Source organism: Strigops habroptila, chromosome 1 (genome assembly GCF_004027225.2).
Source record: "Strigops habroptila isolate Jane chromosome 1, bStrHab1.2.pri, whole genome shotgun sequence".
Lineage (NCBI taxonomy): Eukaryota > Metazoa > Chordata > Aves > Psittaciformes > Psittacidae > Strigops > Strigops habroptila.
This window is the reverse complement of record NC_044277.2, coordinates 32,311,589-32,570,266: the sequence shown is the minus strand read 5'-3', so window position 1 is coordinate 32,570,266 and position 258,678 is coordinate 32,311,589. Positions and strand designations below refer to the sequence as shown.

Below are 258,678 nucleotides of genomic sequence, written 5' to 3'. Positions count from 1 at the left end.
CACCTGGGTCAGAGCAATCCCAGGCACTGCTACAGGCTGGGCAGAGAAGAGATTCAGAGCAGCCCTGCAGAGAAGGACTTGGGGGTGTTGGTTGACGAGAAGCTTAACATGAGCCAGCAATGTGTGCTTGCAGCCCAGAAAGCCAACCGCATCCTGGGCTGCATCAAAAGAAGCGTGACCAGCAGGTCAAAGGAGGTGATCCTGCCCCTCTACTCTGCTCTTGTGAGACCTCACTTGGAGTATTGTGTACAGTTCTGGTGTCCTCAACATAAAAAGGACATGGAGCTGTTGGAGCGAGTCCAGAGGAGGGCCGTGAGGATGATAAGGGGGCTGGAGCACCTCCCATATGAAGACAGGCTGAGAAAGTTGGGGCTGTTCAGCCTGGAGAAGAGAAGGCTGCATGGAGACCTCATAGCAGCCTTCCAGTATCTGAAGGGGGTCTATAAGGATGCTGGGGAGGGACTCTTCCTTAGGGACTATAGTGGTAGGACAAGGGGTAATGGGTTCAAACTTAAACAGGGGAAGTTTAGATATAAGGAAGAAGTTCTTTACTGTGTGGGTGGTGAGGCACTGGAATGGGTTGCCCGGGGAGGTTGTGGATGCTCCATCCCTGGCGGTGTTCAAGGCCAGGTTGGACAGAGCCTTGGGGGACATGGTTTAGGGCAAGGTGTCCCTGCCCATGGCAGGGGGGTTGGAACTAGGTGATCTTAAGGTCCTTTCCAACCCTTACTATTCTCTGATTCTCTGATTCTATAAGAGGGTTTTCTACAGGCTTGATGGCTTCCCAGTTGCATGGGTGACTCCTGCAAAGCAGTAAGAGAAGACTTGTGACTGAGGATGGAGTGGGAAGTGGGGTTTCCCCTGTTTAGATTACCCTAAACTGCTGCAAATACCATGTGATGGTGAGAGTTTCTTTTAGCACTGATTAGAAACTATGAGAACTACTGTGTCTCTTCAGGGTTATGGCTAACTGATAGGCTGCATTATTTTAGCACAAAACCAGTGTAGTTTAAGTAGCTCAGGTAAAAGTTTAAAATTAATACTTTAAGTAACTTGGAGTAGGAATGTTTTCATTCATTCTGTAGTTTACTGTTAAAGCTGGGTGAGCCAATACGGTCGCACCTCTTGGTATCTTCCTGTCTTTGTCTTGCTGTAACAACCAGGTGTGATAGGCATATGATGAAAGTTTTCTCAGAAAGCTCCTAGCTTAATGGTGCTAAGTTTACAGTCATGGAAGCAAGGTGCTTGAAGGTCATTCTGTAGTGCTGAACTTCCCAGTAAGCAGGACAGATTGCACGCTTGATGCATCTACAGTGGTGCTCTAGGGTTAACAGTCAGTGGAGAGAAATAGGCACTGATTTATGGACTTGAGTGTTTTTTGGTAAGTTTTAGTTGTGTTCTTATCTGATGATTAGATACTTTCAGAACACGGGAGCTGGCTGCTTTCTTGCTACAGGAGAGCAATTGGGGAGTACCTTTGCTTCAGGTATCTTTGCTTTTGGTGTTAGTAGTTTCCTGTACCTTGTACTTGTTTATTTTATGTATTAACGTAGTTGCAGCTTGGAGCACCTAAGCCAGATGCCCAATATAGTATAAATTGTTCTTTCCCACACACCACATTAGGCGTGTTCGAGTGGTGTATGCGGAGTTGTTAATGCACAATAAGTGTGTGCTTCAGCTTACATCATAGTGACGTGCAGAAGGCCTCTAAGTGGGGTAAGCTCATCAGGAACAACACCCTTTTGCTTCATAATAAATAAATAATTTAGGAGCAAGCACTATTCTTTACATTCAAACACCATCATAGTCTGTTGTAACTTTGGTGTATAGACAAACTCTGCTGAGCCTTATCTTCAGGAGCAACTTGGGAAAATTTAGAGGAATCAAAGCTGTGTAGTGAATGCACATAAATTAAAGGATTAAGTTACAGACCACTATGGCTCTAAAAGTGGGCATCTGCATAAGAGTTTAATGCATATAAAAGCATTAATTTAACCTCCGAATGTGACACCTAATTTTTCTCTGTGTCTCTGAGAACAGATAAGGTCTTCTAACAGCCCAACCCCCAAAACAGCGAGTTGGGCAGAACTGGTCAATGGGGGACCTGATTTAAGGTGTACTTTGTCATAAAGCTCCTAACCCTAAATTCCAGATGGTTAGTCACACAGCTGCTCCCCTCCTTTGCAAAAAAAGCTGGGAAGTCCAGGGACAGCCCCAGAAAAGTTAGAAGTGTAGTTACACAAAACCCCAAAACCTGGTATCCTTATTAGCCTGTCATGTTTCAGGCTGGCCATTAAATGCTGTTGTATGTAATGACAGAAAGTATGGCTCTATCATGCCATCAAAGAAATGAAGAAATTCATGCTAGCTTTATTTAAACATAGTTTAAGTGGACAACCCAAATATTTAAAATAACTTTAGAAATAACATTCCAGCTTACATACTTATCTATCTGCTTAATGCTGACAATATACAAACAATTCATTTCTTCCACAAAAAAAGTGCTTTTGAGCTAAATGATGAATGTGCAGAAGTCAGGATTGAGTTGTTTGGGTGCATCTGTGCAGAAGTTAAATTCGCAGGGTTGGCTTCCCTCCTCCTGAGCAGCGCAATGGTAGCTCTTAGGTGAGGAACTGCAATGTATTATGGAAAAATGAAACCTTTGAACACATCCCTGTCCATACAGTCTTGACCAAACTGCCTTCAAAATGTTACCCTGTTCTGACTGAAAGCATTTTGGCAAACAGTGTGCCTGGGCCCATGACTATGGATAACTGCGGCCTTTCTTTCCTAATCCAGTTATTAATAAAAGCTGTTGTGGCAGCAAGATGTAGGGAATAGGTAGAGCTGAACCATTAGGAAAGCTGTATCTGGGAATGGGTTTTTAGCAGGAGAGGAAGAATGGGGTGCTAAGATGGTTCTACGGATCTTCCCTCCATACCCCACACTAGCAGCTTCTGTTGCAGCACAGCGTCCCAGTCATATGCTGACATCCAGCCCTCCCTTCTCATCACAGCTGCAGGCAGCCATAGTCCTGAGCTCATCTACGAGGGCTCGTCTACACACACGTTTGCTCAGAAATTATTCTGGAATAACCATGCTTAAGTGTGTCCTATGTTTGTATGTGTGTGCGTGTGCCTGCCTTTATATTTTGCAGTGAGCATAAACTGTTTCAGCCTAACTTAAACAAAAGCGGTGCTCTGGAGTAAGAAGTGCTCTGAGACTTATTCGGGACTAACCAGTGCGTTCTGAATGCTTGTTGTACTCTCATCTGCACCAGCTGTCACGTCTAAATGAGCCCTTAGAAGATAATTACAAACTTTCACTGGGATATGTCCGCTTAAGCTATAGATAAGCAAAGTTAGCTTAAACTTGTTCTGTTTTCTTAACAGGTAAGAAAGTTTGATTCAGAACAAACCTCATTCGATACAAGTTAAGTCTTTGCATACATCAGTAGTTAACAGGCAGGAGGAAGCGTGCCAGAGTGATTAGGATGTTAGGTTTTCCTGCCACACTCAGAGCCAGGAATATTGACCTTTCCAGCTGTTTTAGAAAGGAGCTCCTGGCTAGTTAAACCTCTGGCATGTAAGCTAAGGAGTTTCATGTCAACAGCAGGATTGGAGGAGAGGTTGGAATTAAGGTCTCCTAAATATCCCCAAATCAAGCTAGTGTCAGTGTTCTTTGTTTTATGGATGTCAGCACAGAGGCTCCATCACCAGTTCTTGTCTTGATACTCCTACTAGCTCAACCTCACTTCTGATAGCAACAGTGGGAGCCCTAATGCAGAGATGGCTCCGAGGAACCAGTGTTTCCTCAGGGCCTCTGCTTTCCCAGGGCTTGCCTGTGAACTGCAATGCTTGAAATGCTGAGGACTGCCAGCTTCTTGGCCAGCAAGTGCTCACAGCGGTGGGAAATAAGCGTGAGGCAGATGAGACCAAGGCTTCCAGCGGAGGGATCACAAACTAGAACAGTCCAGCAAAAACACTGATACACGGATTTTCTCATCTCTCACTCGTATCCACAATCCAAACAACCTGATAAGAAATGCCAGCTTTTCTCTGCTTGAGTGACTCAAAATAAAAATAATTTAAACAAGTGCTCTCTGTATTTTATTTCTGAACTTACAGAAGTGACCACTTCTCTGGTTGTTTAACTAAGAATTTTTACATTTTAAAAAAAACATGACTCCCATAATACATCCTCTGTTGCCATGTGCAAAATAAGGCACTTTGTTGGTCCCAAAGCTAAACTGGACTGAACTACCACTTGAACAACCTGCATTTTCAGAACTACCCTAATATTCCTCGGAAATTCCCAGTTTGCCATCTTGGGACATCTTTGTTTTGTGTGGCAAACTAGAATAAATGAAGCAATTAGAAGATGTGTAATTTGCCTTACTAGATGGGGAAACAAGCTAAGCTCTCTGCAGTAATGCCAGGTCTATGAAGAGGTTATAAGCTTTGGGAACAAGTTTTTAAAAATAATTTGAACTATATTTTAATATGGAAACCTTATTTATAGGCAAAGCAATTCTGAGTCACAGCTGTTGGTGAGATGGTGTTTTCTTAAGGAAATAATTAATTTCTCCTTTACTGAAAGAGATCAGTAGTAACTTTCACCAAGCTACTGTCCCACTCAGGTTACAGCTGGGACTGGGACAGGGACTGGGACAGGGACTTGAAGGAAGTTGTGCCCAAGTTCTCCATTCCTGGAAAAGATGCAAGATTTTAGCTGAAATTAGCAAGTGTGATAGACTTGGAGGTGAGTGTTCCCAGAATCTGCAACAAGCAGCTTTGAACTTTCTCTGGCTTTTTCGGTATGATAAATACTTGCAGTCCCCTGTGAAAGTTCTTCTCTGAAGATGCAGAGCATCTAAGAAGATTGGTCAGGTCAGCCAAGGTAGCCCTTTTTTATTGAAGGGGCAAAACTGCACATGAAATTCCACAACCCTTGAGCTTGTGGGACCCAAGTTTCTTATTTTCTCAAAAAAAAAGCCTATTTTCATTTTTGCCTTCCTCCTGATGCTTGAAAGATCAGATGTGGAGATGCTGTCAGTGTTCCTGGGATTCACCTTGGGAAGCCAAGCCTTTGTTACTAAATATTTGGAATCGGACCTAAAATTATTCTCTCGCTGGGGACTCATAACACAATCTGCTGCCTTGAAAATTCTTACATGAAACAGCCTGTGGGACCAGGATGGCTGGGAAGCAGAGAAACTAATACGGCACTCTGGGCCAGAGGGAGCAAGGCAGAGCAAAAGCTAAAGCCCCACTGGGAAATTCATTAACCACAGCTCCTACAGCTGCTGTAACTTCCTGTTCTGTCACTGTCTGGAGTTTTTCCTCAAGTCCCGCTCCCTGAAGACAATTCCAGTGTCATGGTCAGGACTCTGAGGTTTCTCACCTGCCAAGGTGCTGCTTCCTCCCCTCTCCTCCCTGCTGGGGGTGATGGGTCTGACCCCAGGGGGCGCAGGAACTGAACCGCATGGGCAACGCAAGAGCTCCCCATCTGTCGAGTCACTCTCATAAGGAGAAAAGGGAAGTTATTTACCATCATCTTCTTGCTTTTGCTTCTCTCCCAGCCTACAACAGGAAGTCTCAAATGCCCACAACAGAACAGGGGAGAGACTTACCACTCGCAGGCTGGCCTATGCACAGAGGTGATTTTTCTAGCCCAACCTTCTGGGCTGGAGAAATTGCCTCTTGAGCTGTTGTGCTGCGCTGTCTACCTACAGCCCTGTGAAAGAATCTCTAGCCCTGGAAAAATGAAACACAAGGTAGAGAACACATATCCTGACACCCGTTTCATTTGGCAGAAAAAGAAAGTGGGATAATATAGTGCATGAAACAGGAGTTTTCATAGGTGGTTAGGAATCTCTGACCCCTCGGGCACAGCAGTGTCTGCACGTAGCTACAGTGCCCCCATGGGCAGCCATTTTCTGTCAAGCACCTTTGACTTCTCCCCAGGTAGGAGTCAGTTTCACATGCAGCTTTTTCAGAGAGAAAGATCCACACATGGAAGAACCTTACCCCTTAAAAAGGGCAGAGTAATGCATCATTTGCTGAAACATGGAGACAAGCCCTTCCCTGCCTCACCAGTACCCTGGTCTCTGAACAGCATATCGTACCCACCAGTGCGATCAGCCATGTGCAGTGGTACCCTCCAAGAATGGCTCCAGAACAAGTTTAGCCATTCTACATGGCAACCCTGGTTGAACTGCTTACTTTTCAAGGATCATGATGGTTAGGCCAGATCTGTCACCTGAAGCCATCCAGGAAGGCTCCCGTTCAAATTAGTGGGTCTCACTGGGAGGTGGAGGCTTTCTCTGTTGAAATTGCCACTGCTTGTGTGCCAGCAGCGGCAGAACAAACTCATATGATTTCTCTTCATAAATAGCTGCCTTCTCATTAGATGGCCTGGCAGTAGCCTGGACTAGACAAATTGTTGACTTTCAACCTGGTGTCCCATGAAAGGGTCCTACTGCCATTCCATCATACGGCTTTGCCGGTTTGGTGCCAGTGCTGAGGTCCCTGTCTCACAGTAACCCAGCCAGGAGCTGAGGCTGCAGCTCCCCAGCTGAGCAGAAGAGCTGGAGGACAACTGAGATGCAAAGGGGAGGAGACATAAAGCTTGCAGGGGACCCTTCTCAAACAGTGCTGTGTAGTACTGTGTCTCCAGTCATTAAATCGCTGCCCACTGTACCTCTGAGCATTCCACTGGATTGTTCAGGCTACAAATTCCTGGTAAAAATCGGTATTTGGATCTCACACACCACTGGAAAAAATGGTTTTCACGTCAAACAACTGGATCATCTCGTTTCTTTGCAAATCCTTGCTGTATGAGTACCTCTGACTTCTTCCCCAGATAGTTATGCTGTGTTAGATCAAACCATGGATTTTAATCCTGGTCTCAGTCTTTCAGGTTACCGTTTACTTCACTTGAACACTTCATTTAACTACTAAATCTGCTTCACATGTCAGGTCTGTAGCTGCCTAAGCAGCGTGTACCCTTGCAAAGAGCAATGGTTATTAGCACAAGCAACACAAGGCAAACTGGCATTTGAAGACAAAGCTCAAACACAGAGAAACAGAATCTACCATGCATGAAAAGCAGATCCAGCACACAAAACCAGCCCCCTCGTTCTTAAATCTGTATTTTGAACTGACTTTCAACCAGGTGTTTCCACTTTAATTTGATCCCAGGCATTCCTAGAGGTGATGTAAGATCCAGATCCACAAGGTAATAATGAAGTCAAGAGTTGAAAAATTATCAAGGCCTAATCTGGCAATTTAGTCCCTTGTAAATCATTGCGGTTAGTTATTGCAGGGCCATTCTTACCAACCAGGTTCTCTTGGGACTTCGCATTAACTTCGCCACCTGTTTGACTGTCAAAGAGATAAATTTCCTTGAAGGGAATCTTCCCCTCCTGACGTTATTTATGTCTGGGGGGAAGAGGATGGATTGACTGGGAAACTTCAACGGCAAGGGTCTGCATATGCCGAATCAGGGAGTGACGCAATTCGTTTAATCTGTTTGATATTACATATAAGGTCCCAAAATGAAACATATAGGATTAAGGAATTCTTCTGGCCTGTTTGCTGGATGGAAAGCTCTAATGAAATGTAGTCAATTGCTGATTTTTCTATTTTTTTTTTTTTTTTTAAACAATCAGACCCAAAAGTCAAAAGATCACATCAGAGCAATTCTGTAACTTAATACTGCACGTCTTTCAGAGCACCTGTGCGCTCGGTGTCCCAATGGCTAATACCTAAAAAGTGCATCAATGAGTTTAAAAAAGCTCTTCTAATGGGAGACAAACAAAAAAACCCCAGGATAATAAATATAGCTCAGTGGAATGGATCCTTCAGCAAACTGCCTGGGTTGCAGGAGCAAAACATGTGATAACTTCCAGGCTCTGAGCTGTGCTAGTGAACTGAGCAGCTTGTGCCTTGAATCAAAAATAAAGCAAAATACTCTCACAAGCTCAAGCTTGAGACTTCCACATAAAGCATAAGCTCAAAGTGCTGCTTAAGCTTTTTTCTGTTTTCTTTTTTTTAATTTTCTTTTTGGAAAGTCCGTTGAAACAACTGAAACTTGAGTGGACTACACATAAAGAATAAAAAAGAGATTTTAGCTTTAAATTCTGTTACTTCCTGCACATACCAGTTGCTTTTGACAATATTTTCTTCAGTTTCTTCAGTTTAAAATGATACAGCTTATAGTGTGGGCTGTATAGTATAGACAGATACTGAGTATGGACACACACCACCCCCACAATATTCATCCTCGCCTCCTCTCATTCAGTACCCGGAATCTGCATCCAAACCACATGGCTTATTCTGTGTAAAATCTGTCTGCGTGGCAAGCAACTTTCTACTGCTTGCAGCAGTTTTGCATATATTTGTCATAAGTAGTACTATCTTAAACCCAGCAAATTGATGCTGCCTCTGCCGAAAGGCAAGAAAATGGCTTCTACAGCTTTTCTACCCCATTGGCGTTCCTGACCACACAAAGCAACTAGTGTAAAGAAACCTTTTACCTGAATTTACACAGAGTGTCTCATTTCCTAGGCTTTTTAGAAATATTTGTTTTGTTATTCTGTACTCTTGGACACCGCTGGCAGTGGTGGAGGGGAGGCTGTGCCTCCATTGGCATGAGGGCAGAAAGTTCCTTGTTCCTCCTGAACAAGGCTGATTTACATGCCAGCACAGTGAGAATAACCAACAAGGTGCTCTTTGTCATCAGGGGTTTTCAAATATTTATGGGAAGGTGTAGGGTTGGGAGGGGACATCCTTTTGGCCACAGAGAAGATCTGTATTGAGAGATGTAAACTAAGGAACAGATCGATGGGGAGAAACTGGCAGAGCTCTGGAAGATGCTGTGAGCAAAGTTGGGAATAAAAATGCACCTAAGGAACTGGACAAAGTAAGTAAGATGATACAGAGTTAAGGAAATACTCAGGATATGATTTGGAGATGTTTCTTATCATGATGTGAGTCCTGCATGTTCTTTAAGTTCAGCTGTATGGTGGGCAATGCCAGGACTGTGGTCTTCAGCACTGGTCCCATTCTTCACAGCAGGAAATGGGGTAGAGGGAGGGAACCAGAGCTGAAGCCCTAAAGCACATCTTTTGAAGGCACTAGAAATGTCTTCATGGGGGTGGAAGCCTTTCTAGACTCTCTGGGAACACATGGCCAATCAAGCTGCTGGTGAGGATATACTCAATACCCTTTCTAACTCTCATTGGCATTTCTGGAAAAGATTGGTGAGTTTTAGGTCCAGAATCCCAGCAGTCTCCAGCCCAGAAGACCTGGGGCTGTTTAGAAACCATTCACTCAGTTAAATTCATGACATTACTTTTGATTATATTAATGTTAGCCTTTTTTTGACCCAAACTTTAGCCAAATGTGTGGAGCTGCAGGTGTTGCACGGGAAACAGAAGATATAGTCAGCTGTCTCTCTGAGTCAATCCTGTTTACTTACAGAAAAACTCAGAAACTATGCTTTCCCTGGAGGTCTCAAGCTGCAGGTGACAGTCCTTTTGGTCCCTGTTCCACGTTGCTGTCAGCCAGTGCTCTGTTCAGGATACTGCCTTTCCCCAGGCTTTTCTCAGAATCACATTTCTGGACAGACTTAGTGATGCAGGAACTGCCCGTGCAGCATAGGCAGGGGTATGACACTGCAGCTGGCTCTTGGGGAGCCTTGGAAATGCATTTTTAAAAGAAAATACAGAATAAAAGACCAGAATTCAGCTGCTTTCCAGACAAGTCCCACAACTTTCATCTGTGGAGCCATGGTCCTGTCTGTGTTGCCTTGCTTGCTTCTGGTCCATCTTCAGCTAAGGAAGGCTCTGGAAATCTGCATGGTGAGAAAGGCCCTTTTGCATGCAGGGATGTCATAGCTTTGACTACTGCTTCCTTCCTCAGTCAAAACATTTCAGGTTTGTTTCCTAGAAGAAAGACCCATTCTTTGTCAGGGACTTGGTTTTCTTCTTTCTTTTCTTGGTCTAAGGGCAAAATGAACATTCAAAGAGGGCTGGGAGGGGACAAGTGCATCTCTGTGCTTGAGGGGAAAGGTGACTGGGGAGAGCAGCTTGCCAGTTGATGTCCCTGCCCATGGCAGGGGGGTTGGAACTAGATGATCTTAAGGTCCTTTCCAACCCTTATGATTCTATGATTCTATGATTCTATGATTCTTGCCTTTTGCTTGAGTCAGCCCTGCCAGACCTGTAAGCCTTTTCCTCCGTGCAGGCAGAGATCTTCCAATTTCTGACTGTAGAGCACCTCAGGCAGCCAGGTGTCCACAGCTCCCCGACAAATTGCTGCTGTAGCGGGTCAGCCCCACTTGCTGCATGCGGTCAGGTCTGTGCAAGCATAGCGTGTCCTGTCTGTCCAGGCTGCTCAGCTCAAACAAATGTCCAGGCTGGCTGTAAACTCTCTCATCTCTTGTCTTTAGCCCCTATGTCCTTCCTTTGCCCTCATCTGAAGACTGGGACAATTTGTATCCTCTGCTGACCTGGGCAGACAGCAGGTGAAGCATGTGGGAGACCTGCTGGTAGAAGGTGTATTAGTGTATGTGCAAAATAATTGCAGGACCCACAGCTAATTTCCCTCTGCAGTGATGTGCCAGAGTCTCCAGTGAGAACTACACTTTGATAGGAGAGCTGGGAGATGGCTCTGGCTTTTGTGGGCCTGAAGCCTAGGAGCAGGGTGGAAAAACAGGGTAAGAGGGGTGAGAGGCCGTGGTCTGATGAGCTCTTTAGAGGACTGGGCTTGGCTGGGCAAGGTGACAGGGACTCAAGAGGACAGGGAGGGCAGAGGGAGTTGATAAAGGAAAGCGCCAGAGTGAATGGGGCTTGACTCGTAAGTGGAAGCTGTCTCCCCACACATAAGCATAAAAGAAGTGAAAAGGCTTGTGCAAGCAATTTATTCTGGCATTTCTTAACTGTTGAGTCCTTGGACCACCTAACTAAAATCTTTTTTTCACTGTGTTAATAAGAACATATTAAACATACACATGCTGAAGATATATTAAAATGAAAAGAATACCCCAGCGCTTTCACAATAACATTGTTTTTATGGCAAACTAATTAATCCTTTCCCAACCCCTCTTTCTAAGTGTTATCTTTTGAAAAAATGAACAAGAAAGGCTGTAGAAGATAAAGCTGAAAAAGGAAGATCCAATATAATCAAGGCTGCATGGAAATTTGGGGTTAAGTCTCATTGGCTATTTTTAGAATATAGCCTTATAGGGAGAAGAGTTTGTGTCTTCAAAGGTACGAATTAAGGCCATGTGGGTCCAAACTCTGAATTTCCTGGCTCATGTCAGTCTAAGCCTGACTATAAAAATGTGTGTATAGGTGTGTGGGTACTTATAATTCATGCCCTTCAGCTATTGGAGGTACACTTTTTGTGTTGTTTGTGTATGAAATTTAACAAAGATTTTGGAAGAACAAAACCTGGAGAATTAAATCTTCAATTATAATTTGAATACACACTCTTAACTATGAGAACACAGCCAAATTGACCATTAATTTTCCAAATATATGAGTTTAAGATGACTTACTGGCAATTGGGTATGCACACATGTACACACACACACACACACAGAGTTGCTTGCATCCAGCTTTACAAGAAATCTCGGAAAATATCCCAGTCTGCTTTACAGAATTACAGTAAGAAGAATGTGACACCCTTTGCCATTATGTTTGTTGCCAGTGATTCAGGCGGGGGTGGTGGGGGAAGGGGAAAGCTTTTGGCAGAACAGCTCAAGGTCCCCCTACACTTGAACTTTGAATAAGCAGTGACTGCATCTTGAGGAGAAATGTGGGTGTTGGAGCAGGACAGTGAGATAGAGTGAGAGTAAAAATACCTCAGCAGGGGTTTTCCTTCTGCTTTATGGAAAATGATGCAAAAGCATTCGTGAGTTCCTTGTAATGGGAGTGAAAAGGGACATAGGATTCTTTATTAAAGCAGACGGCGGTTTTGCGAGGTCATCTTTCTTAGTCACAGCTATCTCACGGTGGCTGAGCAGCGTTTCTATCTTCACCTGGCTGCATTGCTCATCCAGTGCCCTGCGAGACTCTCTTCCTGACCATGTTGGAGAGGGCTGTTTGGATAAGAGGAGCCTTTAAAAACAAAGTGTACTTCCTTGTGACTAATCCCTTTCTGATTTCTTTTTGGTGATGCAGAGCCATCTCTGGCCAAAAGTGCTGCTGATACTGCATCTACCCATAGCTCCAGGGACTTGCCCGTTCATCTTTGCTGTGGAGGAACAGCTCAAGAGAAGTCTGAGAGGGTTGGAGCTTTTCCCATCATATTCGCACGTGTGGGACTAGTGGAAAGTGAGGGTTAAAGGGTAGTGTGACCCTGGCGCAATTCCAGGATCCCAACCCTTGCGACATCTGTGGGGCTGGGAGACTGAGCCCAGTCCTCCTGGGGTTTTGCTGGGGCAGAGCTCCCTGCTCAGTCTGCCTATCCCCACAGTGAAGGGGCAGCTGCTTCCCCCCAGCCAAACCCCTGGGAGGAGGTGGTGAGCAGTGGAACCCCATCCTGTGTTAGCATCACACTTGCTTCCACCAGTGCTTAGGGCACTGAGAAGACCCTGTTATCGCATTCCCCCAAATGTTTGAATGAAAGAAGAAACGTTCATGTCTTAAAGATTAGAGACAAAGCTGCATTGCAGACAACAGCCTGTGAGAAAGGCATGTTGCCTAGTGAAAAACCATAAATGCATTTACCTGAGCGCACACAGATACACCCCATTCAGACAGCCAGCACCCACTGGGCTCTCCCTCTTCCTGCCTGTATTTAACTAAAAATATAAATTTATTTTTAAACTTCAGTCTTTCCTCTCACTTCAGTGGTCACTGGATCAGACTGAAGCTCTGATCCAGTGCTTCCTGACAGCTTATAATTGAACTGTATCCCTGAAAATATCACTTAACCCTACCAAATTCTTCTCATATTTCCTTCCAAAGCAACTCCAGCTGTATATGTCGAGAATGACATACTATGCCTCATGGCAGGTTTTTAAATAACATACCAGAACTGTGTTTGCCACTTGCTAGCCCTAGTAAATTTGATATTTACACTGTCATCAGTTAAAGTTTGTTGGGCTCCTGTTGTGTGACTTTGGGGATTTGCTGGGGTTTCTATAAAACACAGGCCAGCTGCAACAGTGAAGGTAGTTCAGTTTAATAAGCTAATAAATACATTTAATGACCCTCATTATGTCTTGCAGTGATATCTGGTATTAAACTGCAAGTGTTAGCCTGAGTAGAATGTAAAATACAAAGTCCCCTGCTGAAATGGTGCAGCCTGCGTATGCCTGTGTACATGTGTACGTAAACACATACACATATGCATGTAAACCCATTGGAAGGTTCCTACAGAAGAATGCTACGGCATTTATTTTTCATGAGTTCTTGAGACATTTCAGCTATCTTTGCGGCTTGAAAGAAGAAATAATTTTAAGTTACAAGAGAGAAAAGTAGAGAGGAGTAATGGAATAGACCTGGGCCAGTACGAAAGTAAATGGTTGCTTGCTGGTTAGCAGACATACTTCACCCAGGCTGTCACTGGTGGGTAGCCAAAACAATCCCCCGTGGTGTTTCTTGTGCATTCTAGTGGACTGGGGAAAGGGGGTCTGAAAGCCCCATGACTTCAAGCTGCAGTGGTGGAGCTGGTCACCAAGTCCGCATTGAATGTGTGCACCAAAAAGTTCCCCTTGGGGCTGGCAGATGGGAAAATAAATCAATTAACCTTCATTAACAACAACTTGGAGATAACACAGGCAGCAGAGGCACTGAGTCCCTGTACCCCTGTTGTGCTGTTGGCTTTCTGGGCACTCTCCTAAGAGGACACCATAGATAATCCCTCTGGCCAAGGTTCTGGGGTGATCCTCCAGTCTCCTGTGAGACTGTTCTGCTTCTACGTGAGGGAGAGGACACACTAAGGAGCCCAGAGAAACTGGAGGACCATGTATCAGCTTGCTGAGTCGAACATGTATTTGCAGCCGAAAAAGCCAAACAGGAGCCATGATCGTGAGGAAAGGCAAAAACCTGCATGTGCCTAAGCATCGTATGGTGATCACCACACAAATCGCAGCACTCCAGGTACAAAATCCAGCTGAAATGAATTTCCTCCAGGACTTGAACTGGCCATGCTGAGATAGTACAGCTCAGGATGGACACCGCTATCCCTAAGGGATGTCTCCACCACTCAGACTGCTCCAGGCTCTGGCTGGGCTCACACACAGCACCAGGACGGCTGTTAGGATGGTAGGGAGGTTTGACATTTCAGGCTAAGAGGGGACTGTAGCAGGCTTGAAAAAAATTCCCTCCCTGATGAGTTTTGTGAGTTTGGATGAACAAAATGAAAGGGAGATGCTTAATGGGAAAAAAAAGAAAGTGAAGTGATTAAGTTAAAAAAGACTAATTTTGTATTTAAAAATAAATCTTTTGGTAAACTATTCAGCATGTAGCTGCTGAATCAAAACATGCCAATCACTAGATCATCTGGACCCAAATGTCAGCATGTGCTCTAGGCGTAGACATATCTTCTTTATGTAAAATAAAGATAAACCTGTGAATTAACTGGCTAGTATGAATTTGAACACTACAGAAAGCAGAGGAGAGAAGCTTGAGAATTTTCTATTGTCACCAGAAAAGCAAGATTATCCTGGAATTCCAAATATGTCCAATCTTTATTTTTAGTTAATATGTTAATCTGCTTAACAAAATCTCCCTCTCTTGCAATGCCCCTCTGCTTTCCTGCTTGTGGGATAGAAAATGATCTTGATTATAAAAGAATCCTCTCAGGCCTTGTTTCTGGTCATTTTACCATAAACACACAAACTTTGCTGTGCTGGTCAGGCAATGCACTAGCACCCTGACTTTCCAAGCCAGGCAACGTTTCTGCTGCCTGCCTACTGTGAGGGCATTGGAGGGAGCACTGCTGCATGCCCATGTGCTCCATCTGCTCTGCGCTCTTCTTGGAGGCTTTGGAAGCGCTGGGGTCAGCTCTGCATTCATCAACTCTCCACACAAGATCAGTCTTTTCCCCCCATAAGGACTTTCTAGCCCCAGCCAAGCCTTTTTTCTGGAGGCAGTGTGCAACTAATCACTATTCCAGTTAGTTCAGCTGCCGTGAAGGTGGTTGCTCACATCAGATATGCTGTGAGATTCTCTATACTGGCAAGTGCAACAAGCCACATTTTTGCTTTGATCAACTACTATTATCAGAACAAACTGATGAATGATAGCTTTTGGAAAGAGATTTTATGGCAGGTCAGGGAGATGTGGGACAGGCTGTAGAGCACTGGACCACAAGGTTTCAGAGACAGAGGAACTATTTGGGCAAAAGGCTGCAAGCGGAGAGAGCCAGAGATAGTCTGGGACCTGTAAAACACACTGGTGACCCAGGACCAGGAAGATTTTCCTCCTCAGAGTTCAATAACATTGTTAGTCACCATGAAAACATTGAAAAATGTAAACGATGGGTGAACTTCTCATGGATTAGAAAGCTTAGCTGACTCCCAGAGCATCCCCTCTGAACTGGAGATGGGAAGAGTATGCAGCTGCAGGCTCTGAAGTTCAGTGACATGGCCTGAGCTCCTGTGCCCCAGGCAGAGGCAGAGGGTTAGTTAACTGTCTCTAACCAGTGTTGCTGTGTTTTCCTTCATCTCACCATAGAAGTCGGTGTGGCCACGTGCTGTGACTCATCCTAGGAGGTCCTGTACTATTTTCCTAGAAGCCCTTGCAGCAGGAGGGAGAAGCTGTAAGAAGCACAAGCCTTGGAGGATCACAACCTCAGAAGGCAATAAAGGATGAGAATGGTCTATTATAATAATAGTTTAAATTTTGGGGGGGAGGATGGGATGTTCAAAGTATGGTTTTGTGAGCCTTGCAACGGCAGTAGGCTTGCCAGCCGTGTTGCTTATTTCCACAGTGGACCTTTCTGTACCTGGATGTGGATATGTACAAACAGCTTATTTTACCATTTCCAAAAGCCCAACATTTCCAATAAGGCCCAACAGTACAGCAATGGCATTTGGAGGGTTGGTGCTGAAGTGGTCTTGCTGCATTTTGACAGAGCACTGGGTGGCTGGTTACATGCTAAGAGACAAATCCTGTAAGCAAGGGCAGCCAGGGAGCAACAGGCCCCCACATTAGACTTTTCCTCTCACATATTACCAGGTAATACTCAAAAATCTCTCAGGCTGCACAATGGCACTGAAAATTCACCACCACTTCAGAGACTTCTGAGCTGGGCCGTGTATGACCTTGTCCCCAGTGGTATAATCCCTGAGGCACTGCTGTGATTCACGTGATAGTCGTCGTGTTCCTTAAACACCCCGGCTGCTGCAGCACATGACTCTGTTACGCTTGTTGTTTGGCTTTGTTGCTGCCTTTTTTTTTTAAGGGTGAGTTTCCCTTCCTAAAGGACCATTGCAAGGTAAGGATGGGTGTGGAAGAGAGCTGAAATATGACCTGGTGATGTTCGCATCAGCAGACCTGCCAGCTCACTGCCACTATAGTGGGTGTTTCCGATTATTTTAGGACTTCCCAAACCAGCATTAGCCACACCCCTAATCACAGGAGAGACTGTAATGGCCTTTGAGTTTAGAATGGCCTCAGGGGCCACACACTGGCAAAAAGGTAAAAGCTTGCTATCTCTGTTGGATGGGACAGGATAAATGCAGAGAATTTCCTTCTTGCACCACAAGAAGTTCACTTGCATATTCCTGAACAGAAATGTGCTCCCAGTGAGTCTTGGGGGAATCACAGAATAATTTTGGTTGGAAGGGACCTTAAAGATCATGTAGTTTCAACTCCCTTGCCACAGCCAGGGACACCTTCCACTAGACCAGGTTGCCCCAAAACCCATCCAACCTGGCCTTGAACATTGCCAGGGATGGGGCAGCCACAGCTTCTATGGACAATCTGTGCCAGTGCCTCGCCATCCTCACAGTGAAGAATTTCTTCCTAATGTCTAATCTAAATCTACCTTCTTTCAGTTTAAAGCCATTACCCCCTGCCCTATCACTACATGCCCTTGTAAAAAGTCCCTCTCCAGATTTCTTGTAGGCTCCTTATGCAACTTGCCTCCAAAGAAGAGGGCTGCATTTAAAGAGATCTGGAAGATGCTGCACCCCATAACAGCTCAGTCAAGGCACTGTGCCTGTTATAGCTTGAGGATGAAGCAGATGCATCACAGTGAGCTCACCTGGGCTGGTGTAGCCTGCCAGTGCCCTTTTACTAGGAAAATCACAAACTGGGCTCTTATTACACAGAATGTTTGAGGGCCTTCTACTGCTCTGTGGATTGCTGGGAAAATGTAATCCCTTAAAAAAAAAAATAAAAAATTAAATGTTCTTGTTTCAGATTGTGATGATGAAAGTCCAAAAGTCTGCATCTCTGCCTGGATCCCACAGTCCCCCCTAGCTTTACTTTGGCAATAGCTCCTCATTCACATTGACAAAAACAGATGACTCTTGCTGTGGCACTTGATAGTGTTTGGAAACTGGAAGGTGCTTTTCCAAGCACTTAGTGAGACAGAAGTCCTGCACCTGCCAAGGGAGCTAAAAAGGAGCTGAGCAGGCGACTGGCTGGTCACGCAGACAGATACAGAGTCAGAACTGGTATGTTTCCATTTAGCATTTCAATATTTTCAACAGAAATCAGTTTTAGTATATCCGTCCCTTCATCAGGAAGAGAGAAACATTTATCTAGAAAATGTTTAACTAGCTGTGGTGGCAGGGATGGTGCCACTCTCTGGGCCATAGGAACCATAGGAAATCTTTCCCTTCTCCTGAATCAGCTCTGAAAGAAGCTCTTGTAGACCATCATGAGGAGGCCATGTGGTTCCTTGTGCTTTGTTCCTTATAAATTGCCCCTTCTGGACTTACTACGTGTTGCACCACTGGCAGTGGTTTGGCCTGAACAATCTAATCTTTAAAACAATGTGTCTGGTATTTCTGGTGACTAAGAACTGAAGAAGAAAAGAGCTTTTCATTACTGCTGCTCACAATGCCTTCCCCAGTTTTTATTCATCATGATAACCCCAACCATTCTCTGCTCCCAGGAGAAAAAGAGTTGGGTGAGTCTGGTCGAAACCGCACTCCTTCTGCCCAAACAAAGAGGTGCACCACGTCATTATGGAGATGACAATATTCAGGCTGGGGACACATCAAGGGCTGGGAGCCCATTCTTTCATGTGAAATGGAAGATAGGTATTTAATTTCTTTGTATTCCTTTGAAAGAGCTTACTGAAAGTGCTTACTGAGAAGACACAGACAAAGCAGACTCAGGCTACACAATCCTGAATGACAAAGCCCCTGTGTGGGATAGGTAGTGAAACCTTCCTGCTCAGTGAAACCCAGGCTATTTGACAGAAGCATCTCCGGAAAGAAAACTGAATGTTTTCCAGGCAGGAAGATCAAGGTGTATGATTTACTGGTGTCTGGCCTGCCTCTCTGGTGCTCTTACCCCACCTTAATTCTTCCTTGTATGCTTTCTGTCATAGACTTGTAAGCCCAAGCTGTTGAGGGAGAAGAAGGCTGGCTGAACATTCATTTCCTGCAAGAGTTTCCTGTATGATGTAAGAATGAGAGTGGGAGCAGCAAACAACTCCTCAAACATTAACTGTGTTGGGATGTTTGAGGCTGTGCGAAGCAAATGGTACTCAGAAGCTCATAGGAAAGTTTTTTTCATCGGTGAGTTTAATCATTAGGGGATTTTTATTTTTTTTTAAGTTTTTCTTCTCCCCAGCTCTCATAGGAATTTGAAGGTTAAGAAGGGGCTCAACAAGCTGAAAGGAAATGTCCCCTCTCTTCAAATTTATTATTGAAAATGGCCAGATGTCATTTGCTTGTGACTAGAGAAGGGAAGTTGCATTGCAGAATGTGACACTTCAAACCCCATGGTAAAAACAAGAGTGAAAATGGAAAAGCATTCAGCTGCACTCATTTAAACTTGTGATCCACAGCCCTTTGACATAGAGATAAGAGCTGAGTTTTATCACATTTATGTACACCATGAGTGTTGTGTGTCCCGTATATTCAATTGGGTGTTCATCAGATGAATCTGAAGCCAGCTGGGTTGGTGGGTGGTGGAGTGCTAGCACAGGAAATGCACTACATGAAATGGTTTGAGGTAATCTAATACTTTTTTCTTTCCCAGTCCCAGCTGGAATGCCCTCTTGTACTTGGAGTCAGAGCTCAGTGAATTGTTGCCTGGTATGTGATATGAGATCTGCTAAGAAAAGCGATGTAAAGTTCTTCAGCAGTGAACTAATTATTCTGGCACTTGATTCTAAGTAATAATCAGAGTGGAGGAGGTAGAAACACCACCACTTGTAGCTATACTACTGACTTTAATAAAGAAGAGACACCAGACAAAACCTCTGCTACCATTCACAGATTCATATTAGCATTAAGGATTTTCTGCCATTGCCATATTTTCTGCCATTGCCATAATATGCCATGTTATGCCATTTATACCACCCTGCAGCACTTGCTCCAGTAAAGCTTCAACATGCCCACTTGAAACCATTTAAGCTGTTTTTCTTTTTGAAGGCATGAGAAAGAGAGAAATTCAGCAGCGAGCTCATAGGTTAAAGCAGAAATTGTATAGGTGGCATGACATCTGGGCTCCCCAGACCCAACCAGTTGCTATGAATTTCTCCAGTGAAAGAACATCCTGTAATAAAAGACACATTCATGCTACAAGTATGATTCACTCTATCTTCTCCATAAGCCTGCACAGCAGCCAGTCACAATTTCTATGTGAATAGCCAAAGAGTATGAACAAGAGGTGAGACCATTCCTGTTCCAGAGGCTTCCAAACATAAGCAGAATGTCATGGCTTCCAGCCATATCACCAAGTGCTGGACATGCCCCGAAAAACAAACAAAAATCTCTGTGCTGTCACTCAGATTCTCTGCAAATTCTTTCTCACATATGGTCGCTTTCTGTGCATGTGCACGAGACCAAGTGTTGCTAACACAAATGCCCACAGAAGTGCTGTCCAGAAGCATTTTTTTTACCAGCTGGGAATTACTGCCCTTAAGTAATTACATCTTTAATCTAGGTGTTCTTAGGCTGGAAAGGGGTTAAAAAGTGCTTAAGTTTCTTTGAGTAATATAATGGAAAGTATAAAATGAGATCTGTTCAGGACATGCTGGCTATTTCTGTGTTAGTAAATTGAATAGTATCAAAGAATATTCCCAACATAAACAAAAATATGCTTATGGTGTTAAATTACCATTGGGGATGTAGCTACTGGTGACAAAAGAAGTGAAATGACTTCTGCTAATCCCACTCCCCCTTCATTAGTCATACAACCAGCATGTTTTGGAAGACTACAGGTGACACACCAGAAAAATGCTGGAGACAAACCCCACACTTTCTGAGGGAAAAAAACAAGGAAGGGGGACAAAGAGCACACTCAAGCACTCACCAGAGAAATTAGCCTGCCTGGGATGGGCAAAGGTTGCTCTGAGCCTGAGGGTCCCCAGGTATGCTTTCTCAGGTGCCACCATGGAGAAGCTGCTAGCTGAGTGCCAGGCCATGTGGAGGCAGAAGCATTTAGCTGTGCAGGCTGTATTTGTGAACCACTTTGAAGAGGTTTGGCTACTGCTAGTGACACCTGTGCCACAGGGTAGGGCTCGTCCTGCTTTGTGGTAACTGTCTATAAAAAGAAGCTGCCTGAGAGAAGAAGAGAGAAGGACTCGGAAGGCCACCAATGGGTACATTTCTGGTCATCAAGAAATGGGATCTTAACAGGACATCTTTAGATTCATCTTGGGTAACAAGAAGAGAGAGGGTTGATAAGCCATTAGCAAAGGGATTCACATCAGCATGCACAAACTGATTAATAGGATATCCTCTGAGAAAGAAGTGATTGTCCATTCTCAAGTTGATCTGCAAGGTAGCAGTGAAGGAGCTGGGTGCTTGCCTCAGGATCAGTGAATGATACTAAAGGAATGCCTGGGCTAAAGGAGCAAGGCACGCTCCTTACCACATCCATGTGTGACTGTCCAGGCACTGCAATGGAGATGAACAGTTGCTCCAACAGCCCCACACAGGTAATCAGTACCTACATACCTGCATCAATCAGAGGTCTGCAGACAGTCAATATGGATGCAAACAGTTTTTCGTTAGAGTAAAACTAGGGTGGGATCATTCAAAGCTTCTGGAACAACATGACACCTGTTAGTTACACTGAGTGCTGTTACAGCCTCTGTGAGACGCAACTATTGGCTCTGTCTCCTGTGTGTCAGCATTATCCACCCCAGCTGGTTGAAATATTCTGGATTGCTTTACAGATCTGGTACAGATAGGCTGTCTCTGAGCCAGTGAACTGCCAGGTCACAGTGAAAACATGTTTTTCCTCTATGCTGTCTTTCTTCAGTGGTAATAGCCTAATTGCCTTGGAATTTGACATATACAGGTTATGAGTGATTTTGTACATTTTAATCTGGTCAATTGCTCACAGTAATTTATCATTTTCCAAAAGTGAAGAAATAAAAGTATTTCAAAGTGGAAGTCCAATTCTTAAGTCTTCCATTTAGGCTGCACAAAATATAGGAACAAAACCTTTGCCTGAAACGTGCAGTCACAGAACAAGTATGAGTAGTGGACCTGAAACAAATCAGAGCAGACTTGATCTAGTTTGGGCATTGAAAGAATTCTTCTTTTTTTTTTTTTCATTTGCCATGCAGCCTAAGGTCAGACTGTCACAACTTCAGATAATATAAAACCCTACTGCGTATGAGGGGTAAACCTTTGATGGGCTCAGTTTACTATAATAACAATACCAAACAAATGACTGACACAGGACTCGGAGGGCATCATCCAGCAGGCAATCTGCAGGACCAGCTCCAACTGTGGTACAGAGTTAAACTCCTTACCCTTCCCAAGTGTAATTTATGCCTAGATGGATCAAATCTTTGATATGGTGTGTGGAGCAGTCATCAGTCTTAGCTAGCCAGGACAAAGTTGAAATGTAGACAGAGTGAGTGAGAAGAAGCCATGTCAGCTGAAAAGAGGATCTCAGAAATTTGTATTCCTAGCATATTCCTATATTCAGATGAGCTTTCTAGCACAAATTAGCAGTGGACCAGTTTATATGTTCTCAGCGTATTTGGGCTCACAGACCAAACTCAGACAGAGGATTCCAAGAACATTCCTAGAAGAGCAGTATTTGCCCTGGCACTGGACACCATCTGTCCAGAAATACACCAGATGAAGAAGCAGCTGCTAGAAAGGAGTCAGAAAGCTGGCTGCCATGAACCCTGTACACACTGCTCTGTGTCTAATGTCCATGAGGAAAGGGAGATTCTGATCTGGCTCATGGATTTACTAAACAGCACCGACAGATGATGAGTTTATGCTGCAAAGTAAGGGACACTGACATAATGTGGGTGAAACTCAACCATATAGAGAAAAACAAGTGAGACAAAGGAGTGCTATGGATACAAGCCTGAACATGGCAGAAGGAGCATCACCAGTGTCTTCTAACACAAGGCATGTAAGGAAGGGGTAAAGCCTGGAAGTGAGGATAAAGTCTACCAGTGAACAGCACTTGAGACTGAATGACAGAAGATTATGGAACAGAGGGTCCAAACCTGAAGCAGCCTGAATCTGATCTAACAGGGAGAGTGACGAGAGAGTGTGAGCTTATCCACGCAGCAGTTTTGAAAATGGAACAAAGCAGGCGTCTGAGTTAGTGCAGTCAGTGCCTGGCTGTTTGTGTAACAGGGCTGTGGGAGAAGAAGCAGCACAAGGTGTGTTCAGAAACACTCCTACAGAGGTGCTTTGGCGGGTGCACAGAGCCAGCCCACCTCACATCCTGGTACAATGGTGTCAGCTGCGTTGGGACTCTCTTGAGCCTCTGTGTAGGGGTCTCCCTACTGTCATCTCCTTCAATCTGTGGACACGATGCAGTGACACCTGGCCTAGACCTGAAGGTTGAGGCTCACCAGGTCATGTCTGTTCAGGCTCCATACTATGCAAAAAGAGCTAGCCCATTTTCAGGATCAGCTGACTGTGGCAACCACAGTGGTCTCCTTCTGTCAGTAATCTACAATGATGATGGAGAAGACCTGAGTGAACTGGGTCTTATTACAGCTGGATAATTACGAGTAATGGCAGCTGAATATGTTTATGCCCAAAAAAGCGATTACACAAGATTTAAGCTGATTATTACTTGGAGACCTTTACATGCCAGTTGTAAAACCAGTTGGCATCATGGGGTCATAGACTTATAGAATGATTTGGGTTGGAAGGGACCTTAACAACCATCTAGTTCCAATCCCCCTGCCATGGGCAGGGGCTTCTTCCACTAGACCAGGTTGCTCAAAGTCCCATCCAACCTGGCCTTGAACACTTTGACACTTGCAGGACTGGGCATCCACAGCTTCTCAGGGCAACCTGTTCCACTGCCTCACCACCCTTACAGTAAAGAGCTTCTTCCTAATATCTCATCTAAATCTACCCTCTTTCAGCTTAAAGCCATTGCCACTTGTCCTATCATTACAGGCCCTTGTAAAAACTCCCTCTCCAGATTTCTTGTTGGCCCCCTTTAGACACTGGAAGCTGCTCTAAGGTCTCCCTGGGCCCTTCTCTCCTCCAGGCTGAACTAGCCCAACTCTCTCAGCCTGTCTTCAGAGGAGAGGTGCTCCAGCCCTCTGGTTATCTTCGTGGCCTCCTCTGGACTCGTTCCAACAGGTCCACATCCTTCTTGTGTTGGGGGCCTCAGAGCTGAATGCAGTATTCCAGGTGGGGTCTCACAAGACATATGAGGGAGTAAGGGGGAAAATCACCTCCCTCGACCTGCTGGCCATGCTCCTTTTGATGCAGCCCAGATTTAGATTTAGAGCAGGTCTCATTCATGTTTAATTTTTTCTTTAACACAAAGCTACTAGGGTGAAGGTAGTGAAGCATCAGCCATGAATACACATATAACTGAGAAAGTTGTGATGTACCTGCAATGCAGATATATTCTGGTGAATCTGAACATGCATCATGTAGCTGCTAATAACAACTTTGTCAGAGAGATGCTGACTGCTGGAAGTGGTGGTTCAGGTTTGTCACGTTCCCTTAATACAAGCTGCCTTGCTGGCTGGTGGTTTAGTTTTGAAGACTTCTGTTAGCTCTAAGCCAGGGTGTAGAGCTCCTTGAGTCCTTATTCTCCTTACCACATCCATCAAGTTAAACATTTGGGATGATCATCTTTGTGAATTCATGGGAAACTGCTGATTGTATATGAGCTTCTCATCATAGCTTGTCATTGTCTAAATGTAAAACCACTTAGAGACAGCAATGGCCAGGAAGAAAGTTTTGTTTCAGAGTGGTCAGAATTGCCTAAGCATGAAAAGGTGTAAGAAGTGTTTGCTTAGATAGTTTCTAAGGAAACATTCAAATGAGACAAGGCCTGGAAAACGTAAGCCATGCCAGTGAATTTTTCAGAATTATGTGTACAGCTTATTATGATACAAAATGTGTTGCTCCTTTGGCTCCTTTGAAATCTGGGTGCAATTTGGAGAATCACCAAAATTTGGTTTGTTCCTGCTGAATGAGGAGGGGATCCTACTTCCCCGAAGTATTTGGAAATCCCTACCCGTTCTCTTCATGATCTGTAATGCAGGTGTCTGTGTAGACTTGAAACACTAACTCAGCCTTTCTTGCTTGTGGCCTAACTGAAGACATTTGACCATACTGCTGAGCATGTGCTATCCAGGCTGATTCAGTAAGGCAAGACACTGTTAAATTCCGACACTGTCAAACAACACGTTGAATTTTCTTCAGTGGTCTTGAATCTCTGCGATTACATCTTTAACACATCAATAACTTAGCCTCTGGTTAGCAAGGATCGCTGAAGCATGACTAATCAGCAGATGAAAGTGTCTTTGTGGGGATTAGCTTTAATGAAAAGAAAAGGGATAGTTATTTTGGTAGTTTGAAATCTTCCATAAATCAAAGCAAATACTGACAAAGCAGGTTCATATGGTAAGAATGAACCTATTGTGAATAAAATTAAGGGAACAGCTACTTTTATATAAATCACAGGCCAGGACAGCATTTGTAAGAGAGTTCGTGGGAACAAGATCATTTAACTTCTTCAGGTGTAAATAAGTGATATTTAGCTAATGTTAAAGCATCCCTAAAGAAAAACAGATGGATGAGGTTCCTTAGTAGGGAGTTTCTTTTTTGGTTTTCATTTTCTTTTCTTTTTAGATGCAAAGAATACCCAGCTAGTTTATCTTGGCCACTTCGTTCTGTGCAGGGACAAACAGCCACCATAGAACTTGTTATTTACCACTGCCAGAGAGGAGGTCATAGCCAGAGAAACTTTAGTCTGGATCACTGATGGCAGCTGTTTCTGGCTGGTGTAAATTAGGAAGTTTCTTGGTCTTCTATAATGTGGCTTGGAGAAGATAATGGAGCCACAGGGATAGTGCCAAATAGAAAGAAATGCAAACTCCATACCTTCTGGGGAGTATTCATGTTCAGCTCCTGAACTTTAGACCTCCTATATACTCCTGTGTAGTTAATGTGCTGTGTAAGTAATCACCCCTCGAGCTCCTTCGGGCAGTGACTCAGAGCACCCATGCCGAAAGCTTAACCCCCTCCAATGACTGTATGGGAAGCCTGAAGTTAGACTGCACATGTCAATGTACCTAACAGCTCCCTTCCCTTTATGCTCTCCTGTTGGTTTATGCTGTGCCTTCTCCATTGCTTTATTGCAACTTCTAAATTTAATCCTTGTGGATGTGAGAATGAACCCCAAACTTACATTTATAATATGGGAGTGGGTCTCTCTGCCTCTGACTTAACTGAACATCCTTTCAGGTAGCCTGGGGCAAATGGAAAAACCACTCAGATTCCCTTCTTTTCAACTATGATTTTGTACTGCTATCATATGTACCTTTTGAAAAAAGCTATTAAAACACTCGGTCTGTATGTTGCAGGAACTGTTGCTAAACAGTCGATGGGGAATCACAAATGCTTGCTCATCACTCTAAAGAAATGTGGCATTAAAAGTAAGGCTCTATGTAGAAATATCAACTTATGGCAGTTACCGTATTGGAAGGCTTCCCATGCTCTGGAATCTTTCAGTTTGGGGTGTGCTTTTTTTCTCTTATACTGTCTTTTTGTTGTGCTCTCACAGCACAAGCTTTCATGGGACTCCTGAGTGAGTGACAGAGCGCCACTGAAGACTGTGAATAAGGGTTTTACTCTAAGCTATTTGGAATGCAGCTTGTTTTCACGTTTTTAAGACAATTTCCAGACAACTGAGGCTAATAATTAAATATTTAGTATGGATCTCTTTTCTAATCTGTTTCAATTTTTCCTTCTTCCGATATAAACTTGCTTTCTATTCAAAGTCAGTGGGAATGTGTACGTGTGTGTGTGTATCTGGGTTCTAAAATCATAGTTTGGTTATTGCAAGTTTTCTGGGGAAATTGAAGCAAATGACTATGTGGTTACATAGCGACAAGAATGGGATTAAAAATTAATTTTCATGGAAGAATTTACCGTACTGCCTGGTATAATTACTCTTCCATTACGTAGTTTATAGGGTCACAGCGAAAAAATTAAAACCCCAGACCAACATGGTGTTTACATGATTCATAATTTACAATGGGAAGGAAAAGGAACGTTATGTGAAAAAATGCTATGCACATTTTTGCACAACATTCTACTGATATATGAATCATTCTTGTCTTTGGTTAACTCAAGGGAAATAATCCCAGTAATGTATGTAAGGCGGTCATGCCCACATGTCTGGGGTTTTTTATATCCAGATTTCAGTGGAAAGAGAGATACTTTTTAAACAGATGGCAAACAAGCCCCTTTCCCCCCAACTACTTAGCAAATTTAATAACATAGCTAATTATAGGGCCATGTATGTTAATCCATTCATGTGCTTGCTCCATATATTTAATGTTGCAAGTCAAAGGGATCTATGGAAATGCTGGGCAATGGCAGCTAAATTACATCCAGACGATATTCCCTCTCTAAGTATACTTTTGAGACCAAATCTCTTGGGATTTCTGTTGGCAATTCAGTACAAAAGCTAATATAAAATTCCGTAGCTGCAGTCTGGTAGTCATGTTAAGAAAAGCTGAAACACATTTAGCGGCTGCATTTGCCTGGTGATGTCCCATGTCACATTTATTCTCAAGGGTCAGAAAGAAGAAGGTGAGGACAGTCATTCCCTGTGAATTTTCTCCTTGGCTCCTGCCTGTGTCATGGGCTGTGACAGTCCCAGGGCTGTTGGCAGGAGCAGCACAGCCATCTGTTGAGCTTGGAGGACCATTCTCTTCCTCACTCAGAGCTACTGCACCTCTTTTAATCCTTCTGGACCCTCCACTCCACTAGAGGACCTGGTCACAACTGATGAAATACTAGACTTTGCCAGCATTGATTCAAGCATGCCAAGCAGCTACATACTACTGAGAGTTGCCTGTTGAGGGTCAGCGAGTACTAGGAGCCATCACTTAGAGCTGTGAAGCATCAGCCCTATCTTTGACTGCAAGCAGTAGTAGAGAGCGTGAGTGCTTCTTGGTGGTACATCTAATGTTATTTTGCATGCGTTACAGCTAAAGTATGTGTGATGCCATTCATGCTGGAGGTCAGAAGCAACTTTGAAAACATGCCTCTACGAGAGGAGAGGCATGCTAATTATCTGTGAGGACAATGGCTCATTTCGCTGTGACTGACAGTCTGGAGTACCTTGTACCAATAAAAGCCTGATCTCAAGTGTCAGATGCACTGCGTAAACATGTATGTGGGGTTCTTACATCAAAAGCTGTCTCTATGGTAAGAAAAACAAGCTCAGAACCAGACCATCTCTTGGTTAGTTTTATATTTGTCATATGTAAAAGATTTGCCAGCCAGGAAGATCTGGCTGTTTACATCACCAGTTCTTTTCATGTAGAATTCAAAGCATATTACTAATAAAGTATAAAAATTCACATTAGAAAATGTGAAACTTGTCAGAGAAAACAGCAATACTGTCTGGAACAGGTTAAACACCAAAAAGGGCAGAGAAAATTTAGAGTATCCAAGTTCCATAATCTATGGATCTGCCTACATGTATCTGTTTGCTCCAAGTGCTCTTTGTGATCTGTCAGAATTATTTAAAAATTTTAAAAAATGTATGGAAATGAATTTAGTCACGTATCACAGACTAGCTCAGGAAAGAGAAGAGCCTCAGAAATCATAGAGGGATTAAGTTGGGGGGATTCAAAAAAGTGAGGGTTGGTGATGTCTGTTTCTATGCAAGTGCCATCCTCACCCTCCAAGTGTAGGGGCGAGGTGTCTCTCAGTTCATTTAACCATTGTGACACGCATTTGGTTCCTACAAGATGATGAAAACTCAAAATACTCATGTAGAAAGTGTCTGAAAGCAAATCTCCTGTCTGAATTTCCCTGCTTGTTTCTGTCGCCTTGTTACTTTAATAATTAAAATTATTTCCTTCCAGATTTTAACCCTTGAAGTTGTCAGAAAAGCAAAACTGCAGTGATGTTACAAACTCCAACGCTGCCCCCACAAAGGCAGGGGTTTCCTCCGGCTGTATGTCCATTCATACAGCCCTCGGCGGGGTGGAGGTGCTGGTGCTCTGGTCTGTGACTCACACCATTTCTGCTGTGGGCTTGTACCGGCAGAGTGACAGTCTCACAGTTCTGTACAAAATGTATGATTCTGTACAAAAATCTTCACCCGAAAAAGCCTCCCAGGAAAGATTTCCACTGAGACCAGGCAGGCGACTCAGCCCCCTCTGCTGCCACTGGCTTTCACTGCAGCCTCATCCCAACCCCATAGCTAGTCTGTGCCCTTACCCCAAAGGCAGTATCCCTTCCTCATGGATGTATTTCTCTGAAATGCCTTGCAATCCTGCAACAAACCCTCCCCTGCTCCCCAAATCCTATATTCTTCCTACAGTCTGTAGGCTGCTTTTAAAAATACAGCATGCCATGGCTGCATGTCTCACTGGGCAGAGGGCCTACTGCCTGTCATCCTTGATGTCTCTCTTACTACTTGTTTCAGCTGGTTGTTTTCTCGGTATTTAAAGACTCTGTTGCGTTCCACACTTTCAATTAAGGAGGAAAAATGCTCTCCGTGTTGTAAGAGTGAAACTGGCAGTTGTATGCTTTGGTTTGTAGCATAAACAGTTGCACAAGGATTCATTGGCAACCTTCCCTTCACTAAGGAGGCTATCAGCTAAATGTCACAGATGTGTCTGGGTCTTGCCAAGAGCTGGAAATGTACTGGGAAACTTCTGAAAATGCCCTCAATTAAAAAAAAACCAAAACTGAAAAATGCTTTCAAGGAGGTAGTGGACATGTGCTAGCTGCAGCAGAGGATGGAGACCCTCAGACCATATGGTCAGTGTCTCTTCTTGTGCATTCCTCCTTACCTGTGGAGTCCTCTTCCTCACGCAACAGGCTGTGCCTTTGCCTCTGCTTGAAGCAAGCTTTCTCCTTCAGCAGTTCACTTCTTCCGTGTGGCCTAAAAAGCTGAGCATTTCCTTCTTGGTAACGGGATCACAAATAACATAAAACATTAAAAATGCCCTAACCTCTTCACGCCTTTGTTATAACCAAAGCAACAGCATGATCATATTGCTGAAAAGCTTACCCTCCTTCCCTCATCACCCATGATCGCTTCATGGTTTAACTACAGCCTAATCCTGCAAACACTTCCTACCCAGCAGACCACTCACTGGCGCCTGAGTAGCCCACTGACATCAGTGGATTATTCCAGGTAGTACATCTTAGGAAAGCTAAAGAAGTGTTTGTACCACTGGGCCATTTGGTTTGCAAGCTCTTGGGGGATATTATCTTTTGTCTATAAAGAATCATGCACATGCATGGTGATGTACAATTTAATAATAACAGAACTCACATCAAACTAGTACATATGGGAATTCGTACCACCGTATTTCCAGGCCACTAGAAGAAAAATCACAGAATTATGGAGTTTAGAGAAAGCCTCCTGATAGCATATCTGGGTTTGTGGAGTTCACCTCACTTTGGGAAAGTGTTTTCTCTTCCTCTGCACCAGAGGAAACATTGAAGGACCTTCACCTGGCAAGAAATGCACAGGAAGCATATTTTAAGTTAATCCAAAATCTGATGAAAATCTCCCAAAGGTAAATTAAAGCTCTTATCACCCTGTCTAACCTTTAATTGCATAACACAGGAGGTCTGGGTTTTATCAAACTATTGACTCTTTTTGTGTTAAGATTTCTTTGGCTTTCAGCAATGTTGCACAAATTGTTCCTTGGTGAAGGCCTTAAGCAATAAAATAAAACTGCTAATTTTATTTCCAATGCATTCACCCTTTTTGTTCTCAAATTTTGTTGTAGTCTTTTCTCTCTGAAATATGACAGAATGAATACAGATGGATCCAAGTTAGGAAACAAAAATAAAAGATTAAACCAGGGAAAGCAAATATGCAAGCAAAAACAGAGCTGAGAGGCCACAGAAACTTGGAGCTCTATGAGATGTTATAATACAACTTCTGGATTAAAGAAGAAAGCAAAAGACTATTTTTTTAATACAATTAAGAAGGAAAATAAACCTAAGGTACTTGTTAGAACATAGTTGCCTCTTGACTTCAGATGCAACAGATGCTTTCTCATTCCAAGAATCCATGAGAACGAGCCTTTCTGTAAAGATACAGAGTATGTCATGATCATACATTTCTTGGGCTTACATCACATGTTGCTCAGAGGGAAGTTCATCACTCATGCAGCAGTCATGAAGGATGGTAGTTTCCTTCTCAGTAAGAAGACGTCTGTTTCCTTATGGGGAGGGTGGCATACATACATCATATTCAACTGCTTACTTCCCATGTACTTTTGCAGACCAAACTGAATTCTAAGGTGCACAGGGTGAGATAACTATGAATTTTTGTTGCACTGAGAGTGTCTTTGATTAGCAGGTCCACCTTCCACCTTCAAAGAATGCTTTAGCCACCAAATCATGGAAGTCACTGAGCTACTTTCCATCTCCATGAAAACCATTCCATTTTGTACAGAATAATTTAATATTCACTGGTTCAGAGAATACAAAAGTGAATGTGAATAACTGCCTCTTGATTAGCTGATATCGATATTTCACTATTTTTAAGGAAAAACCTTGGAACACCAGGCTTCTATCCTACTCTGCAAGTACCGTAAGCACCAGGTAATAAGAATACTTTTCCTTTCTCGCTGATTTAGTGAATGCTGAATAGGTCTGTCCAAAGTGAAGAGGACCAGCTGGAGAGATGGATTACACCCTGCTTCAGCAAAGACTACAGCCTGGTGGCTCAGGGAATTCTACGAAGCAAGGTGCAGAGGAAGAAGTTGATCTCCAGTTTTAGCTACTGAGTAAAAAGCAGATTTTTGTTGGCAGGAGTTCCTCCTTCACCAGTCCTTTGTATCTTACCCAAACTGGTAGGAATCCCTAAATGTCTACAGGATAGGGTATCCTCTCCTTGGGAGAAAGGGAACATCTAGCTTCAGAGTCCCAGAGTGTCTGGAGTAGGAAATAGTTTACATAGCTAAGACCAAGATTTACATGGGCAATCTTCTGCGTTAAGAAGTTGAATTTCTGTGGACTTTAAGACCTTTTGTGTTAAATTTAGGGTGCACATAAATTTTTCCATACCTAGCTTGCCCCCAGGTAAGATACTTAAACATTTGTGTACCTAGAATGTAGCTGTTTCTTAAAATAACATTCTGTTTTCAAATTGGTAGATAGATCATTTGTATAAAACATTTAAATACATACAAACACACACGCAAATGCGTGGTTCAAATCCATTCACACACACACAAGTATATATATAATATTTAAGCATAGTATGTTCACACACAAACACACAAGTATATAAATAATATTTAAGCATAGTACACATATTTAATGATAAAATACATAAAATATATTATATATAGAAAAAATGAACTCCATTCAAAAAAGGCAATACTTTCCCTTTTTCCAGATTTTGCAAATCTTCTGGTTTGCATTTATTCTTCTACTGACACAAAATGTGAAGGACTCTGTAGAAAGAAAGCAAACCATGATTTATTTGGGAAGGGTTTGTAAGGGGTATTTTTGGTAAACCAAATTGTAAAAGAAATTCGCAAAAGAAAAAGTTATGGAAGCTATTAAGTCTCTGATTTCTCACAAACTTTTATTTCACAAAACCATTTTCACAATCTTTTTGAAATCTGTGGAAACTTTTGCATCAGCTCTTGTGCAAACACAGCAGTTGGGAGTTCAACTGATGCAGAGCGAAGGGACAGAAGTCTCCTGCACTTAGCTTCAGATGCCTTCAAAATCTGCCACCAAATATTGTACATAAGGGTGCCAGGACCTTGACAGTGTCCTTCCTCCTCAACAAGCCACTTGGTTTTTAGGTCTTCACAATAGGCTGACAGATCTGGTGGTATTTCAAAAGCAGTTTCCAAAGGTGATATTCAAGATGATTGTGCCCAGTTGGGATCAGATTGTCAGAAGACATCTGAAAATGTCATCCTTTCTGGTATATTTTAATTAGGTCAGTGCTATTAGCTTTCTGGCCCTGGGTTATTTTGTCTATGAGTTAGAAAAAACATTGAAATAGTAGCAACATCTTTCTCTGCGCTGTGTTGATCGCATGCAACAAATATTTCACAATAATAAGAGCAGCTTTGTTGAAGTGAGGTGTATAAATTGACTGCACAGCCTTAGGCCTGGTGGCTTTTCATTTGTAAGAAACTTTCTTTTCTGTGCTCATTTAATTGTTTACTCCTACCATGTATTGTACATGGGAACTGTAGTCTCTGCTTACCAGGACCTGCACTATTTCGAGTCCATCGGTATACAATTCCCAACTTTACAACTTCTCATTTGGGTTGAACTTTCAATTACCAATAACCCTAGTGGTACGACGAGTGGGACCTTGGTTAATAAGGCTGTGTGTAAAAGCTGGTCAGAGTATAGGTACTGTGCTGCACCCTAGACTGGTACATCTTCCTTGACAAGAAAAAAATTCTGCACCTCTTTTACTTTATATTTTGTTTCCATATAGGAGGAAGTCGACCTTGGTTTGCAATAAATTGTCATTTTATGATAACACAAGGCAAGAAAGTTCAGTTTAAGTACATGGGTTATCACACTTACATTCGACCTACATGATTTGGGGGTACAACAATGGGTTAAATTCAGGCTCTATTGAAGTTGATGGGCACACCTCTGCTGTCTTCAGAGACTTAAGGACTGAGCTCAGTCTTTCAATTTCAGAAAAATCAAGTGTATTTTAGGCAACAGTTAATTCCTGTTTTGCACCACAGACAGATGTCACATTTTGATTTCTTTTTCCCTACCATATTTAAATATCTCTTCTTTACTTTGAACTACATTTGAAGACCTCCTATCTTTAAAACTAAATAAATTAAAAAACCTCAAATCTATCTCCAGCTCAGTTCAAATACAGTGAATTGGGGGTGAGGTGGTGGGTGGAAACAGGCAATTTTAAAACAGGGAATTACACTACATTGACTTTATTATTGTTGCCCTTGAATATTTTTAACAGGTACCAGTGGCTTATAAAAAAGAAAATCTATGCTGCACATATAATCATGAATAAAAATAAATAAGAAGGCTTAGGTGACCTGTTTTAATGCACAAAGATATTTTTAATATATTCTAGTGAGAGACATAAACAGGTTTATCCAGGTTAATTTTCCTCTCATTTATTGTGTGCTGTCAGATAAAACTTCATAGGTACTCAGACTCCCCTAGATCCTAGTTAAATAAAGAAAAGTTTGGCCCTTAAATAAATTATATTTTCAGGTTAGCAATCACTTTGTTTTGCCTTCCCTCTTCCCATAAATCAATTATTGAGGTCTATTTAATTAAGAACAGATTAGAAACATTTTCATTGTTGTTTTTTAAATTTCCTTTGTACTGAAGTGCTATGGAGTTAAAACACCAAGCACAAAAGTGCACAGCCAACCATGACTAACTGCATAAAGCAAACAACAAGCTGTATGATCAAAAACAAAAGCCAGTACCATTCATGTGGAATAATAGAAATCATACCACCAAAACACTTCATACTCGTCTCATCTACCGATGTACACACTTGCTCAGCTCATATCATGCCTCAGGAATGCAGTTACAAACAGAAAGGGACCTGCACAAGAGGTAAATACCCAGAGGGGAAGCCACATTTCCCCATGCCTCATCCTGATGGTACTTTACCCCTTCAGCTTGAGGTTCATCATCTGTGGGGAGGGAAAGGCAGAGCAAGCTGCTGCTCAGGACACGTTTCTCTCCTTCCAGCTGTTCTGGAGATGTCCTTGGGAAGCTCCGCCAAATATACGTGCCTAACATTATTGCTCAGTGCAGGTAACTTGCCATGTTTGATCTGGAAGGCTGGTGAAGAACAGTCACTATCTATTCCCACCGGTCACAGAACGATGTTGCCTCAAAGCACATAAAAATCACCATGTAATGTTGTATTCAGGGCTCTGACATAGTCTTTGTCTTCACCATCATTAAAAACAACCTTCCATCCTCTGCTGATTTTTCTCAGGGGTTGCAAAGGACACTTTTATTTGAGCAAAGAAAATCTTACCTGTTTATGACATGCAACTGAGAGCGAGGAAATGCTGGATGTTTCTGGGAGAGGATAAAGAGATTTTACCAAGTGTATTTTTCTTTCAGAGTTTTGTAATAAACAAAAAACCAATCCTCTGCCTATTAACTGGAAAACAAATCCAGCTTAAAATTTTTGCTCGACTCTTATTGCAGGAAATGGGAAACTTTCTGCTGTTTCATGGGGAATTGGAGCAGGCCAGAGAGATGAGAACAAGCAGCCACGTGCAATAAAATGCACGTAGTAAAGTACTCTCAGACATCAAGGGCTTCGCATACACTTTAGGAAGGATTCAATTTCATTGTCACTTCAGGCCAAGGAGGAAGAGATTCCATATTCCTGCAATCCTTCATCCCTACTACTCCCCTACTGATTTTTAAAGCCTGTTGTGGCTCAGCCCTTTCCTCGTGCTTCAGAAGGAAGACATGGCAGAGGGAACAAGACCTCCTGAGGTCCCTCTCTGTTCATTATCCAAAGTCCCTTTAAAAATGTTGCTGATGAGTACTAAATCTTTTAAATACTATGACTTTGATCAAGGGGAATTATATGCCAGCATAATTCTCTTTTGAATTCAGCAGAGGCTCTAGCTGACGGTTCAATTCAACTCCACTGTAAATGGAAGGTGAATGTTAGGATGGTTGGGAACAGAAATCTGCACCCTCTTCTCCAGCTTTATGGCCCCAGTGCTGCTGCATTTTGCATTTGTTGGAAGCAGCACATCTGTCCCTTTGGAAATCAGTGCTATATGAGTCAGTGCAAGAACAGAAACTTCCAGAGTGTGTTGAGTTGTTGACAGGCCAATGTGCAACTGGAGATGATAACTCAGATATAAAATTAACCATGTGAACTCTTGTCCTTTGAGTCGTATCAGATACCCCCACTCCCTTAGTGATGAGCCTTTTCCTGTGCAAGTTCTTAGTTTACTGACCCCCAGAAGGTGTTGAAAAGATAGTCTGAGAGGATACCCGAGGGTCTTCTTTTCTCTTTAGCATAATTCCTCCCAATTAGCTAGTGCTATAGGTCCAGAACTGCTGACTGTTTGGGTCCTGAGTCCTTAAAGAGTTGAAAACAGTGTTCACCACAGTACTCTCAGTAATCTGCTAGATAGGCAGGCTGCCTATCCTAAGCCTTGTTCCTTATTCCTGTCTTATTCCGAAACATCATTTTGCACCTCAGATCCATGTCTGTAAAAACATGATATTTGCTCATCTTTCTTTGAAAATGCTCTGAGATCCAGGATGAGAGGTGTGGGATGCGTGCTCAATAGGGAACTAAACTATTCTCTGTGCTTTTCAAACGGAAGTTTGACAAAGTCTCTACCTCAAAGAAAGTATAATCTAAAAAATAAAAATAAAAAAATATATTAACTGCTGTCATAAAAGTAAACTCAACCCTTTTAGAACTAATAATAACATTCAAATATATTGATACTCTTCCAATGTCCATCATTAGCTAATTATTAACAAAACTAAATACAAAGTTTGCTCTGTTCTATATGCCCTATTTAAACCCTACTTAAATGTAATTTTAGGAAGCAAAATCAGGAAAAAAAAAAAAACAAACAAAACCCAAAAAACAGGTTACTGAAGGAAAATAAAGTGATTTTTAGATTGCTGGACTTCAGCCCTCCCCAGCAGCTTTCAGATGCTGGCAGCTCAGGAACTAAGAGGAATAGCTGTGAACCAAGATCAGAGATGAGTCCACTGGCTGCTGCAACATCTCTGATGCAAGAACTTTCCTCAGGCTCTTGGGAGGTTGCTGATGATAATGCCAAACTATATCTAAAGTGCATTTCTGTACATGTGTGTGAATACTGCAGGATTTTCTGTGAGAAACTTCTCATGCATGATAAGCAGGTGGACAGACTGAAATCTCTTCACGGAGACAGGAACCTTCGAGTGCCTTAGTGACACCGAAATGACACCATGGAGTTCAGGTATCTTGATGAACTCCATACTGAGGTCTCTGTGATCCCATCGTAGCTGGAGGGAGCAGGAACTCTTCCTTCAGATTATGCCAGGAAAAGCTCTATGTTCACCTTCACTGGAGCCTCTTCTGTGAGGCTTTTAACTTGTGGCTTGGGAGGTGCTTTAAAACTGCCATCTCTGTGCACTTTACCTTAGGCTCCACAGAACCTTCTGACCTGTGATTACAACGATTATTAGTTTTTTGAAAATAGTGAGAAATCCTGCTACTCTATGACCCTCCTTCCCCATTCTGCTTCATGTTTTTATAGTTTTGAGGAAAAAAGAGTGAGCTCCTCAAGTCAGTTACTTGTGTTGGTTTTTGTCAGTGTCAGAATCAAGCATGCTTCTGACCAATAAGAGGACCTCAGATGATAACAGTTTCATAAGCACAATCTTTCTTTACTGTTGTCTGGATTGGAGATGCTGAATGACCCTCTTAGGCCTAGACAGCTGGTTGCATGCGTTTGGTTCTCCATATGCACTGTAGCAAGCCTGGCTCTCAGTGCAGAGGCCACCTGCAACTAAGCAACTAATCTGAAGTTTACTGGGCACATTTTTGTGGCTGTACTTAGAGAATGGCACCAAGTATCAAGCCGCACCTTGAGCTTCTGAGCAAACCAATACAAAGTGTTTCTCTGTAGTGACGGGGCAGGGAACACACCGCGGAGGTTCTGTTAATGCCAGGGAGATCATACTGACAATCTCCTTGTCAAATTCCCCCCAGCAAGCTCAGCTCTTGCCCTTAGGACAGAGTTGTCAAGGGAAGGGTTTGCCTCTTCCTTTTGTTCTTGTTCTCCATGGGAGAGGACAGTAACGCCATTTGTATTCTGCATACTGGCAGGTACTGATAAAGTACAGACTAAGCCTGTTTCTCAGCTCTCCGAGCTAGCTGCTAAGGTGAAGGAGCAGTAGAATTTCTGCTCAGGTTGGCAATTAGGCCTATAACATATCCCTGAGAAAGATGGTGTGCAAGAGCTAATTATTTTTGTATGCTGCTGCCTGAGTAACTTGAGTCTGCCAGGTGCCAAATGCCTCTGGAAAGCTCCCAGTTCTGTGGGAACTGAAAGGTTCAGCTTGCTCCTGACTCTTTTATGGAGTCAGACCCCAGGAAACTGCAAACTTTTAGCACAAAGTCTCCTCATCTGCTGCGGGGAGAGTGAATCATACCCATGAGAAACAAGAAGTAGAAAGAAGGACTTCAAATTTTTAGTGCCCAGTGATTCTGTAAGAACATGATGCATGTTACCCTAAAAATTTATCCCAGAGGTGAACCAATGCCACTGTACCTTGCACCATTTCCTTACATTGCTGTTTGACTGCTTTCCTCCATGAGTCACTCGGATTGTGATCCCTGGTTTACGTGCTTCTAAAATCTTGTGCAATGCTGTCGTGACAGTTGCGCAGTGGGTAGAAACTTTATGTGTTTTCTGCACTAGGTTTACATAAAATAAAATATCTGTATTACAGATAAACAAATGACTTGAATGCCAGGATGACTGGTCTAAAAGAGTAAGTTTGCAAAAGGTGGTGGCATGGGGAAAGGTAGGTTGAACCCTGGCTTTGGTGTGGTAGCCAGTCATTCCTTAGTTTATAATTGGGTTTTTTTCACTTCACCATCTTACTTGCCTATCAGTGAATGATAAAGAAAGAGACGACACTGTCATTGTACACATGAACTGATGTGGTTTTACTGCATTTGACCACACACTTAAAAGAAATATGCTGGTACAGAGTAGACACACGTCTTATCTCTGCTGCCACTCCTTTCATAAAAGAATGATCTTTACATCAACAGCTTTCCATCCTTTTCTTGGTAAGGTTGCAGTCCTACCTTTTGCTCTTGGTCCAAATGCAGAGATTAAAAACACTCAGTTGATGCAAACGGTGGATTGATACAACACACAGAATGGGGTGTAGATGTGCTTCACGCAACGGAGAGCAGAACTGAAGGGGAAAATGTTGCTTGGAGGCAAGACGCCTCTTTAATTGATTATGGCAAGGAAAATCAAATACCATATCTGCTTTTTTCCTGGAGTGTATCGAGACTGATCATAACTAACATCTGTTCATGTTAAGCAAATACTTGTCATGATTTAAACTTCTGTTTGCATACAACTCTGAGTAGTGCATCTTAAAGTCATACATATTCATATAGAATGAAGAATGCATAATGTCTGCATAAAAAGATAAGCTGTATGACTGTATATGAAGACAACAACTACAATTCTCACAGCACTGTCATTGGTTAATTTTAAAATATCCAAGCATTATTTAAAAAACAGTAAGCTGAACTTAAAACTACACTACGAAAAAATTGTATAACTGAACCAATGCTGACTTGTTTTCCTCAATACTAATTGATTTTAAAGTTTCCCTTTTTTCTCTAACACTTTTTGTTAATTAGTTGTTATTTTGACCTCCAGTAACATGATCAGACTTCTTCTACCTCTGGGCAATTGAGTTATGCTCTGATCTCAAGTTCTAAGGGAAATGTTCAATTTTATTTTCTTCCACAGTTGAATAAACAGTACCATGTATACTATCTCTTGTGTTAGAATAGTGTTGTCTTCACATAAGACTCAAATAATGGTATTAGTCATTCATTTCCTTGTACACATACACCCTATTGCGTGTTGACAGGTTTATAAGGATGCAGTGGCAGCCGTGGGTGCTGGGAAGCTCCTAGACGACAGCCTTTGAATCCTTGCAGTCCTGAGCAATGGTGCCTGAGTTAGTCTGTTTATTGTCTGCTTTCTCTCCCAGATGCTTGACTTGTCTGAAAGATTAATACATTAACAAGAGTGGTAAGGTCCAGGGTTGCACATCTTTAAGACATGTTTATTACCAGACGGCACATGAGATTCAAAGGTCACTGTGGAAGGTAACATTTTAAAGTGAAACAACAATATTTATGTTCAAATACTATGCTGATGAGATCATATGGAAAAATGTTTCTGATTAAATTAGTTTATAAATAGCCACAATATATCTACTGAAAATTCCAAATGCTACTTTTAGTCTTCTTTCTTTTATTCTATTACTTCCTAATTTATTTAGTAACACAAGACTACCTTCTTACATAAACAGACTAGCAGCTGGAAAAAAAGTCTATACTGGACAGTCAATCTCACTTTCTTAAATAATTGAAAAGCCAGTGTGAAAGCTGGTTCTATCGTCTACTACTTAAAGGTAATATTTCATACAAGAATTTTTTAAGACCTGAAAGTAATTTTAACTTTTAAATTCTCTAGGGTAAAATTCATCTTGCAGACTTATTTGCAGATAGGTATCCCTATTTACTGGCAATATCATGTGATAAAACATATTTGACAAAAATCATGTTATGCTGCTTACACAGAATCCTTACAATGAAAAGAAAATCCTTTTCTTTCAGATTTCCATAGGAGGATGGACTGTCTCATAGCTCATTAGTAAACACTATCAGTAATGCTAAACCTGAAATCTTGTTTATCCTCTCAAATTGCCATAAACTACATAAATTCCAGAGGAAATAGTTTTGCACAGGTTTAAAAGGTCAGCTAAGCTCTTAATTAGCATTTCTTATCTACCATGCCACACAGGCATTAAAATGCAGAGAATTAAATGGTACTTACTTTTCATGTGATCCGTTTTCAACTTTCATAGCTCCTTCCACTGGATCCAGTCCTTGTTCTGAAAACTGTTTCAAGGCACTTAACGCTGCCTAAAGAAAAAATGAGTTGTCAATTTTTTGTGTCAGTGTGTTAGTACTGACACATCTGTACTAACGCCAAGTGAAGGTGTGTATTTTGATATCCTATATCTAAATAATTTCCTGTATACTGAAGCCATTTAGGCTACAGAGCCTAAATGTACATAATGTACATTAATATAAAGCTGTGTTCGTGCATGGCTTTGAGGGTATCATCTTCTTTTTCCTGGTATATGAGTAACTTTTGTGTTAATGCAAGCTTCATCACCTACATGAAGAGCAAGATATAGTGTTAGGATTCTTGCCTCGCTGGCCTGTCAAGTCTCTCCAGCTTCCCCATGTGCTTTCCTAGAGTGTACACTTTCCAGAGCTCCTATGGACAAACTCTTGTCTTGTAGATGATTGCAGAAGGCGTGAGCAATGGGAAGAGGGTCAGCAGGACACTACTGACACTCCAAGGCTGGATCTCGAACAATGCAGCAGACTGATGTCTTACACATACGTAACAAAGTGTGCTAAACAGGATAAGCTAATACGGGATGATTATGAAGTATCAGCAATAGAAAAAAAGATCAATTTTCAGCTAACATTTTTCTGCACAAGTGCATTCGTTATTGACCAGATTCTCTCTCAACTTTGTGAGTCCTGCTTTAGGACTCAAAATTGTTCTTCTCTTCCCCCAACCAGTTTGATAAAAGAAGATTTTTTTTTTTTTTAATTAATTTAGCAAAAGTTGATTATGAAACTCTCAGACACCATGTGGCTGACTGAAAACACACCCAGCACAATAAAACAGTTGAGTCTTGAGTCAGTTCTGTCTTGAAGGTGAAATGTCAAGCAGAACTGAAACTAGGATTTTTCTCTTTAATCATTCTCACCTAGATGCATTCAGAACTAATCACTGGGGGGAAAAAAGGTAACTTTTCACTGACACTGTCACCTGAAGTAACATCTCAAACACTGGAACTGTCTGCAGGCCCTACGGCACTGTTCTTCACAGTGAGGCAACAACTGCTGTTTAGAAAATTGGAAGTTGCTTTCTTCTTAATTGTTGGGACAGAAAGAACGCATGTCTCTATCTTCATTTCCTTTTCCTCTTGGAGAGCAGGGACTCTGTCCAGAACAGGAGCTGCCATTGTAATGAAGTACAAGATTTGCTTTTGTACTAATTCTTTGCCTGGCTTCTTTCAACAGCTCCTTCCCTTGAAAGGTATGTTTATACAACTTAAATATTATTAGACAATGTGTATTTTGGTGAGATGAATAACAGTGCAAAAATTGCCAGGCTGCCCTAAAGTAAAAGACCAGGTGTCCCAGATTTGTCTATAGTAATGATTAGCTGCTAAAGCTTTAGAAAACTGTACAAGGTACTCTCACTCTTAATGTGTGAAGGTGAAATCTTTCTAGTTTGTGAAGCTTTATGGGGTTTTGCCTTAGCAAACAAATAAAAAGCTAAACATTTTATAAAGTGTCTTGGTAAACCTCAGATCATCACTGTTACTAGCCCATCTACTCTATCTTTACCATGTGTTCTGGGGCCCCTGGATTTGACAGCTAACTTGCTCCATACTTGCTCCTTCTTCTCACCTGTTGACATAATTTCCCCCTTCATCTTAAAATCTCTGCTGCCTGCATCTTTCTTTTTATTCTTTTATTATGTTATGGCTAAGGACTGAGACGCAACTTCACCTCAATAACAACTTCTCCCATCTTTCACTTTTATCACCCATTGAGTTCCCCAGTGAACGAATCCTCCCTTTCCTCATTTCTTCTGTTTTTCTCAACATGTTGATGTATTTGTATTTTTTATAAGACAGGTCTTTTTCTACCACCTCAGTGTCTCTTGTAGCTTTAGACATGCATTCTCAACTCTCTTATAAGCTCTAACCACCCTCTGCCTTTCCATCCTTGATCTTGACTGCACAGCAAAATCACTGTTTGTTCAACCCAAATTTCTCCCAGTGGTAACAAGGGTTTTCATCTACTCTCAATTTCTCCTTTTGTTCCAGTAACCTGACACATTTCTTCACCCCAGTTTCTCTCTTCACTGTGTCTCCCTGGGGTCCTTTTCATCACAATGCCAGCACTACTTATCATGTGAGGAAGGGAAGTGATTTGGGCTCCTATGCTTCCTCGCACAGGACTGCTTCTCTATCATACTTTAGTTGGTCATGGGTTGGCAACTAGGAGAGCGAGACTATTCAATGGGTAGGTACTGGCACACAAGAATCTCCTGTCTTCTTATGTCTATTTTTCCTGGTGCACATTAGGAAAACAATCAGGATCTCCTTTCTTCTTACGTGTGGTAATCCAAGAACCATTACCAGGTAGTACTGCAAGGAAGCTGAGACATGTGCTTCACCTACATAGTTTAGCTACAATCTCATCTGTTTTTTAATCCACCTTGTTTACTTTTTTCTATCCACTCTTAGCTTCCTGGTCTGATGTGTGAATTGTAAACTTTTTGTAGAAGAACTATTTGTTCGGGTTATTTGTTTGTACAGTGGCTTGGACAAAAAGGCCCTGATCACAGTTGGTAAGAAATAGAGCCAAGAAATGTTTCATTCAACATTAGACCACAGGTTGATCATATGATATACAGAACAACCTGATCTTGATCAGTGGTTACTGAAATCCCCACATTATCAAGAGATTAATTAGACCAACCCAAACTTCCTATTTCTTTTATAGAATTGTTCTGAATATGAGTACATCTGTTACTTAGTACTATTTTACTCATAGAACTGGCTATTGGAAGGCATACCACACAAATTACAGAGAAGTTTTCAGGGTTGCTTTCCAGAAAAACTGCTTTGGAACTCCCTGGAGGAATATTAGCCACTATCCCAATAGAAACAGAGGGCATCTCTTCCAACAGGAAAGGAAGTACTACAACATAAAATAATGAACTCTTTGCCTGTAAGCATGGATCATTACTATATCGGTGTTAAGGAAGTAAATATGGAACAATTAGAGGAAACATATAAAATGAAGGTATGATTTAAGGTGTTTAATAATAAGCATGTTTAATACCAACCCAACATCCAAATCCTAAGTTTGTAACATGGTGCAGTCTCATTTCTCCATGTCACCCTTTTTCAAGCCATACCCTTCCCAAACAAAAATGTGATATAAAAATAAGGTCTCAGATGTATTGTATTTCTGAAACCAAATATCAGTGGAGAGAAGCTGCAGGAAAGCAGTCCTGTACCTGTATCCTTGATCTTTCAAACAGAGGTGTCAGGAAATTTGTGTGAGCACTGTTGAAGAGTCAGCCCTCTACACCATCCCTCACTGCTAGATTTCTCACCTTTGATGCTCTGGAAGCTGACGACATCTTCAAAAGCTTATGCTTCTCACTACCAAGTCCCACTTCCCCACATATTCTGCCTCAGTCTCACATCTTTCCCAAGCCACTCCAGTGCACCTGGTCTTCCCCTCTCTACTATCCACCCCAGAGCTCTGACTTCTTTTACAGCAGAGGTCGTTACCTCTACTTCTTCACTTCAACTTCTCCCTCTATCCAGGCCCCTACTTTTTTTTCCTGTTCTCCTACCCAGGACCCCCAGCTGCTCCCAGAGCTAAACTTCCCTTCCCAAAGTCCTCCCCACCTCCCACGTCCCACAGTCCCTCTTTATCTTCCAGTTTCCTAATGTGTTCCAGGTTTATATGAGTTCTAATTTCTTTTTCATGGAGCCATGTCTTTCTTTCCATAAGTTACCTGTGGGGGAAGCCTAACTACTTAGACCTCAACTTTTTCAACAACATTTGACTTTTGGGAAAGTTTCTTTCCTTTTTAAAATGTCCATTTGTGGGATGTAACTGAAGGGCAGTGGAAAAATGGCAGACAGAGCCTTGCAGTGTCTTAAAAACTCCCCCCTTTCTTTCTCCATAGCCTGCTTACATCTGGAAGGACCAGCAAAGCTGAGAGAAGCTGGTAAGTTAGCAATACTTCGGACTTTGATAGATGTCCTTAATGTTTCTCCTCTCCCCATTGTGCCCCTAGACAGACATGAAGATGCTGGATTCAGGAAGGAAGCTGGTAGCTGGGAGGCTGTGACCTGAATAGTCAGCAGTGTCACAGAGCCCAAGTAATCTGCAGTGAAGAAGAGTTACAAGCAGACACCGGGCTAATTTAATCCATGATTCAATTCTATTAGTCCCAACAGATTTACACCACTTGGCTTAAATATAACTTAAGAATGGCAGATAACTTAGGTTAAATGAAAAGGAAAGAAAAGAATGGAACATTTGACAGTGAATCTGGTGAACAATTTCCTCTTTTAAAGGCTCAACACTTCCTTCCATTGATATTTTTCTTACAATAGAGCATCTGCGCAGATACAGAGAAATTTTTCTCTTCCCCAGAAGATTTTACAACTGTTTTGTGAGTGAAGCCCCATAGGTTACAGAACAGATGTCCTTACACATTTCTTGTATCACTTGTTTTCTGTGTAGCTACAGCAGTGCCAAAAATACGATGCCAACAGGATGCACCGCACTGCTAGCTGTTTGTCTTGGCTGCCATTTCCATTATTAGTATGTGTGTGTATCAGGATGGGGATGGATGTTTTCAGTCACTTTTTAGCTTTCCTCAAGTCGATTGGCAATTAGTAAATAGCATTGAAACTTGTGAATATTCTTCCTGTTTCTCACTCTGGGGATTAAGCGTCTTATAATGACAATCTAGTAACATTAGATCATTCTTTTAGCAAGAACAGCAGACAGGCACTACACTAGCCCATGTGCATTTAAGACCACATCCTCATGATAAAATGTTCACATGTTTATTTTAGCACAGTATGTGGTTTGTGATTTTCCTCTTAAATCTATATTACATTTCAGATTATTCCATGAAGCTGAAAATTGTAAAAGTTTGTTGTTCTCTGTGGCCCTTCTAGTTGACTTTACCAAGGAGGTCTGAGGCAATCCTAATAAACACACTGCTTGATACTGTCAGTTTATTGGTAATAAGTTTCCTAACATCAGTTTTCTAAGTACATAAAAAAACATATTCAGCTTGGCCTTAATCAGTGTTTTCTGAAGACATAAAATTATATGCAGAAATAGTTCCTCTGCAAAACTGAATTAAGTCAGGGTCCAGAGTAGGTCATGAAGGACAAGATTTTACTATCTGTAGTAGCTGGGTCTTAGTTCCAGGTTGAGTTTGCAAAGTCAAACAGCTCATTGTGGCCACATGCCATATAACATGAACAAGTCTCAGGCTGTGCCTGAGTATAGGCTTGGGAAAATACTCCTATGACAGGTTACAATGATAGACAGGTATAACTCTAGTCCTCAATTTCTAGTCCTCAACTTGCAAGCCAGAAGCGTAGACAACAGCAAAGTTAATGCATGAACAAAACAAGTGTATTTACAAACAATTGATACTTATCTGTTTTCTAAGCCAAGAGAAAAATGCCCCCCTAAATAAGGGAGGTTCTTTCCCTCTCCCTGACACTTGAGGCCTCAAAAAGCACTATCATCTGTGCAATAACATTGCAGCAATGCAGTCTGCATCAGTAATGAGATACACTTCATGGTTTTTTAATATGTGGATTTAAATTTCAGATATAAAGGCTATTGAAAAAACACCAACAATACCACAGCTGTAGAGGAGAGACCGAGGACTTAGTGTCCCAAAGCTGAGCAGCTATTTAAATTTGTATGTCTTCAAAATTACTGTTCTTGGTGATTGTTTTTGCTTTCTCTTGATGAAGAATTTTTTGACCAAGCTTCCACCTGGCTTTCACTTGTCCACACCCAAAACTGCATGCATACAGAAATCCGCAAAGGGAAGATATATTCGATTGTATAGACTTTCATATGTAGTTATGTAAGTAGCTAAAATTTGTCTCCTTAGCATGTCCACATAATTCTCTTGGAATTACCATGTTGGCTACATACAAGCTACACAAAAACTAGGTGATGGGTATTGCAAAAAATCCCTTTTCCCCAGAGCTTCTCTTGTAAAAGAATTTACTATATTGCAAGCAATAACTTCTGCTAGTTTTCGCCACTTTCCTCACAATGTGCCATTCTCCCCAGTTGATTAGATTTCATGTGAACCAATGTTAACATCTATTTAAAAATAAAATTCAGAAAGGCTTTTCACACTGCACAATGTAAATCTTAATTAAACGACTTTAAGCCTTTTCCTCACACAGTTTATGATATGCTTGAAAAACACAGGGTTATAATCTGATTAACTCATGTAGTTTACATGGAAATAGCATTTTCCAAACTGATTAATCTCTGCACAAAGGCATAGTCACCTGATAGGCACTACAATTAAGGCTCCTGACTGCACCTGTCAAGAGAAGGAGCTTGGAGGATAGGACTCCACTATCTTCAAACAAAGCATGATGATTCACAGATGTAGCTGAGAACAAGTCCCACATAGTAGTTAATGCTACCCTCAGGCAACTCATGAAGCCAGAATTTAAATGACACACAATCCACGTACAGCCTGACCTTGCCAGCTTTCAGGGGGTAATCCTAAAGTAAGGATTAACTGTTCTTGAACAATTTTTCCAATATATTAACTAGAGCTTCTATCAACAACAGCATGCATGTTACCTTCTTCCACCTAGCTTTATTGGACATGTGTACTCACTCCTCCATGCGTCTCAATATTCCAAGAAGTGGATGGAGTGAAAGATACTCTTCAACATGGAGTTTTATTTCTGTAGGTTTTTATCTTCAACAATCTACTTAAGAGACTGCTTGAGTTAACAATAGAGAGAGTCAAGTAGGCATAGTTTATTTTCACACGTGAACCACCACACTAGAATCTGACTGCCATTCTTGGGACTATGCCATAATTCTGCAACCCCAGTGATATGAGGACTGAGGGAAAGTGATATTTGGAAGCTTTTGGAAGTGTTCAACATGTCTAGGCTTGGGCATTTGCCTCTGTAGTGAAAGGTTTGTAAAGCAGAGTTGAAGCCTTTCACTCTTCTCCAGCTACATCTCTTTGGAGACACTGCAATGATGTTGCTCAGGTGAATCAGACGGGGCTTTGAGCAACCCTGGTCTATGGGGGGTTGGAACTAGATGATCTTTAAGGTCCTTTCCAGCCCAAACCATTCTATGATTCTATGAGTAAAGAATGGCAAATCATTCCTCAAAGCCAAAGAAAGCGCTTCATGATCATCTGGGGTGAGACAGTTCTATTGCTTTAATGGTGATACAAGATTTTCTAGTCATAAAGAGAGAAAACCATGCTGAAAAGCACCGAATTTTCAAAATAACTAAAATGTATGGTTTTGTATGAAGAGTATTTCATAAATAATACTGAATGTCAAGCTTAATGAATTTAACACTAATGCAAGAGATTAATCCAGCATGGAGAGGTTAGTCTAGTTGCCAAGTTTAGGTTGTGTTACTTGTGGGTGGGAGTAAGAGAGGAAAGGATTGCTAAAAGACCCGTAGGGGCTCTGACTGTACAGGACTGTTCTTAACCTGTTACCTTCTCAGAATCTCCCTCTTCACGTATTTTCAACTGTGAGGAGCAACATTTACAAGTGCTACCAAAATGCTAACTTTTGCCTTCATGGCTATCTATGTTGGAAACCAGTAATTTGGCACTTCTTCATGAATATCTCAAAAGAGCTTTCAGGTTCAGTGCCAATATCTATTGAGGTGTGTCTGCATCCTTTAATGGTGATGTGAGGTGTGAAAGTTTGGCCCCAGTATCAGCAGTTATAATAAATCCTAACCAAGCCTCTTTTGTCAGATAATTTCGGTATCTTTTCAGTGTATATTCTTCAATTCTGGTCTAGAAATCTGGAAGTTCTTTTAAAGTAAATTTATTTCTAAACTCAAAACTTTATTTTTTTTCTTCAATTGTTACAATTGAAAGAGCAAAGACAAAAAGAATCATGCATCATCACAGCTTACTTATGAACATGAAGAAAAATAAATTAAATTTCCAAGTGCTTACACTATGTATATATACACATACATACATCAGAATTTCACCAGACAGCTTGCTTCTAATTTTATAACCTCAGACAAAAGCCATTTAAACACTGACTTTCAGAAGGAGGTACATATCTACGTAATATAAGTTCTTTCAATAATTAGAGACTTCCAAATGAGATCATTTAGATGGCCAATTATTGCATGGGTAGGTAGAGGTTTGAGTCACGCAATTGTGACAACATTCAAGCATGGTTGAGAAGCTGCAGATAAAAATTATAGAAGATTTTAAGAAACATGGCTTAAAACTAAAACTGAATACAGCAGAATGTATATCCTCAGGCAAAATCCTGCACCAGCACGGAAGAAAGGCCATGAATCACTGTCTCTTTCATCACCGATGGCTGGAAAATATCCTTGTCAGCTGTGTTCTCAGAACAATATAGTTTATTTAATTATTTATTTATAGGCATTTCTCCACATCACTGCCATAGATTTGCAAGTCCATTGTCATTAACCGTATTGCAGGAGATTTTGACCTCTGGATTTTTAATAAATGGATTGAGGTTCTTGGCTATGTAAGAGTTCATGTTGACTTCGAAAATATGCTGCAACAGACAATCCTCTCCATCTGTCTGACCTTCACAGTTCCATCCTGTTTTTAACATCACTACTACAGCCATCGCTACATAGCTAGCAGTACATAAATGAGTCGAAGACCATATCATTGCCCACCAGGGAATGGGCTCTGACCAATATTAGCAGTGTAGATGTAGCCAGAACTCTTTTAACAAAATGAATGAGCTCTAGACTGAGTTGTATTTAAATAAGACACAAGCATTTATTCTGTTAAGTGGTTTTCTTAGGAAACTGCTTATGTAGAGTGGTTCAAAAAATTGTTAAGAATTCTCAAAGATCCACACCAAATTAGTATACAACAAAGTTCAAACTATCAAGTATTACTCAATACTTACTTTAATGCGACTACTCTTCCACTTAGTGTACTAAACTTGTAAAACATACTCACTAGTTTTGGGGCTTTTTTTGCAAATATGTCCTTTTCTCCATGAGGCAAAATGGCACTGAAGACCAGAGGTGGTTTTATTATTCCTGCTTTTAAAGAAGGAAACTGAAGTGAAGAAGAGAGTGCATAAGCACATAAAGGACCAGCCTAAGGTCAGGCAACAAAAGTAAGAATCAGTTTTACTGGTCTTCATGCATTTTATCATAGCCCAAGATAGACAGAGAGAGATTCTAAAAAAAAAAAATAAAAAAATAAAATATTTAATGATAGAAAATAAAAGAACCGTCTACACTGAAGCCATAATTTTAATTCAAATGTCTCATTCTTGTCACTATCACCCAGTGAGCTATAATCTTCCCATTAATGCTAAACACTTTCCATGACATAGCAGAGAAGACAACTCCCTTTTAGGAACAGAGGACAGCTGAGAGTTTCTAACAAATTTGTTTTGCTGAAATACTCTAACAAGTACTTTTTCCCCTCAATGTTTTACAAAAATACTTCTGTTTTCTTTACAGCTTGACATGTTTCTGTTTCTAAAGACCATACACTTTGCTTTAGACATGGGAGTAATTTCCTAAATATCAGATTCCCTGGTTTTAGCAATTTTAAAATGAAAGAATATTTGTTCTCTCATACCAAGACCATTAGCTTAGATTTTAAGTGCGTATCAGCCTAAGCATGACTAGAAACTTTGGTTTGAAGACAAAAGAACTAGATCACACCTAATGTAAAGGACTGCCCATTGGCTTCTTCAAGCAGCACATTGTATAGCTGGAACAATGGGGAAGCAGGCTGTAGATTCCTGCATTACAACATCTGTAATGAAGCCCATGTACTAAATTGTATCGTATCTCTGCTCCTGTGTAACTCTACTCCTGTGGCCTGTATATCGGCATTCAGAGGAGGATACTTCCACTCTCAGAGCCTTAACAACCAATCCCCCCTCTTCATTCTCCAAGTCTCATTTTACAAGTGTGCATGTAGATCCAACAAAGTTCCAAATCTAGATTGACAGCTAAAAGCATTATATTTAGCATATATGGTGTGTAATTAGAAATTTGAGTGTTTCCAAAAGGCAAAAGTTTTGATTCTGATCTCAGGGTATTTTTACACTGCATTAACTGGTATTTTTCTCCTAATTGAAGTTGATTTAAGTGAGATCAGAGTCAGGCCCAAGAGCTACAGGCTGAACTTCTCATCTGAAGTAGTTTGTAATGTAATTTTGCCCTTGCTAACTGTTGATGGCTTGTCCTCATCCTATTTTAACCTACAACCATCAGCTCCTTTAATGGAAGTGTCTATAAAGATCTTCTCTAAAATATGCTTTTCCAGCACACTTAATGTCTTTTAATGTCTTTCCAATTAAATCCAGATGTGAAAAGCTTAAGGAACAGTTCTCAGGACTGAAAAAGATGACATAAATCTTGCAGCTGACAGAGATCCCACTGAGCTCAGTTGGGGAAACTCACAGAGGACTTCTTGTGGGCCAGAAAAGCTGCTGGGTATAAAGACAGATGTGTATACTCCTATTAAAAAAATTTAAATAAAAACTGACTCCTACAATGAGGTATCCACAATTATCAGGGACATTACTAACTCAATCCCTCAATGTGCTGAGCACATCCTGTGTGGTACAGATTTCCCTCATCTTTTCGGGAAGTTTATCAGAGTTGAAGGGGGTCACATCTGTTCGGGAAAGAGCCCTTCACCTTTCAGGATTGCATCTCTTAAACCAGTGCAGGGGCTGATTCTGGAAAACACTGTCTGTCTTGGTCTCATACTGCTATCAACAGGCAGATAATGTGCTCAGCAATGTGAGGCTCTGAATTTCTGCCCTCTCTCCTTTACTTCCTCTGTAATCAGGTTAGCAGATTAAACTGTGGCTTCATCACAGAAGAGTCCCCAAATGTGCTATTCATTATAAATTCTTACCAATCTGATGAGAAACTGGGCATTCCTAGTAGCTGACTACCACTGCTGGGCAAGTGCTGTTTGTGCAGCTGTCAATTTGGGGTTTATTTTGCTGTAATCACTTGTACGCTCTCAGGATTTTTTTGTTTTTTATTTTAACAACAGGAGATCATCTTATTTTGCCCCTCCCATACTGTAAATGTGGGCTCAGCTCAAGCCACATCTTTCAGAAGGACAGAAAATAACCCACGCAGAGCTTGTATTAAAGAAAGTCTCTAGAAAAATGTCCCATGCGCACAGCTTTAATACTTTCCTACCCTCCTGCTACTTACTCAATTTTTTTCAAATTGGTGAATTATCCAGATAGATCAATGACTTTAAAAAGCTACATCCTCATGAAATACCAGAAAGAAAAAAAGGAAAAATGTTCCAGGAGAGAAGAAAACCCCATTCCTAACCAAAGATTAAGTTTGAGTCCATGTTCGTCAGTGACAGGAACTTCAGTAGAGACATTTTGGATAGTATTACTTAATTGCATTGCATTTTTCTAATTCCCATAGAAAGGTTTTAGCACAGTTTGGTGTTATGAGTGAGTGTATGGAACCATGAAACGAGGTACCTGAATTAAAGGACAATCTTACATACTCAAGTACAATAAGTAATCAAATATGGGATCTGGACAATAGTGGAGATGTAACACTGAAAGTGGTAGGCTCCTAAACATACACAAAAGAGCTCTTGAAGATAAAATTCCTCCAGTTCTCAACTTGCTTTATTTTCCACAATGGCCAGCACTTTTCAAATTATCACTCCTCCAGGGCTGAAGGCTGGATCTGACTCCCACCAAAATCAGTGCTTCACGACCCTCACTCAGGAGACACGAGGGATGCCCTTCCCTTGGAATGAGCCTCTGCCTCCGCGAGGATCCCACTCTTGGCTAGCTCAGGGAATGAGCTCAAATCTCCTGTGCTTTGCTGCCAGGGACCACCAGGCCAGCTCTGATTTATAGCTTTTTCTTTGCAGTTTTATGATACAAGAATGTTCACTTGTAATTACAACAGCATTTTGTTGGCTCCCTGCCTTCACTTGGGTATTCACAACACCATATCCTTCATTCCAGCCTTTTTATGCCAAGACCCAAAATTTGAGAAGTACATCAGAAGTATTACGGAGGTGCTGCTGTTCTTGCTACTCCTCAAAGAGGGGACTTGTACCTATTTGTTGGGGGGACATGTGACCAGCTGGGTAGGACATTGAACTAGGAGTCAGAAGGAGAGCTGATCAAAATTCTTTCTCAGAAAAACACTAAATCAAGAAACAAACCTTTTTATGAGAATATGTCAGTTTTGAGAAAAGGTCTTCCAGGTCCAGGAGAGGCTCTCCAGTCAAAATATCACAGACAAGCACCATACATAACAACTGGGCTTGACTATGCTTGGCATGACACATTCATATACTTGTTGGTTTTTTGGTGTGAAAAAAATTCAAGAGGTCTCTAGTTCATTTCAAAGTGAATGAAAATACTTGAACACGATGTTTTTTTGTGGGATAAAAAATCCATTTGATTCAGGAGACAGTGACTCTGTCACTAATCTGCTGTGTGACCTTGGAGAACCATTTAGCTCAGCATTTTCCAGACATATACTTAGCTTCTGTGATATCATCGGGGTACATTTCCATCACTTCTGGTGTAAATTTGATTTTTTAACTTTTGGTCGAGGCGTACACTTCTTCAGAGGAAATTCCAGGTATTTTAGATACCATTTACTAGTTAACTGCCAAACAATTTCCAAGTCTTTCAAACACAGAATAGTTCTGTGCCAGCTTAATTTATAGAGCCATATATGTCCCATTTAAAGTGGCTGTGATTAAGAAGAAACACTAAGCTTAGATTTTTTCTACTAAATGAGAAAAGTTTAAAGCCAATAAAGTATCTAGGATTTTAGCTGGAAGATTAAATAAAGGGTACATTTGTTCCTGGTCACTGAATTTTTAACCTGTGTCTGTTGCTCCCGCGGTTAATCTTCTATACATTCCTTATTAGCTTGTAGCATCCAGCAACCCCAGCTCTGAGTGTTTGGAATTAGAGGTGAACTGCAAGATAACATCACTTTTTGGGGAGAGCTAGTGTGTGGCAACTGCCCCATATTCTGACAGGAAGTGGCAGCTGAAGAAGTTGATTTTTAAAAACAGGACTTCTTCCACAGACCTTCTATAATTTTAGATTAGATGTATAAATTCCAACTTACCATTTGGATCTGAGGATTCTGACAATATCTGAGAAACCTGGAAGATGCTGCTGAATCTGGTGGGTAAAATGCAAGCTGTACTTTGTCTAGCCCCTTAGTACAGGAAAGAAGTTGAGCCTTATGCTTGGACTCAGCTTCCTACCTCAGGTATGAGAATACCTTCCAAGTGCCCCAAAGTTTGCCTTTATTATAGAGCAAGGAGAAAAAAATCCTGTTTTCTAGCAACAAAAAGAAGTTATACTACTTCTGTCCCCCCACCCCTTTTCAAGTTTATATGCATATTTTTAATAAACTATATTTTTAAAGTAGAATTTTTTTAACCTGCTTTTTTGCAATACAGGAGCAGTATTATGATTTCATTGTTTCTCCATTTACCTCAAAATCTTGTGAGGGTATTTTGGCATTTCCTAAAGGTGAAATAAAAAACTGATTGGCCTTCAGTGACTCATCACTCTAGTGATCAAGTAAAATGACAGCATTGCAGAAAACTCTTGTAATACATATTTTTCCCCTGCCTGGTCCTGTGCTGCTATTTTACATACAAATTCAACCATTTCTTTAGCAAGTGCATCTTGAGGTGAAGGATTAGTCTTCACTTAAAATCAGTACCAGCAACCTTCCTGTTGATCTTGTGAAGCGGCAGATGTACTTTTACCGGATTATTTTATATTTTCTACTGCTTGCAGCTCCCTCTTTTAATGGAAAGGCCAAATCTACCCTCAGATTCAGCTTCTACTGCCGTTCGTATGTTGATTTAAGTAGGAACCGGCTGTGTGCACCTGGGTTTGCTCTACAGCCATTAACTCCTACTTCTGGCTGCTACTGCAACACAGGTAGAAAGATAAAAAGAGTACATCCATGTGGGATGGATCAGGCACTTTCAGTCATCTCCACGAATGCTGTCATACAGGCTTCTCTGGTAAGAATGGTATACATTGAGTAGTATGTAGCTCAAAAAATGCTTCAAGAGAGACATTAACAAGCAGGAACCAGATTTCCTCAAGAACTCTGGCTTCTTAATTTCAGGAACCTCTCCAACTGGCAGCTCAGCAATGTAGATTAGACACTCCTTGACTCTGATTAACTGAGCTCTGCAACTATGGACCTGCTTTTCCTCCATTTACAGTTACAGTCAAAAATATAGATATATGTCCAACAGCTTTACTGAACAGCTGGCTTTTAGTCTGGAAGATCTGCTCACAGCTATTTTATCATTTCATCCTAGCCTCTAATATTAAAATCCATTAACCACAGCTGTCAAAAAGAGCTTATTCAAAATCTTGCTAGTTACAAAATAACCTGTCAGGGTTAGACTCAATAAAGAATTCAGGTGCTTACAAATTAGGCACTGTAAAATAGAAATTTTAAATAGCACATCCCTGGAATAAAATCAAAGGTCTAAAGTTAAATTTGGTGTTAAGAGGAGAGCCAACCCAAGAAAGAAAACGCTGAGTATGGATCTACCTGTAGGCAGTGAGGTACTCCAAGCCCAGAGGTGAACTCCTGCTCCTCTAGAGTTCAGCTGCAAAGCCAGGACCACACACAGAGGACATGGCAGCTTGGTCAGCTAGTGTCTACAGATGCACAGACCTCTCCTCAAGACAGCTGGCTCTCCGAGCTCTTTGACAGGCCTGAGCAGAGCTCACTGTTTTCACTGAGAAGGTGAACACAGGTGAAGTGGATGGAGGTGAGATTCTCCTTTTTGCCAATGGCACAGATGTGGGAACACTTGCCCAGAGTCCAAGAGATACAAATTTTAGATTTCTTAGCTTAAGGTCAGCAAACCACACATCCTACATCCTAGGTGACAGTCTAACTGCCAGGTCAGTGACAGGGAAGATTCAGATATTGCAGAAGAAATAACTCAACATTCATGGGTGAAAGAGAAGAGTGCAAGGAAGAACCTGACTCCATAGGCTAATGATCACAGGGGATACCGAGCTATCCTGAGGATCACCCCTATGCTCCCAAGATAATTTCTGTCCTTTATTTAATTGATACTTTAACGTTAAATTCAGAAGTGATGAAAGCAGGAACTGAAATCCAGTACTCTGCTTTTCAGTGGCTACTTCAACTGGTAGGATGCAGTAATACTCCTCACGATTTCTCTGTGTAATCCTGAGTATATTAATTTTTTGTCATACAGCGGCTTTGGTTATCCGGGAAGGTAGATAAATAGCTGTACTTGCATTTAGACAGTCTCCTGTGACATGACATTACAAATACTTTGAGGCTGTGGAAGGAACAGAGTCTGACTTCATGTTTCCTGAGTAGGTCTATGTTACTGTGTAAAACACAGAAACCACTAGCAACTGCTCCAACCACAGCTAAGAATAAAAGCCTTCAGTATGCTGTTATATCTAATATTTTTCCATATGAGACATGTTAATCAATATACATTTCTATCTTAATAAAAGATTTTATTAAGATAAATAATAATAATCCTTCACTGCTCAAGCTCTCTTTATGCAAATGATTCCAATAAGCCTACTCATGTATGCAAACTATATGAGAGGGTTTCCAGGATCAGGCTACAAGCAATTTTACTCTGCCATTATAGAGTAAAATGAAGTTTCTTAGAATCAACACACTCAAAATAAAAGCCGAAATACTAATGTCACTTAAACGGCAGTAGAGACTAAAACATTATGCCCAGTCTGTTAGTTCTAAGAATTTAATACATTAGGCTGTCAAAGAAATGAAACAATCATAGTATGAAGGAAATACTAGCTTTTTAAGGCTGCTACCAAAAGCAGAGAAAATACACTCATAATCATGCATATTATACAGTAATATGTTTCAAGTACAAATAAGACCTAACTGAAACCATGCTTGAGATAACTGTCATGCTATCAAGTTACAATAAAGAAAAGAAGAGGAGATCAGACTTATTCTTTCCTTCACAATGAAATCAGTATAAACAAATCATATAATGTTTGGACAGCAAACTCCTGAAACAAAGAAACCTAGAAAATCTCTTAAAACCACCCACAGACTCCGCATGCTGGTCTGTGATTATACAACTGGAGAAGATCATCCAAACTGCGATGTAAACCAATGTCAGTCTGCAAATGATAGTGCTACAATGGTTCTAACAAAAAATAAAGCAAGTCCCTGGAACAGCCACCAGTAAAGGAATACTTTCATGTTTATCTAACCATTTTCCCCATAAATGAGGAATACTTTTTTTAAAAAACCTAGAGAAAGAAGACAATTTAATCCCCATACCGAGGATAGTAACTCTCTTGTGTGTCTTTACTAAACTGCAACACACATCCAGCTAAACAAAAATTACCCCGGCACCAACAATAAAACAGAAGGCTTTCTCATTTACCGCAGTGCCTATTGCATTTCAACGCGTTCCGCGTTCCCCATTTTGTCCTCGTTATTTTTTGCGTGGGAATATTCACCCTTATTTTTAGCAAGATACATGCCAAGCAGCATATCTCTTTCTCCTATGTACTACACTCAAAAAGAGAAGATCAAATGCTGAAAACCTTTCAGCTCTTTCAGAAAAATACAGTGTTTCTGTAGACCATATTTCTACCTCAGAACTATAGTTTTATTCCTTGTCTGGCAGCCAGAAGCAAATTATTCTAGATCTGAAAAAAAAAAAGTGCCTGTCTAGAAGAGATGTGAAAGAGTATGGCCAGTTCTCTGCCTATAGGTATCACCTTGGTAGTGTAAATCTCTGTGTACTTCTTAGGTGAGGCTTCATGAGACACAAGACACACATATTATGGATGCTGAAGCAGTGGACTAACCCAGTTGCCCTGAAGGTGAAGTCTACGATCTATCCATTTTTGGCCTGTTTCTACTCAATTTAATATCTTAAAAGGCTGAAAAATATTTTACTAAAATAAGAAGTTAATGATATGATACAAGCATGTTCCCTTTTGCCAATGCTGTGAAAAGCAGTGGCGTTTATTTCTTTCTAGCTATGCCATAGAGGAAATTGATCATTTGAACATGTATTTAGTAAAGAAACTTACTTCATTAAAATCAACCACCCCTGCAAATTGGTTAATAATTTATATTTCCCTAACATTAATCTCATTCGCGTCTTTAAGCCACAATTGACTGAACTGTAACTTGTTATCAACAATGGGTATTAATCATAGAAAAGAAAACAAAAGAAGCACTAATGAACTGACAAAGCTTGTTAGTCTTCTCCAGTAAGGGTGCAACAATTAACAATACAGTGAATGAATATCAATCATTCAAATGCAGTAAAAAAAATCTTTCTATATAAATGAAAGAAATGAAGAATGGTAGCTGACGAAAAACAATCTTGGAGGAAAAAAAGAAATCTAATCATTATTACACTTAACAGACTGTGAAAGAACACTTTATTGAGAAGATGGCTCAATAAAATTGTACTAAAATGAATAACTGTCATTCCTAAGAAAATATCTTCCACAGTATTCACACAAAGTTTGTTCCCTCATTAGCCATATATGCTTCTTATATTTCTATACTGCCAACATTTGATCTTTTCTAGGTCTTATTTATAATACTGTGCCTGGCTAAAGCTGTGCTACCAACATCAGTGTTACCAGCAGCTGAACACTGAGTTAATAATGCAGTTTACATAAACACTGCTTTTCAGAAAAAAGGTTTCTAGCTGCTCTTTGTGATCACTTGCTCTCCTGTGTTTTATCTGTTGCTGTGGCTTCATCAAAGCTGGTCATATATGAAGAGCTGAAGTCATTTTCCCTAATATTTTGGTATTATTTTAAACATGAAATTTTAACTTGTTATAATTGAATATAAATTATTACTAATTCTAAAAGGAAAACAGAAAAGTAAAAAATAATGTATTTTTAAAATTGCATGTTCAATCAAAATGTAATTCCCACTCATCACTGGAGCAGAGGCAGGAAGGAGTTTCAATAAATGGTTCAGAATTGTACACTGGTATTTTTTGCATCTCAGTTACAAGTTCACAATATATACACTACATATTCTAATAAACAGCATATTTACTTTGCTAATAATTTCTAAAAAGAGCAAACCCCTCCTTATAACAGCTGCAGTGGCCCAGATGTCACAAAAGCAGAATGCCTTTGCTATGCCGGGGAGCCTTCCCTTTGTGTAGGCAAGTGGAGGTCCCAGCCAGCACCAGCTCTTCGCAAGCACATCGTGCCCCATGAGGCTTGGCCATGGGAGAGGGCAGGAGCATGTGCATGAATAAAAGATGGAATTAATTTATTTGTTGTTGTACAGATTGCAAAGGAGTTTCAGACGTGGTTTGCTGAGCAGAAAATAGCAGCTTTAGCCCCATGCCTCAGTCTCCTTGTTGCACCACAGTTCAACTGCCCAGTTTCTCTTACTTGTCAACAGGATCAAGCACAAGCCTTGAGAAATTGACTCCATAAAGAATATGATGTGCACATGCCAACTAACAACTTACCAAGTAGCCAGAGCTGATTGTTTGTGATGAACAGCAAAGTTTGGCAGGCAGAGAAGCTGCTGGCATTGTTTGGCTTGTGGGAAGATAACATTTTCTATTGTTGTCTCTGCAACAGCTCTTAATACACTGTTAGACTAAGAAGAGCAAGCTATAAAAAGCACTGATTTCTCCTGGAAAATAATGAAGCTTCTTCCCTGTAATGCATTGTGGAAGGTCCCACCTGGCAGTGCTAGAAACTCCAGACCTCTGCTTTCTCAGCAAAGTGACAGTGCAGAGCTCCTTGATTGCTCCCCAAATCATTACTGTCTCTGTCCCTCATTCACATTTTTCACAAGCTCCCCTCAGCAGTGAAAAATCAGTCATCGCATCCATTTCATTGTTGCACTGTTTCAATCTGCAGGTTGCCTTGCTGACAAGATGGATGCTATCCTGGGGCACGAAAGAGCTAAGCATGGGGTCTAATGGAAATGGAAGAAACAGGGTTTTGCCTCTAACATCCCATAACAAAAAAAGGGTAAGCAGAGGGTGAGGTGAGGTTTGAGATCAGACAGAAACTGATCTGTGATCGTCATCATGCAAATGAAGGACTCAGTCATGCAGTTTTCTCTTTGGAGAATGCTACCAGGCAGGAGTAACTTGACAGCTGTGCTCTCATAATAGCCAGTTTGGATTCCTGTACACTCTTCAGTCCTGTGCATTGTTTTGTTACTTTGCATTTAGATGATGAAAACTCCATGCACCTGCACTACACAGCATTAAACCCTGTATCTACTAAAACTGTCAACAAAGAAGCTTACTCAGCCGATGGTATCATTTGATATGATCACTCACTACAAAGTGGGTTGAAAGCACAAACTTCTCTCAAGCCCACCACTGCAGAAACAACTGTAGCATTTTACTGATGTGGGCAGGACCCAAGTGAGTAAAGGCAATTTGCAGCTCACTTGAAAAATAAGTTATTTTTGAACAAAGTTCCTTTGTTCAGTTTTAGCACATTTCTTGACTTGTATTACCCACTTCTTCCTTTCCCATTCCCAAGGAAGTTTCCATTAATCATCCCTCTAATGGAAACACTTGTGTCTGACCACTGAGGAGTGGACATAGGCATAGACTTGGGCATGCACTGAATAAGAAGCCCAAGGGAAGCCTAGCTGAAAAGTTTGGGAAAGCAAGGATGCCTTTTTAAAATAAACTTTGTAGAGGTCAGCAGGACAGCAAGGGGTCAGCACCAGGCAGCCATTGGGTGGATGGCACAGGAGAAAGACAACAACACTTGTCATTAATTATATCTGTTGGAATGCTACACATTTTCCCCCCCAAGTGGTACTCCAGACATCCAAGCACAATCTCTCCCACGTCCTACTCGACCCCAGGCAGGGCACATGCCAAGAAGCTTTCATACATGAGAAGCCAAGAAGTAGCTCATACAAGTGGAGGTTAAAGAATTTAAATTGTCCCTCCACTTTGAAACATTTTCTCTCTAGTTTAAATCCATCATCTCACAACTGTCTCCTCTACCAGTGAAATACATATTCTCTTAGAGCTAAATATGGCTAGATTTCTGCGCCCAGCCTCAGGCTAACAGAACTCTGTCTTTGGAGTGGAATAACTACTGGGAACTGGGCTGACTGGAAAAAGAACTCCACTCCTAAAATTGATCCTGCATGATTCTAATACCATGTACCACTTACCTGCGTTTAGATGTATCCTTCTCCTATAAATATTTTTTTCAAAATGTCTGCAAATGTCAGAGTGCATCACTACAGAGGATGGTCTTGCATAACTTTGAACTATTCCTATTTATAAAGGTAATTGTTTCATAACCAGTAGTATCTTCTATTTTAGTAAAATCCCCAATAAATTGTTGGTTAGAGAAGAAATGGCAGGCTAGTAATTCATGGATGGATCCATTCTCACTTAACCCTGACCTTGCCAAGGACATAGTCAAAATTAATTGTCTATTGTGAGCAGAAGGAGACAGGCATCTCTGGAGCATAATTTATCCTATCCTAAATAGATAGGTGGGAAAAATCAGCCTCTGAAAATGCTTCTTTCTGTGCTTTCACTATAGAGAAACCCATAAAACTAGCCCAACCTAGAAGTGTTGTAGGTGTCTGAAAGGTATGCAAGATGTTTTAGTGACTACATAGTTTATGAGGAAGCTTTGGATATTAGAACTCCAACATAGTAGTTATAATGCATAGTAGTTATAAATCATGGAACAATATTACCTGGCCATGTGTGAAAATTTCTGCCCATTTCTGCAGAGTGACCTGACATGTCTTAAAATCAGCTTGTGGCATTCTTTAGTGTATATGGAACAAAACAGGAGAATCAGCTGGGCAGGGGGTCCTACTGGAGGCGAGTGGGGTGTCCTCTGTACACTGTAGAACCCTGTCTTGCACTAATGGAACTAGACAAAACTTAGCAAAATCGATCTGCATATGCTAAGCCTTGCTAATAATAGGTTCAGAATATTAAATGGGGAAGAAAAGAAAAGCCTGGGCTGGGGTCACTGAAATACACTTCACTACTCTGTGGTTTAAGGAGAAAGTCCCCTATGACAGAGGGAAACCCCCTACCCTAAATCCACCTCTTTAAGTTTGCAGTAGAAAATAATATATCTTTTTGTAGAGAACAAGGGATCTTCAGAGAGACAGAATTCCTCCAGTAGATAAAAAAACAGACTGTGGCTGTATTTTCATTTTAATGATGCATCCAACAGGGAATATTCAAACTGAGTGTTAATGTCTGCCAGTTCGAGATCCAAGATGGGCTTTGAACCTACAGCTTTGGAGCCCAAGTTAAATCACCAGATTTTTTTGAGAGCTTTTATTTAACTTCTCTTTAGTTTTCAAGCTTTCATACAGTCATAAAACACGGGCAAAAATATGCTTACTCTACAAACAGAAAAATACTGTGGAAGGAAACATATGCCGTGGTAAGGCACAGTATCCACAGGAAAGTATTAATCATTTTATTACTGAAAAAAGGGAAAGCTACCCAATGCTGAAAAAGTAGTAGTAGCATAAAAGTAACTTGTTAGGATAAGGAACTCCAGAGTGACCCCACGGTGTTTGTCACTCAGAGGTCTGTTCTTCAATCCTTGAACAAGAGAGGTAAGAATAGAGACCGAGTTACACATAAGAATTTTAAAAGCAACCCTTCCTGCCTTCCCCTCAGAAAACAGCAGCAAACAAGAACCTTAATGAGCCTGGCTGTGTTGATTTAAACCATTTGCAAAATTGCAGTTCTGAGCTGTGCTTGTATTAACCAGAGACTGGATGCTAGGCTTCCTCTCCTATTTTGAGAAATTCATCATAGCTAGAAACTGCTTCTCCAGGAGATGGAGAGAAAGGCCTAAAACACAAGAATCTACTATTCAAAACCGCAAACAGAAGTGAAAAGAAGACCTCACCAAATCATCAAATTCAAAAAGAATCACCCTCAGGTAGCAGAATTCATTTGTCAGCTTTCATCTGAGACCTCATTATGAAAGCAAGCTGGCACCATACCTGGGTACACTTCTTTCAGTTTAGCTCCTCTCCCTCTCTGATAATGTGCATTGATTTTCCTGGTCAGTGCTACTTGGACCAGAGATGAATGTTATAGGTTAGCGAGATTTCTGTTCCATAATTATAAACCACATATATTCATCAATTCTTAAAGCCAGAAGGGAACCTGAGTTGGTCCAGCCTGTCCTCCCTTATGTCCTATTATAATAGTGCTGTCCTTGTGTGTTGACCAGACAAGTTCTATCCCGCTCCACAAAGTATTAGAGACATTTAGCAGCCACTTTCCATGAGTAAACATTTTTCTGCTCAGAACTCATTCTTTGTCATCTGAATTTGCATCCCTTCAAAATTTTGCTATTGGTTCTTATTATGTCCTTCTCAGATAGATTAAAGAGTCCCTTAGGAACCAACAACTTTTATTTTGTAAGTAAGTATTTTGACAGACTCAAGTCAGCTCCCAGCTTTTTTCCTTTAGACATTACATGAAACGAGCTTTCAAGTCTCCCAACAGAAGGCATTTTTCCCCACTTCCTCCAGCAAATACTTGTTTAGCGGCTGTTTTCTGAACTTACCTCAAGGTTTCCACATCCCTTTAAAAATGCTGACATCAGGACTAGATGAATTCTTCCAGCATCAGCTTGATCAATGCCATATACAGGGATACACCTTGTAACTCAGAAATACTATTACCTGTGACATTCGCGGTCAAGTAGTCTTATGGGAACTCTTATGCAGATGCCAATCTTATACGACCTCTGATCAGTTACTTACTTTTTGGCTAAAATTCTCTGTTCCGTCAGTATGGTTCTGATCCCTTGCTCCTGGATGAATAATCGTGCAGTTAGCTGTGTCAGGATGGACTTTGTTGAATCAGCTGGGCTTACCATATTGTATTCTACAATTTACCACCATGAAACACTCTGCTGGTCTTTATGCTATCAGCAAACATTACTAAGAGATGATTTTATGCTTACTTCCAGAACATTGATGAACATACTGCATATAACCCAAGGCTGAAAACTAAACCTGTGTTTTATATGTACAAATAAAGTGTTTATTTCTATATAGTGTAGAGAAAGAGCAATAGAGTTTATCATATACTGGAACACATTTCTCAGGATAACTCAGGAAATGCTGAATATATAATAAAAATAAAAGATCAGGTCACATTTTTTGCCCTAGTCTTCAGTTTTGTGTAAACCAATGATACGATTGAAATGGAGATAGATATATACATATGTGCCAAGAAGACACTGCAGGTCAAGCTAGCTGATTTCTGTGCAGATTAGGTACATGAACCCTCATTTTTGAGTCTAGTACATAGCATGCTCAAAATCGATGGCCACCTCACACTTTGGCAGATTAGGCTTAAGGAATACATATGAGATCAAAGTCTTGAACTGTGTGTATTAACAGAGTTAATAAAGAAAAAAAGAAACAAAAAAGAGATACCTAACCCACGCTTTGGTTATGATGTGAAAATAAAGTTGAATATTGCCAGCAATATAAACTATTAAACATGAAGCTTGGAGCTTTCAGTACTATGCACCTTCTTAATGCAAAATACCCTATTCTGCTGGACTGAAATGTCTGAAGGTGTCCAAAGAGATCTTGCCTACTTTTGGTGGGTTGGCTCTGGCTGTCAGTTAAGCCCCCACCCAGCTCCTTGCTCATTCCCCCCGCCAGCAAGATGGGGGAGAGAATTGGAACAGCAAAAACGAGAAAACTCATGGGTTGATAAAGTCAGTTCAATAAGTGAAGAAAAAGGAGGTAAACCCAAGTGATACAAAGGCACTCACCACTTCCCACCAGCAGACCAACGCTCAGTCACTCTGCAAGTGTTGGCTATCTTGGAAAAACTCTCTCCTCCCCCAACCCCGCCCCCACCCCTCACCCCCCACACCCCCCCCCCACCGCTTTATTGCTGAACATGATGTTAAACGGCATGGAATATCTCCTTGGCCAGTTAGGGTCAGCTGCCTCAGCTCTGTCCCCTCCCAACCTCTTGCCCACCCCAGCCTGTTTGCACTGGGGTAGAGTGAGAAACAGAGAATACCTTGACCCCAAGCACTATTCAGCAGCAACTTAAAAAGTGGTGTGTTATCAACGCTGTTTTTGTCACTAATCTAAATCGTAACATCATACAGGCTGCTATGAAGTAAATTAACTCCATCCCAGCCAGATCCAGTACACTACTGGGCAACAATGGAGTGATAGTGGGTACTGAATTCAGATTATGAAAACAAGTGGTCAGAGTATTCTCAGCTCTGCTTTAGCCAAGTGGGTGTTTACCTCATTTGGCTATACAGGATATAGAATTTTAAACAGCTGTATATCCTGAAGTCAACAGCCTGAGACTGTAGATTGTTATAACTAAGAGAGCTATGAATGCCCACCTCCTCTAAATAATATTGTGTTTCTTTTAAGAAAATAAAAGATATCTGTGTAAGAAATGATAGGACTCCTTCCACACAAGACAAGCAAAGGCTTTCTTAAAACATGAGCTGTGCTTCACTGAACTTGTACTGCTTTTTTAAAAAATAGGTTTTTATATTAAACCAATTTGTCTTTATTGCCTTTCAGTCTTAAACTTCATGGTCTGCTTGCTTCAATATTTGAAAATCAATTATTTCAAAGTATTAATGTTATGAAGAGTTAGTTGGACAGATTACCCTAAAAGAGATTATTCTAAACATTCAAACTGCTTGAAATTATTTAGGGTGGGTGGCCTTTCTTAGATGTAAAAACAATGACTGTCGTTACATCTTACCCTTTTATTAGCTTACCAGCTCATTTTAATTCCCAAAAACTCATCTACTTATATACAACTCACTGTACAGTAGCAGCCTGCACTGTCTCAATGACAGGATATTAAATACCCTGCACTCTGTTTACATTTAGTGTAGAAAGAATCTAGGTCTGTTGCATCTAGAAATGGAATTAAGTTATCAGAGAATATTGATTTCAACCTTGAGAAATGTTGTGGCTTTGATGAAAAACTTAATTGTGAAATAAAGTTAAAATAAAAATGAGGTAGAATGTAACCTATTAATTCCAAATAGAGTATTAGAAATACGAGACAAAATTAAGTCCTGAAAATTCAGGTTTCTGCACCATCCTCATTCAACTGTGATGTTATTACTGGCCAAAATCACTTGGGTTTGTTCCCATAGCTTAGCTAAAAGTTTATTTGTTGATATATGATCCCAGAAAAACCATTCTCTGAGTTGGGATGGGAAAACAGCTTAGACATCCAGCCCTTCCTCTGGAAAGGTTTTCTAAAGGCTTCACTGCTTTGGTCAGACTTGTGTGTCTGGGCTCATAATCTGGGAAGAGCAAAGCCATGAATCCCTCAAAGTTATTATTTTATATAAAGTGACCTGTTCTCAGGCTGTTATTCCAACCAGAGAGGCTGGCAAGAGAGATGAGGGTTATACCTACCTATAGTATAATAGGCTCTTCCCACTAAGCTCCTGAAAGCTGAAACACTGTGGATTTTCTATCTTATAAATATCCAGTTTAAGAAGAAAAAAGTATCTGGTAATCCATGAATTTAAGTGATACTGGGATCCCATTACAACCAGAAACCTTTGGACCTTTCTAAGTTTTACAGTCCATTGCCTGAAGCGTTTCCTTGAGTTACTTCTTGTTGAGTTCAGCGTGTTGAACAATGGGATTTGAAGTTTGGAGGAGGAAGATTTGGACACACTGGAATCATTTGAGATGTGAACATCAGGCAGGAGAACAGGCATGGTCCACGGACTTTCAGTGCTCTTCAGGGCCACACCCAGAATGTTTCATTCAGACCCCCAGGGTCTGCATCAGAGCAGTTCCCAAGGTGCATACACTGAACACCGCAGGAGCAGGTACCCTTTGCCTGCTCCAGGGGCCTTGCTGCAATGCCTCCTGCAACCCACGTGCTTGGATTATGTCTGGGGAAAAATCAGGGTGGAGAGAGGGCAGGAAGGAGGCCTTCTGGGCACCTGCTCCTTGTCCCTGCATGAGGCTGGGAGATAGCCAGAGGGTATACCAGCCTCAGGAGCTTGGAAGCTCAGAAGTGATTTTCTACATAGTGAGCTCAAATATTTTTGCCAGTAGATATATCAAATGGATCAGAAAACTGGAGCAAGTAGGTGATAGGGCATCTCATTAAACTGACAGTAAGATTGAAAATTACATTATTCTGAATTTTGCTCTTTTCTAGACCTGAGAAACAGAATATCCTGAATCCAAGGTTTCCACAGATGAAAAAAACACCAAATCACATTACAAGTATTCAGGCAAAGGAGCTCTGTCTTACGAGAAGTCATATTCAATTCTCATTATTATTTGTCAACAGTGTCCATCCTCAGTGAGAAATTTTAAATTCCTTGGTAAGTTTGAAGGAAGTACATAGGATGGATTCAAAACGTGGTGTTGTGTTCTTCCATTTAATATTGTGTTTTCTGTTTGTTTGTTTGGGGTTTTTTCCCTAAGGAAAGAAGCACCACTTCTTTACGTTCTCTTGAAATATTTTTTCTCACTAGTTCTGATGAAATTTCACTACTTCTGATGAAGGAGGAAGTGGAGACGCCAACGTTTGATGCTGATTCAGAGGCACACATCCAGAGTTGTAAAAGCTGCTGCCTAAAAGGGATTATGTGTTCCTTGAACTGTTACACACTTAAGGAGATATGAAAAAATTTCCAAATTCCAAAATGATTAAAAAGATAGAAATATTCCCACAGAAAAAAAAAAGAAAAAAAAGAACCAAAAAGAAGGTTGATAAAATGGAACCTATTCATGCCAAATTTTGCCAACACATTTGATATGAATAGGCTGTCAGATGTCCTGGAGTTATTTATACAACTAGTCTACAAACAAGAACTGTCAGTACCAGAAAAAAAATGGGTTTCATCTGCTTATTTTTTAGTTCCAGAACATTTACAAACCTGTAGCAAAGAATAATCCACAGACTGTTGCGTTCAGTAGATTATACAACAAAGAATCAGAAGACTGGTTTGTTCTGCTATAATTTGAGGCTGATTAAGTCATGATAGGGACTGTACAGACCATATATGATGTGCAGTCTTCTTTGACCTCATCCTCTAGATCCTAGTTCAAAGAGTGGAAAACATCTGAAATGAAACCAACTTTTCAGAGCTTTCTTAGTCAGATACGGGCTATAGCATAGGCCTGATGGTCACTTTTCATGGAAGCTAGTTTCATTGTCACTATTCTCAATCATTTTTTTGAAATACGTATAACAGCTTCATATCACTTTTCATTTTCTATAAGTGTAAATTATTATCTCTCTCTTCCTTTGAAAGGTTCAGACAGAAAGAAAAGTTAGACGCTTCACTAGTCCTTGGTATTTATCGGAGGATTTTTTTAATCAACAAAGAATCACAGTGGCTGCAAATCCGAATGTAACAATCCAGGAATTACTGAACTACTGAAATATAGTGCAGTTCAGTTTCAGTATAACCCTAAGCTTTATTGCATTTTTCTCTTTAGAAGCAAATCTGCCTTAGGCAATCTATTTTTGACAGACTAGAGTACATCCTCCATAAACCTAAATTCATATGGTAAGCTCTTATTCGTAAATCCAATTTTATCCTTATTTTGGAGGGAAAAACTAAAGATAAGGATCAGTTTCTACGCTTGCCCTTAGCTGCTTCAGAAGAAGGAATGCAAGCTGACAAAGCTTCTTTATTTCTACTTATTATTCTAATTACTTCTCCACAGTTTGGATCATGATTGCTTCTATTTATACTGGGAGCCTACACATAGCACTATTTCTGCATGACTGCTTGTCAAACAAACACCTCAAACAATGATAAACAGCTCCCTTTCATAATTAGAAATTCAGAATTTTTCAGAGGAAACAAGTGAAAGATATTTTTTAGATAGAAGGTGGCTGACCTGCAAATTGGAGATGTATACCTCAGATTTATTAATAGAGACAGCTTGAAGTAAAACGAAGTCCTAAAACTAAGATTAGGGCTCACAGTACATAAAGTAAACTTTCAGTAATAAAGCATATTAACACATGGGAAATATTCAAAGTTCTTAACAGGTTATGCAGTATGCTGCTATACTTCGTAGGCATACTTTAAATGTACTTCAAATGATCCTGTTCTAACTGAAAGGTTACCCACCATTAGCATTAAATGAATGGGGTTTTCAACTAGGGAGAACAACAAAAGCTCTGCCTCTGATTTGAAGGGTCACAAGAAAGGATGAGAGTGAAATACCAGCTTTCATTTACAAACAAACCAACATTTTAGGTCTGGTTATAAAGTCTTTACACATGGTACAGTTAGGAAAACAAAACCTGCTCATTGTTGCATGTTAGGAAACGATGCAGTTAAGTTGAAGTGACAGTCAAGTTTCCATCTGAAAATTAGGGCGGCTAATGGGAAGCATTGACACAAACTGTTTTTAGCCTCTATGTAAGAACCTGACGTGCCAGTGATGTGCCCTACAGGTCTGACTCGCAGGCTGCTCTGCGTGACAAACTTCCTCCACGCGCTACAGAGCAAAGTAGCACTAAGGAATTACTTGAGAGGAAGTTTGTCAACCTATACAAATTTGGGCAGAAAGAAAGGGACAAACACTTTTAAGAGAGCAGTACTTGATTTCCTTCCAAGGAAGCTAACATAATGCAGTTCGCTTGTTAAGAGCCTGCTGTGGCAAGGTGTTGAGAGCACCCCAGTTCAATGGGCTGCAGTCAGCGTGGGATGCTGAGCACATTTTAAGTTGCACCCTGAATCATGCAAGCATCCAATATGCTCACAATAGTTCTAGAAATTATCCTGAAGGTTTGCGCATAACTCACAGCCACACAAAAAGAAGGTTAGAGCATATGGCAAGATTTTTAAGTGCTCTGAAAGACATTGGAGAACTTTACATGCAGCAACAAAATATTACATATCCAAATGCTTCCAAGCTGTTTGCAAATATCACTATATGCTGTGGGACTGATCCTGCTGTCATTCTCCTTTCATTTCAGCAATCCCCTGCTGAGAATCTGAGAGTATATTGGCCCCACAACTCTTCATGCAATGATATTTATTGAAAAATACCAGCAGAGAAAACACGGAGCTGTTGTTAGAAGATGCTGATGTAAGCATAATTCCTTCAGATGCTAACAAAGGTATATGTATACAATTACACTATTTTGCAGGTTCAGATTTGTCCTGTCATCTACCCAGTGTGTCTGCTCTAGCCTAGCAGTTTCAGTAAGGTAAGCATGTTTCCAAACAGGTGATGCGATACCTGAGAAATTCCCCTCTTCTCCCCAGCCCCTTCCTCTGCCACTCATCCTGCGTGAACAACCATCCCAGAATATGTTATCTAATCCTAGAAGCTCCTTTTAGTACTAACTTACTGCCAGTTTTGGTCAGACAGCTGCTTTATCTTACCCTGTACTCAGGGCTCAGATTTTCACCCACTTTGACTGACATCAAGAAGCAAATTGCACTACCCTGTTAATCTTTGAGATTGTCACAAGGATTCACAGTGCGGCATGTTGGCAGTATGGTTTAACTCAGACCTTCTGCTCCAAAAGTGAATGTCCCTTACACTTCAGATAAGGAAAAGCCTTTGCTAAACCCATACTACAGCAGTGGTTATTCAGGTATTTCTTTAGGTGCCAATAATCTGCTCAAGCAGTTCTTCTCCCCGCTTCTCCACTTCCCCATCACCATTACAGCCCCTGCAGATGCTCCTTGTGTGATTATGCTGCTGCAACTATCTATCAGGACATATCAGTGACTGGCCTACAATTCATTTGCCGGGAAAAAAAGAAGTTATATTTAATGTTGGTCAGTTTTCCTACCTATCTATCTCATTCATCCTACAGGCCTGAAGAGTTGCACCAAGACAAGGGGTGGCATGGCAGGCATACATGTTAGTGTCCCCACTGACAGATGGTCTGTGCAACCATGCCCAATGAACTACATTAAAAACATGATTCACTGGGAAAGTTAATTCAGTTATACAGGCTGACTCACAACAGGAACCACAGGTTGATTGTGGAATAGTGCAATTATGCTATTCTCTAGAGAATACCAACACTAGTTTGGCAGGACAGCTAGGCCGATCTAACACTGTGCCACTTCTAAAATTAGCTGTCCAATCTATCCCCTCCCATACCAGGAACATGCTCCTGCCCCCAGTCTTCCACCACCATATGCATTTGTTGATGCCCAAGGGGAGCCATAAATCTATTCACATATTTCCATAGGGTTCATTTCTCTGAACCGAGTCCCTGCAGGGGCAGGCGATGGTGCAAAGGAGCCAGAATGACCATGAAGTTGGGAGTAAGGTGGCAGAAAAGGGATAAGACCACCTCTTTTGGAAGCAGCTAGCAATTAAGTTGGTTTACTTTTAGTGTCAGACTACATAATGACTAACAACATACAAAGAAGTACTTACTACCTGTCTGTCAGTCAATCCTCCAGTGAGCATAAAAGGGTAGGTTCATTCTTCTGACTTAATGTGGTGGCATGTGTTAGAACTGGGCAAAGAAAGTGGATTAAGTTCTGCTGAGCTGAGAGTTTTGGGAGGAGAGAGGCATGGCTCATTAGCTCCACTAGGCACAGGGGAGGGGAAGGCGGCTTTTCACCTAGGGGCTTAGGTAAACACAAAATTTTACAGGAAAGTGCTTGAAGAAGTCAAGCTCGAGAGGAAACAGACTAAAGTTTGCATCTTAGCTGTCTTTTTAATTAACAATGGACACACATTCTGTGGAAATGACACATATAGGATTAATTCTGTTTAGTCTCTATCCTGTGTATTTTGTAAATTTTTATAGCCTTTTATCAATTCTTTGGTAAAAGGTTTCTGAAATGCAACTTCTCTCAGTTGATGGTTTGACAATACAGACACTTTGGCAGTAACAACAACTACAGAGGAAGAAGGGCTGATTCAGCATCCCTCCTAGCCTGATATTTTCCACTTCTTACAAATGCCTATGCTCTAAATGAGAGAAGCAGGGATGCACAGATGAAGAAAGTCTGGTAATAAAATAACGTGGTGCTTAGAAACATGCTCTCTACTCTGAAAACCTAGGTCTAGTGGAAGGTGTCCCTGCCCATGGCAGGGTGTTGGAACTAGATGATCTTTAAGGCCCCTTCCAACCCAAACCATTCTACGACTCTATGATGATTCTACCATTCTATGAATATAGACATAGGAACAACAACAACAACAATGAATTAGAGTAAATTGAGGGGGAAAAAAGATTTTATCCCCTCAGATTATTTCTCTCTCTCACATTGCCCACATCACAGCCTCATCTGATGGTATGCTTTGCTCCTCCTGCTAAGGATGCGGCACTGTGCAGGCAACAGCATAAGATTCCCAGCAAGACAAAGTACAGCTGTCTGACTCTACAGGTGGTCATCTGGGAGAGGAAAGACCTGGATTTCATTTTCTACTCTTAAGTTTGTTGTCTATTTTAATCTAAAATTTAAATTTCTAATAAATATTCTAATATGAATATTTTTAGGTAATTTTAAGGTATAACAGTAACCTGTATTTGGAATTAAGCTACCATTAATATGATAGGAGCCTAATTGTTTACAGGGTGAGTTACAGATCCATAGCTCTTGCAACATGTTCCAATCAGAACATCGTAGGCTTTATTAGCACTCTTTTTAAAGCAGCTAAGTCTTTGACTCGCTATAACTCTGAAGACCTGTTTAAAGTCAAAAGACAAAGTGAATTTAGTCCCAGTCTTTGAGGATTCCACAGAATGTGTCAGGAACTTTGGCCATTTGTGGGTAACACTCTACATAGACAGTGCTACCTCTACGGACATACAGCAACAAGCTTGATGGACATAACCTGAGAGGTCATTAGGAGCCTGACCAGACTTCAGTGTGGCAGGGGGAGCAATTTGGTTAGCTTTTGTAGGCTGCATGTATGTTTGGGAATACAGTGACCACCCCAGTTAGCAGCTTACAGGACTGCAAGTGGACTTGAAGCTAAGTGCTTCTTCACTGATGACACGTTTTCTCCCAGACAAGATCTGTCAAGCCAGTTTTCATTTTAATTTTTCTAATAAAAGATATGGGTCTAAACTACTGCCATTATAAACGGGATGAAACCATGACTTCTCTGTCGTGGAATCCAGCCCTTCAAAGTTTAGGCAGTAATTCCAGGTTGTTTTCTTATCCAATACTGCTTATTCACCTGTTACCAGCCCCACAATGTTTTCATTCAACAGAGCAAAATTTGCTTGATTCCTACCTCTCAACAAACAGAAATTAACTGGCTTGCTTGCAACCATGCATGAAGACATTAGACTCAGCTGCTGTATATCTACAGCAGGCCTCAAGTTAAGATTAAAGCAGTGTACAGTGCCAAGTAAATTGACCTATCCAGCAGTTTTCTCTGGAAAGAATACTGAACAGAACTGTAATATACCTCCTCTGATTTTCTTGCGTCAGCACTAAAGATAATATTAGGTATTTGCTTCACATCATTTACAAGGGAAAAAAAGCTTGCATGGGAAAGTGTAGCAAGGAGCTGAAGTGGTAAAAGAAAAGACTGGTGAAATGCAGGTTGTGAGAAGGAATCTGGACAGAAATAATGAAGGGCATTAAACCCCTTCCTTTACTATTCACTTTCTCCAGGGCTACATCATACAGTAGTGCTCATGCTTAAAAAGAACAGCTTGCACAAAGTGGTTCTGAACAGGCTCCTGCTTCACTTGCATGGCCTTACCCTGGGAGAGAGCTGGCACGGGGTGCAAAACCCCCATGTCCCACCAAGGTCCTCACCCGCCACCTTGAGGCTGGGTTTTGTCTGGCAGTCAGTCCCAGCCCCAGCACTGCTGGCAGAGATTACTAATTATGGCAGTGTGGGCCTGTAGTGCTGACACCTGCCTACCCAGACCAAAACGTGCAGCTTCCTTCACGGGAGCCTCCTAGAGACATCACATTTGAAGAGCTGTCAATCACCCATGCCCTGGGCCAGATTCTTGCAGGTGACCTGCAAGTGAAATATTTCCCCCTACTAATCCCTAGCAGCCACGAAGGGCTCTCTTTAACAATGTGAGATGTCACTATGTCAAGCAAAAATGGTACTAATTTCTGGTTCTGAGGTGAAAGTTAAATTTTGTTTCCTAATAATTATTTATATCAAAGAAGAAGACCGAATCAGTGACCCGTCCTCTGCCTTTAGTTTTCTTAGAGTCCTCTGTTCTTCGGGACAGCAATAGCCATGGGAATCACAGCTCTCTAGGGCCTGGCAGCTCCTCAGCCCAGCAAATGTGCTGTCTCACTTTGCCTGTGGTTATGCTCTAGTGAACAAAGAGCAGCAAGAAAGCTGAGCATTGAACAGCCAAGGGAAGCAGGGACCAAAGGACATTCCATCTCCCAGCTTTAGAGGGGTGATAATGGGACAGGTAAAATCTGTCTGCAAAACATGATCTGGGGATGGCATCATCAGTAGGGACTTCTTAACCAATACTGAAGGTAGAAACCCAAATCAAAATATGAGCTTGGAAGTGTGTTACCATTCAGACATTCATTGTCCAGCTGATATGTCAAACCATGGCTCCCTCTGCCAATAAAATTATAAGGATCTAGATACTTGGGATTACATATGAGAGAGAAATCTTAATGAATTCAGTACGGCACCTTTATGTTGCTTATTTTATATGACTACTCAAATACATATATTTTAAAAACATAAATGTATTCCTTCTGTGGGCAGACAAAAATATGGCTATTGGCCCTCTTGAAAAAACAGCTTACTTAGCAATTTTTATCTAGATTTGGTTTACAAATGAACTATGCACATAGAAAAAATACATCTTCTCTAAAGAAAGACTTTCAAAGAACCTTATGAAGATTAGCAATGCATTGGAGCCAAATATTTCACTAAAAGAACTTTGAAAAAAAATACTGGTATTCTTTCTTGGATTACTCTCAAACGGAGGCTTCTGACTATAATCGTATGCAGTACTTGTGTGATATGGACAACTGCCTTGGGACTGAGAAATCAATTCTGCAAAGCACTAAAAACGTTGAAGATCAGCACTTTGCGGGATACCGCCAATGTTCTTTCTGGGACCAGTTACTTGCTGAGACACCCAAACTGACTTAGTGCTAGTGATGCATTTCAAATGTTAAACATGCCCTGCAGATCTGAGTACTACTTCAGTAAATGATTTTTCCTTCAAGCATCTACAGATAAATCCTTTTAAGTCCCTCCTGCAACAGACCAGTGTTTATAAGTATACAAAAATTCTTCAAGAAAAGCTGTGGACTAACTTTGAAGGGCAAGGTATATGCACCATGCAAAAGTGTGTTTTACTGGAGACAGTTAAATCTATTGATTGATTGGGAATGGATTAATTAATTTTATAGAGAAAATACTTGTGAAAAAATAACTAGGTAGATGTTGATGGCTTAAGAAGATCTGACGGTAAATAAAGGATCTATTTCATAAGGCATGTAGGGACTACATTCATTTTACAATGTCTTAGATTGTTTAATTATTCAGAACTTAATCACCAGTTTTTCCTATTCAGCTGCAATAATTCTGAAGCAAGCTAATACTTGAAGATTAAAGAGGTGTTCCAAATGAGTAACTAGAGCCCCAAAACTTCATGGTGAAGATTTAGAAAAGGCTTAGCATGAGTAGCTGTGTCAGTGCTGGTTGACTTTCAATTATCTGCCCATGGCTTGATTTTTCAGAAAATATTTGCTCAGTTCTGAAAAATCAGTTTCTCTGATGACTTTTTTTAAAATTGAATCATCTAAAATCACAGGTCACTTGAAAATGTATTCTCTCTTCCTACTAATGCTTTTTGATAACTATGTTTTTTACAGTTCTAACAATAGTGAAACAGCAAAGAGAGAGTTTCTAAAAGTGAATCTTGTCAGCAAATAAACCATTGGTATGCCACTTAAATAGCTGCACTCTTGGCATGCTAAATTTTCAGGCTCTGATAAGATTTTGGCATGATCCTTTAATTATTCTTGCAAAGAACACAAATAATTGAATCATGAAGCACTCGGTTATCTTGGTGTTGTTCCCAATCAAAGGCAATATGACTATATGCAAAACATCACTATTGTTATTACAATGTAAATAAGGCAGTAAAACCCTAATAAAGAGATAAAAAGTAAATCACCACAGTGTATTAACTCTGCAAAAAGTAAATGGTCAGCTTCGTCATCCCCTGAAAAGAGGGAATAATAAAAACTGCTTTAAAATGCCTATATAAAGACTGAAGAAGTAAGCCGCTTTCCTCATGGAGTTTCTCAAACTCTCTTCTACAGCACAACTGTCTGTGTATGTTTGGGAAAAAGGGGTCCAAAAGCTTCACGAATTATTCAAGAAATCTAGAAGCATTACAAAGGACGTGTCCCAGGACACTTTGGCCCTGGCTCAGACCCTCTGCTCAGCACACAGACTAAAGGAAAGCATAGTCTGAGGACCTATAGTTGGTGCCCACTGGTGATTATTTTCTTTGCACAGATCCCGTAATGCCAGTGTAGGTGCAGAGGAACAGTCTTCACCGTGTTCCTTCTCTTTTGCCATGCTCTCTTTTTCCATTCTGATCTCTCTGGACGCATGGATTAGGCAGAAAAGTCAAATGCTCCAGGCCATAAACTGTTTTGTTCCTGCTCATAAAAGGGATGTACACAAGGAAAATCCTGGGTTATGAGTGGAAGTCACCACCTACCTGGTGCTTTGACACGTTGTATAAATTCTGAACAGGCACTATGGTACAAAACCAGATATAAATACTCAGTGCATCCTCAAAGCCAGCTCTGGGCAGCTCCTTTTTCAGCTACGAACTTACCCAAATTACATGGCTGAGGTAACTATATGCTGCCCATACAGCCACAGCCTGAGGAAAGAAACTGAGAACCGAGGCTAGCTCTATTTCATAGAGCTTCAAGCACTTGCTTAGACATAGTCCATAAAACTGTAAAACCAAAGACTGAAAAACATGGAGGTGCTGGCAATGAGATTGACTAAGCAGCCTTAGTATGGTGCTTTATGTATGTGCAGCATGGTACAATCTTTAATACATGCTCACCCTATCCCTATCTAATCTGCTCGCAAGATAGGCATAGTAAAAAGAGCATCTCTTTTCCAAACTCGTCCCATCAGAAACACAAAGTTTCATGACAAAGAAAGTGGCAAATTGTAAGAATGCCCTGGAAAGCAATAGAGCCCACTAAATAGAGCGCTGGACCAGTGCCTATACTTCCAAGTTTGCTACTGGCATGGTGGCTGATTTTTAGCAAGATGCTGATCATCCTTATCCCTCGTTTCCCTATTTGTAAGATAAGCACAATGGTGTAAGCTTTCTTGGTAAAGTATTTGAGATAGATATATCAGTAAAAAGAGATACATAATAAGCAGGACTGTCTTTTGAGAGATGCGAGTTACACACCTTGTAGGACTCTCCCTTGTCAGTGGAAAGACTGAAAAAACTCCACACCTTTCAGTTTAAACAAATATAAACATTCCTAATCCTTGGATCACACCTGGAACTATTTATTACCAAGATCTGATCCTGTGATGGGATTAGTTCAGCCTCAGTGTTACAGTAACTCCACTGTGGTTTCACTCTTGTAACAGGGAATAAAAATACATACTTCTGGAGTTATGTTTCATATTAGATGGTGAGCATATTTGTATGAGCCCTCATTTTCCCATTCAGCTTCAGAGGATCCCATTACAGAGTTTTGTATGGTTATTTTCTACTTCTGCATCGGGTCAAGCTTTCCCCAGGGTACACTTCTAATTCATAGTCTTCTACATTATTATTACCCTTTTGACCTAAATGATTAGCCAAAGTTTGAGGCCCTGAGGGCTGTTTCTATTAGGAGAAGAAAATTATAAAGTCAAGCATCTTTTAGGCATATCTAGTTAAAAAAACACCTCCAAAGTCACCCGCCCCCAAGTTCACTCCTGATTCCTTGAATGCAAGAGATTCACACAACAGCAAAATATCTCTGCCATCCCACTTGGAGTCTTTTCTGCCAGCACTCAGACCTTTGCGGGACTGTTCCAGTGCTTATCTAATTCTTTTAATTTCACTTTCTTTTCCTCCTTTGAGTCTTTTGCAATGCTTTTCCTCCTGCTTCATCTGCTTTTCTTTCTTTTGCTTTTGTCCTTCTTTTCCAGATATATCCAACTTCCACAGAGATTAATTTTAATACCCAGTCACACCCTTCTTCTACCTAGTTCACATGCCTGAATGTCCCCACATATGCTTTTGTTTCGGGAGATGAAATGTGCCTGGGATTAGGGTGGAGGCTGCTATTGAACTGCTGCTAGCATAAGCTTACCTGTTCCTTAAAGGATGTAACAAGGATGTAACATTCACCAAGTTCCATGTTATTTCACCCAAAGATGGGTGATTGATTGCCCATTTTTGCAATGCTATGGAGAGCCTTCTGGTTCACCTATATACCCCATTTGGCTGGCTTCAAAACCTGCAACCAAACCAGCACTTTTGCTGGTTGTGCTAGTGGTATGTACGTGTGAAGGAAGCAGTCCCGTCCGCCCCCAGCCTTGTCTCCCTCACTGCTTGCAGGATAAACAGCTGCAATAGCTCAAAGGAAAGCATCAGGAATGAGAAGCCAGAAGTGTGGGAAAGGCAGGACGGTGCTTTTGGCATTGGTGTCAGCACACCTGGCTTGAAGTATTCATCAAACTAGCCTCATCCACGGAAATCTCCCTGAGCTTTGTGCAAGCAGAAATGCTTGTATAGTAGACACCAGTAGCTGCCATTTCTGAGAATATGGATAGGGATGAAATGGAAAAGTTGTGAATTTTTAAATTACAGCAGTTACATAGAGTAGCATAAAGGGTCTCAGTGCTTTCTAGCTGCCATATTTAAATAGCTATCCAAATGAATTAGAGAACACAACAGGAAACATGCTCATGATGAACTCTACCTTGATCCTGCACTGACACAAGGGAGTTTTGGTATTTCATAGCCTTAGTATCTGGAACCCTTAAAAATTTTAAGAATGCAGGAACCTCCAAAAGACTGCTGTGAAGGAGAAGTCAAATTTAAAGAGTGACTTGCCCAACGCTAACAGTGGCATTTGTGGCACAGCACCCTTTTGCCCATATCCCCATTTCCTAGCCCTGATCACAGTGCTTTCTTCACAATGGGAGTCCAACTATTACCTTCAAAGAGGAAAACCCTGTGCGACTAAGCTGCAAAAATAGCTAAAGAGAAGCACATCAGAGAATGACCTGCTATTATTTCCTCTCTCTTGCAGATACATATTTTCAAATAAATCTCCAGCATCAATTCTTGTGGCAATACACGCTGCATTCTCTAAACTACTTAAGCAGTTGTGCTATACCTATAACCCCAATCTATAACACAAATATTAAAGCGGGAAAAGGGTGCATAAAATCTATATTACCACATTAATCTCAAAAAGACACTTGGCTAATATAAAATTCAGCATCATCTTCATTGATGGTTCAGGGAAATAAAGATGTAATAAATTGCTGCAAGGCAAAGTACTAATGATTGAATGAGGCTATGCAATTAAGATGTAACTTTTTAAATCGCCTTTGAGGTTAAACGTAGAAGAATTATGAGTAAAAGGGCAATTAAATGCCAGACTTTTCAATCTAAGGTCTCCTCATCAAAGATTCAGTTACCTAAATTGTTTTTCACTATTTCAGAGGAAGAGCTGGGTGTAACAATATTTCATCCCCCACAAGAGGAAGTAAAGAATACTCTTTCAAACAAAAGCATTACCAGGCTATCAAAATCTTTACAAAGAAAAATAAACTAATCAAGATTGATCTAGTAGGGCTCTCAAGTTCCCGAATTCCTAAATGTTAACATTGGGTTATAAAAGGGAAAAGAAGTGTAAAATGTAGTCATTTTCATCTTCATAGCACAACCTTGAGTAATATATATCTTAAGGAAACATGAGTTGCATGAACAGCGTACCTGATATTTCTATAATCTGTAACTTTTTATACAATTTTACCTGCTGTGTTTAAAAATAATTTCCTTCTGAAATCTTTTAAGATTTATTTTTGAGGAGAAGGATGGATTCACTTATGCTTTGATTCTGCAGTTCTTAACTAACTTCAGTGTATATAATGTCTCTATTGATTAATATCCAAATTTAAGTGTATTCAAGATTGTGAAGCCAATTTAAGTTTACCTCAAGGGACACACGAAAAATCTAATACTGACTGAAAAATTAAACTAGCTGCAAACAACTGTCATGCATAAAAATTACAAAAATATGCTTTGCATAGTATTTAAAATAGCAATCTTTTTTCTACATTTCCTTTCTCTTTCCAAATGACAATGTGCTAGTACATTGGTATAAATCAGACAATTTTGTATTGTCATATCATATTCCATCCAAAGTTTCCAAGGCATGTTAAGATGCAGCAACTGAATAACCAGACTCATTTTGTGAGGTTTTGTGCCTATATTTCTAGCAGAAAAGAGTGGGGGAAAAGGAATATAAGATGTTTCTCACCCAAGATCAGTAATATTTCTATTACTGTGCTGTAGAGTTCACTACTATATCTGCATGATACAAACAAATAAAGACCACATGCAATTTTCCCTTCGGCAGAATGAAAAGGGGAGAAAACAAAGAAAAGAAAGCAGCATATTTGACGGATGCTAGTCACATCACTTTCTACATGTCTGGAAAGCCCTCAGAAGGCATATATATTCCAAAATAACTAAAGAAATTCAAAGTTCACACCAGTTTGTTGCAAGAGCTCACAGTTTTTATTTTAAACTAGGAATGTGCTATTTTGCTGTAACTTAAAATAGCCGTGCACAACCCTCCTTTAGGAAAATACCACGCTGAAAAATGTTCCCTTAAGATACACAAGACAAAACTAATGATTCTCTTACTGACTGAAGTTAAACCAAAGGATCTCTAATTAAAAGCTTACTTCCAGAATGGGTAAAAGAAGAGTTCAGGAAGATGGGAGAAAAAGAACTATAATAAAACGTGGTGCTTTTTACCTTGTGCAAAATGTACATCTTTATCTTCTCTTCACTTACACCATTAACCCTGTGGCAACTGTTGCAACTGTACTGTACAAGTTTCACTGTGCATCGGTTTAAACAAGAAATGTCATTTACCGCTGCCACTCACATTAGAGCAAAAAATCAGTTCTCTGAGTTTCAAAAGAACTTACAAGCCTCTTCACAGAGCTGTTTACGATGGCTTTTCCAGCTTAACATTTCTGAGATACATAGGCAGCTTTCCTGACACATGGAAAAGAGTGCAAATTGAGTATTCAGCATCATAAAACACAGCCACTGATATAAAAGCTGAAAATGTGCATACCAGCTTTTTATTGTGCGTTTACAGCTCAATTTAAGTTTATGAAAAAAAAATTCATTAAAAGTTGAATTATTGCATATTGGGTACATTGGCATTATAATAACACTAAAGTGAAAATCAGAATCAACTGCATTTCTGTTTGCTGGATGCAATTGAGCTTCTCTACATACATCTGTAATTTTTAAAAATTCCTCCTGCTTCTACAACAACCCTCTGCTAATTTTCTTCAATTTTCTGCTCCACTAACTTAAAAGTCATTTCCTTAAGAAAACAGATGACAGACAACCTGAGTGACTGATTATATTGTGCCATCACTTTGTTTTTTCTCTGAGGCCTTGGTTTAAGAGGATGGATGTTAGTGTAAATGACAGAAAGGGGAGCATCGCATAGGATTTCACTTCTGTTCAAAGACAAGCTAATGCAACCTCACTGAGGTGCAATCAACTTGACAAATGGATGCTGTGCAGCCCTGTGCCTCCCACTGAAACCCGAGAGTCTGATTTACACAATATTCCCCCTGTAAACGGAGGGAAGCCCAAATTCCAATCAGACTTAACGCTGCTCGGCTGTATAATGGGTTGATCTGATAATTCCTCTCATATAATGAAATCTGATAATAGTGGGAAAAAATACATCAGAGAGAATGGAATACATTAATGAACTTGTAAAAATACACTTAAGTCTTAACAGATTTAATAAACAGAGGAGGGATGGCTCAAACCGGGAGTCTTCCTATGTGGTCAGCAGTTCTCGGGTTTAACAATGAAGCTGACTGAAAATACAGAGTTTCTATTTACAATTGACTACATTCACCACACCTTTTTTCAGATGGCCAGGAAAAGAAAAAAAAAGCATTTAAATATCAAAGTAAGCTTTGTCATATGTTTACATGTCTTGCCTTGTTCTGTTTCCCCTTCAAACTAAACTAATTCTATGATACAAGCTGTTTTCTCAGGGAAATGTGAGTCAGATAGAAATGTTTTCCTACCCGAGAAACAGCGTTTCATTTACTAACTGGAAAAAATAGGAAACATTTGCTTCTAGACTTTTAAGATATGTTTTGAATTGAAAAACAGTCAATTCCATTTGAAAACACTTCTCACACAAGTTCAACAGCTGGCACAAAACTTAACTGAATGTTTACACTGGAAATATGTCACAGAAATGTCTATTAAAATCAGTATTTTTTGTGTATCATAATAAACTACTCTGACTGTCATTGCTCTCTACAAATAAACATTTTGCCTTAGCAGCTACAATTGCGACCAGAAGCTGTTCTCACACATATACAAGTTGACTAGTGCAGGATTTTTAGAGTTTTATTTACTTTGCTGTTGTCACAAATAAAAGAAAAAAAGAAAAAAACTTATGCAAACATTTCATGCTGAAGTGAATGGATTTCAACAGCTGCTGATTTGGTGACATCGAGAACCCCAGTGGAGATGTCCTGCTGAATTAATGTCTTGGAAATGTTAAAAAGAAACTTCAAACAGCCCTTGTTTAGCAGGCGGTCGAGGCTCGCTCTCGGTGGGGATCATGTGAAGACTAGCAGAGCAGTCACTCAGTCATGAATCAGACTTGTCAATAGTTGCCTATTTTCTCAACAGGTGTCGTCTCAATCACACGCCATCATCCTTAGACTTCTGTTTAACAGAAATCGCTATCGCACAGGGCACTGTTTTTTCTTATATGAGACATATATCGCTTTCTTAATAACCAACTCCCTCCCACAGCCTCTACTGAACTTTATACTTGGTATAAACACGTCTCTCTTGCCTATGTGAGCCAGCAGGGAAAGTATGAGAACTGTAACACGGGAGCGAGGAAGCATTTAATCCTTTGTTATTGCTGCAGATAAGCACAGCAAACACCAAACGATCATCTGCTGTTTTGTCAGATAATTATGAAATGCTATTATATCACGGTACCCTTTGTGAGTCACTATGCAGTAATCACTTGGTAGTCGGACAGAAAAAGGCATCACTGACATAAAAGACCTTACTGTAAATAAAAATGTAGGGAAATGTTTCATATTAACTGAATAAAAAAGAAAAGGTTTTAATTAAAACCAGAGGAAACCATTTTCAAAAGATTTTTTCTTTTAACTAACTTTCAATCATGAGTTTTTACAGCATTTTTTGTAATGAAATTATTTTTTTAAGTTTTGCTATCCTCATTTCTTATATATGACTCATATATACATGTAACTACAAAAGTAAATTAAGTCCTATGGGTCAGAGCTGTCAGAATCCTGAAGAACTATAAGTATTCACAGAAGATTTTAAATTATGTACAGTTTTTACCTTATAAAAAAAGTATTTATCTCTATCCTTACAGCTACACTCTTTGAGCCCCATCAGGATTAAGCAACACAACAAAAAAGATTTAGGGAACATTTTTCTTGGCTTTTCTGTTAAAAAGCAACAAACAAGTAAATATTCTACAACACTTACTAAGGCTTGAACAATTAGAACCAACTTTGTATCACCAAACAACTCCGGGCTTCCTGTTGTTACCTTTGTTTTCCAATTTTACCTATTCTATGTACACAAAATACTGATGATCTGAAGCAATCTTTTGTATTTTCAGGCCAGTCTCTTCCTGTATCAATGGAAAAAGTACGTTTGTAAAATAATGTGGGCAGGTTAGTAGCAGCGTGCTTCACTTTTATAGTAGCAGCTCCTGTAGAAACTACAGTTCTGCCTGACTCACAAATTAAACATAAAAGGAAATTTACCACAAAATATATCAGCTTTATGCAATGTTTTGAGATCATAAGCCCCCCGTATCAGACTTTACAAAAAAGCTCTCTAAAGAAGGCAAACTCTTCAAATGTAGCATACAATTTAGTACTTTCCAAATACCTTTGAAATTCATGTCAAATGAAGTTAGACAGTAAAACTGGTGCAGCTTGATCATTCCAGCTGTATGTCAAAATTCTTCCACATTGTTGGATAACATGAAAGTGCAGCAGCAGTTCCTGTCACCCTCAATTTAAAAACTTTTGATATACTACCTCTGAGCATGGAGTTGTTTAAATACTATCTCTAACATCAGTAAACTGCATGTACCACCTGCACTGTGACTTGAATTACTGAAACACAACACTACACAATTAAAGAGATCGTCTCAGATTTCAGCAGAAAAAACATTGTACCGAGGAAATTTATATCAAAAGAAAATATTTTAAATATTTTTCAAATGTGAAATATAATTTGATTGTGTATCTGATGTACGCACAGATAGTTAATTTATACAGGATACACCATAATGACAAGTTGTTTTAAGTATGTTGATGGATACACATAGTCCGGAACAGATCTTGAAAATGCTATGTAACTGAGTGACTTTACCTACAAGTAATACCTGTGAATTAATTTTTGTAATTTGGCATGTAGATTTTTGTAATTTCTGCAAGAACTAACACATAATATATACATTACTTCCTATGTTGCACAGACAGCATGTCAGTATTGCTTTTTCTCACTCTGAGGTAATTTGTAAGAATTTTGTTCCTACTCATAGCCTTACTTTTAATTTATTCAACATTGTATAAGAATTTTGACATAAGAGTGGATTAATCAATTGGTTTCAACAGGACTACTCAGATGGTATGCTGAGATGTGCTCAGAGGTACATCCTTTGCATCTGTAGGCAGAAAACTTACATTTTTTGAGATTTATTTTCTCTGTAATTTTTGACATTATGTAAGGATATTATGCACAGAATATGCCAGGTGATTATTTAGAGAACACAAATTCATCCTCAGCAAATGCAGCCTTTAATGATGTTTACCTACTGACTGATTGATTTTGAACAGGAGCCCAGCCCCATACAGACCACATTCATCAAAAGCATCCTAACCATACCAGCGTATTAACATCTTGAACTTTACTCCCAGCACTCAAGGAATGCAACTCATGGAATAATGAAATTATATCTTGTTTTTTATATGTAAAGACCCGCTTTTGACACAGATAATGCATTCTTGCTGCTCTCTCTACTTTCTCCCCAGCAAAGAGCAAGAACTGCTAAAAGACCAGCTATTTTGGAGCAAAACCCTAATGCTGACATGTAACCACTGTCAAAAATGAATTATCAACAGGTAATCTGCAATGATGCAAGTTCCACTTCATGGACACACATAGTCAGAATCATACCAAGAAACAGGAAAGTGTTACTACCAGCAGAGATATTCTAAAACTTGAGCATGCTTAGCTTTAAGCTCCAAAGTTTAAAAGGTATCTTAACAGATCAGATGGTTCTGAAAAAAAAAAAAAAAAAAGTCAGAAGAATAAGGTATGTAAAATCTTCCCTGTATTTCAAGACTAAAGAAGCTTAAATTATTCTGCTTATGGGAAAAGGTGTGCGTAACCTAACAGTGGACCTGCAGTACCTACAGTGAGAGAGATTTGCAGGGAGATGTCTCAAAAGTAACAAAGACAAAACCAAGATCTTATAAAAGACAGAGGAAGATCAGACAAGAAAAAAGGCACACAACTTCTCTCAGACTCAGTGATATTGAGCCTTATTTTCTTCTGCCAGACAAGGAACTTAATGCAAACTTCAGCTGCAAACTCCATAATGCTGCCTTTAGGAAGTTTCCAGAGCCAACACACTACATCAGCGTACTTGCACTATCCATTTCGAGACCCCAAAAGACTTTCTGACTTCTTCATATAATAGGAACCAATGCATGTCACCTGGTTACACCATTCTTAGCTGGCAACATGGTTTGCTTACATTCTAATTTCTACCTGAAATGGAAAATGTGATCGGGAACTCAGAAGTACAGAACACACACCCTAAAGTCATGTTCCATCTCACAAAGGCTACTGCTGTCAACACTGCACTCCTGCTAAAACCATCAGCCAAATACTAGTCTTTGATACCCTGGGCTGCTGCTCTCTCAATTGTGAAATGATTTGTGATCTGAAACAATGTTTTAGAAGGGTGGTCTAGTAAAGTAGTAAGAGGCATTACCCAAAAGGAAACTATGAGACACTGTGGCTCTTCAAGATACAACCCAGCACTCATATCTGTTCTCAGGACAAGGGCCACGAATTCCTGTGATTTCAACAAAGAGCCTTTACTTTTCTATATTTCACCTCTTTTTCTAAAACCATGAACAAAATTTTCCCCTTCAGTCACTTTTGGCCAGCAGAAGCAATGGGCATGCAAGGGCTAGCTATAAAAACTTGTAAAAGAAAATAGAGCAAAAGGGAGTTAAAAAACCAAATCATCTATTTTACTATAAAAATTGTGACATGGCTGGAAACTGCAACTTTCATGCAGTTTCAACATTAAAAATTAAGTGTAGGAACATCCGTTCTTAGTATGACTGTATTCAGAGATGCCTTGTTTTACTGTTATGCACTTAAGAAGTTACCAGCTAAAATGAGATGGGATACTAAACCCAGGAATGTAGCTATATTTTGTATTTCACCCCAGATCAACCTCCATTCACATCAGTTGAACTTGCATTTCTGACTGTCCGTGCATTTCCACAGGCTGATCATTAGGCAATCTAATGGGACAATTCATATGCAGACCTATGTAAGTATGAAAATGTTTACAGGATCAGGACATTTGGTCAGAATTTCTTAATGAAAGTGGTGTGGAAACTCATCTGGTATCATTGTAAACCGAATGGGTAAAGCTCTGGCAAAAATTAAAGTGCACATCTGTTTAAAAGCTGTGCTTTTTGTTTCTGAATACCATAGTTTAAGATATCTAAATCAGAAGTCCTGAATTAGAAGGTATATTTAAAATGTAGCTTTTATTTTTCCTCTTGAGGCTTTAATTTGTACTTTAGACTTTGGATGATAGTCCATATTAATTTAGAAGGTTCATGATTAACCTTTAACTTTACCAAGACTGTTCAGGTATCCTGAGTATTACTATCCTGTTACACATGGCACTGTCTTAGGCTGCTGATGGAACACATCTTGCCTAAATATCTCAGCAAATGATTACCTCTGAAACAACTTCTGGTGGGCTGGTACATCAGACTGTTTCATACCTTCTCATGCTCTCTTTCATTAAAAAAATCTTTCACGCAAATAAGAATATATCCCTTTTTCTTTAATCTTACACTTTAAAATGATACACTTTTTTACTTAATCAAAATGGTCTTCAGTACCTCTTAATCACCTAGCTTTTTTGTCTAAAGATGGTACATTGAAAAGATCCAGTTTACTCCTTATCACTTTTCTCACTGTTCCATCACAATCAGAAACAAGATGTTCCTTAAGATATTTCATAGTTTCCTCAAATTCTATTCTTCCTGTTTTTCCAACTGGTTTCAGTACTGTTCTCTTTATTCCATTGCTTATTTTGTCACATTTCCCAAGTCTTACTATAACTCAGTGCTTGTTACATTGCTGTATGTTCTAGAGGTTATTTAGATATGAAGTGGTCTTGACTTGTTATCCTAAAAGGCCTGTCCCATACACAGAAAATAATCTGCTTCTGCAGTTAACACTTAGCTTGCTACTTTTCCTTTCAGTGACATTCATTGACATAAAGTAAAACTGTGACAATTTTATTTGGCCATTGGCTTAATGAAGTTATTTTGGGTTTTGACAGGTAAATGAAACCCTGCTCTTTTCTCACGACTTGCCAACACTGTTGAGATAGGAAATTGTATGTCTAAACATATTAAAACACAGATTCATAAGGCAGATGCAGAATGACCTAAAAAGTGTATTAAAGCAGTCATTTCTCCAGCTGAAGAACTAAGACAATTGCACTTAAAAGGAGTGTGTTGAGGGGAAACTGTGGGCACTCATTGCTACACTGCACAGTTGACTCTTGAAGAAGCTCCTTTGGTGATAAAAATGTATTCATGAACCTCCCTTAACAATGAAAGTTACTTTCACAAAGCAGCTTCAGCCATATTAAAGCTGCCAACTTTTATTTTTATTTTTGATATTTCATTTTCATTTCATTCTGTTATAACACTGCTTAAAGAGCAAAACTGAGAGACCAAATTGCGTGTTTCTTTAAAATCCCAAATACTGTTCTCTACTGAATATTGCTCTTGTATCACTTAACCCTCAGAAACACTTTGACCTGAAGAGCAATACAAAGCCATCAGAAATAGGAAGGATGCAGCCAAAATTTTTATTTTTCAGTACAGTGTTCATACTTCTTTTACTCCAACTAAAAGTCACAGCAAAACAGTCTTTGAGATTAGAGGATGAATTTTACACTTTCCATCTACATTTGCCTCAGGTGTTACCTTTTCTAAATGCAAAATGATTAATTGAAAAACATCACTTTCCTTTTTAAATGAAAATATATGTTGTCCCAAACACAATCTCTTTACACTCTACTAAACACAGACAGGGATGGCTAGAGGCTACAAATCTTTAGGTTCTCCACTGATGCATAAACTAAACAAAAAAGACAACCTTACTTGTTTCAGAAAGCTTTATTAGAATAGGAATCTTTGAAGACAAACACAAAAGATTCTAATATGTTTAGATTTTATAATGTAAACAACTAATTTAATGCATCACTAGCAGCATACAATAGTCGCCATCTTGCAACATGAATGCAAGAAACTGATGTAATCTGTGAGATATTTCAAAATAATTAATTTGAGAATGAAAAAAGAACTTTTATTGTGTAAACTCTCCCTGTTTGCATTTTTTAAAAGGACCAGAAAACTGCAGCAGTTGAACCTTTGCTAAATGAAGGTAACAAGCAATCTTTTGAACTGACCTCTAAATTAAGAACATGTAATTGCCTGAGAAAGGGTATTTGATCAAAAGGGTTTTAAGTGTTACTTATCAGGCGAGTTCCAAAAACTCCAGAAGATCCAGTTTATTTAAATGAGAGCAAAAAAACTTTCAAATTCTTGCAAATTTTCTCAAAGTAGTTTGACATGTGTAAATTGTCTATTTGCCAGCATGTCAGACTACTTCTGTGCTAATATTTTTGTTTATAAGGGCAAATGGGGCTTTAATCATTTTTTGGTCAAGCCAGTGTTTGATGTCTCCTTTTAATTTCCCTAACTCCCTCTCAAACCCCTACCTTCTTGCTTAACTATTTTGCAGCTTAGAAAGTTATAGCAAACATTCCTTTCTAATTTTTTCTTTTTGTATTATTTTCCTCACACGAATGGACAGATACATGATGACAAAAAAAGTTCCACACACCGATTCCTGTGTATTTTTTATTTAATTTGAAAGAATGATCCTGTTTGCTGGCATACTCCAAAACCAAGCCCCAGGTCCTGCAGTACTAGCTGCATTGATGAACTGAGGCACCCTGGGAAGCCTCACTCACATGAACAAAGCTTCATGTACACCCAGCTGTCCCCTAAATGACTGACAGTGTATTATTGTACCACTTCACACAAATGACAATGGGGTACTGAATCAAATATGACAACATAAAAATTTCCTCAATTCATAATTTCACACAGCCTGCTGTGCTAGAAAAATGACCCCAATTATACAAAACAATGCTAAAATATGAAATATTTAGGGAACAGTCTGAAATAGGACTGACTTGCTGGACAGCCTGATGTCTTGAAGCAATGATCAAACAGGCTTTCTATGAATGATCTCACAAACCAGCTAAAATCTTTACGTTACTGGGATAAGCCCTGTAGTCAGTATCAGCAAAAGGAATGCTTTTTATGTAAATAGCTGAGGCATAATGGGTAGAGGGACTGCTCAGACCCGCACTGGTATCAGCATACAGAGAATTGAGCCTTCGGCACTTACTTTATCGAGCTGCCACTATAGGCGATTTAACAACAGCAGAGGTATAAACAAATGCCAAGATGCCCTTTATGAATCCTTGCCATTTATCCAAGTTTTAAAAATCCTGAAGCAACTGTAAAGCTTTTTTATAGACAGCTGAAGAGCTGAATGCTGAGGAAGAGAAGCTCTCATTTTGTCTGTAGGTTATGCTTAGAATAATTACATGATGGAGGAAGAAGACTTTCTGGGGACTGCTGGGGAACACAGTGACTCCAGCAGAATATGTCTTACTACCTTAAACCACCTTTGTGGCCTGACCCAGCAGCCCCTGCTTGGGGTCCATGTGGCAACATCCAACCATGAGGAGCATACGGCTGGGAGGTTTGAACAATGCCGCCACCAGCTGGATATGTAGTGGTGGCAGGGATGGGGTTGGCTGTAGAGCAAGGTAAGCGTATTATTCCTGAAAAATAGATATACATTGGAAAAAGCAGCTTTGTATTGGCTAAATCTGCTTCCAGACCTGGGACAGGTATTCTGCAATTTCAACTGCAAAGAACTTCAGAAACTTAGAAGTTATCTGTTAGTTTGTTTAGCTTTGGCCATTTGCAGTGAAAACAAAAGGGCAAGATTCATTTGATGGTCGATACTGGACTATGGAAAATTATAGCTTAAGGTTCTTTGACTCCCAGGAGGATCTGAATCCTTCTTTTCAACTTTGAGAACAGCACCCTAACTGCCATCTTGTGAGGTATTACAAAACAAGCATTCCCCCAAACTCTTCTGCTCATGCAGCTCTACTGAGCGCACTGTTTTAGTGCATCAAAGAAGATGACTACTCTGTGCTTTTTACTTTGTGTCCCTGTGGCCACGCAGCTGTGCTGCTCTGTAGCATGAGGAGGGTTCCTACAGAGGATTCATGCTGCTGTGGGGAGAGGTGTAGAATAAAATTTACATCTTCTGCATCTTGTGTGAGCACATGAGCCTCTGAGCTTGTAGGTAAACTAACTCATCATCTTTCCCACCAGTTTTGTGAATCTCAGCCATTTTCCTACTTTCACTACAAATGCCCAAGTACAAAATTAATTATTTTTTTTGGCTAGACACACTTTTTTCTTTATTTTGGGCCAATCTGAATTGTTTTTTTGAGGGGAGGAAGGATAAGAGAGGAGATTTTGGACTATAAAATCAATTGTTTGTACAGCCATAAGGATCTGTGGAAAACTAGGTCTCACAGTCTCCCTAATGATGGGAAAGAGAAAGAATGAATATGGAGAAATACTTCTAAAATTTAAAGTTTAACTTAGCAGTTCACTGTTTTGGTTTTTCTTGATACCTCCATTTTAGTGTTTATTATCTCAAGTCCTGGATCCTTGAGAGAGTGAATTACTTGGAAGCAGTCTTACATTCAGCATATGTGAAGGATCTTACTGGAATGAAGCATTAGTATTGGACACAGACTGCCTGTAAGGGCTATGAAATGGAGGACACAAGTACATATGGAGCTTCTGGGGACGCAAGAACTCCCATATCAAGTGAGGATATTGCACATTTGATGCTTTGAAGAGAAGGCCGGCTGGTGACTCCTTCCTGTCTCAAACAGTGGGATGTTCTGACGCGATGACCTGAGAAACTCTGTGAGACTACAAAAACCTAATGCGAAATGAGTTTGAGAGATGAGAAGGACTCAGATTCTATGTTAAATGAGTTATAGGAAAGAATATAAACACTTTTTTCCCTGGAGATGTCTGACACTTTTCCATCAGGGTATCAATGGCAATTATGTAAAAAAAGGAAAGTGAAATCATTTCCATGATCAAGCTAAGATAAGTCTTCATCTCTTTCTTGAAGGGGTATTTAAAAAAACATCCAAAGAAGAAAGCAGGATGTTGTTGCACCATGAATATCTAGGAACTGAGTTTAATCTTAGTGCTCCTAAACATAGCTTCACAACTTCCTCCTGCTCAGCAGAGATCCAAACCTTTAATGTACTGATCCATATTACAGGTAGCAAAGCTAAGAGAGCAACTTTAGAACTGAACTTTAAATCGGTCAGGAACTTGCTACAATCTGCACCGAGTGTGCATGCATGACTACTTTTACACTCTTTCCATTATATGACAAAACTGTTCCTTTGTTCCTCCAGTAATGCTCCTTCTGCCCAGAATAGACACAAGTTTGCCTACAACAGACTGAGAAAAGTGCTTCAGCATTAAAAACATGGGCCAAACTACATAGAGATGAGTGCATAAGTTATGTAGACACAATAGATGACTGGAGTTTGCTGTGGGAACATGGTGCTGGAATGCAGTCCAAGTTTACAGAAGTGCGCAGAATAGCCCACCAGGGCTGGTTATGTTGCATTAGACCTATCCCAAAAAGAAGGAAAAGTTGTTGAAACTCTGAGCAGGTATTGAGAAGAAAATCGTACCAATTTGATAAAAATAAAGTGGGGATGGAAAGGAGCGTTGTTTTGTTATCCCACTAGTTCATGGGACAAAAGCTTCGCTATTCCCCTGTAACTACTCCTAAAATTACTAATTACTTATTACTAATTACCTATAAAACCCAATTGCCTTCATTTCCCTTTAAGGTTATTGTTGGAACATTTATTATGAGGTCCTGGCTTCTTGATATGAATCCTTGAAATGAAGAGGTGTAGGATGTACTATGTAGATCCAGGGGAGTTGCATGATGATTATGCAAACAAAAAGCTACGAAACTTCATTTGTACTAGGTGAATGCATAATGCCAGCCATGTGATATTATTTCAAGAAAAGTGGAAAAATTAGGTGGCAAACACAATTTTGGCAAGTGCACATTTCTTCAGATGCAACATGTGCAAATCATTATTTTGTCTTGTAGAATGGTTAAGGAAATGTATTTTGAAATGGCAATTATATCATTAGTGTGTTAAACAACTTCACTGAATGACAAGTGATTAAACATGTACCAACAAACAGACACAGCATTACTTTGATTAGAGTGTGGAAAATGCCATAGAATAACTCCGGCAAGTACTGGGTGGGCGACAAAGTTGAGTGTACATTTTGTACCTTCTTTTGTCTAAAATGGAGGTGCCTACAAAAAAGGCAACTGGGTTTTGACTGAGTGTTAGTTTTAAATCATAAGGTTTGAAAGACTTTACCAGTCCCAGAAATTAAAATTAACATAGCTATTAAAATGAAATGTCTCCTGTCAGAGTCAAGATGAAAAATCCAGGTCCTTGTCAATCCCAACTGCAAGACAAGCTACTACAGGGCTCTCCTTCCACTTTGATTTTGCCTCCATCTCTGTCACCAGTTTTGTCTGGTAGGTGTATGTCTATCCAATTTTAACTGTTGAGTAGAAGAACCCACCTCTGTTGTCTTCCCTCTGTTTTTTCCTGTCAGGGAAAAAGCTGTTAGATTTCTTGATACTGCAAGTGGGCTCAACCTACTGCAGCAGTGTAGTCACACTGCTGCACTTTTTCACAATGAAAAAAGTGACACTTTCAGCTTCCCCAAACTTCTCCAATACTTTTCCCTTTTAAGCTTCTTCCCTAACAGCTACACCAGCAAGAAAATTCAAGATTTTTATATTTCCCCATTGGACAGCTGAGCCTAAAGTAACAGCAAAACAAACCAAACCAGAAACAGATTGCAAACTAAGGACAGCAAACAGCTGGCTTGTGCTCCACTGAAGGTTGGCTCACTGCATGTTGTTAATGCCTTTCTTTTCTCTTACACATGCTATGCTGCACTGAAAGCCTGCTAATGCAAGCAACTAAGGGTGCAGTTCAAAACATCTAAACTTCTCTAGGTCAGGGCTGCTATGATCCTGCTCTTCCTCCCTCCTTCTGTGTGCATTCCTGTTCTTTATGCCAGACCATGCTACTGCACAGGGAACAGGTTTAAGAATACTAAACAAGACAGACCTTTCTGCAAGAAAATAAGTTTTCTATACAGTTACTTTTTGCCTCATCCTCTTCAAGTGACATTTTACAAGGTGGGTAAGCTGATATAATAGCTTGCTGCTGTGGAAGAGGGTGGCTCCCCCTCCTCTTCTCTTGGATGGGCAGTCCTGATGTCTCCCTTGTTTCAGCTCTGGTACTCCTCTAAGCCCCAGTAGATCAGTTCAACTCACTTAACTGGCTAAAAACTTGAGTTAGTTTCTGCCAGCTCAGTGGTTTAGGAAGCAGCCAGGATTGCAGATGAAGTCAGTGAGAAGGAACGACCAAGGCAGAGTCTCCCACCTTGGAGATATTCAAAAGCTGCCTGGGCAGCCTGCTCTAGGTGGCCATGCTTGAGCATGGGGGTTGGACCAGACCTTCAGAGGTCCCTTCCTACCTCAACCGTTCTGTGATTCTGTGAATCTCACCACTCTTGTGAAACCTCACCAACAGTTGTCACCAACAGAGGAGGAAACAGTCCCCAAAACAAACATGGTCTTTGTCACCATTTACATGCCAAGCAGGGTAAGACACCCTGAGACTACAACAGTAGCATTTCATACCCCACTGACCCTATTGTGTAAACAAACATACACAGAGCCCTGAAAAATCCCATTCTGCATCTTCAGCAAGAAGTAGTTACATTGGGAAGCTGCTCAAGAAGCCCTGAATGAGAGCACAGAAATGGTCTGGCAGGGAGATAGCTGTGCCTTGGTTTACATTCTGTTCCCATTCAGCAGTTAATTAGTAACTCACTTTTTGAAAATGAAAGATTATGCATCCTGAACAAATACAAATGTTTGATCTCAGGCTCATCAAGGAAAGCTTCAGCAGCTGCCAGGGAAAAGAAAATGTTCTGCCATGTACATCTAGACCGAGATAAGGCGAAACAGAAGATGAAGAATAAAGAGAGAATGTACCAACGCTTCCACACACAGTCATGGGGAGCACAGCAGATGAGGAAAAAGTACCAAATAGCAGACAACAACCTGGTGACTCTAAGTAAAACCTTATGGGATGACTCCTGACTGTAACTGCTCTGACACAAGAGAAGAGTGAAGCATGGCGCTATATATCAAAGGCATGAACTGTCTCTTTTTGAGCACCAGGCACTCAGCTGTGGCAATGCCTGACTCACCTTGAAGATTATGGAACTGTCAAGGAGAAGGCAGCAGCCAGCCAGATCACACCGGCACAAGAAGGAGATGTTTTTACAAGATCAGGTAGGAGTCCTATGCTGAAACAGCTGAATGGTGATGGAATTGCCAAGCTTTGGGAAAAATACAAGATTTTCACTGTGTCAAACTAAAGTTTTCTCATTTTATTGAAGAAGCCACACCAAAGAAATGAGAACTGCATTTATAGCAAGTCAAGTAGAAATGGGCTGAAAAGTGAAGCACATAACATCAGTGAAAAAAAGGAATAAATGTATTTAAAAAAAAAAAAATCCTAACATTTTCTTAATTTTTGGTTATGTCCAGGACAAAAACACCCCCTGTGGAGTAAATCTGAACATCTAGAAAACAATCATTTGGAACAACATCCAAAAAACTCAATCCCATTAATCTTTTTCAGTTACAGCACTGGACAAAATTCTCATCCTCTACGTACTCCCTGATTATAGCATTAGGTTTTTTGGCTTTTGCTTCTCTTACAGATAAGAGAGTGACTCTGCCTGGCATAAATTCCCTAGATGTACAATTCTCAGACCATAACAAATACAGAGATGTGGACCTTCATATTTATTATGTATTTGCTGTTACAGGTAAAGTTCTTCTTAAACCTTAAGTTTCAATGTTCCAAACACCTTCCCCTGAGCCTGTCACACATCTCCAAGGTCTTTCATCCTTAGAGAACTACTTCCACCTTTGCTGTATTCAAGTGCATTGGGAGTTGTTCACTGTCGGGCATCACCACAATCTGTTAACCCTGCCCAGAAATGCCTGTTTGCAGGTCGACAATGATGGCTTGCCTCATACCACATTTCAGTTTGCTTGTCACTGCTGTTTGTCAAGCTTTCCATCAGCAATTTCTGAAACTCCTGAGCATGGCATCTTCCTTTCAGCACAGCTCCTCCCTGTTGGACTCTCTTATTAGGCCTGTCTCATCAGTAGCTCTTCCCTTTCTACAATTTCTGCCCCTGCTTATTCCCTTTCCAGCTATATTCATACTTGAAAATAAAACTGATAATAGTGGTAGATGATTATATATAGTGTCACACAATTGTTATCTGTTCTAGAAAATAAAAGTATTCTATTTTAGGCATTATAAAGTGTAAGAAAGTTCTAAAAACATGGTCTAACATACCACACAAATATAATGGATTGGACTAAAATGCATGGGCTAAAATATAAGCAGAAAAGATTCACCATCATCGTTTTAACAGCACATCTCATTCGGACTACAGGGTGAAGTAAACAGCAGAAGTCAGTAATAAAGAAAGGGACAGTATTGCCAATTCCAAAAACCACATATATATTAAAACCTCCAAAATCACCAAAAAGTATTAATTAGACTTTAAGAAAATGCACTGTTCTTTGATCTCTTCTGAAATTTAAGTAGAGAACTGGTCACACCTCAATGAACGTGAAGTTACTGCTGGTTAAAAATTCAGTTGTACAGGCTGAGTATTGCATGGCAAGCATTCCAAAATCTCAAAATGGGCCCAAATAGAAAAAGAAATTATTCAGGGAAAAAATATTCTAAAACCCATTACATTTCTACCAAAGAGGCTGGCACACCTAAACGCAAAACCCAACAAAACATGTGGCTGTCTAGACTGCAGTGGTACTTTAGGGATGTTTCTCTTTTTTACTGTTTGCCAAAGGAAAATGAAAGAGCAGCAACTGCTTCCACAATACTGCTTCATGACCAAATGAGATATGCCTTGTCAATCAGTCATTTGAAATACACACTAATTAGTGTACAAGTATGAAATGTTTATTTTAATCTGAAAGAGCTCAAATGAAGTATATGAGGAAAAAATGTAAACTCATTAAGATCACAAGCTAAACCAATCTAAAGACTGAAAACTTCCTACAGAGTATAGGAAAAGAGCAAGTGACTTGAAAAACTGCTGTGTCAAGACTTGGCATATTTGAAAAAGCAAGATAATATACTTACGTAGGATTATAACCATCTGGTATCTGCTGAAAAGCAAATCTACCACTGGATGTGAGTAGAGAGATTTATTACAAAAGACAAATCCAATCTAGAAGGCAGACTATAGTGCTGGAGATGCCATTGGGAAGCTGGTTTTCTTTTTTTTCATTTCTATTTCTTTTTTTGATCAAGGTATGTGGTCAGCCAGCCATGGTTCTGCTGCCACAATATAGAGACAAATCTGGTATACAGCTCCGACCACTGTCCCACAAACTATTCCAGAATCTCATTTAGACAGTTTTGCTTTTAAGAAACATAGAAATTCTAAATTCTACATTTTAGAATGAACATGAGAAAAATTATATTCATAAGCATAGAAGTGGACAGATCCTGAAGTCAAACTATGTCAGGCCTCACAGCTGACACACCACCATGCCTCCATTGAAATCACAGGCTTTCAGGTGATTAGTCCATCCTAATTACCATACAATGCAAAAGAGATGATTTAAAAGTAATAGATTACTTAAGATAAAGAAGAGTTTCTAGCATTCAAGTTTTATAGCATATGGCTATCTTGCACTTATTTCGTTTGTAACTTTAAAATGTGGGTAATTCAGCTTAACAAAGGTACAGTAGTTCTGTCTCCTATTTTTCTAAGAATAATAACAGTAGGAAGTTAACTTGCTGTGAGAGAAATGGTAGAAAACCAAGCAAAACCATACCAATCACACAGGAACAGGAAACAAAAGTTGGATGGTTTGGGGTTTTTTTTAGTTAGTCCATTAAGCGCTCTAATTTTGTCATTAACTTCAGTGCCTGACAGACACTTGATGAGCTTTCTGTTTGTTTGCTAATGATTTCTTTTTCTCTATTTATTCAGGTGATGGCAAATAATACTTCAATCCAGTCCTGCCACCCTGCTTATCAAACACAACCAGTCAATAGCATCCCTCTTCCCAGAAAATGGAATTCCTTTGATATTTAGGAAAGGGACATGCAGAAATTTGTGAATCCTATCCAGTATGTGGATCTCTTTTGTGACCCACTGGTTGGCATTTGGCTTTTAGATGATTTTCTTTTGCTCTTAGCTCAGATGAAATCTTTGCACAAGTGATGTGGGTTCAGAAACACAACCATCCCATCGTGCAATGACAAAACATTTTTCTTTCCTTTTTAAGAACACTGTCGAAAACTACGTAACTGAAACCGATGAACCAATGATGAACATCTTATTAAACTTCAAATTGAAGCAAGATTAGGAAATTCTAGCTACATAATGGCTCAAGCAAACCTATTTGTGCACATTCTATGATAAAATCTTTATCTATGTGATTTAATGCATTTTTTTTTTCCTCCCAGAAGAATGTCCTGTTTGGAGCACTGAGTGGGTACACTTGGGATCAAACTAATGCTGCACGTAATCTAGAATTTCCTAATTTCTAGGTGCTTGACTTTGCAGGCTCAATAACACTTTTTCATTTAGATGTCTTAAATATATAATTATTCAGATGGTTTAAATGTGCTTTTTGCTTACAAAGTCTTTTTTCTGTTTACATATCATACTCTAGCCTAAATAAATGCTAAGACAAAGGCCAAGCTGGCTGGTAGCCCAGAATGTAGTTGTTACCAAATTGACAGGGACCACCTTAAATTCATTGAAATGTCTAAATATTGTATTTGAGTTATAACTGAATTTTAAAAGATGATCTTTACCGAAAGAAAAACAGAGTGACTTTAGAACAGCGTAAACAAGTTGCTGGATGAAATCAGAACTGAATGTTGAAGTATGGTCTGACTTACCACAGCTCTCCATTACTATAAAACACCAAACACTTAAGGACAGGAAGTATCCTCATGTTACCATGTAAATAACTAATGGGCTTAGTTCATGTTAACAACTAACTTCTTAGAAACTTCCAATAAAATAAAAAAAAAACCCAACCCACCAATCAAAAATATGGCTGAGAGTGTCTGACACTTTTCCACAAAAGTAACTAATTCTGATAATTATTAAGAATTATCCCTCTTTCCCTCTTTCCTTAGAGAATCTTCCACAGAGTCTAACAAAATGTATGGTAAATGTGGACACAGTACAATTTAAAGATGGTCTGCAAAGGCAAATAAAACTGGTACTGTTTCCAATCTACTGAAGATCTGAAAGGTGCAAGGTTTGGTTTCATTTACTTGGTTCCTTTTTGCTTTTAAAACTTTTGGAGTACCCAAGTCTTGCCTTGCTTTTATACTTTAGAGTGTTGGAGGACAGGAATATTAGAACGGAAGCCCCCTTCAGTTCCCATCTGAAGGAGAAGGGTGATGAGTGATTAACATCGAGAGTTTTTTTCCTCCTGGCTTTTTGCCAGAAGCTTGAATTAAACATTTTAAGAACAGCCAAAAAAAAAGGGAGTTCTACAGTCTGATTAAAAATTCCTTTCCCCTCTCAAATGCCAGTTTCTTGTGACAGATGATGGCAGGAGATGATGGCTTCACCTCACTGCTTTTCCAGCTACCCCTAATCTTCTAATACAAATAGGATAGACAAAACCTGATACATGCATAAAATTAAACACAACCTTTGCAGAAACCTTATATCTGACTTTAAAACTAAAGCAAGCTCTTCAGGCTTTCCTAATATGTCTTAAAAATATGTAAAAGTTTTGTCTCCTTTTCGGGTCACTCTTTAGATCTAATCAAGATTTTACTATGGCAAGATAGGCAAATCCCAGTGACAAGAACATGCCATATGAACAGCACAAGATGTGTTGAAATTTAAAACTTACTAATGCTGACATTCTGGCCTTACTGGATATTAATAAAATTACAAGAGTGTGGGGTGAAGGTATTATACCTGGTCATGGCTGGCTTCAATGGAGCTTCCGATACCTTGGAAAGTCATCTGCACAGGAGACAGTGTCAAACAGGTCATACACTCTTTGCCATTTTGTCTATCACTGTAGTGTACCTATAACAGAATAACATACGTAATCTGCTAAACACCAGGTTTGTACAAGGGAATCATGCTAAAATACTGTCCCTTTTCAACAAGTTTGTAAGAAGAATTCCAAACATTTACACTGAATTCATCTTCAGTATAAAACAAGGAGTGTGTAAAATATTCTAGGTAGTTACATACTGAACTGGGGCCAAAATTTCTGTGATATGTCTGTTGGATAGCTTTTCAAGTGCTGTGTTCTTCAGTTTCTGAGACCTTTGAGACTGAATTCAAGATGTTGTATCTATATAAGGATCTAGCTTCAGGTTATATTTTCCAGCCTAGATATCATTTTTAACAGCATTGTGCAGCTTAGTTATAAAACATCCGTGTAAATCATTATACCTCCAAAAATTTGGCAACAGTAGTTTAAATTTTTCAATTGTAATTCCATTTCTACCAAAATCCACTAACTCTTTTGACAGGGCTAATGTATATTTGAATTTGATTTTTAATTAAATCCAAATGACAGATAAAATGGAGAATTCACATTCTTCTTGAGATGTCTAGGCTATCCTTTTCTAAGAGTAACTCATTACCTACTAATGTCAAGATGTGCATGTTGAACCTGAATCTTGCATGAAATACAGAGGAAGATAGTGCTTCTATTTGAATTATACTCCTTGTCTTCAGGTTCCCTTCAGATACTTCTTAAATCTCCTAAAGAAAGCATGGATTTTAATACGTTGAGACAAAATGAAATTAAATGTTGCCAGTGCTTCATTATTAAGAACAGGTTGCCACTCATGCTGAATTGTTGAAATATTAGTTCTCTGTGTAGCTCCTGGCTTCTAGACAGGCAGATCAAGCACTCTGTTCTACAGGAGAGGTGGAATTTAGTTTATGGTGGTAATTTACACTGGCTATGTGACCCCTGTCAGAAATGGAAAGAGAGATCAGCTCTGCTGGAGACAGACCTTTTATATTAGTATCTATTTACAGCTGTACAGCTCTCAGGCAAAAGTTACATGATAAAGCCTCATCTTGACATTTAGGCTACAAAATTAAACTTTATTATTTCTGAAGACAACTAGGAACCATATTAGAGTTATTCCTGTGGAAATGATTTAGTGACATATATGACATTTAATTGTACACCATGTGAATTAAATCCCCTGTGCCTAACTCTTCTCTGCCACAGGTGCAAACTGGGAATAATTCAGCTGAAGCAAAATCAGTGCAAAACTGGCTGAGAGGAAAACCAAGTCGATGCTGTAGAATTACTTTACCGACAACACATCAAAACAGTTTTACTGTGGCCAAAAGTAAGATATAGAATGCAAAATTCTTGTACTGTGTATAAAAATATTGATTTCACTCAGCCCTTCCTAAAGCTTTCTGGATTATCCCTGCCTCTCTTTCTCTCAACCCCCACAATATGTGCCTACTAAATTGTTTGTGGCTCTCTGCCAGAAAAGCCATACTACTTACTTAGAAACCACAAGAGGCCCCTTCACATATACAATGGTTTAACTTTGATTAATCGAAAGAGGTATGAAGGTATGAAATTTGGCTTGCAAATATAAACTGAAGTTCTTTAAATGTCAGGGACTACTGTTATGACGAGGACTTAAGAAGCTTCCACAACTGTGGTATCTGGTTGCAAGCTAGATATTCTGATGAGTATGTGTTGCAGGGATGCGATGTGGAGAAATGGGGCAGAAAACCCCAAGAGGATGATTCTGTACTGCAAATATGACATAGCAAAATGTGCAAAATCTGGTGACCAAGAAAAGTACATGTCTTAAATCACATATGGAGAAACGGAAAAATAGTACTTTCTGAACTGCATAGCATGCTTGTAGCCTTATTTTTGATGAGAATAATATGAATAATGTTACACTTCACAAATGTCCACTGGAACACAGCAAAGCTAACAAGCTGAAAGAACAGAAGCTATCCAGAGGAAAAATTATGATTAGTATTACGTGACATTATTATCTCCAATAGCAGATTTGATCCACAACCCTGTAGAGTCCTACATTGAAATTGCAATAAATTCAGAATTTTGGTTTCTTTCTAGGCTTAACTTTCCTGAAGGAATTTCATGATGCACTTTTGGCCTCATCTGAATGTATCAAGGCCATTACTTCATAATTTCTTAGACAACAGTCCTCTAATTATCTCTTGCCCTGTTGAAGCTCTTCAGTTGAACCAAACCAAACACTTTCTATGTTAATAATATGAACAGTAATATAAAAAACAAAAGTCTGCACTTTGAATGGGGGACAGAATAAAACTGTGTCCTCTCATCAAACCTCTCTAGTCTACAGATTTGTGCACTCACACAAATATTCAGATTTCTTCTACAATTGGCATGGTAGGCACAATTTCCCAGTAATCACATTTTGCTATTTATCAGTCCAGCTGCTACATTCTCAAGCTCTCTATTTTATTCCTTTCTTCTTCAAATCTGATCTGTGTTTGGTTTGTTTGGGGTTTTTTTGGTCAACCAAGAGTGCTAAGTATTTACCTATTTGAGCAGAATGTCAAAAGTAGGCACTCCAAAAGATAGGGCAGTGGTCGAATAGTTATCAAATAGTCCAAATAGCAGCAGATGCTTCTAGGTTTTCAGCCAGCAGTATGTTACAAATATTGCAGTTTATATGTGCTAGCTATTATAACTAAGTATGGGAGGAACCTGAATGTCTCTAAATCTGGTTTAAGAATATTGTATCATCTAAGGCAGGGAACAAATCAAGCAAATACTTGATTCAGTATTTGCTATCAAGGAGTGGTGACTAAAGGCTGGCCAAGTGCTCCAACAGTGATTACGTGGCGATTATTGAGATTCATGACTACAGTAACACTTTCCTAAATTCCTCTGTGCCTTAAGAGTCAAGAGTACTTAACTACAGCTCATCTCCACAATAACTCTGTTAGGCAGGTAAGGACACTTTGTGGACAGACATTAAACGACTCATCTAAATTCACTCAGCACTGGCAGGAGTGAATGGCAGTGCCGGGACTATAACCCATCATTAAGGCCTCTGGCCTAACCACATTTGGTCATTTTCCCTTTCCACATATTATGGAGGTAAAAATTAAAGAGTTATGAAAATAATTACTATCTATGTCCAGGACCTAATTTTCAGTAATTAAAGGAGACTCATAAATTAGCTTAGTGCATTTCAAGGATTAAATAGCAATGAAATTTCACTCATTAAAATTCAGAACGTTTTATTTGGATAACATATAAGCAGAGATCATCTTATAGAACAGCATTAGGATCTGGTTAGAAAATAATGGCCAGCATACAGATGTCTGTAGTAAGGGTTGCGCAAGTTTCTGTGTCAAATGCAAGACTCCAGCCTCATACTATTGAGTGATTTACACGTAATTCTCCTCCAAGGTATGTCTACACAGCACAAAGCAGCGCCACAAGAAGAAGATCCTGGCAATAACTCCACATGAGCCTGCTCATTTATTGGAAGAAGCACACAGCACTGTTAGCTTTTCTCCTGGGTAACTACATACGTGGAGTACCTGACATAAATTATGTATAACCAGCTCACGAATCCCAAACATAGCACTCCATGGGTACGGCACAAAACCTCTCTGTGTAAAACACAAAGTGCATCCTGGGCATCAAAGCAATGAAATATATTCTAGAAGTAATTTTTTCCACAACCACATGCCATGCATTTACTCATACATGTATGCTTTCATGTTTGATATCCACACAAGATGCAACTGTATATCCTTTTCACAGATTGCTTCAGTCAGGAACAAGCAGCATGGTATGAGTATGTATAGAGGGGTACTACGAACTAGTGTATGTATATAGAAATGTATGTGAAGGTCTGAAACCATTTGACAACTACGTTGAAATTTGGCTCTTGTTTTTAATACTTTAAATTACTGAAGAGATGCAAATATTTTGACGGACATTTATAGCTTCCCATAGAGGAAGATATAAGATGAATGTTTACAATGTTACAACTGAATGTGGAATGGCATAGCCAAAATTCTCAACCTTGTATGTTGTTTTATAAAGGAAAACTAAATTATACTGCATAAAACTGCATAAGAAATTACATTTAAGGTTACTTCTATCATAATGCTGCTCTAAAAGCAGGAAATTTCTCATTTATTTTGTATTTACATAAATCCATCTCTTGAATCTAGCTTTGCTATGATACCTTGCTATGTGCAAGTGTCTTAATAGAAACTAAAAACACTGCAGGATTTGTCTTGCAATAAGCTACTTTAATACACTGGATCAATATGCAATTTCAGATAATGGCCATCATTAATTCGCGTAAGTTATTCCATAAATACAATGTCCCCAATTTCAAGAACGGGATAGTCTGCTGGTCTTCAGTGGGCACTTCTAGATTTGGACATCCGTCCTTTTGCAGGAACAAGGGCTGTGGTTTACTGATTCACAACTGAGGAAGGTGAGAGACCTGTTATACACAGTAGTTAAGCTTAACTATAATATACTGAACTGACATATTATTGTTAGAAACAAATTAACTGTGCATTAACAAGAGACCAAGGAGCAAAAATAAAGGCTACTATTTTCACACACTGCTGCTTAGGTGTTCACAGTTTGAAACACAACTTCTGCCTGGCCAAACACTTTCTTTCTTGAACATTTAATAACTAAAAAAAAATAATATGCACTACCAAAAGAAAGAATTCATCTGTGACACTGGAGTTCATGTTTCCAAACCAAAAACTACTCTGAGTCAAAGCACCAGCAGGAGTCTTAGAATGCTAGACAGAAATAAACTAGGTAATAAAATGCCATTATGTTCAGCAATGCACAAATCTTCTAGATTGACAAGCCTGGACTATTTTGTTAGAACAAAGGATGGTATTCCTTTAAATCTGTCCCTTAAAGGGAAAGCACACCATTTAGTCCTGAATTTACAGAATTATTTCCAAGATTCTATATAGGTTGCTCTGGATTTACAGCAACAAGCAAACCAGAATGGGCTCAAAAATCACGAGTCTCAAGAAACATTTTTCTTCCTTTAGCTTCCCAGTGAAATTCTTGCCTTCTCCACACTGGTCTTTTATCTTTCCCTTTCTGTTGCTCATCTACTGATTGTCCTGTCATCTGCTCAAAACCAAAGATAAACAATCCTTTTTGTTTGAGCTCAGACTCTGTTTCATGCATATTTACTGGTGAAGGAATACTCCTGGTGTTAAAATAAATTAAATATACTTGTTCATTTCAACCGTTTTCTCAATTTTAGGCTTTCACAGTATAGTATTCTAGTACTTACAAGTGTAAATCCTTGTATTATCCATAGACCTTTCCTAACAAATAACAGATCAGTCTCCTCAGACACGGAGCAGCAAACACTGCTTTGCATTCTTACTACCTGCTTTACAATTTCATATATTTTATTTGTGAGAGTAGAACAGGACTACAGTTAAAGGAAAAAAAAAAAAGGGAAAAAATCCCGTTGTATGAACAAAGTCTTTTATGAAAAGTTAAAGCATAGATAAAAAACCAAGACCAAGATGAAAAAAAAATTGCCCCAGATGAAAAAATAAGATGTACAATAAAAAAAAAATAATTTAAAAAATCAGAAAAAAAGCGTTGAATCAAACTGTTTCCTGCAATGCTGGAGTTCCTTGATGTAGTGCGATTACTAAATATAGTATTTTACTAATCTCAGCAGGGAGCTGGCTAACTGCATGCCCGTCAGATGTTTTTAACGGTCACCCCCTGTGGAACAAATCTAAGGAGTGCATGAAAAACACCCACATTTAAAAAAGCCCCCTTGATAGATCATTAAGGAAAGATAAAGGCCTGTACATTTGGATGTGATATATAACACAATCATTGTGTCAAGAAAACATATGTTTGATTAGCGCGCCTCAGGTTCATTAATCGCTGTGTCTGCTTCACAGCAGTGGGCAAAGTTTCCACCGTAGCTACTGCATGGAAGGGTAAAGACACTTGGTAGCTTAAAGACTGACAGTTCAGCAGTAAATCTTGAGCTATTCCAACGTGCTCCTCTCTTACAGAGTTTGAATAGCAGCTGTATCATAGTCTTAAATCTTCATTAAAATACAGTCCTAGGGTTTAGACTAAGAAATAAAACATTGCTGTACCATAAATAGCTAACAGCAAGCAGACTAAAGGCATTGTCACAGGTTACTGCAGTAGTATTTTATGTTCCTCACTATAGTAAGGCAGACACTTGACATCTATAAAAAAATGTGAAGTAAAATAAGAGTGAAAAACCTTACTTGATATAGTTCCAAGAGAGAATATACAAAATATCTGCTAAATGCAAGAATAGTTTATCGTCTGAGCCAAAGAAGCTTGTATGTCTGGAGTTTTTTCATGCTATTTAGATATCCTCTGAATTTGGAGCTCCTGTTTCAGTGATGCAGGAGATCTGGAAAGTTTGGCCATATATTATGCTCAGTCAAGCAAGGGAGACCCAGCTCCATCCTGCCTCTGGATGTGATGTTTGGTTCTAATTAAGAGAAAATTAGCTAACACCATGGCTGTCGCACCAGCGTGCAGAGTAATCAGTACAGTAAGGTGCTTACTGTTTACCTACCCTGTGTCAACCTTAACCCAGGTATGTATTTATAAAGACAATGTTCCTGTGGAGCACAAACAAAGTGAGCAACCGTATTTTCAATGGCTGGCATTCAAGTGTGAAAAGAGACCCGCTTATCACACAGAGAAGCTGAAATCAGGAGATGGGATGTGGCTTTCTATTAAAAATCACACTTACATTGAAGAGTACCTTGCTACCCTATTCATTTCCTCTATTCTATAACTAAGATAGGTATTTTTTTGTAGACAAAGTAGAGAGTGGTTGAAATACAGTGAGTTAAAACACTGAATACAATCTTTCTCCCCCAAAAAAGAGTAAAAAAACCATGATTAAAAAATATATTCAGAAATTAAAACAGTGCAAAGCACTACAAAATAATGTAAGCTATAGCTGACATGGTGTTTGCATAAACAACTTGTCTGCCTCTCATCCATTCATCCATAATTATTCAGGTAAATACTGTATTTTCAAGGAGAAGAGTTGAAAATAATTTTATAATTCACAGTCAAAGGAAATACGAAAAACTAGCAACCCTGGGATCTCCTGTTTTCATCACATGGACTAAAAAACAGGAGAGAGGTGAAAGAGTTTGTGTCCTGCTAATAACAGAACACAGTGGATGAGCATGGTATAGAGCATTTTTCTTGGAGCCTGTGCCTTGGATATCATCCTGAAAAACTGACTGACATGAAAGAGGAACTTGGTTAGTTTGGAGAGAGAAAATTATCTGAGTTTAAAATAACTTTCTAGCAACAGCATGAATGGAACTATGTTCTCATGAACACTCTTTTTCATTATGAAGGTTGTCACTGAAGTGAAGCATTAACTATTCTCCATTTACAAACTTCATGTGAAAGCCCCAAATGCTGCATTACTGAAGAGGGAAGAGGATCACTGTGAAATTGTGAGCACAAAACCAGCTGCCTGAGTTTGCTGAACAGTCTGATGCTGGTACAGACACCGAGTGTGTGCACTAACCTAGATACAGGGCAGTATGCAGAAAGAAACACACTTCTTTAAGTAGAACAAGAAGCAATCATTTAACTTTTGAAAATTATCCTGCTTCATTGTGCTCCCAATTTTGAACAAGACTGAAGGAAACAACAGCCAAAAAACCCTTGTCTGAAAGCCTCAGCTTAAGTCACGGGGGGGGAATAAACTGTTACTTGTCTCTTTACTTCTTCACCTTTTCTTCTTGCCTCTCTTTTTAAGGGTTTCTGCTTGAGAGCTGAGTTCCCTTACAATTAAAACTAAAACCCAGTCTGCTGTGAATTCACCACCTCACCTTCACATTTTTGCCAGCTGAAACTTCCAGTCTTTCAAAGTTTTGGCTGTATTCCAAGCCAAGGTCCGTAGCTAAGTTATCAAGTCACATTAGGATTTACTTAGATTTTGGCAGGAAACACAGCCCAGTGCGTTTAGTTCTGGCTGCAGTATCTTGAGAGATCCTGATAGCTTTTATACTTTCTCACACATAAACCCCCTGAGTTCTAAAATTGGTTATGAAAATATAATTCACATTTTTTCCATGGACCAAGTTAAGCACAGGGATACGTGGGAGGATTTCAAATTGTAATTTGCAAGATGCCGAGGAGAAAAGCTAAAATGTTACTGAGGTGACATCCACACCACACCTGGGGACGCAGGCAATGCCATTAGCCAGCTATTCTCCATTACCTTCTTTCCTTTTAGAAACTGAAACAAAAAAGAAGCACCTGGCTGTTTCTGGAGGCAAGAACAGTGAAACTTCAGCAGCACTTGAATGAAGGGCTTTCTTCCTTGTAAGAGGGAGAGAGGTAACGATGGCCAGAAGAGAAGAAAGCTGGTTTAGACAGATTTCTGGCCAGAAGCCAGGTAGTTTGAGACCTTGTGTTTGAAAATTTACTGCCCCTTGTAGCTAGATTTGCATTTGTTTTCCTAATTCTGCATACTTGTGAATTAATTCGGAAACATTCTTCCTGCAGCAAATATTATGTCTTGCAGTATGCTGTGTGAATGAATATGCTATGTTTCCGAAGTTGCATACCTTCCCTTACAGCAACTAGTATGAGGATGATTCTTACGGTTATTGTTATGCAGAACTACTATCACTATTTTGACTTCCTTTGAGGTCAAAAATAGGATAATATGGACTAGATGGTCCAGAGAAATATTTCTGAAGTAAATGGAAACTAATAAAACCACTCCTTGTAGGTCTACCCTGGGTCACTGCCATCAACAGTGGTACTGTCTACCTTCCCTCTGAAGTTAGTTGATTAAAAAAAGCCCTATAAACCAGAATGCAATGAAGTCCAGGTGCTTTGATTTTTACATGAAGCTCTGTCTCTCAGGAACAATTCTTCCTATCAGCTTGCTCTGGTTTATCTCTCCCTCTATTTCACATTCCCAGCATGTTTTCTTACTTTTGGCTAGTCATGTATGAATAAGGGCTGGAGACCCTGAAGCCCTTTTTACATAACATAGCCATTCAATGTCAAGTTGATTTTCAGTATAGCAGCACACCTGCAAGTTTCTGAGACTGAGGTAAGGACTCTTGATTAACAGGTAACCTGATGTTATGCAAATCAGAGATACCAGTAAAATTATCAATAAAATCCTGACTCATCTGCTGCCTTTCCTTGGAAGAAACTACTTTCCCTATTAATATAACAAAAATGGTAGTCTTATTCCATTGCTGTCCAGCATAAATGGGGAAGTTTTGTGGCAAATAACCTGATAAAAGGGTGTAAGTTTTCTTCAGAGCACAACAACTCTAAGTTCACATGGATAAAAAGAGATCTCCTATTTCCTGACTTTTGCCCAGTGGCACACAACTGTAAAGATGCCAGCGAAGTATAAAAGGCTGTACTAGTTTTGACTGGGATGGAGCAAATTTTCTTCATAGAAGCTTGTATAGTGCTACATTTGTGAGAGTATGCTCTGCTACAAAACAGAGTGAATAACACACTAATGCTTTGCTTACTGCTGAGCAGTTCTTATGCAGAGCCAAGGCCTTTTCTACTCCTCACACCATCCCACCAGTGAGCAGGCTGGGGGTGCACAAGAAGTTGGGAGGGGGCACAGCCGGGACAGCTGACCCCAACTGACCAAAGGGATATTCCGCACCGTCTGACATCAGGGTCAGCATAAAAAGCTGGGGAAGAAGGAGGAAGGGGAAGGTTTGGAGTCACAGCATTTGCCTTCCCAGGTAACCACTGCACGTGATGAAGCCCTGCTTTTAGGAAATGGCTGATCACTTGCCTGCCGATGGGAAGCTGTGAATTAATTCCTTGTTCTGCTTTGCTTGTGCATGCAACTTTTGCTTTGCCTATTAAACTGTCTTTATCTCAACCCACAAGTTTTCATACTTGTACCCTTCCAGTTCTCTCTTCCATCCCACTGGGGGCAGAGAGTGAGCGGCTGCCTGGAGCTGAGCTGCCAGCCAGGGTTAACCCGCAACAGTGCCTTCTGGCAGCCAGTGTGGGGCACGAGGGGTTTGAGGTAACAACGGATTTGATCAGAGTATGGTAGACCAAATTTATAGCTGGTTAGCTATTAACTGGCAGGCTTCTGTGCTTGCCATGGGGCTTGCTTGCTTCACTGTAGAGTCTAGTGCTTGTTAGTGCCTGCTTTTTGCTTCTGCTGTTTCCTGTTCTCCTTATCATTCTATTCTGCCTGGGAATGTACTGATAACAGCAGTGGGCTGGCAGATGGCCAGGGCATTGCTGCTGTTCCTGAGGTGCTGTACTGGACAGGCTGGAACTCAAGTCCAGGGGGCTGTGACTGGATACGTGCATGCTGGAACAGGCACATCCAGAAGTGTATGATGTGGCCATGGAGCAGTCCACGCCAGAGCAGGTACTCCCCTGAATGGACTGTGGCCTATGGGTAAGGTTGTGCTGGAGCAGGTGGAGCAGGATGGTGGACAAGCCCCCACAGGAGCACATGCTCCCCAGAGGGCTTTTGGGCCTGTGGATAAGCCAATGCTGGAGATGGGGCAAGGGGAAGAGTTCATTGCAATGGCCTAGTCCAAAGGGACAACGGGTGAAGATTGTAATGGATATACTTTTAAATTGTAACCCAGGATTTGAGTTGCATGTTACAGAAAGTACTATAGCAGGTACCAGCTGAACCAGCACAGGACAAGACTCAGAAGAAGACAGGAAAGTGCAGGAGTGACCCAATTCGACTTTGGTGTCCAATAACACCACACAACACACCACTTCTCTTGTTCTGAGTATCTACCAAGCCAGACTAAATGGATTCAATGGACATACTGTGGACTTTTTAAAGGGATGGCCCATAGACTAAGGGAATGATATCTGTGTATAAAGCAAAGGATGGGAAGCAGGTGGTGGGGGGAGTGATGCTTAATGAGGATATATATTGGACAGTGTGGGACCAGAGCATGTCATAAATGGTATGGAATTAGGTTTAGTTTTGGCTAGGATGGAGCTAATTTTCTTCACAGAAGCTTGTATAGTGCTAAGTTTTGGATCTGTGCTGAAAACAGTGTTGATAACACAGGGGTGTTCTAGTTATGGCATAGAGCCAAGGCCCTTTCTGCTCCTCACGCCACCCCACCAGCGAGCAGGCTGGGGGTGCACAAGGAGCTGGGGGGAACATCCCAAGGACAGCTGACCCCAACTGACCCAAGGGATATCCCACATAAATTAAATCAAATCAAAGCTGGGGAAGGAAGGAGGAAAGGACATTTAGCCTGATGGCATTTGTGTTCCCAAACCGTTACACATGATGGAGCCCTGCTTTCCTGGAGATGGCTGAACACCTGCCTGCCCATGGGAAGCAGAATGAATCCCTTCTTTTGCTTTGCTTGTACACAAAGCTTTTGTCTTGCTCTCAACTCACGAGTTTTCCCACTCATGCCCTTCTGATTCTTTCCCTCATCCCACAAGGGGGGAACGAGTGAGCAGATGTGTGGGGCTTAAGCTGTCCACTGGGGTTAACCCGCAACAAAAGTCTATAGTAATTTGAAGATCAGGCAATAGTTTGGTAATTGGTGAAAGTGCAAGAAAAAGTATCCAGAGCGACAGACACTGAGATAATGAGGACTTTGTACACCATTTCTAAAGGTGTTTATACTCCCTGTGGGTAAGGGACAAACACTGCTGTTGAGATTATTGTACTGGCCATTGAGCATGGCATAGTACAAACACACAGGAAGATAATGCCCTTCTGCAAAAGGCCAGTTTTCCATACTTCCAGTGATGATAGAGCACAACATCATTCCATACATCATTTTACAGACACCAATCTGACCACTGAGCAGGTGCAGTGCTAATAAACTTGATTAAGATCCAAGGCACTGGGGAAGGAACCGGAAGCCCTATTCCACTGCTTGGTTTGCAGAAGCATGTATTGATAATACATGGCAGCATGGTCACTCTCAAGCTACTTCAAGGGGCTTAATGAATACTTATTTTTAAATATAAATGTCATTAATTCCCACTGCCCTTTGCGTGTTAACATGAAGGCACTTCAGTTGACTCCCGTTCCCTCGGGGCCTGACTGTACACTACTATTTTAGAATAATTTCATTAATATTTGCAGTTTGGTTAATCCTGCTGGGAAAAAAGTATCCAATGCCTTGAGGGGGGAGCTAGGTGCACAGTTATATATTTAGTATTATAGTGGGGGCTAACCCCAAATATGGATGAAGCAGTATTTCCTTTAAAAGCCTTATTTCAAAAGTATTCTCTAACATTATTCTACAAACACCTTCATTTTTTTAATATCCTAATTTTTTCCTGATTTTTGGAGACAAGATCTTCTTCAAAGAAGCATTTATATAAAACCAGTTTGCTGACATAGCATTCAAATCCATTTTACATTAATGATGCCAGGAAACCTGATGTTGTAATTTCAAAAGCTCCCTTTAATTATTGATCGTTTTTTCTAATTTGAATGAGTGATGAGACTTGTACTCCCCAGAACTAGCCCATTTGCTGGCATTCAAGTCCCAGGCTGACACTGGTCACAAACCTTTGTGCAGCTGACAAGTTCAAGGGCAGAACAGTATGACCTGGGTTTACATTCAAGTTTTTAGCACTTGCTATACTTCCCCTCATTGGCTTTTCCTGGAGACTTGCTAAAACCTACTTTCTGGTTCATTCATCTGCAAGGAACTTTGAAAATACACTCTGACAACTAACGCCATAATTACAACTATATTCATTATAACAGATTCAGTACATAGATCCCTTCCCCAAAAACACAGTAAAAGTTTACATTTATTTTTCCTCAAAAATAATTTGAATCAATCTGAGGAAAATCACATCAGCCATTCATGACTCATAAGAGATGGTTGGAGTTTTGTTCAATTTACCATAGCTCAGCTCAATTTCGCCCCTCAATAAATCATAGAATCATGGAACACAGAATGGTTTGGGGTGGAAGGGACCTTAAACGTCAACAAGTTCCAATCCACCTTCCATAAGCAGGGACACCTTCCACTAGAGCAGGCTGCTCAAAGCCCCGTCCAACCTGGCCTTGAACGCTTCCAGGGATGGGACAACCACAAATTCTCTGCTCACTTGAACACAATCACCACAAAAATATTAAACTTCTAACTAAAACTTTTGCAGTGTAGGCTCAGTAGATAACTACTGAGGAAGAGTGAAGGTGAATGACCTAATGTGAGACCACTTTATGCAAGGCAGTGAGCCACGAGAAAGGCTGAAAGAAGCAGAGAGAAGTTGCTGCTTCTTTCTATCTTGAAAGAGTAATGAAAATGGAAACAACAAAAAAAAAAAAAAAAAAAATAGAAGAATGTCTGTTATAAAAAATGAGACAGGACATTTGGGATGGAAGGTAATCTATAGCCCATCAGACACCCAGAGATAGGAAATACCCACTGATTTTCCAAGGTAAGAAAGAAGGAGGGACATTGCTAATGTCAAGACTGCCAGGGAGCTCTTCCAAATTAAGTATGCATATTTTGCTGGATCATGTAATGAGCAAGAACTAATGAAAGGAAAGCTGCTTCCATGTAGTGAAGTCCAACGAATTTTCATTTAACTAAGCAAGCAACATTTCTTAATGGTGACCTGCTTTGGAAAAGAACTTTTGAATTAAAATTGTTATTTCGGTCATCATCAATGAGTCGACATACTCGGACACAAAATGTGAATTAAGGAAGATAAAGGCAACTGCACCAAATTTCAAGACATGAAAGTTGTGATGTGATGATAGTAATTTATATACCAATTATTTCCTTCAGGCTTAACCCTTAATCTCTTGTTCATTCCTCTTGTATTAAAAATTCCCACTGAACTCAAATCTGATTTTCATAAATGCATCTAGGTTTGCTTCAGAGAGAGTTTCAGGCCCAAACTCTTCACCGTTAAAAAGACCAGGAATTAATTATTAAACTGTCATGAACACCATCAACAAGTTCTAACAATGAATTTAATATTGGTCAGAGAAAGAGAACCCTGGGTAAAACCAGGGTTGGGATTCACAAATCTTCACAAATTCAGGCAGGTCAGATGCAAAGCTCACCCACCATCCTTTACTTGGGCAGCCAGATGCCAGTTCTCTGGTGCCGCACTTGTTAGCAACCACAGCTAACTCTGAGAGAGACCACGAAATGGTCACAGCATGGCCAAAGCTATGACCGATGGTTCATGTACCATGCTGAGCCTGAAAAAGCCAGACTTGCCCCTTTTTGCTCTTTCTGTAAGTGACTACATCCTTCAATGAAAGCGGTGAACAGACACCGAGGAAAGAACCATTATCAATCACACTAGAACGACAACTCACAGCATGTGAGGACACATCTGCATCAGGCAACACAGCACAGGGCAGAAGTCTCAAAGGTATGACTGACTTCACAGTGTGAGGCAATAGCACAAATTTGCAAAACACTATGTAGGGTGCCCAGGCTTACAAGTGAACTGCAAGTTAGGTACCTAATCTGCACAGGTGTTTATAAAAATCAAAAAAAGCATCTACCTTTTTAGACGATTTTACAGCTTTAAATGACTTGCCATTAGCATCCACAGGGCCTGCGTCAATTTTGAAAATGACATTTAGGTGCTTTTTAAAATTTGACCTGCTCCAGGAAATTTGCAATTACATCCAAATCAGACCAAAACTATAGTTCTTTCCTTTACTGAGGGTTGAATTTCCCTGAAATTTTCCTCACATGCGTGTCTTAGCAGTGAGATCCAAGAACTCCTTGACTCCATCGAAGCAAAATGAGGGTTTGTTTTGTTTAATGCCACAGTAGGGAAACTTTTGAGCTCAGTGTCAACCCTAATACAACTGTGGAAATTCAGTTTAGGCCCACCTCTGCCGACAATTCAAAACCACACACTGAAATGTATGTGCCACAAGTAAACCTGACTCTAGAGAGTCCAGCAGGATTTCTCCTGTGCATGTGGTCTCTCAGAAACACATGCCTTTGGTACTGGCTGGGGGAATGAGAAACATTTAGAAATGCCCAACAATAAAACATTTAAATCTTACAATGTATAAAATGGAACATTTAAGCCTCTAAACAAATACTGAGGAGGTGGGAGGGGGTATAAGATATAAACTGTGCAACCATTGCAATCAAAGGAATGCATCATGTAGAAACTATATCCCGTGTGAGGTTTTTTTTATATAGCCACTACAGAGAAAAAGTTGAGAATTCTAAATCCTGCCAATGCAACAAGCCAAGTATGTCTGCCAGCCACACACCAGGCCTGACTGTGGGCACTCAATCGTGGCTTTTTAAATTTTACAGTCTTTCCTTCATGGAAACTCCCAGGGGAATTTCCTACTGGACTACCTGCAACTTGGGTTTTGCCTCAGTAAAAACTGGAAGCTCAAATTATTCATGTGTAAACAGTTTCTCTATATGCTTTCACTTAAACAAACTCTCTGAATAGTTCACTGCACTTCAGCAGTCAGCAAAAATAAGTGTATCTTTCCTAATCTAGTTACAAAACAATGGCCAAAATACCACATAGTCACTTAAAAACAACAATTTTACCAAAGCTGAATTTTCCTTTAAACAATCTCTAGGCAAAGTCTGCAAAACAATTAACTGGTAGATCATATTCATAAATAGGAAGCAAGCACTAAAATGCTTTATTCAGAGTTTGTAAAGGCTTGCTTGAAGTATTAGTGTTTAATAATCACTGGTAATTTGAAGCCTGAGCCTTGAAAGTATCCAAGCTAAACACCTGTTTTTCAGTGACACTGAGCTGCTACTTATTAATTACAAATATATTTAGAATAATACGCCATAAAACACAAAAAAATGTAATTTTTTTAGTACTTTTCCATACATTGGTCCCAGTAACTCTTAATATTAGGGGCTTACAATAGAACATGGCTGAGATCATATACAAACAGTTTAGAAGAATTTAAATAACCACATTTTAAAGACATGTCCCCTGAGGCTAAAGAAGTTAAAAAAGACCCATTCAAATAAGCAAATAACATTTTTTACATTTACAAATGAAACATCATATGAGTATTTATTGATTTTTTTAAAAATTCAAAAATACATTGTAACAGAACAGAATGTATACGTTCTTCAATGAAAGACAAAACTATGGTTATCATCTGGACCAGAATACAAATACATGCTAACAGTTTAAAAGTCATTTTGGGTCATTCAGGAAACATGAAACAAGCTAGCTGTTTGCAAATGCAGTAGTTTTCTACTTCGTAAATATGCCTGAGAAAGTTAACCTGTAAAGAAATTGGCTTTTAAACTCTTAAACACAAAGAGCTTTCTAGGCTGAAATGGTGAAGAGACCTGTGATATGCACCTGACAGGCCACTGAGCCATTTCCCACAGAGATTCTGTTCACTGCTCCACCTCAGCTCAGCCACCCAGCAGCGGCAGAGTTTCACATCAATACCAGGCTTATTCAAGCGAGGTGTTAAAAACCATGCTAAGATGGTATAAAACCATCAGTTACATACACAGCAGACAGATGTTAATAATCGAGATTCTCTACCAAGCTCCTTGGTTTGTATCAGGGCCAAGTAAAAAGTAGTAGTCTAGTTTAGGGACTAAACGGATTATATTTTTTGGCTCAAGGTAAGATCCTTTAAAAACAATTTCTACATAAGCATCTAGAATCAAAGCATGAAAAAAAACAGGACAAACACAACTAATCATTTTACAGTAACCACATACTGTAGGCAAGTAGGAATCAAAACAGTAACATAAATTGTGCATCGGTTCAATGAAAATAAAGTGTTACTAGAAGACACAAGCAATCTGACAAGATGTGAAAGCGAGCAGTGAAAACTTCATGGATTGAATTTCTTTTCATCAGAATTCATCTGTTTCTACTGCAGGCAGGTAACAAATGGAACTCAGGTAAACTGAATTCCTATTAGCAGCTTAACTCTACTACAGTGAGGCTTAGGCTTTTACCGTTTCTTGCATTAAGAGATATTCAAACTAATAAATCAAAAATAATACTTTAAAAATGAAGACCGAAAGAAGGCTGATTGTACATTTTAGACAGAAACAGCATTAGGTCAAATCCACAACTGGTGATATCTGATGTATGCAAATGTAATTGAACTATGCTGCTTATGCCAACAGAACATCTGACACTGTATCTTGAATTCTAGCAGCCTCTTTTAAATCACTTCCAACAACTGCATACTTTGTAAATTACATGGGCTTTGATGAAAAAAAATCATTATCGGGCATGCAAAAATTCTAACAGAAACCTCCCATTTCCAGAATTGGGTTACATGATCAAATTACATACGCTAGAACATACGAAACCAACTTTTCAAATGAAACAAATTCACAACTCTGAAAAACAAAATCAAAAACACCCATATAAAAAACCTACAACAGGAAAAATAGCATTTCTACATAGCTCATTCTATCCTCTGATGGTGCCACACAGCAAAACGAGCTACTACCCCTACAGTGTGTAATTTTGCATGTAACGGTGATTGGGAAGAGGCTTCCTTTTCCCATCTTCCACACTGCAGAAATGACTGGATGTACTACAGAGGCTGCCACACCTATTCTGTGAAATGTAGGGTATTTGCCATTGATGAATACAGGCTATCAGTGCTGAAGGACTCATGCACTGACCCAGTGTGGTTCATCTTACATTCTCTAGTACTGACTGTGATGTCAAAAACATTCTGCATTACTCTGACACCATCTCTGCTCCTAGGCTGCACCTTCTGATGAAAATGTTCTACAGGTTACAAGTAAGCGGTGCAGGGTAGAAAGCAGAGTTACGGCTTTAACGACCTGGCCCAGAAGACAAATGCAAAGTTAAGGTGGTGCGTCACTACCTTCTGGATCACAGTCGAAGAGAGAAACCAATGCCAGAGAAGTATGTAAAGCTTCTAATGCCAAGAGGTGAAGACTCTTCAAGAAGTGCAAGTAAAAAGCACAACTTAAGCCCGTAATTATTTAAGGAGAATAAACAAAGGAGAGAAAGATGGCCTGCAGTAAGGTGAATGGAAGGAAGGAACAAAAAAAAGAAGGGACATCTATATTGGTGCAGGGGCTGTATCTCCTGGACCCAGAAACTGCCTTGGACACCAGCTAATTTTACAAGATAAGTTACATGCATGCCCACATTCAAGAGGGCAAGAGTGAAACCTTGATGGAAATGCTATGATTCTGGCTGAAGAGCTTCATTTTCCCCCTCCCATACCTGAAAGCCTTGAATCCTTGCCAAATACTCCAGCTGTTTTGAAGGCTGCACTGCAGAACAGGGGGAAGCAGGAGATATTCCTTTTAGACCTATGGCTTCGGCAGTTGGGGACGTTCCATTCATGAGAAGTTCCCTGGCAATCGTGGCTGTGCTATTTGTTGTAGGAGATATGCTGAAGAAAGAGCTAGAAGTCTGGCTCATTTCTTTGGACGACAAATAGCTTACAGTGGTACCAGGGGCTGATTTGTTGCGGCTTGCTTCCATCTCTTGATAAACATCAGGAGAGAGATGGAGTATTCCCTTTGGTGCTGAAAACAAAGACAAAGATCATTCTCATTACTCTAGAATGGGTTTGGCATGTAGACAATTTCATTAACATATTTTGAGTGGAAAACAAAGTAAGCATTTAGAAGCAGTATCTTTTTTCCACAGTAGCTGTAAATGAAATTGCATGATTTATTTAGAAACAAAGCAGATTCGAAGTACCTCTCTTCCTACTCTTCCCCCACTCTTTTCAAGGATTTACAATCCCGGACTTTAAAACCATGGCTAGCATAGAATACACAACACGAACAAATAAGGTTTGGAGATCTAAAAACCATGAGGAACAGCTGCTACTTCAAAATAGTAGCACAATCATTATTTCACTACAATCTTCTACCTCCTATCTTATACGATAATTTAGACTGTTATTTACAAATAATTTAAACTAGCCTATGTCAGCACTGTCACCACCAGAAGCAGCTCTTTTCTTTCCCCCCTACAGCTGCTGTTTGTACTCTCCAGCTGCTCTACTGCTTGTGCCAGCACCAGCACCTGTAGGACCATGCAGTGATGCTCACGAGAACGAGCTGTTGGATGCAAAGAAAGGGCAGGACAGCTTCCGGCAGTAGCAGCACTGCTTCAAGTGCTGGCTTAAAGTGTTTGCCAGCAGCCTGTACTTAAATAACCTTAAATTGCCATGCAGCCACATTGTTATGGTGCTAGTGACTTGAATGTCTTCAATTAAGAGGAATTCATTTATTTATTTATTTATTTAGCTACATGTATAACATCCTATAGTTTACAAATAGCTAATGTGCCTTGGACAACACTTATACTGAAGAAGTAAGCATGCATGTGTCATCATTAATATCAACAGGAGTTAGAGTAAACATTAAAAAGATCTACACTCATTTATTTGAATTACTTTTAAATGTTTCCAGTGACATGTAAATTAGGAATGATTTGTCTACATTTCAAAATATTTCCTATATTTTTAGAAAGCATCTCAACCCAAAACCTCCTTGGAAACAGGAGCACATACTTGATCAGTTTTGCAAATATTCCTCTGCATGGAAAGGTCCGGAATTAAGTCTGAAGTTTGCTAGTTTTCATATATAGTGAAGCATTTGCTGGAAACATGAGTACCTAATTTGCTGATATAAGAGGAAAACCTCTTTCTTATTATTAATAAATTGAAAAATGAGTTTGAAACGTGTAATTTCATATTAATAGCATACTTTAATCTTCTAGCATATATCTGAAAATAACATGGGTGAACCTGAGCCATATGGCATTTCATTCTAGAGACGATAAACCTATTTGTTAACTGATTTAGTAATCCCAAAGGAAATCAAAGGGTTCAATGCTTAATTCATTTGCAGTACATATTAAATTCATCTCAGAATGTAGAACAAATTCAAAGAGGATAAGAACATTAATTTCCAGTTACCAAGAAAGGATTCTTCTAATCCTAGTAGTGCAAGTAGTATTTTTAAACAAAATGTCTACTACAAGGAGAAGACTCAAAAAATATTACCTGTAATTAATATCCTCGTTTTCTAGTACATGGTGAAAATCGAACTTCCTCATTGCTGACTCAGGAAACTGCTTACAGGTGAATCTTTTAATTGAATTACTCACACATTTGGCTTTTAAATTAATATTGCTTTCAGGAAGTTGGAATATCACCTTATACCATTCACAAAGACCTATCTGTTATTCACCTGATTGCAATTCCTAACTACCTTTGCGGAAGCTGAGGAGCCTGGCTGGACCCTGAACTCTAAAACTGTTTTATACCAGTCTTAAAACTGGCTCCAAAGCCAGTGGGCCCTGTGCTGAACTCTAGAGCTAAGCACAAGTTCAAGACTAGTGGGGAAGACAGAGGACAGGGTCCCTAAAATTTGGTTTTCTCCGTTTGCGACAAGTTAGAATATAACCTTGCTGATAATAACTATGTAAACATGCAGCATTATTTTATAGCACATAATCACTGTATGATAGAGTGATTTGATACCCTTTTTCTGAGGCTATAACCTCCAAGGCCTAACACAGCTCATATTTTTAAACAGTCTTATACTGTTTTATCCTGGGCTACATCAAAAGAAGCGTGACCAGCAGGTCGAAGGAGGTGATCCTGCCCCTCTACTCTGCTCTCTTGAGACCCCAGTTGGAGTATTGTGTACAGTTCTGGTGTCCTCAACATAAAAAGGACATGGAGCTGTTGGAGCGAGTCCAGAGGAGGGCCGTGAGGATGATAAGGGGGCTGGAGCACCTCCCGTATGAAGACAGGCTGAGAGAGTTGGGGCTGTTCAGCCTGCAGAAGAGAAGGCTGCGTGGAGACCTCATCGCAGCCTTCCACTATCTGAAGGGGGCCTGCAAGGATGCTGGGGAGGGACTCTTCCTTAGGGACTGTAGTGGTAGGACAAGGGGTAATGGGTTCAAACTTAAACAGGGGAAGTTTAGATTAGATATAAGGAAGAAGTTCTTTACAGTGAGGGTGATGAGGCACTGGAATGGGTTGCCCAGGGAAGTTGTGAATGCTTCATCCCTGGCAGTGTTCAAGGCCATGTTGGATGGAGTCTTGGGTGACATGGTTTAGTGCAAGGTGTCTCTGCCCATGGCAGGGGGGCTGGAACTAGATGATCTTAAGGTCCTTTCCAACCCAAACTATTCTATGATTCTAAGACATAACATGAATGAAAATTAAAATAGATAACACAGACACTGATAGCTGATGTTAGGATACAACACCAAACAGCAACAGTAATATTCAGTGGCAGGTGTTCACTACCTTCCAAGACCTCCTTCCTGTAAATCTGATTTCCTAAAAATATTTGAGAAACAGAAATAAAGACTGAATAAAAGACAAAGCAGTATACTTGTTTAGAAATAATGTTTTTCATATAAATAATCTATTTTAGAAAAACATAGTACAACATTAACTTAAAAAGAAGTTTTAAAGAAGTTTAAAATCAAGTCCAGTGCTGCAGATGTCTGTTCCATTGATGTAATATTATTTAAAACAAACATTTCACATGCTTTCTCAGCCATTTCACTGTTTTTACATGATCCACCCAAATATCTAACTGCTGTCTGGAACAATGGTTTGGAATACTTCCAGATTACTAACCTTTCTAAATGTTAAAATAATTAATATGCAGCATATGATGAATAAAAAGATATTGAGCAGAGCATAGCAAATGTTCCTAAGTACTGACTTTACTCTAATGGTGATGTTAAATTAATAATAATACTTTTAAACTTATGCAACACCTTTCTGCTAAAGACTTCAAAGTGCTTTATAAGCAATAATTAATTTAAATCATACATTGGCTCTGAGAGGCAGATATTATATTACCATCATTGATTATCTCTGGAAACAAAGTAATGTAATATTCTAGACATTACATTAATATAGTTGCAAGCTATTAACTTTTTATATTCAGGACCTATGTTTCATGAAGCTTCTTTCTTACAAACTTGTTTTTAAAAGACGATAAAACTTGGACTCTCTGAAAACTTCTATAAAGCATATATTAATTGCAATTCATTATCTCTTTGCAATACATTATTGAGGATTATTTTAATACCATTCCGCACTATTGTCTGCTTACTTGAACTCTGTTAAATTGTAGAGTGTATGTATGCAACAGCTTAATTACCGTAGTAAAGTTGTTATCAGAAGACAAGGAGTATGACATCAACAAGAAGTAAGTATAAGAACAAAAGAACTCTTCAGAAATTATTTGAATTAGTCTTCAAACAAGCACTTTAATAAAAAATATGGGAGGAAGAAATGCTATCCTCTAACACCTTTATGCACTGCACGAGAATCTCTCTAGGTGATCATTTTAATATTTTTATTAGTATTTCAGCTAAAAGAATTTTGGATTTTTTTGCCCACTAGATATTGATCCCACGCTAACTTCCCCATACTCCAAAGGTTAGCATCATAATTATTAGAGTCATTACCATTTAGACCAACAACATTGCATCTTCTGCTGCACATTAACTTAGAGGTACATTCATGAAACATGTTAAAATAATTTCCATTTATATTATTTAAACCTGTGGGTAAATGTGCTATAGAAATATGCAGGCTAGTAATGCAATGTAATCACTAACATTTGAAAAACATGTCTTATTCATCCTTGGAGGTAATTGTTAGCAGTCTCTCACAATCTTCTGAAGTCTCTGAAAACTCCACACCAAAGAGCTCTCTTACCTATACATAAATTTATTGATCTTCCATTGTCTACTTTTGCTGTCATGTACTGGAAAACTGCCAAACAGTTTAGACTCCAAGGCAAATGTATGATTAAGATATAAAATGGCCCGACTGTCCTTCACAAGCCTTCCCCTTGAAGTGTAATCTCTGTGCTTTGATTACACTTAATTTCACAGCAGCAGTAGCAGAGGCACTCTCCAAATGATCTGCTGGAGTGGTGTTATTTTTATCCCTAACCCTTTCTCTGGAGGGTCCCCTTGGCTGGGAAGACAGGGGGACCTTTCCACAAAAGGGTTCCCCCGCTGTCTGGACTTTCGTTCCTTTTGGAGTTCATGGAAAACAAAACTAACCATGAGAGGGACTTTCTGCATGGGGAACGGGGTGAGGAATAAGAATGACCAACGATATCACCAAATGAGCCTTAATGTAATAAGACTCTGCAAAAATGGAATTTGTTAATACAGGGGCAGTGACAAGTTTCGCCAGAGCAGTGGGCTACTAACTTAGGAAAAGTTCAGAGCCATGACAGTGTTGCCTGCATGCTACCAGGCAACACTGTCAGGGTCCACATGGGTACCACTGGTGTCCCATTTTCGATTTTCTATTTCTCTCAGGAAGATTAGGAAAAATGAAAAGCTGAAATTCCAACTCCAAAAGAAGACCTACAGCATAAGGCTTGTATTGTCAATCCGCGCATACATATGAGTGCTAATTTTCTCTCTTTTCTACTTGATCAACACTGTAGGGATACTCTTCCTCTGCCTTCACTTACTGACTTCTTCTGGTTCAAGGTCACTCACTGACTTTTCATGTTTATGGATACTCAGTATAATTGGTCTAAACCACAACTTAATTCTTTCTCAGAGAACTACAGTTTTCTCCCTAGGTTTTCACCTACCCTACAGTAAAGCTATACTTGTTGGTGTGCAGAAGCAGTGTAAGCTGGTATATGACTTCCCCCAACACCCCTGAAGAGCATATGCTCTTCCCTGCACTACAATCAGTAAGGCACCAGCCTGAAGAAGTGTTTTCATGTCTTGTGTAATGATGTACGGTAAACCATGATATAATTCTGTATATGACATGCTCATAAATTAACACCCTGATATTTGAAGTAACCCATCACTGGATGAAGAAAAGATTGTGCATAAAGAGATAATAAGTATTTTTGGAACTGAATAAAATAATCAGTAATCATCAAAAAGCTTTCTTTCAGATTATGCTACCTGTATTCACTTTGAATTCACTTTGCTTATAGTACATGGCAAAATCTTCCAGTAGGGTGTTAAGCAGGAAATGTTAGACCCGGATCTAATCCTGACTTCACGATTATGTAAATTAAAATGGACAAAACCTTAAGAGGCACGGAGAACTTGCAATAATTCCTCCATTGAACTGGCAGGTTCTCAACATGCCCTAGAATATGGCCCATTAAAAATCCACTGAGAGAAAGAAAAGAGAATTTACAAACCCAATTAACTATTTCAATAGCAAGACTGGAAAATATAAACGTCATCATAAAAAGAAATTATCTTTTTATACTCCACTCCCCATGAAAACCTATTTATATACTAGAATATTTTCAAATTTCGTTTTATTACCTCAGTAGGAACTCAGAAAACGTCAGTCAAACCACTGAATAGGCAAATAGCATGGCCGTTATGTTCTCAGTCTACACACAATCTTGGCTTGAAATACCAAGATGCAATCATTACCTACTTAACACAGCTATCTGTGGTATTTCTAAGTCACCAGCTATTGCAATATTCAGACACGAAAAAATGTTTTGTCATTACACAATGTCCTTCAATTAAAAGATCTCGTCTACATGACCTTAAACAAACTGATGTTACATAAAATCATTCATTAAAATACTGGGGTTTTTAACCTTAAAATAACCATGACACTGAAGTAAATACTATTTAGTTCTTCATGAAGTCAGTTCTGATATCTTTCATTTCACTGGAACATTTTCTGTACAGCCAAAAAGGAAACTGCGGTACTGCCGGAGACAAATTGTATACATTTGTGTAACATTTGATGTTAAACTCATGTGAGGCAAGTCCTTTGAAATCTCCCACAGCTTTACTCCTGCTTGGGAACATAAAATTTTGGTAAAAATAAGTCTTAGTGTTTGCAGTGGGGAATTTCTAGAGGAGATTCTATGAAATACTCCAACAGACAGATGAAACACCTACACCATTATTTTTACATGATAATTCCTGCATCATAAGTTTCCAAAAATACATCAATGTACCAAATAACCTAAAATTAAGATGAAGCAGGTTCTGAAAAGAACTGATCTAAATGCAGAAGAAAAGACAGTATTCTTATCAGTCAAGAGCAAATTTGGAGCAGGAGCAAATCAAGCTAGTGAGCTGGCAGAGCAAGGTTCTTACGAAAGCTGCAAGAAGGTGATTTTTGAGGGGGTAAAGCAATTAGGAGAGTGTCTAAGTGCAACCAGAGGTGACCTGTGCAGGCAAGACTGTTCATTAACAGATTAAGAGGGGAATGAGAACGGTGATGATGAAAACAAAGGCATGACCTGCAAGTAGAGTAGATGAAAGAATGAGCAAGTCTAGTAGACAAGGATAAAGATGTTGCTGAAGCTAAGAAGGCCAAGGGGGACATCAACAAGCACAGCATAGGTATGAGTGAAGATGAAATCAGAGGAGGAGAAAGCAGTGTGGGAGTGGAAGTCACAGGGATAAGGAGTTTGATGTAACGGAAAAGGGATGGAGGAGAGAATGGAGAACTAAGTCTTGACTATGGCAGCAATAAAGCCTCAGTTCAAGAGATTCAGTTCTTCAAGGACATATTATCTTAGACTACGGGTGAGGTACATGGCAGGTTCCAGGTTGGGGGAGAGTAGGAAAAGGAGAAATTACTTCAGAAAAGTGAAAGTATTTAGAGAAACACAGTGTTGAGGTTAATTGTGTGCTACTGGTCTGTTTGCTTTGCTGAAGACAGAAATCCAAATGCAGATAATTTGTAGAATTACATTATCAAATCTGAATTTACAAGTTAACATAAAAAAAGAGCTCTGTGTTGCTATTGCACACACAGGTTTTTTTAAAGGAATAGATTAGCAACCCTGAACAAATGTAATTCATATAGGAATTTGAGGGGACTAGAAAAAGCAAAAGAATAATTTCTCTGAAATTATCTCTATCCGCAGAGCTGGCTTTCTACTGTGACAGTGGCTGTTCCCTCTTTATATATTCTAGATACATCAAGAGCTTAATGGTTAAGCAGTCTCCTAGAAGGCTGTCTTGGGCTCCTTCTCAGCCTGAGGGCATCCAAATCACAAGACTGACAGCCCAAGTGTATGTTTCTTACATATGCACAATCCATACTACTCAAGAACCAAGCAGCAAGTTGCTTGCAGAATATAATATCTATAAACCAGCCGGAGAACACCAGAATACATATCTGCACCTTCACTTACAAGTGCTTGAATCACCAGATAGACTATAAAGTCATGATTCCTTTAAATCAGTCCTTCTATGTGGATTTCTTGCATTTTGACAGCATGTGACTTCCTATTTTCTGTCTGCAAATCATAATGATATTAGATACATATCTCCAAAAGGCAGATGCTGTTATTCAGATTACTCCACCCCAAAAGTACTCTCCTTCTAGTGAAGAAGGGAACTAAATCTAAGTCTTCCAACTTTCTGGATACGTGTTTAAAATACCAGGTACTTTAGAAATACCCACTGTACTTTAAACTCAGCAAAGAAAGTATCATATCTGAAGATGTGAAGCTTGCAGTACTTTAAGCACCTAACTTTGTATCTCAATAGAGGAAATATGGAGGAAGGAGAAGGACCAATTGCAGCTGTGGTCTTATACATGTGAATTGTGCCCAAATCCCACTCACGCACAAAAATGCCACTAGTTCTCAAAACAGCAAGTTAAAAAATAACCACACTCCCTGTTTTGTTAATATGGGATGTTTTTTAATATTAGATGGTTTAGAAGGGTTTCTTTTTTTTAACTATTTCAAAATACATATGCAAGAGTTATTCAATTGGTATTATTCTGGATAAATTATTACTTCATTCTGATTGCTAGATGAAATTGAAAAATACATTAGTTATTAAGAATGCCAAATACAGCACAGATTTCCTAGCTTCAGCAACTCACGGAAGAAAAAAACTGGACAAATCTCTGCTTCTAAATTTATTTTTCCTATGTCTTCAAGTGAGAAAGAAATTCTAGTTATCTCATATCCTCGCTAGAAGATGGGATGAACCCACAGAGGCAAGGTGTTACCAACTGCTATAAGAGAATCTAGCCAAGGTTATACAGAATGTAGACAAGAGGCTCAGCTGATGGAACCCTGAACACACAGTGATGGTATAATGTTCACCTGATAGTATGTTTGCTAAAAAAAAACCCCAACCCACTAACAAAACCAAAAATACCTAAACCGAACAGTTGGAAAACTACTGTTCTGTGGCCTGTGCTTCATCAAGTAAGTGGTGTTGTCAACCCCTCTTTCTGTGGTTTCTATTCAGAGTGATGTATCAATCTTAACTCCTAGCAAGAGTATATTATAACTGACGAAGTTTAGTAAGTTTGGAAGCAATTCAAAAGTGAAGTCCAACGAAACAGTGGTACTTAGTCAGCAAAAATGTATACAATCCACTGCAAATCACCTTTGAAATACACCCAAAAGAATCAGATATTTCCGCAAAACATAACAGATATAAATGCCAATTAAAAATGTCTGAAATACAAAAAACTTTATTCCAAAACTGCAGACTTCAGTTACTCTTCATGGAAACACAGGAGTATTAAATTATCTACTGGAAGTCTTCACCAAAATCCCCAGTTGAAAAATAAACATGTAGAGGACTATTAAATAAAGTCTTTCTAAAACTAGTGAGGTCCAGAACTATAAAGTTCACATAAATTTTGCTTCCTCCAAAGGGAAGATGCATTAGTATGCAAAATTTCATAAATAGTCTTTATTTTGTGTTTATTTTCTTTTACCAACTCCCATCTCCCAACATCTAAGTAAGAATTTGAATGTAACCATACAGTTAGGGCTTATAATAATACTGTTTTGTTTTGGGTTTTTTATTATTTGTTAATCTATTATTTAAGTAGATTTTAAACAAATACTAAAAGACATGTTATTTATGGAAAAAAGTTTAGATTTCCTCATCACAGATTTAAGAAACTCTTCTGAATACGTATTTGCTTTTTTCTTATTGCCTTTTTTTTTTTACTGTGAACAATTGCATGAGATCAAATGTCTCTGTTCCTTAGGAGATCATCTGCTCCTGCTGCTCATTTACCATCTGAAATCATAATCATCTGTTGATGACAATCTAATCATCTTCACAGTAACTAATTGTGATGTCACAAACAAATGATTATGATTTCAGGTGGTGAACAAACAGCAGGAGCAGATGTACTCTGAAGAACAAAGACTGTAAAGTCATGCATGAATCTCTAGTAATAAAACGTTAGGCAAGAAAAACAAAGAGCCTGTCCTTTTCAGAGAGGTAGGATTGCTCTGAATATATTTTTTTTATTCTTATTAGTTTTTCAATACTTACTTTGTGACTACCCAGATTTCTGGAAATAAAGGAAAACTGTACTACAAAAAATTCCAGGTAGGTAACATACAAAACTAGTTAGGGTCATTTTTTCCTTCTCAGAATTACAATATATAAAAAAACACTGTTACTTTTTCCTTTTATTTTTATATATTTTTGTTCCTCATAGCTCATCTACAGCTTCTCCTAGAAGATATACTGTATGTTTGTGTTACCCCATTCAGAAATATAAAACCAAAGTAAGTTCCCAACAAAATGCACTTTGCATTAGGATTGTTTATTTGTTTTTTGTTTTGTTTTTTTGTTGATAACTGCTTAAGTCAGTTATCAGACTGATAAATGAGTGTTCTGTTCATAGTAAACATCTCCTGTATGGGCTGCAAATGCTTGTGGTCTGCCCACAGTGTCTCCAAGTCTCTTCCAGAAGCATCAGGGAGAAAAACCCTTACTCAATGTTCTTGTTATTTCACATGTAAAAAAAGTCTAAGATATCGCAAACCAAGAAACAAATAGCTTCTTGTTTCATCTTCAAGATTGTGAAATGAAGAGGAAAGGTAAAGAAGTAAACCTCTAAGAAGGAGCTTTGCCAGTGAGTAGAGGAACAGAAATGAAGTTTGCCACAAAGGTAACTGCAAAAGTAACATGATGGAGGGGAACAAGAGAAGTTAATTATCAAGGATATTTAATAGGGAATATTAAAATGCACTGACTGTAGGATATTTCTCAGCAAAACCAAACCACTTAATAAGGGTACAATGAAATCTATTCTACTGTACTAAAATATATAACTGTTATGATTTTGGTTTTGCTGTATTAAAGTATACAACTTCACTTTACTATTCCAGTTTTATTTCACACAGTTTCAGATGAAAACACAGTGTATTATGCACACAAAGAAAGAGTATCTGCCTGCAAAGGGAAACTTTATTTAACAGAGTGCCAATCGATACAGCAGATTCATACTTCTATCAGGAAGGCCATTTTAGTTTAGAAATACCAAGAGAGGTTTCAATGAGAAACTAAAAAGAAGACCTATTTGCAATTTGTTCAGCCAGGAGTGATATCACATTAACACATTTAGAGAAGAAAAATGCTTTTCTAGGTCTTCCATGAATCCTGGACAAGACTGCAAGGTGAAGAAAGATTGGTCTGTTTTCTATACAACTGTAATATATTCATTCTCCTCTTATGCCTTTATCAGAAAATCACAGTTAAGCTGTAAATTTTAAAGAAAATACCTTAGAAGAAAAAGGCCCTTTAGAGGTGAAGAGTCAAAAAATCAGTAAAAAAAAAAATATGCCTGTTGATAACATTTTGGGTTCAAACCCTTCCTGTTTTGCAAAAGAAGAGCAGGGTCCCTATGAAATGAAAAATGATACTTTTTATCAGCTGTTTATTATTAATGTTGCCTCTAGATTGGAACCCTCAAAAAGGAGTTGGAGGTTTAAGCACAGTGGTGTCTGAAAAGGACTATAAGAAATAAATGCTCTCTGTCTATTGACATGATAGCTACATCTTCTTTGATTTCCAATTTACTTGGAGATCAGAAGAATGTAAATGAAAGCATCTAGAGTATCTTTCATGCATTAGAAAAGCACCCCAGAATGAAAACCTGTTTCTGTACCATCGCCTGTGGTGGCTGCAAAAACATCTGTGAGCAGGTCAATCTGTGAAAAATAAGTTCTTTGGTCAGCACAGGTTTAAAATAATTTTTTTGTTGATCTTGTCTCCTGTTGAGTGAGTTTGCCTTTGTGTTTTCCTTCTGGATTTGGAGTCACATGTATAACTGACAAAGTGTTCTTGCCAGATGAAGCCTGGGAAAGGGATTGTTTTTTCTTGTTGGTGTAGTAGATGGTTGTGATGTCATCTATAAATATATTTGCTACAAGACACTGCAGGGATAGGAGAGAAAAGCTAGATGTCTTATTCTGCTGTCTCAAACTGCAGTATGTTAACATTTAAAAATGTTAGGATTTGAAGATGTTTCAGAGGCCACGTCCTTAGAGATTTTGACAACACAAACACAAATCACCTAGAATGGGATTGATGGGGATTGATGGTAGAGCTGGAAGGATGCAATTAATAAGAAGGTCTTAGATCCTGTAGAAACCTTCTTTTCAGGGAAACACAATGGCATGTGCTGAATCCAAGAATACTTTAAATACTAGCAAACTTCTGTGTAAATTGAATCAGAAATATTCCCCAGGTCTGACTGGAAAGTCTGCATATATACTGGAACAATACTGAACCCCCTTAAGATCTGCTTTTAGGACCACGTTCTTCAGACATACATATACAAAAAATGGAAGGCAGCTTATATGTGTGTCCATCTCTAGTATAATCCTTAGTTGAGGGAGATGATGTTTAGGACTCTTAAGAAGTTCAAAACTCAACATGGTTCAAGAGAAGAATCCAGTGCTCATGCAAAAGTGAAGCAAGTACTATTATTTTTACCACTCTAAACAGCAAAAACCTAGTTACAAAGTCACAAAGGTGTGTCCTATTCATAACCTGTTGCAGCAAAACTGAATTTGGTCTTCACCAAGGTCTCTTGGACCTCTGCGCCTACAACATGGCTCAAGGAAGAGAGGAATTACCAGTAGCAGAACCTGATCAGGGTCAGGGATGTCTTGAGAAATTTTCAGCCCATACAAGTCCATTGGACCAAATGGGATATATCTTAGTGTGCTGAGTCAACGAGCTTATGTCATTGTGAGGCCACTCTCTATTATCTTACAAAAGGTCATGGAGAAAAGGAGAGGTCTCCAACGCCTGGAGAAAGGTATCATCATCAAAAAAGGCACTTTGTCCCTGGGAAAATCATGCTGTAATTCCTCTTAAAGTCACTGGTGGGCACATAAAGGGGGAAAAAAAAAAGCCATTGGGAACAATGAGCATGAGTTCACCCAGGATAGAAAACAGCCTCAACAACCTGATTATCTTTATGATAAAATGACTGGATTTATGAATGGAGAACAGTGGATGTCATTTACCTTGGCTTTAGCAAGGCTTTTGACATCGTGCCTCCCACAGCATCTTTGTATCCAAGCAGTGATGTTAGAATCTAGGTAGATGAATTACTAGATGATGAAAATCTGTTCAGATGATCAGACTTAGAGGACAGTGGTATGCTTTGGGGGACCCAATAGCAGCCTTCCAATACCTAACAAGAGGTTGCCAAACAGATGGAGCCAGGCGCATTACTGAGGTATGTAGCAGAAGAACAGGAGATGATAGTCATAAACAAATAGAAAATGTTATGATTTGGATAAAAGGAAAACAAATCAAAGTGAAGATAATTAAGCACTGGAACAGTCTGCCCAGAGAAGCAATGGAATCTCCATCCTTGGAGAACTGGAAAAAGACATAAGCAATCTTGTCTAAACTCTGTACTGACCCTGCTTTGAGTGGTCAGATTAGATGACCTCCAAAAATTCCTTACAACCTGGAGGATTTTATGATTCAATGACTAAATAAAAATCTCCTTGTTCCTGCACTCATACATACCTACACTCACAGAGAGGACACTCAACAGTTATTTCATCTAATTGCAATAAAACCCCTGAAGTATTTACAAAAAGCATTTCAATTGTCTCAATCCAATTCCTACAAAAAGAAGTAAGTATGAATATAAATTTAGAATGCAATACTTACTGTTACTTGTTGGCTCAGGAAACCCAACATTCTGACCGTTCCAACTCTTGTTTTCTCCAAGCTGAAACAGGTAGAAACAAGACAAATAAGTAAAGAGCAAACTACTCCTTAAACAGAACATTCATGTTTATAAATTTAGTTGAAAGATTCTCAAAAGGATGACTTGGGATTGCCACATCTGCTCACAAAACTTTGTTAAGACATCTTAATTTTTGTCTAAAATAGGTTCTTTGAGAAATGTACCCTTCATGAATAAACATTAACAGCTATTGCCTAACACTGAAATATAAATGTTTCCCCAAGGATTAGGCTCAACTCAGTATGTTACCAAATCCGACTTAAAATCAAATGTTTTAAGCAGTTCTCAACTGAAAACATACACATACAAGAGAGAAATTACATTCTAAAATGGGAAGATCCTAATATCTGCCTATGAAAGAATGCATAAACACTACAAAGTATTTTGGGTGTAATTTTAAAATATTTACTTGCTAGGAATACTTTTAGTTGCTGAAATGGACACAAAAAAAAGATTGCAGTTTTCCATTATTTTAATACATAGACTTTTTTGAGGAAGCTAATTGCCTTCAAATTAATTATATTATGTTTAACACCAGGTATTACTCTGACACAGAAAGGGAAGCAATTAACACAGAAGTTAAAAATGGGGCCATTCCTGAAGTCTCTACAGTAAGTAAAATGGCAGTGTTCTAGATTTATGTGTAAATGTGGACAAAAAAAGTCCAAGCTTCCTCATGAAATAGCAGCTATTGACAATCAGCTCTATGAATGTGAAACAAATGACCCTTTTCAGATTTCACTGGGATTTTGTGTGTAAACAGAAAACCTCACAGCAAAGCACTCTATATGCCATGACACAGTTGTAATCATTTGCTCTGAAAGACAGGGTTGATTGGAAAGAGAAAGCGATGCGAAGACAGGAAGGAGGATCAGATGGCTGAAATCTGCTTCTGCATCTCAAAGGTTGCCTTAAGGCCATTTAGATTACTATCATGTTGTAATGTAGACTACTAGATGATACGTTTTAATTGGGAAGGAGGAGGGAAGAGCACGCTATGCAAAGCAGCTATTCCAGGCTATTCCCGGCCTTTCCCCATCATGTGCTCACTCATGTGCATCTGAATGTGCTTACAGCTTAGGCAACATGCAATAAAAATTGGAGATACTTAGAGGAAAGGGAGGACAGGTATTGGAGATGGCTTCCAGACTGGTCACACACCTCTAGGCACTTTATTTTGAATAGTTCCTTTTCTTCGTATTATGAAGCAGATAATATGAACATTGGAAAACATGGAAGACGACAGTTCTTCAAATGAATAAGCAATATGAAATGTATAAATATCACAGAATGGATTGGATTGGAAGGGAACTTAAAGATTACCTAGTTCCAAATGCCCTTCCATAAGCAGGGACAGCATCCACTAGACCAGGTTGCTCAAAGACCTGTCCAACCTGGCCTTGAACACTGCCAGGGATGGGCATCTACAATTTCTCAGGGCAACCTGTTCCACTGCCTCACCACTGTCACAGTGAAGAATTTCTTCATAATATCTAGATCTCTCCTCTTGCAGTTTAAAGCCATTACCCCTTGTCCTATCCTTACACACCTTTGTAAAAAGTCCTTGTCCTTACAAGCTTTCTTGTAGGTCCTCTTTCAGTACTGCAAGGCTGCTCTAAGGTCTCCCTGGAGACTTCTCTAGGCTGAACAAGCCCAACTCTCTCAGCATCTCTTCAGAGGAGAAGTGCTCCAGCCCTCTGAGCATCTTTGTGGTCCTCCTCTGGACTCACTCCAGAAGGTCCATGCCTTTCTTATGTTGAGGACACCACAACTGCACACAGTACTCTAGGTGGGGTCTCATGAGAGCAGAGTATAGGGGGAGAATCATCACCCTTGACCTGCTGGTCACGCTTCTTCTGATGCAGCCCAGGATATGGTTGGCTTTCTGGGCTGCAAGCGCACACATGTTGAGCTTCTCACTGACCAGCACCCCCAAGCCCTTTTCCTTTGGGCTGCTCCGAATCCATTCTCTGCCCAGCCTGCACCATTTGCCCTTAGTGAAACCATGTTGGCTGTCACAAATCACCACCTTTTTTCCCCATGTGCCTTAGCACATTTTCCAGGAGAGTCTGCTCCTGATCTTCCCAGGCACAGAGGTGAGACTGACTGGCCTGGAGTACCCCACATCCTCCTTTTTTCACTTTTTAAAAAATGGAGGTTACATTTCCCCTTTTTCAGTCAGCAAAAAAAAGCGACCAGGCTGCCATGACTTCCCAATATGATAGATAGTGGCTTGGCCACTTCAACTGCCTGTTTCCTCAGGACCTGCAGATGCATTTCATCGGGTCCCATGGACTTGTGCACCTTCAGGTTGCTTAGATGATCTCAAACCTGATCTTCACCTACTGCAGGCAGTTCTTCATTCTCCCAGTCCCACCTTTGCCTTCTGCAACTTGGGCAGTGTGGCTGGAGCACTTGCCAGTGAAGACCGAAGCAAAAAAGTCATTGAGTATCTTGGCCTTCTCCACGTCTCTGGTAACCACGACTCCTGCTTCCTTCTGGAGGGGGCCTACATTTTCCCTAATCTTCATTTTATCTTTGATGTACCTGTAGAAACTTTCCTTGATGCTGTTGACATCCCTGGCCAGATTTAATTCTTTAGCTTTCCTAACCTGATCCCTGGCTGCTTGGACAATTTCTCTTCATTCTTCCCAGGCTACCTGTGCTTGCTTCCACCCTCTGCAGGCCTCCTTTTTATGCTGGAGTTTGTCCGGGAGCTCTTTATTCATCCACACAGGCCTCCTGGCATTTTTGCCTGATTTCCACTTTGTTGGGATGCATCACTCTTGAGCTTGTAGGAGGTATTCCTTGAATATAAAGCATCTTCCTTGAGCCCCTCTTCCCTCCAGATCTTTATCCCATAGTACTCTTCCAAGTAGATCACTGAAGAGGCCAAAGTCTGCTCTCCTGAAGTCCAGGGTAGTGAGCTTGCTGTGAGCCCTCCTCACTGCCCTGAGGATCTTGAACACCACTTCATGGTCACTACAGCCAAGGCTGCCCTTGAGCTTCACGTTCCCCACCAGCTCCTCCTTGTTGGTGAGAACAAGGTCCAGCATGGCACCTCTTCTTTCTGGCTCCTCTATTACTTGGAGAAGGAAGTTATCATCAATGCGTTCCAGGAACCTCCTGGATAGCTTGCACCTTGTTGGATACACCTGTTGGATACACCTTGTTCATCCAACAGGTATCAGGGTGGTTGAAGTCTCCCATGGGGACCAGGGCTTGTGAATGTCAGGCTCCCTCTATCTGTACATAGAGTGCCTTATCTGCTCAGTCTTTCTGGTCAGGTGGCCTGTAGCACTGTAATGTCACTTGCCCCGTTCTCCCTTTAATCCTGATCCATAAGCTCTTGGTTGGCTCCTCATCCATCCCCAGGCGGAGCTCTGTGCACTCCAGCTGGTCACTGACATAGAGGGGGACTCCTTCTCCTCGTCTCCCCAGCCTGTACTTCCTGAAGAGCCTGTATTCTTCCATTCCAACACTCCAGTCCTAAGAGGCGTCCCACCAGTCTCTGTGATGACAACAGGATCATAGCCCCGAAGATGTGTGCACACCTCTAATTCCTCTTGTTTATCCCCCATGCTATGTTTGCATGTTGGTATGCATAGAGGCATTTAAGCTGGGTCCCTGACGAAGCTGACTTACTTGATGGAGTTGGTGGAATTCCTTTGTGTTTCTCTTCAGACACTCTCCTCCTGACCTGCCATCCATCTCCAGGCTCTGGGCAACTCTTGCTGGCACTGGCATCAAACTGGTAGAAGCTGGATGGATTGAGGTTCCCCTCCTCTGGCAACTTTAGTTTAAAGCCCTCTTCACCACCTTGGGAAGCCTATGACCGAAGATGCTTTTCCCTTTCTCTGACAGATGAACCCCACCAGCCCATGGCAGACCAGGTGTCTCAAAGTGAGTCAAATGGTAGCCGAAACCCTGCCTGTGGTACCCGTCCTGTAACCATACATTGATTTGCCAGATTTGACTGGCCCTTTGAAACTCCCTCCCTTTGACTGGAAGGATTGATGAAAAACTACCTATGCTCCAGAGTCCCTTAAATATGTTTGTATTTACTGCTGTCTGTTACAACAGCATGGTTTTTGTCATGAATCCATACTGTGCACCCATAACATGATAGGAAAATCTGCACAAGTATGCTGCCATAATACGAGAAGTACATTTCCAACTCTCCTCATTCCTCTCTTTCTACTGTTTATTAACTTCAGTGTGGTGGGGAATTTAAGAAGAATTCACTTAGTTATCCTTGCATTGCTATCTCACATGAATGCAATCTATTCTGTTTTAACTCTGCCTAAGAAAATTAAAGTGACAAGAAGAAACAAAAAGATAGCAGCATGAAAAAGTAAAGACATTACAACTCTCCATTTTCACACACTGAACTGAAGTTCTGATAGCTGCAAAACGTCTCCCAGGGCTCTTCTAAACTTCTCTCCTCAGGGCTTTGCACAACCATTACAGATTTCTTCCAGCGATCTGATTACCTCAGAAAAGAGCAGAGCCTTTACATTCTACATTACCTGTTTACCTGTGCTGCCATCAGCACCATGCACGGCTCTTGTAACACTCTTAGGTCTTCATCAAAACAATTAATACAGGCATGTTTTATGCACTGAGGTTAAGGAAAAAACTCTGACTTTAGTTCTGCTTTTTTTTTTTTTAAGGGAGGAGGAGGAAGGGGATGAAAGGATGTGGGGCGTGCAGGGGAAGGAGAAGTTGCCTTTTTTAAATGCATCAAAAACAACACAAGTGAAAATTGTCCATTTAGATGCCAACCTGACATGTCAGCTAATCTATGTTGGGCCCCATTTTGGAGTCAAAGAGAGAAACAATCTTCTAATGCACATCTTTATTGTGCAACTCATACGGAAGGAATTTTGCAGTGCTCAAATTGGTAGACATCTAAGGCTATTTTCTCTCCTTTCCAGCACAGTATCTGCAAATATGTTCAGTCTATTATATACAGAAGATAAAGCCAGATGTTCTAGATATATATGTCCTTAACCCCAACAAAGCTATAAAAATTTGTTCTATGATCTTGAATACTGCCACCACATAAAATTTGAGTAGTTCACATTTTTTGGATACAGTATCATGTTTGCTCATTGTGTTCAGAATAATACTAGGCCATTGTATGCTTTCCTATCAATTCTAAGGTATCTATGTCTGCAAGCATGTAATTAAACCTTTTTTAAAGACAACCACTTGTAAGCAATAGTTTAATAAATGTAGGGAAATGAAGCAGCCATTCAATTTTTTTTAAGGATTTCAATATAACCACAAGTTTCCACTGCACAAAGCTCTCCAAAGCGACTATGTTGTGGGCTGAATTTTTTCACGCTTTATCTCTGAAAATTAGTGAGTAAAAATAGTTCAGCCAGTTTGAAATCCAAGAATGAAAACCTATGTTTCCTTACTAGGAAAAAAAAAAAAGAAGTTGATTTTTCTCTTTTGCTTTGTTCTTCAAAAAGCCCTTTGGCCAAATTGGCAGTGAAGAAAATATTAAAACTGATAGAAAGTATCTTCTAGAGCAGAAAAGTCTCAGCATTCTGGTGAAAATGAATTATCATTTGACTCTGTCATAAGCCTTTTATAAAATGGCTATGAATGCACAGTGTCTTCTCTTTGGGAACACCATCTAGCTTCCAAGTACTCGGTTTAGAGAATGGCATGCTTGTTGAAGACTAATATAGTTAAGAACGGTGAAGAACGTAGTGACGGTGGCTGTGACTAGCATACATCAAGCAGCTCCTCTCAAAGAAGAGAGAAACAGGAGACGCAACAGTAAGACAAATATTGGCTACCATGGCTGCTTCATGTGTGAAAATTACTAACATCATTCCTCTCAGTGCTCTCATGGATGTCCAAAACAGATTAAAAGCAAGAGGCACATTCATCCCAATTTGAAAGTAGAAATAGGCACACATCACATGTACACTTCTGCATACAGACTATCCTATGGAACTACATTTCTGTTTGTAATTACTCTTAGAGTAGAACACTACTAAGTGTAGCTATAGAGCTGTAACTAAACAAAGGCTGATCTCTGACAAGCAACCTCTTAAAACAGGAGATGCACATGTTTAAGCTTCCATTCTTACTAAGTGATTAGCTGAGTCAGCTGAAACTTAAGACAAGGGTAAAATGTGGGCATTGTAACAACTGATCCTCACCTTCTCTGGCTGGTCTTGAAGAGGAGTAGAGGCTTTGTAACCCAGCTGTAGCAACATTGCTTCCGCTGCATTTCTTTTAGCTATTTTCTTGTTTGGGCCTGTTCCAGTAGTAATATCATTGCCTACTTTTACCTTAAAAAGAAAACATTGATCATAATCACGACAAATGCAATACTCCTTAATATCACCATGTAATAATCTTGCTGACCTACTGTCAGCCTCTTTTGATGAAAATGCAACCTTGAAGAAGTAAGAATAGGGCAAAAGGGCATTACAATACTGCTTCACACAGAGGAGCTGGTTGAGATTTTTCAGAAGGTCCCCAAACTCATACCCCAAAGACCTACATTTTTCTGTCTCTCAATGCACACACAGTTGCCTCTCTCTTCCACCAGCCTCTGTGTCAACCCCCTTCTTCCTGCTGAAAAACTCCCCCACTCTTTCTTAATGCAGGAAGGAAGCACTGTAGGATCTGTACTTCCTCTTTCTTGTAGAAGCGTTGCCTGTAGCAGCTCCCCCGCATCATCGGGACAGTATCCAGAACAACAGAGAGACAAACAATGACCTGGAGATTTAAATGAGAGTGGTTTCTAAAGAAAGATGAAAACCATGTTCATATTCCTCCCACTTTGTTGCACTGCAAGGAACATGGGGGCTGGGTCTGCTTTCTTCTGCACTTACACCTGACAAGCTTTTATCAAAATTGTCTTTGGAAGGAAGACTCCTCCTTGGACCTGTGGTCTGTACTGCACAAAGGGTTTTTGACAAACAAGATGCCTTTCATAAAACTAGGAGAAATTAAAATCTTAAAATAAAGGCAAATTATAGACAATGGATATCCACAAACAGTGAGGCTCTATCTTATTCATAGAGTCATAAAATGGTTTGGGTTGAAAGGGATCTTAATATCATCCAGTTCCAAACCGCCTGCCACAGGCAGGGACACCTTCCACTGACCAGGTTGCTCAAAGCCCCGTCCAGCCTGGCCTTGAACACTTCAGGGATGGGGCTTCCACAGCTTCTCTGGGCAACCTGTTCCAGTGTCTCACCACCCTCACAGTAAAGAACTTCTCCCTAATATCTAATTCCTTGGCTTTTAAATTCTTGAATCTGTATGTGTCTTTTTTTTTTTTGCGATATTACTGCTGTCATTGCTATTCACTTATGCAATATTCATTGCTCTTGGATAGGTATATTTTACTCTGTCCATTAAGCCATTTTATTTACCAAATTTTCTCTTAAGACAGTGTATCACCTCAAAAAAAAAAAAAGTGTGTTAAAAAAAGGAAACCAAAATAAAATAAAAATAATAAAATAGCCAAGGTAATCTGAAGGAAAGAAACCTTAGAGTTTCTTAGGAGATCAAAGACCTAAGACAGTCTGGAAGGAATTCTAAAAATATTGTAAAAATAGGCATGCACTTGTTAAATAAATAATAGACATTACTTAGTAATTGATGTTATACAATAATTATTCACTTTCCTCAAACTATCATGTATATATTTTCCTTATAGTTTTCATTTTTCTTTACTCAAATACTTATTAATTCTGAATACAAAGAAGAGGATGTAAATAAATAACAGTGATCATGAATATCCCTTTTAAGTGTATATATAATTATGCAAACAGCTTCGGCTACCTAAACCAGAAACATTAATAATCTCAAAATATAAACCTTATCTTCTATGCAGTTCCGCAATCACAATTAGAAAATAGCCTATGTGCTACAAGTTTATAGGCAATAAAATTGAGGGACTTTAATGGGACAAGACAAAATTATAATTTATAACATAGCTCACAATAAATCAATGCGCTGCTATTTCTCAGACCTGTAAAACTAGTTTAGCTATTATTATAACCTCTATCAAGGATTAAAGGTCTGACTACAAAGAGAAAGAGCTTTCTGAAATTAACTTTGGGAACAGAACACCAACTAATGTCATCAGAGGTTTTCTTCTGTTTATCTAGTAGTCAGGACAAGTAATTGGATCCATTTCATCACATCTAAACTTGCTCTTTGTGTGACAGATAAAAATGAACATATTATCTCTGGATATTTTACTTCCACATTCAATTAAATTAAATGAAAACATTGTTTAAGTAGTTTATACAAAGGCTTTTTATCCTGATAAGGTTCTTTGCATGTCATAATGAATTCACTGAGACTTCCTGAAGGTGGGAGAAACAGCAGTATGATTTCAGTGTGAAAATATTACAATAGGGGAAAAAAAGGAGCTAAAGCATCCAAAAGAATTCATAACAAAGCAACTGTTCTATGGAATTTCTTTGACTTTCGTAAGTCTTCTTAGATAGGGGAATCTTCTTCATATTCACTGCTTTCAAGATTCTCCTTTTATTCAAACCAAGGAATTTACCATTATTGAGACTCCTCCAACAGAAAAACAAATTCCCAGCCCATCCTTCTAATACTGGACTGTGTTGCACAGTCATCTTCTGATGCCTCATGCAACCATCTCTAATTGTGGACACTCCCACGGGAGTCTAAGCATGGAAAGAGAGAGAGTCTGTGACAGGATCACTTTTTTTTCAAGTACTTTCAGGTAGCATGAAAAGTTGGAAATCCAAGTTTATATTCATAAATCAGTTTCTGCAACAAAAGGAATCCAGTATTTTCTTTTGCTTCAGAGAGAAACACAATAAATCATCAAGAAAGACCACTGAGGTCCAAGGAAATTAAGATTGCTAGCCTATCTATCTCGATAGACACGAAGGACTTAAAGATTTAAGTGAAAACATAACTAATTTTCTGGAGAAGGAGGTGCTGGAACATCATAAATTCTACTTGTGATCAGAAGTGACATTTTGGTGTGGTTTGTAGTCAAGAAGTCAAAATATGTTGAGGTATGCTGTTCTGAATTGTTCCGGCACAAAACTACCCCTGGCTGAAAACACAAGAGTAAAGCATTCTTTCCTGTTCCTAATCTTTCTCAACCTGCTCTTGTGCTATCTAACAAAATATCAAGGCTGTATCAAATCTTTGTGCATGTTCTTCATTTAAAATTAAAGAAACATTAATGATCTACTGTTTCTGTATGAAGTCCAGAGCCTTTAACTGGACAGGCTAAAACATGTGATGTAAGGCTGTTTTTGTGATATTTCAGATATGAAGAAAGCCACAAAAAACCTGAAAATCTGAAAATATTTATAACACTATTTTTAAAACGGAAATGCTTGGTAATATGGGGATATTCATATCCATATTTCAGAATACTTTACTGTACTGCAATCCTCTGACCAGCAATAGCAAAACTCCATTTTTTTCAAAAAGACAAGTAAAAGTAAATAAATCCTGAACCATCAGAGATAAAGACAGGTAATAAAACCACCAGGTGAAATTAAAATAAGGAGTATAAAAAATGCAAAACCACTACAACAAAAGCATCTAAAAAGCACACAACCTAATTGCCACTTGTTTCACCAACAGGAATAAGCAAATTCAAACAGGCCTTCTGATACTGTATTTGTTCTATAACTGACCATAAAGCAAAGAAAGAGCTAAACACAGAGGGATCCACTTCATATTATGCCACCATTTTGCTTGAGTTTGAACATAACATAGCAAGGGCATTATCCTTAATATGATGGCAGATGATACCTGCATAACAAACTCTCGACGGCGAGGCATTCCTCTCTCTGAAAGAAGAACATACTCTGGCTCCTTCTCCTTTTTGGCCTGTTGGATCTGAGCCAGACGACTGATGGGATTCATTCCTTGACCATATTCTGGTCCAGTCTAAAACAGGTTTAAAAGAAAGAACCATTATTTCAGCATATACCCATATGATTATTATGCTGCTTCAATAAGTCATTTACGAGGGTTACCTCTTCTTTAATACTGCCTTTGAGAGAATAAGAACTAACCTTCTTCTCATCTTCTGATCTGATCTGAGACAGAAGGTAAGAATCCTCGAGCACAAAACTATTGCAAAAATTATACATCTATTGTCTGCCATTGTTGCAGGTAGTGTGGATACCTAGCATCTTTAAGCTAATATCCTCATGTATCTATGGAGGTCCTATGGGGATGGATGAAAATTAGCAGGTTCATCAGTTAATTGTATCTTATTGCCTTATTTCTATGACCTTTCCCCTTAACACCTTAAAATAAGTTGCTGTAGTGCTAGAGTATGCCATATGCTGAGGTGGGATTTACAAGGGGACTTAAAAAGATTTGCCATTTAACAAGGAAGCTGCCTCTCCCACCTTTCCTGCCTTCCTTCTCAGCACTCCTGCCTTCCATCCTACAATGCAACTGAAGGTGCAGAAGGTTTGCTCTGTGTGTCATCGGAATTCACTCTCACAATACTGTTATGTAGTGAAGCTAGAGATGAGTAACTCCAATGGTTAGAAATGTTGCATATTGTGAGCCACCCACAAAGTATTTCAAATGCTTTACAGATGAATCCTCACAATAACATGTCAAAATGTACGCTTGGCGGGGGAATTAATCTGATGGGGGGAAAACAAAAGGACTGAGAGACTGATCTGTCCAAGATTTCACAGACAGGTGAAAAACTGCAGTCCTTACAAAACATCTAGTTCTGAAATCCTTTTAGTATGTTATTAATCACACAGCAAATGCTCTCTGAATGCAAATAGCTATGAAAATATTTGTTTGTAGTTCTTACAGAGAAGAAACTAAGATCCAAAAAAAAATTATCTGAAGTCATATTTAACTAATTTATATACCATAAGACAAAGAAGGAACTTGCAAATGTAAAAGGCATTTGAAAGTAGAATTGTTTTTATGTTATTGAGCTATTTCCTCTTCCTGAAGCCATTTGCAGGATAAGATCAGCATTCGTGCTTGCTTGAGCTTCTCAAATAAGAACAAACAAGTGGTCCAGAACCTAAAAGAGATGATCAGCAACTGAAGGCAAAAAACAGAGAGGGATATTATATTAAGAAAGCTGTGCAGCAAATCCTACATAGCGTAACTGCTGAAGTTGTTAAGAGAAGATGTAGGTGAAAGAATTAAGACAATGTCATGCACAAGGGCAGCTGTGTGGGCAAGAAGCCAGGCTGAGACAAAATGCAGAGCAGGCTAAATAAAGTGCAGGCAATAAGATATAGCCTCATAAACATATATACACAAATAAAAATAAGTTACTGTTGTCACTTTTTTTGATACTCAAAACATATGCAGGTTAATTTAAAAGAAATGGACATACTGAAAGGATTTCAGAAGTTTGGATATTCAAAAAATAAAAACCTTCTACATATCCAGGTTATTCTGACTATTAACATCTTTTTTAACATGGCAAACTTCGCATAATTCAATTTAAGATTGTAATGGTAAACGGCATATGGTAATATATTTTTACATTATTATACCCTTAGCATCTTTCTTGAGAAAATCCTTCCAAAATGAGACAGCCAGAGCCAAGAGCCTTTTCAGATCTTGCAGCTTTAAAGCTGCATTAATGCGGATGGTTTTCGATTAAATAATCTTTTATGTTCATTTTTTCCTGGAAGTTTTTGAGATTTAGATCCACAGAATTACAGTAGGAGACAGGTATCTAATTAACCAAGCTTGATTTGCAAAATCACTCATTCTGTTTTGAAAGCAAAGAGGAAGATGATGAAGTAAGTCTTTGTATTGATTTTCCCAATCCAGTTTTGCACTGTCCAAAGTATTTGCTTATTTTAAATGGCTTTTATGTTGGCTGCTCCTACACTCCTCTGCACTCCACGTACTGAGTATACAGATTTCTAATGGTCATACTTCTAGTAAAGTAAGATTTACTTATTTTTACAATCTATCACTGTAACACTCGATGAGGACTGAGTTCAAGCCATACTGGTATAATGCTGTCCATTATACCATGGACATGCAAGCCATGGACATAACGTAATTCAGAAAAATTAAAGATTTTTTTTTTTTTTTAAACTAACAAGAGGCAATTACATAAAAAGAGATTAAATTTAGGTCCTGAAACTATATTCTGAAGTACAGGTTTTGGACATGAAGGTTTCCTGTTTTCCTTGCAGTTCTAGTCTCAAGGCTCCTGATCTACATAGTATGGGGAAAAAGTGACTCTAAAACCAGAGAGAAAGTATCTCTCCATTGTTATTTATACTGACCTAAAATGAGTATGAAAGGCTATTAATGTGCCCTTACATATATCAAAATGCCTATCCAACATGCCACACAATAGAAAATCATGTACAAAGAGTTTAACTACTTCCTCACAAAATGCTACTTCATAAATTAAATGAAACATATCAGATTTCGGCCACTTCCAAAGCCTTGTCTTCTGCACTGAACAAACAACAAGTTAATCTGATCAGCTGTTCAGTACTGACACTAGGTAGTGATGATTCATAAACACATGGACACTATGCGGCTGCTTTCATTAGATCGTTTGGAACGCTAATTCAGATGACCCTCTGGTTTTGTATGAATTTAGGATGAGTAGACGAACCAGGGCTAGCCACCGCAGACTGACTGAATTGTAGAAGTAGCAATAGATCTACTGCCACCAAGAATAAAAGCACCATTTACGAAGCTTGAGCTCTCAAGAATCAAGAGCCTCTAAAGAAAGCCTCATCAGTGCAGCAAGAAGCATATTAATAGCCTCTGAGACAGGGCATGTTTTAATGGAGAGATGGTTCAAATTCTGCAAGTCCTCCATGGGCTGGTCTCCCATTTTCAGCATTTTGTATCTGTACTGGAGAGCTAAAAAGTGTTTTCAAACACATGCTAACCTTAACACAGACACATGAAACAAAAAACGTATTGTCCTTTGGCACTTGGTAAGTGACACACTAGGCTGAGATGTCAACATACTCTTTCAAAATTTTCAAAAATTAAATTGAAGCTGAAGCCATAAAACTCCAAAATCCAGCTCCACAAGGGGAGGAAGCTAGAGTGTGCACCATTTCCCTGTATATCTACTATTTCGTATATCTTTCTCCCTCTTCAAACTGGGGATGGAAGAAAGACCAGAAAGAGAACCACCACATATGCTTAGCAGGGCCTCCCAAAGGAGATGATGCTAAAACTTCACATGGCTGTACAGAGCTGCTTGGAGGGTTCGATCCTCCACTAGACTTGAACCTAACCCCTGAAGAATTGAGTGATGTGAGCTCGGTTCTGAAGCTGAGCACTTTACAAGCTATTATGTGTGAGAATTTCACAGCACTCTCAGAATTTAAAAAAGTCCAGGCATATTGGCACAGGCATACAAGTAACAATATTGACAGAAAACAAGAAATAAGCCTTTATTGATTTTAAGTCTGAGTAACTGTTACCTTCAGAGCAAACATTCTTAATTCTGCCAAAGGTGGACACATACCTTCAATATTGTTTTTGGACGCTTTTTAAAGTAAAGTTTTGGCTTTTCAATCACAGGAAGAGGAGGAAGTTTCTTAAGTTCTTGTAGGACAGCTATTGCAGCACGTTTCTTTGAGAGTTTCTTACTGTTGCCTTCTCCTTCTGCAGTGAATTCTCCTACTGTAACTCGTGTAACAAAACTCTTCATGTGAGGAGGTCCACTTTCTTTAATCACCTTTTAAGCGAAAGTAACACTGAGTCAAATCACTCGACACGAATATAACTTCCTGTATCTCTACAATGTACTTAATACTAATGCAGTTTTCCTCCTAATTGAATGCATTAGATGGGTTTCCATAAAACGTGGACAAATATTAATGACAGTACCACACTTGACGGCAGAAAATTAAGGCTAATTAGATAAAGCAAATCTAACGATCATGTTCAGTGTTTCCCAGAAAATACAGTAAGACCTATATTTTCAACAAGATTTATACAATAATGCAATACACCACAATAGGGCATATTTAAACCAAGGGTGCTGGTGTTCTTGCAATGTGCTTCACGTACTAAAGAAATTCAATTAATGAAGGTCCACTGGGCTTTGGCTATTTCTTTACATAAAACATGTTCAATACTAGATTTATACAGCTTCATTTCAACCCATTCAAGCCAACCGTATCCTGGGCTGCATCAAAAGAAGCGTGACCAGCAGGTCAAAGGAGGTGATCCTGCCCCTCTACTCTGCTCTCGTGAGACCTCACTTGGAGTATTGTGTACAGTTCTGGAGTCCTCAACATAAAAAGGACATGGAGCTGTTGGAGCGAGTCCAGAGGAGGGCCACGAGGATGATAAGAGGGCTGGAGCACCTCCCATATGAAGACAGGCTGAGAAAGTTGGGGCTGTTCAGCCTGCAGAAGAGAAGGCTGCGTGGAGACCTCATAGCAGCCTTCCAGTATCTGAAGGGGGCCTGCAAGGATGCTGGGGAGGGACTCTTCATCAGGGACTGTAGTGGTAGGACAAGGGGTAATGGGTTCAAACTTAAACAGGGGAAGTTTAGATTAGATATAAGGAAGAAGTTCTTACAGTGAGGGTGGTGAGGCACCGGAATGGGTTGCCCAGAGAGGTTGTGGATGCTCCATCCCTGGCGGTGTTCAAGGCCAGGTTGGACAGAGCCTTGGACCATGTGGTTTAGTGCAAGGTGTCCCTGCCCATGGCAGGGGGGTTGGAACTAGATGATCTTAAGGTCCTTTCCAACCCTTACTATTCTATGATTCTATGATTCATTTGTAAATTTTTCCTATTATCATTCAAAGTTAGGATGCTCACACGCAATCCCAAGCTTCAGTCTTAAAGGTGTGTATTTTGATGCTGTCCTGGTTGCAGGCAGCATGTCTGCTCTCAACTCATAGCTTGCCAGAGAACACACATTTGTTGTGTACTTTCAAATGTACACAGCACCCTGCACATTTGAAAGGCTGCCACATTCTCACCTCCATGACTCTCAGCTGTGCCCCTCAACAGTACCAAAAGGAATTATCAAAAGAGCCACCATAACTCACACAAAAGCCATCAGTTCTGAAATGATTAATTTACTTATTCCCTTCCAAACATACCAGGATGACACTGAGAAAACCTATTTGAAGTACTTCTCCACTATTAAAAGTCACAATTATTTGGAAAAAACTGAAGTTCTGAATGCTGAACCTTCCTTTAGCTCTTTCTCTGTCTCCATTTTTACATACACACACATCTCCTTTTAGGAGGCTGTACTGTTAGGATGCATTCACCAAAAAATCATAGCACTGCAAGTGCTAAGGTAACTGTCTCTTCATGTGCGCACCCTATACTGGTCTGGAAAATGTCTATCAGGAATTAGAGACCTCATTTGGGAAAAGGTTCAGTTATTTTGCTTGATGGGCGGAAACAGCTACCTAATTTAATCTCTGTTACATGTAATGTGTGTAAGAAGACATTAGAGCATCTGACAGGCACCTCTGTATCATCTTCAAAATCAATACAAATACATACGTTTTCAGTAGGCGCAATTACATTAAACGATTTGTTGAAGTGTAATGCTTGAGTGCAAGGGAATTGAGGTAAAGGTGCTAGGGCCTTCTTGGTGTAATAACTATATTTTTAACGGGCTGAAAACTTCAACCGTAGTATTATTACAACATGTTTTGTATTAAAGTTCTTTTTATCAAGGTCATGTCCCTTGCATTATTTAGTTTTGCTATTACACTGTAATGAGGTCTCTTTAGGCTTGTATTTCTTTTTTAAGCTCTCTTTTGTGGCAACTTCACCCAGCAAATACAATTATCACAGCATATATCCATAAAAGACACAAAATGAAAATTAACAGACAACTTTGTCTGCATTTTCCCAGAATAAGACGACATCTGTGCCAGTGTGGGATTTTGCTGTTGTAGTCCAGCAGTGTTCCCACTCTTAAGATTCCAGGTAATAATTTCAGAAGTGTTTTCAAGATTGCCGCACTTGAAAGGTGCCCACTAGCGCTTCACCACAGGAGAAGGCACCAGTGCTTTCGAGACCCAAGCTATGCCTCAGGAAGCTGCCCTGCCTGTACCAGAGCTGGGACAAGTCCAGCACCAGGATCTCCTGCTCTTAGGCACAGTTGGGCTTTGTGTCAGTGCTGAACACCTTCATCGCACTGCAGCATTTTCCTCTCGGTTTTAAAGGCATATCTAAATCCATCCCTGGACATTGCTCTCCAAGTATTACAACATGTTGGCTGGAAAACATGGCTAAATTAACCTTACTAAGGTCCTTAATATTTTTGTGGTCTTACTAATACCATTATATAGGTGTTTCTACTTACATGCAATATAATGTATTAATAAAATATATAAGAATGTCTATAGCGATCAGATGAAAAAGGACAAAATAACATGCTTAACAAATATAATTGCTGAGTTCCTAAAATATAACTTTTATATAAATTTTCTCATATTTGTATAAATGTGCACAAATATATGAAGAAGAATGTTAATACAAAACCTGATTATATTTTCATATACATGAAAATGTATTTCTTAATATAAAGCTAACGTATTCTGGTGTGTTTTTCATCTTTTAAACTTTTTAGTATGTGACACAAGGTAAACAATTGCCTGGAAAACATTCAAAACTGTTTGTTAGTGTGTAAATGAAAAAAAGTCTGTGTTGTCAATGGAAAGAATCCCATAGGATTTAGATGGGATCTGGATTAAGCTAACCATCCAAATTTGGTAATTTTGCAAAAATAATATTTACCTAACAGCATTTTTGGTTAACCCCAGGTTTTAGATCTTTTTACTCCACATGATTTCAAACAGTTGTTCTATAAGCCTTGGGACAGAAAACACTGAAAAGAAACTCACTCTTTGCTGTCCAAGAACACTATATGCATTAGTACATTAAACTATTTCCTCAGTTGAAAGATACGACCCGTGGACCAAATCATGGCTAATTTAAAGCTGAGAATTTGATTAAGGGTGACAGTTCAATACACTTTTCTTTTTGTGTTCCACAGATTTAAAGAATAACTCCAGCAAGAGAAAACACATGAGGCCAAAACACATCTAAGGTCAAGTTACATCAAGAGTGAATTTGGCTCAACTTAATGAATCATGCTGACAAATGAAAAACAGCAGTACAACTACAACGAAAGAGCAACGCTGGTTCAGCTATTAATGAGACTCCAGGTAGAAAATTCAAAAAGATTATGACAAAATTAAATGGACATAAAAAAAATAACAATAATGAAGGAGACAAAAAGCAGGTCAACAAAAACATGTCACCTATATCCAGTGATTATTAAGTTTTAAAATACCAATATATTAATATATTTCCATATGCTGCGTGGGCATTCCAGATTTTCCCAGTTAAAAAAAAGAAAGAAAAAATAAGTCTGGATGTTTTACTAAAACTGGAGTAAGGAAGGGTGACTGACCATCAAGCAAAACCTGAATGAGAGCTATTCAGTATGTCCATCATCCGATCCAAAAGCCTTAATCTCCAGGAAAGCAGGAACCCGATGGGTGTGAAACTTCCTGCTGAGAACTTGCTCAGTCTCCCGGAGTCAGCAAATTGGTCTGTTCCTGGTTCACAATACAGAATCTCTGCCTGGCTGTGATAAGACTAGAACACAAGGAACAGCAACTATTTTTTCCCAGAACATTGGAAGGGGATGGAGAGCAGAAAATTTACCTGTTCAGGCACTCTATCCCCTCACTACTGATACTGAGAATGAAAAAAAAAAAAGAAAAAAGAAAGGATTGTATTTGCTATTCTAAAGAAAGAGCACTCTAATCCAAAGTGATTTTCCCTTTTTTTTCTGAAAATAAAATGATAACCTGAAAAAATTCAACATGTTCTAATAACTGGAGCTGTTGACTTCGGTGGTATCTTCTAGGCTCACCCAACTCCTTACAAATCAGAAATAAAACCTGTATATGTTGCAAAAGAACTGAAAAAAAGCAAGGTTTTAGCCGACTGTCAAGGAGGGAGTAAGAAGCAAAATGACCATTTTTCAGCTATTCTAACAATTCCAACAGCAATCAGTTTTGTACCTCTCCTTAAAAATTGTTCACTGAGAGTCATGGAATCATAGAATGGTTTAGGTTGGAAGGGACCTTCAAAGGTCATCTAGTCCAACCCCCCAGCAACGAGCAAGGACATCTTCAACTAGATCAGGTTGCTCACAACCACATCTAGCCTGGCCTTGAACATCTCCACAAATGCCTTTGCAGGAGTTGCATTTTAACTTAAAAGGGCATGATTAAAGGTCAGCTAAGGATACAGCAGTGGTAAGTATGGAGTAAAGTTTGTTCTTTGTCAAAATTGAATGCTTTTATTTTAGTTAATGATCTAATAGATAGAAATTCCTTAAAACTCATCCTAAAGTTCCTAGGCAATTTAAACTAAACAGATTATATGAAACAGGGTAGATAGATAGAAGAAACCTACGGGGTTCTGCATGCTCTTGCTATTTTCCACCCCTTGTGCAATTCTGAGGACAGGTTTACATAGAACTTTACATATCTTTATGGCCATTACTTCGTTGCATAACACAGCACTGTTGGAACATTGGCTGAAGCTTTGTCAGATGAAGAAAAGGCAGATCATTTTATAGCTATCGCGCACACACAAAAATGTCAGAGAAAGCTTTGATGCCTGCCTGGAATAACACAAAACCATTTGTAAATAAAATACTACTAGAAACATCAGATCCTGGGGATTACCCACAACTGCTTAGCATTTTTATTGAAATATAAGCTAGTACCAAGTTCAATCAAAACTATTTAAGAATGTCACTTATACTGAGATATAAAGGCAGGAAATAACACAAAACCTGTCAGGAGAGCAAGAAACTGCCTTTTTTCAATTTTAGTTATATTTTTTGGCAAGTGACACATAAGACTTTTCCTATACCAAGTTATCTCTGCCTTCATTCTCTATTTGCCAAATGCTCTCCCTTACATAAGCTGAAAAAAAGGAATGAAGTTAAGAAGACATTTGAAGCACTATCCCTCTTTACTTTCCAACTTCCAACATATTCTGTGACCCATGACCATACATTTCCTTGCATTTTAGTGTAGTGATTTGTATGGAACTATTCAAAATACTTTTTAAATGCTTAAAGATAGAAAATGATGCGTAAAAACTAAAACATTAATAATGAGCTTCCTTTTCGAAACACAGGCACGTGTTTCCATTATGCCTGATCTTACAGAAGAGTTATGTTCTTTATATGTGGTTGCAAATTGACATCAACACACCCAGACATCCCAGACACCCCAGTTTTAGCCTCGAGATTTTATATTCTCTTAACTAATTCATCTATATCATGTGAACCATACATATGAAGCATACACCATTTTTTATACTGAAGAATTCCTTAGTCAAAACCAATATTCTCAGTCTCTCTTACCTACCTTCTAAGAGATTTCTCAGATTTCTACGGTCCAAATATTGCATTTGACATTGGCCAATACTCAGTTCAAATGTAAAACAAAAACCAGAAATATAAAACCTTAAAGAGCCACTTACATCTGCATTTTCTGCATTACAGAAAAAAACAAAAAAAAAGGGGGGGGAAAAACCCACCTTGAGGTGTGGTGGTTCCTACCACAACAACATTGGATTTTTACAACCAGTTTGTGTAAAAGCTTTCTCATTGGAAAAAATTTTCCTATTGCTATCACTCATTCTCCTGTAGTTAGTTCATTGATAGCATTGGAGCTATTCCAAACATTCTTTATTACTTAAGGTAAACAAAGGTGTCAGAAGCAGGTTCATAGATAAAAACATGTGAAATGAGAAAAAAAAATCAAGAAGGCTTACGTGGAAATAGATAAGGAGTCAAACAGTGTGGAAGATAAAAAGATACTCATGGCGTTCTGAAAACAGTACATCAGATGAAAAATGTCTCAGTGGGAACTTTTAAAGTGTATGAATGCCGACAGTTAAAGTAAAGACTTTGGCTGACTGTTTTGAAGATTATTTCCAATCACACTGAGTGTGGCTACAGATGTGGCTACTGATTGTAACCCCACAGCGCTATACAGAAGATCCTTGAATTGTCTTTCTGCCACCCACTTGTTTGCAATCAAATATTAGGTCTCTCATAACCTGAAAGAGCATCTAATTTAACAGCAAAAACTCAGTGTCTTAGACTTTGATATACTAACAACTTTTTTATTTATAGTTTGCATTAATTCAAATGTGATACTCATAATGTATTGTTAACCGTGTTGAGTTGTAGGGGCACTTTTTTAATACTTTCTTAGCAAACAGATAAATATGTAACACATACCTCAAAACTGACAGGTATATTGCGCTTCAAAGCAATTTCAAACACTACACTGATCTCAGACTTGTTTGCATCTTTATCTTCTTCTGATTCTTTTCCTGTTTCTCCATTCTGAAAATGAAGAATACATTACCATATCACAATTTTTAGGAGACGGAAAAATACAATATGCTTCTCTCCCGATTTCTCAAAGACTTTTGAGACTTCCTGTCACGCTGTATATCATCAGCCTTTTGTACATGCATCTCAGCACCCCATTATCAGACACTCACTAACTGTGAAGCCATACATAATGCATTTATGCTTCATAATAAAGAAACAAAATACACATTAATTGATAAATTAATGATAGGTGGCAAAATACCTTCTATGGGTTTTAGTCTTATTAATGACATAGATAATAACTATGTGACACACACTTCTTCGGTCAAACATGAGGATCAAACAGCCTCTCTATGGATAATCCTTCCAAGAAAGGAAGAAGTACAGAAGACTGTATTTCTCTCAGAAAAAATTCAGTGAATCACCCCCATGCTTTGACTAGGTCACCAGGTTACAGGTGTCCTCAGCAGGTCCAGCTGGTTAATGGCCCCTCTATCGACTTCCCTGTGGGAGTTATGACCAGTGTGAAAAGGTAGTGACAGAGAACAGCTTGCTCAACACAGAACATTATTTATTTATCCATAGGAACATAACAAACAGAGACGCTAAGAAATAAAATAACAAAAGACACATTGCAAACATCATCCTGCCTGTAATTCAGCTTTACACTTTAGGTAAGTCTTATTTTTCTCAGACAAACACTAGCATGGGGATCAGTGAAAGAGTTACTGCTTTCTGCAACCACTACCTTTAGGTGTTTGTTCCCCAGGCCACATCTTCCTTAGTTCTCAGAGGTTTCACTTTCAGCTACTTTCAAACTGCAAAGCTCTGAATGTTTCAAACTGAGATCTCTCAACACCCATGTAACCTTGGCCAGGCTCCTAAGTTTTTATTAAGGGAGGTAAACATCAAAGAAACTTGGGCTGAATTAGGTGGATTCCTGCAGAGTTCCCATCTTACATAACAAAGTCTGATCTAAATCTTCAGCCCCCAGCACAGCTACACAAAGCAGATACCAAAGTTATAAAATCACATTTAAAAAGCATTGGATTCTTCACATTAACAGTGGAATTTATCAATCGTTTATCTACCATTAGTTAACTCTTAATGTATTAATCTGTAAGATAATGCAGATCCAAAAATCCAGCAGTCAGCTACAGCATGCAGACTGGGAGCACTTTTTGTTTTTAAATGACTGCAAAATTCTGAGTCTGAAAGAGCAATTTACATCCCTGACATTGATTTGGAACTATATACAAAACTAAAAACCCAGGATATACCTGCTGAAAAAAAAGGGTACAGTGTAAAGCAGTAAACAAGGGTAGTTAGAATGAAATTATGTAGGACCTCTAGCTCATTTCATATAACGAAATGTAAAGTACCACTGAAATCAAGAATGTAGGTCATTATTTACAGGACAGGCAAAGCATTGATGAGGTTCACTGAGAAAGATGATCTGAACAGAGTTAAAAGGACAATACTTAAAAGTAAAAATATTTTGGGGGAATATAAGGAGTATCAAATGTAAAGAGTGGGCTACTACTATTCTGTAAGAACCTAAGTGAGAATCTTACTCAGTATTGTATTCAATTAAGTTTATGTTTTATAAAGGACACTGATAAGCTGAAGAGCTGACAAAAAAAGCCACAAGGATGAACTACTGCTAAAAAAAACCCAACTTTACACTGAGACAGTATGGAAATAATCTGTTCTATAAAAAGCTTCAAAATTACTCAAGTAAAATTTGTAAATGTATATGGGTGAGAGATTTTTGATGTCTGCTTGTTACATTTAGCAAAGATAAGAAAATACCAAATAGATAGAAAATGAAGCTAAGTGAATTTAGAAGAAATACCTTGCAAATTTTCTTTGAAATGGGGAATATTTAATTGCTGGCATAATTCACATAAAATAATATAAAGCCCACTGGACTGTCAGCAAGACTTTAAATCAAGAATGTTTAGGCTTTCTAGCTATATTCTAGCTTAACCAGATATGTAGAGTCTAATGTAAAAGTTACGAAGTTTAAAATTTCATGATTAATTTCATGATTAATATTGGTCCACAAAATCTCTTATTGTCTCTTCTGCCCTTAAATTTATACCATAATTTTGCATATTTTTCCACCAAACACAGTAGAGAGCTTAACCATGAGTGGAGAATAGGGAGGACCATAGACTTTAAGGTTTAGACTTTAGTATTGAGCAATAATCTTTCAAGCCCTAGTCGTGTGACTTCCCCAAGGAAGGCAAAATATGTTCAGGAGTGTCTCAAGTATTCTGGATTTAAATTTGATCCTCATTCCACAACTGACACTTTAATTGTAAGGCCTTTCTTAGCCTTACATCTATGAGACAGCAGAGGTGCTTTGGCAGGCACACAATACCTCTTTTATAAAAGCAGGTTCACATTCACCTGTAACCCTGCCCTGTTTGCTGACTGCTTCTTGCTTCTGCTCACCTTACGCTCTTCTACAGTTTGCGCAATGAAGTATTAGGATGGCAACACTCCTTTTCAGTGGTTTAATATGGATGAAAGATTTTATCCTTAACTAAGTTTTTTAAAAAAGGAGGGAAAAGGGTATCTCAAAATGAAAGAATACATAGACGGCTGTATTTTAAGCAAACATAGTTATGAAGGCAAAAAACTAAACCCATATATTTACTGTGTTACATTCCATGGATCCCATTCCAGTGACATTTACGGAGTTACTAATGGCATGAAAGTCTAGATTGGTACCAGCAGGTTTGTCCTTGCTCTACTCTCTGCTCCCCTTGGAAGCACAGTGGCAGTGACTGTTTTTTCAGTGACAAGAGTTTTTTCATGATTAGCTCCCTCCACTCAGCATAACCAAGCCACGGAGGTTTTCCTGACAGACGAGTTGATTCACTCTCCTACTTACAGACAGCTGCTACTGAGATCCTGTCGTATCCCAAGTGGTCTTCAACTGCTGTACCAGAAACTGAAAGTGCTCCCACAGGTCTTGCAAGTACAATGTGAATGTCTCAGATAATCTACAGTATTGTCTCCTGGCCAGTGTACCCTACTTTTCTCAAAGCTAACTGTGGATCTGATTCAGTTTACATACACGACTTATGGTGCTGAAGAGAAGAATGAAGTTACTTCATTAGCTCATGAGAGAGGCAACACTATAGCATCCTACAAGAATTTAGGAAACTCAATGTGCCATGACTGCATCTTCTAAAAGCTTGCACATCCTAACAGACACTGATGTAAATAGGCACTAAATAGACCCAATTAGGCAAGAATGTTAATTAAAGATTTTATTACTTTTGCTAGGTAAATTGCATATGGATATGGGCTGTGAAAATTCACTATATAAAGCAGGTCCATATTGATGTTACATATCTATATTATTTACTTCTGTCTACTACTTATCCTAAGCACTTTGTGGTTTCATTTCCATTCTGATGCATATCTTGAACGCATATCTTGGATTCGAAGATTCTTTTGATAAAAGGTAATATTAATCACATAATTTTTAAGAACTAAGAATATGCTGAGCTAAAAATCTGTTTCAATAATATGAAATTCCCACCCAGGTTTGTGCTATGGATTTATTATCAACCAATACATCTGACTAGAAACCAAAAGAGAAATGAAGGGAATTAACGATGAGAAAGGAAACAGGGATTCCTCCTAATACTTTACATAGTCTTTTTTAACAGTTTTCCTGTTTTAAAATAAAATCAGTATTAATTCTAATAAATGACTATGAAGAGAATTTCCTGATCCTGAAAAATAATACAGCAAAACATAAGGGTGAGTCAAACTCTCTTTGGATCAAAAGGAGGATGTAGATGCAGGGTGAGGCAGAGAGAACAAAGATTTTTTTCATTATAGAGAATTATTTCCATTCTTAAAACACAGCTCAAAACTACCACACAAGACACTGAAGGCACTATTAGTAATGTTTTGTGCTGTGCACAGTTCAACAGGCGTCATCAGAAAGAGTGTACAAAATAAAAAGACTGTCTCCTTATGCATTCATTTTGGCTTATTTGACTGGGCAATTTTATTATATTTGTCCTTTCAATTTGCAAAGATTATTCTGACAATAATTGTTCTGTTATATATTTTTTGAAGTATGATACAATATTTTCACTTTTAAGCAGCAATATACACCACTTACAACACAGCAGTGAGAAAGCTAGTTATTTAAAAAGGTACTAAGTGGCTAAAAGCCTAAACCTATCAGATAGGTGACCCATAGCTGTCAGTGAGCTCCATCAGTTTCTTGGGTACATTGGGCACAAGTCATTTCAACTGTAAAGATGGCCCAACACATACTTAAGATTAATAACTAATTCTCCATGAAGCCACTGATTAAATAGACATTTTCCCCACTTTCAGTAGAATCACAAAAATTTTATTTCATTTTATTTTTTACTTAGCCACTGTTCACAATTCCATCTTTAAAATCCCTACTCATTTCTGCTATTTAAGTCCAGTTAGCACATTTTAGATGTGCTGTTATGAAGAAAAAACAGTAACAATTTGTCAGTATGATTTTTCTAATTACTGAGGCTAGTAAGAAAAAACAAACACTAAAAATTAAACATTGAAAAAATGGCAATTAAATTGTTTGATTTGGTGTTTCAACGCGAAGATTAGGACACAAACCTGAGGTAATTTTTCTGGAATAGGCTCATTCTGGAGAGCTTGAAGGGCCTTCATTGCAGCATTATGTCTAGCAGCTTGACGAGTCTTTCCTTCACCAAAAAACTCACTGTTGCCAACAGTTAACTGGACATAGAAAATTTTAGGCACTGGGCAGTGATACCTAGAAAGAAGCCATGAAAAGAAAACAAGACAAGTTATGAATTTTAACCATCAATTTTATGTAATACAGAGCAGTGGTTAGGTATAAAACATTATCTTTTCTCACAGAGTAAGACCTAACACTCAAATAAATGGACTGTTCCTCAGCAGGGCCATCAGTAACTCTGACAGCATCTCCTACGTGACAACCAGCTCTTCACCCACATTTGCAGGGCTCTGCAATGAGCTCTACTATACTTCAGCCCAACTGCCCGGCTCTGCTCTCTTCTTGGTTTGAGTCTTGAGAAGATTAAACCTAAGGAGAACTGAAAGTTTCACTGGAAGCCATGCCTGGGAGAAAACTCCTGTCCCACAGGAAAGGCACGGGGAAAGAAGCATTGCAAGGTCCCTCATTTGAAACCTGTTGGCATAGCTCAGCTCACCCACAGTGTTTTCCTTTTTTCTTTCCCCCTCCTATAGAAAAATTTCCAAATATAATGGCAGGGCTTGTTTCTCTGAGTATGTCTGAAACGCACGGAAAGAAAGACAAAGCAAAAAAAAAACAACATTTTCCTATGAACTGGCACAGATACTATTCCTTGAAGAAAACAGTATCTTTATTCATATCATCAATTCCTCATCCCTGTTTTCAGTAATAATAACAGCTAACCCATCTCATATTCCCTACCCTGAAACCTGTCTCTCACTAGCATCGAATGCAGATGTAATGCTATTTTGGCGTTTGGAAGGTCCTGTCACAGCACTCCGACAACTACAAACATTAAAGCTTGTCCACATATGCAAAATCTACAGAAAAGAAGTATTCCACCACCAGCCCGAGACTCAGAAAAAGCAGTTCAGTACAGATAATTAGTTCTAATCACTGTTAAAAGTATAATCTTTTAAGAGAACATTTCCAAAAAGTCCTCTAATTATATTCTACATAAGTGAGGGAATCTGCTTCATACTCTTTGCTCTGTAGTCTAGTCTGCCTGTGCTCCTTCCTCAAAGGCTTTTCTTACACACTGGAGATTAGTCCTTGGAAAAATATATACCTACCAGAAATGGTATTTCATTTATGGCAAATAACTTGTACATATTTTACAGCAATGTAAAAAAGCCCAGGATTCCAAAAGTGTGGGCAAAAGCTAGGTCCATCGCAACAAAACTAGAATCATATGAAGACAGAACAAAGTATTACATTTTCCTTCTTCCTCTTAAAGGATCTTTATTAAAACTTGTTCTCTCCATTTTCATCTGTTGACACAGATTTTTTTTTTTGTATGAAGACTTCCTGACTTTCCATTAATAATTGTAACTGATTTGTTTCAACTACCAGACAAAAAGGTTTTCAGATAGCAGCACACTTCAAACCCAAACAAGTGTGAATAAACACCCTAGTCTCAGTGTCCCCGAACTTTGTTCCTAATTCTAAAAATATGATTATTTGGAAAGGGCAAAACTGTACCACTGGCTCCAACAAGCCTCTGGCTATAGGGCCTTGGAGGCGTGAGCTAAGTTGCCTTTACGACATGCAAAAAGTGGGTATTTGCTTTCCTGTTTACAGTTTAACACAGTTACAGGGAATCATTAAGACCTGGAAATGCATTTGCTTATGTAACATTTTCATAAAATTATGGAATAACTCAGGTTGGAAAGGCTCCTGGAGGTTATCTGGTCCAACACAGCACTCAAAGCAGGGCCAAACTCCGAAGTTACACTTGTCTTGTTCAGGCATTGCCCAGGGTAATGTGGATATCCCCAAGGACAAGGATTCCACAACATCTCTGGGCAACCCATTCCAGTGTTTGACCACTCTTTCTGGAAGAATACTATAAAGGTCCTACACGCATAATGAAATTCAAACACCATGGTGCCATTCATTAACAAAGCAGCTGTCAAACCAAAGAAACAGCAACATTAATTTCTATCCCACTCCACCGTGTCCTTCATTGCTTCTGACATACAGCATTCACCTTCTGCCTCCCTCTGCTTCTAAAAGGTAGAAACACAATACACTATCAATGTGGCAAAATCCACAACAAAAAGGGGCTTGAGACTGCAATTTACCTCAAAAAGAATGCAATTTTTTTCAAGTGAAAGGCAGAATTTCACCCTTTCCCATCACTTAGGGAGTTTACATAAAATGCTTCCTATATCAACATTTTCCTTTGGTTTATTAATTTTATCGGTTTGCAATATTGTTTTAGGGAATATTAAAAAAATATTCAGGGAATATGCAGGCAATAGATGTAAATAATACCTTGAAGGAATTTAAATCTAAGAATCAGGAGCAGGCCTTTGACACCAAACATAGGTCAATCTATATTTCCAAAGCAAAAAATATTACACTTATTTAAAATAAAGGGAAAAAAATAATGAAAAGCTTCATTAGTATAGTCACCATCAACTCCACTTCTTCCATAGCTGACTTCGAGCTGTCTGTCCCCCGGCTCCTCTGCACTGCTAATGTGATTCCACTGGAAGTCTTCCCTTAGTTTACCACAGAAACACAGAATAGTTGAGGTGGGAAGTGACCTCTGGAGATCCCCTAGTCCATCCCCCTGGTCAAAGCAGGTCAGTTAGAGCAGACTGCTGCAGGTCAGTTAGAGCAGACTGGCAGTGCCACTCCTTCTTGGGTTTTGAGTATCTAAGGGTCACTGACTCAACAATCTGTCTAGAAACGTGCTCTTGTTTTTAACCACCCTCTGAGAAAGTGGTTAAAGTGTTTTCTTATGATTAAATGGAATTTCTTGTATTGCAGTTTGTGCCTTTTCCCCCAGATACCACTAAAAGGAGCCTAGCTCCATCTTCTTTGCTCATCCCCTTCATATATTTTGTACACATTCAAAAGATCCACCTGAGCCTTCTCCTGGCTAACCAGCCCCAGCTCTCAATCTCTCCTCAGATGAGAGATTCTGCAGTCCCTTAATCACCCTAGTCACCCTTCACCAAATTTACACTGGTATGTTCATGTCTCTCTTGTACGGGGGAGCCCAAAACTGGACCCAGCACCAGGGCTGAGTAGAGGGGAAGGATGACTTCCCTCAACCCGCTCACAAGAGTCTTCTAAATGCAGCCCAGAATGCTGTTGTCCGCCTTTGTTGCAAGGGCACATTGCTGGCTCATGTTTAACCATGAACCTCAGGTCCTTTTCTGCAAAGCTGCTTTCCAGACAGTTATCCTCCATTGTGCAGTGATGTATGGGGTTATATCCTGCCCAGATGCAGGGATTTGCATTTCCCTTTGCTGAACTGCATGAACTTACTGTCCACCCACTTCTCCTGCCTGCCGAGGTCCCTCTGGATGGCAGAGGAACGCTCTGGTGCATCAGCCACTCCTAAGTTTGTATCATCTGCAAACTTGCCGAGGGTACTCTCTGCCACATTATCCAGATCATTAAAGAAGATATTAAACAGTATTAGCTCCAGTATTGATCACTGGTGTATACCCCTAGTGACTGGCCTCCAGCTACACTTTGTGCCTGTCAGTTCAGCCAGTTTTCAAACTGCCTCACAGTCCATTTATCCAGCCCATACCTCACGAGTTTGTCAATGAGGGTAAGAGACAGTGTCAGAAGCCTTGGTAAAGTCAAGACAAATAGCATCTGTTCCTCTCCTCTCATCCACCAAGTTAGTCATTTTACTGTATAAGGCTATCAGATTGGTCAGGCACCATCTTACCTTCTTAAATCCATGCTGACTGCTTATAGTCACCTGCCATTCTTAATATGATCGGAAACAGTTTTCAAGATGATTTCCCCCATAATCTTCTCAGGGACTGAAGTAGGGCTAACTGACTTAATATTTTCCCAGATCCTTCTTCTTGCCCTTCACGAAAGCAGAAGTGAAATTTGCTTTCTTCCAGTCCTCAGAAACCTCCCTAATGACAGCAATCTTTCAAAGATAATCAAGAGTGGCATCACTATGACATCATTCAGCTCCCCCAGCACTCATGGATGCATCCCATCAGGCCTCATGGACCTGTCCAATTTGTTTAAATGTTCCCCAACCTGATCCTCCTCCATCAAGTGCTAGTCCTACCTGCTCCAGACTTTCCTGCTAATCTCATGGACGTGGGACTCCTGAAGGTCATTCTTACCAGTAAAGACTGAGATGAAGGCATTCTGAGTACCTCTATCTTTTCCATGATCATCAGGTCCCCTTGCACCACTCAACAGTGGGCCCTAGTCTTCCTTTTGCTGCTGTAGAAGCCCATCTTATTGCCCTTCAGATCCCTTTTGAGACTCAACTCCAGATGGACTTCAGTTTTCCTAATTCTGTAACTGCACACTTGTACAGTGTCTCTGCATTCATCTTCAGTCACCTCACCTGCGTCACAAATCCTGTCTGAGTTTAGAGAGAAGCTCCTTTTCATCCATGCAAGCTTCCTGCTGCCTTTGCTTGACTACTTGCATGTCGGGATGGACAGTTAAACCACTCTTAAGCTTGGAGGAGGTAAACCTTGACAAGTTTCCCTGGACGACTCCTCCTCATCAGTAGTGTATCCCCTGAGATTCTTCCAAGCAGGTTTCTGAAGAGACCTAAGTCTACTATCCTGAGGTCCCGTTTGTGATCTGTGATATTTGCCTTGTTCCCTCTTCTCAACATCCTGCCACTATCTCATGGTCACTGCACTGACTCCAACCTTCACATCTCTGACTAGTTCTTTGAAAGTGTGAACTCTAGCAGGAGTACCCATGCTCACTGATTCCTCAACTGCCTATGTCAGAATGTTGTCACTGGTGCACTCCAGGAACCTCCTGGATTGCTCGTGCCCTGCTGTGAGGCTGTTTCCTCCTGTCCTATCACTTGTTATTTGGGAGAAGAGACCAGCTCCTCACCCCATCCTCCTTTCAGGCAGTTATAGAGAGCGATAAGCCCTCTCCCCCCCGAGCCTTCTCTTCTTCAGACTAAACAACCCCAGTTCCCTCAGCCATTCCACACCAGACTCGTGCTCCAGACCCTTCACCAGCTTCTTTGTTCTTCTCTGGACCTGCTCCAGCACCTCAATATCTCTCCTGTAGAGAGGGGCCCAGAACTGAACACAGCATTCAAGGTGCAGCCTCACCAATGCGGAATACAGGGGGGATGATCACTGCCCTGGCCCTGCTGGCTACGCTATTTCTGATACAGGCCAGGATGCCATTGGCCTTCTTGTTCACCTGGGTACACTGCTGGCTCATGTTCAGCAGCCATCAATCAGCACCCCCAGCTCCTTTTCTACCAAGCAGCTTTCCAGCCACTCTTCTGACAGCGTATACCTCCTGCATAAAAGATCACTGTCTCCCCATCCCAGCTAGAGCTCTGGAACTGGATCTGACTCAAGGTCTCTTGAGGTACCAGGGATAGCTGCTCCAGATGGTGCTAGAACTGTGCCTTGAAATGCATCACCACCATTGCTGAGCACACACACGCTTTCCTCAGCAGAGTTTCTGGCTCCCTTCTGCATGAATCATTGTGTAAACTGCTGTATCTGCTGGCTGTCTCTGGGAGCAGTGTTCTAGGCCCTCCACTTACACGTGGTTCTCCCCAGTACCTGCTGAAAGGAAGACTGACTCACTCTGAAACAAAAGGTCAGCGCAACTTTTGATCAGGAGTAGCTGATAAAGCTGGTTGGCTGCTGCTACAGCTTGCTAGAAGCCACAGCCTCCTGCAATTATCCCTTCCCTGCAGCAACAGGTACCCTCAAAGAACTCCCAGGAACCCTCCCACTATCCCAGAAGTTCTCAGAAGATCTAGAGCTACAGCCTGGAAACTGCTGCCTCTGTTAGCTGCAGCTTAGCACAGGATAAGCTCTGTCATGCAAAAGCAGTAGACACCTTGATAGCACATCATACCTCATTACTTCACAATCCTCTTTAAATAAAACGAAAAGTAGTAGTGCTCTTAGCAATTACCTAGGTTTAGGGTAAATACAACATCCATCAGAAGTTCTTGTTTCTTATTGAGTTACTAGACCTACCTTTCTCTCCATTACATGCAAAGGAGGAAAGCACATGAACCTTAATTCACTTTATAAACTCAGATTCTACAACAGGCCCTCTTTTTTTGCCTCCCCCCTCCCCACCTTTTCTTTTAAAGAGTGTTTAGGGAGTTATTTATGTGATAATATGGAAAAATTATATTCAGCCTGTGGCTCTAGAGCCTCATGCAGCTCTTTGGCATTGGCAGAATGATTAGGCTTTTACATGGTTTTGATTAAACTTTTCTTGCTCTGCTTGGCCTCAAGCAGAGTTAGCAGAGCACTGATAATATGAACATCGCCAGGAAAGTGCAAAGGAGCACCTGAAATGCTCAGAAAATGAATTAAATCTGTGAGGATACTGGCTTCTCTAGAACATGGAGCATGTCAAACAGAAACAGAACATCCTCCTCTTTTCAGTGGTGAGGACAGAGTTGATATTAACAAAACCCTTAAAAGTGATCATATTATTACAGTCTGAAAGTACGGTGCAATGATTAAACTGAGTTTTAATACAGAATGATTCTGCATCCTGAAGACGGACACTCACGTAAGGAACAACTCCATGCAAATTTAAGATTATCTATCTGCTGCTGATCATTAACAAACCTTCCCAATATATAACATTTGAGTCACTAAAAAGGACTGAAAACATTAACAATCTTGGAAATATTTACATAGAATTTGCTGTTATTATGCAACAACATATTAGCACATTTTCCATCACAAGAATTCCTACACATCAGTCCTATGCTCCTTTACCCCTCTGACACTGTTCAGCCACAGAACTGAAACAGTCAGGATTTCCAACAGCAACACTTCTCAAACACACTCATTAGGTTTCTGAAAGTTTTAAAACTACCTACATTTAAAGAATACACAGCTCTTTGCATTCTACATGGCAGCTACAAAGGCTAAAATTTTCTTTTAGATAAAATTCCTACGTAAAAAGTATTCCCAAGTGATATTGGCACACTCCTCAGGACATACGGACAGACACAGCCAACTGACAGATTACAAAACCAGAAGACAAGAAAAGGACGTATGAAATGATACATTCAATTGGAATGAAAAAAAAAAAAGTGATAAAGGATAATACTGTAACAACCAGTCACATATAACCTATTAAAACAAGTTAATTTCTATCTGGCTTTTCTGGACATTTGAGATTCTTAAGAAGATCCCTCAGAAAGAGGTCTGGAAAACAGGTTCTCTTTATTCCCTCTAAGTTTCATAGCTTCAGAAATCTACTTTTTAGCTAATGTTGTTGGTATCACTTTAGAATAGTCAACCTGAAAAAGGATATTTGCTCTATGACTGTGACCTGGAATGCCAAGTTTCAGCAATGAGCAAATATTTACAACTAGTTATAAACCACTAAAAATAGGGGTTCATAACAGAAATGCTGACAGACCTTAACTAAGTTGGTGTGAGCGGGCGCCACTATAATTAACTAAATCACCAAGGTCTGTTGACAATTAGAAAACTCATTTTGGTTTGCCACAGAGACAAACAAAAATTCTGTTCATTATAATTTTACTGGAATATGATGTCATAACATGTAAGCATACTGAAACAATCTGCTGCTTTTCTAGCCAAAATATTAATTGCATACTAAGGAGCCCTTGGGGCCTCTTCCTTTTTGGCCATCAAATCCACACACACAAAGACAAATAAAGTGCATACGTTATGCGTTCATTCTGCATTTCCTGCATTTCTCTGGATTCCTCAATGGCATAAATGTTTCGATAAATATTGTTACTTTATTCTTAGAAGGGGGGGAAAAAAACAAGTGCAAGCTGCAGCTCACGGGAACCAGGAGATTTATTTAGATTTAGCCTCCTTTTCACTGTTAAAAACTCCAGTGAGATTTTCTCTAAATTCTAATGGCAAATGTATTCTTCACCTATGTAAAAAAGAACAAATAAACCCAATTACTTCCCCACTACATAAGTGTTATAGGAAGTATTACCCCATTCCCATTTCATAATGCAAAGTGAAGAGGAATAGGGACCATTGTGGCTAAGATGAGGGCCGCTAAAACACAAGATGGCATGGGAAAGTCATTCTTCAGATGTCACATCTGTGCTGAAAGGGTCATTTTCTGTGCTTTTTCCCCTGGCTCCTTTTCCATACCAACCCAATCAAGCTGGCAGCCCTGCTGAGACTGCTTAACCAGGAAAATGATGTGAGCTTCGCAAGTGGAGGGATAAAGAGCCACAGACTGCGCAGGGGAGTAGGAAACGGCATTTGCTGTGAACAACTTTTTCTCCACAACATTTGGAATTCCTCTAGGGGAGCAAGTTGCTTAGTGCAGCTGTTCCCTGGCCATGTCCGATTTTTCTAAGCAGTCCATTAGCCACGTGCATTTCTTACAGATGTGAGCTCTATGTTTTGAAGAAGGAAACATCCAGTATAGCCACTTTTGTCTTCATACAGTCCACCTCCTGGTTCTTTCAGCAGGTCCACAACACCACCTGGGAACAAAGAGGCTCTCTTTTCCAAGTACTCCTTTTGAGAACTACAGTCCATTATCCCTGAATCAGTCTGGCTGTCCTCTTCTAGATTACCCTCACATCCTCCAAAAGCACTCTTAATGTAAAGGGAGCAAGACAAGGTACTATGTAGCGTTTTTAGCCACAGACATCCCGTATCAGATGGAAAGATAATCTGAAATTTCTATTCAGCTGATTTATTTAAATAGCCTATGACTGTTTTCACTTTTCTAATGTTGACCTCCCCTCAGCTGCACAGACAAGATTTTAAAAAATGAAAAATCATGTATACTTGTCCCAGATCACCCTTCATTAGAAAGATGGTTTTAAACTATAATCTGAATCTTTAGAAGTTTAAAATTAATTAATTCTGAATTATTCAATATTTTTTCTCTATATAGTATTGGCTATGATCAGTTTATGAAACCAATTTTGACCTAGTTGTAGAAAACCACTAAACAATAGAATGTTTAATTGACCATGTAAGAATTTTAAAGAATAACCATGTGATGGAAATGTATTAACAGAGAGAGATTCAAAAGCAGCTGTAATTTTTTAAAAAATAATGAGAAAACATAACAAAGATGCTTCCCATTTTAAGACATAGAAACCCTAAACCCTTTCTATTTCAAATGTAAGAATGTAAGCAAATCCTGCATTAAACACTCAAGATCCATGATTTGCAGGCAACTGTATAGTGCAGTCTTCTTTACCTATTAAGGTCTATTAGAAAACAGTGCTTCTACTGGAAGGATGATCTAGACACTGAGTTCATACTTTGGAATCTCCTAATACTCAGCTCGGCTATACTTTTACATTTTATTTTGTGTCAATACTGTCCTTTAGCTTATATAGCTCACTTACTTTTTTGTTATATTTACCTTCTAAGCTGAGCTTTCCTATTCCCGCTCAGCCTTTTTTTTTTGCAAGGGAACAAGTCAAGGTAGTTTAGAAGTCTTTTGTACAAAAGGCTACCCACTATCCTGATAATCCTTCATAGCCCTTCCCTGTACTTGCTGCTGTTCTTAAATATGAGAGTCAAGAATGATAGAAAATATACTGTATGAGAGGCTAACAGTGTTCTGTGTATTAGCAATATTTATAGATCTTTACCGGAAATATCTTGCTCAACCCCTCTTAAAAATCACATTTGCCTCTCCTCTGGTTCAATCATATCAGTTGTTCTTAGTTAATCTTGCAAATAATTAACAATATTAGACAAAACTCCTGTTCTGTGATTTCCAACTGAATAACCCTCAGGTGACAACAGAGTTAGTAATACTAGTGCCTACGGTCTTCATTTTACATTTCATACTGGAAAGTCTAGTCTCATCCCATTTCTAGCGCGTCAGTCCCCACGACCATCCAACTCTTCCTGCATATCTTGACCTTCCTGTGTAGCAATGGCACCTTCTACATCGCATGAACATTTTCCTACTTTTTGTGCAAACACCTTTAACAAATAAATTAAAAAGGTTGATTCTAAAACTGGATGTATTTAATACATCTTCCTCCAAGTTTGACTTTTAATACTGCTGATTATATTTCTTCTCATTTCCCACCTTGCATTTCTTACACAAATCCCCATTTCCTTCACTTTAATGAAAACAGTATCCTTATCTAATGCTATAAAATGATTAACTGAATCTCACAAATATAACATTTGCTTTACTCTCTTTACCTAAAAAATGAGTTAACACATAACATGCAAGGTTAACACGTTTGCCAGACACAATCTACCTTTAGTATACAGTAACTTCGTAGTGAGTTTTATCCTTTTTTACTTGCATGTCTTTCTTTACACTTTCTTTTAAACTTTGTGCTGAGTCTGTGAATATTTCATGAAGTTAATGATGATTCCCTTTTTTTTTTTCTTCTTTTCCTGGGCTAGAGACTATGCAGTTCCTTCAAGCAGTATGACTATCTTAATCAAAAAAATTGACTCATGTTTTCACGATCACAATACTGAAGCATTCCTAAGTAAAAAAACAAAAGGGAGGGGGATTCAGTTTAACATAACATTATCTAATGTGGAATCTTTCCAGGAGAATTTGTGATGACAAGATGATAACATTGCCACATCACTGTATCTCTGAATTCCAAGTTGCTCAATACAGACATTTGACTGTAATAAATATTTCAATATTTACTCTCTACACGTACCACTACTTTGTTTACCATTTGCAGCAAATATGTACATCAACAAGTAAAACACTTGCCCCTCAAAAGTAATCAGAAAAAAACCAACAGAAAACTACAGACATTTTAAGTTAAATACTTTAACAGTCACAGATTAAGCTAACAAGTAATACAGCAAACATATTGAGCCAGCTATGTAGCACTAATTATAGAGAGATGCTTCCATGCGCAGTAAGTTCAGATCTCTCCTTCCACTTTTATTGCTCTCTCTCCTTCAGTATAAAGCCTTAAAGTTTAGAAGTAGCAATTTTCAAAGTGCCAAAAGGGTCTCAAAACCAGCCCAAATATCTTAAAAAAAAAAAAAAAAAAAAAAAAAAAAAAGAGAAAAACTAGTGCAAGAGAAAAAGAGGAAAAGAAGGAAAAGGCTAAGAAGAATAAAAGGGGAAAAAAAACTAGGGAAAAGAAGATAATGAGATGAACTTTCCAAAGTACTGTACACTGCAGACTAAGAGAGAAAAAACAAATGAAAAACAACAATCAAAATCAAGAAGAGAGCACAGAACAAAATGTTATGTGCTTCTGAAGAAGTATTTTTATCTGTCAACTGAATAACTAAGGAACGAAAATGGTCAACACAATTTCAACTCATTCTTGACTGCAAAAATAGCATTAATAATATAAGAACATAACAAGAATACTGCCTCCAGAGTTTAAGGCATTGGAAAATGTGAAGTGGACAATGTTGTAATGGAGATGGGGGGTGGCAGGGAGAAAAAGATAAATACAAGGAAAAAGGAAATGTTATCTTCCATGCCATAAAAACAAGTACAATGAGAATAAAAGGGAAAACATAATGAAGCTGTGATGTACACTGTATACTTAGAGGTTAAAGCAGACATCCAGAAGACAAACATCTCAAAGTCTTATCTACTTCAGCTCATAAAATTTCCCATGAACTGTATTACTCACTAATCTTTACAAGCATGCAGAGTGGTTACTGAGAATGCTGTCCAAATATCCATTACAGTAAAAGAACATAAACAATGTTGCATATCTGACTACAACATCATTTTCTGTCTACATAAGAAACTCACATAAAAAAAAAAAAAATCATGTCACTTGTCACCTAGAGACTAAGCAAATGAAATAATAAAGTACCTCATTTAATTTTATCATATATTTATACTGGTAATATAATGCTAATAAAAATGTTACTAACAAAATCATCTCAGGCCTAGGACTTCATAGGAATTAATTAACCTAAAATTCCACAGAGGAAGAAGGCCCAAGAAAGCTCACAATGTGAGTCTTACCATCCAAATTAACTTAAATTGAAATAACTAGTGTGTATTGGGCTATATCCTGTTCTCACCTGGAGGAATGTAAACGTAGACATTTAATTGCATTATCCTGAGTAAAAAAAAATAACTTGTAATTTTAAACTTGGCAAGTAAGGGATTAAAAGAAAGAACAAACTGCAAAACCACACTTAATTTCAGCTTAATGAGCCACCTCTCAGCAGCTGAGTGCAGTTAACTGAGGATGCACTCTCCTACCTTGCTACTTATCATCTTTGCATCCTATGAAAAACTACTATCATGGCCAGCTACAGCTTCTGTCCAGAAAACTTCCCATCTGTGCCATCAGACTTGCAAAGAAATTAAATGTGAGAGAGAGAGAGCTTAGTCAATTGGAAAGGGAGATTTTGTCTTGCCCCACACTGAAAATAACACTGATGGTCTTACGAAGAAAGCTTTATGTACACCTGTGAAGGGAAGGCAAGGGAAAGGATCTGTTAATCTATCATAGTGAAGTCTAAAGAGGCAAAAAGGTCAGGAACTAGAAAGATGAGTGAAGAAGTCTTTCCGTGCTTTAATTCCTTTCTACTTGAAAGCATAAAAAGAGCAGATTTCCTAGGGAAACTTGTTCATGAATAGCAGATACGATACTCTTTCAATATTCACACTTTAATGGACGTAATGGATTTACACCAATGTAAATAAGACAACTAAATATAAATAAATTGCTAATAAAAATGTATAAGCGATGCAATGAGGGTGCAGTAGTAGCAGCCACCAATGTACAGTGACTCACCTTAGTTGGTCCACTGAATACAATTAGGTACTGAATATTAATGCAGGAAAAAACTTAAATCATGTTGGATCAATATACTACAATATAAGGTTGCAAACTTAGGAAATGTATGTAAGATAGAGGGAACTGTATTCTAGAAAGCAGGGACTCCAAAAAAGACTTGGAGGACAGAGACACCAAGGACTGTTAGAATAGAATCACAGAATCGTTTAGGTTGGAAAAGACCTTCACAATCATCAAGTTCAGCTCCTTCGGTACCCTCGAGTGGATCCCACCTGGCCCCATAGACTTGTGTATGTCTAAGTGGTGTTGCAGGTCACTGACCATTTCCCCTTGGATGATAGGGGTTTCATTCTGCTCCCAGTCCCTATCTTCCACCTCAGGGATCTGGGCACCCTGAGAAAAAACTAGTCTTACTATTAAATACAAAGAAGGCTTTAAGTACCTCAGCCTTTTCCTCATCCATTGTCACCGTTTCCCCCCGCATCCAATACAGGATGGAGATTCTCCTTAGCCCTCCTTTTGTTGCTAATATATTTATAGAAACATTTTTAATTCTATTTTACAGCATTAGCCAGGTTAAGTTCTAGTTGGGCTTTGGCCCTTCTAATTTTTTCCCTACATAACCCCATGACATCCTTGTAGCCCTCCTGAGTTGCCCGCCCTTTCTTCCAAAGGTCAGAAACTCTAATATTTTTCCTGAGTTCCAGTCAGAGCAATCTGTTCAGCGTGGCCAGTCTTCTCCCCTACCAGCTTGTCTTTCATCATATAGGGATGGCCTACTCTGGTGCCTTTAAGATTTCCTTCTTGAAGCATGTCCAGCCTTCCTGGACTCCTTTGCTCTTCAGCACTGCCTTCCAGTGTCAACCAGGCTCCTAAATAGGCCCTAGTCTGCCCTCCAGAACTCCAAAGTAGCCGTTCTGCTGAATCCCCCTCCCTTACTTCTCCAAGAATTAAAAACTCTATAATTTCATGATCCTTATGCCCAAGATGGCCTCCAACCATCACATAACGCATAAGTCCTTCCCTGTTCATGAACAACAGGTCCAGTGGGGCAACTTCCCTAGTTGGCTCACTCACCAGCTGTGTCAGGAAGTTATCTTCCACACACTCCAGGAACCTCCGAGACTGTTTCCTCTCTGCTGTATTGTATTTCCAGCAGACATCTGGTAAGTTGAAGTCCCCCATGAGAACAAGGGTTAGCGATTGTGAGACTTCTCCCAGCTGCTTACAGAATATTTTGTCTGCCTCTTCATCCTGGTTGGATGATCTATAACAGACTACTACTATCTGCCTCTTCCTGGCCTTCCCCCCGATTCTTACCCATAAACACTCAAACTCTATAGTCACCACCATTAAGCTCTAGACAATCAAAACATTCCCTAACACACAGGTCTACCCCACTGCCTCTCCCTCCTTGCCTATCCCTTCTGAAGAGTTTAACCTCCTTCTGTTGTGTATCCAAAACGGTTATTATGACTTTTGACTTAGTAAACAAAGTCAGTATAGAGATTACCTTTACTGAATGGAACTAAGGTTCAGCTGCTGATGTTCACCTCCTTAAGAATTCCCATTTCTGTTTCACTGATACTAATGTCAGACTTGAATCAGTAAGGTGACTGATTTTCCCCTCTCTTGTCTAAAAGCTAAGAGTTTTGGGTTGGATTTTTTCCAGAGATGATATCCCTTTTGATCCCAATACTGAGGGATTCAGCCCTATTTCAGTGAAACAAATCACCCAAACAAATCGTGGTGCCAAAGTATCTGATGCTGTGAACGCAGCTATCTTTTCTGTGAAAATGACCAGCTTCAACTGGCATGCCTCTAAGATATCCTAAAAAGACAAGCAGATCTTCAGATGACCCTGCTAATTAGCATTTCGGAAGAGATGTTAACTATATTTTCTTTCACAGAAAGAGCCACCAATATCATGACTGTAGACAAGACTTGAAGAGAAACTGTAACACAGTAGTTGCTGGTGAGAAGTTCTGCATTCAAACTCCATATAGTCTGTCATAAAAGAATCCTGAAAACCCTTCTTAAGAAAATGTAATACTTCCTCAAATCTGTGGTAGAACTTCCAGTTCAATAGAGACAAAGACCTTGGACTAGGAGAGAGTACAATTCCAATCAGATCTTACTGAGTTATAATCTGTTAAAAATTAGCCAACGAAGCTTCTTTCTGCTTGCTTCCCTCAGGAAACTTACAAGACCCTCTAAAACTAATGTTTGAGCTCTAACAGCAGTTCACCTGTGCAAGTACCCAAAAAAGCAGGCAAAGGAAACAGAATGTATTTACTGGTAACCAGTGTTCAGGTTCTGGACACAGCAGAAAGACCGTACCAAGAAAGGATGCCACCCAGGCTAGCCTCCATTGAACACACTATGTCACATCTCTCTCGACTGAAATATCCACAGTTCAGCAGAAGTACAGCAAAAAAATAAGAGTTAATAAAAAGCTAACTACGGAAAGAAAGAAACACACCCAAAATGTTCCTGCTCCTGAAGGAGCATTCTGAATCAGTGCTTATGATTATACACACCAGCAATGCCAGTCTTCTGTCCAATCCTGAAAGTAAAGCTGCCTTAAAACAACGAGATCTAGAGAAAGGACACCCAGTGAGTAAAGCCAAGAAACTGAAGAGATTCACAAGTTTCTAGGGCAGGCTGTTGGCTCTGAAAATCTTTGAATCAGAATGTTTACAGGAACTCTCCCAAGCTGAAGAGCAGTATTGAAAGACAGACATTCAGAAACCAAAGATGAAGAGGATCTGTATTTCACTTCTTCATGCTTTCAGCCTAAGTGAGGACAAGACAAGTCATGGCTGAAACTTGGAGAGAGAGATCTGGAGCCACATGTACCTTCTCCAGAGCAAAGAAAGATCTGAGGAAGTTGACAATCAAAAGAAAAGAACCCTGTCCACCAAAAGAAGCTTCAGAAGAAATATCCAAAATGTGAGACAAGGACCACAAAAGGACAGGGCAGTCCTTTTAGAGCAAGAAAGCAAGTAGTCTGGGGAGGTCACTATATCCTGAAGGAAAATGAAGACAAATATTAAGAGAAGAATAAAGTATTAGGGCTTAGGAGCTCCTCTATAAATAGGGTCAAGAGCTCATTGACAAAATTATTTAATCTTGAGTGAAGACAGTTTAGAACGCTGCAATAGCGTAAAATGCCATGCCTTGCATATCACATTTTAGTCAAGAAGAGTGATGAAGCATCTAGAGGCTCTATAGCTAAGGCTAAAAAGATTTTAATGATACAAGGTAAGTGACTTGACTTGGAGAACGAAGAAACACTGTACTGGGAATACTACCCAAAAAGCTTGCTCTTTGTTCTGTCAGCTTGATTTTTAGCCTACATGACATTATTTTAACAGCTGTCAATGTAATATTGTAAATACACTTAAGAGTATGTATTTTATTGATCCCTGATAGGTTAAATGCACCCATTAATGCAGTGGACGGGTATGTCAGAAGGATTACATGCATGCTGTGCCAGGACACATCACCTAACACCATCTTGTGAGCACTGTGGAAATACCCCATAACAGGGTGAGGGGACTGCAGAAAAATCACTTCGGACAAAATTTAATGGAGTCTATAGATTCCACAGCAGAATCTGGGGTTTCTGATCCCAGATACTCCATGTATTTTTACGATTTAAAACACTGTAGAAATTAAACATTAGCTGTCAAAAATTTTATTGAGGAATAAATATCCTCTGTCCTTTAAGGAATTTTTATATTGTTTTTAAGCCAACTATACTAATCACCGTTGTCTAAACTGATAGCTACTGGCAATGGCAAAGCTCATCACCTGCAAGCTCCCTTGCCACTGTTCTTTTGGGAAAACTATCGTAAGACAAACAGATGTTTCTGCTGTTTTAAACCAACAGGAAATGGACTGACTTTCTCCCTTTTCCTTTCCTAGAAACAAATACTAGCAAAGAAAAATCCTAGTGCAGCTGTACTCAACACTTTCCTTATAACAATATGTCTGTGTGGGAGGCAGGCAATGACTGGGAACAAGCAGGCCAGGGGAAGTGAAATGCAGCATACAGAAAATGAACACAAAGAATTCATTTGAAAGTCTGCGAGCGGATTATTACACTATCACACTGATACACCAGCAGGGTAGTAGCAGTGTGATGTACAAGACTTTAAGCTACAATCTGAATCCTACCTCAACTGATAATGTACAAAACTGAATCAACTATCAGCTAACAATCTCAGTCCCTTCCAACTGAATACATATTCAAACCATCAGAAAGCTTGATTAATATGCACAGACTGCAGGTTTGGTGGCCGAGCTGCAGCCTCATCTTTAAGGAAAAGTCTTTAGGTCAAGGCTGAGCAATGAAATAATACAGTGAAATGCAGAATTCTCACTATCTTTCCGTGGATAAACCAAACACTTCAATTTTCACTGCTCATAAATTGGCACCTTTTACTCACACTAGATTTACATAAAAAGGGGATAATGTCATTGAAGTTCCTGCATTCCAGCCTCAATCATAGGGAAAGAAAACCTGAAGAAAAAGATGAAAGAAAACTTTGCAGCAAACCCAGTTTTAATTGATTTATGCTGTAATTAAGACATTTTAAAGTAATGAAAAGCTTCAGAATAGGAAAAGGCAACTTTTGAAAGTGCTTCTGCTGTGAGACTCTTTACAACAAAACACAAATTCATGCTGCCATCTAATGGTCTAAACCAGCCCTTTCCAGCTGAACAATCAAATTGCTAATCCGAACGATCACTTGCATTATTCTTAGGACTATTCTTTCTTTCCCTAAATTTTAACTCTCCGAAATCCGTACCTGCTGTTCAGAATGAAATTACAGTGTATTTAAGGAGATATAATCTATTCTAACCAAACTCTTAATTTCTATTTCCAACTATTTTTTAATATTTCTCCCAAAAGGGTTTTTGACCATTTGTCCAAAAGGCTGGGAGGAAGGCAAGGAATGCAGAAAGGCATTTTCTCAAAGTCAAGTCAGTAAACATCTTTATCGTCACACCTCTTAATCCATAAAATGCAAATTTTAAGGACAAAATTTTGCAACACTGACTGGAAATGCAGACAAACCACCTCCGACTTTTCCTGGCCTTTTTTAGTAGAGGGATGTTGCACCCTATGGCTGAAGTCTGAAGCCGACAACTGTAGCAAGGTAAAAAACCCAGTGCCACCCCACACCACTCCTAACCAAGGGAGTTCTTCTCTTGTGACTAACACAGCTAAACACAGCAGGCTTCAGAACTGGGGGACCACTCCACCTGGGGAGCAAGGGCACTGGTGTCCACAGCCTAACAGCTTTTTGCAGCACAGCACTGTTTTGTTCAACCAAAAGCATTTCAGTAGCTGCATGCCTGCCTCTCCTTAGTACTATTATTACCCAGATATGCCGCTAAAGAGTTTGCTCTTCTGACGCTTTTTTTCTCCCCCCTCCCTGGGAAGAGATTATTATCTTTTTCCAGTCCTTCCACTGCAATAGTCAAATGACGCCCACTATAGCATTCATAAAATTAATACAAATCAACATTCTTAGGATTATTTCTCGAGTAGGATTCAGCTCAAGATCAGATGCCTGAAGGTACTTAGTTAATGTGTAGAAGCTAAGTTGCTATTATAGTGAAGCTCTGGAGAGATCCATATGAAAGGTAGACATCCCAGTTTATGGCATGACAAAGAGCATTCTAGACCAGCGACTGCTCTGACTGGACCTTCTACTGGTTAGAATGGGAAACTGGGCTTCTTGTGACCAGGCAGAAACTATTTGAGAGGCACCTGAGCTTTGCTCCAAATCTCAACAGCACTGTGAAGAACAGCATCTAGCTGGCCAAAGACAAGCACGCAGTACCAGCTGAGATGCAGTCATGTACCTAAGACATCCGCTTGATGTGACACAGGACTGATCCATGAAAAGCACAAGTTTCCCATGAATAGTTGGAGTTCTGGTGGATTATATGAAATGGTGTGATAGCTGGACCCTACTTTTAGGGATTCTTTCAATTGTCTAAACTTAGCTACATGGGGCCATTTGAAATGCCCTAGGGTATCTTGCCTGGCCTTCAGCTGCCACTCTAGCAAAGGTCTCCTCTAGGTCTTCTGCCAAATTCACTGTTCCCACGTTGATGTCTCAAACACCCTACAATGTCTCAAGGGGCGCTAGAAGCCTATGTTTAGGCAACTTAATGTCCTTACATCTGCCACAGTACATATACTCGGGGAAAAAAAATGTGCTTTGTACACAGCTGCACATAAAATCCTCCTCTGCTGCAGGAAGCCTCAGCAGAAAGCCCCAAATAACTGGAATTCTGCAACAGACAATAGGCTAATCATGTGCCTAGAGTCATGAAAAGACCTCATAGAATAATCTGGACTTTACCTTTTCCAGGCTACTGGCTGATCTAGTCAATACTAGATCAAAGTCTTCCACATCCAACAACACTTTACATTATGTATTGGACTATTTGTGCCTCAAATGGATGAGGATCTCCATGCAGAGAGAAGTCTCCTGCTAGACGGTAAACAGGGTGCTCAGGCAGTGCAGAAGGACTTCTAAAGACCAGAAAAATTTCAGACTTCATTCTCTTTCTGTAAATTAGATAACTGGGTTGTATAATTGTAGGTGTATTTCTGGAGACAGTCTCAACAGATTTTACATTGTCTCCTTCAGTGCAACCCACTCACTTCAAAATTTGGCTTCTAACAGCTGTTCTTCTGGCTAGATTTTCCTTTCTTCCCCACGGGACTACATAATTTCTGTGAAACAAATGAAGTTGGGTGAGGATTTAGATTGCATTGCTAAGCACTCATGTCAAGTAACACTAGCCTCAAATTTGTTCCCTTTGATACACATATTTAATCTTTAACTTCGCATTCATAGGAGAAACAAACTTTTCATTTTATTCTGTTCTTTCACCGCACAATCTTTTATTAATATGATGTGACAAGTTCAGTAATTTATACCATAATCACACAGTCTGTTCTCTTTTTGATCACTAGTCTGGGCAACATATTGATCCACTATGAAGATAGCAGTTGCAGATGTAGTTGGCCAAAGACCAGTCCTTAAACTTCCTTTTACTATACCTCATTTTTAAAGTGGTGAGTCAGTATTCAGGTCACTGGTCCACAGGGCTGATATACATAATTTCATAGAATCATAGGAGCACCTAAGCCTAAGCAAACAGTCCCATGCACCAACGCAGTACCCAGGAGGGGAGCTTCCTGCCTAGTAGGTGGGAACTACACGTCCATGAAGGGTGTTCCTGTGCTTCTTGGCCAGGCAGCTTGGCTGGCTCCAGCAGAGGCAAGGATGTGCTGTTCTCTATTTCTCCAAGTTTGGCCTTGCAAACAGTACTGTAAATAAGCTAACATCAAAGAAATATGCACTGAGAATGACAGGGCTGTGAACAAAAAGAAAAGGAGGAATGATCTGTGCACTCTTGCCCATGCACTAAGGTGATAGTCTTTTTGGTCTGCAGTATACAATATACATGCAGGAAAAAGCAACCATATACAAAATTAACATGAAAGGCTTAATGTAGCAAAACCTGCCAAAGTGCACAGAAGCTGTAGTTTGTCTCAGGGACCCCACCACTTTGCGTGACATGCTTATAGAACCATCACGCCATCCAAATTCCTCAAAACCAAGCAAGAAACTGCTTTAATTACTTCATGTCCATTCTTTAGCTTGTCATTGTTTTGTATTTTCTTTGTTCCTATACTTCACAAGTGGTTTTAATTTTGAAAGCCTTTTTTTTTTTTTTTTTAGTAAAGGTTTTTCAAGCTTTCAAGATTGCAGTGAGACACGTTTTGAGGAATTTTATATCATAAGCAAATAGCTTCTGAATTCTCCCAGAAACAAAGGGTTGAGTTCTGTGATCTCTTTAACACTACTTTCCATACTAAAACATCAAAAGCTGCTGTTCAGTTTCTAGTGGGTTTATGCCTTGGCTTAAAACACTCACTGTGGGAAAATCTGCAAGATATAATTTCTGTTTTGTCACTTACAGACATTCTATAATTGAAAATACTGTAGGACAATTTAACTTCAGGAATGACTCTCTTCAATTCTAATCGAAGAAAAGATAGCTTAAAATAAAACAAGCATTCAATGGTGACAAGGCAAGTTGGATGAGTCTGTAGTCAGAATCAACATCTTATTTTATTGTTTAATTGCTGTAATTTTAACAATCATGAACAAGCCAACTGCATACTCAGGGATGCGAGGGAATATGGGTTCTAGCACTGGCTACAAATATGAGTAATATGCACGTTTCATCCTCAGCTCTGCCAATATTTCTCAAACTTGAGCTGCTGTTTCCAGGCTTGGCCTCTTCTGAGTAGAGTGCCAGTTCTACTGAACTGTGCCAAATGCTGTGCCAACAAACATGAAACCTGATCAGTTAGTAAACAGACCCTGAAAGCATCAGCACCTCCTTTCCCACAGTTGGTTTGTAAAGCTCTTAGATAAAAGAAGCCATGCAAAATGCAATGTTAACCATTTTTAGCTTTTCTGTAATATATATTGTTTGAACTGAAAGGTCCTCATGCATCTTTGTTGCAAAATTGCTCAAAACTCCAACTTGTGAGCCTTTAAATTGGTATAAACCAGTATAATACTGGTAAATTTTGAGTGCCAAAACAGAGGTTTTTTTCCTTTATTATCATCTCTGTTAGCAATATAGAAACCTTTGTTAAGTAAAAAGCTGTCTAACATAGCGGGATTCAGGGCTGACAGCTTTTTTAAAAGCTCTGCCTTATCAGAGGTCATCAAGCTTCATAGTACCAAATTTGCATGGATTTTACTTGAATAAAGACAATCCAGAGAGGACTCCCAAGCTGTCTCATCAGAGTGAGATGAATAAAGTCTGATGTTCTTATCTGTATCATGAAATGAATTGCAGTATACAGATATCCAACCTGTCAGAGACCTAAGCTGATAACTTTGCATGATTCAGTGCAGCATCACACAGACTTTACCAGGGTCAAGATGCAGTGTAATAGCAATGACCCAATGCTGTTAACAATCTAGCAAGTATAGCATTCACTAGCTTGAGTGAAGAGCCAGGTTAACACATCCATACCTCACTCACTCCTAAGCTCGACTGTGTTTTATCTATTTAACTACCCCTAAGGGGAGAGCAGACTTGCCCTCCACTTCCTAACACAGCACAGGAAGAGATTTACAAAGCTAATACCTTCCCCTGGTACTACATGCTGTCTTAAATGCCTTACCCTCTGCCGCGCTGTTTTGCATTTGCAATTCTGTAGCCTGTCTTCCACTTGCAGCTCTGCAACCCTTCACCTAAGCTGCCTGGCCAGTGCTTTTCAGAGTTTCTCCAGCTGTATTTTCCCCTTGCTTTTATTCTCAAGGCCCTTCACTTGCAAATACCAATACATTAACAGTGTTGCATCTATACTGTGCCATAGGCCTTCTCTTCTCTGCCCTTTTCCTACCCCTTGGCAGCAGCTTTTAGTATACATTACAAAGTCCAGTAACATACATGCACAAAGCTCAATAAGCAGCCAGTGTTCAACACATGCTCTGATGCAGCACTACCAGTGCATAAGCAGGAACAAGCAACAGGGAGCTTGAGCAGGTCCTGATGAAAAACACAGAATTCCTACGAGGAAGTGTTATGGGGAACACTTGCTGTATGGGAAAGGATACTCAGAAGAGGATGCTCATCTGGGAGACCCCACCACTTCCCTTCCAAACTGGCCACTGGGAAAACTTCCCCCTTCCCTTTTTTCTTCTTACTGTTTGCTTTCCTTTTTCCATTAAAGTAACTTTCACCTTCAGTATCAATTTATGCCATCAGCTGTGGACCTTGCAAACAGATCTTTGCACCTCGCATGTAAACCCTTCAACATAATCTGTGTCACACACTGCCCATATAAGTATGTTCTACTGCATGTGAGAGCATGGTTCTCCACATGCTTAAATCAACCTGAGCTGCCCTTAACTTCCAAACACATGTTCTTGTTCCCACTCTGTTGAGGGCACAAGCTCTTGTGTGAGCAGGTAAGGAGATGTTTCAAGTACAGTTGTAAGTCTAGGCATAACTTCTCCCTTCCTCTCTCCTACCCCAGTTTATTCATTTCCAAGCAACTCAACTCCCAATGCTGGATCCAGGAAACTCGCAGGGATGCAAAGGCTGGGAAAAAAGGAAGTAGGAATCATTGCTACCTCAACATAAATAATTTTAGCCTGATATGGAAGCTAGCCCTCAACTTTGCATACAAATAGCAGCTCTTAGATCCCATTTCCGTAAGTTTCTGAAAAGGATCTCTTGTGCCACTTGAAACACTAGACTTAAGTGGTCTAAAGATATGCTCTGGGATGAACTTAGTACTTTATTTTTTCCTCAAGCCACTCATTTTCCCAAAATCAAAGTTCCCTAACAATCTAATTACAAGATTACAATCTTGTAATCTTAATCTGTATCTTGCACATTTTTAAACAGAAATCAGAAAAGAGAATTTAGTCACAGTGTAAAAGACAAACACAGCTTCCAGCTTACTGTATTTTGTATCTGCTTTAGTAACAGACAATCTACAATCAGAAACTGATGAAAATGAAAAATACTGATTACAGCACATTACCTACATTATTTTTCAGATCTTGTTTTTTAAACAGTCCATATGGTCTGCATTTACTTGGGCACTCCAACAACACTTCTATTCTGCTACCCAACTGCTAAAAATCAGCAAACAAATGCTAAGTACAATATGGCAGTAAACAAATGTAACATATCATACTACTAGAACATAATACAGTACTTCATATTTGGGACTTAGATTGCTATTACAACAGACTCAGACTCTGTCTCCAAACCTCCCTTCCATAGAGTTGGGTAGGAGCTCACAGCAATCCAGACTGGCAGAGGAGCAGGACCCAGAGCCCTACACTGCAGCCAGCCTGACCCCGCGTGGGCTGTGCTGTGCTGCAGGATCCATGCCCAGCATGGCGTGTACGATGAGGCTGTGTCTGCACAAATCCCTCAGCCACAGGACAGACTTGCTGCAAGAGACGGGCCTGTGGGCAGCTCCTCCTCGGTACCACCTGCCTGGCCTTGACTTTATCTAACAGTACAGCAACAAGTTCTCAAGTGAACACCACTCCTGGTTTGACTATAGAAATGACAGAGTTGTCTCCTTGTAAGAAAATCCTGTAAGAGTGTGAATGACCAAGAAGGGGAGAATCTCTGCTGCAGCCAAGGTCTGCATGGCACACTACACATGGGTCTCAGTCCTGTTTGATGCTACACTGCTCAGGGCCCCCAGCATCTGAAAGGGTGGAATATTATCTTTGCTGTTCTTATATTGGCAGCTCTAATAAATAGCATATGAAATGATGCCTTACAGAGTCTAAGTGTCTTTCTTACTGGGATCATAGCTGACCAGCACCTCCAAATGAAAAACAAGGCAATGAACAATTATTTCCAGCACAGGAGTAGTCCCAAAACGCCAAAACAGTACTACATGGCATTGTTGTTCTGTTTCCTCTTTATTGTGGTATTCATGTGTGAGCTGGTATACGCACAGGGGTTTATGTATGTGTTTATGCAGGTAGACATGCATATCTACTTTTTTACTACTTATAGTTATTTATCAATTTACTAGCTACAGTATTTTTAGCCACCCTGCATGGGCAACTGTACTCAAACAAGCACAATGAAGCAGGCAAGTACAGATTCTGGCCTTCTGCCCCACCCCACCTATTTTCTATCTGTACTAAACAGTATAACTACTGATAAAGATGCTTCAAAAATTTAGAACACATGGAAGAATGAAATAGTTGAATGGCCAATTAAGAAACTGCTCCACCCACTTAAAGTTTCAAATTTTTTAATCTTTAAGAATTTGATAGTTTAAAAACATCATTTTAAATACCATCTTCTCAACAATTACTCAAACTTACTACAGTAATGACAGCATCAAGGGAGGGCTCTGAATATAGATTTCTAAACTGTGAAATAAAGGCTTTTTCCTCACTAAACATTGAGGATTAAGGAACTGAGATAGTTGACCAGGCAGGTTAAAAAATGGAAACCTGAGAATGGTTTCAAGCTAATTTTCAAAATGCAGCCCTCTAGTTTTATATCCAATTTCTAAGAAAAGAGTGCTTCATTTTTAATGATACAGATTCTAATCACACATCACTACAGCAAAGAAAAGCAAAACCTCTCTCTGAAGTTAATGCTCTGCCACCTCACTGCCACAGCTGTAGATTGTAACTCCAGTATGCACACTAAAAAACAGAAACAGTTGTTTTACATGTCTTTATTCCTTGTGACATGCTTAGGGCACCTCTCTTCTTTTAGAAGAGATTATGCGTGTTTCAAAATAACACTGCAGAGACTCTTCTTCATAAAAATCTTAGTTTCATTTTACTCTGAAATAACTGAGGAACTTCACAAAGATTTAGAACAGATTTATAAGCAATGAATAAAAAGAATAAATAATAGAAAAAGTACAAACCTCTGATTGTACATGCCCCGGAAATTGTAATTTGCTCTATAATTGGGAATTGGCTTTGGATCTAAAGGCCTGTAGATGGCAGGCTCTCCTCTTTTCATAGCTAGACCATTCAGCTCCACTGTTGGAGTTATACTGCCTGAAAAAAACCCCAAAGAATACATGTAAGGCACTTAAACCACAAATATTGCAAAAGGCACAAGCAGAACGGAGATGAGCAGCAAAGAGAGAGCTGCATGATATTTTTCTGCTCTTAAATTAAAAAAGAAGCAACTACCATGACATTTCAGCTTCTCTAAAAGATTGGAATATAGACGTAAACTTAATCGCAAGCAATAGAAAAGAACATTTAAACATTTATCTCAGTGCATTGTCTATGCAGTTTCAGTAGATTAATCTTCACATATGAATGAGAAAGTCAGTGCTATAATCAAGCTGGTTATTCATCTTTCCAAAGTGCTTATAATATGACACTTCCTTAAACTATAAAGATAAAACAATAATGTCTTTTCCCACTGAATACCATTAAATAAAACCACAAAGAGAGCAATGAGGCATTGAAACAAATAAGCAGCGATAGGCATTACTGCAGTCATTTGGTAATCTTACAAGTTAGAAAACGTTTTATTTGCAAGACTTGAAAATTTAAGACTATAACTAAAGCTAATGAGCTAACGGGAATGATCTAACAAACTGAAAAACAATACTGGAGATCAGTGTCACTACAGCCATCTACCGGTCACAGAATACAAAAATAGCTTGGGAGTATTATGCTGAGCATTAGCCATTACGGGTTGTTTGGAAGTGGTGTGATAGCACTCTCTTGCTCCTTTAGAGATCAATATATGGCTTCTTCAGGCCCAGGACGATGGTTTTGCCCTGTCTCCTTCACAATCACTGTGACTTCAGAAAGTTCAGACCTCTATAAAAAGGAATCCTGGGTCTGATTCTTGACATTGCAGAGTATTACACAAGCTTCTAGATTTTTTTGGCTTTGAGCATATTCTTAAAGGGAAAAGCTGATAACAAAAGAAGTAGGATTTAAGAGAACTCACTTAAAAGTTCTATCACTTTACACTGTTTTGTCCTGCCTGTTGATCATCTACAATCACTTTGTACATGTCCAACCCTAATCTAAATAATATATTCATGTACAGTTCAACTATTTTAGTTATGTACATTAAAAATTCTCCTGTGCAAATTCCCTAGAAGTTCTTTGTTACACTATCATACCTGTAAGACAGCTATGTTGATACTCATCCTCCAACTCAATTCTATCTTGTTAAATTTATTTACTGGTAGTATAATATTCTAACACTTCAACAATATTTAACACAGAGAGGAAAATTACATACCTGGATTATTGTTAACATTATTTCTGGGTGGTCTAGGTGTTGGTTTGGGAAGGGTAGTTTCATTCAATGCTTTGCTAGCAGCAGCATGTTGGGCCTTTTTAATACTGCTTCCTTCAGCTTCCCATGTCTGTTCTCCGAGAGTCAGCTGCACTGTGAACATCTTCAAAGACAAAGAACAGGTAAACACTGGCAAGATTATCACTATGGACTAGACCAATCTGTATAAAAGCTTTCAGGGCTGAAGAGAAACTGTGCTCTCTTTTCATTATGTTCAATTTCCAGAAAACTCATCTAATTCTTGGAGAGATCAGTAAGTCCTTAGCAGAGGGCAACATTAAGCCTTTCAAATGACAGAGTAAAATAGCATGATGTTAATGTCAACTATGAAAGAACAGAATAATATTTAAACCAAGTAATAATAACTGAAAACTGATGATCTACTCTTGGAAGACTATATACAGGTCAGTTAAGGCCATAATTCTACACACACTTGAATGTATTTAGTCACTCTACTAGTAGAAAAAATGCAAACAATGCTGCTAATAAAAGTAATTTTGCAATAATTCTGAATGGATACAAATGACTGCTCCTCTTCAAGGAAGCAGAGACTGTGGCGCAAATACCTGTACCCAGTGAAATAATTTCTCACCAACCTGATTTCTGAAAATAATTTGTATTGTTAGGCCGGAGTCACAACTCAAACATGTTCAAAAATATGAAGTAAGAAAGAAGTATTATCTTTCTGAATGAAATTGCAGTGTTCTTTAACGTGGACTCTACAGCGAAGAAAGGAACTGTAAAACTTCAGAGTTCAGAAATGGACTAACTGATCAAAAAACCGTATTTCAAATCTGGAATAAAGGATTCTTTCAAGCAGGATCTATGCTGTGCAAATCATAAAGATAAAACTCAATGCATACTTAAGGCATTAGATGATAGACTCTATCTTCTGTGTGATACATACATGTTCTGTTCAAATTTGAGCATACAAAAATAAGAGAAGAAAGGGTAAGAACTCAATGTCTTTACCATATCAACTCCATACATATAAAGCAGGATTTAATAGACAGATACACATGGTAAACTAAGATATACGTACCTCAGAGAACACGCTAACTTACTTGAGGCAACATAAAGAAATCTACATGTTCATGTGAGCAGTATATAAAGTAAAATTTTCATTTCAATAGTTGTTTGTTCTGTAATTTTTTTAATTATTTAAACTTGCTGGATCCAGGACCAAGTATCTAGAGATGGGCAACATTTAAATTTGCCTTTAAATATATTTTCATTTAGCATGTACTTGCAAACAAGCATTTGAACACAAGTATGGATCTACCTCCCAACTCAGCCCTATACACATGCACATCGTGCATGTGAACTGAATGCTATAAATACATACTTGTGTATTAATTACAGGCTTGAGCTTTGGCCTACTGTAACTTTCAGAAGCACAGTGCCAGTCCCCATATCACAGTTCCTATTGCCATGTCTTTTTTTCCACAGCAGTCATGACATGTCCCCACAGACAAGGAGGAAGAGAGAAAGACTATCTTAATTTTGCCCTCTGTCAAATGCTATCTCCCACCTGAAAGCTAAGCTGGGTATTAGAGCTAAATACCTGTAATTATATAAATCATCTATAAACATACATCCTTATTACTAAAAGAATTGAAATCTGATTTCTCGATCTGGAGCTTATATATTCTTTATTTTGCAAGAAAGTATCATTCTAGTATTTTCATAGGAGGAGAATAACATTGAATTTAAATAAAAATATGATTAATAATGGCTAATAAAACTAATAAAACATTATCTACCTATAACTCTCCTCTTAATGCTTAGAGCAGTAAGCAGGAAATCAACACAGTAAAGGATTTGCTCAGTAGACTTCTATAGCCAGAGCTCTAACCTTCTCAACTTAGCCCATCTGACAAACTCCTACAAAAAACCCCCACACACACCAGTGGGTGGGAATTTAATTAAAGGAATAAAACTGCCTAAGACCAAAATCTGGAGCAGCCAATGAAGTACTCAAGTTCTGCAAGACCAGAGCTGACAATTCTGCTATGAATTAAATATTTCCCATCAATTTTCTGAGGAAGTTTGTATTCCTTCCCACCTAATTTACCTGATGGCTAGAGAGTGGAAATGAAAGGCCACCACGCTTTCTCTCATTTATGCTAACAAACACTTCCTGATTTTTCTCATGATGAAGAATCCACCTGGAGGGCACACTCCTAGAAACCTTAACTGCACTGTCAGGAAGCACCACTTCTATCTCCACTGTTTCTAGTTTCCCATTTCACCCCAAGTGTCAGAACTTACTTTCTAGAGACAACTAGAAAAAAGGATACAAAAAAATACTAGCATTTGTGGTCACAATGCAGACAGCTGTCTTATAGAGCATGCCTCTGATAATTACGAAAACCGCTACTGAAGAAGAACAGAGTATGTGTAGGAGGAAAGTAATATGAGATGCTCTTTCAATGGCAAACAGCCGCAGCAGCATTACATCCTTCGGATCACGCTTTCTAGGACAAACCCAGCTCTGTTTCACATATTCTATCAGGTATATCATCATATTACTAGCAAGACATTATACTAAATTGCTAACACAGGCATAACAATTTCTACGTCTCTGCTTTTCATAGGTCAAAGGTACACAAGTCCGCATAATCTTATTAGTATCACCCTTGTTCTTCCATCCCCTTCCCTCCTGTGTTTTTTGCATTTGCTGCACAGGTCAAAATCAGACTTACTATTGTTCTGAGCCTACAGAGCATACGTTTGGGGTTTTTTTATTTCCTACCCTGCTAAAATGTAAAGTATAGCATGAATGTAATGTAACTCAAATCTCTTTATGCTGAAGGAATACGAACAGCCAAAACTACACCTCTTGGTACAATGAAAGTACTTCTTATTTCACAGTAATGGAAAAAAGGTAAAAAAAATAAATATACAACACAACGGTGAAAAGCACAACAGATTTAACATGCCACAACCTAAACCCAACCAACCAGTGTATCCTGTGGCACCAAATGCCTCCAGGAAAGTGAAGAGCACTTTAATTTCCATTCGCAATGAGGAATCCTAAAAGCTTTCTGATTCTCATCAGCCCTGCACCTGCTGACATTTCTACCAGTATAAAGGATGCATGAACACCAGTCAAACGAGGTCAGTGATTCGCATCAACTCTGCGCTAGCTGACAATATAACATGCAACTGAGAAACCAGGGGCAATGGCAGAGAGGCAGCACGCACCTAGCTGAAACTGTTGTGACTGAAATCTGCAGTGTGACCCCACTGCCTTACACAGCTCTGCCACTCTAGAAATATTGAGTTCCAAGCAGCTATTAATTACGCCATAGTCTCTCTCTCTCCCTGAGTTTTTCAGGCTTTTTTCTGCTCCCCCAGATTGCTCTTAACTAGGGAGGAAATTCAAAATTATGCCTGAAAATTATTACCATGAGAATATCCCTCTGTATTCCACATCACCCGAAAGCATCCTAATTTGTACTTCTGAAATGAAGATGGATATCCAAACTGATACGAGAAACTGCCCAGAATTAACTGTCAGTTGACTAGAAACTTTAATGCTATAATCATGTTACCAGTCTTGCTATCACCGGAAATGTTAAAGTTGATAGAATTTAAAGGAAAGAATAGTAATAAAGTCTGTGCCCTATAATGCAAGATCCAATGATACAGCATCAATGCAATCAACTTTATGGACACAGAATCATATCAACAAGCACTCAAAAGAAGTGACACAAAACTAGCTTTGCCGTCATCTGCACTACCATGAAACAAACCCTGAGGTAGTTATCGGAGGCACACTGACTGGGGAGAAAGATTCAGGCAGCTTAAAAAGCAAATGCTCCACAATGATTAAGAAAGGGTGGTGCTACCCTGGAAAGACCTTCACAAGGTCTTTTATAGAGACCAACAAATATAAACTCAAAGGTGGAAGTGAAAGTCAGGTTTAAAATGATTTACAGGGCTTCAACAGAAATACAGACATACTTTCCGAAAGCATAAAACAAAAAAAAGAAAGTAAATAAATAACAGTAAGAAATCCCTCAGACTAGAAGTATGGCTGTGTTTGACAAGCGCAATTGTCCACACCATGACGTTATCTGTTCAGCATTTAAGGTATGGCTCATCACCTGGAACTGTGACCTTACCTTGGCATGAGCAGGCCCTCTTTCATTCAGAAGCTTATACTGGGGTTGAATTCTATTGAAACGGGCTAACTCATTTACCAGACACATTGGAGTTTTCTCTTTGGGGTTTGCCATGTTATCTTGGAGAGGAGCTGTAAATAAAGAGTCTGTAAAGTTTTTGTGGAGAAATGTATCCTTCACAACTTCGCAAAGCTTTGCAAAAGCAACAGCATGCTTAGAAAAGAAAATACTTTGGCTAAAAAATAATTTTGCACGTATGCCAACTACAATGTTTAAATACTATTTACATACTAATCATATGAGAATATGTATTTTACAATAGCCATTTTGATTACATGCAATTAAAAAGAAAATGCTAAAAATACAACTATTTCTTTCCAAAATGTCTCTATAAAGCATGACAGCATAGGAGGACATATACATATGCTACATTTTCTACGTCACCAAAGTTTACTGTCAGGAGTACACTGGTTCCAGGAACTGACTACTCTTTCAGTATGGTTTCTTGACACTTTGAAGCAGAAGTGGATAGAGTAAGAGTTGCAAGATAAATATAGCAGATGAAACCGTGTGGTCCCCACCCGCTTCTCCCTGTTTCTTCCTGGTGTTTTAGACTTTTCCCACAATAATGAAGTCACTCTCAGAGCACTCCCAAAAAACACCTTTTCTCCCCCTTTAAGGATTTTGTTCTGCTTTACTTAGACGACTTACTTCATGCATACTACCTTACTATTTTTTAACTTCCTATTGCTTTTTCAACTCATTTGTATTTATCCCTAACCCACACTGTCATCTCTTGCTTATTTTTTTAGGATAACATTTCTGCATTTTATACTCAGTTCAGCATAGGAACTACAGCATTTATTAGGCTACAAAGGAAACACCGAATACTGCCAAGCAGTCTGAAGACATTCTGTTCTAGGGAAGAGAAATACACTTGGAGACCTTCCTGTACCACTAAAACTTCTGTATAAAAGATACGCTCAGAATTTGACAAAATAGACATGTTCTTTTATGTCATTGGTCAACACTTCACAGTAAGTCTGAGCTCAGTTAAAGAAACTTAACTTAGTAAACAGTCTATTTAGCCAAAATATTTTTCTATGGGATTTTTTTTTTCTTTATTTTAATCCTCTTTAAGACCTAATTTATTTATTTATTTTTTAAATTAACAAGTCATCAAAAAAATTCATTTGAACACCAAAGAAAATATACCTGAACCAACTTACCTGGTGAGCTGCTGGAAGGTGCAGGATCCACAAGGCCGGCAGTAGGACTGCTACAGCTGGCAGCCGAATCTGAAATGGATCCATTCATTGAGGACGGCAGACCCAGTGTATTTGTAGTGGCAACTGGCAGGGGTAGCACCATAGGGGACATGGTGGGTCCGGACAGGTTTGCTGGAGTCTGCATCTTAACTTGTGCCATTGCCTACCACTGCAATAAACAAATTATTATAAGCAGGGCACTTTGCATTTTGACTGTCAAATAATGGTAGTTATATTAGCAACACTTCTTTTTTGCTCCTGGATCTGAGCCACAAAACTATCCACAGAAGTAAATGCCTCTGCAAACATTACTTCCAACCTGAAGGACCGAGAAACAGAGCTCACAGCCAAAGAACATCACCAAAGCAGAACCCACACACCCTGAATGTTCTGTTGCTCAGCTACGGACTGACCCTGCCTGAAATACAGGAGGAAGAACTATTATTATAGAATAAAATTCCATGTAATTATTTAGCTGATGAGATTAGCACCTGCCAATTTCTTCAAGAAAGGATGTCATTACAACAAACTGCCATAGCCATCTTTTGCCATAGTTTTTCCAGTGAAGTGCACACAAAATACCAAATAAGGCCAAAAGAAAAATCCCTGGGTTTTTCTGCCTGGTACCAAACTACAAAAGAGAAAAAAAATACGGAGAGAAAACAAACAAACACCAAACAAAATACCAAAGCAGCATGCTCTGAAAAATAACTGCTTATCCAGTCAACAGGTGGAGCACTTCAATCCTTGTATAAACTACTAGCACAGGTACCAGGATTTCCTAAACCAGCCTTTAACCCAGTGCCTAAAGCATTTACCAGGAACATGCCTGGTACTAATTATCTCTCTCCATCTACCCAAATGAGTTTCTTCATTACCAATACCTGTTCTCTGGCTAAGACTACACTCGTAAACAAACCAGGGTCAGGGCACGGCGCCTTCATACTATTCACTGAAAGTATGCTCCTTGGCAAAACTTTGGCTACTGACAAAAAACTCTAGCAAAAACCACATGGGAGCAGTTCAGAGGCCAGGAGGCACCCGAGGCAATCCACACAAAGAAGAGAGGAGGCAGTCATTCTCAGTCCTCCAGGGAAAAGTCTTGAACTTCTCCTTTTGGCATCAGCAGCAAACGGGATGATACATTTTATGCAGTAACATGGACACAGACATTTTTTAGGGTTCATGCACATGATATGATCTGTACAGAGTGGATAAAGAGACAAACCCTGTAACAGCCAACAAGCAGCCTGGGGACCTGGAACTTTCCCAGCAGCAGCTCTGCTCCCTCTGGCAAAAGCAGAGGAGGACAGGAGCCCAGCTCTCCTCCATCACGGGCAGCACCCTTACCACTAAGCTCTTTGCTACTTCTGTTGAGGAATTCTCTCTTCCTAAGCAAAAATCCCATCCAATCCCATCTAGCTAAGATCTTACTGAAATTAGTAGAATGATATAAAAAAATTCTGATTACATCAGTATTTTTGACCCCCCCAAAATCTGTTAAAAAATACCCAAGTATCTCTACTCAGAGGGACACTATTGTTGGATTAAGATCCCAAATCACTCGATACACCATAAAGTGCAACAGCTGCACTATTATAATGAAAATAGTAAATCCTATTACTGCTGACTCCATGCTTTGGAAAAGAAGTTCAGACTGGAATGCCAGTTTTATTACTGAGGAAAGACAGGCTGATTTGAATCTCTGGAAAGGCATAAAAAAATTAAAAATGAAGTTAAGATGCAACCACTTGCCCTTCTCATGAATATCTTAAGTAAAATGCTAATAGTGACAAAAAATTAAAAAATACATATGCAGTCAGCTGAGATATATTCATGTGTTCAAAAATATGGACTACACTTAGACTGTAAAAGTCCTACTGTCACTTAAAAGCACATCATACAATGGAGCAGTGCTATTAGAAGGATCTAACTTAAAGACTGAGAATGCATAACTATAGAATTCTTTGGTATATTACATGTTCAATTCTGATTTTAAATATACTAGTATAGATCAGAATGAATTAAAAAAGGTTCTGAATTGTAAACATCAATGATGGCAGAATCAGGCCATATTTATTAAAGATATTCAAAATGAAACCAACATAGTATGAAATATCATCACAATAATTAAAGTTTAAGAAACTCCTTACACTATTTGGGGCATTTTAGCTTTATAAACATGAGTATAAGAAAGTCATTACTCACACAGTACTCACATAGTACTATATGAGATATACTGAAGACTTATTCTTGAGCCCTACCAGTTGTGAATTATCCTTTCAGCTTCCAGTACTTTGAAAGTTTACTCTTTTTTTCAAGTAAGAAGAACTTACTAATAAACAAATAATGTCTTCTATGGTATTGCTGTTCTAAAGGCAGAAATTGTAGGATCGATCCTTTGCTATCAAGGATAAAAAAAACCCAATTTGATAATAGCATGAGGGAACTGTGAAAATGAGTAAGATAAAGTTTAGGAGAAAAAAATACAGTCTTTGTCCTACAGTAAAGTGCATAGGAAATTAAATTGTGAAATCAGAATAAAATCATAACATATTAGGTGCTGGGGTTTTCTTATATATCTCAAGCTGCAGAACCACCATGAGAAAACTATAACTATTTTATAAATTCATCTGTATACACAAAGGTGCCCAGGAGGTAAATGTAATTGTAGGGACTAACTCTAAAGTACATGAGATATGGAGATAACAAATTTGCAATCAGTTCTAAAAAAATCTACTAGCAGAGACAATAAAGAGTATTACAGTTGATAATACTGCTGTCATGTCATTCTCACACTACCAAGCAAATAATCTTTGATGTCATGACAAAAAGAGGACAAAACCTATATGCTCTTTCCTTTACATTTCTTACGTACGTACCAGTGTTATACTATTCTAAAAACAGTGAAGCAAAAACATTTTGGGGCCTTCCAGCCAGGAGCACAGACCAGTTCGTTACCACACAACAAAATGTAGGACCTGGGGGAGAGAGATTTCACTAAGCTGGTCAGAGAGGAAATGCAGTTATATAATCAAAATGTTTTTAAATCTTCTACGTGGATGTTTTTTAAAAATCTGGCATATGCAAAAGGAGGAGTCTGTTTAGGTATTACGAACACGATTACAAAAGCCCCCACACCTCACTTCAGGTGGCTAACCCAACTCATGTCTAGGGAACCACTCCACCCATGTGTCTCCCAGAAGAGTTCCCCTCTATGCGAGGTAGTGCTTACAGACACTTGGATCTCAATGGGAAAGTGGGACTGTGCAGCTGTGACTGCCAGCTTTGTGTCTTTATTGAGCCACCAGCTGCTACGCTGACACACCACAGCAATGGTATTTCTTACAGTCCTAATCACATACGTGTTACTCAGTCAAAGTCTGTGCGTTGCAGTGCTGACATTTTTGTAAAGTTATATTCTAGACCTTATGGTGCCTTCTGAAACGCTGCAGTGCTTTTTCCTCTCTTACTCTAACCTGCACAGCTGCATTAGAAATGCTATGCAGGCATTTAAAGGGATGTAAATATAGTATATTTGCCTTTTACTTCCCTTCCGCTTTGAAAGCACTTTGTACATAGGCAGCTACACAGGTTCCATTAAACAGTTGGTATTAACTTTCTTGTTAAACTATATATAAACTGCCAATTTTCCTCTCACACTAAAAATACCCAAACCAAAACAAAGTCACATTAAAAGAACAAAACAAAACCACCTCACATTTTAAAGTGAAAATATTGCTGTCAAACATTCCATTCATTTTTCTTGTAAGTTAGGAAACACAGCATTGTGGTGATTTGACCCTGGCTGGACACCAGGTGCCCACCAAAGCTGCTCTATCACTCCCCTCCTCAGCTGGACAGGGGAGAGAGAAAATATAACTAAAAGCTCAAGATAAGGACAGGGAGAGATCACTCACCAATTACTGTCAGAGGCAAAAAAAAAGATTTGAGTTTGGGAAATTATCTTAAATTATTACTAATCAACTCACAGCAGGATAATGAGAAATAAAACCAAATCTTAAAAACACCTTCCCCCCATCCCTCCCTTCTTCCTGGGCTCAATTTCACTCCCAATTTCTCCACCTCCTCCCTCCCAGCTGTGCAGAGAGATGGGGAATGGGGGTTGTGGTCAGGTCATCACACGTTGTCTCTGCCGCTCCTTCCTCCTCAGGGGAGGACTCCTCACTCTCTTCCCCTGCTCCAGTGTGGGTCCCTTCCATGAGGTGCATTCTTCAGGAACAGGCTGCTCCAGCCTGGGTCCCCTGTAGGGTCACAAATCCTGCAGCAACCTGCTCCATGTGGGCTCCTCTCTCCATGGGGCCACAGCTCCTGCCAGGAGCCTGCTCCAGTGCAGGCTTCCCACAGGGTCACAGCCTCCTTCAGGCATCCCCCTGCTCCAGTGTGGGGTCCTCCATGGGCTGCAGGTGGAGATGTGCTCCACCATGGACCTCCATGGGCTGCAGGGCACAGCCTGCCTCACCATGGGCTGCACCACGGGCTGCAGGGGAACCTCTGCTCCAGTGCCTGGAGCACCTGCTCCTCTCCTTCTTCAGCGACCGTGGTGTCTGCAGAGCTGTTCCTCTCATATTCTCACTCCTCCCTCCAGCTGCAATAGCTTTGCACAGTAACTTTTTCCCTCTTCTTAAATATGTTATCCCAGAGGCACTACCATTGTCACTGATGGACTCGGCCTTGGCCAGGAGTGGGTCTGTCTCGAAGCTGCTGGCATTGGCTCCATTGGACATGGAGGAAGCTTCTGGCATCTTCTCATAGAACTCCCTCCAGTAGCACCCCTACCAAAACCTTGCCATGCAAATCCAATACAAGCATTAATTTAGTTATATTCACAGATGCAGAATATTTTTATCTGTGAATATACTTGTGCCATGCTAAAAAGCACTGCACACCATAAAAAATTACTTGTATTTTTTTCTGATGATTATAATTTCTTGTAATTTCTGGAACATGAATCAATTTATACCTTTAGATACGACTTAAATGCTCAGGTGAAATCATTCTTACAATATGTCACACAAATTGAATAAATAAAGACAGGTAAGTGGATAAGACAGCACAGAAGGTGGAAAACATGAACAATTATTTTTCAAGTTAAACACTTTCACAACGTGGAAAAATTGAAAAAGCAATACTTGACTTGAAACACAAGTTGCTGTATGCAAAACCAACAGTCGGAGAAACTAATGACCTGAACAGCTGAAACGGAAGACTGGACTTCATCTGCACAGAAAGTGAAAATGCACATATGCAGTAGGGTGTTACCACACTTTCACACTGCTCTGTCATACAACCCAACGTAGCAGTTCTAATTTGTGTACAAGTATGTTGCACACGACACATGGTACATACTTGTGAAGTGCTTTCCAAAGGTTAACAACTGAGGGCCAGCCGCTGCTGAGCTTGTATCTCACATATCCAATACCGCCGCTTATACATTTGAATTGGTGCCTATTTTTCACAACAGTCACATTAATGACCCCAGGCCCTTTTCTGCAGAACTGTGACCCAGCAAGTTCTAGCTGTGCTCTGCTTGTGAATCTGTTCTGCAGCTAATGAGGGTTTGTTCTTGTCTTCCTTGAATTCCCTTGCAAAAAAAAAGCAAAAAGATAATTCCAATTTTTCATGATCACATTGAACCCTAGCTCAAAAATGTTTGCAGCCTCCTGTAAGCCCGCCTTATAACATTTACAAATTTAATAAGTGTACCATTTCATCCACATCATTAATGAAAATATGGAAAGGCACAGGAACAGCAAGCATTACAATAGACTGGAGGCAGTGTCTAAGCAGGCAGCAACTCAAGGGGTTTTTTCCAGACCAACCCCTGCTTTGGTTAGCAGTTTTTAATGCAATTCTTCTGTAAAAGTCCCAAGTCACAGAACCCTAATAGTTAACAGCTTCCTAACTAAGGACCGTTTGCTTTTAATTTTAGCGTTAATATTCCATTAAATTCCCCATTCTTCTCCTGCTCTCTTGATATTACTTTACTCGCTCAGTTACACAAAAGCATACAAAACTGCCAAAAGGTAAAGTTTATTTCTCGTGTGCCACTTCTCACATTTACAGTAAATATTTATACACATATGTACATTAATAAAAAGAGCACTACAGAAGTCCTAAGCTTTATGTAATTTCTTTTTACTGTGTTATATCTAGCAGCTTATTTAGGGATGACAGAAAACACATAGCTTTTGCATTACCTTCAGAACAGCCATTAATTCAATCTTTTCTATTCTATAAAATCAAGTAACAAGATAGCCACACAGTAGCAGTTTAGCAAAAGCACTACTTAAAGCAACAGTCAGCAGATGGTTATCTAGAATTACTAAAATAATTTATCTTATTTCATACATTTTAAATAGGCAAAATTGACAAAGCATGCATGAAATCACAGAGGCTCTATATATGTCTTTAAAGATTTTTTTTTTTTTCTCTATTTAGATATTTATATTCTACATTACTGTTGGTACCTACTGTTTGTCCCACCCCATTTATTCCTCCATCAATTTGTTGCTTTTTGCTTTACTAGGGGTGGTTTGCCAACAGCCAAACTGATCTAATGGCTTGCAGCCCATGTCCTCTCTCCTCTACAGCGAAAAGCGAATACTTCCTGTCCATTTACCTCACTGAACCAGCTCACCAGCAGGTGAGGAGGAAGATCAGAGGAGAGCCTGTGTCTGTTCAGGGATGGCCATAAACTCCTGACCTGGAGTGAGCGCAAGGAATTAGCCCTTTCAGCTCCTGCTAATCAGCTTAGCTTTGCTGTCAAACCACATACACCGAAGTTCAGCTCCTCACGCTGTTCCACACAAAACCCATGATCTTATCCCTAATGATTTCATCCTCAGAAACCTGTGGCCTGTATTTTAATCTATTTTATTTTTACAGTGCATTACATTAGAGAATCTTAATTTCAGTGAAAACTGGACATAGCTACTGGCTAATTAAAAACTAGGTAATCCATGACAGCAAGTAAACTTAGGTCTTAAAAGCATTTTACTTTCCTGAAGGGGGGAGGAGGAAGGGGGGAGAGGGAAATCACTAACTTTGATTTTGCTTATTTTGATAAATTAATTTGCAACCAAAGACAAAAGTGCACACAAAAGGGAAAGTGAATCGACACAGAATGTTAGGGACTAATACTCAAAACCCAAGGAGCTGCAAGTTTTAGAGAAAAGTTCCCCTACCTGCTCAGTTCTAAGCCCAGCCCCTGAGGACTAACTAAATACTTCCTTACAGGCAGCTTCCTCTGCTCTTGGACTGGAGCAGAGGAGCGTTGCAGATAAGCCCCTGGGAAGGCAAGGCAGGGCCAGGCGGCTGTAGTGAATGCCAGGTCAGAGCATCGTAGTTTCAGAACACACAAAAGTTGTTTTTGTCAGGATATTATCATCCATGGAAGAACTATCCTTTGCAAACTCCTACATAGGATCTGTAAGAAGCCTTCTGAGACGCATGAAGGCATTCTTGAAAAAGAAAATAAAAATCAAGTAGGAAATTGAACAGATTAAAAATCTGCATTCATAATACCTTTCAGCCACTTCTTCAAACAGGAGTCAGCTCAACTTTCCTTTCACATTACTGGACAAGCACATCAAAACAATCAAAAAAAAAGGACTTAAGACTCAGAAGACTGAGCTAGAAACTGCTTCATCTCACAGACTTCTTTTGAAACTATATTGGTTTCCTGATTTCCAATACCACATTGATCCAAGATGCTGCATGAAGTATCTGAGTCTCTAAATCAACGACCAGATTACCACTATTTGGGAGTACAAATTATTTATATCTGTCACCAGTTCAATCCTTCTCAAACAACTCTCTTTACAATCGTTTTGTGTGATTCTGAAAAGAAAGGAAAATTTCCGAACAAAACCAAACCAGACAAATAAGGTAACTAATTATGGAATCAAAGACTAAAACCTAAGACTTCCTCAATCACCAAAATGGCCAAAGGTAAGAATATTTGTTGCCATTTAATTATGATGTGATAGCAAGGGGGCTAGAAAAGAAAAGGCTTACTCTGCAATCAAGATAGGATTCATACAACTTGAAATACACAGTATATGTCACAGAGGAAATATAATAAGCAAACATTTTGGATGCAGTAAGTTGCTTAAGCCACTACAGCAAAAAACGAGTAACTAATATGAAAAACGCGACCTACAAGGCCATCTACATGCACAGTGTATCTCACACCAGAACAGTTACCTATTCCATATGGCACTGCTGTACAGTGAGATATAAGGATTCAGGAAAGGATTAGACATACATAATTTAGGTTTCCAAATATAAGCAAGGTGTTTAAACTCCCACTGGAGTCAAAGAAAATGCAGTATGGAACATAGTAGTCCACTCATGGCTTCCAGTGCCATTTGAGATATCCTAAGATATTACATCTGGATACCTGCATATTCCATCAGCTGCTGCTTTAACAAGCTGAGAGAGGACTTCTGAAGACCCATGCCACATCTGACACTCCATGTGGCAGATGGCTCAGATAAACCCCAACACGAAAAGGCAATGAAATGGCAATAATGCATGTCTTTAAACAAAGGTGTTACACCACTAGCCAACAAAGCCAGCAGACCCAGGGAGTTATTCAAGGTGATCAACAAGTAGGCTTCTAATTTTGGATTAACTAAACCACACAGCTGAGTGGCAGCTGAAGACTAGACAGGTTAACTTAGTGTCTCAAACTGCACTACATGCCAAAATACAGGCAACTGAAGCCTACCCAAAGTCTACTGCCAAACCTGCCTTCAACAAATGAGCAATCACGGATCTTATTAAAACTAACAGACACAATTACAGAAGCAAATAAATTCCCCTGCAGAGAGGTTTTCCATGTAATATATTTGCCTAAGACAGGTCTTTTTGTAAGGAATGATGGAAAATGCAGGGGTTAGGGCACTGACTGTAACAGTGCACATCTGCATGTGCAAAAGCCTAAAACTCACTCACTCCCCTCCTCCATTACCCCCCCTGCTCCCGGAGGGATGGGGAGGAGAATCGAAAGAATGTAAACCCCACGGGTTGAGATAAGAACAGTCCAGTAACTAAGGTAAATACAAAACCACTACTGCTACCACCAATAATAATAATGGTAAGGGAAATAACAAGGGGAAAGAATATAAAACTAAAAGGGGAAAGGAAAAGAAAACAATAAACACAAGTGATTCACAATGCAATTGCTCACCATGCTCCGACCGATATCCAGCCCGACCCGAGCAGCAATCTGGGTCTTCCGGGTAACTCCCCCCAGTTTATATACTGGGCATGACGTGCCATGGTATGAAATACCCCTTTGGCTAGTTTGGGTCAGGTGTCCTGTCTCTGCTTTCTCCCGGCTTCCTGTGCCCCTCCTCACTGGCAGAGCATGAGACTGAAAAGTCCTTGATCAGGGTAAGCGCTACTGAGCAACAACTAAAACATCAGTGTGTTATCAGCATTGTTCTGGGACTAAAGCCGAAAACACAGCACTGCACCAGCTATGAAGAAGGAGAAAAATAACTGTTACAGTTGAACCCAGGACAGAAGAGAACCTTAACAGAAAATGGAGCATATTGACAGGCAGGAATGCAACTCTTCCCTTGCTTCCCTGGCAACAAGGCTGACACGAAAAAGCTGAGAAAGGAGCAACTCAGGCCACGCTGTATCCTACTGTGTACAGCAAAACTGAATGACTCCAGCCTGTACACATGGCTAATTTTCTCTTCCAAGAAAGAAACTATAGTCAGGTCCTGTGTATACCAGCCAGCCACTTGAAGTCTCAAGTGGAGACTTCACAGGCAGACACGAAACAGAGCTCCTAAGTAGAGAAACTTTATTAAAATACATCTTAAACCGTAATGGAAAGAAATATTGCTGTTCTCTGTTGAAATGACAAGGGAGATCAATCAGATTTTAACAACTCAAAGATTTAAATGCCAGAAGAAAACTAAAGATAAGGAAAGCCAATCCTCTGCATCAGAAACTGAGCTAGTCAAGCATCTCAATGCTTTTCAACCTATTTACAACCCAAAGTCCAAGGGGGAAAAATTAGGCTGTTTCATATAAATGTTTGCTACCTTACAACAAAAAACTCATCAGAAAGTTCGTCCCAATTTATTGTTGCTGCCCAGAAAACAAAGATGATGGTAAAAAAAGCCACGGAAATTTCCAGCAGCCAATATGAACTAACCCAATTCTCGCGCTGCCACAAGTTTTATGCCCAGAAAACTCTCCAAACGAGACAGTCAGAACATTGGTTCAGACACAGCATCAGTTTGACCCAGCCAGGATACTCTGAATTATTAGAGAAGAAAATGTGAAACTCCTCCATGAAAACAGCAAGGTGATCATCAGAGCCTTCTCTGTGGAAGGCCTTCCACATCCAAAATCCATCATGGTTTGAGGTATATCAAAAAAAAAAAAAGCTTATAGATGCCTACACAGTCTTACAGATGAGAGGCACATCACACTCCGCAACACTAGAGAGTAATGATGTCCTTCTTTGTATTCATCTCCTGCAGCTGGGCGTAACCACTAATTCGAAGGACAAAAGCTGGCTGTCCAGTATTGTAACTCTAGATCTCCTCCTCACCATGACTGTAAACTACCTATGACTTCTTGAAAACTGACAACTTGTATCTCCCCAGACGCTCTGTGATACGCAGTCACATCTGTAACATTTCTGTAAAACTTACCTCACCTGCTCCTGCAGCCCTTGGAGAAGGGAGAGGAGGACAATCCAGAGAGACTCGAGGCAACACTGACACAAACTGAGCTGAATTTCCACAGCCACCTCAAAACTTACCCACACAAAACATATCAGAAAGGTTCAAGGAGATAACTAATTAATTTAGTGGCTCTACAAATTGTGAACACAGAAGGTGAGATTAGAAATATGTGGAACAAATTACTGGAAGTACTTTATTTTACTTTCTGGAATAAGTCATTCAAGCACAACCATTTGAATCTTCCACTGAGACTCAAACTGTTTTACCAAAATGGTTACTTGTTGCCATCATATACAGCGGTCATCATACCATCTTAGTGCTGGTGATGGGCAGGTAAACCACAGTCGCCTTAGGTTAAACAAAAGTGAGCTACTAAGCTTTTTCATGAAGAGAAATAGCTGAAAAGAAGGGAAGCCTAAGCCACTAGTTTAACAATCAATCATCAGCTTAAAAGTGCACAAGAGGATTAAGTAAGCAAATGAAAAAACCATGACTCAGACTTGACACACTGCCGCTACAGACTCGTCTGCATCAAAGCTGCAATTGGTTTCTTACTTGTAATACTGGCGTCTAACCAGAGCTCCTTCCCAGAGCTCAGTTTCTTATTTAATTAGTATTTTTAAATTTCTCTCCTATATATTTCTAAAAGCTATATTTTGTGCTAGCAACTGGTAGTTATATTCCTAAAATCTTGAATAAGATTTGACTGATTTAAAATTACAAAATACTCTTCTTGTAAAGCATCCCTCTCTTACTTTGTTCTGAAGCAGGCTAAAATTATTTCTTAACTGAAAGTTTATTCCCTAACTAGAAATTCCATATCACTAATGGAATTCAGAAAATTATCTCAGTTTTCCTTAACTGCCTGTGACAAAATACTTCTCATATCATTGCGAGTAACAAAGTTTGGTGAAGTAGCAGAAACATGCCTTTCTCTTTGCTCCTGCCACCAGCCCTCCTCATACTGTAATCGCCCTCATCACAACAGCTACAAGATCCTCAGAATAGGTGATTTCAGTGGACAAAGTGCCTGGTGTTGTGTTCTATTGTTAGAAGTAGACAAAATTCCGGTTTGAGTGCCTTTTTTTATTCTCCAAGAGTGTATTTAAAGAAAAACAGTATTTTGCAGCTAGAGTGATAACTGTCCACCCTGTAGCCTCATACAGCTTCCAAGAAGTTGCATCTCCCAGACCCAGCTTGGGTCAAATTACCATCTCCTCTTCATGAGTTACTCCTAGAGTTTCCCCTTCTTCAGCTCTCCCATAGCTGTTGTGATTTTTGGATGTGATGTTTGGATATTGTGATGCTTGGATATAAGATAATTTTGACATACAGCTTATGAGACTAGCTCCCTGCTCACTGGTGGACCTTGTCATATCAGGAGTTCTGCAGTGAGTTCAAAGAGGCTCCTCCCTATGTTAAGCACAGCTCTCCTCAGTCAGTGAATAAAGGTAAAATAATAACTGAGTACTGGATTAAGCATACCAAGTTCTCTGAGTGAAGAAAAGCACAAAATCTAAGTTTTCAACTGGAGAAAATCAACAGTTTAGAGATGCTGTGTTTGGGGACAAGGCCATGAACTGTTGCCGAATTGATGTCACAAGCCTGGTTTGACAGCAGTGAAAACAAAGAGGCCGAAAATTAAGGAAGTGGACAGACTGTACGTAGCCAGGGCCCCCACCTGGGGCCACTAACACTGGACTCCAACAGACAAGACAGGAAGAGGCATGCACCTGGAAGAGTCAAGAGAAAGCCAGAGCTAACTGGTCCAGCCACATGCAGCAAGTAGTTATCACTGCAGATTCCTCAAGCATCCTGAGAATGAAAACAATCATCTACAACTCAGCAAAATACTCAAGGACAATCGCCTCAATCGCCTACTGAGTCCTTGTAGCAAACCCATGCTCTGGACAGAAACGATGAAGTTGTGCAATGAAACATAGCCATATAAATGATTTATCTTTGGAAGAAACTACAGATTATAGAAGATTTTAACAACCCAGGAACAGGAAAAAAATCCTAGTGCCATGCTTACAGATCTTTTCACAGTTGGCAAAGGCAGAAAACACTGAAGAAAAACCGCTGGATGTATGATCAGTGCTAAATGTTAGCTAAGCATTATAAACTTGCCATGCACTGAGCACACATTCTGCTGAAGCACAGAGACTATGCTCTTTGGGCAGGACGGCAACAGGTTAATTTCTGGAGTTGAATCAGTGAGAAGGATACTAAACTAACAACCAACAACAGAAAGCAAGAGTGTTGCTAAAAAAGATTTGATTCAAATTGAGAACAATGTGGGGGCACAGAACCAGCATGACAAAAGCAGACGTTTTCCTCCAACTCCTTATGAACTAGTGGTTATCAGTACCAAGTAGGATAGATCACAAGATAGCAAGTAAGAGATTTTCAGCCATATAGGTGATGATTCAGAATAACTTGCTTTCCCAAACCAAAGGAAGTTATAAGCATAGCTACTACAGGAAAAAAATGTAAACAAACTGTGAACTAAAATTTGGAATTCTTTCAAGTATTTTTATACAGATAAAGAGTCAAAAATAAAACAAAAGACAACTCTGGCTAAAAGTGCAACCTGATTCAGTGCTAGCATGAAATGATCCAAAATAAAAGGAAACCACACCTAGAAATGAGTGAAACTGAGAAAGAAGTTTACATATATGAGGCATCACAACACTGCAACAGCACAGGCTCACGGCTACCTGGAGACAGAATGGGTGGATGGATGATGCTCTGAGCTGCTTTTAAAGGAATGTCTTTCTGACCACTTACTATACCTTCAGGTATAATAAGGCCATTATCTTCAGCAGGGTACAGCTAGTTTTTGTGGCTCTGGAACCATTCTAAACCAGAGTGAAAGAACAAACTTGCTTTTGAACTTGCAGGGAGCTAATGCTTCTGTTCACTACTGAGCCAAGAACCCCATTCCTTACCTTCAAAACCAAAATCAAATAAACAAAAAGCACTTCAAAAGGACAGAAGGACCCTGTTTTCTAGGCTCTTCAACAGAACACATGCTATTTGGCTACATATATACGCCTAACACAGTCTCACCTCCTGCAATAAAGGCATCTAGGTTGCGATGATATGCAGCAGAATTTTAGAAGTGCAGACCCCAGAGCTGTGGAGCAGAGGTCTGCAATCCAGCACGACAGCAAAGACACCTACATTTGAAAAGCAGAGTAGACCCTGGAACTGGCTCAGCTAACCCTATTCACCTGCAGTGCTCTGTCTTGCCCTATCTTGGGGATATGTTAGATATATTGGTTTGACAGTAACTGTCTCCCTTGCTCCTGTCAGCTATGAAGTGCCTGAGCAAAGGTAAACAGTACCAGGCAGTATTTGCAATGACAGCAAATAAAACTGCTTCTTTTTTGGTGCTAGATGTCAAAATTCCTAGTGAGCACAGTTAGCTAGTAAGCTTAAAGGGCTTAAAAGCCTTGAAAAGGTTCAAAGTACTACCTGTGACTCAAAAAAGAAAAAAAAAAATCAAATCCAAAATGGGCAAGTTGCTGCTTACTTCTCTTTTACAGTACTTGAAGTATGGTATTAAAGTTGTAGTATTAAAGATCCGTATCACCAGCTACAGCAGCAGTTTTCTCTCATGCCTACCTGTAGTGAAGGTGGATGTCACAAAGCATCAAGGGCTCTGACTGCAGTGGGATTTGAAGACAACCAGAAAAAAAGAGAGTCAAAGTTTTAGGTATAGCTTAATGGTCACATGAAAAAGGGCCTCCAAAGCCACCTCCTGTGGCGAGTTGCCACTGACAGTAATTTGTGAAACGGCCAGTTTCAGAAGAGCCTTGTACTAGAACAGTTGAAGGGTTATATTAACTCTTCTCCTGGGACCTGGTAAATACCTCAGGTTGCCTGCAAGTTCATATTCAGAATGTCTTCATGAATGACAACTCCATCAAGCCCATGGAAATGGGATCCAGTGCTGGCATCTTCAAGGACTTTTCACTTGTTTCAGGCTCTAAGTGGTAAAAAACTGGCCAGTTGAAGAGGTATGAAGAAAAGGTGATATGGATCCTTCTCCATTCTGAAGAGGTCAAACACCATATCTAACCCTGTGTATACAGCTAAGAGAACATTGAGAGATGTCTCTGAGAAACCAGGGTAAGCTCTACCTGCCTCTTGATCCAGGACAAGCTTCCATCCCCTTTCATGAAGGGCAGACAGCCTCAGTTGCCATGCAGAAGCTGAGAGGAACCTATTTCATACAAGACCAGTCAGTGTGTTGCACTGAATTATAAGAGGGCCAGTCAGAAGTGTTCAAGAAAATCCTTCTGGAGTAATTTATTAAGATTCCCAGGCCTTAAACTGGTACAAAAGGAATGTCTCTTGAGTATATAACCTTACGCAAAACACCTGCTGGCAATGTCCACTTGAGGGCCACTGCCACCACAGAGGGAATACAGTTCAAAGCAGGTGGGTTTAAATACTATCAGATACACAAGACTGGAACAAAAAGCAGAGAAGACATTTTCCAGAGTCTGGAAAGGAAAAAGCCCTACAACCTAGTATCAAGGACTGAAGAAGGACCAGAAGGGGGGGGGGGATTAAAACAAACAAAAAATGAACACGACTTCTTAACAAACAATTGTAGATTATTTCTTGTTCTTACCCTGTCTAACAAAGCCAAAGCTCATACAGATTTTATTTCATTTCTTTCTTTATATCACTACAACTGGACATGCTACAAATTGACCAAAGACTGCTCTGTATCAGCTCTGCACTCTCACCTCGGGAACAGTGTATCTTGATTTCCTCCCTTCAGTGTATCAGTTATATGGACCTGCAGTCTGGCTGACATGGAAGTTCTCTGTTGCTTAAAGCCAGTTACTGATCCAGACTTCAGTTACTGACATCAATCTGCACATTTAATATATTGAAATTTCCTTATGTTTGTATAACACCATTTTTTTTTAACTGGTGTTATTGTACGAGAAACTGGAAACTACAAATACGTAACAGCTGCCAAAAATAAGAAACTAAAAATAGCAGTAGCAATAAAAATTGGGTTCCTCATCTCTTAAAGAACTTTTCTTGTTCCAACAGATGACCATTTCCATTGCAAGAAACTTCCCCAGAAAATCTGGTCTCCCGAACTCAAAAGCTGTTTCCTTCAGCCTGGAGGCAAACAGCCTCCTCAAAGCTGGCAAGCAGCAAAACTGGAAGCGTGACCACTGCCAAGAGGATCCTTTGGAAATGTTCAGGAAAAGATGAGACTGTAAACACACCCTCTGAGCATGTGGTACTACAGTAAACACCTCAGCAAGCTGTCTTTTCCCAGAAACTAAGGCTAGCAGGTTAACCCGCACTCACTGTAGTACCTGACTGCTGGCTATCACTGGGGACCTCCTCAAACACCGATTTCTAGTTAGTCTAAAAAGAACCCCTCCCATCTTTTTGACGGCGACTAAAATAGATTATGGGGATACAGAAATATACTGGAGTCACAAAATGAAATAATTTAATATACAAAAATGTTATTTACCGGGGGGTGCGGGGAATCAGAGTTTGATTTTATTTGGTTAAGTATCAATGAATTTGTAACATACAGAAATGCAGCTGACTAAAGCAAAAGAACAGATGCACTATGACACAGGTGAGCAAACCGCGACCTGGAATACAGATTTTACTACTGGGAAGCCTTCAAAATACTACCAGAAAAGAAAAAAAAACAAAACACAGCACAGTTGCCTTTGTGATGAAGTACGAACAAACTTTAGCAGCTACAGACATGTATGTGACTTCACTATCACACCACCACAGATGGTTTTTCAAAATTCATTTTTAATTAGAATAAAAAATTGCTTGTCACAACTCCTAAAGTGTTTCCAGAACAACACCTGACAAGAAATCTCTCAGATTTTTACTGAACTCTTGATCTTTTAATGCAAACATACTTTGGATAATGCTGATCATGACTGGTCGCTGACAATGAGCAGACCCCCTAAGCACAGAGCCCTCGACTTTTAAAATATATATGTATATTAACTGTGTTACACACAGGTTCCATTTCCTCCCTTTGCAGTTTGTCACTTGCTTCCACCAACTCCTTTTCCCCCTCGCACCATACATCCTATCCTCCCTGACCAAACCTGCCAGCCCCACTCCCTGACTTGCCTTCACAGGCCCCCAGCCTTCTGTCTTAGACGCCCCTCAACCAAATGGAAACCCCTGCCTTATCCTTCTGACCTGCTGGTTTCACAGACCATGTATACGGTACCTGTCAGCAAAGAGCAAGCAGACAAGAGGGGTGGTGAAGTGAGAGCCCCAGGCAGGGCCTCTGGCAGCTCAGACCCACACATGCGGGTATTCACCAGCATTAACACGGTGAAACCAGCAACAGGAACAGCCAAGAAGCATGAAGGCAGAAAGAGGTAGCAGGGATTCCTGGTTTCCCATGTGGATTTTGACATCAGCAACCACAGCAGCTTTAAGAGAGCCATTCTTTTCATTTGTTTCTCTTCCTCTTCTCAGGAAAGAGAGAAAAATCAAGATCTGTCATAAGAAATACAGGCCCAAAGATTAGAAATGCAAAATAACTGGTTCTGGCAAAAGACAGGCCTAACTCCTATCTCACAGATCCTGCTGTTGCTGATAAGAAATCAGTGTAAGCAGGGGAAGGAAAAGTGAAGCTTTGGTGGCTTATTAACAGGAGTTATGTTGTTACAGTATCCTGACAAGGATGCAGTTAGGTCCTTTCCCACCACATAAGCGTCACCCACGTGAGGAAGCAAATACTTGACTCTCCAATGGGAGATCTATGCATGCGTACATGTGTATTTATGAAGTATATACCAAGTAAAACGGCACTAAAACCTGCACACTTCGTAAGGCCCGCTCTCCAATGCTATGACATTACGAGATGTATTTTGGGCTGAAGGACTAGACATAATTGATGCATTTTTCAAACTTTTTGAAGACTGACAAGTCAACAGCCACGTATCTCAGGCAGGTCAAAACAAACTGTCTAGATAGAGTATGACAGGTGCACCTTTCCTAATGGCTGAAGAAGCAGTCTTGGAATCAGAGGATCTGCTTCGCTACAGCCTGTTGCCTAACCTTCCCAAGGTCATTTTTCATGACATTTTACAAATGAAACACGTAGTATTTGTTCACTTCCCACATTAACACCAATGTAAACCAGAACTATGGCGGGGTTATGTTTATAAACCTGTGTACGAAAATCAAGCCCAAGATTTGCTCCCAAGGAAGAGGCTGATCGAGTTAAGTGCTTATCTAAACTTGGTCAAGTCACTAAAACATCTCCGATTAGGTTTTTCTACAGGTAAAATTAGGAAGTTCCTTTACAATCTACTTTCATAATTCAGGGTGTAAGATTATCCAAACTCATTATTATTCTGACATAATTCTTGGGGGACGAAGCAGCTTAAGTAGCAAAGCCTTTGGCCTCCAGACTACAGCCTGAACTGAACCCAAGCTGGATGACTTCTGCTAAAGCTGAGCAACGTTGCTGAAAAGTTCTCTGCAAAGCAAAGAAAATCTGAATTGTCCCTTCCCCTCAAAAACTATGAACAAGCAGGCAGTCTCAATCCTGTTCCGAGCTGTCAACAATAGGAATCTTAGCAAAGACAGGCAAGAGCAGAAATACCTCTCTCCAGGAGTCTTTCCAGGGCAAAGCTAAAGGTTTAGCAGCTGGAAATCAGAACTGGAAATCTTACACTACTGCTGGCTTTCTAGAAAACAGATTTCATTCAGAAATCTGTCAGCCTAGCACTGTTTACACAGACAGCGATGACAAAGCCTATTCAGAACCTCTCTGTATTTAATAAATTACTTAATTACATTAATATTACTACCCTGGTGTAGATTGCTAACCTGGAGTTACAACACAGCTCACGAAGACCTTACTCCTGTGCAGTCTGATGCCACTAGTAACATAAGTGAGATAGAGCAACGCACGCTCGCTTACAGCAACACTATGCAACTACACCTAGTTACGCCAGAGCAAATAGTCTTACTCGTGCCTTGCAACGTCGTGGTTATTCACGCATGTTCCTCGGCACTGTTCAAGACAGTATTTCACGCAAAGAGAGGAACTACAACAGCAACACTCATTCTACTCTTTTGTACAACAAACTTTTTTTTAGTACCATGGTATTTGCATGGGGAGCATTCCAAGCACGGCCCAAGGAGCTTATGTCTTGGTATCCACAGGAACAGCTTACTGGCCGTAAGGCAACACCAGGCATATGCACTGTGGGGAGATTTTTTGCTTGTGTCCCTGGCTTGGCGGGTAGGACCCCAAGCAAAAGGCAAACAGCTCCGCTGTGGGATTTCCCCGAGCAGCCCTCGCTTTCCCAGGAGGGCACGGCCATGACTTCCAGGCCTGGCTGTGATCGAGGTGAACTTTCTCCCACCAGAGAGACCTGAACACTGGAAAAACGCTGCCTGACGGCCTGCGCTAGGCCGTTTACCAGCAGTATCTCCCCAGAGCCCACCTCAAAGACAGCCCCCAAACCCTGGTGCCGGGCGAAGGCCAGCAAACCGCTGCACTGCCCATCGCCCCGTGGAAGAGCCGCCGACATCCATTTTGGGAAGGGGAGCGCCCAGCTCCGCTGGCAAAGTTTCGGGCCCTTTCCGAAGTTGAGGGCAGCGCAGGACGTGCGAAGCGAGGGTGACCCACATGGCACCGACGAGCAGGGCGGCCGGGCTGCGGGTTCCGCGCCGCCGCCCCTCGCCCCGCCGCCGGCAGCTGCCACCCAGCGCCCCCGCGGCCGCGCACCTCGGCGCGGCGCCGGGCCCAGGAGGACAGGCCGGGCCGGGCCGGGGAGCAAGCTGAGGTCGCACCCAACTACTTCCCGAGGTCTGGGGCAGGGCAGGCCCGGCGCGGACCCGCCGAGCCCAGCCCAGCTCCAGCGCACGGCCCGGCCGCGGCCCGGCCCTGGAGCCGCGGCCGCCGCCAGCAGCCGGGTTTCGGGCTCCTCCGCGGCCCCGGGCGGCGCTGGGCGGCCCACCTGTGCTCCCGCCCGGCTCCTCCGCCCCTCGGCGGGGGGCTGGGGGCGCCGGGCGGATGGCGGGGTTGGTGCCTCCTCCGCCGCCGCCGCCGCCTCCCGCCGGAGCGGAGCCGGCCGGCAGCGCCGTGGCGCAGAAGCGCCTGTCGGGCCCCGGGGAGGTGCGGGGCGCCGAGGGACCGGCGGAGCCCTCGCCCCGGAGCCGCTGCGCCGGCAGGAGGAGGGGGGTGACGGGACTGGGGCTCGGACATCATGGCCGAGGCAGCCCCCTCCCCTGCGGCGCGGCCCGGCGCGGCTCCCCCCGTGCCGCGGCCTCCCCCCCGGCGGCGGGTCGCGGGTCCGCCCCGCGGGCCCGGTTACCTGTTTCCCGGGGACACTTTGGAGACGCCTCCAACATCGGCAAACACTAAAGAGAACTGACCCCGCCGCCGCGGCGGCCGCCGCCGGCCCCAACCACTCCGCCCCCCCTCGCCCTCCCGCCGCCACCGCCCCGCCTCGCCGCCGCAGCGCCGCCCGCCGCCCCTCGCCGGCCTCCCCCCGCCTCGCTGCCGCCGCCACCGCCGCGCCCCTCCGCCCGCGGAGAGCTCCCGGCGCCGCGCCCGGGCCTCGCTCCCCCCCCGCTCCCGCGGCTCGAATGGCCCCGTCCGCGTCCCTTCCCCGGCCCGGCGAGGCGGCGCTCAGCGCCCCCAGCGGCGACGCGGGGCACTGCTCCCCCCGAGCCCCGGCGGCGCCCGCCGCTCCCCGGGATCCCCTTTCCTTTCCCTTCCCTTCCCGCTGGCGGACGGCCCCGGCCCGGCCCCGCTGCCTTGAGCCGGGTGCTGCGGGAGGAGCGGCGCGGGGGTCATCTCGCTTTGCGAACTGCCTTGCAAGGTTCGTACCTCCGTGTTGGTCACGTTTCCTGACCCCTGCTGGCTGCTCCCCGAAAGCGCTGCCTGCGCTGGAGGCAGGGGATTCCTGCTCTCCCAAAGAGATTAAGCTGCAAGGAGCGGAATAACGAGGCTTAGTGCGAGGAAGAGTAAATAATGGCCTGCAGGAACACAGGGAGAGGCGGATAAGCAGAACGGAGCACGGCAGGGAGCTTTTCTCCTGCGCGGAACTAAGGCAAATGGTGTTGCTGAAGGGGAGGACCGCCGGTGCGGCTGCTGGGCACTGCCCTGCCCGGGGGAGCCCGCAGGAACGGGGGCCCTGCTCCGCTCTCGAACCTGCTCCTGCCCCCGGCAGCGTGGCACAGGGTCCCCGGCTGGCCCCGCGAGCCTACACCTTGCCACCGCCCAGCGGGATCAAGCCCTGTCTCACTCGGTGCACGTTTTTGGACAGCCCCCTTTCCGTGCCACAGTCCCGGGGTTCCGCCAAGCAGTTACCTTGTTGCCCATCTTTCAGGTTGTTGTATGTCTCCTACAGGAGGAAGAGCTTGAGAGAAAAAAGTAAAAGAAAGCGGAAATAAAAAATAAAAAAGCAGGCGGCAGTCAGAGTTGTGGCTATGCAAAATTGAGGTTAAAGGCTAAACGGTTTCTTGAAGTCTTTTACGTTAGAAATCAATAGAAGAGAACAAGGGAAAGGGAAATCCAAGACATTAATCTTCAGCATTAAAAAGGTAAAGAATTTTAATGTTACCTTAATCAAAACTTTATTGTTCATTTAAGGAAAAATGGCTTCTGCATTTACTCCATAATCCACCTTATTTACTTTCTAAGAATCTGCTTTCTTGATTGGCTCAAATAATTATTTGTCAAGTAAAACAAACCAGGCATTTTTAAATCCATGACAAAGCCTGGCAGAAGCATCAGAACTTGAAGCAATGAATTTCCTACCCGATTTGCAAGACTGCAGTAACAAAACTCCTCAGGCTTATAAACAAAACTAGATTTGGGAGATGTCTGTATCTTTTTACCAGGCAACTGGATTTTAATGATAGCTATGGAGTTAGAACATTGGATATAGCAAACGTAATTTAAAAAACCCAGACACATAAGTCAGGATCAGAATTAATCCAGAGCTCATATTTTCTCTGGTATCTCTTACTCTTTTTTATTTGAATCACAACTTGAAACCAAGTGGTGGATCAGTATGAAAACTGAGCAAAAAAGAAAAAGATGCAGCCTGACAGGATTCCCAAGCACATGGTACGGACACACTCCAAAATAGCATATAGCCCAGGTGAATTTTGGTAGTAAGCTTGTATATTGCAGACAATAATTTACACACCAAGTAAGGGCAATGACACTTGGTGGCAGGGCTGTATTATGAGTGTCTAAGTGATAGCAAGGTTTTATTTGACTCAACAGATCACTAATACGAGATTTACAACTTATTTAAACAGTTTGGGAGCTCAGCATTTGCTGGGACATTTTTATACATACCCTGTGTTCAGCCGTGGTGGCTTGTCATCCTCCCCTTCTCATTCCTCCATTGTTTAGTGTCCTGTTTCTGAGATTCCTTACGCCTCATTTCATTAAAGAACCCAGCACAGAAGTACACAGTATAATACAATTTCTTCTGTAGCCTTCCGATTCAAGTTAGCAATGGACAATAATGCAAGTACCTGTCATAAGGCTACCACAAGCTTTTGCATAAGTAAAGATTCATTCAGATGCTGAATCATAGCGCTGTCTATAAAAGGTTTATTTTGTTGGGCTTTTATGTCAAATTTTGCTTTTTACTTTACTTACTGTTAGTCATTTCGAGAACAACCCTATGGTACAGCATACACTTAGTATCTGTGTATCCAGCAGAAAAATGCATTAGTTGAATGTCAGCATCAGGTTACAAGGGAAATTTTCTGAACTATCTGCGATCAACAGAATTCCAACAAGCCTCTAAAATCTCCAGTCTGTGCTATTAATTTTAATAGCTAACATTTTTATAATATTGCTATTACTACAGTTAAAAACTTAGTTTAAAAACATATCTTGAAATATATGCATTAACTCAGAAGTCTCATACCTTAATATACATTCTGTGCTGCAAACAGCATATGGCTGAAAGAAAACTGAATAACAAAGAGCAAATTTAATTGAAAACTTACCATATGCATGTATTTTAAATACACTGATAACTTCTGTATCTAATTTTGTCTAGATATAAAACAAAGGATCAAATCATAGTGTTTTGCTTTTTAGTAAGTTTCTTATATGACTGGAGCTTTACATACATGAACAATTAAGTCGCATTACTAGCCACTCTTCAGATTTACTGTACCTTCGTGGCTTTTTTTCCCTGCTGTTGAGATACAGGATAAAGCCTTGTCAGTACCTCCAGTAAGAGCAGCTGAACAGAACTTAAAACCTCTCGATTTTTGAAAATGAGATGCATAGTTTGTATATACTCATCCACTCCATTAGTACATAATGGGAGTGTCATGACTTGCCCAGCAATCTCATTTCAGTAGGTAAGTTGTTAATAGGAGTGATTAATTCAGTACGCAGTTTGAAAACAAGAGGAAGGATAAAAAAAAGAAGCAGCCACACCAATGCTTAAATGCTTGCACAAATGCCTAACTGGGGGAAAGGACACAGAGGAATTCCATTTGTGTACACGAGAGCAGGACACTTGGCCTTGTCATTTTTAACCTTAGATTCAGAAAAAAATAAACTGTCACTTTCAAGCTGACTTGCAAAAATCAAAATATTTTAATTTTTACTGATAAATTTTACTTTTGAAAATCTCCAAAGACTGAGATTTTACAACCTCTTCCAGCAATCTGTTCCAGGGTTTGATAAAGTTTCTTTTCAGCTGTACTTTTAAAACGCATATTAAAGGACTTAGTATGTATTTTGATACTAAAGGTGAGAGAGTAATTAAGCTATTACAGAGTGCTCATAATATACCAATAGGAAGTAGACAATGCATTATTTGTATTAGTCATAGTCATTCAACTGAATGAAAGCCTCTAATAGCTTAATACCAGAAGAACAGGTCACTTAATTTTTAAATATTATTTCTCCAATAACTAAAAGCTATTAAAAAAACAATAGCCAGGAGTTTGGGATTACATATGATTAACAGCCAGCATTATTAATAAACCTAAGTCTAATTGGACTTCTGCTCTCCCCAGTTACAGGTGCAGAACTGTGACTATGAAAGTAGATTTTTGCCTACAACGCATGTCATACAAGTAACTAAAACAATTTATCACTTTATGTAGCACATTGAATGAGAGACATGAACAAACCAAGATACAATAAACTTACAAGTCAATACTATACAGAGTTTTCTCAGGTAATGGAAACCATTTATTCTTTATGCTCCAGTGAAGACTCATGAGCATTAGCAACTCATGGAACACATTATCTTTCGTGATTCATGTCTAAAATGCGTGTTCCCTAAATCAGATGAATCACACAATCACTTTAAGAATCTAAATGAAGTGAACTAGAACTTGCGCTTGTCAGCATATATTCAACTTTTCCCATCACTTCAAATTACTGTTGGTGTAAGGACATTGTGCAACTTCTAGGTCCTCATCTCCTTTAGCAATTATAATTTTTTTAGAACACACCAAAGTGAGTCTAGCCAAACAATGTGCTGATTTTGCAACTACCAGCTTACATCTAAGTCTCTTACCATCATGGTATCAAAGCTATTTTTTCATTTGTTGGCCCACTGACCCAAATTCAGATTGCTTTGCAGGTAGACTTGTACTTCTCTGTAATTATTTGCTCTCACTGCTCTCATACATCAGTGCTGGAAATAGTAAAGCCTTGTCTAAATGTCATTTATTTATTCTTTTAATAATGCTAGTGAAATTTATATTTTATTTTATAGTATTTTACATGGTATTTTATAGTAAATGTTAGGAGCTGTATTACATGTTCAGAAAACTTCACATTATTCATTATCCCAGTTCACTTATCCAAAACTGCATAAAAGCTAGCCCTATGTCTCTAGTTTTAATTTGTACATTTAATTTGTTTGGGGTTATAACATGACTGGTTTTGTGTCAGCTATTTCCATAATTTTCTATTTAATTTTCAACACAAGGAACTAAGAACTTTCTGTACAGTCATCCTGCCGCCTTACGACTACAGAAAATGTGATTATGCACATTTGTGCCTATCTAGTTAGTATGCCTAGTAACTGTACAAACTTGTGTGTGTGTGTGTATGCATTTAGTTAGTACGCAGAAGTTTGTCATCTATGCTGAACGCAGGAAACTTTTCCTATTTCCCATGTGTTTCCAGATTTAGAAAACTAGGTTTGGATTACTCCTGTAAAACACAGATCATAGAATTTTAGAAGAAAACCCAGCTAATTCAGGTCAATCAGGGCTTCAAATCTCGTGACTGCAGGCAATGAAGACAAATGTAACTGCAGTTTGATGAATTAGTGAGAATAACGCCAGAACTAACAACCTGAAGATCATTGAGTATTGGTTTTCCATTACAAAGCGCATAGTCAGACATTTAGGAATGGCCCACTTCTGCATTACTGGGCTTTGCTCAGGAGAGAAGTATAGGAAAGCCAAAGTGCAATTACAGGCCGAAGCAGCAATAGATTCTATAAGATTAAATTCCTGTTTGCAACCCTGGATTGTTTTTTGGTTTTTGATTGTTTGTTTGCTTGGGATTTGCTTTACTGATAGCATTCTGACTACATAAAAAGGCCTTCAAACAAGTGCAGACATGATGCAGTTTTCATTGACAGCATTGTATGAACACCACGCCCATCCTGAAGTGCTTTTGATTCTCATTAGTGCTTCTCACTGCAGGCACAGATTACAGCACCACACCTCAAACACAACCAGTAACAGCACCAGTCTGTCTGTACGTCAGCGTCAAGAGTAGGTACGCCTATTAGCACAGTCGCGCTAGTGAGAGATGTACCTAGTCATACCTATTGACTACTTTAACAGTGGCAGACCGTAATGGACTAAGTCACAGAGAAAGCAGGGATCCGGCCTTTTAAATCTTAAAGCAAGTTAAGGCCAGTGCTGGACATGAAAATTAAATATTTCATTCATTGCCAAACACATTCTTGTACCAGCATCAAATTTACCAGATATAGTTAAGTAGACGTAAAAGGACACAACTGATCTACAGAGAACTCAATCAGCAGAAAGGTGCTTTCCATTCTGTATAGTTTGTTTGCTTTTCCACCCAGCTATGTAAGTTATACTGCTACAAAACATGTTGTGTACTTCAGTAAACAAAAAAGCTTGTTACTGAAGTCCACAGCATGTTTTGTAGCAGTATAACATAGCTGGGCGGAAAAGCAAACAAACTATGCAGAATGGAAAGCACCTTTCTGCTGATTCAGTTCTCTGCACATCAGTTGTGTCCTTTTACATCACACTTTTACCACACTGAGGTAGTTAAGGCAAACTAAGTCTAACCCTCCTTAAAATGCTCCTTTTATCACAGGACTTCTTTTATTGCAGTGGAAAATCTCTGCCACAAGTTGAAGAGGACTTGTATTTCTGCTATTTTGTAGAAATAAAATAATGACTTAAGGCAATTGGGCAAGATTATACAATTATACAGGAAATTAAACCTATATTAAATTAGTAAGTTTTTAAATTATTAAGTTCTTGTTCCAAGAGAAATCTTGGACATATATGAAGTGAAACGGAAAGCAGAAAAATTCTCTGTACACAGCATTATGCATAGAGAACAGATACGCTCTTCATAGAGAAAAATGGGTTTCCTTCCCACCCCCAGGCAAAAAAAAAAAAGCTTCAGAAGTTACTAGTATTGTAAACATGAACCACTAAAACACATACAGGGCTTATCATAGTCAATAGGAACAACACTAAAGCATTGCTTACACGTGCTTGGAAGTATAGAATCTCATGAATGGAACCGCTAAAAGCAAGGGCAACCAGCAGCATTGTCACTCCAATGATGTTCACTTCCAGAGGATTACCAATGCCTCCAATTTGCCATTAGCACTATCTCCTGCTAGCATATATTAGCTTCAGTCTGTTTGCCCAAATTTTTAAGTCACGGCTCTCAGAGCAACTAAACGTGTACTACTTCTAGTGACAGCAGCAACATGCAGCTTCAAAAGGTGAAGTGTTACTGAGCAAACACTAGGTATTACATCAGTTGAAAACACAGAACCTACATATTTTACATTGACATCAAAAGCAATATAACTACTCCATTACACCTACGAAGTAGCCATTTCTAAGGGAGTTTACTATGCAAGAAGTTTGCTGTATATTATGCATGTTACAGCAATTAGCACTGTAACTTTTTCACAGGACAAGAGTGAATTAATAGTATAACAATGTATTCTAAAAGAGACACAAATCATATTTATGTTAGATGAAGTTGGTTAAAGCTGTTTGGCTTCTGATCATTTCACAGTCCTGTCAAAATTAAGTAAGTCCCCAAGTATTAGTAAAGTTTTTTTGGAGACTGCTAGTAAAATTACAAATGACTGGCAGTAATGCAGCATGAATATTGTCATGTACGTAGTCTGACAAAACCAGCTGCACTAAACTCATGCAGCAGGACTTCCTTCTGGAGACCAAATCCTGCAATACTACTTTGTAAATATAAAAAAGAATGAATTAAGTAAATTCTTTACCTTGTGACAAACTCCTGACAGTGACAGGACCCTCTACTCAAAATAAAGCAAGGTGCATTAATGGCTTTCCATGCATTCCAAGGCAACCATCTAGCCACAAAACAGGCTGGAATTGGCTTATGCAGAGATCACCACAAATTTTCCAATTAGATCTTTGGTTTACTCAAAAGAGAATCCGGAGACATTAAACATGAGGTACAGAGATGCTCCAGACACACAGAAACTGGTCTTTTAGATGAAATGACAATTCCTATCATCATCCAAAAGGTAAACCTTTATAACGTTCACTTTCAAAGCGTTCCACAGAAGTGAGTTTAAAAAAACCCCAACATTACAAAGTACCTGATGGGAAACTATAGAAGCAGATGACATTTAGATGACTTTTAGAGAAGTTCTGAGAAGTTTTTATGGGAAAGAATCACAAGCTTTTCTATTCAGCATTTCCTCGTAGTACCTCAGATACCAGGAAGATGTGAGTAACGTCCAGATATGATTTACTCTATTCCTACAGACTAAAACAAGGAAGGAAGCTAACAGAAGTGACTTTCAGAATTACGAAAACATATAACAAGGTACCATACCAAGTCTATTTTTCACCTGCAAGACTTCAGAATCTCATAAGGCACAGCACGGTCTACTTTGCTCAGAGTTTACCAGGGTTTCTGAAAAATTACTGCAAAGGCAAAAAGAAACCTATTACCTCAGTTCATAGAGAGGGGCTATCTATCCTCCGAGTTGTAAAAGTTTGATCAGACCAGCAGTTTTTCTTAGTAAAGCATATCCCAACAATTTAGACAATTTAGAGAAAAAGATAGTCAAGAGCTATTCACCCTTCATCACTGGTCAGAATGACAGCTGTCATGCACTCTCTACTGATCCAATACAAATAACAAATTGAGATGAAAACAATTTCCTCCATCTTTTGAACAAGACCTTCAGAATAAGGGGTGAGACAAGGAACAGTGTGATTTTGTCTTGAAAACCTTCTATCACAGTGCAAGAGTCCTGTTCTTTAAGCATACCAGTGAGGTCTGTATCTGAGACTTCTGTCTCAAGTGTTCTCTGTATTAGAAGATGACTGTACCACATTTGGCTTTCTATCTAATCTCAAGTACATTTGATTGCCTTCCTTTTGGAAAATAAGTGGGTATTTTCTGAATCTGAATCAGCAACTCTGTATTTGATGAAGGTTTGACAATGTTGGTCTGATAAAAACTTAACTGACAATATCCACACGAAGCAATGCTGGCTGCCTTGCTATTTCAAAAAATAAAATAAAAAAACCACAACAAAACCCAACCCAAAAAATCCTAGGCACAGACAGTCAAGGCATCTAAATGGAGAGGTAAAAGATCAGTCAAAGGCTTTGTAACAACAGACAGGAGACTCCCCTACCACAGACAGTCATAGGCAGTCCAGACCTCCAGCTCAGGCTTCTCATAGCACGCAACTCAGCTTCTACATAAAACAAGACTTCTAGTACTTTATATTACGCAGAAAAATCTAAAGACACAAAACAGGTTTCCAGCCATCACCTCCCAAACCCCAGCTGCACAAAAAAAATCCTTCCCCTTTCTAGCACTATCTCTGAAACTCACAATTATGCAGCAAGCTGATTCAATTTGCTAATTGAGAAGATTTTCACTTCTTCATCTCAAGTCAGTTCCCTACTGGTTTAACATGGTGAATCATCTCAGTGCAGGCTGGGACAACAAAGCTAGATGGCAAGGTAGGAATGTGAATCATGAGACTGGAAAGGAAGGAGGAGGAGTACAAATTCCTCCTTTTCAGTTGCAGCAAACTAAGAGAAGACGCTGAACAGCAGAAACCGTCCTTGATTTTATATGTCAGGATAAAATGCCCTGGAGAACTGCATGAGCACCATCCAGATAATATTGTAGTCCTGGGAAGAGAAAGGGCACAGAATGTACATCTGAACAGATTTAATCCCGACCTACTTGGCAGAAAGCACTCCAAACAGCTCCAGAAGAATAGGTTCCCAAATGCTGAAGACAAGACAGAAGTTTTACGGTCTTATCATTAAAATTTTAAATATCAAAAGCCAGACCAGCATGAGGGAAGCAATTGTGGTCAGTGTTACAGGATTTCAGATTGTAACATCTTTCTTAGAGGCTATCATTATGGTTTCCAGTTCTTCAGTAGATTCCTGTTCCAGAAAAGCAGAGTCTCTTGTAAGCAGCTCTTTCACCAGCAGAAGTCTGAAGAAAAATTACACTTCAAAAGACAAAGTTACTTGCAGAGAGCACGTATATAAACTGAAGGGGTTAAATGCAATCTAACCTATTATCACTTACACACACCTTAAGAACACCTATGGAGTATTATACTAAAAAGACTGTAGACAGAGGCTTATAAATTGATCTCTACGCTGGTATCAATAACTGCATGATCAACTGATTTTGCATTTAGTGTTTTTTAAATACAAAATAATTAGGTGAATGAAACCCACAGAGGTTTCTAAGGAAGCCACTGCATGACAGCAGCTACTCCGGAACCACAAAGTTACTGAAAATGCTCTTGCTTTGTAATTAAAAAAAAAAAAAACCAAAACAAACCCAAAACAAAACCAAAAAACCCAAACAAACCAATCCTCAATTTTAAGTAGCCCCAGAGAGAATGAACTTAAGTTAAACCAACTGTTCAAAAAACCCTCCAACACTGCTTATAAAAGTACTTAAAATCTGGAGGGGAAAAAACAGGGCAACAGAACAGAATATCCTGTGTTGCTATTAACAGTAAACTGAAACAAAAGCAGCGGCTAAGTATTTTCAAATTTGTGTTTCTGAATTTTTATATAGTGTATATATAAAATTTTAAAATAAACCTCTGAATTTTAATATAGTAAAAGAAAGCTCACGGTATTTCTACTCTTCCAATTATATTAAGATATTTTAAAGCTTGATGGTTTAGAAAGTTTGTAGAAGTCCTGGAAACTATAGGCCAACAAGTACCTGGCACACAAACCAAATCCCAAGTCTCCCTTCCCACCCTGCTCTGTAGCTGCAGTTGAAGGTTGAGTCTCACTAAGGCAGTTTAATTCCCCTTAGCCAGTTCAACATTCAACTCTTCGGGTACCACTGCTTTCCGTTTTACAACTCCAAAAGAGAATGAGCAATTTGGATTAAAAGTAACTGACATGAAAGCTCGCTCAAACCTATTATTTTTAAAAATGATCATGATTTGTGAGTGTGCAAGCACAACATAATGCTTTACCAGAGGAGGCAAAAACTATACTGCTTCTCTCCATAAAGCTAGAAAAATTATATAGCTGCTCTATTGCAAAGCTTTTAATATCAACAGGACATCTTCTAAGAAACATGAGTGCCACAACTGGTTTCCCCCTCCAGCCCCTCTTTTTAAACATTTTTCGTTTCAATAAATATTTACATATACAAAAAAAAAAAACCAAACAAAAACCAAAAACCACCTCACCAAGAACAAGACAGGAAAGTCTTACTGTCAATTGTAGTTACACCCTTCCTGACAGGCATTTGTTTAATCTGTTTTCTAAAATTTAATTATTGACATAGAAATTGTACGGTCTCCTCAGACCATACCTTTAAAACCTGAGATGTGAACTAAATTTCATCAGACTTTCAAATAAAGTAATAACTAATAGTAAAGCATCCAGAACAGTATTCATATCATATACAAATTAAAAACAACGTAGTTTTTCACAAAAAGAGGGTTTTTAGGTATGAAGAAAGTGCCTTACTTTTTATGAACCAGAAGCCATCATCTCTGGAATAAAACATTGCACAAAATTGAAAGCAATTATTGATATGAGGCAGCAGACGTTTCATTTAACAGTCCCGACATATGCTAATGATGTAATAGAAACTTTCTTCCCACCACTGCAAGCAAAGAAGAATCCTGCTTCTGAAGCTCCCCATTCAATATCTCAAGTGTTTGTCAAACAGCAAAGAACAATGATAAGGAACTAGTTGATCATATATGAGAAATGGAGGCACTACTGGTTTTGTTTGTTTAATAGACTATTTCCTTCAGCTGCTACAACAGATACCCTCTGGAGAAAAGAGGAAACGCCTCACTATTATCATAATTCTTCCCTTGACAGCCAGAATAGCATTTCTGAATTACTGACAGCTTTGTCTCCAGAGCTGAACGTAAGGAACAGTGCTTCTGCCCTCCACCATGAAAAGGTCCACACGTATTTCCATTCAAGGGTAGTAATCTATTTTAAAACAAGAATTTATTGTGTTATAGTATAAAGACACTAAACACAAAACAAAGTGTTTAACAACATGAACATTGACACAAAATAAAAGCAAGATCTTTTCAAGCCAATTCTGTAACCATTTCATGTGAGAAATTCCAAGTGAAAGAAAGTTACATACACAGGGTCACCCTACAGAAAGGATGGCACCACCTTCATCTAATTCAAGCCCTATTTCAGGACATCATAGCATTGTCAGAATAGTTGCATTATTTAGAGGGCTTGAGTGGTACACAGGCTTTGTCTTGGCCCTCTGTATATAGGTGAACTTACCCACAGATCTACAAGAGAACCAATGGAGACATTTGTACTGTAAACTAAAAGACCTGAGGTACATTCTCTTCTAAGCTACCTTGCATTTTTTTTTAAATCTAAGTATATTATAGGGGAGATTAAAGAGCAGCACAAATTTGGTTATTTAACTTCACTGTAGTCCACGTGATAGCATAGGTCAATAAAATAATGCTTTGCACTACAACACCCATCTTCAACAAAATACATACAGTATTGTCATAAAGCTTCTCTGAAACCATGCGTGTTGTAGTATGGCAAGCCACCATATGAAAAGATACATGAATCTGAGATGTACTTGAAGCGTGTCTTCAGAGACATTACCTTGTGTCACGATAAGGTCTCTTTCCTGTGGACTCTTTGATAGGATCCATTATGTGAACCATTCATACATGAATTTCTCAAAGATGCATCAATCACTTCAATCAATACAGAGCAGCTAACATGAATATACAGATTAACTATCAGATTACTGCTCTTTCATACAAAACCATTTCCAAGAATAACCAGTTTGATCAACTTACAACAATAAAATTTTGCTAAACAAAAAGTCAGGAGCAGTACTATTTCATTTGCTTAAAATTATTATTTTTGGCTCTTAAAAGAAATTGAATTCTATGTCTTAAAGGCTCATTGTGAAAATATATACACACATCAAATTTATATCCAAAGCTAGATTTTACCATTGAGTTTTAAAGGCCAAGAGATATTTTCAGTACAGTAGAAAAAAATAGCAGTTCCTGAAGTATACTGTAGCCTCACTTGACTGCCAATATCCATAATTCAGTTGCCGTACAAAATACTTCTCTGAAGCAAATCCATCTGAACTCTGTCCACCCTGAGTTAAGCATCTGTACTTTAAAATGTTTTAAATATTAGGTAACAGAGAAGTATGTACAAGGCTATAAAACTTGTCAGTTATCACAGAGCAGTAGGAAAAAAAAGAATCAGTATTGTCAGCCAATTTTCTGTTTGCTATTGTAGTTATTCAGTCTGGGTTGGGTTTAGGTTTTCTGGGGCTTTTTTTGGCTTTTTTTGTAGACATTCATGCATTAATAGCCTGATTTTTTTTTTTTTTTTGAGTGCAATAATAAGGCAACAGTAAAAAAAAGTTATAGAAATTTTGCATATGTGTAAAGGTATTAAGTTTATAAAAGTGCTTCCTAAAAAGACAACGTAATGGCAGTATCAAAATATTACAGAGTGGTGAGAACAACTACCATTTCAATAAATGTTGCTCCATAGAAAAATGTCAATCTGATTTTAGGCTTTTTCCCCTTTTTTGGTGAAGTAAAAGCCTGGAAAAAAAATTGGTATGGATGCGTGGGACAAGCAAGATAAGAAAATATACTTTAGTCTAAACTTAAATAAGAAGGTCCACACTTTTTTGTCAAAACATTAAGCCTCTGTCAAAAATGTATTTTTTTCTTTTTATAGTACAGGATTAAAAGACAAGATGATGCTTACAAGATAAAGAAATAATTTACATGAAAATATCTTCTGACAAAGCTTTTCAATCAAAATATTGTTTTGTAACATTCAAACATGACATACAACACAAAAGAAACAGTGAATGCAACAAAAAATGTTATATGGATTGCTTTCAAACACATAAATAAACGAAATATTGGTGTAGGCAGTAGGGCTCATGCTGATGGCTAGCAGGAAATAACAGTGTGCAATCTATTTGGAAAAAGCTCTAAAGTACAAATTACAAGCCCAATTACGGACTGCAGCAAGTTCAGTTATATCACTGCCATCCTCTCCTATCTCCAAAATAAATTCTTGATTAAACCACTCATACCCTAAATTACTCATACCTTTGCTTCAGAGATATGAATAACTATATACAAAAAGTAGTTTTATTTCACCATAGGGATAACATTGTACCTCTCTGCCAATGTCACTTGAAAAGCCTTCCATGTCAAAACAATTTGACAGCAGATAACAATTTAATAAATATGCAACGATCTTATTACAGTCCTTCAGCTAAGCATGGTAACTCATGCTGCTAGTTTTGTAATCACAGTGCATAGAATCCAAATATCAAAGAATGGGGTGGCTTTTAAGGTAATGGTCGATCCCTTGCTTATAATCCAAATATATCCAAAACTTTCATAAACTCTGTCATGCATCGATCTTTCTTGTGGCAGGAGCAAAACCTTTCCCTGGTAAAATGTCCATTGCCGGCAATGGATGCACCAAAACCGCCAAGGAGCTCAGTGTTATTGCACAATATATGAAGACCTGGAATTCTTCCAAAAGCTTAAAATAAAAATAATGGAATTATTCTGACATTTCTGGACACCTGCATTAATACTGTATGACTAATAAAAGCATGTCAGTTGCATGGACTGAACCAGCGATCAACATGCGCCCAGAATGCACACTAGTAAAAATGCAGTCAAAGGAAGTAGTCTTCATTGCCTATAGGTCACTTCCAGTCAAAGGTTAAAGTTCAAAGACTGAATGATCAAAGTGCTCATTTTCTCAGTAGGACTATCTTCTGCTACGAGGATCACAAAATGGTGGCATCAACATGTGTCATCTTTAAAATAAAAGAAGAGCATTTATGGAAAACATATAAACATTCTAAGTCCAAATTAGCAAGGTGCTGTATGCAGAAATAATTCCAGCATTGACAGTAACATGCAGTGGAAATACACTGAATGAGTAACTCTATGTTTCTGTTCAGTAATGACTCAGGTAAAAAGATAATATTAAACATAAAACTTCCAAAAATACACATACACTCCCAGGCACATTAGTATTGGCAAGTATTCCATTAAAAGGACAGTTATTTCCATACTCTATATTTGGAAAGCCAGTCATCGGGAAAATGAAAAGACCAAATACACTTAACATTTTGCACCCCTGAAGTACAGCAGGTCCACATCAGTTATCAAACTGAGAAACCCTGTTTTAAGGAATAGATAGTGATAAGAGCTGGCAGAGTGGGCGCCTGATGCATTCATTATAGAGATATATATGTATTCATATATATGTATGTACATTTATTTCTCAAGATCAAGTTATAGCTGTCAGAATTATGCAAAAATAATAGGTTTCTACTATGATTCTAAAATCTTAAACCTGAAAATAACTTGCATTCCTAAATTTAAGATACTATAATTGCGCAGAACATTACAAAAAAGTGTAATCGATGGCAATCTTTTCTGAATTATGCTCAATACTAAAGTATTTCTCTTCCACACATCAACCTGCAGTATATTTGCATATGGCAACAGTAAATATTAAGCTTGTTAACAAAAAGCAAACTTACTGTCTATTTTTAATGCACTTGTAACCTCACACACGTAGAAAATGTAGTCTCATAAGCAGTATTTTTACTGTTTACAGATTTAGCATGTATAAAGTAGCCGTGAACAATTCTACATTTTCACTGGAAAACATTATGTCATAAATAATATTACATGTAAAAAAACTCCTCATTTTAGTAGTAGGGTACTGTAGATGTAAAAAAGACTGGACAGTATGCAGAGAGACAGAAGCGGTATTTCAACTGTGTACTAAAAATTTAGGCCAAATACCAGAGAAAACACTTTCTACGTAAACAAAACAAACCCAAAAGCAGTAGGGAGGTGCTGGTTGAAAACAAACACCATTGCCCTCTTTTCACAAAAATCAACTTCCCGACACCAAAGCCAGGCAACAGCTTTGTGAAACCAACTTCAGCCTGGATGCCTAAGTGAACTGTATCTGGAAGATCTTCCTCTGTCTTTAACAAAATATGATCAACTCTGAGACGAAATTTAAAAAGAAATTCAATGTACACTTGAAGCAGGTGTTGGGTAGGGCAATCAATCTAGAAATGTATTTAGTTACCAAAGATCAGGAGTTTTGAAACAAAGACATCAGTTTGTAGCAAACAAGGCTCCATAACTCTGCTTATGGAGTTAAGTTGCTTTGTTAGGGCAGGGATGAAATGAGAGATTACAAACTGTAATAAGCTAAATGCACAGAGACATGTTTACACATCAGAATGTATCTCACACTGCTACTTTGTCTCTGTGTTCATATCTGTTTCCTTTACATCAGCTCCCAGCCATGCACTACTTGCTCTCAGTTAAAAAAAGTCCAGGCACCTACTGGAAAAATAAAGAAAGAAAGAAATCCTTCAAATGCATACACTAAAAGTGACTACATTCTTCCTCCTTCCTCTTCAAAACACAGGGGTTCAATTTCACGTTAAAGCTACGCCAGTCCAATGGTTAGCTGACAACAGAAGGGGCAGAACCAGCCTGCATCTCCCTTCTCATGTTTTTGCACCAGCACTGGCATTTATTTCATCCAGTGGTCACCCTTGGATAGCTGGTTTTCTTTCTCAGTTTGGATTGGGTTTTCTCTCCTAATTTATCCAGCCCGAAGTGGTTGAACCACAAGATTAGATATGCGACCCTTCGGTTGAAGCAGAAGCAGAAAATTAAGATGACAGAATCACCTTTTCCAAGGGCTTGTAAACCTTTTCAGGTGTACATAGTGTTGAAGACAGTTCTTTGCCAGAGAGAGATGGTTAAAACTAGCTGGCAAGCTACACTTCCCATTTTAGCGTAACCCACCATTTCTTCAAACCCACTAAGAAAACATTGACAATGTAAAGATCATGCCTTGGCAGTCTTGTTTTCAGAAGAGAAACGTAAGTACTCGTAACAGAGAAAGAGCAAGTGACACACAAAACTTGAAGGAAAAACTCTCTAGCATTTAAGAAATTTTTTGTCCAATGGTCATCGGGCATGTTTTAATTTTTAATTAAGAATTTAATGGCAGGGGGAAAAGCCCCATTAACCTTTAATCATGACCTCCTTTGCAATTAGTGCTTCAAAAGGAAGTTAAACAACAAATGAAAATACTATGAAGCAAACCAGTACAAGTTATTTAAATGAACTGACTTGCTTTTTCTTGCCTCAGGTTGGTTTTTAGGTTGCTCTGAATTTGGGGGGGGTAGGTTTTCTGACTTCCAGAAAACGGGCATTGTAGTTACTTCAAAGTAATTAAATGACTTATTCAATGGACCATAAGCAGCCTAATGGCTTTGAGCCACAAAAATATAGCAACTTTCAGAGTCAGATAACCCACATTTCTTTGTCATTCTCATTTGGCTTTTGTTTGTTTAACTCAAATTGACTTTTATGAATAAGAAATCATAGTAGGATCTGCAGACTGTTCTCCTTGATAGCCTTCAATCCTGAATCAAAACAAGTCTCGTACAAAATAAAGACATATTTTAATCACAAAGTAAAGCAAATAAATGAAACTTTACTTGTTTCTCTTTTAAAATAACTAGCAAATGAAAATAAAACTAGTTAATAAAAACTCGCTCAAAATTGCCAATAAAGAGGAGGCAAAACCAGAAATGGAAAAGCACCAAACACATTACAAGAGTGAAAAAAAACCAAAAAAAAAACCAAAAAAACCAAACAAAACCAAAGCAGAGAAGAGAAAGTGACTACTGAATAATGTGGTACAGATGATAAACGGAGCCTTGTGGGCAACAGGCTTGTTGTTCTTGGAGTCAGTTTTAAAAACAACATAATGTACAACCAGATGGTAAATAATCCTGACTTTTCTTAAATACCTCTTAATCCCACGACATACACACTCCTCTTACTGTAATTGAAGTCACCTTGTTTTAGAGATACTATTAGAGTATTATGGGAAACTGAGTTTCATTCTGTTACATTACCATATATCAAAACCACAAGGGTCACAGCAAGCATTATGAAACTCGCAAGTTTTTCTTGTTAAGGCATCCATAGGCTTTTAAGAATCTAAGGGTGAAGGCTTTGGTGTTTGCCTTTCCAGTCGTTAACTCCCACTGTCTCAAAATACCTGGTCTCATTTCAGACAGGGGACAAAACATGTCCTGGGGTGGGGAGGCAGTGAAAAAATAAGAGGATGTCTTATTTGTGAGCCTTCAGTGAAAGGTAGTGATGGGATCAACACCTCCTGCACCACCCTAGCATACAGCATTACCTGCTCTAACACACCCCTTCCCAAAATACGTGGGCTCCCAATAACCTCATTTGTACAGTATTTTCCTAGGGAAAGCAAAGAAAGTGTTGGCCAAGAAGTATAGCCCGTCTCTATCCCCTCCTCCTTTCTTTCCTCATCAATGGAGTGGATAAGACAAGCACATACACCTAACCCCAGCTCTGGGAAGAGGATGAGAAATTTTGGGACAGAACAAAGAGCATAAAGACAGAGAGCACATGGAAAAAGGAGAAAGAAAACAAAACAAAACCCCAACACCAAAACAAACACCAAAAAAACCCATAAACCAAACCAACACAATACTAGCACTGCAGACATTAGAACACTATACATAGCAATTTTAGTATGTTTTTTTTTATCATGTACATGTAGAATCTTATTACTATATTATTGACTATTAGCTCCTAAGAGCCTCTAAGTCAGCCAACTGTCCCACACTGGAATTCTGATTAGCAGTGGAAATTATTAAATCACATAGCTGTTTACAAACATACGGGCACCATTTAATTGCCATAAAAGCTCTTAAAGCATTAACAACAAACAAACAAACAAACAAACAAAAAACCAACAAAACCAACCTGGTTTGAGAACTAAACCTAGTTTCATCATGTACCTTCCCCAACCCAAAACTTAAAACTTGTCATGGACTAACACAGTTTACAAGAACTTTCTTTCAAATTCGATCCTAAAATTTAAAACCTATACATCTGTGCTGTTAAATTTCCATTAGGAATTACTGAAATGTAATACAAAAAAAAAAAATCGCAGCAGAATATCTCAGAAATGGGATTTTAATAACTTTGGAGATTTAAAAGAAGAGTTTAAGGCTTTGAATGCATTTATCCTACTTCCCTACATTTTAATTGCCTTCAGCCTGGGGAAAAAAAAAAGTAAACAAGATTCCTGGTCCTAGTTAAATACTTACCATGATACCACCATTTTGTTTTCTTTGGATTCTTGTTACACGTTCTTACATAAAATGAGTTATCTGGAGGTCGCCTCTGCAACAGAAAAAAAGACCTACAAATAATCAAACAATCCTCATATTGTAATGCATGAGCTATTTAATAAGCTTATAAAAGGCTACCATGTGAATGCAGTGAAAATGAGGTAACAGGCAGAGCTAGACCTTTGTCACGACAGATCTCCTATGGATCCAGGTAATAATTCTTACTGGAGATACTTCAAGCAAAAAATTACTGAAAAAGGCCAAATAGTTTGGAGGTAGACAGGGAGAGAAATAAATTTGAAGAAAGAAAAAAACCCAACCCGCAAGAAAGGAACAGCTGCTGTTCAAAAAACACAACCACCCAACCAAAAAAATCCAAATCAAATTCCTTTTGCAGTTTGGAATCTAATTCTGATATATTAGATCCAATTTACATCCATACATCTCAGCTTGGAGTGGGCAAAAAAATTAACATAAACAAATTCTGTATCTGATCTATACTTCATATTCTTCGGCTTTCTTTCAAGTGTCACCATTATGCATAACCAAAGTCATAGGATACAATACAGAGCCATTTGGAGGGTGTACTTCTACCACATACACATGACTAGGACTGATTGGGATGTGACATAAATAGGCGTGTTTGGATAGCACAGACATACAAGCTCTGACCACATCTAACTTCCATATATACTCCACTGCAAAAGAAACGGTCAACAGTAAAAGGGGAGTCTTTTTACAAAAAAGGTCTAAGGTATTAGTGCCACTCATCCATGACCAAAAAAGCAGCTTAGTACCATGTACTTTCCTCAAAATGACAAAGATCACTGAAATAGTACAGCTGTAAAGCCATGCAAACATCTGCACTGAAGACCTTTCAATAGTCATTTCACACTGCCTTTAGAGACAGAATTGTTTTACAAAGAATTGTCCTAAAACATGATCAAACTTCACAACTAGTACAATTAGAAGGGTTCCATTCACTCTCTTTTGCAATAATGATATATGCGCAGGTTACCACAAAAACAATGACAAAGCACTTACTGCACTATTTTGCAGTTCTAGTTTAGTATTCTTCAGCAGTAGAAATGTAGATATAGTAGTTTAGTCTATTTTAGAATTTTTGAAATGAAAATCTCACTTTGCAAAGTAGAAATCTATTAACTTTTACTTATTCTACTCCAACAGTGCTAAAAATGCTCATACCTTTTCTTTGCAGCTGGAAAGCATGCTAATAATGCTAAGACAAACAGATTGCACTGAGAGAGCTGGAGACCAGTCTTCTGTTAGAATGGATAAACAGATATGACCATTGCTATAAACATGAGGATGAACAGGAATATTGTCTCCAGTAAACATGACCTAAAAAAGAAAAAGAACAAACAACTGTAGTTTACTGTCCAGATTTAAATAAGACTCTATTGCTTTTGGGAAAACAATAGTATCTTGTTTAAGAAGTGGATCTGCCATTTTCACTTACACTAAATAATACACTTTATCATGTTAGGTTCATTCATTTTTGGAAGCTATTAATTGAAATGTAAAATAAGACAATGGGAGCCTAAATGGCTAGTGAAAATTGTGTTAAACATGGTTAAGTGTAGGGCTTTTTTTTATATGGAGATTTATACAGCATAGAAAAATGCAAAGGTAGCAGTGTAAAGACATCAAAGAAACTTTTCATATCTTGCAGCTTCAGTCTTTCATGTCCTAAGGAATACAGTTGCCTAGCCAAAACACTGGATGATTTCATAAGCCACAATGTTATATACCAGGAAACACAATGAGATTCACAAAGGAATATTTCTATAATCCTGGGCACAACAGAAATTAAGTTCTGGACAACTCATCCAGGCTCCGGCTTAACTAATAAAACACATCAATCCTATTAACTATAAAAGATTTGTACATCCAAAGTATGTTACCTTATAGAGAATATTTTTAGATCATTATTTCAAATGAAATATATATTTTTGACATAGACAAATATGGAAGAACAGCATTTAGAACCTTAACTCTGCTCTAATAAAAGATAATATCGCAGTCAAAAAAAGGTTAGAAAAGCAATACTGTCAACTATTGCTCTTACACCAAGTTTCTGTCAAACGCATAGCTGGCTCAGGACCAAGGGAAATGGATTAAAAACTTTGTAGCAGCATTTATCCTCCTGAGCTCATTACCCAACATAACCACTATCATCTTTTATGCAACAACATAATAAATCTCTACCACTCATACACATAATACTCAGGAGCCTCTTAAGTGTTTCCTAAGTTATATAGATATATGTATGTGTACAAATATGTATACGTGTACACAACACACCCACCTCACCACTGACTACAAGTAAGCATCAACATCTTCATCATGTAGGAAACTGAAACCAAAGAGCTTAACACCTATTTGGCAAATGGCAGATGGATTTCTAAGACAGCAGAAAAACTGGATGCAGAATGATCTTCCGTAAGTCTTTAAACTGGTATTTCTTAAGCACTGAAGAGCTTACCTTCATAAACCAGTAATATATTTCACTTTAACTAATGTCTTCCTTTTATAGGAAAACCAGAACTAAGCATATTAGGCAAGTAAAAGCATGCACGCTATGACAGACAACATACATTTAAAGGCAGAAAACCACCAAGTGATTAAGCAGCAGAAGAGTAAACTGTCAATTCACAGTAAGCAGATTTGCAGGAGAAGAATTATGACCCAGAAGTGTGTCATATAGAATGAACTTACCGCACAGCAGCATTTTTATAAAATTGTCTATAACAATCAAGTATCAGGAACTTAAATTCCTAATTGTTTTCTGTGCTAAGAGTCATTGTATATGTACAGATCTAATTTGTTGCTTTACAGTAAATTGCACAGATCCAAATGCACAGATCAGGTAATGAGTACAAACAGTACCTACCTGAAACCAAATGAAAGTGGCTACACTGTTGTTGATTACCTATGAGCAGCTCACTGCAAACCCCATGAGGTGCAGAAGCACAGGTGGACAGTTTGTTCTTTAAAACCTAAGATTTAAATGTCAGCATTCTAGTTTTTATCACAGTTCCTACAAATATGTAATGTTTATGTCTTTCACAGCTCTGTGCTTCAGTTTCAACACCAATGAGAAGTGTCAGAGATCATTCTTGGAACTCTGAGCTGAAACACAGGTCAAGAACTGAGGCACCCTTGCTTTTCTTCTTCCTTTTTCAGAACAGCAGGGCTGATAGCTGAACACTACTCTTGCCAGCCATGTTTTGTAGTATTTCCCCCAGGTAATGGAGGGATGAATGTGCAAAGCTCATTCTGCAGCCTAGTAGTATTGCTGCCACTTCCGTTCTTTACGCTGCTGTGAAAACAACAGTATCTCACAGCTCAGTTATGACCACTAGATTTGCAGGCCATTCATAGACATGTCACGTATCTATGAGAATCCGTACCACAAGCACAGTATCTCTCCAGATGTATTAACAATGCCAGCAGAGAAGATGAAAGAGGCTTAAAAACAAACTAGGGGAAAAAAAAATAATAATCAAAAAAATAGAAGCTGGAGCAAAAAAAAGAGGGGATGAAAAAGCAGTTTGTTGTTTACTTTGCTCCTGTACGGTTCAACCGTATCTTCCTACTTTACCCTGTGTTGCTCTTTTGTAACATATGACTATCAATCTCAAAGAAGCCTTCAATTTACACTGCTCTTTCATCTCCTATGAAATCAAGTAAACTGTCACAACATTATACTTCACTGCAGAGTCATTTTTAAAAGAAAAAGCAACTGCACAATGTGTTTCATACAAACTAAAGTAACTAAATCTCATATCAGGATATGTGGATGATATTTATATTCAGCACATGTCAGGCAGCTATAACCTAGAGGTAGCATTAAGCAGAAAGGAAGAAAGCAGGTTACCTGAGGCGAGTCAAAAGGATACCGACTACTGAACTTAAATAGAAGCTGAAATTTTTCCCCTTCATATAGTGTTCCTGGAGCACCTTCCATGTCTACAATCCACCTAAAGAATGCGAAAAAATATTGTTAGTATTGCGGACTGACAAATTACAGTTTTCTTCCTGGAGCACAGGAGTAATCCAATCGATTACCAACCACAGCCAAATCTCCATTAGTATCATAACAACCACAAAGGTGAGTAACATAGCAAGCCTACATTTGAAAGAAACAAGCTTTGTATCTTACATACAGGCATTTAATATAGTGCTGTAAATTATACAAGTAATTATGACTTGAACTCAACACTGAACGATCAGTTCCCAAAATAATGCCTGTTAATGTGAGACAACAAAGCTGAAACAATAGAGTTTACTATTTATTTACTGTTACAGTTCACTCCTACACAAAAATAGGCCTGGAGGAAACAAACTAGTATGTGTTCTTTTTCATGTTGTTCTACTTTTCTGTAAAGGAAATCATCAATACCGTTTATTAGAAGAAAATCTGCATCCAAGGGGGAAGGGCAATGCTACTCTTGCATCTGTGAAAAAATCAGAAATTAAGTGGTATATAACCTGACAGGTAATGGAACCAAAACCAGAAAAATTAATAGTATAGAAAGAAAAAGGTCACAGAAAATTAAAAACAAAACAAAATGGATAATTTGCAACTATAATAAAGACAATACCTCAACATATCACAGTATTCATTTTCCTTTGATTTTCTCCTTCCATCATAACAGCAAGTAAGTTGCTGACAGGTGGAGATGCTTGGGGGGGGGTTACTGGTTTTGGGTAGGATTGATGGGTGTTTTTTAATCCAGTCAAAAATAGATGCATATTGTTCAACACATATAGCAGCACCCTGCTATCTAGCTTCTGTCATTTCTTCTATTGTTGATCACTTAATACCATCCTTTGCAGCATCACTTCCCGGTTTTGTCTTTCACCCTTGATTAATTTTTATACGTTCGAGCAACATGACAAGGTGAAGATTCAGCAAGAGACTCAGATAACATTAACATCAGTCTCAAGTGAGGCAGCTGAGATTTTCAGAACAGCAACGTGTTCAGAAAAGCTGACATCTCCTCCAGCTGGCAGTCCTGATGATCCTATTCCCAACCTCTCCATCCTCCTGTCATATACACTCTCCCCGTGTATTTAAGCCATGCACATTTTTTATCTTCCCCTATTATTCTTTTGGTTGGTTGCTTGCTTTTTGGTTGTGGGTTTTTTTGTTTTGTTTTGTTTGGTTTTTTTTTAAGAGAAATTGCTTCTCTACTGAACTGCCAGCTGTCACACTCTTCAGCAGAAATGCATCTTCAACAGCAGCATGGTGATAGCTGTGCTAGTGTTCCATATTTTAGTTTTGCGATTTCATCTATCTGTACTCCAGACCACTTCTCTCTTCTTATACCTTCTGCTTTTGCATTTATACACATGGTGGACCAACACTCTTCAGTTTTATTGTTCCTTGTGATCCAGAACCTCCACTTCCAAGTTTTTAAAATAGTTTCACTCACTAAGTAGAAGATAACTCTGCCTGAACTTTTCTCCTTTTATGGTCAAGGAATCACCAGAACCCATCTTTCCTGTGTGCTTTATGGTTTAGCCATCTCATATTTCTAATCCTTGTGTATGTAAAACAGATGATTGCTTAACGTTTCAAATGACCCAGTCACACGATGGGATCCAGTTATTTTATTCAACACCTTTCAAACCCAACCAGCATTGCTACACAAATCTTTACTGCACCAGTTCAAACTGCAACTTGATTAATTAGCTCAGAACATGCTCCTTGGCACCAAAAACCCTCAAAGAGAAAAAATACAATGTTATTGAGACAGGAAGCTTCTAAACAGTGACAATTCCAAAATCTAGCATGACAGTAAACAGGAAGTTTTTATTTTCAAGGTATAAAAATTGTACATAATGAGGTAGTATTCTGGGAACAGAAAAAAGACAAACAAAAAAAATACCACCAGACTTTTTTCTCTTTTGCATTCATCTGCTGTAAACTTGCTATTTCCGTGTAAACTCATCTGTTTAAATGAGTGAAAAACACTTGCAATACGAGACTGAGTCCTTTCTTGTTTTAGTCATATTCATCTGCATGAAGTATCACAAAAATCAGCAGCATTTAAAAAGCAATAGCAGCATTTACCTCAGTACATACAAGGCTCAGAAAAGTCTCATGTACATGGTCTGAGTGCCACCTCCAAAAATGCAGAGGGGAAGCACCATCAGAAGTCAGCTCTATGTTACGTTTTTAAGTCAATCCATCAATCAATAGTACAGAACATACGGCCTGCTATTCGTACTCACATTTACATCTGCTAAGGATTTTTTTAAACATTTATCTAAAATTAAACTAAGAAAATTATTTAAAAGAAAGGTCAACACAGTCTGAATCTTTTGAACTGCAGTCAATTAAAAAAATTTAAATTAATACCAGGCACATCCCCTGTCCATTCCAATGGATACAACACAGAATATTTAACAGTGTTATTCTCTCTGTTCTGCTAATCACAGAAAAAAAATACAGCAGGGAGCAAAGTGCAAACGAATGTTCTTGGATAACTCTGCTCTTTAAGAAGTTCCCTCCACTTGCTTTAGAGCAAAAAGGTAATGGAAATTAACAGCTACAAAATGTACTTAACAAAAATAATGCAGAAACTCTGAACCAGCTACTCCATTATTTCAATAAATCTAGAGGGGCTTCAGAGGTTTGTAGTTACGAGAGATTGTTAAATTATTTTATTCTAAAATATGCAGAAGCTTTTACCAATTGACATTTTGTTAGACACTAAATGCCTAATAAAAAATTAATGAATTCACTATTCGGTTCCTGAGAGTGTCCAGCACATTACTGCAAAATACTCATTAAGCAGAACCATGTCTTTTAGTCTACTCCCTAGACTAAAAACAAAATTCAGAATGTTACTTGAAAAAAGTGGTGGAAGTGACCTGCAGAGAACTTCTCATTACTTATGCTTTTCAGCTTGATAGCAAAAATAAAACAGTGTATATACTTACTGTGTAATTGAATTTTGTACACTCTTTTCATTTAGAGTCATTCCTGGAGGTGGATCATTTTGCAATGCCAATAGTTCTTTTTGTAATCGTTTCTATAAAGAAATTGTATAAATATTTGAAATATTAAATAAAGTTCTACAATAAACATGCACACTAAAGTACACTGCATCAATTATTGAAAGGTAAAAGGAGTTTTATTTGAAAACTTAAATACAAAGTGAAATTGAAACATGAGAAAGAGGGAAGACTACTTGTCCCAGAAATTAAAGTGAAAAGTCACAGGCAAAAAAAGCCACAGGCCTTAAACTTACTGTTTTGGTAAAACGCAGCGGCACTTGCATCTGCAACGCTGCTAAGTGAAGAACTGTTGTGTTATGAAATACACAGAGGTATCCGGAATTTTGTCATAATACAAAGATGTCCATCAGAGCTCTACACCTAGCAGCAAACATTTCATATTCCCCTGGCAGCATCAGATTTACAATTAATTCTCCAAGATTTTAACAACTCTTCCTCCTCTAAGTAATTTAAGACACTTCTATCTGGCACCTGTGCAAGCCTTTGTCTTGTCTCAAGTCATCTCGGAGGACACAACACAAAGCTAAAACAAGACTATGTGACTGGAAGAACACAAACTATACTACAGCTTTATAGTAACTGCACCTTAGAACACACAGTCGTAGTATTTAGAAATACCAGTAGCTCAGGTAATTCCTACCTATTTTGGCATGGATAAATAGGTAACTGCAACCAGCTGCTTTTATCACAACTACCGGAACTGTTTCTTACAACCTCTGGAGCAAGGGAAATGCAACCTCTGTGAAGTGCTATCAGTGGCACTGCTTTCGGTGTTTTTTCTCCATATAAATAGTTATGCAATATATTTTATCATTTCCAAGACACATAACAGAAAGTTCAAGGCTTTTTCATTTCTTCTCCTTTTTCCTGCCAACAATTTTAAGATTTACCGCCTACCGGTCCACTTCCATCACCCTACTATTCAAAATGACCTTGTTTGGGAGTTTAATACCTAATGTTGACTCAACAAACAATTTTTTTAAATTAGGTTTATCATGAGCTTGTAGCTGTTCCTTACTGATTTTACAAACAACTTTTCTTGTGCCTAGTAGAACTTAAAAAACACGCACAAGGGAAAATAACGAGTTCATTTGTCAACACAGAAGTGATCTAGGATCTCATTAATATCTTTGAAATAGAACTACAATAAATTCAGACACACAACTCCTAAAGAAAAGGTCCTTACACATTCACAGTTTACATTTTGAAATAACCTTCTATCTCTACCAAGCACCCCTGAAAACTTGCTTTGGGCTTCACTTTTTGAAGTCCTTACCTTGAACCCAGACAAACACTTTTAAGTCTTTTATTTTCAAGCAATTAAGCAAACACACACTCCAAACAAAGAGGATCTCACCCCATAATTGCAGGCAATCAGGACAGAAGACCAACAACTGCTATTAGAGATGACACGAACCTTTTTTTTTTTGTTCTCTCCAGCCATACTGACTATCTTGGATAACTTCCCTTGAAATTATATGGCAAAAATACAATTTTATAATAAATTCCTAGATTTCTCCCATCCCCACAATGACAGGAACTCTGAAACTGTTTTACAGTTCAAGGGGGAAAATGCTTGTAAAGATTTCGTAAGTATCACTCTAGCCACCTCAAGACAGAAGCAAGGCAAAGTCTTCACACAAAGAGAATTACTTCTACTGGACCAAAGATACACATTTAAGATGTGATACTTTTGGGAATACAAGTCCTTATTTGGGTTTTCTCCAACTGGAATAATAAAATATACCATCTATTTTACAACATTCTACTATTCCATTAACCATGCCATACAAGTTAATCATACCTTATCTGACAACATAGCTGGGTGTTTTTAATAGGCTTTTGCCAGACATTTTCAAGATTTCTTCCACCAAGCATCAGCTCAATTACTTCTGCAGACTATAAAATAGCTGCCTGCAGACCTTTTCCAGAAGATGCTCAAGAGTACTCTACAGCAACTGCAAAAAATTGTAGAGGGCATCACAGCCTACTAACAAGAATTAATTCCAATACTGAAAAATTGTTTTAAGAGAGGGGTTAGTGTTTAGAAAACTGCATTTTAATCAACCTCTCTGGTCAATGCTTTCCAGCGTCTGACTACTCTCAAGGTATAAAATGTTTCTTTTGTATCTTACTGGACTACCTCATGTTCCAATTTGTGTCTGTTACCCCTTGTATTCCCACTGTGGCTCCATTTTTCCCAACACCCTCCCAGGAGGTTGCTGTAAGCATCAGCAAAACCTTCCCTTTGCCTTCTCTTCCGAACGTTTAAGAAACCCAGTCAGCCCCTCCTTGTACATCATGTAGTTCAGCCCCACACCATCTTGGTGGGCATCTGTTGGACTTCCTCCTGCACATCAGTATCTTTCTTGTACCAGGGCTCCCTAAAGACAGTACCCCAGATTTTGTCTCAATGCCAATGAGAGGGGAAGAATCACTTTCCTTGAGCTGCTGGCTACATGCCTACACACACAGCCTGGGAAAATTTGGAAGATACTTTCCAAAGATATTATAAGGAAGTATTTTTTCTTCCTCTCTCCCTTACCATGATTTAAAATAATCTGTCTCAGGTTGTGTCTCATTAATACACAAAACTGGATTATCAGGAGCCAAATCTAGTTTAAATTAAAAAAAAAAAAATATAAAAAAAAGTCTCTTGAATGAAGCCCTTGCAGACCAGATTCATAGAGTTTAATTAGGAAATTGAGCTCCTGGTTACCACAGTAATACAGAAAAGATCTCAAGTTTAAACACAACAACTTGAATTCCAGTGTTTAACAATATTTGTACTAGCTAACCAAAGAGGTACAAAGAACATTGATTTTCTCAGAGTAACACTAAGTCTAAAGACTACTGCACCACAATGCACAAATCCAGAAACATGCACTCTTAGCTTCAAGATAAGCCAGTTATGTACTTTTCAAGAAACATGACTCTGATATACCAAGCCCACACAGGTTACGTACAAAAGGCACGCTGCAACTGTAAATTTCTGAAATTAAGCATTTGAAAAGGAACAGTTTCAGAGGGTGAAAAGCCTGCCTTGTATTTGACAGCCATGAATACAGAAAACATTCTCTAGCACAAGTTCTTGAGAATTAGCAGCAACTTACATAGCAGGACAAAGTATAATGGATTCACACTTTTCAGACAATTTTAACTGTCTTGTTTGTAGAGTTTTATAACCTTTGGACTTGAAGATACCTCTCCATCTTCCTCACACAGGCATGGATCAAAACTTCTTAAAATATCTTTGTCTTTAAAAGCCTTTAACATTTTCCACATCACTATCTCTTGCTTTTATAACTCAAAGAATTTTCTTCACAGTAAGAGATCTAGGTGAGTTGAATAAATTATGTCAGATTACTTCTCTTATTCTTCATGGATAGAGAATTCTTATACTTCTTTCAACTTCCTTTTCTCCTTCCCCAGTATCCACTCAACTAAACACATAATTCTTTCAAGCCACTGCAGACTGCCCTCAAAATAACCTCTGGTAAGTCCACTCAGCTTGATGGAACCAAACGCCCAGATCATCTTGATTTTCTGACTTTTGGGGGGGAGGAGGGAGCTATATAGAACCAGTCAGCTACATCAGCTGGGAAAATCTACATCATCAGCCACAGTGGCATTTGTCTCCTATTTCCACTAAGGTACCTGATGATTAGTGTCACAATACATTTTCAAGAAAAAGCTACCTAAAGGCGCTCCCAAGACCTTTGTTCACATTTCAGCCTGAGAGTGGAAGACTATTATAAATTCATAAACCTAGTATAGAAAAATGAAAAGCAAAACAAAGTGGTTTTGACTCAAGTGATCTTTTTTTAAACACACATTATTGTTTATCTATAGCACTGTTATGATTAGTACTATCCTGCAAATGTTCCCTTCATTTCTATCCTCCTAGTACGACGCATATTTTGCAGTAGTACTGTTCCAGTTGTCAATGCTTTCCTCCTACCCCTGCCATACTTCTATTTTTGCTGCAGTTTCCAGATTCATACCCTGCAACAGTAGTTCATGTCACTTTGTTCTCTTGCTCAGGCTGCTATTGCTATTTATACACATTTAAGCTCTGTCCTTTTTATTTGGCATGATTTGTTGTTAATTTAACTGCGTCATGTATTTTTTGCATTTCTATTCACAGGCTCATCCCTTTCTTCATCTTTCTAGTGATTTACAAAAACCTTTCTTAATGCTTTTCAAATCTGATAATTTAAAACAGTGAATAATGGGTAGATTTCACTCTTACATGCTTGTCCCTTCCTTTCATACTTAGCTTTAGCAGTAATTACTTATTTTCAGTTTTCTGTTCTGTACGAAGTCTTCAAGTCATGAAATAGCTCCTCCTGTAGCCATACGGACTTTTACTATTATTCCCATTTATTTTTTTTCCATATTGTGACAGCTTGCCACTGTAAATTTGTATTTTCTTCTGGGAACTTTTATCTCTTCAACACTATTTATAATCAGGAGTCCTTCTGTATTTACATATCTCCAGCCTATCCTGAGACATGCATATCTGAAGTCAATACCATTACTGGTTTTGGTTTTTTTCTTAGCACAAACCAAGAATACCTTTCTTTTCATCACATACTCAAGTTGCTTTTGGCCTCTTAACCAGCCCCTTTAAATCAATATGTAAGCTAGTGCAGCTACTCACTTCCACAATAACCTCCAAACAGATGTTTTCTATACGCTGATATGCTCTTGGGAGCTGTGCTGGCTGTACTGTTCTTTTCATATCACAAGACCATCTTTCCAACATTTCTGCTAACCCATCATAAGATTTCATACAGAAGCTCCCTTCCTGCTTGTCCACTTTCTATTTAAAGAGACTGCAAAAGAAAACACAGACTGCAATCATGGAGTTATTTATGTAAAGGGGGATAAATGAAGGATGCACAGGCAATCTTAATTTGAAACACCAATTCACTATCTAGAGGGAAACAGAACACCAGAGTAGGAAGCTCAGAAACCCAAGACTGGATAGCACCACAGTCCTTCACCTAAAGAAATAACCAGCTGCAAAAGGCAAAGAGTAGTGACATAACCAGTAGTTTACACAAGTATTTTCAAAAAGGTGAAAGTCTTTGAAACCAAGATTACTTGATTCACCTACCTCTGCAGGAAAGGATGACTCAAGGATGAAATCAAAGAACACAGCTTAACAGTGATCCAAACAGCCATTCCAAAAGAAAGGTTATGCCAGTAGTTGAGACATGACTGACATAGCAATGGCTTGTATTCTGTTGCTAATTCTGTCAAACCGGATTTGTGCGACCTCTTCAGTTATCCTCCACAGATTTTCTAAAGCGTCCAGCTCATAAGACTTCTCCAAGCATATGGAGCAAAGAGCAAAAAAATTAACTGGTGCCAGAGGAGTAAAATTCCTGCTGGCTCCCAAGACGGTTCACAACAACCTCTATCATTTCAATCCTTACAGCCAGCACCCAATGTCCATCATGGTTCCAGTTAAACATATCTCTGAAGCCAATAGCTTCTAGCACCTTTACTAAGCAAAAATACATGCTCTTTCTCCAAACTGACACACATCTTACTTGGCCACCTGTGGAACTGGTGTGGTAACCAGTTCTCAAATGCCACCACTGAATTCTCACTTGTGTTGATTCCTGGTGAATCATATAAAGAAGCAGAAGGCAGGGTAGAAGCATACAAAAAGATGCAATATGTGAAATGGGGAAGAGGGTAGCAATTTAGGACAGGAGGAGATTTGGAAGTTGGCAACATGAGTATTTCTGAATGCATCTTCTATGATCAGATAGTTGAGCTGCTGTGCACCATTGAGTTAGATGTTATATATCACATAAATGCTTACTAACAAATACAAAATTATTTCACTGGTCTCTTTGTCCCTGTTGAGTACCTCAAAAGGCAATAACCTATATTCCTAAAGCATATGACAATATCACCATCACATTCCCCAAAACCAGGGATCATTTTCTGATTCAACCAAAAACAAGTATCGTACCCATGGACAGACAAATAGACAGACTTTAACCACAATCCCCCAAGATGCAACAGTACAGGTCAAAGGTATTTTCCTCCCTCACAATGAAAACTTACCAGGCTCTTGTAGGCAATTTTTACATGCCTTTCTCAATGTCTTTAAAAAGGAGTATCACAGTATCAGGTGTCTATTTCCAGTTCTAATCCCACTGCCAGAACTCTTACATCAGCTTTGCCCCTCCCTTGGAAAACTAGAGCCTAGCGAGTTGAAGTTTAACAAAGTTATATGCAAACAAAAACATGTCTACAGTGAAAAAGCAAGGCACCCTTAGCTATAAGAGTCACTACCAAGTATGGATTATGTACATATAGCTGAGGGCAACTAAGACAGACAATGAATATTGTTTCAATTAATGTACTATGCTTCATAACTGGAGTGGGCAAAGCATGCATACACTGCTACACTGGCTCTGGTGATTAGCAGTAAAATATCAACGCCATAATCCAATCAAGTTTGACCATACTCCTGACTTATTATCTCCTCAGAGCTGAAACTATGAACTTTAATGAAGGTGAATTATACAAAGAAAATAACATTGAGGAAAGATCAATGCGTATATTCAACTGTCCTATCTTTGCAATTCGTGAATATTCCACTTTGTGTTGTTTCAAGAAATTCTGTACAAAATATACAGTGTCTTAAATGGGTAAGAACTTAAATGGGTAAAATAAATAATAAGCTATCTTAGTCAAATATTTCACCTATGATGAACAACCCTTAATATAGACTTGAAAGTCTTATTCTAGAGACTTACCTTTTCTTTTTAGAAAGAAAGGAAGAGAGAAAAGCTGAGCTGATTAAGCAACCAGCAGATTCAATACAAGGCAGGATATATTAAGAGCAATGGTAAGAATCTGTCAGAAAACTGCTGGGGAAAAAGCTATTTTTCTCTAACAGTAGAGCAGAAATCTACCAGTAGAACAAAACGTCGAAAATGGGCAAACAGCTTCCGCTCATTTCTGTTGGAGGAAATGTTCCACCACCACACCTTCTTTTACCACTAAAAAAAGCTGAGATGGGCGATTAAGCTGGAATGCAGCGGCCTTTTCACCTGGAGTGGTAGGGACTTTTACTAGTCCTGCTCAGTTAGGTAGCATCAGGAGGATATAAGAAACTGAAAGATGGAACAGCAACTTCACAGACTAGAAAGCATCGGTGCCCAAAACATCTGCACTTGAATTCTGTTAGAAGCCTTCTATTTCCATATACTTGAATCCCCTTCTCTTTGTTGCTGTGATGTAAGAAAGGAGTAGCCTGCCAAGGCCAAGCCTTCCTAGACACTGTAAAGTCAAATCTTAATCTGGCTTGGAGATCAAAGAGGAAGAAAAACTAACTCATATATAGTTAAAAGTTAAAAATTAATCCTACAGGGGCTCCGCTCTTCCATTTTATGCTGTTAAAGCAGCTGCACCCTAGGGAGACCTAACAATATTTCTTCTGTAACTATCAATGATTCTCTTCCACACCCAAAGATATAAATGTAGCCAACAAACTCTGTTAGCACAAGAACGCTGTCAGTACTAGGAAGTAGTCCTGGCAAAGAATTTACATTTCACTTATGAGCTATAGGCTGTCACCTCCTCCCCCATTCAAGTCCCAAAATGTTTCACAAAAAAACATCCTTTCTGTTTTGAAGAAGTTTTTGCATGCAGGAGACAAACGGTAACCTTGTACCAGAACAGGAGGGACTGTTAGCAAGATGTAACAACAGTGTTGTTGCAACACCACCATGTTGATTCAAAAGCAAAGCTGTTGCTAGTCTGCTAGTACAACCTACTAGCCTGAGAGAGTAAGACCACTAACAACTCTATTTTCAGTATTTTGGTTCTTCCATCCACACATTTCTACTGAAAAGTATCTCAAATCCAGAATATGAAGTTCTAAACACTGAGTAACAGTCCTGCTTTTCAAACACAACTCCTCTACAGAAAAAATATTTTAAACAGTTTGAGTATTGCTGAAACTGATTGCTTGCTACTCTGACAAGAAACTTAACTTTAAATACCAAAAAGCCCACAAAATGAAGAGAAACAAGACTAAAAATGGTGACATTTAAGAAAAAAAACTACCTGCTGCAGTTGACCTTGCTACTTAAGAGAATCTAAAGAAGAGATGAAAGTTCTAACGGATTAAAAAAATCCTTTGTTTCCTAATGAATCGGGTCATTCAAGAAAGCCCCTGCAGAGCGTATCCCACAACTCAGAAGAAATAATTTGGCCAAACTCCCAAGCCATGCAGATACTTGATTATCACAATCCTGTGTGATTTATTCCTAATCAAAGTTCTTCTGGTAACTTTTAATCAAGGCCCAGAGGAGGAAAGAAAGATAATTGTCTGGATGTGCCCAATTAAAGCTTCAGCAGGACACACAACAACACAGCTTCACAAAATACTCTGTCCAAAAAAATAATACCAGGATTTGAAGAATTGTTTTTCAGTTTTATCTATTTTTGGCTGAATATCAGGTTTTCAATCTGTACTGAGAATGCAGAAGCAGATTAGTCTCCTCCTCCTCATTTCTAATAAAACATGTTAACATCTGGCAACCCAGTTCTAATATTATTCTCCCAGACCAATCCATACTTCAAGTTCCAAATGACAGGCATTTTGTACATCTCTCTCTTTATAAAAGAACCAAAAGGCAACACATGAATCTTTTAACTAGCTGCTTACAAATAAGTTTCTACCACTCATCTTTTGTTCTTCTGAGCATTTAAAAATTTCATCAGGTTAGGCACTGGAGGGGAAGGATTGTTGATTTCTCAGTTCAGTAACAGAATATTATCTCCACATGCTCCAAAATATTCTATGATATTTGAGTGGAAACAACATAGTCCTCTTCTAAAGAAAGTAATATACTTAACAAACTCACTAAGAGACAAGATCAACCTGAAATCAGAACTACAGTATAAAGATAAATCAAGAACCACACACACACAAAACACTCTGTACACCACTGTCAGAAAAGCTTTTTGCCAGATAATCCAATTTTTTAGAATGAACTTGTCATTTTAAAGCAAATTAAGTGAAATCCACTAATAAAGAATGAGACTGACAGCTAGTCATCTGCTTTATAAATGGAGTCCTCAAATGTACCAACACCCAGCACAAGTCTCACACAGTATTAAGAAATCAAACACAAACGATTTTATCTTTAAAGGACAAGAGTCAGGCATTATTTGAACGGCTTCAGTTAAAGAAATGAATTTAAGATAATAGCAAAGGCTGGCACAATGAGGGCAACCATATGTTTACCAGGGAATTTCTCATCCTTTTAAAAGTCATTCTAACGGTTGATAAGCAAGATAAAATGCTATATTCTGACAAAAAACCTTTTGGAAAGAAAGGGGCAAAATGTTGGAAGATGCAAACTGTAATAAGATTTAAATCATCATCAAATCTGTATCCCTAAATATGACAGGGAGAGAATTCCTAACTTAGGAAGCCTCAATCCATTCAGTTTCCTTGTTCCTTCTTATCAGTGGCCACCAATTTATAATCAAAAAGAAATACATAAATCTATGTGAACAAGTAACATCAAATTCTATTAAGAATTTTATTTCGGCAGACTTTTAGAGACAATATTTGCTATACTCTAGTAAACATCTATTGACATACATAAAGGATTTTCTTCCTGGGGCTGATCCAAGCAGTATTTTTAATTAAGCTGAATACAAAAAGATGAACAACTTTGTATTTGTAATCACCCAAGGAGAAACAATTATTTTTTAATACTGTGTATGAAAGGACGAATAGCTAGTAGCATCAATCAGAGCATTAATTATAAAAAAAGAAGCTGTCTCACAATTCCTGCTCTACCACCGTTAACTTCTGTCCTTTAACACATTACTACTGCTCCCAGGAAGGCAAATGATGGGTTCTCTCCCATCTTTCCCTGCCACCCCAGATTGATATATCTGTTTTTCATTGCAGTGATTAAGGTGACCTCAGAGGAAAAACAAAGAAAAAAACTGCAAAGGCTGGCACAGACTCCAGAATACCTTCTGAAAGCCCTCAACTATCGAAAGCAGGCAGAAGACACATTATCTGACCTTCATCCTACCACAAAAGGTTGCTTACTGGCTCTTTTCACTCAACCTAGTTACCTTATTTTCTTTTCTTTCTTTTTTTAATAAACGAAGTTATATGGGACTCAATCAATGGATAATATTATCTGTTCCTCCCTTCAACAGACAAAAACCCCTCAAAACAGTGCAAGATGCACAAAACTTCTGGCTCCAAGTACCGAGCGAGAGACCTTTGGTATCCTCTTCCCCTCTACCCCAGTGGAAACTTCAGCCTGTAAACTGCTGGAAAGCTTGTCTCTCAGTTGTAAAACAAGGCTATGTAAGAGACAGGGTGATAATACCAAACACATTCGTATTTGCTGACCACAGTCGTAACTACAGCTAAGTTCAGTGGAAGTCGTGCGTTCTCTCTTTCGTTTTAGTACGGGTAATTTAACCACAAAATCTGTGGGAGTATTCACCAGGTAAATTATACCTGTATAATTTACAGTGAAGATCCTTTAGTCTGAAAGCCTTAGCTCAGTAGAATTTGAGCAAACAATTAAAGAAAGTGCTTGATCACCAAGTTTCACACGTTGTTTGAGCTAAGCTGCTTTAGCTTAGTAATTACAAACTCACAGAACTTTCCAAGGGAGCAGCTTAACAAGACAACATTCCCTGGCTTTTGCAAATCTATTGTTTTGTCTTCTCCCCTTCTCAGAGCTCAAACAGCTAGGCCTAAGAGCAAGTACATCATCAAACTCCAAGTAAACAATCAGATGGAATAACTATTCTTTACAATAAATAACCATGCTTTTATTTTCGTGATTTAAACTATACATGTATTCATGAGATACCAACATGCAACGTGACAGCTTGAAAGCATTCATGCTTTTCTGTATTTTAGCTATATAGTTGGTCTATTTGGAAGAAAAGTTGGCTGATAATACTCAGGGACACTGGTCTCAGTAAACTTGCCTACCACTGCTTTCTTTTTCAGAAGTGAATTCTTCCATTCTAGCTCAAAAATTGTGCAGTTGCTGCACAGCAAAGTGTTCCCCAAAATTCTGTTTATGCAAGCAGATACAAAAACAAGCAAGTGAGACTTCTTAGGGCCTAAAGCCATACCTTTTATTTTATTTCTCTTTACTGACTTAAGACTTTTAAATTTTTAATTTCACCTGATATTTAACTGATTTAAAGTTTATTTAAAAAAAAAAAAAAAAAAAACCAAACCACAAAACACAACAAACCAAGATTGAACTAACTCATCTTGGTAAAATACCCATAAATTTTGCATTTATCTTATTTTACTGTAGCTTGGCTATATGCCAAAGCTAATACACCACATATCAGTACAGACTGATAACTGAAGGTTACATAAAGGACTAACAAATTCTTAGTGGACAAAAGAAATGCTTTTACTCTCCACTCATTCTGGTCTCAATCATGGTACTTGCATTTTCAGTTTAAAAAATTATTGAAATTTTTACCTTCAACACTATTTTACCAATGGCACCACTAAATACCTCAAGCTGTTACTAATTAGCAATAATTTCACTGAGTTTATATCCCAGAATTTATTCTATAGTTACAGTAACCACTCATTTTCTTTTTATTTCTCAAATATTTTCTTTGAACGACACAAATAGCTTACTGTGACATTTCACAGGACAGAATACATGTGCATCATCACTGAAGCTCCAGTTGACTAAAGCTTTTCTCACTTAAGATTGGGTTTGTTGGGGTTTTTTGGAAGATATATTAAAAATAATTTAGAACTTTTCCCTGGACAAAGCTGCCAAATCAAATAAAGAAAAAATTATTTCCAAACTATTAAATAAAAAAGCTGACAATATTAAAGGAAGATAAAGCAATAAGTAATTGTTCTGAGAACAGCTGGAAACATAGAACTTCCACTAAGACTAGAAGAGCAGGTAAAAAATAGACCCAAGAGCAGATAAAGAATAGAACCAAGTAAGTTTAACCAAAAGTGTATGTAATTTTTCTTGAGATGTCAGTGGCCTGAACGCATTTTCCCCATCCCCTACCCCACTGGTTGAAAACATTAGGGTGAAACTTGTGGGAAGCTTTTATATTGCTACTGACTTGTGTTTTGTGATAAAAGTTCCTGGAGATCTCAAATTATAACATGAATTCTGCATTGTCATCTAGCACAATTATTTTATTAAATGCCTGTTTACACATACATTAGAAAAACTATTGCTGGAAGAAGACTTCTCAAGTAGCACTTGATTTTGATGTGTGCATGTATTTTGATGGCAGCCCACCCACAGGCAGTTTTCAAGGGCAAAGAAAAATAAAATCCCGATAACACAAACGGATGGTGAAGGCTGACATTCTACACTCTTGACTAAAGCTGGTTGTGTCACTAATTACAGTAGCTCTATTTAATCAGATTTAAATATCTACATGTACAACTCTCACGTGCCTAACTTTAAAGAAAAGACAAGAGGTTATTCTGGTAATAAAATGCAAACCTAAACCTGTTCTCATGGACGTATTTGTGAAAGCTGTTTAAAGATGTCCAATCAAAAATTACAGTTTAAAGTTATCTGGTATTAAAACTGAAAGGAGGGGAAAGGTAAAACAATGGCAATTACAATGTCAGCATTACAGATAAAGTCAGTCTTCCAAGTTTAAGATGCAAATAGCTGACATTCTGTGGGTTGAGGGAAAGGCCTTAATTATCTAACACTCTGTATAGCAATGATGTATTTTCCGTGCATTTTCAACTGAACTTCCTTGGTGCTACTTTCTACCCGTGCTTCTATTCTTAATGCAGACTGTTTCTCCAGCTGTTCTGAGAGCAACTGTATTGCTTATTATTTCTTCAGCATGTGCTGCATTTCCATGTTATCTGTAGCTTTAAGAGTTCAAATTACTAAAGATGTTATACCGAATTTTCTAAGGCAAATCCATTCTATTCACTTGTTCTACACTACTTAAAACTTTTCACAATATTTCTGGGGTTTGGGGTTTTGCTTCTGTTTTGAGGTTTTTTTGTGGGGCTTTTTTGTGGTGGTGTTTTGGGTTTCTTTTTTGTTGTTGGGTTGGTTCCCCCCTCCCCCCCAAAAAAAAATTGCACAAGCTTGCGTTTTTCTGGGAAAAACCTTGAAAAAAATGCTTTTCCTTCAAGCTTTGTTTCGGGGTTTTGTTTGTTTTTCAAGGAAAAAAATTACCATTTAAAGTTATGCAAACCAGGTTTAAACCAATCCAGCAGTAGCAAATTAGCCACTACTTCGGGCAACACTGTGGTCAGAAAACAAAACACAGGATCTCATCACCATTGGCTTCTATTATTCCGGAAGAAAAGCATTACAAAAAACTACCATTAAGGAATGTCCACACAGACAAAGATCACCATAAATTTAAATGATACACAGAAAGGCTCAAACTCACAAGTTTTACAAATCACTATGCATCAACTGAACCGCAGGAGCTCTTCAGGTTCATGTTCAGTGACAATGGCAAAAAGAGGTGATCTGTTACAGTTTCAAAACCTTCCTTGTAGGCAAATTTAGAACATGCTGAACAGGTAACTCTAGCTTTAAGTTAATCAGAGAAATTTTGGTGGATCTGTAAAAATAAGATGTAATTAACCTGGGACATCATACGTGGCTGTATAAAATTACAGCAGTTTAAGAAGTAACTAAAACTTCTTCAATGTTTCAATATATAATTCTTATCAGAAATAGAAATAATACGGCCATAAGGTGCAGTGATAGACTACTGGTATAGTTAGAGAGTGCAATGGATAGCATAAACATTTCAATTAAACACTGGGTATTTAAAAAACACTGAACATAATCAGAAAAAGGACATCTTTTTATGTCAGGCAACTTACATATTAAATGTTAGTACTGATAATAATAAACTAAATGATCCTGAACTGAAAAACCCTTAAAATTATACACAACAGTTTCCTTTGTAAATGTTTTTCACACTGAAGATTTAAAAGTTAATTAATAGCAGAATTCAGGGCCTTGAAACCTTGCTCACCTGCAAAGGTGTCTGCTATTGGAAGCTTACTAATTTTACAGTTCAATTACTAAATTTTCATTTACACTTCCTGCCTACTAAAAAAACAATAATAAAAAAAGCCAAAACCCAACAACACAACCACCTGACAATTCCTTTTCCAATTTGCTAAACTACATTACTAAATCAGTAGTGTCCTAACCTCAGGAAAAAGTCATCAGAACATTCTACAACCTGCAACATACAGACAAAAAACCCTCTAAGTTTCCTTGAATGTCTCATCAAAAGACAACAGAACACCACTAAAAAAAAAACCAAACATGTTATCTTACAGCTGGCATTTCTAAACTGAAAGCAATTACAACAGCAGACTTACCATGGCAGTCTTTTCAGGAAGTGAGTACTACCCTCTTTCTTTTAGGCAACATTTGACGTTCATGTATCCTAAACAACCTCATTTAATTTATAATCAACATTTCCCCTTTACAGAGGGAGCAACAGGAATGAGGGTGAAGCAAGCTGTAGAAGGTCATTTACTAGGCCAGAGACAGCAAGACAGCACAGGTTTACAAAGTCCCACAGAGCGCCTCCTTCAAGTTTCACAACTACCATTTCCCTATAGTTTTCAAACTGTTTTGTAAAATATACCACTTAATAAATTGTTGCCTCTATATTGCAGTTATGCTTCTTAAAGCATGAACATTAGAAAAGCATTACAAAAATGCATTTGCCAGATAGAGCCGACAAAAGGAGGCAGATCAGACTATCTGTCTAAGCTACTGCTAAATGAAGAACCTTCTGTACAGTATGTTCAAGTACTCGATCTTGTTTCATTTCAATAACTCAGGAAGACACACCATGCGGTTTTTTATGCTTCTAAACTTCATGAGCAGAATTTTTACCCCATGAAGTTCAATGCTCTGACATCTTCATTCTCTTCAGCTATGCTAAATCCAAGCTATCAGGACAATTAAACTGACTTCATTCATTTTGTACACTCTTTCTGGGCTGTTCCATTACTAGTGACAAAACGTGTTATACTGAACCAAAACAAAAACAAGAAAGCAAAAAGCAGCAGCAGTTTGAGGAAGGAAACAGGAGTGCTAGATCATCCGGTCTAGAAACAAAATGGAAAACTGTAAGAAATTGAGGAAAAGCGGTGCAGTTACAGGTGAAATCATGAAAGACAGGGCCACTGCCACAAAACCCAGCTATCTTTTCTCCTGCCCCAGTCATAATAAATCACCACCCACTCAGAGCAGCACCCAGAGAAAGTGATCCATTCCTGCAGAGCAATTTCTGCAGCTACTATTTAAGAACTCCTTCAGAGAAGGTATGAATAAATAATTCAGCTGGAAATACCTGTCAAGCAGCAGGATGTTTCATGCTACTGTACCTACAGCAACCCTATCCAACCAAGTAAAAACAGGCATTATTTGTCCACAGGTCTGACACCACACTACAATCGCGTTTTACGGAGAGAAGGAGGAACCCACGGGCAACATGGGCACGGGGTCTGGAACGAGACAATCGTGTCCCCGGCCCCGCTGTGCCCGAGGATTACAGCTCCGTAACCCCAGAAACGCCTGTGAAGATGGAGCTGTTGGTCACATCCTTCGACACCGTCCTCACGGTGGCACCGGGCGGGTGCCCCTGACCTCCCCCCCCGCCACGCTGCGGCCACATCGCCAGGGAGGGGTCCGAGCCGCCGCCTCCCGCGGCGGCCAGAGAAGCTATGCCCCCCTCAGGCCCAGACTAAAGGGAGAGGGACCCCTTCACCTTCCCCTCAGCTCCCCAGGGAGTGGGGACATCGCTGCCAAACCTCTCCTCGACGTGCTCCGACCCCCGCCGCCCCGCCCGCGCGCCATCCTGCCCCGCCCGCCCTCACTCGCGGCTCCCTCCTCAACCCCCCCCACCCCCCGCCGCAGCCGCGGCCCGGCCGCGCCCCTCACAACCTGCCCCAGGGGTCTCACCTCCATCCCAGCGCCGCGCCGGCCCTTCCCTACCTCACCCTGCCCTGCCCGACCGGCCCCGCCGACCGGCCGCCGGCCCCACTATGCCCGTTGCCGCGCCGGAGCCGCCGCGCAACCGACCCCCCTCAGCCGTTGCCCCAGCGGCTGCTCCGTCCGCACTGGTCTCCGGAGCGCACCACCACACACAAGCCCAGAGGAACAGCTCCTCCCGGCTCCGGGTTCCCACCGCCGCCGGGCTCCCGCTGGGTCCCCGCGCCCCAGCGCTGCCCCGGCTCCGGCGCTGCCCCGGCTCCGCCGCAGGCTCCTCACCTGCATGGACGCCATGATGGATCCTCCCACTCCCCTCTGCGCCGCCGGACCGGGCCCACGGAGACGCAGCGCCGCGCGACCGTCCCCTCCCCGGTCACGTGCCCGCGCCGCCGGCCAGAGCGGCCGCGCATGCGCAGGGGCAGGGCTGTGGGGACATCGGCGCGCGGGCGGCCGCCGGCGTTGTGCTGCTGCCTCGAGCCCGGGGGGTCCCTCGCTGCGACCATCGCTGCTCCCGGTGCTGCCCGTGCCCTGCTCGCCCGGCGGCGGGGAGAGCACCTGGGGCCGGGGGGGGAGCCCTGTGTGTCCGCGGCGGAGCGGGCGTTGACGCCGGCCGTCAGCGCCGCCGCGGGGCGGGAGCGGGGTGACCCGCTGCCCGGTCTGTCTCTTTGTGAAGGATTTTAGGTCTGCAGTCCGGAGTGTTTAAAGAGCGTCGGTGGTGGCGGCCGTGCCGTTCTGTGGGTTTGTCTGGGCTGTGGGAGAAGGCCTGTCTGCGGCTTGCGGTGATGGACGGTTCTGGTGGGGGGAGGCATTTCGCTGTGGTACCCTGCCACGGGTCTTCAGATAGACTGGTTTTTCTGCACTGGTGGTCCGGTGGTGAATGTGACTAAATTAGCATGGGTGTATTTAAGCGAGAGCATTTTTGGAGTCTATGTTTTCCTTTCCTGGACTGGAACATCCTCTATCCTTTGCACCGGATGATTTTGTGGTAACTGTGTAGGTGAAAATAAACAAGTACCGTTCACTAGAAGCGACCTGCATGCAATCAATAAGTTAAGTAACGTGTGGAAACACTTTGTCATAAAGCAGTTGTTCCAGCTATAGTATTTCAGACCTAAGGGATCCTCAAACATACGAAATGTTTTTCCAAAGATAAACCTATAAAACTCATAATCCTAGTGGATTTGTAATACCAAGGGTTTAATAAAGATACTGATTTTATAGGTCATTTCATTATAATCTCCATCTACTCACTACTCTGGCTCATGTTCAAAAAACTACATTGGAGTACCTTTCTCTGCCCCTTCATGCCCACACTTTGTGATGATGTTAAAGAATTGCCTTGTGTTCCCTCTGGTCCATTGGCAGCACCTGATTTTTCCTTCAGACATGGCCTAATTTATACACATTCAATGAAGTTATCAAACAATTGGTCTCAGTTAGTATTTACTTTTGAAATCTGGTTCTTTAATTTTAGACACCTGGGGAAGGATTGTGCATCTGGAAGCCTGCCTACTTTATTTAGCATGACATAAGATACTACTTCAGCCTACGGCTTCAGCTTCCGGTATATTTTTATGTATCCTCAACTTTGAAAACTGCTAACTGGAGGAAGACAAAAACCCAGCACAACACAGCATCAGCTTTCAACTTGTATCCATTGTCAGCAGTGTTGCCAATGTCAAAGTGAGCACACCAGCTTCTGGGGTTTGCTTAAAGGGAAGAACAGAAGGCAGCAGCACCAGCGCCCTTGCTCTGTGAGGTAGCTGCAGAAGGGAACGAGCCTCTTGGGTTTGTGGGAATTTGCTGATGACAGAAGTGAGCATGTGTTGATTTTTGAGTGGGAAAGGAGACTAGCGTACCAGGAGTAAGGATGGAAAAAGGATCACCATGTAAGCTGAATCCTATACTTTTTGTTCTCTAAATTCAACCTCAATTCTCAGTCACGAAATATGAGCTCCTGACACTGTGCAACCTGGCATTGCTCTACCAACTCCATTTAAGTAACATTTAAGTCAGAAGAGTCTTGCTCTGTGTGTTTTCCCTGGAAGTCAGTATTTATGTGCTATATGATTTTGTAATGCTATTCGGGTTGCTGAGGGTTTATTGCATTAAGTAGACATTTATATTAGACCTAGTAGAGAGTTTTTTTCCCTGCAGTTCTTTGAACTAACTTAGGCCGTTACAGCATTAAATGGAACGTCGCTATTTCTGTTTTACTAGATGTTGTTATTTTGCATGAACCAAACATATGTTTATCCTAAAATAAATTTCTTAGTGCCATATGCCACAAAGATAGCAAGAACATCAAGTTTAAGCAATGGACATGTGTTCGGTTGTAAACATGGACATATTGACTATCCATGTTGATGTAATCACAGTGAGATAAACCCGATTTCAATCCAGTATATTCAGTTTCTTAACCCTGTTCCAGAAAACCCTTGTTGAAGGTCAGATACAAAAAGGCGTAAGCTTATGAATGCCAGCACACTTTGTAAGCTGCAAGCTGGTGTTGCGTGGAAAGATCAGCTTTGTAGTCTTAAGCAAACTGTAACCAGTATAAATATTACTTCTACTCTGTAATAAAGAAAAAAAAATCTCTGGACAAAAAGCGACCTTAACAAAAAATCATAGCTTTTAACTATACTTATTTTCAAGAAGACTTTTTTCCTATCACACAGATGTTTGCAGTCTTAAAAACAAGGCACCATATTTTGAACTTAAATATTGTTTACTTAGATAGCTTCATCTGTGCTGCAAATTCCATTCCTGAAGATAGCAGGCATGAAGAGCAAGGGGCAGTTTGTCCTTCACATAAATGGAGCACAAATGAATTACTACCCACCCTATCTTAACTGGGTGTGTAAGAAACTAAAGCATTGCTCTGTAGCTGAAACTCGTGACCAGAATCCCCCCATCCCTAAATTCACCTTCAGTAGAGTTTATTTTTACAGGACTACCAGTGGTATATTTTACCACTGTTGTCACATCTTTGTTTTTTTAAGTCAAGTCTTGCACAATTGCCTAATACATACGTGCAACATTTTTAGCTCTTCATCATCATGGGAATAGGTGCAGCTGGAGATTTATTGCTGTGTTTTATTGTTTTGGGTTTTTTTTTTTTCCCTTTCCTGATGTCTCAGTAACCTGGCTTTCAGAGAATGCTTTTTAGTAGGTGGTGTTGTGTAGTGCATAATGCTCTAGGGATTCAATCTCCTAAGCACAATAAGAAAACAAACACTGTTAGCAGACTCCCGGAGAGAATTTATATGAATGTCAGTATGTTCTTCCTTAAATACAGTTCCATTCTTGATTTTGCGATAGCTCATAGTATTCTTTGTTCTCAGTTACTCAGTAATCTCAGCAATGAAGGGCCCAAAATCCCAGAGTGGGTAGATTTCACAAGGAGTCAGTTATATTGTAATGTGCTGTTCAGTTCAGTGTTGACATTTACCTATGCAAAATGTAGAAGAAAACACTTGCAGTTAATCCTTCCTAATCTGTTGCAGGTGTAGAGACAGCCAATGCAATAGCTGTTTGGTTTTTAAAAAAGAAAGCTTTAGTATTTGGCTAATGCAGCCTGATCCTGCACCAGTCAACCTAATTTTGCCAGAGACTTCAAGGATCAGAGTCCTAGGTCCCAAATACTCCAAACTTCAGGGGTAAGAGGAATTTCTTCTGTTATTTTCATTATTTCAGAAGCTATCTTGCAGTTATCTGATCCGAATACATGACTATGACTCATATATCAAAAACATATAGAGCAGATAATGAAAATAGTACCTCCTAGTAAAATTGTTCCTATTAATATTCATGAATTTGATCTAAAAATCCACTTTTCTTCAGTTTGCATTACCTTAAGTTTACAGGAAAAATGCAACTAATGTTCAAACTGCATTTATTAAGTAATTGATCTATCTAGCCAGTTTCACAAAGGTCGAATATGTTTCTTGATCAGGGTCCCTGTAATTTTATATTCCATTCCCTGTGTTATCCATAATGTTTCCAAACATTACCAAGCATTTTTTCCCTCTGCTCTCCCCCTTTTTTCCTCCCCTATATCATTCTTCTACATATTCAACTACCACTGCCTGCTTCTGTACAATTTCTGCCACTGTAATAAGACAGGAGGTTGATTTCTTTTGTCTGTGTCCACATGACTTTTTAGCTTTCCATCTTGGCTCCTTCTCAGGAGGAATACAACTGTACGTTCACATTAAACTCCCCATATTACTCCAGTGGCATAGCAACTGTAGCCTACAGTGCCAAGAGACCGCCTCTGACGAGTGAGTGTGGAGGACTCCCTAACTCTCACAGGAACTGTGCCAACTACTTCTTCCACTCCTGCCTGCCAGTGAAAGAGTTTTAAAAGTCTGTGGAATGGAGATCTAATGACAAACACAGACTTGATGCACCTGCACCTAAAGATGTAGAATCAAAACAAGACAAGGTTCGACCAAGAATGTAAAAGAAATAAATTGCATACGTATCTAAAAGTGAAAAAACTCCCTAAATTTGCAAGATACCTTTGAGCTGTTGAGATTTTATTGTTGTTTTATTCCTTAGTGATAATGTAGGTTTTTCATCAATGGCATATTCCATTTTCATAGTAACAGGCACATTATCACTTCCATCCCAGGACTTTCAAAGGGACAAAAGGAGGCTAAGGAAAAGAGAAGTTTCACCTTACTCCTGATCCACTGCAAGTACAGTGCCTGCAGAAGAGGGTAATCTTGTTCTTGGATGTCATATGCTTCTATTTCTTCTCTTGTCTAGGATTTGACAGTTTTGCAGCCACTGTGTCATGTGCGAATTTCAGCTTATCCACAGAAGACTAAACTACCAAAATAATTTTCCATCAGATCAGAAAAAGAATCTGTCTTATTATGTGGGCCCATAGTTGTTATAATTACTGCTGGGGAAGAAGGAGGACATGTGGCTAGGGAAAGGAGTGGAAATGCCTGTTTTAGTAATATACCATAACTACCAATTTGTAGTAATTGTCAAGCCATGTCTTTTGGCAGCAGTAGTCCTCTAACTCTTTTCAATGCTCTAATAGTAAATACCTCTAAAGTTAAAATCTGTAAAAAATTAAAATAATGAGGATTGTGTAGGACCTATATTTATTTAAATAGATGAATGCGTTAAAAAGTGCAAAGTTATGTAAGCATTAAAAGTTCTTCCACATCAAAAGCATCGTTTTCCAGAGCCCGTATGAGCAAGTTGATTATTGTCTCCATCAAATAACAAGGGTTCAAACGCTGCTCAGTGATAATACCTGTGAGATTCAAATACAATTATCACTTAGTGATTTTATTTTAACACTAAAGATTCTGCACTGCAGGCTTCCCAGGTAAGCCCAAGAGTTCTATGAATACCTAGTTGAGTTTGTTACAGGAATATGCAGAAGCGACTCTGACTTCATAACCAATGAAGACAATACTGATAAGGAATTTTCAAAATTAACTTGCTTTTTGGCCTTGCTAGTCCAAAGGCAAGATAAAATTGCTGGAGAAGAAGTTTCTTGGATACCCTACCCTCTGCTATCACAAACTCCTGAGGGACGAGGAGCAAATCCTCAAATGCACACATCAAACTGCACGCTGCCATCATCGGACCCTGCACTCTACTTGCAGAGCTGGCAGAATTGCTTTTTGCAGGCCTGCACACCAAGATGACACTGGGCCAGCCTGTCTATTTTTGTTTGGTTTTTTAATGTCTCTTGGGAAATACAAGACTTCCTATGGGATATGACTATCGTGAAAGGGAGTTGTGTTATGAAAACACAATAGATGAGAAGTTCTTTGACTACTTCAGCTGAATATTTTCAGATAGCTCTCTTAAGTCACAGTTGTTTGTTACAGGTCAGATATTTTTCTGTATTGAAGGGCTCTATGACAGATCTGAAAGCAACTTCAATGATAGTGCAATATTGATGTATCATTTCCATGTTTCATTTGTAGCAAACTACAAGTAATTCTGACTCAAATGGAGTGTTATTTCTGGAAAACATTATTTGACAATTTAGTATGGTAATGTGGGAAGTTTTTTCCTGCATGAAAAAAGAAATTAAATCTTTTGTGCCAAATGCATTTAGATATTTTTCAGGCTTCGTGATACCAACCAAAATTGAGAACTATTTATGTGAGAGTAAAGAAACCTGTATAACAAGTATCCCATTGTTTTACTAGACAGAGAAACAAGAATTTTAGCAATGTGAGGCATGAATTACGTATCACAGTTTGTGTAGTGGTCATTTTGGAGATAATGGTTTTCTATTATTATGTGCAAATAGGATACCAGTGGTATTTTTTTTCATGTGGACAAAAGCCTTCGCTATGAATTCTCACCTGAAAGGGCAGTTTTAAATCTGAATTAACATGAAAGGAATTACCAGTGTTTCATTTTAACTTTAAAGTAACTTCTGGTTGAGGAAAGAAGTTGGCAACATATAAGGAGTAGCACTACTTCATGCCTGTATTCTCCCCAAAAAACCTCATCTCACAAAACTATCCTGAAAACCAGTGACTTTGGCACCGTACAATAAGATTTTAATTCATCAAAAACCTCTCAAGTTGCTACTTTCATTGATCTAAATTGCAGTATGTATTTCAGGGGCAACTTTAACTTAATTTTCCAATTCTACCCTCAACTAGTGAGGCTACAAAACATTACATGTTTAACATCTTGAAAACTGTCCAAATACGTAAATTCAATAGGGTGAAAGGTTGAAGAACTCCATTTGTTCAAGTACAACCATGATCTTGCATCTCCGATTCTCCTCCCTTGGAGCGTGGGAGGAAAATCCTGTATTCTGTAAACATAGAACAGTAACATAGCAATGACAAAGAGAAATATCTTTTTCTTCTCTCCTTTTTTTTATCTCTGTGACCTTTCTCCCATAGGAGATTGCATCACAACCTATGTTTTTGATGTAGCGTACTCAAAGCTTTACTTCATGACATGTAACACTTGTTAAAACTTCAAGTGATAAAAGCTCACTGTTTTTTTCCCTGGGCTGCCTTTGTGCTGACACTCAAACAAGCTTCATAGGTGGCTGATAATCACAAAATCTACTGTGTGCTCTTTGCTTGTTCCTCCAGTCGTTGTGCAGCACATCAAGTTCACAGCATTGGGAACTTCCCGCAAAATTGCCATCTAATAAGCTACATTTAAAAAGAAGTCCAACTCCAATCCAGTTTATTTGTCAAAAACTCCTTCACAGTTGAACTTTTTCCATGGAAAAACTACCTAATGCCCCTCTTGCTAATTGCAAATCTTTGGTCTGTCTTTAAAGACCCAGTATAATGGTTTAATTTCCAAGTCCACTCAACCTTAAAATAATGAGTTCCTGATATTTGTCTTTTATCCAGTTGTCAAAATGAAGTTTACACCACAGCCTCCACCCTTTGTTTTCGCCCAGGAAAACCGCTATTTCTCACTAGTACCTACACATCAACACTGTGCTTTTATCAACTTTGCAGTAGCTGTTACTCTCTTATAGTGCGACATTTGAGACTTAACAAAATAAATAGAATTAGGGACAAAACACATAGACTGCAAAGTTAACTTTCCTGTCCCATTAACTTCCTTGTCCACTTTATCACATAAACCAAGGCAGGTGTTTTAGGCAGGTGTTGGGAAACCCCTCTCAATGGGAAAAGGAAAAACAAGAAAGGGTGAAAAAAACCCAAATAGCCACTGCTGCAACTTGTGCCTGTGAAATATAATGCACAGCAATAAAACGCAGATAGAAGCACCCAATTTTCCACACATACTACTGTTAAGAAATGCCTTTTAGATGTCGTGTTCAACACAGCTGTTGAATGTAACGGCACAGTGAATCTGGATGGTGAATCATCCTTTCTTCAGCCTCAAAACCAAAAGGAATTCCATGTCTTGTGGAACAGAGTTCTGATCCTTCCAGATGCACAGACTACTTCATGCTGGAGACCCATTGGAGACTTCTTCAGCACCTTAGACATACTCAAATGATGAAAACCCATGACCTAGCAGGACTTCCGTCATTGCTTGCAGTTAGTGAAGAATCTGGAAGTTTTTATGGCTAAATCAGTGGTTCAGTTTAAAATTTGAACCATCAGGTACAGGACTTGCTTACTAAATAAAAAGGAGTATTATGGGACACCTGAAGTCTTCAAAATGCCCTCTTTAAGGCTGTTCAGGAATACCATCCTCTTTTAGTACTTGGTCATTTCTGAGAATTGTGCATACTTGTAA

General features: G+C 39.5%; 2 protein-coding genes across 12 annotated transcripts; both read right to left on the bottom strand.

Annotated features, from left to right (window-relative positions):
• Positions 1-38,278: 38,278 nt before the first annotated feature.
• Positions 38,279-208,912, bottom strand: STAU2 (staufen double-stranded RNA binding protein 2). 7 transcript variants are annotated; one of them, XM_030499585.1, is made up of 15 exons: positions 208,668-208,912; positions 188,525-188,732; positions 187,296-187,426; positions 183,109-183,268; positions 181,757-181,892; positions 156,431-156,590; positions 151,688-151,795; positions 144,890-145,102; positions 141,187-141,324; positions 137,571-137,702; positions 131,310-131,370; positions 117,588-117,895; positions 99,263-99,376; positions 40,230-40,318; positions 38,279-39,391 (listed from the first exon to the last, which is right to left on the bottom strand). In XM_030499585.1, the coding sequence occupies exons 2-15, from the start codon at positions 188,721-188,723 to the stop codon at positions 39,298-39,300; spliced, it is 2,043 nt and encodes a 680-aa protein (XP_030355445.1). In that variant the 5' UTR covers positions 188,724-188,732; positions 208,668-208,912; the 3' UTR covers positions 38,279-39,297. The 7 variants fall into 7 exon arrangements, with proteins under 7 accessions (XP_030355445.1, XP_030355430.1, XP_030355466.1 ...); XM_030499570.1 differs by having other exon boundaries at positions 187,296-187,441; positions 208,668-208,774; XM_030499606.1 differs by lacking the exon at positions 99,263-99,376.
• Positions 188,528-250,825, bottom strand: UBE2W (ubiquitin conjugating enzyme E2 W). Of its 5 annotated transcripts, none has more exons than XM_030499715.1 (6): positions 250,723-250,819; positions 234,323-234,414; positions 231,249-231,351; positions 228,554-228,709; positions 227,324-227,399; positions 188,528-188,732 (listed from the first exon to the last, which is right to left on the bottom strand). In XM_030499715.1, the coding sequence occupies exons 1-6, from the start codon at positions 250,735-250,737 to the stop codon at positions 188,710-188,712; spliced, it is 465 nt and encodes a 154-aa protein (XP_030355575.1). In that variant the 5' UTR covers positions 250,738-250,819; the 3' UTR covers positions 188,528-188,709. The 5 variants fall into 5 exon arrangements, 4 of the variants coding, with proteins under 4 accessions (XP_030355575.1, XP_030355584.1, XP_030355567.1 ...); XM_030499724.2 differs by lacking the exon at positions 188,528-188,732 and adding an exon at positions 220,053-222,934 and having other exon boundaries at positions 250,723-250,825; XR_003993516.2 differs by lacking the exon at positions 188,528-188,732 and adding an exon at positions 221,779-222,934 and having other exon boundaries at positions 227,324-227,418.
• Positions 250,826-258,678: the final 7,853 nt, after the last annotated feature.

Coding starts and splice junctions, on each gene's coding strand:
- STAU2 (XM_030499570.1), bottom strand. CDS start 188,723: ATGGCACAAGTTAAGATGCAGACTCCAGCAAACCTGTCCGGACCCACC. Junction 145,103..151,687: donor ATATACCTGTCAGTTTTGAG/GTATGTGTTACA, acceptor TTCGCTTAAAAG/GTGATTAAAGAAAGTGGACC. Junction 117,896..131,309: donor TCCTGAGCCAACAAGTAACA/GTAAGTATTGCA, acceptor CTTTGTTTTCAG/CACCAAAGGGAATACTCCAT.
- UBE2W (XM_030499707.1), bottom strand. Junction 228,710..231,248: donor ATCCTTTTGACTCGCCTCAG/GTAACCTGCTTT, acceptor TTTCTTTTTTAG/GTCATGTTTACTGGAGACAA. Junction 227,400..228,553: donor TTTCCAGCTGCAAAGAAAAG/GTATGAGCATTT, acceptor TTTCTGTTGCAG/AGGCGACCTCCAGATAACTC.